This window comes from Scomber japonicus, chromosome 5 (genome assembly GCF_027409825.1).
Source record: "Scomber japonicus isolate fScoJap1 chromosome 5, fScoJap1.pri, whole genome shotgun sequence".
Lineage (NCBI taxonomy): Eukaryota > Metazoa > Chordata > Actinopteri > Scombriformes > Scombridae > Scomber > Scomber japonicus.
Genome location: NC_070582.1, coordinates 10112956 through 10368053, shown reverse-complemented (window position 1 = coordinate 10368053; position 255098 = coordinate 10112956). Strand labels below are relative to the sequence as shown.

The 255098-nt window shown below is 39.1% G+C and overlaps 7 protein-coding genes and 1 long non-coding RNA gene across 11 annotated transcripts; all 8 read right to left on the bottom strand.

Annotated features, from left to right (window-relative positions):
- Nucleotides 1-17927: 17927 nt before the first annotated feature.
- On the bottom strand, nucleotides 17928-19311 carry LOC128359338 (dispanin subfamily A member 2b-like). The gene is made up of 2 exons (XM_053319830.1): nucleotides 19099-19311; nucleotides 17928-18080 (listed from the first exon to the last, which is right to left on the bottom strand). Exons 1-2 carry the CDS (start codon nucleotides 19309-19311, stop codon nucleotides 17928-17930), a joined length of 366 nt encoding a protein of 121 aa, XP_053175805.1.
- A 4319-nt stretch (nucleotides 19312-23630) lies between these two features.
- Nucleotides 23631-35789, bottom strand: LOC128358290 (interferon-induced transmembrane protein 1-like). 2 transcript variants are annotated; one of them, XM_053318518.1, is made up of 3 exons: nucleotides 35726-35789; nucleotides 25348-25581; nucleotides 23631-24364 (listed from the first exon to the last, which is right to left on the bottom strand). In XM_053318518.1, the coding sequence occupies exons 2-3, from the start codon at nucleotides 25558-25560 to the stop codon at nucleotides 24143-24145; spliced, it is 435 nt and encodes a 144-aa protein (XP_053174493.1). In that variant the 5' UTR covers nucleotides 25561-25581; nucleotides 35726-35789; the 3' UTR covers nucleotides 23631-24142. The 2 variants fall into 2 exon arrangements, with proteins under 2 accessions (XP_053174493.1, XP_053174492.1); XM_053318517.1 differs by lacking the exon at nucleotides 35726-35789 and adding an exon at nucleotides 25678-25771 and having other exon boundaries at nucleotides 25348-25596.
- cat (catalase) lies at nucleotides 28918-48796 on the bottom strand. Of its 2 annotated transcripts, none has more exons than XM_053318516.1 (13): nucleotides 48639-48796; nucleotides 47478-47649; nucleotides 46407-46517; nucleotides 45281-45411; nucleotides 44066-44170; nucleotides 43804-43929; nucleotides 43503-43694; nucleotides 42730-42882; nucleotides 42421-42559; nucleotides 41869-41999; nucleotides 41166-41273; nucleotides 40624-40707; nucleotides 28918-29882 (listed from the first exon to the last, which is right to left on the bottom strand). In XM_053318516.1, the coding sequence occupies exons 1-13, from the start codon at nucleotides 48702-48704 to the stop codon at nucleotides 29817-29819; spliced, it is 1584 nt and encodes a 527-aa protein (XP_053174491.1). In that variant the 5' UTR covers nucleotides 48705-48796; the 3' UTR covers nucleotides 28918-29816. The 2 variants fall into 2 exon arrangements, with proteins under 2 accessions (XP_053174491.1, XP_053174490.1); XM_053318515.1 differs by lacking the exon at nucleotides 28918-29882 and adding an exon at nucleotides 38615-40276.
- On the bottom strand, nucleotides 31828-33328 carry LOC128358352 (dispanin subfamily A member 2b-like). The gene is made up of 2 exons (XM_053318594.1): nucleotides 33111-33328; nucleotides 31828-31980 (listed from the first exon to the last, which is right to left on the bottom strand). Exons 1-2 carry the CDS (start codon nucleotides 33324-33326, stop codon nucleotides 31828-31830), a joined length of 369 nt encoding a protein of 122 aa, XP_053174569.1. The 5' UTR covers nucleotides 33327-33328.
- Nucleotides 48797-51207: 2411 nt separating the features above from the next.
- Nucleotides 51208-63427, bottom strand: syt12 (synaptotagmin XII). Its single transcript, XM_053319321.1, has 7 exons — nucleotides 63382-63427; nucleotides 62459-62652; nucleotides 61315-61719; nucleotides 54379-54594; nucleotides 53031-53151; nucleotides 52456-52589; nucleotides 51208-51638 (listed from the first exon to the last, which is right to left on the bottom strand). Exons 1-7 carry the CDS (start codon nucleotides 63425-63427, stop codon nucleotides 51465-51467), a joined length of 1290 nt encoding a protein of 429 aa, XP_053175296.1. The 3' UTR covers nucleotides 51208-51464.
- Nucleotides 63428-81495: 18068 nt separating this feature from the next.
- Nucleotides 81496-106230, bottom strand: peak1 (pseudopodium-enriched atypical kinase 1). The gene is made up of 4 exons (XM_053319652.1): nucleotides 102741-106230; nucleotides 94804-95051; nucleotides 87207-88018; nucleotides 81496-83378 (listed from the first exon to the last, which is right to left on the bottom strand). The coding sequence occupies exons 1-4, from the start codon at nucleotides 106100-106102 to the stop codon at nucleotides 81981-81983; spliced, it is 5820 nt and encodes a 1939-aa protein (XP_053175627.1). The 5' UTR covers nucleotides 106103-106230; the 3' UTR covers nucleotides 81496-81980.
- On the bottom strand, nucleotides 106227-179522 carry LOC128359213 (uncharacterized). Its single transcript, XR_008321430.1, has 3 exons — nucleotides 179438-179522; nucleotides 159650-159760; nucleotides 106227-106237 (listed from the first exon to the last, which is right to left on the bottom strand). It is a non-coding gene; the product is annotated as an uncharacterized LOC128359213 (long non-coding RNA).
- A 6369-nt stretch (nucleotides 179523-185891) lies between these two features.
- hmg20a (high mobility group 20A) lies at nucleotides 185892-198887 on the bottom strand. Of its 2 annotated transcripts, XM_053318883.1 has the most exons (9): nucleotides 198817-198887; nucleotides 195037-195126; nucleotides 194691-194900; nucleotides 191010-191142; nucleotides 190396-190433; nucleotides 189098-189173; nucleotides 188587-188802; nucleotides 186792-186924; nucleotides 185892-186442 (listed from the first exon to the last, which is right to left on the bottom strand). In XM_053318883.1, exons 2-9 carry the CDS (start codon nucleotides 195100-195102, stop codon nucleotides 186439-186441), a joined length of 876 nt encoding a protein of 291 aa, XP_053174858.1. In that variant the 5' UTR covers nucleotides 195103-195126; nucleotides 198817-198887; the 3' UTR covers nucleotides 185892-186438. The 2 variants fall into 2 exon arrangements, with proteins under 2 accessions (XP_053174858.1, XP_053174859.1); XM_053318884.1 differs by lacking the exon at nucleotides 185892-186442 and having other exon boundaries at nucleotides 186788-186924.
- Between the last annotated feature and the right edge of the window lie 56211 nt (nucleotides 198888-255098).

Sequence of the window (255098 nt, the reverse complement as noted above, 5' to 3'; positions counted from 1 at the left end):
GCAAACCATCATCATCATCATTACTTTATTAACACCTCAATTAAAATCATGTACAACATACTCAATCTTGTAGTTAGCTTATGTGAAATGGGACACCCTAGGAAGTTTAAAAAGTTTTTTAAGAGTGGCCCAGGCATGAAATAAATACATAACATGGTGAGAAGCTAGTTTGATCTGTTTGAAAAAAGGCAAATTAAAGTTAGGCTTCATTTACATCTTTTGGGATGGTAACGTTGCTGTTTATACTGACTTTGATGGTGATCAGAGGATGAATCCTGCTTACTTTGGTGACCTTTTGACTTTTCCCTGTAGTGTAGCTAGCAGGTCAGCTTCCACTAAACCTATCATATATCAATGTCTTACAGGCACACAATTTTACGAATTGGGGCCAGGCAAAAGAAAAAAAAAAGTCAGGCACAAGTAAAAAAAAAGAAAGAAGCCAGGCCAAAAAAAGAGAGAATGAAATCAATTTACTGGAGGATTGACCACATTACGACAACGTAAAGCCTATTCATTTTTTTCTTCTTCTTGTGCCGCACTTTTTTTGCCTGTTTTTTTTTCGCCTCGTGCCAGACTTTTTTTTCCCTGGCTTTTTTTGTTGCCTGTTTTTTTTTTTTTTTTTTCTTGTGCCGCACTTTTTTTTTTTGTTTTGTTTGCCTGGTTTCTTTTTTCACCCCCTGGCCCTAATACTCCGTTGTACAATTTGGTATGATTCAGGTCACATCATAACTTTTGGTGGTTTGAATATATATAAAACTACCTGCTAAAATGAGCCAATACCGGCCTCAACTGTCCTTTGTACATTTAGCATTTGCGAACATATAAAGAATTACCATTCAAGCACTTCTGAACCTAAATACCATCTGACACATTGGCTAGTGTTACACAGTCAATGAAGATTATTTTCATACAGGTGCCAGATTAATTTATTGTACCTAAACACACAACAAAAAGACAGTCTAGTATTAGTTGCTAGTACTGTGACTGTCATTACTACAACTGGGCTAACTCTCTTAAAACAATAAACAAGGATTACAACCGAAAGTAATAAATAATGTCAATACAACTGTCAATGTAAATAAAAATGAAAGCAGTGAATAATAATACAAAATTAAACGAGCAACTTAAACATTGCTTACTGCCAAAATGCACTGAAACCAGAAGTTAAAGCTAGTCTCAGTTAGCTGCCTTTTCTTGTACCCTCCATCACTTTATGCACTTCAAACAGACATAAAATGTGAATAAACTTAACATAAATATACATATATATGGCCTCTGTGCACTTGTCTCACCTGTAATACACAGCGAAAAGACGGTCTAATATTAGTACTGTCTCCCTTTGTTTCTACTGTGGCTGTCTTCACTGGGTTAACCTCTTTACCGCGCCAACCACGAACAAGGCTGCTACCGCCACCTACTGGCGAGAAAGAGTATTGCTAAACAAATTGAAGGTGAAGGTTTAAGGTAACCATGGTTACACACATTGTTGGCATTAACCTGTCCAATAAAAGCATTTTTCACATGATGTAAGGTCAAAAACATTTAAACCCATATTAGAAGTTAGTACAGCTCAGTTGATACACCATAGTATTGTGGAGAGTGTAGTGTATTTTCTGCTACAGATCAATGTATTATGTATTTCTAATATTGTATTTCTAAGCATTTCTAAGCTAAAAGTTCTGTGTCTGTAGAGGCCTATATTATAGTTCATATAACGGTCAGAGTCATAAGATCTGTGTGAACTTGATATGAACCTTCGGTCATAATAGACAGAGGCTGGGGGATTCTGCTGATACCATCCTAATAATGGTACCATTCTATACAATGGTAATTAACATCAGGAGATATTGGATCATGGGAATATAAACAAGTAATTGATTGTGTCCTGTGTTTATGCTTAGGACGTATGTATTTGTTGGGCGTAAACTTGATATAAAAGATGGTGTACACTAAGAGACGGGGAACAGAACGGAACAGAAAGGCTACATTTTTGATCAGGGACACCTCAGCAGCCTCAATTTGATAGAGTTCTGTCTCCACTATTGGCAATAAAGAAAACTAAAAAGAGCGTTGACTTGGTCTTAATTAATCCACTTCTCACTCGGAGGGTGATACCACAATCCACCACACTCTGGCGCTGCGAGCAGGGTTGGCTTTGAGGACGTCTCCAGAGTCTTGACCTTGGGAGAGAGAAAGAAAAGGAGCCAGCCGGATCCGCACCATTTTTGGTAAGTGACTGTCTTTTCTGTTTCTCTCTCTCCGATCAAGACGAGGAAGTCTTCAACCAAATTAAAAGGAGTGAAGAAGATGGATTGAAATCCATGTCATTAAATTTATAAAGGGTCCCAAAGCTAAATTTTGTTAAGAGAAATAGAATATAAAGAGAATTCTCACGTTTGGAAAATCTAAATTTATTGTGTGAAGTAATATAGGCCTACTGTATGTATGTATTGTGCACTTCGAAGTTATTGTGTTAAGAAGCAGACTTTGGTTTAAGTTTGTTTAAGTTAAATGTGCATCGTCCTGGCGCTAAGATCCCATTTGAAAGGGGTTTTGACCTCTAGTCCTGGCTATAAAATAATGAATGATTTAATATGCACATGAAGAAATAAGAGAAATAAGAGTAAATAAGAAGAAATATGAGAGACATATGAGAGATATGGAACTGTGAAAGTATGTGCACTTCAGAAACTCATAGGAAGAAGCTATGAATTTGTTTGAAGTTGTATTTTAATGAAATAAATGCGCAGTTTAGACCCGAAAATAAACAGTTTGAAGACGTATGCGGACGTAGGAGCCGAATATGCAGTTTAGATAACCAAAAAAGATGAATTAATATATATTAAGTCGCATTTAAGTTTAGGTCAGAGCGTGCGCAGTTTGGCAAAAGTCCTATAGGCAAATTTAAAAGTGATTAAATGTGTTTATGAAGTCGCATGCCTAAATTTGAAATATGGAAAGGATTGTGCCTGATCAACACTAAAGAGATCCTAATGAAATGTTTAATGAAGAAATAACTCGAGTAAAGTTGAATAGAAGTTAATCTCTCTCTCTCATTTTGTGTTGTGAGGACACAATGTGAGGATTCTGCAGTGATTTCTGCAAATATACGAAACCGAGGTTTGAAGACGACGCAGGTTGGCGTACTTTTATTAATTGATATCAATGTTCTGTTAATTCTGTGCTGTGTATAAAAAGTCTCTCTCCCCCTCCCTCTTTTGCTCAGCTTATCTCTGACACACACACACACACACTCATGCCTTGACATAAACAGAGGGATATTCTTCCTTACACAAGCACGCACATACAATAGAAAGGCTGTTTTATTAAACTTGTTTCATCGATTCGCCTTGCTGAAGTTGTGTGGATTTGATTGTGCTCTTGGCTTCACAACAAAACTCATCCGTTCTGACGTTCTGCTCTGTGTCAGCCATAAACTTGAGACGGTTTGAGGCTGGAACTCAAAAGGCTCTGACGCTGGTCTGCGCAGAGAGAGAGCGCAGATGGAAAGTTGCGTGTGACAGTCAAAGCGCAGTCTGCTGCAAGACACAGGAAGGCTGTTTTTCCTGTCATTTTCTGATTCTTTCCTATCCAAGATTATATGGTAAATAAACATCTCCTTTCTCTATAAAAAGGGGACATGAGCTGTACACTGTAAGTGAACGGACTTATATATATATAAATAAATTAGACAAGAACAATCCTCTTCCTCCATAAGAAGAGTGATTGATGAGCTCTGTTAAACAGAGTAGTAAGTATACACACACATACACGAACATTTCTCTCTCTCTCTCTATCTTTCCGTTTTGCTGCTTTGGTTATAAAAAGTTTGTTTGTAAAAGTGTTTTTGAAGATTGGTTTATAATTACGGTATAAGACATTATTATTCTTATCTTTAGTAGAGGTTTTTGGAAAGGTTGTCTTGATCATTAGATTAAAACAATGGTTTGTAAACACTTAGGTTTGTAGGATTGTGTAAATATTTTTAGAGGTTTGATGGAGTGTTAATTAGTTTGGGTGATAGTAAATTTAATAGTTGCTGTTTATTCTAGAGAAAAGTTAATTTGAATAAATAGGTGAAGATTGATCTTTGTAGTATTTAATGTGACTGACTTGACTATAGACTGACTTTTTGAATTATTCTAATTGTTGAGTTAATGATAATTGCTTTGATTGATTGATTGATTGTCTGAATTGTTAAATCAATTAGAGTGATTGAAAAGAGTATTGGATTATGGTTAATTGTTGAATGATTGAACTGTTTAAATTGTTTGATTGAGTGGCCAGCTAATGTGTTGAATTATACTTGTCGTTAAGCTTGTTGTGTTCTATTGGTTGTTTATTTGTTTTGGTTACTTTGATTACTTTATTTGTTTGTATGAGTGAGGTTTAATTAGCTGTGTGAATGATTAATGATTAGCTGAGGATTGATAGTTTATTGATTAATTGATAAACTGCCTGGTTGATGAACTCATGGTTGTGATTGATTGATGACAAACTGACACGTTGGTTGTCAAATGTGCGGATTGATTGATAATTATTTGTTTATGGTTACATTGCTTTGATTGATTGATTGATTGGTAACCAACTGACTGAGTGGCGGATTAATTGATTTCTGTGATTGACTTGTTTGACTGAAAGTAATTGAATATATGCAAGATTGATTGATTGATGATGAGTGATTGATTGATGGGTGTAACGAAGTGATTGATTGAGTGTTCAATAAATGAATTGCTTTAATTGATGATGATCGATTGATTGATTGATTGATTGATTGACGAATTGATTGATTGATTCATTGATTGATTGGATTTTTATGAGTAATTGATTTGTCCAATTTGATATTTTGATTGATGATTGGCCTTTGACCTAGTAATAACGGATCAGCTAATGATATCATTTTGATTTATTATTAATTTATTACTATTGGCTCATTGGTTTATTAGCTTATAGTGGGTAAAAGATAGTTGATTGGAATTGATTAATTGATTATTGGTTAATTTGTGTAAGTAGGATTTATTAATTGTGAAAGTGGACCTTTACCATCTTTCACTGAGCTGTTTTATTATAAATTTAAAATCAACTTAAATCTTTAGTTTGATTGGTTAATTAGGTAAACTACACTGGTGTCCATTGCCCTTCTTCATTAACATTAAAATTCATCTTTTTAATACGGTTGGATTCAAATTTATATTCACATATATTTGTACATGGTACACATGCCTTGTGTATAATAGGATTATATCACAACTCGCACTGAATTTAAAATACACATGAGTAGTTTTGATTTGTGACAACTTCTGATTTGTGCATGATCTGAGCAGCATTTAATTCAATCATACTAATAAATAAAATAAAGTCAAAAAGTGTGGTTGAAGTAAATAAAGTCAAAGGAAAAGTTAGTTGGATTATCGTCTGTTGGGGTTTACAGGGGTGTGTTTGAATACACAATTTTTTGAAAAAAGTGGTCTGTTGTCTAATTTGGGGATTGCTCAGTATTTACAACAAGGTTACTTGGTGAAGTAAAAAGTTCAGAACCTTTCGCTTTCCAATTTCCCATACAAATGATAAGGAAATTCAGAAACAAAAATCCCTGTGTGGCAATGGGCGCAGGTACAGCAAGGGCTACCACCCCAGTGGAGATAGTAGAGAAAAACAATCCCCTTGTGAAGGGAATTGATAAAATATCTAAAAAATTTAATAAAAGATGGGCAGAAATTGACCAGCCCTGGCCGCCAGAGGGGACCTTCGATCCAGAGGTGATAAAAACATTGCAAGTGCTCGTCAGTACATACAAAGCAGAACAAAAGAAAGGCAGAAAAGGGCAGAGAAGAAAAGAAAAAAGAGAAATGGAATTGGCTGTTTTGGAGTTGTTTAATCAAGAAGGGCAGAAGCTATTGAGAGTAGCCAAAGCCAGAGTGGATAAAAATATAGAGAGGACTTTGGAGGCTGCGAAATTAACTGAGAAGCACAGCATTCCTTTCTCGCACATGTCTCCACTTGTAGCAACACCCCCGCCTTATGAGAAGAAAAGTGAAAACACATCGCTGTATCCACAGTTACCACTCCTCACCACGGAAGGAAGATACTGTGTAGAGGACGAGAATCACCGGATACTTGAGACCGGAAGAGCAAAGACAACTATAGTAATGACTCCTGAAACTAAGAGCAAACACCGAAGTGGCTGTTCACCAGCTAGAGAAGGTCCTAGCTCGGTGGACACACGTCTAAAGAGATCAACCGGAAAAGGAAAAAAGAAAAAGAAGACATCGAAAAGCATCAAACGAGACTCTGGTGAAGATAAAAGATGTGTTGGAGGATATGCTTCTTCAATCAAGAAAATACTAGCCAGAGCTGAAAGACGAGGCAAGAGAGCCAGTAATCCGAAGGGAGCATCAGATTCCAGTACCAGCGACAGTGATGACGATAGCGAAACCTCTGCATCCAGCGAAAACAGTGAATCCAGTAAGGAGGATGAGGAAGTACTGGAAGAAGGGCACATGACGGAACAGGTGGATGGCCTAATAAGCACAATGGAGGAAGAGCTCAGGAATATAGAAATAGCAAAGGAACGGCTAAGAAAAGAAATGGAATTCACCCTCTCTCCAACTGCAAGGGAACTTTTGGAGAAGGCAATGGAAGAACTTCAACTGGCTGAGGCCCAATGCCAAAAAGACAGAGAAAAAGCAATAAAGAAACAAGCCAAAACTGAAGGGAGAAACCTCCGGCAATACAACCTGCGATTGAGACCAAAGAAATCTTATAATCTATGCCCAGTGCTGGTGAGAGGAAGAGAATTGGAATACAAGCCCTGGCCGACTACTGATATGACGGAGATTATTGATAAACTACCCCCATTGCAGGATGGCGCTCACCCGTGGATTTCAAAATTGGATGAGGCGACCATGGGGATACAGCCAGCCATGGGAGACATCAAAAGGCTCCTAGCCAACCTATTGGGAGTGCCAGTCATGGAGGAAATATTGGAGAGAGCTGGACTCCACAGATATGTTGCCACATCAGTTAACGACCCAGAACTCTTTTCAGCCAACAAGGGTCATTTGTGGAAAGCGTTGAAAATTATGTACCCTACCAATGTGCATCCAGATAACATTCTCATCGACCCGTTGGGAGAAAAGGAAAACCCAAGAGCCTATGTTGCCAAAGCTCACCAGCAGTGGAGAAATGTCACCGGAAGAGACCCAGATCTCAATGAATTGGAGAAATCTATAATGAGAGAAAAGATTCAACAAGGATTACCCCTGCCAGTGAGAAGTAAAATAGCAGAAGTTGTGGGATTGAACAATATGACAAGGAGTGTTTTCACCGACCATATTGCTCATCAAGTGGAACTACACCGCAAGAAAGAACATGCCCAGAAAGAGCAAGATCAAGAAACACTCAGAAAACTCAACCAAATACAGTTGACAGGACACAAAAACAAAGAGAAGACGCAAGCACCAGTAATGCAGTGTCAGCCACAGCCAAATCAACCACAGCCACCCTTAACACCAGCCACGCAGGTCACTACTCAGCCTCAATATCCTCAACCGATCTATGGTCAACCCCAGGGATGGAGAGGAGAAAACAGAGGAGATACTGGACCAGGTGGCAGAGGAAATGGGAATACAGGCCCCTTCATGCCACGATGCTTTAATTGCGGCAGAGTGGGCCATCAAGCTCGCAACTGTGGGAGACCAGGAGGAGGAAACCCTAGAGGGGGATATGCCTTCAGACAGCGTGGACCCCGAGCACAACAATGGCAACAACAGCGGCCACCAATGGGACCGGTAAACCCTTACAGGGGGCCGGCACCAGGATTCTAGGGGTGCCCAGAGAACCCGAAAGGGGGGTGTCAGCTGGTGGTGTCTAAGCCGGAAAACGATCCAACAATTTGGGTAAAAGTAAACAATCGTCCATTGAAACTGATGGCAGATTGCGGAGCTACTTTTACCTGTATCCGGCCTCATGATGCTACACACCTTCCTATGTCTGGCAAGTACGTTCGGACAATCGGATTTGAGGGAATAAAACAGCTGATACCTTCCACAAAACCTGTGGAGCTCCGCTACAAGAATCAAAAAACTACAATACCCATTCTTGTTTCAGAACAAACCCCCATTGGACTACTTGGAAGAGATGCATTATGCAGATTGAAGTGTACAATAAAATGCACACCAGACGGCTGTTTGGTGGAAGTGCCACATGAATATGATCATCAAATGACCATGAAAGCAGAAACTGAAGCACCAGTGGTCTACTGGATTGGAAATCTCAGTCAAGATCTGATTGAACCAGCAAGAGTGTGGGAAAAGTTTATCTTGGCAAACCTACTGGGAGCTAGGATACCAGAATATGCACTACACTGCACGCTCCAGTATTTCAAAGATCCCACCAACTCAGATCCAGATGAGTGGCTGAAAACCCAACCGAAACAAGTTCAACTCAGTTCAGGATGTATAATCTTGGGCCGACAAGGTGCGGCAATGAAGATAAATAATGATGTTTATTTGAACCAGGAACATAAGATCGAGGGAAGCATTCCTCATGTGACTCTAATGATTGCTGAAGATTACGAACAGAAGCATATTGGGGCAATGATGGCAGAATCAGAAGAGGCCATCTTTGTAACGACAAAAGAAAACCCAGCTGTCTGGATAAGTAAAGATCAGCAATTTATCAAAATTATGATCTCAGCACAAGGAGTTGGTCAACCACAGACTGTACAAATGACAAATGAATCAATATTGTCTGTCACACCTGACAGGAACTTCATGGAAGAAATGTTAGAACAGGTTCAAGAGAGCTTGTGGTCCCAACACAACACCGACATAGGACTTGTGAAGTCCGCTCAACCAGTGAGAGTGGAACTCCGACCAGGAACTAAACCACCCTGGCGACCGCAATATCCTTTAAAAGAAGAAGCCATCCAAGGAATCGAACCTCAGATTAAGGGTCTGCTGCAAGCAGGAGTTTTGAGGACAACCAATAGTCCCCAAAGCAATATGCCCCTCCTACCAACAAAGAAGCCTGATGAATCTTATCGTCATGTACATGACCTTAGAGCCATAAACGAAGTGGTCATGGACTATCCAGCAGATGTGCCAGATCCACACACCCTGTTAGCTCAAATTCCACCAGAAGCAGCGTGCTTCACAGTCATAGATTTGTGTGGAGCTTTCTTCAGTGTTCCGTTGGCCGAAGAAAGCCAGGGTCTGTTCGGATTCACATATAAAGGACAAAACTATGAGTATACACGTTTGCCGATGGGGTTTAAACACTCTCCCCACCTCTTCAATAAAGTACTGAAGGATGATTTGGAAGGGATAGGAACTCAAGTGGACAGTACAATCATACAGTATGTAGATGACATACTTATCTGCTCCACGGACAAAGAAACATGCCACAAAGACTCAATTAAGCTGTTACAGATACTTGCAGATAAAGGACACAAAGTCTCACAGAAGAAATTACAGTATTGTCGAGACCAAGTAGTGTACTTGGGTCAGGAAATCACTCGGGGACATCGAAGCATTTCGGACGATCATTTGGAAGCTGTAAGGAAAGCTCCCAGACCAAGGACAGTCAGAGAAATGATGAAATTCTTGGGGATTACAGGTTATAGTTCTGCATGGATTGAGAATTACACAGAACTCACAGGGCCCCTGAGAGCTATGATCAAAGAGACGGGAAGCGGTCAATTGCATTGTAATCTCATTTGGACACAAGAAGGTCACCTGGCATTTGCGACAATTAAACAGAAATTGTTAGAGGCACCAGCATTGACATTGCCTGATTATTCTAAGAATTTTGTGATGTATGTCTCGTCATCTCCTGAGGGCAAACATGCCTGTGCTGCTCTCTTCAACCCACGGGTACGGGGACTAGCCCCCAACCTATTGCATATTATTCTTCTGCTTATTCAGAAGTGGAGATGGGCCTTGCCCCATGTTATAGAGCTCTGACAGGAGTTTATAAAATGTATGAGAAAGCTTCAGGCCTTACAATGGGCTATCCATTGACAATTGTGACCCACCACAGTCTGAGAAATCTCTTAAACCATGGCAAGTTCACTTTGACGATGCCTAGAATTAGAGACTATCATAGGCTTTTAGAACAAGAGGATGTTACTTTAGCTAGGTGTAATACGATTAACCCAGCCGACACTTTGCTGACTCCTGATGATGGGGAGCCGCATGACTGTGTAGTAGAAGCAGAAAAATATTCTAAACTTCGATCAGACCTACAAGCACTCCCACTCCGGGAGCCAGATTTAGAATATTGGACTGATGGGTCTTGTTACAGAATAGGAGATAAATTAAGTGCAGGATATGCAATTGTTAAAGCGGAAGGCTCTGACTTTGTAACTGAGAAAGCTGAAGCTGTTCCACAGCCATGTTCAGCACAGCTCGCTGAATTGATTGCTTTAACGCAAGCTTGTCTAATGGCAGAAGGTAAGCGTGTTACAATATACACCGACTCTGCATATGCTCATTCAGTTTGTCATCTCTTTGCTGCAGTATGGAAGGGACGTGGCTTTAAGAAGACTGATGGTTCCCCCATACAGCATCATGCACAAATTATGGAGCTGTTAAATGCTGTAATGAAACCTAAAGAAATAGCTATAGCTAAATGTGCAGCACATAAATCGGATACATCTAGAGTTACTCGAGGTAACAATGCAGCAGATGAAGCCGCAAAGGTAGCTGCTGGGACATATAAGACAGAGAAAGTCCTTTTGGTCACACATGTAGTAGACTTAGAAGACAATATCACACTCAGAGACATAGTGTTGATGCAGGAAGGAGCTAATACAATGGACAAACAGTTGTGGTTAGCTAGAGGTGCAAGTAAAGATGCCACAGGTCTGTGGAGAAATCATGATGGCCTGGTGGTTGCGCCTCCGGACTTATTGGGTTTGTTGATTAATGACGCGCATGGACTCGCCCATGCGGCGAGGGGGGAAGTGAGAAGGAAAATTATAAAAGAGTATGGTTTTTGGGCACCTTTTTTGCTAGAACAGATTGATTATGTCATAGGAAGATGCACAATTTGTTTGAAGAATAACATCAGAAGAGGTGTACTAACCCCACCAGGACACATTCCAACACCTAATGGTCCTATGAGGGAACTGGTTATCGACTACGTGGACATGATTCGTCCAGTAGGAGGTAAAAGATACATGTTGGTAGTTGTGGATAGATTTAGCAGATGGGTGGAAGCATGCCCTACTAAAAGGAAAGATGCTTCATCGGTAGCCAAGTTTCTCTGCAGAGAGGTAATACCTCGATGGGGTCTACCAGATAGGATTTCATCAGATAATGGTAGAGAATTTGTTGACAAAACAGTAAAGCTTATTTTGCAAAAGCTAGGCATTAAGCAGCGTCTAGGAGCTGTGTACCATCCACAAAGTCAAGGTATTTGTGAAAGAATGAATGGAGTTATTAAAAACCGTCTTATTAAGATCTGTCAGCATACGGGACTTAATTGGATAGAAGCGCTTCCGCTTGCGCTAATGGCCTGCCGATCTAGTGAGCTTCGTGAGTTACATATGACGCCATTTGAGTTAGCTATAGGCCGTTGCATGACAACGCCTAGGTTGCGCGCTAGTGGGAAAGGCCCAAGTCTATCTCTGTTAGAGGATGATTTGAAAGCATATGTAAAATATATGTCTAACATCCAAAGGAGCATTTCTTCTTATGTCATCCAAAAACAGGAGCAGACCGAGAAAGAGGAACAAAGGGTGAAACGAGCCATCACCATCCTACCAGGGGATAAGGTGTTTGTGAAAGTATTCCGGCGGAAGTGGTTCAACGCTCGCAGAGAAGGGCCATACGAGGTCGTTCGCAGTACAGGAACTGCGATCCAGATAAGGGGATCACCTACCTGGTTCCACGTCAACCACTGCATCAAAGCACCAAGGGACGACGAGGAGGGAGACGTAGATCTCCCACAAGGAGCCGAAGATGGAGAGCAGCCATCGAGGGATACGGCAAACCACGACAATCCAGAGAGTCTGCTGGAGCAACATCAGGAGGAACAGAGGGACAACAGTGCTGATGAAGGTGATATTGATCATGCACTTGTTCCAACTGATGCCGAGAGTCATGCTCGATTCAACACCATCGACTTCCGGCAAGCTCCAGAACAGCCACGGCCACGACCAGACAAATCAAGAAGTCCCAGGCCGGTTCGGGAGATCCGAGTCCCGATTCGGTTTAAGGATTATAGTTAAAGGAGAAATTGGGGTTCCAGCTTTGCTCCCATGTAACTGTCCAATAGGAGCCAAGAAAGACATTGATCTGGCTATATGGCAAAAGGAGGGAGCAGCTGTGGCCGCAGTAGGAGAACAGGTGGAAGGGAACTCACCTTTTCCACAGCGAATCCGTTTCCTAAATGAAGAAGAAAATGGAGACTGTTCACTATTAATAAGAAGAGTCGAGAAAGAAGATGAAGGGACTTACTGGTGTGTTTACTACAAGCCAAGCCAACTGAATCCCTCCCACCAGCGAGTGGAATTAAAAATAATAGGGAAAGAAAGTACTCCAACATCAGTACGAACAGTCTCTACTTTACCAACGCTGACTTTGGAGAGTACAAATGATTCCACTACATTTGAGCTAATGACAGTGAACTCTCAGCCGACCATGGGGATAACCATGATAACACCAAAGGTGCCTACCACCCAAGAAACAACAGAGACAGTTGAGTACTTCTCAATGACTGACAGCGACAGCGAGGATACGACCGAAGACGCAAAAAGAGGGTCTAGATCAATACCCGTCAAAAAAGGAAGACAAGTGGAGACTAAACGTCGAAGAGATCCCTTGTACAGACAGGCGAAGAGAAACCTGTGGTATCAATGGGTGAATTATACCGGAAGAAGTACTGCAAAAGAGGATTGTTATGTGTGCTCCAAGGCCAGAGAAAGCCTTCTGATAGTCAGGAACACTCAGTTTAGCTGGAAGAACTGTGAAAATACGAAAGCTGAGTGGATCAAACAGATGAGCGACCGTGCAAGAACTTATGAGATCGACCTTGATTTTGACTTAACACCCCTTTGTGAAGCAGAGTGCATTCAGCTGTTGGGATCTAGCGAATACTACAGCACTGCACTCATGAGTGGGCTGTTATTTCTGGACCTGGTAGACACTGCCTCACCTATAAAGAAAGTGGGAGACCGATGTGCCGCTCTAGACGTACGAGTGGACAAAGACCTTAGGCCAGTGCCGTATGGGACGGAGCTGGATATAGTGGGAACTTTTGAATGCTTTGAGAAAGAGGGAAGCCAAGATGTGGGAAAGCTGCGACGATCCTTCTGTGACACAATCTGGGAACTAACCTCTAAAAGGGATGGAGGATGTGCCCCATCTAAGCCTAATTCAAGACGAGAGCCAGCAGTAACGGTAACAAAGGGGAAACAGACTCAACCCGCACCCAGGACTTGCCCCTATCACTATGCTACACAAGCAGTGGCGGACCAGTTTTGGCTCTGTGGTGGAGAGGTTCTACTCAGTGTTTTACCGGTAAACTGGCATGGGAGATGTGCTAGGGTTCAAGCCATCCAGCCGGTTATCATAATCCCAGTAGAAGAGTTGGGGAAACCCAGCAGATCGAGGACTCGACGGGAGGCTAACACGCCTGACCAGGAGCCCTATTTGAACGGTTTGGGAGTTCCTGTTGGTATCCCAAACGAAGCAAAAGGAGTAAATGATCTTGTGAGTGCATTTACATCCTTCTTCTTTCCTCAAGTTGGAGTGCACATCAATACAGCATGGATAAATTACATCTATTATAATCAGCAAAAGTTTGCCAACCAGACTGATGACGCTTTGAGTGCTTTGGGAGAACAGCTAGCAGCAACAAGTAAAATGGCCTGGCAGAATAGACAGGCACTCGACTTTCTGTTGGCCGAAAGAGGAGGAGTTTGTGAGATGTTTGGAGATCAGTGTTGTACCTACATTCCTAACAACACAGCTGCTGATGGAAGTTTCACCAAGGCAATGACACAGATCAGAGACCTCAGGGAAAACCTAGCCAGAAATGCTGGGTTTGGACATGAAGTAACAACTTGGCTAGAATCGCTCCTGGGAGGATGGGGAGCATTCTTTGCCAAGATGGGAATTGCTATCCTAACCTTCTTGGTAGTACTAGCTCTGGTTCTTTGTTGCTGTATTCCAATTTTGAGAGGGCTGATCTCAAAAGGTATATCCAGGGCGATGAATATTCAAGCCCTCCAGATGACAATCATGAAGAATAGAGACAATGAAAGGGACAGTAGATCTGACAATGACTTGGAAAGACGTCTGAGTTTCCAACAGGACTTTGGGAACTTATATAAGGACGAAAAGGACTATTAAACATGGATTGCTACTGGAGTATAGGAGTTTGCAGGAGAAAGGACGAAGGACCTGCAAGATTTGTCACCCTTCTATTTCTATCTATCTCTCTCCCCTCTTTCTTCTATCTTTATGGCCCGAGGTAGTAAGAACAACTGACCTCCAACGAGAAGGTCAAGTGCTAGTGACCTCAGATGATTATATTGTGACAGCGTATGAGGAGTTGATTAAGTGTAAGATGTGTTACATCAGTTCTTACTATTGAAGATAGTTGATCAATGCTAAAAGTAAAGAATGTTTGACATATTATTAATGCATATCTTTTTATTAATTCATATGAGTCTACTTTTGATTGTTCTTATTTGAGAGTCAAATGAAGCTAAAGTTAAAAGATTTCTTTTGTGTTTAAGTATTATATGAGTTGATTATTAGAGTAGTATATGCTAGTAGTAATAGAGTCGTGTACTGCAAGGCTTAAAATAGTGTAAGCGTAAGCTCTTATCACGACAATGTTTAATTTTCATTTATAGTCATTTTTAGTAGATGTTTGTTAGCAGCTAAGGTTAATTTGGATACTTATGTTGTCTTGTATTATGTCCCTGTAGCAGTGATATTAGGGTTCTTTTATGGAAGCTCAGAAGCTTCCAAGGGGGGAATATGTAGTGTATTTTCTGCTACAGATCAATGTATTATGTATTTCTAATATTGTATTTCTAAGCATTTCTAAGCTAAAAGTTCTGTGTCTGTAGAGGCCTATATTATAGTTCATATAACGGTCAGAGTCATAAGATCTGTGTGAACTTGATATGAACCTTCGGTCATAATAGACAGAGGCTGGGGGATTCTGCTGATACCATCCTAATAATGGTACCATTCTATACAATGGTAATTAACATCAGGAGATATTGGATCATGGGAATATAAACAAGTAATTGATTGTGTCCTGTGTTTATGCTTAGGACGTATGTATTTGTTGGGCGTAAACTTGATATAAAAGATGGTGTACACTAAGAGACGGGGAACAGAACGGAACAGAAAGGCTACATTTTTGATCAGGGACACCTCAGCAGCCTCAATTTGATAGAGTTCTGTCTCCACTATTGGCAATAAAGAAAACTAAAAAGAGCGTTGACTTGGTCTTAATTAATCCACTTCTCACTCGGAGGGTGATACCACAATCCACCACAAGAGTAACCATTATTTTCCCTTTTAAGATCAACAAACAACCTGAGTGTGATACTCGACCAGCATTTCAGTTTAGTCTTTACCACTCTCCCACTGTTACATATTAAGACACCATAATGTATATCTGTCACTATCTTAATTTCAATCTGTGACACTACAGTCTGTACTGTTAAAATGAGTTATATTCTGTCCATTCTTTTTTCAATGTTTTGTTTACAATGTTCCTTTGTTCTACAGTCTCAGTCTCATTAACCTGTATCAGTTTGTTTCCATAGGCTCAAGCACATTGAGAGCCATCTGCTTGTAAAATGCTTCACAGCGTGTCCTTTAGGCCTTCCTCTTGAACGGATAGACCTGAGTTTTGTTTAAATGAATATGGCACTCCTCTTAGCCCCTTTCTCCATGGAGGAGGAACGATCACAGTGAGGTATTTTTACCCCACCGAACAGATTACTAATGAGGAGAGGGGTGCAGTGGAGTTGTTTTTCGCATCTTTTCAGTGAATTGCTTTTTAGTAAATTGTATACCACAGTTACCCAGCTGATGAAAGTAATTCAGTAAAACTCTTTAAAATTAAGAAAGCTATATAACCTCATTCACATATTACAGCAGGTCCAGGGACTTCAAGGGATCCTCATTCCCCAAAAGAGCATGGAAACAGATATAAAATGAGACTAATACATACATAGCCAATACAATGCTTGTTTTCTATTTGAAAAACATAATACATGGATAAAAAATAAAATTTTAATAAATTTTTGCTATTTTCATATATATAGAGGGACAAAAAATGCAATGATTAGCCTGAGGATGGCGCCAGAGGAAAAGCCATAGCCTATGTAACTGTGTTAACCTGCCTGTCTCTATCTTTCACACAGAAAAACCACCCACCCAAACATACACACAAACACACACATACACCTACATAAACACACGTGTATACTACAATAAGAAAATCTTAGCCAAACTTTTTTTCCCCTTTTGTTAGTTTGCTTTTTCATACTTGTTATTGTTGCTGTTGTTTTGCCTCTCTCTTTTGTTTTGGTTTGTTTGAGTCTAGTTCTCCTTCTTGTCATGAGCTATGTCATAAGACACTGACTTATTATGTTTAGTTAATGTGTGTATTGTTTATACAGGATCTGCAGCCTAACTGTAAGGATGTGAATTTCCAACCCCAGTTTGGAGTGTGTGCTGCAGGAAGCTGTGCTAGAACTTGAATGTCACTGCAAGTGCCGGTTTCCTTTTGACAGTTTTTTTTCAAAGCCAATGAGACAAAAGCAAACTTAATATGCTGTTGTTTTGATGTCTTACAGGATGGTTTCACATTTTTTGAACTCTATCTAATTTTATTGCAGTAATCATTCGTACTGTTCACAATGACAAGAAGACAATCCAAAGTCCTCCTGTACAAACATGTATTAAAAAGTTTATCTGAAGCTTCAGGCATCCAAATTATTCAAATCAAGTAGATATAGTTCAACATCTTTTAGTCCCTCGTTTTGTTACTGTACTTCCTTTGCAGCTCAACAGGGTAACACTCTCTGAGGAAACACAAAGAGGGAAAGATTGTAAATGTGGCAGATATCTACTTGATATGACTAACTCAGACTGCTGAAGCCTCATATAAGCTTCACATCAACTTTTAAATGCATTTTTTCACAAAATGACTGCATTAGGCCTCCATCACTTACATTGAAAGTGTATATTAAGGGGATCCATTAATAGCCAGTATGAACAGGAGGAATGACTACAGTGAGGAAAACCTCTTTGAGTGTTCACATGGGCACCTGACTGTTGTTTCAGAATTAGAGTATGTTATTTTCCATTGAACAGTCCTTCAAGCCTTCAACTGTCACATTTCTAAAAGTAAACCTTTAGAAAATAAATAAAAGAACAGCCAGATCGGAAGCAACTTCTCACCTGTTGTTTTTTAAGAGGTAATGCTGTGGAGCAAGAAAGTTGGGATAAACCACATGTTGATAACTATTAGCATAGGCTACTGGAAAATTATAGGAGATAACAGAGATGTTGGACAGTCAAAAGGGACAAAATAACATCTATAGAACCACAATATTTTACCCTCAAAATTCATAACCCAACTTCAAAGAGTAACGAAGCAGACAAAATTAAATTTATTGATAAATGGAACAGTTGCTGAAACACAAGCATTCCTGACAGAATATCTGAATAAGTCTTGCACTCAAACTCGACTACAGACTGCCATTAAGGAAATGTCGTTATATTAAAGATTTTCAAAGAAAGTAAGTGTCTGTTTTGCTCAAGAGTATAGGCAAAAAGGCATAAAAAGTTACCAATTGTGCCATGTGCATAAAACAGAAAACCACAAGTAACACCAAGCCACAGCAGCAGGCAAATCTAACACTATTTGAAATTATACAATTATTAGCGGCCTAACACACTTCCTAAAATAGCTGTAATAATCAAAATAACAATCATGATGACAGCTAGCACAGAGGACACAATGTTGAGGCATCGAGCAGTGGAGCCGTAGCTTCTGAAACCCTCCAGGTCTCCAGCCACCTTCCGGTCTCTGGCCTGAAAAAGCAAACGCATGTCTCATATTTTTTTAATAAAAAGCATTTTTTAAAGCATTCTTGTTTGCTGTATTTCCATGCTGCAAATCCCATATTCTATCTGTTGTCTTCGACCTCACATTTATCAATATATATATACTTTCGTTGATTTGTTTTCTTAAAATCTTATTGCAACTTTAGTTTGTACATTTGTAAGCATTTAGTTGATATACTGAATTGAAGAATATTCAACCTCAACTGTACTGATGATGATGGCAGTTATATGGCCATAGATCAATCTGGTCTTACCTACATGTGTTACTGCTGAAAGTACTGAAATACTGAAGGACTACATAAAAATATAGTCATCTGCATGGCTGGATACTGTTGCATCCATTTCTCTAAAAATCAAAACACAAAACCCAGAATGATGTTTGACAACACTTACTGCTGTTCTGAAGGTATTTGGTATGTGGATTTGTATCCACTGCACAATTAACAAATGTTTTGATTTTCAACGCAATTGTCCAAGTTGCAACTCTGTTTAGTGGGAAAAATTACCTACTATTGTAAACATACAAGATTTTGTTAATAATAGCAATGCAACAGGAACAATTGGAAAATTAAACTAGTAATGTACTCCCCAACACTGTGCGTGTGCAGTTTACACGAATAAATTCAGAATATCCGACACGTGTTATGCATCTGAGTACTAACTGTATATTGAAACATCATCGAACATATATTGAAAACTTCCTTGCAGTGCTTTATAAGCATGTCCTGCATTATTGATGTGCTTTAAGATCCTGGTATGGCAAAAGTCTAACAAATGCAGTTTAAATGAAGTGGATCAGAGAGTGAAGCTGGTCAGATTGTTAGATATTAAGCAAAAAAAAGCCTGTGACTGTGTGATATTACAATTACAATACATATATTAGATATTACTAACACTTAATTAAATTGTATGAAAATTTAAAACTAAATTATTGGTACTCAAAGAATGTAATTCATAAGCAAGTCAGGACAGTTCATCATCTCACCTTGATAGAGTAGATCAGTGCTGCCAGTCCAAGGCAGAAAGGGTTCGAGTAGACAAAGCAGCACAGGGACCAGATGATGTGGTCGTTGGGGGGGTCATTGGTGATGTTCACAGTGGTGTACTGAATGGCTGACCCTGCAGGCTGTGCCGGGAGCCCATCATGCCTCACTCCCTGCAGCGGAAAAGCTTCGGCCGGGTAACCTGGAGTACTCATCGCTGTCAGCTCAACTGTAGTCTGGAGAAGAGGAAGGTGTGAAAGAACTGAACTTCCAGTGCAATTTGTAGTGGCTTTTGGGGTCAGTTTCTTGCACCAAGAACCAATGAGAGAAAAGCACACTGACCACACTGTGTGAAAGCTGTTGGTACATTCAGCACATAACCTATTTTCTTTTAAGAGTTTGTGGATTTAATTCAAAATTAAAAGGACAATTCAATGTTCAGATAAATAAACAGAATGTACTCTAAGTTTCCTTCAACTGTCACATGTCTAAGAGTAAAGGTATAGTAAATAGGAGCCAAGATAGGAAGCTAGATGATTGATCTGTTTGAAAAAGGTAAGTTAAAGTTACATCTCATTTACACCTGTCACTTGGTCCGGACTGGAATAATTTCAAAATCTTTTACATGAATTGCTGTTTGTACAGACAAAGATAGAGACCAGAGGATGAATCCTACTTAGATCCATGAAGATGAAAAGCTGTTTTAAAAGCTGCAGAAGAAGAAACAAGGAGACAAATCGAGACAAATAAAAGCTGATGATAAGCTTTAATTACAAATTAATTGATACAGGTACTAAATACTGTACATCTCATTCACAACTTTAATATTGATAAAAAACAGCAGTTACATTAAGACTAGGAACATTTGGCAAGGAAAGGTTACCAATACTCATCAATGGGCAGGATATATGACTAATTCATATGGAAAGTTATGCTATTGATTTTAGCATTTTGCTTCATGTCTGAATCTTTGATCTCAGATGAGTCTGAACTGAATATGAAAGAATCAAATTCAACACTCATTTAAATCTTTCGTTATTAGGTCACCGATGGCAGGCTCTTTCAACATATGACTAAGCGGTGAAAACTTCCAAAATATTCTGTTTTCTCATTAGTAATTATAGTCTGCTATGTATTCATATCGTGTGTGATTCAGTCAGGAAAAAAGAAAGGTGGCCAAAACTATTTATGGCCCATATTGGAAAGGAACAATCATCATGCGTCATAGCATTTACCAGGGGCTGAGGTTCAGTCGTTAATGCAGTCAAAGTCAAATGCACATACAACTCCAAGCAGGTGTTTGGTGTAAGTAGTCATTGGTTAAAATTAAACATAATTGTGGACTACTTTTTAATCTTTTAAAAAATCGTGATGTTTGACTTCTGTTCAGTCAAGACAAAAGTCTTCAAGTCCTTGACCTGCAGAAAGAAAATGACAATGAGACTTAAAGGCCAGGAAATCATTGTTTCAATGTAAATACTCTTACCTGTCAAAGTAATAACTGTATTTGTTCAAGCGCCAGATTTGTTTTTAGTGTTGGCTAAAGAGCTAAGAAAATGTTTCTAAAACTAATACATGAGAAGGCTATTCCAACTGATTCCTCCAACCATGTACATCTGTGCTGATCTCCATTCTTTAAGCCATTTCACCAAAATAACCACATCCTGCATTGACTACATTTTTCCTGTACATCCTTGCTGGGTACGCATCGAGACGCATTTACGTTTACACTGCAAAAGATATGTGGTCAAATGTGTCCCAGATCAGTGGTTTGAGTGATTTGGATCACAATGCGTCTTGGAAGTCGTTTGCGCTTGTATTTAGCACTGTCCACTTGTGATCACATGTATACATACACGCGAGATGCATGTTAATACGAGGTGTAAACAGGGTCTTAGAGACACATGCCAAACCACAACCATATAGTTGTCCTGAAACAGATCAGTTGTGTTCATTTATTAATACATGATGATTTTTAACTTAAATGTTTGCATATCTATTTTCAGGGGCTTTAAAAGTTTCTCACATCCAACCCTAACCTAAGAGGATGTCAGAGATTGACACAGTCTCTAACATTCTGTCAAATGACAAACTACATCTGACCACAATGGAAAATGGAGTGCAAACTGTGGCACAAAGCACACTTCTACAAAAAACCACAGGTACTGCTGTGGGTGGGTGATGGTTGGTGATGGTTTGGGTTAGAGATGTGCAGAGGATCTTAGAGGGGCAGGGGCCCAAATTCATAAAAGGCTATTTCAGCAAATAAATGAATATATGCCTGCAATGATTACTTTACATTAAATTTACAGTGTGTATTTAAAACAAACCCAGGTTCAAACACTGCTACATGACTGTTCATTAATGATACATGCAAAGAAATACAATGTATTTCAGTGGAGTCTCCTTGCATGCAACAGTGGTTAAGCTGTACTTCCTCTGGCTTCCTCTTTCACCTCCCTATTCATCTCTTACCACCTCTCTATAGAAACAACAACTGTTTCAGTATTAACAGGCAATAAGAAGATGCTGTTTTTGTATGGCTAAGATATTATTACTACATTTTTCACTGGGTCATACTAGTAACAATATCAATATTTTATTATATTTACCTCAAAGTTTGCTTTTGTACTCATACTTACTTTATTCAGTTGTTTAAAGTTTTTTTTTTTTTTTTTTTTTTTTACATTTTAATGTTCATAAAGCGTCATGTTTAAATTCTGCAATATAACCATGCAACCACATAACATCATCAGATTTCCTGTGTATGCTTAAAATGTACATCTGGTATTTCAAAGAGCAACATCCTGTCGTGTTATCATGCAGCACCTCTGAATATATGAAATCAGTTCAATAACCCGATAGTTAATTATCAACCTTTTAAAAAAATGTCCTTTGTGCATTTACTTTGTAAATGTATATTCAATTTTAGAACTGCTCTTGTCACTTTTTTAGATTGATGAAACTATTTAAAAAGGAACTGTTATCAATATTTTTTATTGCTCTTATTCTACAAACCAGGTGGGTAAGAGGATAACACTTGCACTAGAGTTGAGGGGAGCCACAGCATCAAGTGATAACCATATCCATACAGCTGATTAGTGGCTTCACATTGACTATAGGTGTCAGGCTTACAGTGTTCCATAAAATATGTATACATTTTTATAAATATTGTAATAATAGTCCAAAAATCCAAATTATGCACTTGCTGTGTTGTTCGGATTTTTAAGACTTGGCTGAGCAGAAACTTAATTATGTGAACTTTTGTACACAAAAAAGTAGCCTACGTATGAGGGAAATAAATGATAAATCATACAGAGGTCTGCTTAGTACTCATGTATTCATTCCTCACAGTTTGGACACTACGAGAAACTGAAAATATATTTTCTTGTTGTTATGGCGACATCTGGTGGCAAGTCCTTAGTATTACACTTATAGGAAAGGATTAAATACAAGACCAAGATAAATCAATGAGTCAAAATACAAGTGGTTTCACAGCTGTAACTACTGATGTATTTCTAATAAAGCATAACATATTATAAAATCTGATTACTTCTCACGTCTACAGCGATGTATTGGTACATCTTGTTCTTGCTCTGAAAGGTTGATGCAGTGTTGAGTAGTCTGCTTCACATGTAACATCACTGGTGCTTATATGGTTCAAAGTAAGATCAATGGATTATTTTTTGTTATGCGGTCAAGGAATAACATACAGAATGGGCCAACATAAAATAAATTGTGCTTATGTGTGATTATAATCACTGGTCTTCATATCCTCAACAAAATAATTTTTCTCTCCTTGTGCACATTTGATCACATCATCATCATCATCATCATCATCATCATCATCATCATCATCATCATCATCATCATCTCAAGTGTTTTAACTACACTAAAAATAATGTTTCAGCATTGTCAAATCACAATACTGTATTGATATAGAATAAAATGTTTCTAAACAAATAAACAAGATTACTCTTTAGCCTGAGGATGGTGCCAGAGGATGGCGCCAGAGGAAAAGCCATGTGTAACTCTGCTAACCTGCCTTGGAACGATGGAGACCAATAAGTAAGTTCTGACTAGCTGAGCAGTGGACCAGTGTCTACGTTTGTGGAGGTAAACGATCTGCTAAGTGATAATCATCAAAGAGAAACAGAGAGTCAGGGAGCCGGCGTCTCTATAAAAAGTACATACCTTAATCACTGAACTTTTATGAAACCAACAATGTGAGCATAAACCAAGTCCATGCATGAACAGAATTTAAATGTAACTTTAATAAATTTGATTGTTTTATTTTAAGCAGTAGGACTAGAAAAGTTCTACACCCTTTCGAACATTGAATGGTTATTATTTTGTTGTCTATCTGAAAATGTTGCTATCATTTCTATTGTGTTATAATTCATAGCCTATTTATTTTAATTTGTTATTTTAACATGTTTAACATGCAATAAAATTCAGTTCCAGTTGTCTAGTTTTGTCAATTGGATCTTTTAAGTATGAAAAGTTTTATAGTTTATTAGTTTATAGTTTCCGTACATGTGTTTTTTTGTTTTTTGTTTTGTTCTTCTGGGTGCACCCAATTTATTTGTAACAAGTCAACTTCAGGATGTTGGACAGTTGAAAGGGATATCACATGTTTCAACACAGTGAAAGTGTAACTTCATGGTAGTAGGAAATAATACCAGCATCTATACAACCACAATCTTTGTACCCGGAAAAAAATCATGACAAAATAGACACACTTTCTCAAATGCCTTTAAATTTCTTGATAAATGAAACTGTTGCTGAAACACAAGCCTCCCTGACAGAATATCTGACTTGAGTAACAAAGTCTTGCACTCACACATGACTGCTGTTAAGGAAATGTTGTTATATTTAGGATTTTCAACACCAATGAAAGTAAGTGTCTGTTTTACTCAAAAATATAAGCAAAAAGGCATAAAAAGTTACCAACTGTGCCATGCGTATAAAGCAGATTATCACAAGTATCACCAAGCCACAACAGCAGGCTCTAACTCTAACTCTAACACATTTGAAATGATGCTATTAATGGCCATAGTATGGGTATCTGTCGTATCTGTCGTATCTGTCGTATCCGTTGTGTGAGTAAAATGCTCTCTTTGAAACCTCAACTATAACAATAATAGTAATTATAAAAATAACAATCATGGTGACAACCAGGACGGTGGACACGATGTTGAGGCAGCGGGCAGTGGCACCGTAGTGTCTGGCACCCTCCAGGTCTCCAGCCACCTTCCGGTCTCTGGCCTGAAAAAGCAAAATCACATCTCATATTTTTCAACAAAAACTTTTAGACTTGTTTGCTGTATTTCCATGCGGCAAATTTGATTGCTTTCTTCCTTTTTGATCTGAATTTCTATTAGCCTATCTTTGACTTTCTATCTCTGTCATTAGTTTGTACATTTGTAAGCATATATTTTAAATATTGAAGTGAAGAAAACCAAAAAACACAGCTATCTGCATGGCTGGATACTATTGCTGGTTTGTGAGAAAATATTAGTTTGGGATTTGGGTGAACTGACCTTTTAAAAATAGTTTTAAATATGCAAATAACTTCCCATAACTTGAACAAATCCATAATGTTTTCTGCCAAATCCCTTTCATATATAAGCATTACATTCAGGTCACAGTGGTAAGAATTTATTTTTCTGAAATAAAAATACATCATTGAAAAACCCAGAATGTCATTTAATAAAACTTACTGCCATAGTCCAAGCTGTAACTCTGTTACCTAATCCAAAGAAAGATGATACCATGCTGTCTACATGGACAGGAAACAGAGTCACACCTTGAGGCACAGATTAACTTTTTAATTGCATAGCAGGAATTTAATTCTCCCTTTAAATTCTAATTCTGGGTAAGATTATTCTCCATATTGCTTCATCATTTAGTGGGAAAAATTGCTCACTATTATAAACATACAATATATTGATAAGAGCAATGCAACAGGAAGGAACATTAAACTAGTAATGTACTCATCAGCACTGTGCACACAGTCTACAGTTTATATTAATACAAATGAATACATTCAGAATATCCAACATGTATTATGCATCTGAGTATTAACTCTACATTGAAACACACTTCCTTGCAGTGCTTTTATAAACATGCATTATTGATGTGTCTTTAAGATTACTTCACTTAATTCAATTATATTAAAATTCAGAACTAAATTATTGGTACTCAAAGAATGTCATTCATAAGCAAGTCAGGACAGTTCATCATCTCACCTTGATAGAGTAGATCAGTGCTGCCAGTCCAAGGCAGAGAGGGTTCGAGTAGACAAAGCAGCACAGGGACCAGATGATGTGGTCTTTGGGGGGGTCATTGGTGATGTTCACAGTGGTGTACTGAACGGCTGACCCTGCAGGCTGTGCGGGGAACCCATCATGCCACACTCCCTGCAGTGGAAAAGCTTCGGCCGGGTAACCTGGAGGATTCATCACTGTCAGCTCAACTGTAGCCTGGAGAAGAGGAAGCTGTGAAAGAACTGAACTTTCAGTGCGATGTGTGTGTGTGTATGTGTATACCAAGAGCCAATGAGAGAAATGCATGCATACCACACTGTGTGAAAGTTGTTTGTGCATTCAATACATGACATCTTCTTTCTTTCTTCTTCTCTTAAGAGTTTGTAGATTTAATACCCTGTAGTATAACCATCAGGTAAAAGTTTTTACTGTCAAGTTTCAGGTTGTATAATAACTTTGGTGGTTTGAATCTGTATAAAACACTATAAAATCTGTATAAGGCCATTGCCACCAGTTTCAACTGTATTTTGTACATTTAGCATTGCAAACATGTCTCCCAAGGCTGTGTTCTCAGTCCAGTCCTCTACTCACTCTTCACATATGACTGCACTACCTCCCACAACTCCAACACCCTCATCAAATGTAGTGGAACTCATAACCAACCACACTGAAACTACCTACAGGGAGGAGGTCCAGACACTGACCACCTGCTGTAAGAACAACGACCTCATCCTCAACACAAAGAAAACTCAAGAAATCATAATGGACTTTAAAAAAAAAAAACATGATGGTCTTTGCATCAATGGGGGGGGGGGGGGGGGTGGAGAGGGTTTCGAATGTTAAGTTCCTGGGAATGCACATCACTGAGGACCTGACCTTTTGTTGGTCTGACTCCACAGAAACAGGCACATTCTCTTGATGTTGATAATTATTTTCGCTTTCATGCGAAGAGAATCAAGTGTCATGATTGACTTTATCATTTCTCATTTTGACGGCTGGGAAAGTGATGATTGGTCAGCATGTCACAAGGCTCTGTGGTTGGTTTGAAACATCTGGTGTGTGGGGGAAATGATCACTTGTCAGAAAATGGGCAGTGCCAGCTGTAACCAAAAGCCCAGAGATGAAACCAAACGAAAGAAAAAAGGAAGAGAAAGAAGTTGCTGCAATATAGAAATAAAAAAGTCCTGTGAAAAAAGTTGTCTTTGCAGTAAGAAGGCTTTCAGTGCTCTCTTTGATGCCTGAGTTTGTGAAGGAGCTGGAGCACCTGATCTCTGACTTTGAAAAGAGAAAGGCAAGAAAGAAGAACCTCTAATAGTACTAAGAACCATTATTCTGTGTGTGCATTTAGTTGTGTTATCTCTTGAAACAGAGTGGTCATTTATTAATACATAATAGTTTTTAACTTCAGTTGTTGCTGATATGTGTAATGTTATGGATACATATTTCAGATTTGAAGCTGAAGTATGAAGTTTTCAGGGGCTTTAAACGTTTCTCACAACCCTAACCCAAGAGTTTATCAGAGGTCGATACAGTTTCTAAAAAAGCACATCTGACCACAATGGAAAATGGAGCGCAAGCTGCAGCAAAAAGCTTTAACCACTCTTTCAAAAAAACACAGATACTGCTTTGGGTAGTATGAGGAGGGGAGGGGTCCAAATTCTCACACAAATTCATTTTGCAAATAGATATATAAATATATGCCTGGAATGATTACTTTTGCAACACTGTTAAAGAGATATTCAAATTTACAGCGTGCATTTAAAATAAACCCATGACTGACGTTCAAACACTGCTACATAACTGTTCATTAATGATACATGCAAAGAAATACAATGTATTTCAGTGAAGTCTCCATGCATGTTACAAGCCCAACAGTGGTTAAGCTGCACTTTCTGGCTTCCTCTTTCACCCTCCCTATTAATCTCTTACCACCTCTCCATTGAAGGAACAACTGTTTCAGTATTACATGTACGTTTTAGAAAAGGTGTCAACATTGGTTCATATAAGATTTTAACATTCCTTCATCCCTTCCCTCCCTCACTCCAAAAATACTGAATAAAGTGATTTAACTTATAAAACTGTATAAATCCCCTGGAAGATTTTTCAGGTCTGGTGGTACGCAACAGAAAAACCCTCAATAGACGAGACGTGCAAGGTGGCATATTTGGGCAGTCAGATGACAAGGAGAGGATAACTAATTAAGCTGTTTTTATTGCATGTAATTAAGCCTTCACGGTAAACTATTAACTACATCTACTCATATAAATTCTCTGTCAGCTACACTCAGAAACAAGATGATGTACTGAGTATATAACACCCCAAAAAGGGGGCACTTTCTCTCTCGGAGGCCAAACCATGACTGTAACTTTTACAAATGTAAAGTTAACAACAAGTAACAACTTAAAAAATAAATAAATGAATAAAATAATGTGCTTGTTCCAAAAGAGAGATTGGAGAAGAGCCATTCAGTTACGTTTCACTGTACTTTTGTAAGAAATAACCAGGTTATCTGCAGGTAACCCTGACCTTAACCCTAATCCAACCTGGTCATTAAAAGCATTTTCTGCTAACCTTCTGTGTTTTTATAGCCTTTATTTTAAGTCTATTTTTGTATTAGGATTACCTCAAAGTTTACTTATGTACTCATACTTACATTATTCAGTTGTGTATAACGTTCATTTTCAATTATTTTCTTTAAGTTTTAATGTTTATAAAACAATTTGAAAGTACATTGTGTTTACATTCTGTAAAATAAATACAGTTACTGTACCTTACCTTGCATATAACCACACATTTCCTGTGCATGCTGAAGTGTATCAAGTTGTGGCAGCATGATAATGTTATCATGCAGCACTTCTAAATACATTAAATCAGTTCAACAACCCAATAGTTAACTATCATTGTGTTTTTTTTAAATTGTACTTGTCACACTGGAGTTAAAAATTAAAAAGAGTAAACCCATAAAATAGCAGTCAATATGGGAAGCTAGATTGATCTGTTTAAAAAAGGCAAATTAAAATTAGGTCTCATTTACACCTTTTGGGATGGTAATGTTGTCCTGTTACTTCATCCAGACTTCAATACTTTTAAAAGCTTTTAAATGAATTGCTGTAGATGGTAACCAGAGGAAGAATCTTACTTACTTTAGTGACCCCTCGGCTTCTCACTGTAGTGTAACTAGCATGTCAAAGTTTTCACTTAACCTGTCAAATATCACTATCTACTAGACAAAGTGGCACAAAATTTGAGAGTTTAAGTTGCATAACATTGATGGTTTGAATATGTTTAAAACTATCTACGATCCTATATCTGGATCAGAGAGGTAATCACACAGAGGCTGAAATCAGCAGTCTAGAAGATGTTACCTATAAGTATGCTAGAAAATTATCAGAGGGAAGATTCAAAAGCCTTCAGTCCTGCAGACACCCCCAGCAACAAAACAGCAACTGCCAAAATCAGCCAAATCAGGTACTGAACAGATGTTAGGGCTCTGTAGCCCTAACAGGAAGCCCTTTCATGTCAGGTTTCATCTGTTGCGCCATTTGATCAGTCATTACTGCATTAAAGTGAAATGCACATACAATTCCAACAAGGTGTTTGGTGTTACTAGTCATTGGTCAAAATTAAACATAAATGTGGACTACTTTTTAATCATTACAAAAAGTCATGTTTAACTGGTCAATCAAGACAAAAATAACTTAAAAGGCTTTTTTCCTCAGACTGAGTGACCCAGAGAGCTAAGGCATGATGAATTGATCTCTAGTTATGCTATAGTCTTTTATTAACTTATTGTTAAGGCAATGGATTATATATTTTCACTTAGTTTATTTTCAGAGCAAACAAATACCGTAAAAACTGGTGTATAAGACGCAATCTATCTATTTTCTCATGCTTGGGAAAAACACTTTTCTATTAAAGACGAGTGTACTGAAATACTTCTGATCAAAACACAATCATTTTCCTGCACAACATACAGCATTAACAGGTCATCAATAGTCTATCTATTTTCATTAGCTGCCGACACAGCTGGAGTATGCAGCGCATGCTTGACACCGCTGTATATGGTATATAGGACGGTATAGTTCATGAGTGTGGAGGCTCACATCATTATCTTTACTTTTATAGTTATCATTCTTAGTATGGACGGCCTTTTACACATATAATCATATCCAGATCCAACCTCTCTCTGTATTTTACACACCTCACTTTTAAATGAAAAAATATTGCGTTAAAGGTGCGTCTTATGCACCAGTTTTTATGGTATGTAAGAAAACCATAAGCTGCATTAATTGGTTCAATTAAAAAAGAACCCTATAGTAAGTATTTCAGTCTTATATCTGATTGGCAAGTTAAGTCCATATCCTGTGACTGGTAGTAGCAGTTGATAATTATGTAAGTGCATTTTGTTCTCAGAGAAATGAGGGGAGGTCCCCTAGTGGAAATTTAAGGAATCACATCTTGGAGGACGCTGCAATGGTCGATGCTCCTGGACGGCTATAGACACGCACAGATGAGTTCTGCGAAAGTGGAAGGCAGAGAGAGACAGAGAGAGAGAAAGATGGTATAATGTGCAGCAGTTATGTACAGCAAGTGAACAATAAACTGGTAACATTATGAAAGGACTGGTGCTTATATGGTTCAAACTAAGATCGATAGATTTTGTGTTATGCGGTCAAGGAATAACATACAGAATGGGCCAACATAAAATAAATTGTGCTTATGTGTGATTATAATCACTGGTCTTCATATCCTCAACAAAATAATTTTTCTCTCCTTGTGCACATTTGATCACATCATCATCATCATCATCATCATCTCAAGTGTTTTAACTACACTAAAAATAATGTTTCAGCATTGTCAAATCACAATACTGTATTGATATAGAATAAAATGTTTCTAAACAAATAAACAAGATTACTCTTTAGCCTGAGGATGGTGCCAGAGGATGGCGCCAGAGGAAAAGCCATGTGTAACTCTGCTAACCTGCCTTGGAACGATGGAGACCAATAAGTAAGTTCTGACTAGTTAGCTAAGCAGTGGACCAGTGTCTACGTTTGTGGAGGTAAACGATCTGCTAAGTGATAATCATCAAAGAGAAACAGAGAGTCAGGGAGCCGGCCTCTCTATAAAAAGTACATACCTTAATCACTGAACTTTTATGAAGCCAACAATGTGAGCATAAACCCAGTCCATGCATGAACAGAATTTAAATGTAACTTTAATAAATTTGATTGTTTTTTTTATTTTAAGGAGTAGGACTAGAAATGTTCTACACCCTTTCGAACATTGAATGGTTATTATTTTGTTGTCTATCTGAAAATGTTGCTATCATTTCTATTGTGTTATAATTCATAGCCTATTTATTTTAATTTGTTATTCTAACATGTTTAACATGCAATCAAATTCAGTTCCAGTTGTCTAGTTTTGTCAATTGGATCTTTTAAGTATGAAAAGTTTTATAGTCAAGTTTCCGTACATGTGTTTTTTTGTTTTTTGTTTTGTTCTTCTGAGTGCACCCAATTTATTTGTAACAAGTCAACTTCAGGATGAGGTCTCAAGAAATCCTACCACACCAGTGAATTTGTGCATTGAAAAAGTTCCCCCTCAATCAGATCTCTCAGTTGAGTTCCCAATGGTATAAAAAAACCCCAAAAAAACTAGCTAAGACGGTCAAAATACAGTAAACCCACAATGTACTTACGACATTAGTGATGGGGGCCAAAATCCACAGTCCACCTTCTGTACAAAAATGTATTTAAAAGTTTATCTGGAGCTTCAGGCATCCAAATTATTCAAATAAAGAAGATATCAACATTTAAGTCTTTTTAGTCCCTCTATGTGTTACTGTTTGTTTGTTTGTTTTCTTGTTTTTTGTGTGCTGGAAAATTACAGGAGGGCAGGTCCACAGGCCAGCAGTTACCCAGCGGTTTACAAAACAGATGTTGGACAGTCAAAAGGGATATCACATGTTTCAACACAATGAAAGTGTAACTCCATGGTAGTAGGAAATAATACCAGCATCTATACAACCACAATCTTTGTACCCTGAAAAAAATCATGACCCCATCTCAAAGAGTGACAAAACAGACACACTTTCTCCAAATTTCTTTAAATGTATTGATAAATGAAACTGTTGCTGAAACACAAGCCTCCCTGACAGAATATCTGACTTAAGTAACAAAGTCTTGCACTCAAACATGACTGCTGTTAAGGAAATGTCGTTATATTTAGGATTTTCAACACCAATGAAAGTAAGTGTCTGTTTTACTCAAAAATATAAGCAAAAAGGCATAAAAAGTTACCAACTGTGCCATGCGTATAAAGCAGATTATCACAAGTATCACCAAGCCACAACAGCAGGCTCTAACTCTAACTCTAACACATTTGAAATGATGCTATTAATGGCCATAGTATGTGTTTCATCAGTTGTATCTTTGTGAGTAATACATTCTGTTTGAAAACTCAACTAGTAAGAATAGCAATAGTAATAATAGTAATTAAAGAAATAAGGGTCGTGATGACAACCAGGATGGTAGACACAATGTTGAGGCAGCGGGCAGTGGCACCGTAGTGTCTGGCACCCTCCGGGTCTCCAGCCACCTTCCGGTCTCTGGCCTGAAAAAGCAAAATCATATTTTTCAACAAAAACTTTTAGGCTTGTTTGCTGTATTTCCATGCTGCAAATTTGATTGCTTTCTTCCTTTTTGATCTGAATTTCTATTAGCCTATCTTTGACTTTCTATCTCTGTCATTAGTTTGTACATTTGTAAGCATATATTTTAAATATTGAAGTGAAGAAAACCAAAAAACACCGCTATCCGCATGGCTGGATACTATTGCTGGTTTGTGAGAAAACATTAGTTTGGGATTTGGGTGAACTGACCTTTTAAACAATAATTTTAAATATGCAAATAACTTCCCATAACTTGAACAAATCCATAATGTTTTCTGCCAAATCCCTTTCATTTATAAGCGTTGCATGCAGGTCACAGTGGTAAAAATGTATTTTTCTGAAATAAAAATACCTGGCATACATAATTGAAAAACCCAGAATGTCATTTAATAAAACTTACTGCCATTGTCCAAGCTGCAACTCTGTTACCTAATCCAAAAAAAGATGATACCATGCTGTCTACTTGGACAGGAAACAGAGTCACACCTTGAGGCACAGATTAACAATCTTTTTTATTGCATAGCAGGAATTTAATTCTCCCTTTAAATTCTAATTCTGGGTAAGATTATTCTCCATATTGCTTCATCATTTAGTGGGAAAAATTGCTCACTATTATAAACATACAATATATTGATAAGAGCAATGCAACAGGAAGGAACATTAAACTAGTAATGTACTCATCAGCACTGTGCACACAGTCTACAGTTTATATTAATACAAATGAATACATTCAGAATATCCAACATGTGTTATGCATCTGAGTATTAACTGTATATTGAAACACACTTCCTTGCAGTGCTTTTATAAGCATGCATTATTGATGTGTCTTTAAGATCCTGGTGTGGAAAAAGCCTTACGAGTGCAGTTTAAATTATGCAGATTAGAGAGGGAAACTGGTCAGATTGTATATTAATGGAGCGTAAAAAACCCTGTGACTGATATATTACAATTACAATACATATATTAGATATCACTAACACTTAATTCAATTATATTAAAATTTAGAACTAAATTATTGGTACTCAAAGAATGTAATTCATAAGCAAGTCAGGACAGTTGCATATCATCTCACCTTGATAGAGTAGATCAGTGCTGCCAGTCCAAGGCAGAAAGGGTTCGAGTAGACAAAGCAGCACAGGGACCAGATGATGTGGTCGCTGGGGGGGGCAGTGGTGATGTTCACAGTGGTGAACTGAATGGCTGTTGACCCCGCAGGCTGTGCAGGGAGCCCATCATGCCTCACTCCCTGCAGCGGAAAAGCTTCGGCCGGGTAACCTGGAGGATTCATCGCTGTCAGCTCAACTGTAGTCTGGAGAAGAGGAAGCTGTGAAAGAACTGAACTTTCAGTGCAATTTGTAGTGGCTTTTGGGGTCAGTGGGCCCATTATTTTAAAACAATGTGTACACCAAGAGCCAATGAGAAAAATGCATGCATACCACACTGTGTGAAAGTTGTTGGTGCATTCAATACATGACATCTTTCTTTCTTCTTCTCTTAAGAGTTTGTAGATTTAATAGTAGTGTAGATTGTACAATAGTAGATTGTAGTGTAACCATCAGGTAAAGGGTTTTATTGTCAAGTTTCAGGTTGTATAATAACTTTGGTGGTTTGAATCTGTCTAAAACTACCAGTGCAAATAAGGCCATTGCCATCAGTTTCAACTGTATTTTGTACATTTAGCATTGCAAACATGTCTCCCAAGGCTGTGTTCTCAGTCCAGTCCTCTACTCACTCTTCACATATGACTGCACTACCTCCCACAACTCCAACACCCTCATCAAATTTGCAGATGACACAAAGGTAGTGGAACTCATAACCAACAACACTGAAACTGCCTACAGGGAGGAGGTCCAGACACTGACCACCTGCTGCAAGAACAACGACCTCATCCTCAGCACAAAGAAAACTCAAGGCATCATAATGGACTTAAAAAAAAACAACACCATGATGGTCTTTGCATCAATGGGGGGGGGGGGGGGGGGGGGGGGTTCGAATGTTAAGTTCCTGGGAATGCACATCACTGAGGACCTGACCTTTTGTTGGTCTGACTCCACAGAAACAGGCACATTCTCTTGATGTTGATAATTATTTTCGCTTTCATGCGAAGAGAATCAAGTGTCATGATTGACTTTATCATTTCTCATTTTGACGGCTGGGAAAGTGATGATTGGTCAGCATGTCATAAGGCTCTGTGGTTGGTTTGAAACATCTGGTGTGTGGGGAAAATGATCACTTGTCAGAAAATGGGCAGTGCCAGCTGTAACCAAAAGCCCAGAGATGAAACCAAACGAAAGAAAAAAGGAAGAGAAAGAAGTTGCTGCAATAAAAAATAAAAAAGTCCTGTGAAAAAAGTTGTCTTTGCAGTAAGAAGGCTTTCAGTGCTCTCTTTGATGCCTGAGTTTGTGAAGGAGCTGGAGCACCTGATCTCTGACTTTGAAAAGAGAAAGGCAAGAAAGAAGAACCTCTAATAGTACTAAGAACCATTATTCTGTGTGTGCATTTAGTTGTGTTATCTGTTGTGATTGACTAGATAACGTGTTCTGCATCACTGTAGTGTGACGCTGCTATAGGTCTATGAGGGAGCTCACTTAGTGACTCTTATTTTGAAACCTGCAATCAGGTATTTCTGTGTGTATCTCAGGATGGCATTGTTGTACACTCAGTCACATGTATATTCGACTGAGTTGGTACATGTACCAATAATTAAGGCAGGGTGGGTAACATCAAGTGGACGTGATTTGTGGAGCGAGATGATGTGGGGCCCCTGGGGGCACTGATCCAGCCTTGGCCATACTGGAGGAAAAAAACACTCTCACAAGCTGATCAAAATCTTTTTTTATACAAATCTTTTTTTTAATGCTGCCAGAGGACATTTAGAATAGCTCTGGATGCATTATTCATAACTTTATCAATGCTTTATAGCATTTACCAGTGACTGAGGTAAGTAATTAATGCAGTCAAATCAAAATGTACATTCAACTCCAACAAGGTGTTTGGTGTGACTAGTCATTGGTCAAAATTAAACTACTACTTTTTAATCTTTAAAAAAATCATGTTCATTAAAGACAAAAGTAACTTAAAGTCTTTTTTTCCTTAGACTATGTGTGTTTGTGTTGCCCAGAGAGCCAAGGCATGTTAAATATATCTCTATTTATGCTATAATCTATTATTAATTTATTTTTAAGGCAAAATCTCTTATATTTTGACTGAGTTTATGATTGATCTTCTTTAAATGGCTCAATGTATGGTTCTTGTAGTCAATCCAGGCAGTGGTACATTTGTTGGACCATGACAGGAGCTTCCATGTTGTAAAAAGTTATAAGCTGGTATGGAATTCCCTTCTGGAGATCCTTCATAATCACGATTATCAGGCACTTGGGTTATTGTCCCAGGCAGTTTCCCTCATCACTCTGAGGTAAACCAGCAGCATCAAGCATTGACTGGAAGTGGAAAGTAATTAGTTTTGTATTAGGTCATTAACCAATGTAAGGGACACAGTTTGACCTGTTTGAGATGCTAGATGAAAAGTCAATGAAATAACAACATTTTTTAAATTTGCTGCATGTCTAGACCACATTTTGTGTTAAACTGCACAACATTATCCAGTGGTTGTCAAAACATTTTACTCAAAACCAGAAATGTTAAAATCATAGTTATGGTAGAGTTAAAGTCAAGGACTGGGTTTACCTTCGGGCTCTCTGCATTGTACTTGTGGAGAAGGACCTGAACTCTGTTTCCATAGTCTGCATGGACAGCCTTCAAGTTCTCGACCTGCAGAAAGAAAATGACAAAAAGACATGAAGGCCCTGCAAACATATTTACTATGCAAGTACTTTTACCTTTCAAAGTTAGAACAGTATTTGTATTCTCATGAGAAATCTCTGTATTTTATTCTGTGCTCTCCACAGTGGTTTGAAGGATGCATATCAGGCCCTGTTTATATCTAGAATTAACACACGTCTCCATTGATCCTATCACAAGAGGACAGCTGCGCCTTGCTGGGGACACATCAAGATGCATTAGCATTTACACTACAAAAGATATGTGGTCAAATGTGTCCCAGGCCCTCTCAGCAAGTGGTTTGACTGATCAGATCACAATGTGTCTTGGAGGTCGTTTACACTTATGATGAGATCACCTGAGACGCATGTTAATGGCAGATGTAAACAGAGTCTTAAACCATATAGTATATATAGTGGTCATTTATTAATACATAATAGCTTTTAACTTCAGTTGTTGCTGATATGTGTAATGTTATGGATACCTATTTCAGATTTGAAGCTCAAGTATGAAGTTTTCAGGGGCTTTAAAAGTTTCTCACAACCCTAACCCAAGAGTTTATCAGAGGTCGATACAGTTTCTAAAAAAGTACATCTGACCACAATGGAAAACGGAGCGCAAGCTGCAGCAAAAAGCTTTAACCACTCTTTCAAAAAACCACAGATACTGCTTTGGGTAGATGATGGTTGAGGTCAGGGACGTGCAGAGGATGGTGGAGGAGGGGAGGGGTCCGAATTCTCACACAAATTCATTTTGCAAATAGATATAGAAATATATGCCTGGAATGATTACTTTTGCAACACTGTTAAAGAGATATTCAAATGTACAGCGTGTATTTAAAATAAACCCATGACTGAGGTTCAAACACTGCTACATGACTGTTCATTAATGATACATGCAAAGAAATACAATGTATTTCAGTGAAGTCTCCATGCATGTTACAAGCCCAACTGTGGTTAAGCTGCACTTTCTGGCTTCCTCTTTCACCTCCCTATTAATCTCTTACCACCTCTCCATTGAAGGAACAAATGTTTCAGTATTACATGTACGTTTAAAAAAGGTGTCAACATTGGTTTATATAAGATTTTAACATTCCTTCATCCCTTCCCTCCCTCACTCCAAAAATACTGAATAAAGTGATTTAACTTATAAAACTGTATAAATCCCCTGGAAGGTTTTTCAGGTCTGGTGGTACGCAACAGAAAAACCCTCAATAGACGAGACGTGCAAGGTGGCATATTTGGGCAGTCAGATGACAAGTAGAGGATATCTAATTAAGCTGTTTTTATTGCATGTAATTAAGCCTTCATGGTAAACTATTAACTACATCTACTCATATAAATTATCTGTCAGCTACACTCAGAAACAAGATGATGTACTGAGTATATAACACCACAAAGAGGGGGCACTTTCTCTCTCGGAGGCCAAACCATGACTGTAACTTTTATAAATGTAAAGTTAACAACAAGTAACAAGTAAAAAAATAAATAAATGAATAAAATAATGTGCTTGTTCCAAAAGAGAGATTGGAGAAGAGCCATTCAGTTACGTTTCACTGTACAGTACTTTTGTAACAAATAACCGGGTTATCTGCAGGTAACCCTGACCTTAACCCTAATCCAACCTGGTCTTTAAAAGCATTTTCTGCTAACCTTCTGTGTTTTCATAGCCTTTATTTTAAGTCTATTTTTGTATTAGGATTACCTCAAAGTTTACTTATTTACTCATACTTAAATTATTCAGTTGTGTAACGTTCATTTTTAATTATTTTCTTTAAGTTTTAATGTTTATAAAACAATTTGAAAGTACATTGTGTTTACATTCTGTAAAATAAATAGTTACCGTACCTTACCTTGCACATAACCACACATTTCCTGTCTATGCTGAAGTGTATCGACTTGTGGTATTTCAAAGTGGAGCATGATAGTGTTATCATGCAGCACTTCTAAATACATGAATTCAGTTCAACAACCCAATAGTTAACTATCATTGTGTTTTTTTTAAACTACTAAACTAAAACTTTACTTGTCACACTGGAGTAAATACAATTATAAGAGCAAACCCATAACAAACAGCAGCCAAGATGGGAAGCTAGATTGATCTGTTTAAAAAAGGCAAATTAAAGTTAGGTCTCATTTACACCTTTTGGGATGGTAATGTTGTCCTGTTACTTGTTCCATACTTTTAAAAGCTTTTAAATGAATTGCTGTTTGTATAGAAATTGATGGTGACCAGAGGAAGAATCTTACTTACTTTAGTGACCTCTCGACTTCTCACTGTAGTGTAACTAGCATGTCAAAGTTTTCACTTAACCTGTAAAATATCACTATCTACTAGACAAAGTGGCACAAAATTTGAAAGTTTAAGTTGCATAACATTGATGGTTTGAATATGTTTAAAACTATCTACGATCCTATATCTGGATCAGAGAGGTAATCACACAGATAAGCTGAAATCAGCAGTCTAGAAGCTGTTACATATAAGTGTGCTAGAAAATGTATAGAGGGAAGAGGGAAGATTCAAAAGCCTTCAGTCCTGCAGACACCCCTGGGTTTACAAAACAGCAACTGCCAAAATCAGCCAAATCAGGAACTGAACAGATGAAGCTCTGTAGCCTTAACAGGAAGCCCTTTCATGCCAGGTTTCATCTGTTGCGCCATTTGATAAAACGGCACATTTTCTCTGTCAGCTCAATGATATTTACTTCTCACGCCATCTTAAGTTCCATGAAGATGCAAACCTGCTTTAAAAGGACAGCTGCAGAAGAACAAATAAGGGAGACAAATGGTGACAAACGAAAGCTGCTAATAAGCTTTAATTACAAAATAATTGATACGCACTAAATACACATCTCATCCCAAAGAAGTTCACAACTTTTATATTAATAAAAAAAACATTACATTCAGATTAGTTTATGAATACACATCAGTAGCAGGATATGTAACTAATTCATATGAACAGTTATACTTTTGATTTTACCATGTTTGCATCCTGTTGGGAATCTTTGATCTCGTTCAAAGATGAGTCTGAACTGAGGATGAAAGAATCAAATTCAACACTCATTTAAATCTTTCATTATTAGGTCACTAATGGCATGTGGGAAAACTTAAAAAATATCCTGTTTTCTCAATAAATTATTTCATATTGCCATTTCTGCCCATTTAAGATGAAATCCAGTTTGTTTTCTCATAAGTAATTATAGTCTGCTATGTATTCATATTGTCTATTGTTCAGTCAGGCAAAAATAAATGTGGCCAAAACTATTTATGGCCCATACTGAAAAGAAAAAAACACTCTCATAAGCCGATCAAAATCTTTTTTCCCCCCACAAATATTGTTTTAATGTTGCAAGAGGACATTTAGAGTAGCTCTGGATGCATTTTTCTTAACTTTAGCAAAAGAAAACATGACATAGTAGTATTCACACAACCTGAGGAATTATTAGAAACAATCATTACGCTTCATAGCATTTACCAAGGGCTGAGATTCAGTCATTACTGCAGTCAAAGTGAAATGCACATACAACTCCAACAAGGTGTTTGGTGTTACTAGTCATTGGTCAAAATTAAACATAAATGTGGACTACTTTTTAATCATTACAAAAAGTCATGTTTAACTGGTCAATCAAGACAAAAATAACTTAAAGGCTTTTTTCCTCAGACTGAGTGACCCAGAGAGCTAAGGCATGATGAATTGATCTCTAGTTTTGCTATAGTCTTTTATTAACTTATTGTTAAGGCAATGGATTATATATTTTCACTTAGTTTATTTTCAGAGCAAACAAATACCGTAAAAACTGGTGTATAAGACGCAATCTATCTATTTTCTCATGCTTGGGAAAAACACTTTTCTATTAAAGATGAGTGTACCGAAATACTTCTGATCAAAACACAATCATTTTCCTGCACAACATACAGCATTAACAGGTCATCAATAGTCTATCTATTTTCATTAGCTGCCGACACAGCTGGAGTATGCAGCGCATGCTTGACACCGCTGTATATGGTATATAGGACGGTATAGTTCATGAGTGTGGAGGCTCACATCATTATCTTTACTTTTATAGTTATCATTCTTAGTATGGACGGCCTTTTACACATATGATCATATCCAGATCCAACCTCTCTCTGTATTTTACACCCCTTACTTTTAAATGAAAAAATATTGTGTTAAAGGTGCGTCTTATACACCATTTTTTATGGTATGTAAGAAAACCATAAGCTGCATTAATTGGTTCAATTAAAAAAGAACCCTATAGTAAGTATTTCAGTCTTATATTTGATTGGCAAGTTAAGTCCATATCCTGTGACTGGTAGTAGCAGTTGATAATTATGTAAGTGCATTTTGTTCTCAGAGAAATGAGGGGAGGTCCCCTAGTGGAAATTTAAGGAATCACATCTTGGAGGACGCTGCGATGGTCGATGCTCCTGGACGGCTGTAGACACGCACAGGTGAGTTCTGCGAAAGTGGAAGGCAGAGAGAGAGAGAGAGAAAGATGGTATAATGTGCAGCAGTTATGTACAGCAAGTGAACACTAACTGGTAACATTATGAAAGGAAATATTTAATATTATTTCAGAGCCAAAATAAAACATTGAAACTAGCCCTCTGAGCAATGTAACTGTTTTCATGTCTGAATTTCTCCCTGCAGATCAGTAAGGTCTTTCTAATAGCGCCATTTAAAAATACACAGTGGTTTTACTTCATGTGAGAGCAACTGTTGTTCACCCTTAATTATTATATATCACCGGAGTCAACAGGATTCATTCTATGGGGACTTTGAATGTCTGTACCAACTGGGTTTACCTTCTGGGTCTCTGCATTGTACTTGTTGAGAAGGGCCTGAACTCTGTTTCCATAGTCTGCATGGACAGCCTTCAAGTTCTCGACCTGCAGAAAGAAAACAACAAAAAGACTTAAAGGCCCTGAAAACATTTATACTATGTAAACACTCTTACCTGTCAAAGTTAGAACGGTATTTGTTATTCTCATGAGAAATGTCTCTATTTCTTTTTTTTCTCTATGCTCTTCTCAGTGGTTTGAAGGATGCAGGGCAGCAAGTGGTTTGAGTGACTGGATCAAAATGTGTCTTGGAGGTATACACTTGTATTTAGCGCTGTTGTGATTAGATCAGTTCAACAACCCAATAGTTAACTATCAATCTTTTTAAAAATTTCCTTTCTGCAGTTACTTTGTAAAAGTATATTTCATTTTAAAACTGTTCTTGTCACTTTTTTAGATTGATGAAAAATTCACAACATAAATAATTAAAGCATCATAGCATACAATATGGCGACAGACTGTGGTGCTTGCACTGAGTGAACATGGTAAATGTAATGTGGACTCACCATGCGCTTCTGGATGAAGAGCTGGGCCCCTTTCAGGGCTCCTGCCATGTTCTGGCAAAGTCTCTGACGCTCCTCTTCGTTCAGCACCTGAGTGTAGAACTCACGAACCTGCAATATAACACAAAGAAATGTTGAAATTCTGGTCAAAGAGGGTCAAATTAAAATTTGATTCGTTTAGTGCATTTCACGGAAAAATTGCTGTTTAAAAATGAACTATTATTTATGTTTACACTACACTGCATATAAGAAGCACATTTACTTCCGCTTAGCAAGAGAGTAATGATATCAAACTTTTAATAAACTTTTATTATATCAGTGCATTTTTAAAACTTGACAGGAGATACAGCATCATGTGATAAACCTACCCATCCAAACAGCTGATAAGTGGCTTCACACTGACTGTAGTTGTCAGGCATACAGGGTTCCATAAAATATATTTTATTTTTATAAATATTGTAATAATAGTCCAAAATGATGTGAAAATGCATAGTTTGTAGTCCAGCTATGCTCTTGCTGTGTTGCAGTGCACTTTGAAGAATTGGCTGTGCAGAATCTTAATTATGGGTATAGGTCTGTTCTGCCTCTTGGATAAAGAGCTACGAAGTGTGTGAATTAATGTTATTAATATACTTATTTAGATCTTGTGGGCGCAAACAGTTGAGCCACATTTAACACGCCTTCGAAAGTGTGACAGAGTCTTTACCTGTGTGACATTATCATCATCTGCACTGTTGTAACGTGCCACATCTCCAGACATCTGGAACTTGGACTCCATGAATCGAGGCTGGGTTTCTGGGGCACTAAAGCTGTTGGGAAAGTAGTTTGGAGCTCCACCTAGAGGCCAGACACACCAAACACTCGTGAATCAGGTATGAAGAAAAAAGGCTGTTGAAGGTTGAATTCTACAAAATTGTTATTAATAGTGAGTAAATACAATCCCTGTATAAAATGAATGATACCATAAACATCAGCTATATGACATATAGTATACATTCTACACAGTGTGTGAAGTTTACAGATGGCATTTTCTTAGTATTCATGTATTCATTTCTCACAGTTTGGATAAGATGGGAATCTGAAAATATATTTTCTTATAGCTATAAAGGGAGAAAGAAAACATTCAAATGGCTACATCTGGTGGCCATCCCTTAGTATTACAATTATGGGAAAGGATTAAATATAAGACCAAGATAAAGCAACGAGTCAGAATATAAGTGGTTTCACAGCTGTAACTACTGATATTTTAGATATATACCTTGGTTGTCAAACATGCACATCGGACCGTCACGCTGGTAGTTGGCCACACGGGCCCGGAAGGGGCAGTTGACGGGTAACTGCAGGTAGTTGGCTCCCAGACGGTGTCGATGTGTGTCTGGGTAGGAGAAGAGACGACCCTAAAAGGAGAAATTATTTATGTGACTTAAGACCATGATCACACAGCATGGAGTACAAACAGAACATTAAATATAACAAACAATAAAACATAGCATGCAATTCAATGATTTATTTATGTTTTTTTTTTTTTTTACAGAGAAACAATCAGTGATACTATACTGTTGGTTACCTGCAGCATCTTGTCAGGGCTGGGCTCAATGCCTGGTGGCATGTTACTGGGGTCAAAGGCTAGCTGCTCCACCTCTGCAAAGTAGTTGACTGGGTTTCTGTTGAGTACCATTTTCCCCACAGGGATCAATGGATATTCTTTATGTGACCAAACCTGCATAAGAAAACTCTGTTAGCTAAAGTATACTGACACTTACTGCTGGATGGGCACAACAAAGAACTGATACATCCAAGATCCAACATCCAAGTATGTGCTATGTACCCAAGGCCTTTCTCAACATCACATCATTTCATATTTGTGTAAAGTTTCAAAACTCTAACTCACTAAAAATGACATGCATGCACATTGCTTTTATTCACTGGAACGTAAATTATAACTAAGCAGAGAGTTATGATCACAATCCAAAGTAAAGAGATATAAAAATAATTCTGCCATGTTTAAATTCTCCTAAAGCAGATTTTACAACTGCCCCTATCAACAATGAGGGAACTAACATATAATACAATAAAGATATGGATGTGAACATTTTTGTTTACTAGGTAACTGCAACACGGTGATGAAACCCTTTATCTGTGTTGGTAATTCATTTACAGGGCAGCTTTAACTTTAATGGTGTTCACTTAGTTATTACTTACTTGGTAATATTAACAAGTGTAAAGTGGTCTAAAGTATCTTTAAAAATCCTATTACAATGACAGACACTTTGGCAAAAACACTGCATACAACTACATGAGTGAAGTTGCAGTTTGTTGCACTGTGGAGGGATGGAGTACCTTGGTAAGGTCGAAGGGGTTGAACTGGAACTTCTCAGCCTGCTCAAAGGTCATGACCTGTATGAAGAAGGTCCAGGACGGGAAGTTTCCATTGGCAATGGCGTTGAACAGGTCTCCAATAGCATAATCTGGGTTGCTGGAAACCAGGCGTTCTGCCTCATCCACTGGCAGATTCTTTATTCCTTGATCAGTCTAAAAAAATATGACATATGGCATAAGTAAGCAATGTTTCAATACCAAGGAGTACATTTGTAATGTGAAATAAGGGTGAAATAAGGGTGAAACCCAGGCTCCAACAAACCTTGTAGTGGAACTTGCAGTAGAAACGCTCTCCACTAGCATTTACCAGTTTAAAGGTATGAGAGCCGTAGCCATTCATGAAACGGTAGCCATCTGGCAAACCTCGATCACTGAACAGGAAGGACACCTGCACAGGAGATATGGGACAGAAGACACAAGATTATGTCATGCAACAATACACCAACACACAAGACAGCTTAAAAATATTTCACTCTCAACCTGTCTGTCTCTTTCACAAAAGCATTAAGCTAAGTAGCAGTTACCTGATGCAGACTCTCAGGCCTCAGACTCCAGAAGTCCCACACCATGTCCGGGTCTTTCATGTGGGTTTGGGGATTGCGCTTCTGGGAGTGGATGAAGGACGGGAACTACGTGGGAAAAAAGCCACAGGTCAATGCAATGCTTTCTACACTTATGAAACTTGGAAATATGTTTTTGATCATATTCATGTTGCAGAAGGAATTATACATTTTGATTGTTTGTTTTTTGAAATACAATAAACTGTTGTTCATTTAATAGCTTATTATGATGTAATATGATGTAATTCATTCTAAAAACTGTCCCTATTTATGTCCCTATTTATATTTATTTGCATGTTTGAGAAAAGAGTTTGGTAGAAGTCATTGTTCCTGGGACTTGCTATCAGTTCCCTGTTTCGGATTCATGTTGCTTAGACATGTTCAAACTATTCCATAAAAAGCTGTGTGCCTGTGTGCAATTTGACCAATCAACTGTCTGAAGACTGAACTATGTTGATTACATGAGGCAAGCCTGGTGTGCTGCTTTTTGGTTGGAATGAAAACCTGCAGCCACATGGGCCTTTATGGAATAGAGGTGTAGCTGAATGTTGAATCCCTCTGGGTTGATTGAGGGGTTAGCCAGATCACCTGCTGCACAGGGTGTGGGGACTGGTTCCCGAATAGTAATTAAGAGCAGTGGTGTACTTTCCCTGCTTGACCAATCAGAATGTGACAACACCCTTTTTCTGGGATTTAAGAGAGGTGAGAAACTGCACACTCAGGGCAGTCTGGATTCACCGCAGACTTCATTTAAGCACTTCTGATTGAGGGGAACTTTGGGCATTCTGGAGCCTGTCTAACACTAACAAAATAAGCTCACAACGAAGATACCTGCATTAGGGCAGATCTCAGTGCTATTTGTGCAAGACTTTTTCTTGCCTTATGTGTGGAGGTTGCATTGTGTTGTATTTATTATAAAAAATAAAATAAAATCCAAACCTTTCTACACATATCAAGGAGGCATTTGTTTATAACTAAGGCCACATCTTAAATTTTGAGGTGGCTCCAAGTAAATATTCTATTTGTATTGTTTTTTAATGTGGTTGGAAAGTAATTCTCAGGCTTCTTCCCAATCAGCAGAAGCCTGGATAATTGGTACCGCCACACTGTTCTTCAATAATATTGTGGCCCTTCACTACTAAACCAATTCTGGCTCATACATCACCTACACCCACTCACCAGCAGGGCATCCCTAATGAAAAAAATGGGGGTGTTGTTTCCTGTTAGGTCCCAGTTGCCTTCATCAGTGTAAAACTTGACTGCGAAGCCTCTAGGGTCTCGCACTGTGTCTGCTGATCCTGATTCCCCAGCTGGAATAAAATGCACATGTATGACATGACAACATTTTACTCATAAATTAGTGAAATAATTGTTAATGAAAAATCTGTTGTTGCAGCAATGAGTGCAATTTTACAAAACATCCTTGCAAGTGTAGCTTTACGTTTTGAGCAGTATCATGGCTTCTTAAGCTTCCACTACTCCTCTTAACTATCTGCAAATATGTATGCCAATCAAAATACTTAGGGCACAGCCCACCTGTTTAAGACAGATAACCAGAGTGGTGCAAATTTCATGAAAGCAACAACTCCCAAAGTGGCCTATACTCAGACGACGGATATATATATACAGTATCTCACAGAAGTGAGTACACCCCTCACATTTTTGCAAATATTTCATTATATCTTTTCATGGGGCAACACTATAGAAATGAAACTTTGATACAATTTAACAGTAAATCCATAAGCTATACAAGCTGTACATGCATATCAAAGTTTCATTTCTATAGTGTTGTCCCATGAAAAGATATAATAAAATATTTGCAAAAAAGTGAGGGGTGTACTCACTTTTGTGAGATACTGTATAGTTTGTAGTTGATACTACTTACATAAATACTATACTTATTAAAAAAACATATCACTTACAACTTATACCACTTTTTAAAAGTTCTCAAATTACGTTTTACTTATCTTATGTTATCAAATGTTGTTTTAACAGTTCTGTGAAGAGTAGTCTGAGTAGAAACTGCCAATTCACTATGTTTTTAAGTGTCACACAATTTCTCCAATGACAGGGTTTGTTTGTTTATGGCAAAACTGCCAGTGTCTAGAGCAGTAAAAACATCTGTGGAAGCCACTTTATCCATGAAAAAAAATGTAAAATCAATAATACAAATTTTGAGACTCAATTTTGTAGTAAAAGAAATCTGGATTATTTATTTCCATGTTATCAAAATCTGTAAACAACAATGAAAATACATACCCTGAAGTCTAAGTCATACATACTCATATCTTATGGTTGTTCTTACCTACAGTGGAGAAGCGGACAGCAATTGGTGTAGTCTTGCCGACATGCTCAAACACCTTGGCCTTGCAGTAGCGACTGATGTCATGAGTCACCTCAAAGTATCCAAATGCACCTGCAAGGGGACAAAAATAAGACTTGTCTTTGTTTGGTTCACATATTTGAAGCAAACTGTTCAGACTAACTGGGGGTTGTCAGGTCAACAAACACAACTTGTTGAATATCTGCCTCACAGTCTCTGACCTTGATATGTAAAGCTTTCAAAGATTAGCATTAGCCTGGAGCTAATCCTCAAACAAGAACGGCCTCCATTTGCTTTTTGTCTGTTTTTTTTAGTTTTTAGTCACTTTTGTTGACTTTGGCAGATAATGTAGCTAAAGGTGCACCAGTGTAATTTGTTGCATCTGCACATAGATTTGAGCTCTTTCCAATATCAAGAAGAGGTATGAATATCATATCATGCTTTTAGAAAAAAAAACACACATTTTGGGTCCCTTGTTGGATGGCATGAGAAACAACTAATTTCATTATTTTTGTGTCTTTTATTGATATACAATTCCTTGTTATTGCCACCTAGATGCTCCGAACTTTGCTTTATAAGAATTTATGTAAAGGAGAGTGATTTATTTATTATTGCAGGGAGTGGATGATAGATGGTTGGACAGATTAAACTTCCAGTCCAAGACCACTTGTTATTCAAATGTAGTGTTCATTGACAAGTCCTGGCCATTTGTACAATACAAAAATATTAAAAGAAGGTTCAGAATTTTTCAAGTGTGTCTTATACAGTACTCAAGTGCCCATATTAACACAGAAACATGTTGCTGTATTCATTCCTCCTGATCATACTGGTTATTAAGATATCTCTTTCTACTGTACATGATAGGGGGACATCATAGTCAAAATCCTTATTCATGTTAGACTGATATCACCTGATATCAGATGCTGTGTATTGTAAATTCATTACAGAATATGTGGAGTCCAGAGCTGTTATAGTTGTTGTTATAGTAGCTAATGGGGATCCAAATGTATAAAAACACACAGTTAGCGACACAGATCAATGCTTAGTGCTCACCTGCTCCCTTAGCATGCACCACTCTTTCTGGGATTCGTTCCCGGTCAAAGTGGGCCATCTCATCTGTGAAGACCACATCCTGAACCAGCAGCGGCCCCCTCGGTCCTACAGTCTGCAGGTTGAGCTTGTCTCCAATGGGATGGCCGGCCCCTGTGGTCAGTGTGTCTGGCCTCTGTTGCAAACAACATCCAAGTTAAAAAAAACACATAGATTCACTAATGCAAGATATGCAACATATGTGGGGCCAACCTCAAAGAGGCCCAACAAGTATTTTCATAAGTGATAAATCTGTCAATAATTAATTTGTTTGATCTACTGGTGAATCATTTAGTCTACAAAATGTCAAAACAATCAGAAAGAGACTAGGTAGGACAGTGCAGTATCATGTTACAATAATACAGAACACAAACAAACTGCGAAAACCTCACATGTAAGAGGTTGGAACAAGCAAATATTTGCTATATCCTACACATTTCCAAAATATGATTGTTTCCTATTCATTGTTTATTGTATGATCATGCATGAGTATTGTCACAACATTCAGACTATTCTGGAAACCTGCACAACTGCAAAAGGAGCAATACTAATAAAATACACACTGAGACATTGCAAAATCCAAGCTGACATGCAGTGAGTGTGTGCTGGGACGTGGGCTTAAATAAGGGTTACAATAGGTGATAGTGACTGTTTGCTCTGATATGCTGTGGTTATATAACAGACAGGGGTTGAAGTTCAATCACAATGCATGCCTCTGGACAATGACCTACTTCAAATCCTGCCCCCCTAAAGGATATTAGAAGTATTTGCATTCATACTGTGACTTAAAAAGGTCTTGAGCTGATGGTCACTTATTGATAGATGCTATTTGACTTCTGCTACAGAGGCGAGTTTAACCTGCAACATTAGCAAACAAGCATGTTTGCTAGTGAGCACAAAAACAACGAGCACAAACGATCAAAATAAGCTAAATAACCTTATTTACAGTAGCGTGAAGTAGTTAAACGTTTATTTGCACGTTTGCATGTTTAAATTTCGGTGTTTTCCGGACTAGCTAGCTTTTGCATTGTTAGGCTGTTAACATTAGCTGGTTACCCCAAACGACCTCTCACCCATTTCTCACAAGACACGGCTACGCAGCACCAAAGCAAGTCAAATACAGACCTGAGAGCTTCTGTTCTCCTTCCATGTCTTCATTTGATCGGTAGCTTTATCTCTGTTTTCAGCCATCTCGACAAGTCAACGCTGATGTGGCAGATGAGAAGACACTGTGGAGGAAATAGCGATACTGTCCCGATTCCTGGAGATTTCTTCCTGGACTTTCGCTCGACGAGGTCCCGCCCCCTCTTGCACCCCTCTCCTCTGATTGGCTGCTGGGAGGAAACTGACCTACTTTTGAGAGATGAGGGGAAAAATACATAAACACAAAGATCGTCTATTGCCCTTTATTAATGCAGAATTACTTTGGTTGAGTTGTGACCAGGGGCAGATTTAGGAGTCAGGGACAGTTTTTAACATGTGAACATGTTTGTTCTTGGTGGTGTTAATTCTTTGAGCTGGGGTGTAATATTTAATCAAGCTGTGTGTTTTTTTTTACAGAGGATATCTCCAACTGTGTACCATATCTCACAGCAACAGTTGCCTGCAAACAACAGCCCAGTAATTCAAGCTCATTCAAACAAGATAAATAATAAGTACGGCTGTTACTGTTGAATTGCTTTTATTTCAAACAGCATTCACACAATACACTGTAATCTTGAGGCACATTCACATCAAGTGCTAAATAACTTCATGCATGGTTGAATGTAGGCTACAACTTTGTTGAATCAAATGCAAATGCTGATTGTAAATGAAAATATTGCTTCATTATTTGGCACAGTAGGAAATGTTTTTCATTGTATGACCACAGGTGTATTATTTTTGGACTGACTGTAAATGTGAGGTGAGGAATGCAGCTGGATGTTGACCAAAACATAGAGTAGGTTCTTCTTGGAAAAAGAAAAAGGAATGCACAACAATGCATAAGGCTGACAATGCTTTTAGTTAGCAGATATTTCACATGATAAGTCACATTCAAAAGTTACAACAAAACAGCACTATTGCACAATGTCATAGAGAATATCTCAGACAGATAAAAAGCCACCTTGACATTCTGGCTTTGACCCTTGTCACATTATCTAAATTTTAACCAAAAAACTGCTTATTAGCAATATTACCATTCACATTCCAGCTGCAAAGAGGTACCTATTAGAGAAACGTCTTTAATGCTAACGAGAAGTCTGCACATTCAGAATGTCAAGGCGTTTCCTGTAACATAAAAGGAACTGTAAACCCTTTTAAAGGGGTTAGTATAGATTACATCACATGTTAAATTCCCAGAGGTGTTTTAATAGTAGTTAATTGACCAGCAACAATATTGGAGTTGAATATAGAATCAGGTATAAATGAACTGTCTGGGATGTTTTATTAAAGTGTAATATGACTTTTCACCCAGAATTTAGAAGAGAAAATAATGGCAACAAGAAGAATGTTGTTGTACACTATTTACACTGTTAGTTAAGCATATGCAACTTGTATTGCATTAATTATGGTAAAAATAGAGTTTAACATGATATTAATATGCTGATTACATCTGTTTTGGCCACCCTGTAACAACTGCTACAAATTACAATTATTTCACCTGGATAAGAGTACCTGGATTTTTTTTTTCAAAAGCACAATAAATACTGAACATACCAAAACCTCTATTATTTGTCAGTCACACTGTTAAATTACACAAGCAAAACCAATAGAGCTAACTCAACTCGGCTCTAAAACCGCTACAAAATCAATCACGGAGGCGCAATCAACGACAAATGAGTGTTTTCCTGAAAGAGAAGTGATTTCACCCCTCCGTCCAGTCGATCATTCTCTAGACGCTATAATAGGCTACAACCAGAGTAGGCACCATGCAGAAAGGGGGGTCACACCCGCAAGGGCAGGGCTCAATTAAAATGCACTGCAAAGTCCAAACTGATACTTCTGATTTCATTACTTTTGAGAAAGGGAAAATATCCACATATTCATGTTTCCTTTACTGTTGTTGAGCAGAGAATCGGGTTTCAGCACAATTCTTAAGCCAAGTGGACGAGATAGAAATGTAGGAACCACACCATTTAAAGGATAAGGCTGGTGATTTTTTAGTTTACATTTTTAGTAGTTTCTTGTACAGCAGACGCCACTGCACATGCGGAGGAATGCAGTTCCAATTACAGGGCATTGTTAGAGAGCTTCCTCGGACTGAAAATGTGGCAGTCGTTATTACTCTTTTTAGCCATTTCTAAACCAACTATGGTTGCCATTGTCCTTAGGGAGAAGGAACATGTCATGCCCAAAACAATGGTATGGATCACTGATTTTACTTTTTTAAATGGCTTTTGGAAATCAATGGAGGTCTACAGCACAGAGGAATACAATATATCAGGCTCTGGATACACAGAATATACTTGTAAGTACAACCAGTTCATTGTTGGATTGGCTCTGCACATGAGATTTGTTGACAATAAGAAAAAACATAGAAAATTACCAGCCATATCCTTTAAAACCTCATCAGTTACTTTGAATAGGTGAATTGGGTAATCTCAGAAATGGGCTGCTTATTTATAAACACCACCCTCACCCATAATGCCGAGACAGAATGAAGCCAAATAATAAATAGGGAGTAATTGATCTGGGATCAATAATAAACCCAGTTCAGGGTCAAACACTGGCTTATCAAATTCCTCACCCTTATATGATGATATGGTTTTTACTTCAATGTGTTGCATGCTGGCTGTTGTGCCACGAGAGTGACACAGACCACATGCAGTATCCTCCTGTGGACCACAATGTAAACTCTGTTTTACTAAACAGTGCCATAGATTTGAGCATGGCAAGTGGGGAGGAGAAAGGAACGTGAAGAAGCGAGTGTTTAACTTGAAATAGGTCGAGTATGTGCGAGAGTCGATAGGACTAGATCCTGCGCAGAGGGTGCCACATGGACACAGGCTTCCTCAGAGTGGCGAGCATCTGGTTCCAGTGGGTGATCCCCATCCCGCTGGCCTCTGGGCCGATGATCACATGACCCAGGTTCTCGCCCCTACCGTCATCTGTGGCCTCTGCCACCGTCACCCTCAAGGAGAGCTCCTGCAAACAGCATAACATGGTTACATAACCTGCTATGTAAGCATGACTCTGCATCTTCTTTACAGCCTAACCTCACATAAATGAGGTAAATGATATTTTATTGTTTTTGGCATTTTAACCTAATCTTTTACTAGAATTTGATTTTTATTACTATTTAGTTGGCTCATTTTCTAAATGCCTATAACAGCCTATAACAGCAATTACATAATCTTTGGGCTTTTAACATTTTTTACAGGCATGCATTTAAAGGCACTTTATATAATGTAGGAACCTTATCTTGATTTTCTTTATATCAGCATTTTTCTACTTCTGTATCCAAACTAATAATTGTTTTTTTTAATTAAATTGATTATTTGTTTTACAAGAGAGACCTGTCCAAAATGGAAGTATATTAGTTTGTATATAGCAACATAAAAAACACATTCACATGAATCAGAATAAGCAAGGACCTGAGAGATATGACAGAGAGAGGCATAGCAATTTAAAGCTCTGTTAATTATTCTTTTTATTATATTCATGGTTATTGGTATAATTACATTAAATACATAACTGTATGCAATGTTCATAGCACACAATCTAAGTAGTCACCATGAAATCCATACAGTCTGCTTTAACTACACCATTATTCATGACTTGTTTGGACACAATTGTATCCTTTTGTGTTGCTTTATCAATTTTATTGATATAATTCTTGTTTATTATATTATTTTTAAATTTTATCTTATCTTTTTTTTTTCTTCTTAATCTGAATTCCTGTGCATGAATAATTTCCCCATTCAGGAAGGGTTTGGGTCACAGTCCCACTCTGAAGTGTTACCTGCAGGACGAGGGACGGCACAGAGAAGATCATGGCTTCATTGAATATCGGGTTTGTGTCGTCCCTTTTGGTGGACGTCTTCTTCTTGCTGATCTTCCTGCCGTCTTGCAGGAGATACACTTTGACAAATGGGTCTGATGGTGAGAATGGAAGAATTAGATTAGGGCAGCGTTAGTGTACATTTACTTTCACTAAAATAAACTAACTGTAGTAAACAGGTGGACACACTCAGTTTGTAGAGCATGCAATAAATTCCTCAGTAAGGACTAATCACAGTCATGTACACAATGACAATGATGGTGTGTCAGTGTGACCTTTGTTTGTACAGTGTGGATATTCAATGTGATGAACAAGTCATTAAAGTCCCATTTGCCTTTCTGGATGAAGAGAAATGAATCCTCTGGGAGATGGCATTAAGCATCTGCTATTACGGAATCAGTTACTATTCAGAGACAGATAGTACATAGCTTATAGAGAGATAAACATACAGACACTCACAACCTCAGCTCACTTTAAGACACATTAAAAAATAAAACATAAAAACATGCCAAGGCAAACAAACAAGTGTCCCTGACCTGCAGTGTTCTTGCTGTTGGTCCACACCAGGTTCTTACATTTGGCCACAACCACTGTGAGGCGCTCTGCTGTAGGCAAGTAGCTGAGAGACAAGAGGATCTCCCCGACTGCATCCACAGCCTGCGGAGTAAAACCAGAATATGGCATGACATGAAATATGCCAGAGTGGGTGATGCTCTGGCAGAGCATTTTACAAAATCAGAAATACTGCAAATATTCAACCTTAGATAACCTGGAGATGTTAAATAGCATCAGTCTGTGATGCTCAACATGCTCCAGTTGTGTCATTTTGTTTATTTGATGAAGAGATGGATATGATGGGGATGTAAATAATTAACACTACCATGTTTACTTCTTCTGAGTTCCTCAGGGGTCAGTAGGGCTCTGAGATCTACTGACTCAGGTCAGATAGTGGAGCCCAGAGTTCAAACTAAACATAGTGAAGCAACTTTTAACTGTTATGCTGCACACAACTGGAACAAACTACCAGTAGAACTGAAATCAGCCCCAACTGTGAACATTTTTAAATCCAGGTTAAAAACACAACATTTTAATCTTTCATTTGCACTGTATGTCCTTATAATGATTTTAAAGCAAATTGTTATGTTATGCTGCAACCTTTTATTTAATGCTCTATTCTTTCTATTTTTCTGCAATTTGATTTTATTTTTTATATTTTTATTTTTTATTATTATTAGTGGGGTGGGGGGTTTTAATGTATGTTTTAATGTTTGTGTCTCATTTTCTCAAATTGCATGTTTTTATGTTTTTTGCTTCCATTTCTTACTGTTAAATGTTTGTTTTATGTAAATCACATTGTATTGCCATTGTGTATGAAATGCGCTATATAAATAAAGCTGCCTTGCCTTGCCTTGCCTTCTTTGTACTGTAATACATTCTGATTGGTCTGTAGTTAATTTGACAATTGAGAGTATCATAAAGCATCGGCATCCATGCTATGGTTACCTGCAGTTCAATATATCATACATTGTGTACTGACACTTTTGATAACATAGTATAATGCATTTATTAAATATCTTTTTTTATAATTATGGATTACATCACAAATATAAGTATTTATAATCAATATTTCAGGATTTTCTGTTTGCAGGTTAGCCACTCAACTCTGATTCTTATTATCGTGTACAGTATGTGAGTGATGGTGTTTTGTTGAATGTCCAGCAGGGGGTCTCAGAGACCACTATGCTTTCTTAATACATTGTAATGTTCACTATGTTGCATTTATACACTAAAGTTTTGAGAGAATTTATAGCATAGAATTATTTCCACATTGCATTGGACCATTTCCAACTGTGGTACATTACATGCTACCGTATTGAAATTCACCTTATTGACATCCTGAAGGTAAAGCCAGGCATTGAATGGTCTTATGGTCAGGTCAAGGTCTGACAGCTTGAGATCTGCTACCCCCGCACTGATGTTCCTCTCCTCAGCATCGATACCAAAAGCGGCAAATCGCAGGCTGCACTCATCCAGACTGGCCAAGTCCAGAGGGATGGAGAAGCGCTCATCAAAAATCACGGTGTATGCATTTGTCTGGACCTGCAGGAAGAAGCAGATAGTAGAAATGCTTAGGGATTTTGCATAATCAAACACAGTGGTACTAAAACACCTTCATCAGACTTTCTTTGTACCAGCAATAAAATAAATGAAAATGTGCTTTGTAGGTTATAACATCTGTTCTCCTCTTCGGCCTGTACCTGACCTATTTGACATCAGAGTCTGCTAAGAAGAACAAAAGTATCAAACACTTTCTACTTATAAGATGATAACTCACTCAAATGTAAAAAAAAACAACCTCTTGTCCACAGAGGCAGAATGGATCCATTCAGTGTTTTCTCAGTCTATGTCCACATACATTCACTTATTCTCCTAAAGCCACAACCACAACATCACATACAGACATAAAAAAACAGCATTGCAGCTTCCCTTTAAATGATGTATGATGAATATATGATTCTCAGCTTTTTAAAGGTGATGGTAATGGTAATGGTTCATCAGACACTTTAACCTACAGGTGCACTGTTACTCTGCAGGTTGCATCCAGGGAGTTACATTTGTGCTTTTCAGAGATACCTGATAAATGTTTGGTGTTTGCATTCTTGTGTTACTTGAGCTATGTTTCCCATTATTTGAAATCTCCAAACCCTGTACATTCCTTCAACAGAATCACCTGCTGAGCATGAAAATATTTTTTTTTCTGTATTTTTGTCAACCAGTGACAAACCCAAGAGGATTCAAATTGCTAATTATTATTACAATTTCTTTTCTTGGCAGATCAAAGCTTTTAAAATGAAAAATGCATTCTGAAAGCAGTTTGGCCTACCGAGCAGAGCACACCATGAGTGCTGATCAAAGTGAGAGACTTTGTTGCCAGAATGATCAGCGATATGCTTTGTGGCTGATGCTGATCTCCACTCAGTGATATGCTTTGTGGTTGATGCTGATCTCCAGTCATGAGATGCTGAAGCATGTGGAGAAATCAGGATTTACAAAGGGGTTGGAAGTTACCAGGCAACTAGTAATGCAGAGGAGACTGGATTTAATAATAGCCTGTTTTCTCACCAATGTTATTTCTGAAAGTGTGACGTATTATGGTAAACATTTTTGCTAAATATATCCTAAATAAGAACAACAGCGTTCTTACAAGCACAGTGAAAGCTAGTAAAAACATAAAAGCATGTGCTGTGCAAGGTCACCATGATTTGTTGTTGACAAGAAGTAAAACAGCAACACTCTGTACTATAAAAGGATTGTGAATTCACAGCACAGGGTCTGCAAGTCAGCCTGTGAGGTTGACCTTGGATTATGCCTCATACCAAACAGCTGAATAGAGTCATAATCATATATCCAACACCTACAGCATCCAGAAAAGGCGTCACTGTTGGATAAATAAGTACATACAAATATAAAGCATCCAAAGCAGACTGTATCTTTCTGGCAGACTTCATCTTCATCCACATTATATGACTGTCTGGCTTATCATTTAGGGGATAAAAAATGGTGACATGTGGGGTGAAAATGTGGCAATAAAAGCTCAGAGAGAGGCACGTCTGTGTGTGAGCTGCAATTCAATTTAGAATTCATTATAGACACAGCCCATGGGTGGTCCAAAGCACAGCAAAATACAAAGAAGAAAAATAAATAAACAATATCTTAAAAAAAATGAACTAACTCCAGTGGTTGTGCATTCTAGATGGAACTCAGTTCAGGGTTGGATAAATACTGAAATACTGTTTGCAGAATCAGATAACCTACACATACATCCACTGTAAAATAAGATTTCATATTACAGCAGAGCAGGTGGGTACACCAACATTAACAAACCCTTGGCTTGCATTGCAGCTTCCTACAGCTTTAAGCAGCCGCCTCATACTGTCATTATAAGCCACTGTGAGTCTCTGCATGCTGCTTTTTCTGTAGCAACACGACAGGTGGGCAGTATATACAGCGGAGTACAAAAAGCTTTACAAAGAGAGGTCTTCAGTCACTGAACACAGACTTAATTTACAACATGTTTGCTTGTGCATACAACTTTCAACACTGACTGTAAATGTCCTTATCATCTGATACATCATTGGTTGTGTAATGGCCTAAATATTTATCCTCATTACACACTTGAAGGGCAATGCAATACAGGATGTCATCAGGAAGTACTCATTTTCTGTCTTCCCTACTTCTGACAATCATAATTTTGACCTGATTTGCATTAAAATTGAATGTCAAAATCTATATAATTTTGAGAACATACATGAAATAACTGCACCCTGGTCTACATCCATTTAACGGCATTGACAGATGTTAAAAAAGGAGACAAAAATATGATCCAGTCTGATACAGAGAGATATAGATAAGAGCCCCTCTTTGCTATCATTTGTTTTAATATTTTTTCATGATTTATACAGTCCAAAGTTTTAATGGCTTTAATACAAATGGTTGAATTCGTCTTTATCTTAAATCTTCTTTTTAAGGCAAAAATATACATACTGTATTTGTCTTTTGTTTATGTTTAAAACCAAACTGGTTGTCAGCAGTCAGGATGTACTGATCCAGCCTATTTAATTTAAAAAAAGTTTTCTCCAGTACTTTGGATTAAATGTTGGCTAAAGCTGTAGGCTCGTTATTCTCTGAGCTGTTTTGTAGTTATATTATCCGTCCCCATACCTTGTTATCTCTTAATATCATGGCTGCATTGTGGACTTCTTGTGGGATAACAATCACATCCTCATTATTATCTATGTTTACCATTATACACAAATTGCTTTTAACACAATTGAACAGATCATACTAATGCTTCTGCCACAGCTGAGAAATCCTATTTGGGCCACTTACTCCATCAATATTTGATGGTGGAGATGTTTTACAATTATTTATAAGTTATAATTGTGACGTCTCTCCAGAAATCATTGAGACTATTGTTTTTTTTAACTTTCTTCCCAGTAAGTCAGACTTCACTATAATCTCATTCCTTTCTATAAATCGAAGGACATATGTGAAATTTGCATCTGCATATTTCTTATATTCAAATAAAGGTATATATTTATTACCTGACTCAAAGTCTTTTGAGCGTCAGCATGAAACTCTTCTACATACTCATCCCAACCCAGTTTAGCATTGTACACATAGGTCTTATGTTTATAAAAAGGCTTGCTGGAGATAAAGACAGACTCCACAAAATAAATATACATAGAACATAACTCAATACTATGTTGCTGGTTGTTGCAATTCATATCACAACACACAGTGGCATCTTCTGGTAGTTCAGGTAGAAGCATTGTCCTGAGTAAAGGACATGCCACATGCCTAGATATTCATCCTCATTTTCACTCATAGGGTGTATAAATGTTCAAACTGATGAACTTTTAAATTGAACTATTTTCCAACAGCCAAATCAATATCCTCTGTAACCACGTTGACCAGCTGACTATATTTCTTATTACAGCAATCGCAACTCCACCTGCTATCCTGCTTTAGACTATTATAGTGCTAAGGTCAGTATAGTGGCTTCACCAACCTCATAAAAGTCTTTATGTGAAGACTTTAGTCTTTCCAAGTCTTGTATAACTAAGAATGTTTCTTGAGCACACAGTATATCACAGTTCGTCAAGAGCTTGTCCTCAACCATACAACATGATTTGCTGCACCGTGACTAACATGCAGCCATAGCACATTTTCATTTCAGTGACTTTATTTCTGGTTGACTATACTGTCTTTACTGGCTGCTGTCATTTGCCCAGACAAATGCCAGGCTGTGGCTCCCATGTGGAGCTACAGGTGTATTCACAGAGCACTGTAGATCAATTCCTGCCCTCAGATCCACAGGCCTCACTGCCATTAGCTCATAACAACACACATAGATCACAGTCAGCCAAAGTTGTGGATAATACATATCTACTTGGATGAGAAGTTGTTTGAAGCCAGCAAAACATATTCATCTGGGTTTAGGCTCATCATTTTGACGACAAGAAAGTTCAAAAGCGAGTCTTCCACTTATCATCTTCCCACCAGTTTTCTAAATCTTGGGTTTTGTATGAGTTCAAACACCGCCACCTGCACCATCTTGCTAATATACAATGAACAGAGAAAGGAGGGAAGAATGGAAAGCTCATTATTGTAGGCAAAACAAAAGTAAGAAGCAGTGACAGTAAATAAATGAGGAGAAAAAGAGACGAGGAGAAAATGAGAAAGGGAGACAGAGAGAGTGATGGACAGGTGACAGGAAAAACAAAAACATGAAACTGTGACAGTAAGCTAAAGAAATGCAGGAAAAAGAGATGGAGACTATAAAGAGGGAGAGAGAGAGACAAAGGGGGGGGGGGGGGGGGGGGGAGCTTGCTTGGCCATAACGATGAGTGGAGCTGATGTCAGCATTTCCTTTGGTCTTCAGCACTCACTACATTAAAGGAGCCACTAAAGCCGCCGCATCAGTGGCTGCTTCCATTATTATTACAGTCTGAGCACATTAATACAACGAAACGACATGCTCAAATAGAAGGGGCCCTGATGAGTAGGTGTGGCATCCCTGGCAGCCTGCACAAACTGTACAAAACCACAGTCACATGAGGCGCAATGCCGATGACTCACAGCCAGGCAGGAATTCGTGAATTTTCTGGCAACATGTCGCTAAGAGCAGAAGGCGAGTGGCAGGTGTAGCAGATGGAGGAATGAAGCCTTGTTCTTTTCCTGTCAGAGAAGTCACATTATATTTAGGCTTTTATGAAACTGTTTTAGTGAAGGACTCAAGCATTTTGCTATAGGAAGTAACAACAGATAAGTTTCCACCCAGAAGAGAGTCTACAGTCATGCTATGGTGGCTCTGTGAGGCTGAGGCACAGTGATGAGTTGAGCTAAATGCTAGAATGCTAACATACTGAAGCTAAGCTGGTATAATTTTACCATGTTACCAGGCTTTCATCTTACTTTAGTGTGTTAGCATGCTAATATTTTCTAATTAGCTATCATTATCACTAAACACAAACTATAACTGAGGCTGGTGAGAATGTGAATAGTTTTGCAGGTATTTAGTCATAAAACAAAACAAAAAGTATTGGACAAATTAATATTTTGACCAGATGATGGCAGTAAAAATTTGGGCATCACCAAAGTTATTACAATTCATTCTGAGGGGGACCGGATTGTCTGCACCAAACTTCATAGTAAAGCATAGTTGTGGAGACATTTCACTCCAAATCACAAATGGAATATTATTGATAAACAATGTATGGAAAAAATAACCACACAGAAATATTAGTTTTTGACTAATACAGAAACTCAGATACTTTGTTTATTAAGTCTTGCTCGTTGATATGCAGAACTGTACCTAATGGCCTTCTACACCCTGAGAAATGAGCAGGATAGCTACCAGTGTATAAACAGTACGGCAAGATCTCTTAGGGTTAACAATTTTATTTACTCTACCAGTCTATCATCATCAACCAACCCTATTATCTCATCTCCAGCTGCCGTTATTGTAATGTGACTTGTAGCATTTAAGACCAGATGAACTGAAAATGAACCCCATCTAAATGTGAGAAGGGATTCATAAACATTCATAATGTCACATATCATAATCATAATTTCATATAACACAATCATAATGGCTCCCACCATTATCATTATAACGCGAACTGCTGTTAAAATTTGACTCACTCAAACTGAGTGAACTGAAAGCCAATCGCATCTACTCCTGCTGAAGGTAAAGGAAATCAACCTTCCTGACTCTAGCTCCCAGGGGGCTTGCCACTCAAGCAAATGAAATGGGCTTTTCTGTCGGACAGGAAAGGATTGGCTTGTCAGGCTGCAGGATCAAGCGTCAGATCACTGTCTTTGTCTCAAATTCAGCCAGGGCTCAAATCTTAAACACATTTCAAGATAGCCAAAGCTGCCCCCTGAGTGAGAACGTTTCAGACGCCACAGCTTTATTGCTTTCCCACGATGACAGGGGCGACCTTTATGTTCAGTCCTTTGCTAGTTCAATCATCATGGCTTAACTGCTAATTACCCATCTAAGAGGGTATACTTTCCATTTTTTCCCTCCAATTCTGAATCTCTCCTCCTTTTTGTACGATAGTGGCAACTATTAAGGAACTGACTCATCTTTAATTATCATGTTTAAATGTACATATACTAACACTTACCAAAACACTATAGTCCTGAAATGATTTGTCAATTAATTAGCAATTGATCCTTTTGTGAAGATATTTACCAAGCAAAAATCCCTCAAATTTGTTTTTCTATGTTGTATCATTGTAATGGTCTTTTTTGTTGTTGTTTCATATTGATATTTTCAATCAATCAATCAATCAATCAATCAGTCAATCAATCAATCTTTATTCATATAGTGCCAAATACCAACAAAAGTCATCTCAAGGCACTTTACACCTAGAGCAGGTCTCGACCATACTCTCTAATTTAATATAAAGAGATTCAACATTCTCACATGACAATCTTATAGGCTAAATGATTATTCAGGTAAAGAGAAAATAATAGAAGATTCATCGGTAATGAAAATAAGTGTGTGTTGCAGCCCCAACATACATCCACATACAGTATACCTATAATCTATATTAGTCCAACTGCAAAAAATTTCCTTTACATAATTTGTTCCCTAATCTTTGCACAATTCCCTTTTTCCATTTGGGTTAAATTCACGTATGTTAACCAGGTTCAAGTGTTACCCAAACTACGACTTGCCTCCTAATGTAGATTCAAGGGGGAGTAAGTAAGCATAGAAATACACACACAAACACAAAGCTTCCTTACCCTTGTGACTCCGATGTTTAGCTCTTCTGGTCCCAGAGAGACTCTGATGAAGCAGCCTGGAAAGTCTCCTTCCTCCCTCTCCAGCAGGTCCTTGCCCTGGTGCATGTTGATATGGAGCATTCCCGCTCCCTGAGGTGACAGTCTGGACTGCTCAAATTCCAGAGTAACCTCCAACTGGCCGACGGTGAAGTCATGGCCGAAGTTATTGGCGATGGATGAGATGGAGCTGAGCGAGTCGGTGGACATGGAACGGTTGAGCTGGGCAATGCCAGAAGGGTCAAGCTCCCTGCTCATCAGCTCCAGGTGGCCCAAGTCCCTGAAGACGTCTGGGGTGTCACCCAGGGCCAGGCTGGGTTTGCGGCTGGAGGCGGTGGAAGCCCGCCGGTGGTTGTTGGCGGCCACTCTCTTCAGGGACGAGTGAAGTAAGAGATAAAGAACTTATAAGATAATGGGACAGTGACAGAAACACCCTCAAAGAAAACCTCAATGTAGCATAACAATAAAACCCTAAAATTTAACTCTAACATGTAATTAAAAACAACTAAATGTGATTTTTAATGGTATTAGTGACAAGCATATGTCCAAAAAATCATATTTTCTCAAATACAGGAAATATGCATGTGTATTTTAAATTTGGTCATTAGCCAAATCATCCCCATTTTTCATTTAAAGAACTATTTTTTACTACTTTTGACTATCATTCAGATGGGCTAAAGATCAAAAGAACATAAGCAATCAGTTGATGACACAGGTTTTGAACAATTTCCCAGATGAATCTCAGAATGGAGATGAACTGTAAAAGTATGACCCAAACTGTCAGCTGGAAAATATCCCTCATAATTTACAAACTGACCTACTAGTTGTTCCAGTAATGAACTGTAATTATGCTTTACGGTAGCTCAAGAGTCTTGACATCAAACTAAAATCTGACCAGCAAATTTAAAAAAAAACAACAACCCAGAGCAAGAGAGAGAGAAAATATACTTTTAAATGAACTGCTGCTGCCTAAAAGTGGAGAGTAATCATGCAGTTTTGACCCTCTGTGGAACATGATTGCTCATCACTTGCTCTGATGATTTTGCCACCAACATCAACTCCACCATTTAATCTTCCACATTTCTACATAGCAGGAACTCAAATCTACCTTTTGCCTGACTTCAGAGAAGGAGTTTCCATATTTTTCTTGCAGGTACCGGTAGTCAAAGTTGGGGAAGGGGGATGGCGCGGGGAAAGTTCCAGATTTCCACAGCTTCCAGATGTTAAGCCCGGCCACACCCAGCAGCACGAAGAAGCCCACTAGGTAGATCCCCACCTCCCAGCCCGGCGGGTTACGCACCACTGAAACAGATGCACAAAACTGAGCTATCCTCATATGACTCCATGTCATCAGTGGTAGCACAAAGTCTGGCCTCATAACTGTGTGTATTTTATATCTGATGGGAGAATATATTTTCATTTTAAGACCAGAAGGCTTAATAAGCTTAATAAGCTCATGATCACTGAGCACAGTTTGCTGCAGTTTCAGTTCTTGTCATTTAGCAGTGAGATGACTTTGGGAAACAGTTGTGACACAAAGTTTTATGTAAATCAGATAATAGTTTCAGACAAAATTGGGCAAAATGTGACAGACTAATTGAAATGCCACTCTGAATTAAAGCTCATGTTGCATCTTAGAGAGAGACTATGATGGCGCCAAGCTGGCTTTCTCAAGATGAATTGCAACTGCGGGAGGACTTTGACAGCTTTACTCCTACTTTTTAACACAAGAGATAAGCCAATTATAGAGCAAGCTAAATGCTTTGAAACATCAATGGCCTGCAGCAACAGATGAGACTGCAGGCATTTTAAAGCTTTTGTATAAAGATGACCTCACAATGCATATTTACACCACTGAATGAAAAGCTATAAACAGCATCATTTGTCATGGTCTCAAACATACAAACACACATTTACAACAGCGTGGATGAAAAAGCACAACAATCAAGCATTTACCCACACAAGAATACTGCAGATAACATTGGTAAAAGAATTAGCTTGAAACTGCCTGGGACATTGTCGTCCACTCACCACTCAGATGGTAGCCTGATATATCCCCACTTTGAGCCGAGGACATGGTGCTGCAGCCAGCCTGCAAAAAATAAAATAAAAAAGACATCCAGAGAATAATCTGTTCAAGTGTCGTTTTACATCAGGGACCATAAGAGAGTCAAGTCGGACACTCAGAGCTGATGCCAGACTTGGGCAGAAGGTAGGTAGAGGGAGCTTCACAAGGACTAATCACAGAATTATTGAAATCACAGGCAATTGTGTTGACCTAGTGCCAATGAATTGCAACTAAGATAACTTTTCCACCCTTTTTTTACTCAGAACAAAACCTCCAGGATTGTATTACTTTTTTAACACATCACCAACCTTGTCTCTTGGTGAAAGTAATCACTGCCTGGATTATGTTCACAGGCATGCTTTTTTGAATGACTGAAGTGCCACTTTTTGCACTTCAGTCATTCAAAAAGGTGAACGACTGAAGTGCCACTTTTCGCATCCTGAGTCCTGCCAGAGTGCTGCAAGATCATATATTTTGGTGGTTTAAAAAAAAGGTCAACGTCAGGATTGAACAGATCCCTCCTATATTCAGGATCAACACTTTTGCAACTTGCTAAATACATTAATCACAGCGACAAAATGTCCTTGTTAAGTTTAGAGAAAACTTAATTCAGCCAGCATAATGTTTCTAACAAAATGAATTTGCTCTTGCAGTTTAGTCGTATATGAATGTAATTTCTAGGAAACATGTTGCCGAGGTCTGAACACCAGTAAAGAGGGAATATAAAACCCATGCTGCTTTTTGCTCTGCCTCTCCGAGCAGCTTAATCTAGCAATGTATTTAAGATTGAATGGAGGAAAATAAAAATATATAGGTTTTTACAATCATTTATTTTGATTGAAATTGATGATTCAGCACTGCCAGTAATACGTGTCCCCAACTTGCACTGCAGATAATCAAGAAATGTGAGTAATCCAGCAAGACTACTTTGAAATGTACCCTAAGAGAACACAGATTACGTAACCATTATTTTCTAATCATTGTGCTGTGTTGCTCCACAATCATCTATATAATGTTTCTGGGAGAACTCACTCAGAGGCAGCCACTGAGTTTATTTGGTTAACAATGAGAAATAAATTCAGTTTTTCTTCAAAAATAGCATCAGCGGCTTATTTATTCAAGAGACAAAAGGAGAACAATATTTTCCTGTGCCCTTCTTCTTCCTTCACAAACTGCAAAAAACAAAACAAAACAGATGGGTGCTGGAGTGTGACTCATACCTCCCCCCAACCCCTCCCCTCCTTCTCTACCGCTTGTTGGAATCTCCCCATATCTCAGTAGCTCGGAGGAAAGAGAGCATTACACTAATGATATAGAAAAAGGCTGGAAAGGGCAGGGGAGAAGGGTGGGTGGGGGGTGGTTGCAGACCACAGCCATGCGGGCCAATTAAAGTGGCTGACGCAGTGCAGGGCCTACTGACAGCTGCTGATGTGCCATTAACAAAGCATGGGGAATCTCCGGCAGAGAGGGAAGCGCTGAGCCAACCGCCCGCCAACTCGACCCTGCACAGATCAGCTAGGCATAAGGTAACATATGAGTGAGGAGGGAGTCCGGAAGAAGAAGATGGAAAAAGAGGGAGGGGAGATCAAGACAGGGGAGGGAAAGAAAAAGAGAGAGAGAGAGAGAGCAAGACAATGTTTCAGATTCAATAAATAACAATTTGGCAGCGTGGGCTTTCTTTGTTAATGATTGCTAATTTGAGATCAACGCCAATGGATTTAAGGCTTTGAAAGTCATTTAATCAGACCTGTCAGCCTACACAGTGGCTTCCAACCTGTCTGAGTGATGGACCCTATCAAATGAGATGTATCCCTTCATCGACACCAGCTGTTGTGTTTCAAATGTGATTAAATTGAATGTTAAATTTGATGATATTTAGCAATAATAATTTTATTAAAGTGGATATTGTTGCAGTAATACAGTGATCCTGGAATTGTTCATGTCTAAGTAGGGTTTTTGTTTTTTCAGTGTGTTTGGTCAAGTTTGCATTTGTACTACTGCCACTTGCGGATGGATTGCTGATGGATTTTTCAACCATTCTACGCTTGCTTTTAAATTAGGCCGATAATTATATACATACAGAACATATACATAGCTATGTAATGGAGGCATGATGTAATATATTTAAATGTATAAAAGGGCATTAGCATACTGTAATAGTAAACTTTACATGGGAATTTAATAATTATGAATGACTACAAATTCAAAAAAACCCACAACAAATATACTGATGTAGATATATCTGTGATAGGCCAATATATTTAGGCAATATATTTTTGTGTTTATTTTTCTCTTAAACTTAAAATATATTTTTATGGACAGAATTTCTACAGTCTTTTTCTCTATCTTGCCACATACCCACTGGCAACTGCAAAAGCAACCACAGCATATAATGTACTTCTGATTGGGAATCACAGTTCTTGCCCAAAGTCAGCAGATTAAATCTTGAAGTGATTCAAGCTTTGATCACAAGATAGGAGCACAAAGACATGATCTAAAGGAAAGACCCTGCAAAGGAAACTGTGGTACCTCAATGCCAAACAATCACTCTTGCAAATATTAAGACCAAAGTTGCAGTTACGCTCAAAAAGTTAAACAAGATCCAGACAGCCGTGCCAGTTTTTGCAGACTGGTAGTTTAAGGCCATACTTAGTCCTGCAGTGATACAAATACTGTAAATCTCTCTGTGAGTCTATGCAGAAAGCAGTGTTACAATGTCAAGTGTCAAGAGTAGAGCAATGCAAGCAACTCCTAATAACACCTGTGACACCTTAAGAATAGAATCAGGATTATGACCTTTTCTGCTTGCTATCCCCTCTCTATCCCATTTTTATTGTCTAAGATTAAAAAGAGTTTGTGTAATAAACTGAGACAGACAAATAAAGGAAAACAAAGAGAGCAATGCCAGAGGAGAAGATATAAAATGTGGACAAGCAAGGTTGAATTTTTATACACTTGAGTCCTGTTTTTTTTTGTTTGATTGATATTTTCCACAATTACAATCATCTGAATCAAGCTGAAACACAAAGAACCAAAGCAAGAAACACACTTGTTAACCTAAACTACTTTCCATATGTCTTATTTTTCACAATATCAACAGTCATCCCATATGTCATTGATTTCATATCACGTCAATGTTCTGCTTTAGATTCAAGACTTTCCTTCAGCTGGCAGCTCATTACCAGATGACTGTGAAAGGAAAGGTGAACATTTGCATAAAAGCGTTTCCACTGATGTGTCATCTTCATGTGCACATAGTCTCTCACATCTTTAGATGTATCTCACTGTTGCTGCAGGGATTCTGTGTCTGATAATTTTCCTCATTAGATCTAAAAAGACTGTCTCCAGTTCGCAGAGTGAGTCCTCTTAAAGGACGTTTTTTCAATTACCAAGATATGCATGAAATGATATCTTGTCACTATGTCAGCTTGGAAAACAAGATGTGAAGAACCTTAAGTGGCAAATGGATAATGCAACAGAACAGAGCTTGTGAACTTTGTGAAATACAATTTTCCGGAATGGTAATGGGGCTGTCGGTGGAAAAATACACACGAGAATGCATGCTAAATGACACTGAAATGCTTGAACCACAAATATTATCTACCTTGAGGGTTGCATGGTTAGTTAATATCTCAGACCATTTGGCTTTAGTTGCTGGGAAAACTTTGAAAATCTGATTCTTCCTGGCAACACTTTCGTCCAGGCACTTAGTATTTAATCCTGACTAGACCCTGATGGTACATGTGTGTATGTATGTATGTGTGTGTGTGTGTGTGTGTGTGTGTGTGTGTGTGTGTGTTTGGTTCCCATGAACCACATCTTAATGTTGAACCTGGATATGATTGTGTACACTCAGACTCCCTACAGAGCGACAACCCCAGCCCACACACTCTGTCTGAGTCTGTGTGCATTTGTGTGTCTGCCAGATGGATGGATCAAATCTACTCTCCATTAATACTATCCTTTCACAGACACAGCATCCCAGGCATTTAAATAGAGAATTCTAATATCGACTGTCTACTTTGTGCATTAGCTTCAGGCTGGTGAAAAATGAGATATAACTCATGCGTTCTGCTGGCAGATCATTTTTGTAACTGAGATTGGTTGAAGTTTGTGTATTCATGCTTGTTAGTTTAGTATAGGGTGAGAACCTTTCACGCCAATATTTTAATGAGGCTTTTTTACTTTTCTGCAAAACAAAAAGGGGCCATGAAAAACACAATAGATCTATGAAAATCTTGGGTCAAATCAGTGGAGATCTGTTGTTAAAAGCCTTTGACAGATTCTTATTTACTTAATAATAATACAAACCAAAGGACTAGAAATAGAAGATTTGACAGATATAATTTCTGAGAAAACATAAGTAATTCAATGAATGTCTTTCAGCCTTTACATAACCATGAGAGGTTTGGGTCTGTCTTTGTTTTTTTATTATTATCCCCATGTGCAATTACGTATATGTTCTCTTCCTGGAGTCCGAATTAAAGTTGCGCTATAATCAGCAAATTCATACTTTAATTTTGAAAATCATTCTTGACCTCGTAAACAGTAGTGTGACAAAAAGGAAGACTGTGACATGCAGAAAAAGCTTGTAAGAGGATGCTGACTTATCTCATAGAGTAGTTTCATCCATAATAGTCAGACGCAGCTTTCATAATTCTGACCGCTAACCAGACTAGCAAAATGAGAGCAAAATATCATGTACGTTTACAGGAATATATTTCTATTATGGAGCTCTACTGGGAGTCTATATCTTTGCATGATTTATGATGATTTATAGCTCATTATTCATCTTATACTGGCCCTTTATGCAGCCCCTCAGTTCAGCCTCTGTCTAAAACCTTCTGTTTTAGCTCCGGTCTCTGTACAGCCCTCCTCCCAGAGAGACCTTTCTGCTCTGATTGACCAGCTCCCAGAAGCTGCGTCTCAGCAGATTGGAGGCTATGTAAACAATCAAAAGTAGTTAGATTTCACTATTCTTATTCATTCTTTATTTAAAATGAATGTTTCTAAAATAAAACATCTGTATATGTTGGAGCCATAATCTGATCTGAAATATGCAAGCGGACAATGTGAACAACACATGGAACAACCTTGTCCATAAAGGCTATACAATGGACGGTTGTTTACAGGCATGCACAAAAGATCTGATTTGACATCACTCTAATGGGGAAGAAGAGATAACTTTGCAAATGAAGTGTTCAGAGCACGTTGAAGCCTGGGCTTTTGACTCTCACAGAGCATTTCTAACATTGGGAATTTTGACCAGCTTTGACAAAAATCACAAAAATCATATTGCATCCCCTTTTATATACTCTCCATTTACCTTTTATTTAATATTTATGATCATAACTTCTAGCCTCTGAAGTTGAGTAAAAGATGCTCCCCAGACAAGACAAGACATACCACTTGTTTCTCACTAGAATAACTATGAGCCCACTCTCTTAACCCAAACAGACTGATGATAGTCTTCACACAGAGCAAAGCTATGTTTCAATCCTTATGGTACTGTAATTATTAATGCAGCCACAATCATATTCACTCTCACACAGTCATATAATTGCTTTTTTTTAAATTAGATGCTGCTTTTCACAGTAAAAAATACACATAACTACAATAATGAATACTAGTTCTAACAGTGAACTCTATACTGTATGTATCCCATGTAGTCTGTGAGTGAAAAACTAATTTGTTTGCTTGAATTCTCTATGGTCTGTTCCAGGATTGCCTACAAAAACCAACGTGACTGGGGAGGAAACAGACTCTGTGGCTGCTGCATGCAAACCAGGCAGCCGGTGTGTCTCCTGCTGAAACCAGAACAGCTCAGACATGAACAGCAACCCACAACATTCTGCACACTGGATATAAATATGAAGAGTAAGAAGGAAAACTAGAAATCCCCCCCGTTATTGAAGCTGCATGTTAAAACAGGCCTGATCAATAACAACAGACACACTGATTTATGTCACACACACACGCACACACACACACACACACACACACAGACACACACACACTCATGCACGCACTCACGCACGCACACACAGACACACACACATAAAGAGGAGATACAATAAGGAAAGGAGAGATGAAGAGGGCAGTGAGACAAGGATGAAATAATACAAAGAATTGATGGAGGAAAATAAAACAAGATGTATGTGTTGAAAAGAAAAAGCAATAAGAAAACAGAAAGGAACGGAAGGAAGAAGCTTCTCCCCTCTGACTCTTTCTGACTCGATCTCCCAACAACTGATCAATCAACTTTGCTTTTAATCTTGCCCAATGACTCTCATAATCAAATTAACTGCCTCACTGCTGCGCTCAGTGAAACAGCCAGATACAATATAACATGGCACCACAATCTGTGTTCAGGGAGCAAAGCAATCTCTCTCTCTCGCTCTCTCTCGCTCTCTCTCTCTCTGTTCTTCTCTTTCCTGCCTCCTCACATATCTGCTTGTTTCAATGCCAGCTATGCTTTGATTCTCCGGTTTGGACAGCTCATTTGGTGCATGGTTAAGTAAAAGTAGCATTGCACTGACCCGGGCCTATTTTTAAATGTCAGTGATGGCGCCAGCTGAGGAAGGAAGAACCAACACATTGCAGCCAATCTACTCAATCAATCAGAGTTAAAATAAAATAAAAACCTGGATTTAAAGTGTCATTGTTACTTTTTTCCCTAAGGGCTGCTAAAACTGCAGCAGAGGTAAATGCACTGAAATAATAAAGGAACATGTTGAGGTTTGTGCAAAGGATGTCTAAAATTTTAAGCACAGGTTCACAATGTTTCAAGTCTGACCTAAAACAGCAGTCAGGTACCCAAGTGGCCATGGCTCATGATCTTCTTGCTGTAATGATTCCACCTGTTCATACTTTCACTGTTAGTGATGGAGAATATAATCCACAGTCAATAATATATCTAAAAGTGTATCTGAAGATAATACAAGGCTTCAGTTGCCCAAATGAGTCAAATCAAGTCAATATGTTTTGAAGTTGCAATCTTTTTAGTGCCAAATTCGTTCTTTCCTTCTTTTTGTTGTCTTGTTACTACTCTGCAGCTGAACGGTGTCCATCGAGACACAAAGAGGGAATATTTTACTAAAAATCTGCAACATTTTTGTTTTATTCAAAACAAGGATAGTCTATTTTATCTCCCATCACTTACACTGTAAGTACATTTCTTCTATCTTCCAATAGTCAGAAAGGGGGAATGATTACATTGAGCAAAACCTGTTTCAGTGTTAATTTGGTGCACATGACAACAAAAAAATTATGAACCTATCATTTAAATTGTGCGTGCAAATGTGCTACGTGCTTCAGGCATTTTAGTTAGATGCTTGTCTGTCAGCTAAATATTTTAACAACAAATGGAATTAAATGAAATTTGGTGCACAAATCATCCTTAGGTCACTAAACAAAAAAAAAAAAGATTTTGAGGATGACCAGGATCACAGACAACCACATCAGGATCAGTTTCAATCGCTTTTTGACTGAAACTCACTAAAAAGACTTGACTCAAGTTAATGCTTGCAGACTGATTCAACACAAAATGGAATCAATGCAACAGGCATCTTTGATTGTGACAGCGAACTGAGACTTATTTGCACTCTGTCTGGTTTGACAGTCGAGAGCTACTTAAACAACTCTCACAAGTGGAATTTGATTCTTCTCCTAAAATTTGGAGGTTAAATATTTCCTCTCTTTCTTGGTCAAAGACGGAGGAAAGCTTTCTCTGCATTTAGTGACAAGCTTATGAGAAAAATCCTGCCGACTTCACTCTAAACCACATTCAAACACTGAAATGTCCAAAAAGCTACAACAGAAAGAAGAAAAAACTGTTCAGGCACAAATAAATGGTTAAAATAACTACAGTACAATTAGCTAAAATCATGTCATTCTCCTCATTTTTAATCATGGCAAATTATTATGCCTCACAACACAACCACACTTTTTGTAGAGAAGTGACGAGTTTCCTATTTATTTCCACACCTGGGCAGGTTTTTGCAGGCCACTGATTATTCATCACGTCTGTAATCTTGGAGCCTCAGTCTGGAGCCTTGATTTTGAGGTAGAAAAGCTGAATCATGTGCGATCATTGCCCCCCTGCCACCACCACACTAACTCATTATACCTGCAATTTATTAGATTAACAACCTCACAATTAGGCTAACACAAGACAGGGAAAGCACTTAGTGCTGCAGAAAACCTCTGTCAGACCCAACTTAATGTTTTGGAAAAGGTCCATTCACTCTCTGTAATGTGAAAGTGGGTGGAAGCTTAAATTCTCCAAAGTGGGGAAGAGCAGTGATTTGAAGCCAAGCCACAAATTTATTGATTAACAATTGAGAAACTGCAGAGAGATCCAAATGTATTTGGACAGTTACACAGTTTTTATGCTTCACCTCTGCACCCTTGCTTCCTCGTAGGTTACATCTTATTCTAAGGGTAGTTAAGTTGCTGACTTTCATTTTAAAACCAAACTAACATTTGTATTTGCTTAACTTTTTGTATTAGGAAATAAACTACGATAATTGTATGGTGAATATTTAACTTTTTTTCCCCCAAAAGAATATAAAAAACTCCTTTGGAAAAAAACTAAGCTTCAATCCTCTGTTTAAAGGAGCAGTGTGTAGATTCTAGTGGCATGTAGTTGTATTGACTTGGCAGAAAGGCAATATATAATCATAACAATATAATATTATGTATTATGTAATAATATTTTTTCCAATAGTGAATAATCATCTGAAAATAATTGTTGTGTTTCTCTTAACTTAGAAATAGCTCTTTTTATCTACATAGGGAGTGGGTCCTTGTTTCTACAGTAACCCAGAACAAACAATCCAAACACTGGCTCTAGAGAGGGCCATAGAGTTTTTCGAGAGTTTAGTGGTCCTCATAGGTTCTCCTACGTGTTTAGACAGGGAGGGGGTGGGGTATTCAGGTTGTTGCAATCTGCAACCTCACCACTAGATGCCACTGAATCCTACACACTGCACCTTTAAGAAACAGTGTTGCTACTGTAGGAGACGCGCTATTAACTTCCATACTAAGCGACTCACAGTAACTAATCTTAACCCTGACCTGTATAGCCTTCAACCCCCCCCCCCCCCCCCCCCCCACACACCTTTTTTTTGTGATTCAAACATAACAGTGACTAATGGAAGTCATGGAGTAACATACCAATCGTACAGCTGTTTTTAACTGCAGGTGTGCTTGTTGTAACTGAAGGTACACATTATATTACAAACTATTTTAGTGCCTGTCCACACAGATGCTGCTGTTAGTGGGAACCAAAAATTCACACCTCCTGGAGAATGCCATCATTGCAACAACATATAAACAACATATATAAATACTGATGGTTTGACAAAAATATCAGTTAATTATTCATTTGAATGTATGTCCATTCATATGAAATGAGTACTTTAACACCTGCAAGGTGTTGTGCAAAATTAGATCTGGATGAGATTACTGTTTTATAAGTTGAGTCTCTCTCTCCAGCCTGCTGCATTTTGAGGCGTCTTTGAGAGGAGTGAGCTGTAACTACATTTGGCAGCAAACTGCTCTGACCACAGGCATTCATCAGAAAATGAGGCAATCCATTACCTGATCTATGCGGGAAATATTAGCTGTGATACATTAAGGTGTAACCCTCTGCTCGACGTTTGGAAAGACCATTTGGGTAATGGCAGTGGGCCTTTAGGTGTTGGACGTACAGCGTGTCTTCACTGTTTATCTAAGTGCTCTCAGTTTTCTTAATGTAATAATACTTTTCTTCTGACAAGTTCAACACGGGCACAAGAAGGGGAGGTTGGTGTCTTAAAGCTCTGAGTGTGTGTGTGTGTGTGTGTATAAGCAGGGGAAACCCATGACAGAGAGCGAGAAAGAGAGTAGGTGTTAAACGAATGGCTGAGATGATTGCGAGTGCTGGTGGAGGAATTGAATTCTGAGCAGGTCGTATTTCAGCTCGGCGAGGAGTCCCAGTGACACTCACACACCCACTACTCTCACACAAACACACACACACACACACACACACACACACACACACACACACACACACACACACACACACACACACACACACACTCACTACTCATACACACACGCAGCTATTTCACCTCTTCTGCCGAGCCGCTTCACTAAGACCGCCAGCATCATTAGAAAGCAGGGAAGAAAACACTTGTGGAGCTGAAGAGGACTCAGAGTGTGATAATGTTAATAAGATAAAATTGTTTTTCCTGTGTCTGAGTTTGAAATGTCTGAAGCATAGTTGGACAGTTTTCAAGTGAATAATCTTCTTTTAGATCCTGAATGTGCTCAGAATCACAGCTTTGAGAGGGAAAAGTCTACTCCCACACATCTTTAAAAAAAAACCTGTTAATTGATGCATAAATCTCGCCAGGTAATTTGCACACAACTTTTAAAGATGGAGCACAGCGAGAAAGCAAAGTGAGTAAGAAAAATAAATCTGGTGCCTATAAAGCCAAGGAAGTATTAAAGAGACAAACATTTAACTTGAGTTAACCATAAATGTGAACACAACTAGCTCATTAAGTCTCTACTATCGACATAGTATCGTAAAACAATCTCAGTAAGCCCCACAGATAACATGGGAAAGAATATTTAGGCAACCAAACACACCAGCAACAAGATCACCTTCTGTATCAATATATAGGCTTTTTCATTATCACTTTATCCCAGCATTTATCCCTCACAACACCCTCTCACTGGTCGCATATGTCTGAATAGTGAGCAACACAATCAAAGAGTGATTTAACCTTTTCAGATTCTTTAATCTGAAGACCTGAAGAGAGCAAACTGTCCAGTATTTCACAATAAAAGAGCAACAAATCGAAAAATGTTTGTTCCCCATTTTGTCCTGTGTCCCCTAAGATTTGTCTTGTGACCCTTGATTTGGTCCCACCCCCCATTTTGGGACCTACTAATTTAGAAGATCAACTTGCCCAAAAGCAAACAAATTATTTGATTTGACACTATGAACAAATAAGGCTACATATCAAAATTTGATCAACAGTAACAAAAGATGGCACTAAATCCATGATTAATCAGATATATTTAGATTTAACTCAACAATTGTGTACTGCATTGTACTGAGGTAAAGTTCTTATGCAGCTGATTGTGTTGAGATAAAATTAAACAAAAGGTATTAGGATCAAAAACAACAAAAACAAAAAAACGCACTTTGGTGTTGGTACTAAAACACAGATTCATGAAAAAGATTTCTGACAGCCCTGATAAGCTGATTAAACATTATCCTTCAAACAAAAGACTGTGTGAACTACACTTCACTTTAAACTACATCCCTGAAGCTGGACATCAAACCTGCACCAAGTTTTTTTTAAGGCCACACTTTCAGTTTTTAGTTAGAGTTGAGCAGAGCGGTGCTGAACGGACAGCTCCTACTGATTGTTCTCCATCCTTTAACCCTTATAACCAGTGAACATATGAATTCACTGCCACAGTAAAAACCTGCTCCTATAGTTCTGGTGTACTCACAAAACGAATCAATATTTGGGTCGACTGAGCGAAAAGAGTGGAGTCGTGGAAATGCCAGAAAAGCCTGCCATCCCGTCTGCTGGAAAGCATTCACAAGCGCGGCTAATGCGCTTTAAATTAATCCTTCTCTCTTAACAAAGAACCGAGGAGAGAAAAAAAGGACACATGCAAGTCCCAAGTCTCGCCATGATGCATGTTGCGTGTTAGTGCACCGAGAGTGCAGGAGCGCTTACGGCAGGTGGTCGATGGGGCCAAATAGCCTGAGTGAGCACGCATTTCTTACCCGGAGTTTTCTTTTGGTGCAGTAGGGAAGAAGGAGGAGGAGGAGAAGGAGGAGAAGGAGGAGGAGGGGGGTTGACCAACTCCACCGTTCTCCCTTCTTCAGGCGCCTCTCTCCATCCAATGGCACCGGTGCCGGTCCGGTCTATCTGTCCCGGGGGGTGGAGAAGGGGAGGGAAACGGTGTTCACACTCCTCCCGTTTCAGTGCATCCGGAAGGTTTCTGACTCGGTCGGCTGGAGGAGGAAGATGAGCAGAAAAGGAGGAGGAAGAGGAAGAGGAGGAGGAGGAGGAGGGGGGTTTATCTTCAGCTCTGAGGTACCCGTGTGTTTCTGTTGCTGCTGTTCGCTGGAGTCTGGAAAGCTGCTGCAAGAAGCATTTCTGTGTGAGCTGCAGATTACCCCCGACTGACCGACTGCAGAAAGAAAGTCCCACCCCTGCAGCGCAACTTCCACCGCCGGGCCGCTCAATAACACGACCACCGCCTCCTCCTGCAGCTCCACAGCAGCAGCAACAGCAACAGCAGCAGCACAGGAGAGGAGAGGACCTGTCTGCTGCACACACACACACACACACACACCTTAATGTTACGCAATGGGTGCACGGGGATATACCAGGATGGGAGGTGTGTGAGTTTATAACTTTTAAAGTATCCCCGAGCTGCCCTCCACAAAACTGATCCCATAAAACTGATGAAATTCTGTCCCAGGAACCACCACCACCTCCTCCTCCTCCTCCTCCTCCTCTTCCTCCTCCTTCCCTCTTCATCTGAGGTTTGAGGGATGATTCAGTGTGAAATTACATAACAGTCTATACTCGAGGTGGGCAGGGTGCAGTGATGACACTTCAGATAGCAAAACACTCATCCTCCTGTTGTGGCCAGAGAATTAAAGACAAATAAAGCTTATCCTCAGCCTGCTGGGATTTTAAAGTCACAACACATCACACTGAGGTGGCTGAAGGGGGAAAAGAGGTGCCATTTTCTAATAAAGGATTAATTTAATTAATTATTATCTTTATAAATAGTTAATAGTTATTAACACTTTCTAAATCAGAGCAGTTATGTTTCAATAGACATAAACAACAGACTGAGTTGTTTTAAAATAGCAATCTAAATGATCTTATTAATAAATGATTAAGGGATTAATCAATTATTTATTAGCCATTAGACACAATTTAAACCCTGTGTATAGCTGCAACCATTTGGACATACCTTTATCTTTCTAGTATTTTATGTTACTGTTTACCACAGCAGGTCAGAGAGAAATATGTCTCTCTTTTGATCATTTAAATCCTATTAAACTACTTATATGCTAGCAGGATGCTGTTCTGCATTAAAAAAAGAAACCAAAACATTTGGATAATTGATATAAAAAACAAGTTCATGCTCTCCTATTGAACAGTGAAACTACATGCATCATCAGTTCATTCGGACCAGTTTGGACCATTTAGCATCTCTGCCAATCTGCATCATAAACAGTCCTCTCCACTTTTGCGTATTGATCACATCATTGACAGAATTTGCAACTGTTTGAACCTAAAAGTCACTTATCATCAACATCATATTTCATCTTTAAAAAATCTGTATCTTTAGGCTGCATGGGAGAAAATTAAGGTTAAGTTTCATTTAAGCTTTTTACTGTTTGATTAACAAGCTGCTGTACCAAATTTGAAAAAAAGTCTGATTACAATGTATACATTTCTTTCCCAATGGTGACAATAAAGTTCTCCTTCTTTCATTCTTGCTAATATTTCCCTGAGGTTGAATGTTGATCCTTTGTCCCAAGGATATACTTAATGTTAAGATACTTTTACTTCTATAACAAAGATGAGCACTTGCTGAGGATCCCCTGCAGCCCCTCTTCGAGACCCCTGACCCCCGGTTTGCCCTGCTTTGACCTCATTAAACAAGATTATTGATTAGGAATTCAGGTAATAAAGCTACTGGAGCATCACTCTGGATCCAGACAGATGAATATGACGATTGTTCCCCAAAGGAAAAATTCTCCAACAATTTACTGTAGCAGATTTTAAACTGAGGCGCATGGAGCAGCAGGGAGTCCTGCAGATGCCAGAGATGTTGCTATGTCACCAAATTGTAAGTTTTATTCCTGATTGGGAAACCAACATTTTGCTACAGTAATTGTGGGTTCTACATTGAGAACATATACCCCAAATGTTGCAAAGACAAAAATGCTGTTCTGATAACATCTTTTGGCATCTGATGACTTTTCTAGCTTGCATTTGACAGCATCCACAGGAAGGTTTGTGGTTTCTGTTCGTCGGCTGTGTCCTCAGCTGCAGCTGTCATAATCAAGCGCATGAAGACAGAAAAGCAAACACACACATGATGAACAGGAATTGGAATTAAAATTAGACTTTGTTGTTTGCTAAAATAGGCGTAGTCTGATCAAACAGACCTCTCTTGCATTTGAAGTGAAGCTCTTTTCATACATCAGGAAGGTACCAGCATAATAATCAGAGGGTCCTTCCAGTTTCCTGTTATGACAGAGTGTGGTGGATGAAAACGGCTTCCTCTGCCTCATTTTCTCATTTTCAATTACAGAAGACGGGAGTGACAGCAGAGTAAATTCTAGAGTATAATCTCAGCCTAGACAGGATAATCTCATATTTTTGGTTAAAGCTAAATGAAGGGAGTTTACTTGATTACAAATCCCCATGAGGTACTGAAAATACAACATTGTTACTTTTATTTTTGTGCAGCTAAATTCACTCAGCATTATTAAAACAGCTTTCAGCCATCTTTCATACATATGGAACTGAATGTAGGAGTACAGGAAAAAACAGAAACTTAACTGACACTTACTTGAGAGGTGTAACAGCAGGACAGTGCAAAAATCTGGTTTGTCATTACCTTTTGAACAGCTCCATCTGGTGGCGAAATGACTGTACTGACGTTGGGACAGAGCTTCTTCGTGTATGTCCAAAGGAAAGCTATAAACAATGCTACTGTACATTATGTCTGTGAAGTAAAATGCTAAATATTTATATTGACCTTATTTCAGGAGGCTAAAACTGAACTTACTCAGTTCAATTTTATTAGAGGTGAAAAAAAACATTGAATCAAAGTCATTCAACTTTCACATTAATCATTTATTAAAAGGTGGACTCCCTGATTTAAGTGCTCAATAAGAGTCCCCAAATCCCAAAATGTTACTGCTGATCAGTAGAGAGCTGGGTGAAAACTCTGTGATTTGCTGCTACTTTTGGGCACTTTATCAATATTATAAAGTATTTCTTTAAAATCTGAGATTCTGGGAAACGTCAGTCTGAGCATGTAGACTTGATGTAATTCATAAATTAAAAAAACTCTCCTGACTTGAGTATGGGAATTTCGAGTCTGAAAAGAATGTTCTTCAAACTTACAAAAGGAAATTTATATTCCAAACCCCTGAAAAGATTAATATGTTTCCAATTTTGGTATGGTCACTGTAAATAATTTAAAGGCTCATTATCACCCCAATGCTTGAGGATGGTTCTTATTTTGCTGACTATCTGTCTGGGTCCAAAAATGACTGGGAATATAAGATCTCACTGCACAAACTAGTCACAACAGCAATAACAAAGTGGCACAAAGTGTATATATAAAAACATATATTTATTGTTCTGTTACGGTTAACTTGATTAACAATAAATGGCGGCAGGCCAGGAGACATACTGTACACATATCAATAGAAAGCCTTACAGAGATTCGGTTTTTCTGTTCAGTGGCAATTAACAATGCAAAGAGAAAACCAGAGCAAACAGAGAGAGGAAGAAAATGATACTCGCTGTAGGCTGTAGAGTTGCTGTTAATGAATGTTGGTTTTCAATGTGGCGTTCAAAAGCTATCCTTCGGCCTATTTTCAAAGTGGTTTAACTCCTAAGCAGGTAAATTTACAAGAGGGGGGTAAAAATACTGTACATTGTTCTGTATATTAATGCTCCTTCCTCTGATCTCTTTTTCTTTATCCTTTGTTCAGGACAGTGATAACTTCTCATCTTTTTCTTCCCCCATAACAAGCGAGGTTGAAGAAAGTCAAGTAAAGCTTTACAAATGAATAAATGATATTTAGAATCTCTAAAGACTGAAATAGAGGTGCTCCATACTCGACAAAATAGTGTGTGGATTAAAATAGATAAAGGTTATATTTATATATATATATTTATATACTATATAAAGGCTTAAATCTCTAGATACAAGGACAGCCACCAGTGCCGTCCACACACATTCCTTAGTACACAAACCCTTTAATGCAGCAACACACACACCTGCTTTGTCTCATTTACACTCCATGGACCATTAAGTCTTGTGCTGTCCATCTGCAGTAAAACTAACACAGGATCCTGATCCCAATAGTACATTTTCCCCAAGTGAAAAGCTGAACTGCTGCAGTTTTTTTCAAGAAATCAAAAGAAAACCAGAGGTGGTGACAATACCAGCTAGAGTAAACTTGTGGATGTAAAGCCTTTCAGCAGCATCGTTTTCAAAACATCATCCACCTGCATGAATATCAAGGGAACGTTCTGCACACTGAGTTTGTTCATCATAACCATAAATAAACCTGTATGCATTTATGGGGAAGCTGAGGCTTGTGTACATGTGTTATTTGCACTGACTCCAAGCTGGAAGGTACTGATCAATAACACACAGCTCATTTAATTAAAGCAGAATAAATCTGTAGAGTGACAGGCAGTGAGTGTCGATGCAGGATCTGCCATCCTGTTAGCTGGATAACATGAGGACGGTAAACAAGGCAGGTGGAATGGAAGCAAGTCTCAGTGTTTGAGTCGTTTGTCTCGAGGCTGTGGTTGTTTCGTACGCATGAGAGTTTTTATGTGAAACAGAAGTGGTTCGGTCGGAAGATGTGTGTGTTCAGAAGCAGATGAGAACAGGTCCAAATGTCCCTTTCAGTCCAGGCAAACTTTTACATTCCACACGCTGCAGAAAACAAAAAAATTATCATTTCCAGTTCCTCTAATTCACAGGAACTCTCCTCAGTTTCTCCTGCATCATCATGTCCTCCAGTCTCCATCGAGGAGCGCCGACGTTCATACTGAATGTGCAAATGTCATCCGTAACGCAGAACCGTTCGAAAACAACTTGACAAAAACAACACAATTTAGACAAAGAATAACTACCTTTTGGCAGTCCCTGAAACGTCCCTGTCTCCCATCCACTGTGAGAAAGTCTTTACGCTGAACTTAACTTTGTTTCTAAAGTCGCAGAATTGAACTGACATCAATCAGTTTATGTGCCACAAAACAAAAAAAAAAGGAAGAAAGAATTAGTCAAAGGCTGCATAACATGTTAAAAATGTTACTTTTACCTCCAAAGACAATAACAAAACAAATCTATTCATTGCACATACTCCGACAAGAAACAAAACAACAGCCGGGGAGAGTTGTGTCCCATTTTAACTTCAAAGCCTGAATATGATTGAGAGAGAGAGAATACGTCTAAAACTTGTTTGTTTACAAAAAAGCCAAATTTAGCTCAGCATTCATCACCTACCTCCCTCAAAGCCCTGTGCACAAGTGTTACAGTAAGGTGTGATTCAATCATTCAAGGTGTATATTTTTTGTTAAATCAACTCCAGACTGGCTTTAACCTTATTAAACATAAAAAAGATGACATTTCATTAATCTGTGCAAACTTTGGGATTAACCAATATTACTTACTGTTACTGTAATTATATCTGAATGTATTTTATAATAAACATCTCTGGTAAAATCTTGTAAAAACATCTTTAGTCAAAATGGCAGTTCTTTGGCTTCATTGGTGAAACACGTTTCACTTTTCCATCACTTTTAATTAAAATAAATCTGGTTAGACCTAATCAACTTGATTAGATTTGATTTTGAAGATGACTAATCCATCATGTCAGCCAGTTCTCTTCAGCCACAGCTTTTTTTTCTGCATTCCCTTAACTTCAAATGGTCTCCCTTCATTTCTCTTTTTAGTTTTTTCATAATTTGAATCAGTGTCTTTTGAGGAGTGAATCTTTTACTAAAATACAACACTATGTAATAACGAGTTAAATATTCTGGATAAGTCTCTATTCCTGATGCTATATCAAGTTCCCTATCCAGACACAAAGACAAAGTGAGAAAATCTAAATGTGAATCTGCTGAAACTTCTCTATAAAATATTAATGTGTAACACTAATGTGTAACTATAAAATCTCAGATTTATTCCATTTAAATCTGCCTCAATCCACCCTGAAAACTGTATCTAACATACTGTATAGCTCTCACAACTCCATAGTTTTGCTGAAAAAACACACACATCTAAAAAAAATCCCTCACACATTTGTTGAATGTCTTTGACCAAGTACTGGTGGAGTGTTATAACATGCAGGATGAGCTGTTAATGCCAATTCACTGTCAAGAGCCAGAATTTCTTTCATCTGCTACCATATATCATATTGCCTTGGCCAATGTTAGAGAGCCACTTCATTTGCTGCACTTCCTGCTGTTGGTAATGTGAGTGCTATGAAAACCCTCGACCATGAAGCTGTTGGATGGGGGCGTGGCCTCTCATTCTGTGGATTGATTTGAAAACGCAAACACAGGCACACACACACACACACACACACACACACACACACACACACACACATTGCACAACCAGCTATTAGTGTTAGGTGAGCACTGTGGCTGCTGCTACAAAGCTGACTATTAGCTTGCATCACACATTAGCGTCAGCAGAGGGACCACACAGGGGAAGTTGGATCTGTTGCCATAGTAACAGTTAGCAGAGGAACTCACAGTGGCTGTGACTGTGTCTGTGTCAGGTGGAAGGTGTGTGAAAGATGTGTTTGGGTTTGGTTCTGTGCTGCGTGCACTGGCTGTGTCTGGTTCTGGGACGGAGGATGTGGCTGCGGTTGCTGCAGGATGTGCACCACTCGGCTCAGGGTGTCTGTGGTGGCAAACGCCAGATACTGGCAGCACAGCCAGTCCTCCAGGCTCACACCGCATGCCGTGTCCATTGAGCGCTCTGCAAACTTGATCATCATCAGTGTCCGCTTCAGGTCCAGCCAGTTCTGGAGTGTAGCCTCGCGCTGGCTGGAGGTGGCTCCTGACATGGGGCCAGTGCTACTGCAGCCCAGTGCCTGGAACAAGTCCTCCCGAGGGCCCCACAGCAGGCACTGCAGGCAGGCCCGGGCCTCAGACATCCGGATCCTTTCAGAGGGGTTGACGGTGAGCAGTAACCTGGCCAGCTGCTGCAGGCCCTGTGAATAGAGTGATCGAACAGGCAGCGGCGGCAGGTCAGCCCACGTGTACTCCCGCTCCTTGAGATCTGGCGTCTCCTCGAAGGGGTTTGGCCGGTGCAGCATCTCATAGATGAGGATCCCGGTCTGGAACTCGTCACACTTGCGGTACTGAGTTGCTGTGACGATTTCGGGTGCCAACCGTGATTGGTCGCGCAGCGTACCAGGATCGGCGGTCATGAGAGTGCTCTTTTGTTTGGCTTGGGAGAAGTTACTGATGATGAGGCGGGCGGGGCAGGTTGCGTTGGCGGCTGCAGCAGCAGCACTGGCAGCGGTCGCACCGGCGCTGTTGCTGCTGCTGTTGCTGTTGTTGTTGGGCTCCAGGATGTCCAGATTCCAGGGGTTGCCAGGTTGGCAGTGGACCAGAAGCAGGTTCTCCAGTCGCAGGTCGCAGTGGGTCACATGATAGGGTTTCATGTGCTCCAGGCCAGAGCAGAGCTGGAGCAGCAGCAGACAGACCTGGCGCTCATACAGCTCCGGGTTATGGGCATGTCGAGACACCCCTTCCCGAACAAAGTCAGCCACCGTCTGGAAGGGGACTTCACGTGTGATAACCACTACTCGACTCCTTAAGCGGCCGGCGGTGGTCATGTGACTTGCTGCTGAGGTTTCATCTAATTTACCATTTGAAGCTTTGGTGTCTGTTGTCTTGATTTCTGTCTTAATCGCTTTCTCTTTCTCCTTCAGCCCATTAACATCTTCCTTATCATCCTCTTCTTCCTCCTCATCCTCTTCTTCCTCCTCCTCTTCCCAGGGTAGCAGGCGGGTGGGGACATCAGCCAGGAAGTGTCCACAGTCCTGCTGGATGTTGAAGTGCACGGCCAGGCTCTGCCTCACTGCCAGGCTGTGGAAAAACTGCTGCTGGGTCTCCTTCACTTTGCTCCGACAGATCTACATAAACACATTTAGAGAAGATAAGGTTAAGGTTTGTGATGAAGCTATTGCTATCAATGCTTATTACCCTGAGCCACAGAGCTCCAACTGTTAAAAAGAAATCAATGAGACACACTGCTGCATTGACTGCAATAACCCTCCATTACCGTGAACACACACACTAGTTAATTCTGAGTTAACCTCATACACTCTCTTAATTCTCACAAGAGCATCAAATGTGTATTAATTCACAGCTGATGTTCCCGACAAATACACCATTTACTCCTGTTTGACTAACATTTTCTAAAAAATACAAGGCCAAGCTGTTTAAGGAAATACCAGAGACTTAACAAAATAAAACAGTACATATATATAATGTGACCAGTTTTAAAGATTTACATTTTCATAAGGGACCAATGGGCATGGGGCTGGAAGGTACTGAGTGATGTACTAACATGTGGATTTTCAGTATTTGTTGATGGAAAGAAGCATACAGATCAGCCTGCCTTCTCTTTTAATATGACTGAAATGTCAATAACCTTTAAATTATGATGATGATAGAGTTTTTTTTATATCTGCAAAGCAGTAGTAAAAACTGCTGTAATTGCGATAGACCTGCTGTTATACTGATATTAAGAGACTGCTATTAATCAGTTAAATAAACAAATAAGAAAACAAGAAATAAATAATGGAATAAAAATTAATTTGAGGCTTCTAAACAAACAGCAATCTTCTGCAGCGTTGGGAACAAAACACCATTTTAGCAGAAGACGTGCGAGAGAACTTGAAGATCAAAGAGGTTTTTTCTGTTTCAAAACGAGACCTCCATCCCACTCTGTTTCTCCAGAACATTGCAGCTCACGCCGTTAATGATACACAGAGCTGAGAGGAGCCGAAAGCGGACTGGAGGCTGTCACAGGCGGCAGTGAGAGCGTGCCTCTGCCTCCTAAACCACAGTGACAGCCTCTGCAGCTCTCTTGTCTTTCTTCACTTTGATCACAATGGAGAGCGGAGAAGCTGAGTCAAGGAAGGGATCAGTCTGCAGACGTCACTAAAGACATGCACTAAAATACCAGCAAAGAGAGTGAAGTTATGAGATATTTTTGGCTGAAGGATGGTTCGTGTGAATATTATCTTAAGTGTAGACGTTACCTTAATTTGCAAAGATTTCACTAAGAAGAAACATGCTTGAAAATGATGCAAAACTGTCGAAGATTGGAGAAAGAAATTCACCAGAACAAACTAAACAAATCATTTACTGATGATGCCAGTATAACATTATGGAAGTAAATCTTGTGATGATTTCTGATGCCATGTATTGTGAAAGATGGCATCATGTGTTCTTTGAAAGGGGTGCTGCATTTTTATTTGTTTGAAGTGTCAAATTGAGTGTTTTAGTGGAACAAACAGCAGATATACACCTACAGAGGAATAATGAGAACATGCAAAAGAAATGAATGAGTTCCTGTTTGCATAGAGTAATGTTGATGAAAGTGCAGCATTAAATATATTAACTTTTTTTTTAAGGTGTTTGACATTCAGAATATCATATCAATTCAGAGGAAGATGTTTTTTCTCATATTAGCACAAAAGACTCATTTACTTTTCAAGCAAAAATAACATAAATAACATTCCCTTGTGTCAGCATTGAAGCCGTCAGTATTTGTAGTTCTTCTTTGTCTCATGTAAAACAAACTGTCAGACTGTCTCTCTTTTGGCTGTTGGGTTTCAGAAAACCGTAATGGGCAATTTTCAATATTTTTTCTGGCAATTTGACACCAGAGTATATTGAATAATTGTGAAAATTTCAGATTAATCAGTAATAAATATATTTTGTTTAAGCCATTATAATTATGTTAGAGAAAACCCTTTACACATGTAAAATAAAATCTTGCTAGTTTATAATAATAATATAATTTTCTCAAGATCGTTAATTTGGACAGCTGTTTTTTTTGTATTTTTTTTAATGAAGACATTAACAGGGTTCCAGTTAAAGTCAATTCTAAGTTATAATCCAACATTTTATCAGGACCTTCAAAAACTTGTCTTTGACCAGCAACAAACTTTATGTGTGAGTGTGTGCGTTCATGTTCTTTTATTACTGTTACACCCTCTGCCACTTCACTTTATGACTTCTATTAATGCAGACTTTAACCTTCGTGATCTCATATAATTAATCATTTTATAATTTATGTACATCTATTAGACTGTGAAGTGAGATGAATAAAATGTATTCCTTCCGGCATTCCTTTCATATACGCTCTGTACAGTAACTCTTTAGGTATGTGCAGTGGATATTTGTTTAGACATGTTGGCTTTGAGGCTGCCTTCTATCCTTTTTCTAGTAAAACAACTTTGAGGACACATTTGTAGACTTTTTCTCTGCTGCTTTTCTCTACATATCTTAGAAACTGTATTGCAGATTTTAACACAGAACTCCAGTTTCATTTTATTATTTCCCTCTTGATTCCTTAACTCTGACATTTTCGTGATAATTTAAAGCAAACAACCTCACTTACTGAATTCCTCGGTGAGTCGACATTTCACATAAACACGCTAAAGGTGGGTTATGAATAATTAGCACTGTATTAAAAATATCACAGCGAGTAAAATCTAATTTGCAGGAGGATCAACTACACTTGAGGGTTAAGGGAGGCAGGAGCACGACTCGGCTGCATTAAAATGAAAAGTTGGGGAAAGTTTAATTGGGAAGTTGTGCTCTGCTGCTTCTGCCTCTCCTGGTTGCCTTATTTATGGATGAGCATCATAAAAAAACAAGACTTTCTCTTGAGCCTGCTGCTAATATGAAGGCAAAGCTTTGAAGTGCTGTGGAGCGCAGAGAGTTTCATATCCTGTGAATAATGCAACCTTCATCCATATCTGCTTTGTATTTAGCTTCAGAACTCTTCCGGCAAGTTCTGCCCCCTCCCCCCCGACCCCCATGCCTCTGTCTCTTTTTACACACACACACACACACACCCACCCACACACACACACACAGAGTAACATAAATAACTGCTACCTTCCCACAATAACACAGAAAAAGCACGAATGCATGCACACACAAGACTTATTGCACAAGGTCATGCCCTAAAGGCGAAAAGTTTAAGTGCCAATATTTCAGCACAAACACCTTCCTCTGCTACAGCTAAGGGAGTGGGAGGTGATTCAACAAGCTGAAAACAAAATATAAGGATTTCACTAATCTACTCAAAGGACAGCAACCACCAGACTATAAATGTGTCTAAAAAGACCCTCACAATGCAATGAGAATGCAAAATCACGCCTAAAAAAACAAACAAACAAAAGAAACACCACACACTAGTACATTTCAACTAATAAGATGCAAAAGAATAAGCTGATTGCTGAAATACTATGATTAGAGTGTATATACTGTAGCTTTCTTTTTTTTTTGGGGTCAGGCCTAAAATTGGTAGCTGTGGGGGAAAAAAAACTTCAAATACTTCCACTGAAAAGTGGAACAAACTGGCCTCAGTTAGTGTAAGAGTCAAACAAAGTTTGAGGACATGTAATTACATGTAATTAAATGCAATGTGTGAAATATAGTACTCTACTACATAGATGGCAGAGAATTAATACATTTTATAACCAAATTAACAGTCTCTGACTCTTTCACCATCATGGTTTTACATGGCACACCGCTAAATGTATTTCACCTTAATGGAAAGTGTCAAATAGCTTCTACAAGGCATTAACATTAATAACATTAATATTATAAATTCTCTTTCTGGCGGTAGAAAACTGAACGGGTCAATCTGATTGTTCTCATTGCATTCATGGGAAACATTTTTTCATATCCATAAATTACAGAACCTGAAATCTCACCTTGATGGCGTAGTTGACCAGTGGGTCCTTGGCGTAGGAAGCAGTGTAGTATACAGCATCTCCCGCCTCGCAGCAGGGTTTCCCAGTAGTCAGCCTAAAGTGGGACCAGCTGTCAGTGCCAAACCTCAGGTGATCCTTCTGGCCAGCCATGAAACGGTCCTCGCATTTGGAGGCCAGCTTCCGCAACGTTTCCGTGTGAAGCCCTCTGATCCTCCCCACCACCTCATCCCAGCTGTCCAACCCCCTGTAAAGAGAAGGTCTCTGGGGCTTGGAGCCTCCTCCTCCAGAGGCAGAACCTCGACTGGGTGGCCGAACCCTCCCTCCAAGAGACTCCGTACTTGGGTTGGGCCGCCTCTCTCTGGTGGCACCAGGTGCAGCAGCAGGTTGGTGAATAAGGGAGGACATGCTGTTAGTCGGGCGGCCCTTGTTGGTGGCTGTGGCGGCTGATGGCCTCTCGAGGGAGTCACCGCTCTCGTGGTCATGGACTCGGTGTGGCTCGGAGCTGAGAGAGGAGCTCTGACTGGCTGTCTCCCAGGTAGAGTCCAAGTCGTAGAGAGGGTTGGCCACACTCAGGTTGGTGCCCCCAGGTTTAGCTTCAGCCCGAGGTCTCAGGGCTCCCTGGGTTAGCTCTTTGCCTCCCAGGCTGGGCTCTGTGCTGGGGCGAGGAACGGCCTTTTTAGGTAGCGGTGGCGGTGTGGCCTTCGGGGCAGGCTGGTCTGTAGGGCCATCAAGGTCGATGGAAGCCAGAGTGTCGTTGGATGCTTTGATATTCCGTGGCTGTTTCAGTGGGATCATGTTGGCTCTGGACTGACCTGGAGGGGAAGAAGGATCAAACTGTATTTATTGCATGAATAAATAAAATGAGTGCAATTCAAACAGAAGGATTGCATTTTCTCTTCGATTCCACTACTACGCTACTAGGCCAGTCACTACAAACTCAGGCTGTACCTCAAAACAACATTTCATTTAACATTCTAGCTGGATTTCCAGTGTTTCCAAAGGTACCAAATATGTCACGGTGAACTTTGAAGAAACATATATGAGAAGGTTTTCAGACATCTAGAATATTTCTATTTGACGGAATGGTGCTGCAATATAAAACAGAGTCTAGGATTTCAACTCAGTTCAAATATCATATAAGTTGAAGTGCTGGAACAAGTTCATAAAGAATATACTATGCGATACTGTCAGACAGTGTGTAATAAAATGATATTACCAACTTTAAAACAACTTAAATGGGAGAATGAAACATTCAACATGATGTTAAACCACTGCTGTATATAAAAAGCTAAATACATGACGGCAGAAGTAAAATCCAAAACCAAGAAGGCCATATTATGTGATGAACACTTCTTCCTTGAATTGCACACCTTGAGTTGGTGAGTCTATATTTACCCAGCTCTATCACTTGTTGCTGTTGATAGGTTTGTGAGTTAAGAGAGATTTCAAGCATCTGTGACAGCCATAACTCCTTAAATTTGGTTCACAGATTCAGAATTCAGTGTGGCTTAAATAGATAAAAAATGACACCTGAAACACAAATAATTCCTCCCTCTTGCACCCTTAGCTTGCTGCTTGTTTCTCCCACATGGTGTTTGAAGCCGCCTACTGGCTTCCTGCCTCTCATGAAAAAGAGAGGCTGACACGAGGCTGTGCGCTATGGCACGTGAGGGAACTGGTGGCCCTTAGGAGAACTGAAGCCAGAGAGCAGGACAGCTGGGCACAAGTCGTCCCTCCAACCATCCAGCTGCCCGACTCAATCTGCGCTTGTGCTCTGCAGTGAGGCTTAAAGAGGCAGCACGGAGAACAAATTTATCAGTGGCTTGAAGTGACCTTATTTTTCTGGGATGGTGGTGAGTGAGAATTGGAGGGCTGAGGGGTTGATTGCGTTCCCTCGGTATTCTCTGGAGTTGAGGACCGCAGAGGCAGATGGGTCAGAGACAAGTGTGTGATAAGATGAAGAGCACAAAGGAGTCGTGCCATTTGCATGATGGGAATGAAACAGCCTGGTGGTTTTAACTGAGTGGGTGTACGAGGTCACAGACAACCCTACTGTGCGGCTTTTTACTCACCAGGGAAGAGCATGATTTTAGAAAGATCATGATGAAAGGCTGCAAAGTATTATAAGATTCTGTCTTTCAAATTCACATCGTCTGCCAAATTACTTTTCCCGTCCCTTCAGTAGGAAGCTTTACTTTAACAAGTCATTTCTTTTTGCACAGCACAAACGCCGCTGATCACAAACTCTAATAACATTTCCTTGTTAAAACGGTATGAGTAACTCCTCACGTGTACGTCACTCTGCCATCGTCTTAGGAAAGCCTTAAGAAAGCGCAGTCAGGATGAAGTAAATGAGTCTTGTTAATCCTTCCTGGAACGAATATATTTAATGTGTTCTTCCACCAATCTGCAGTAATCCATCCAAGAAAACAACCGCTCCCTCCCCTCGTCCAGTCACAGGGATCTTCTACTGCAGCACTGTGGTTGTGATTTAACTTATTACGTAAGGCTCGCTCAGTTTGTGATTGTCATTTCAAAATAGAAAATAAATAAAAAATACATAAGTCCTCTGGGGCAAAGTTTAGATTTGGGGCTATAGCTATATTTACTTACTGAAAATGTTGACATGGTTGGAACCCTTTTTAACTGAACTGAGTACAATTCAATGGCCTTTTCATACATCAATTCAAGGAGTATTTGTCAGCCTGGTTCCAGATCAGCACTGTAATTTAAAATTTTGCATAATATTGTATTTTCAAAAGGGATTTTTAAAGGCCGTCCATGAGTGTCTAATAATAATTATAATAATAATAATTTGAAAAAAAGAACAGAACAAAAATGCATGAATGCCTTAATAAAAACTACAAAAAGATGGAAGTTTGGGGAAAAGTACAGTACAGTGAGACTGTCACAGATCATTCTAACAACAAGTTATTTTTGAAGATTATAACACACTGTTGTTACATTTAACTTTATTATAATCTGTGTCTATGTCCAGGGGATAAAGCAATACAGAGTCCCAATCTTTTCAAATATCTGCACAGGTTTTTATAGCTAATTGCATTTTCTTGTCCTCCAGAGCACAGAATCTCGTGTCTGAAACAACTCTTTTGCTACTGCTTTCTATTTCAAATCACTCCCAGTCTGGGTATCAATTCATGCAAATTCAGAGGCATCACATTCTCCCTGCTGCACATTATAATTATAGGAGGAAAAACAAACAAACAGATGCACACAAATGAAAGGTTATAGAGGGAGTTGCAGTAAACAGAACACATATTGTGCCGCAGGGCTGGGTTCATTTCACGTCTATTTAAATATATCGACAATATAAATTGAAACTAACAATCATAAATGGTAGCAGATCTATTTACTGTACAGTCATCTCTTTAAAGACTGAATATGAATCTGCTAAAACATTTAACTTTCTAGCCTGAGTGACATAAAACTGATTTGTTCTTAACCTTGATGCACTGTATATTATATAGGTAAAAAAATATTAAAAATCCATATTATGTAATTTGATAACAATTCCAGTAAACAGAGACTACTATTGTCTAACATTTATTTGAGATGAAGGAACTTGTTGCTGTAGCAGAGGGGTTATTGTTCAGCTAACAGGCTGCAATAAAACTAACTATGACACTGTAACAAGAGGAGGCGAGGCGGTAAAATACAGAGGAGCAGAGGGGTGGAATGAAGCGAGAGCAGTGGAGTGGGTGGCAAGAGGTGGTAAAACTGACAAAGTGACAGAGAAGGAGAAACAAAAGAGAAAAAAAGGCGAGTCAGAGACACCTGATAACAGAAAGATAAACAACAGATAGGTGATGAAAGAGACGAACACGTCGAGATAAAGAGCCAAACAAGCTAAGCAAGATTACCTCAATTCCACTAATGCCTTTTTAGGTAAATGCGGTAGAGCAGCTGTGAAGAGAGGCAGAGTGAACTGCTTTTCTGCGCTTCCATCTCTGAGAGTCTGTGTGTGGAGCCGCTGGTGCCAACAGGCAGGCTCAACGCTCCCACCAATACTGGAGATTTCTCACTGAGTGAGGCAGTGAGCGCTCTGCCTCCTACTGCCTGATGGTCTGATTTAAAAAAGAAGTGTGTGTAGACTGTATATATAGTGAGTGAGAGAGAGAGACACAGTTATACTCTCAAAGTGATTATGTGTCTCTACTCAAATGTGTGCAAATATTACTGCAGCTAAAAGTGGACAGCGAAAGGAGAGAGAAGCAAATCAATTCTGTTTCTGCAATTCTGACAAGTACAAAAGAAACTTCAACTGGGCATCACATTCAGCGGCTGTAATATTAATCTTGAAGCCCACATACCCTCTCAAAAAAATGAAGTACTGTAGGATGCATTAAGGCGGACAAACAAAAACACACACACTCCTGCCTTGTTCCTCATTAGAGGAGAGAGTGAGGGGTGAAATTGGGCTGCAGGCAGCTCATCATGCGTCATCCAGGGAGCTTTTAGCACATTCACAATATATCCGTCTACATAGCCAGTGTGCATTGTGAGCCTCACAAACGCAAACAGAACATACTCAATTTGCATATGTCCTTGTAAAAAAAGAGAAAACTAATTAGTGCAACAACACAAACACAGAACAGTCTCTGATGAATTCCTTAACAAGAAACAAAGACCCACAAACCTTTAAAACCTCACAGTAAACACACAGTGAGGCAACTCAGTCGTGCATTTGTACGACGCTGTTCCGCCACTTGATCACAGCGAAAGGCTTTCCCACACACGACTTCATGTTTTAAGTGCCCTGCTATGTGTGTTTGACAGCTGTGCCTACCTCTCTATTCCCCACGTTGCTTATAAGCTGCCTCATCTTAATGTGCTCGTTGTCCCACCGCAATCAACCCTGTAATGTAATATACTCTGATAATATTTCCACTGACAGTGAACTGGGAACTGTATTAGAAATATTCCTTATCATGGCATAAGAGAAATATCACGTTTGGTCTACAGTAGTACTGCAAAACCTTTAGGAGGGTAAATTGGCTCTTTTTTTATTTAAAAAAAACCCCCCAAATTTGTCTTTGTCACTTTCAGACTTCACTTCCAATTCCTCTTTGAATGAGGATGTATTTGAATTTTGAGCCACTCGTATTGATGATATTGAATAGATATAGATATATGTATAAAAAAGGAAACAAAACTATTAGATGATTATTATGTAGTACCAGCCAAATGCCACTCTTTGGCTTCAAATGATGTCATGGACATTGAGAAAGCAATAATAAACTCTCCACTTTTAACTTGTATTTCTCCCCTGCTCCCGCTCCATTTACACTAGAAAGATCAGCTTACACAATATTTCTGTCTGGAAGCTATGTTTATTTGCTAGAAAAGATTAGATCTGTGTTCAACAAGCAGAGGAATCCTATGAAAATGAGCCAAATGCATACAAGTGAACAGTTTGGGCTGAAGAGAGAGACTTGTGTGCCTTGTTTTTACTAGATTTGAATGTTTAAGTGTTAAAGCACAGAAAACACAGAAAGAATGATAATTATTCTAGGATATGATATGAGGATACAAGCTTTTTCCTTCGTATACCCGTGGAGAAAGATGTTGAAAATATACTGCATACTAAACATGACTATCAAACATTAGACAATCTCAGCGGGGCAGAAAGACCAGCCTTGTCTGACCTCCAGTCTGACTCCTCTATTATAATTCGCTCAGTTGATAAAGGTGGGCCTTTGGTTATTCTCAATAATAATGACTACAGTATATAGCAGAATACTCCAGACAACCACTAGATACAATTTTATATATTCATATACTAGATGACCCGAACCCCAATTCAAAGTCATTAGCTCGAGGGTACAAGAGGATCTTTTGAAATTGGAGGAAATTACTAAGAAATAGTACACTCTCCCAAAAGTTCATAAAGCCCGTCCTGTCTTCTTTTATTAAACACACAGGTCTGATTTCTATCCTGGAGTCACTAGATCCTCTCCCTGCAGACTGCATATTGGTCACATTTGATGTTTGATTGTTCATAAATCTTCCCCATAAAGGAGTCATTTGAACTCTTGAATATTTTTTACAGTTATGTAATATGTACTTGAGTCCTTTAAATCATTGCAATACTACCCTAGCTCATGTTTCATACTTTTTCCTGCAATAAAAAAATGAGCTCCAATATGTCTTGTAAGTTTGTTAATCTATAAGAAGGATATCTGGGGGGAAAAAAAACCCTAGTGCCATCAATCCTTTCTGTCTAACATTTTGGTTTAGAAAAGCTATGATGTAGGGGCACTAGAGACCAGCTATAGTCCTTTTGCAGCTTTTTAAATTCAGCTTCTGATCAATTCAAGTTAACAATGAGTTTTTATTTGCAGGGAACCAGCTTTCTTGAGACCACATCCATTGTGCTCATCACCTTTCGTCCTCTCTCCTCCTCTCTCTATTAGAGGTCACGACATCAATGGCAGTACATGTTATTGCACTGTGGTAAGGAGATAGGTATGCATTACACTGCATGTCCAAAAAATGTGCTCTGATAAGATTTCATCCCAACCAAACAGGGACAGATTAGCAGGAGCCCAACTCTCAGAGACAAAGTCTGCCAGCTTCAGATTAACTTAAATGTCTTATTTCTAGATTCTAAATTGCAAGCTGTACAGTAGGTGATAAGATGTGTCGAGATGTGCTCCAGCTGGTTTAGCAAGGAATAAATTATGACCTGTCACATGTTAAGGTGTGCTGATGCTGGAGAATAATTTAATCAGACAGTCAGGAGTGAATTGGACTGCACAAGCAGACAGAACCTGTCAGGATTCATCTACACAATGAGGTGAGAAACCCACTAAATAGAACCAGCATATAGAGGCATATATTAAAGTTTCTTTAGAAATAAATATTATTGTTATTGTTCTTATATAATCAAGAAATGTGTAAAAATCAGATTAAAAACCAGATAACATTTGCAGTACAAACACTGGTGTTTAACCATGTGAACTGTTTTTTAATTGCTCTGAGGGATTTTGGCGCATAATCAGCAACTAATTTGCATTTTCTCTCCATTTTTCTTTCCACCTCTTTTATGTGAAGCATATTCTGAGCTGTACTGGCTACAAGGACTCTATTTACTGTACTGCAGTGAACAGTGTCTTTTGGCAGCAAACAAGTTTTGAATGTGTTGTGATATAAATTAAAGATGAAGATCTTTTTATGTATACGAAAGTGATGCTTATTTTGTTAACTTTTGGTAGAAAACCAAAAATATCCTACAGTAACCTCACTGACTTAAGGCTGGTGCGTCAAATGGTTTGTTACATAAAACCATCCGCGAAGTCGACCTTGTAAAACTGAAAGACGGCAGATACTTTCAAAAAATACTTGGCAGGTGATTGGATCACCATCTACCACCATCTATCACCGTCTACCATTATTTTTCCAACTTGTGATGTTGTGATCTCATGAATCCAGATGCCTGGTGAGGTAATGCAGATTTTGTAGTGCCCCCACTTACAACACAGTAAATACTGTGTTTTGTTAGCCATCTAGAGCTCGACTACACACATATGCACAATTTTAAGAAACCAACAAGTTCTCTTGTATGTGCCCTTCTTACCCAGGTTGCTATAGGTGGCGCTGCATTGGCTGGAGGCGGGAGAGTGAGAGTGATGGGAGTGATTCCCTTCCTCCTCTGGCTCTCCTAGGCTGGCGCTGCCCTCGCTGGCTGAGGCTGGTGTGGCAGCCTGGTTTGCACGGCCCTCCTCCCCATCCCCAAGCACCAGCCCCAGATTCACTCTGGCAGGCAGGGAGGCGGCACCGGGCAGCTCCCGATCCCTGGCATTACTGGCACCGCCTGGTACCTGGCTGCAGATGACAGAGAAAGACATGGCTTAATTAGATATGAACATGTGCAATACTTGCTCTATTTACTGTGCAATTAAATGATTTTGTTTACTTTATCAATTTGATTAAAATCTATATTTCCCATTGTATTGATTTTGTTCCATATTCTGCTGATGGCAAGGTTTAATTCTGAAACTATGAAACTATCTGCAAAACAATTTAAATAGTGAGCTGCGCTGTAGAGGCTAGTGTTTATAAATGATAAATCTGCTGCTTTTGATAAGTGCTTCCATCTGTGATCTTTCATCTTGTCTAAGATAGTAAATGGTATCTAACATCAAAAGATATTAACAAAATATATCGAAGAAAAGATATGAACAAAATACAAAGAACAATGTTTTTTATCTGGGGCATATTTTCAATATCTCAAATCACTACTTGCTCAGTTCATCAGCGTACTCACAGCCTAGCCTTCTCAGCGAGTGATGAATTTGTTAGTTAGTGGGGGCTTTTGAAGTCTGATGCATTTCATATGCAACTACACATATGTTGCTTGAAGGAAGGTGGAAGAACAAGGCTGAGCAGCAGGTCACTGTGGAGTGTGTTAATATGCAAGATCCTTCTGTGACAGTGGGTTGTGATTTGAGGTGCATAAAGAAGTATGATAAATTTCATTGAAATCTGCCGTAACAGATTGATGGAAAGGTGTCACATTACAGTGACAGACTTGAATGTGATAATTAAACATCTTCTTTTTAAAAATTCTGACACTTAACAAAGCTCCAGGAGTGCATTAAAGAAATCTGGTTGTACTGAGAGATAGGCAGACAAACCATGAAGCTTAATGAGAATGATGAATTACACCCGGCTGCAACTAAATTTCTCCTGGTGAGATAATAAAGTTTGACTTCCTGACTTGACCAAAACAAAATTGTGATTTCTGCATCTCCTGACTCACATATTTAAAATACAACACTGTCACCTCTGTTTATGTCTATGTGATCATTATGGATTGTGGCATTATGAAACACAGTGCTTATCTTCTTTATGCATTTTCTATCTCTATTGTTATCACTTTAACTTACAGCAGATGATTATACGATGTTGACATAGCATCATAATGTACTGACAGTTGCCCAACAGAGTTGTTGGAACTAGAAATCTGGGTCATATCTTAGAGTTTGTTATAGCCAAAAGTGAAAGTGTAGAGTGCAATCAGTGTGAAGTACCTGGGGATGCTATGAAGAGACTTGCTGCCAGATATGCAAGTTAAACAGACAATCTGCCTGTATGACAATGTGTCTTCTTAAGGAAGTGACAGTGTGACAATTGGCCTGTGGGCCCTGTGAGCATCATTACTGCACTATATAAGAATTTAAAAAAACTTCACTGAAATGCTACACATTCAGTCTTCTCTGTTAAATATGGACTAAAATATAGGCATTGTTGTTAATCTCCTAGTCAATTAAGAAGACCAGCTTTATAAAATTCTAAATCAACAAGATGGATGATTAAGTGATAATCCTATAAATAACTTCCAAGAACAAATCCAAACATTGGCTCTAGTCAGGTATTTTCATACAGGAGTTCAAAGAACCAGGCTAACAAGTTGAAACAACACTATAACCAATCATTAATTAGATGAAGCAATAAAGTAATGAGAGCAAAACATTAGACATTCAATACATCTGACAATGATGATGTGATAGTTAAAAAAATGTCTGTCTGTCTTGTTTTTACATGTGATTATGTTTTTGATAGTTGTCTATTTTTTAACCTGTCTGCAAGTCAAGTTTCCCTTAGGGGACAATGAAAGCAACTGAACTGAACTGAACTGAACTAGGCCAGCTGGTTGTAGTGGGAAGTAAGAGCCAATGTGTGTAAGTTACCTAAAATATCTAAAAACATAGGCAGGTTTTTTTAACCGTCACCAGGGTAACTGTGCCTTGCTGTTCAATGCTGAATAAAGCTGAACAGCTGGAGCTTCATCGAAAACCATCTGGGATCAGTCTGCCCTTCTGATCACAGTAAAAAGATACTCAAAGCAACCTGACTATTGACCCCTGATCTCAGGAAGTTCAGCCGCAGCCTTTCAATGTGACCTGAGATATTAAAGGCTCAGACCACCTGGGTTGTGGCCACCCAGGTAGAGTGGTACTCTAAACTACAGTAGATTTTAACCCCCACTATAATACATCAAATACCTGCTGTGACTGCCATATGTTATTTATTACATTTCAAATGTTTGTGTGGTGAAATATTGTTGACTATCCTGACACTGCAGTTTGATTCTTCATTATCTCCCACCTTATCTTTTTTGTCCTTATGGTGAATTTAGATAAAAAAAAAAGTAATTAAAAAAAAGTTCAAAGTAAAACAGAAGGGAGGGAAAATAGGGCAAAAGGTCACAGAGTTAAAAAGAAAAGAAAAGAAGCTGGTTACATTGCCACAGGGTTGTCACGGGTGGGGCAGGTTCACACTATGCATGTTTGTATTATCCTGAATCAGATGTGTCATTTCCTTTGACTACAATATTGTTTACTCATGTCTGAATATGACTAATGATTTATGTCACCACAGGCAAAAAGTCCCTGTCATTACAAAAAAAAAAAAAAAAAAATTCCACCTCAAGAGACAAAGACACAGTTTATAGGGGGCTTTGTCCAACTTAATGTTTCAGGCAGGTAGCCTAATCTTTTACAGTATCTGGTGCATAAACCTAGTTCATAAACTGAAAGGTGGAAACTAAAATAATAAAACAGTGGTGTGGAGGGGGGGGAGGGGACTAAAATAATATAAATAATATAATAGTTACACAAAACGTGATCCAGTTTTCACTAATTATCAATTTATATGACAACATGTTTTAAGTAGAAACAAATGACTACTACAACTAAGATGAATCAAGTTCACGTTTGTTCCATGTTTAAGCACACCACAATGTAATAAAGTAATTTTTGGAGAATGACTATTTCTGAATTCCTTAAAGAGGCCCCCTATGAATGTTTCTACAGTAGAAACACCCTATACTATACTTGTATTTTTGAAGCAGTGATGTTCTTTAGGAGAACATAAATGTGGGACATTTTGACCATGATGAGATAGAAAAGTGAGCATTTGAAGAAAATATCCAATTGCTCAAAGGTCTGTCTCTACCCAAGGGCTGTGTGTCTGAAGAATGATCAGATCTGACATGTTTATGATCTGTCTTTGTAGACCAGGAGCCCTTTGTGTCTCTTTAAAAGAGAGTCAATCAATAGCTAAGATGCCACAGTACGTTACTTTCACACTTGCCAGCAGTAGACAATTTATATAAAAGGGTTATCACAGTTTGAGAGCCAACTAGAAAACAAGGATTAAATAAAGTGTGAAAAGATGGAGGCATAAAAACTGTGTATACTGTAATTAGAAACAAAACAGCATAAAGTGTGATATAGTGCAGTACAGATGGTTTACCAGAAACTGCCCTACTTGTATATATTAACTCAGTTTCCTCTTCTGTTCTTCCCTGTTTGGTCTACATGAATAGATTAGTCTCAACTTGACTGCAATTATTGTTCTGTCCCTTACAGAGATAAAACATGAATCCTACTGAAAACCTAACATTGAATGTGTCACAATTAGCTATACAAAGCAATCCAAAATAGCACTAAAACACAGAGACATTCCTCAGCGTATACTTCTGTATGAACAAAACATTCAGTGCAGATTAGACACCTCAAGAAGCCCTTGACACAATAAATACCTTTATGGCTGATACACGTTTCAATGTCAGGACCCGACTTGTTCAGACAGCATAAAGCTGCCACAGTACATTTCATGTTTTCTCAGACTTCTGCTGCGAGAAATGAACAATTGTTGGTCCAAATCACAAATCACAAACCTCCACTCCCTACTAGGTCAACATGACTTCAACTGACCTGGGTGGTCATAGTTGTTTACAGAGGTGAATGAAAAAAAAGGGCTTCAGTTCAAGCTTACCCACTGTACTGGCTTACACAGCTTCCCATCTGGAAACCTTGAACACAAGGCAGAAGTGAATTCACATTCTAGTGAAAGCAGTCACTGCAGACTGGCCTGTTGTGAAGAGTCAAAAAATATTTTCCTGCATGTGTCTTTTCCTCGTCTTCCTCTGTTTCTCCCTCTTTGAATGTTCTTACCTGTCTAAGGTGATGTGTGTTTGCCAGAGCTGAAGAGCACGCCCACTGTTAGCCAATAAAACAGCTTCCAGTCGAAAAGACAGAGTTAACCCCTTATCTGCCTATCAATACTAAAGGTTCGTAAAATGACCTGTGTGACTGGTTCATGACAAGTATCACCGACCTACTGGTCTGTTTACTAAGAGACAGTTCTGTTTTTTTTATTATGTGACAAGTCTTTTCACTTCCTGCAAAGTACAACTCCATCAAATGTCCTTTTATGGTGACCTACAACATTACCATTTGCCAGCAATACCTGTTTGTGCAAGCAAATGTATGTGGAAACCAATTTAAATACCAAACATTATTAACTAATACATTACAAACCTGAGAAACTGTCTTTGTTGCACAGACTCATTTTTCAGAAATATGTCATGTATGAATTTAGTGTTTAAACTGTTTTGTCTACCTGGCCACTGCAAATGGAAATTACTGTAGCTAATAGCTAAATCTGGTATGGCACATCTCATTTTTTTGTGTGAGATGAACGGTTTTTGTACCTTGTCCCTGACCTATAAATGTAATAAACTAAAGAGAAACCTTAAACTTTAGAACTCCAGCACTTTGCAGAAGCACTGACTTGAGGGACATTAAGGTTTATAAAATCAGTCAACCTTTTTAAACACTCTACCTATCCCTTTGTCTGTAACTAAAGCACTGAGGAATTTATTCACATTCCACAAGCACATTCCTTCTGTAGACTTTGATATTGTCACATATTCCCCCAGACACCGCTAAAGGAGGCTTGCATGTAGATAGAAACATAAGAGAGATGTTTAGCTATTTTATGTTTTTTTTTTTGGGTAAAGTCAAAACCACGTACCAATACGTGAGCTAGACACACAAAGTGAAGAGGCACTGTAAAACCGATCTGACAAAACAAGTGAATAAATAAGTTACTAATTGACCAGTTCACAGCTGTAAACAGAAGGGTTACAATATGCTGTTCAAGTAAAATACGGCAGGTGTAGGGAAAATGAGGCTGAGTAGACCAAAGGTGAAATGCTTCAAAGAGTTTCTTTCAACGGGTCTGCTTTGAAATACTTCCTCATTGGCTTGCATGGTTGTGGCTACAGTTGGTAAATGTATCTCATCTTTTGCATGCGTACATTAGGGTACTGCAAAAACAATAAAGTAAAAAGACTGAATTATTTTGGGAATGTTTTTAAGTAAAGTAATAAAACTTTAAAGATTGTTGCTGGTTTCATTACATTGTTAGCAGCTGTTCAGTTTTTTTCATGTTGAAACAGCTGTTTCCTGATGTTGAATGCTCAATTTAACAGGAGAAACATTTGGTGTATGAGGGACACCTGGGGATACTGCAACAGCTCATCTTTGTTGCTGACATCAGCTCTGAAGATGGTATCAGTCGGTAGAGAGTTCAAGTTATTTTACTCAACATTACAAATTAGCTTCAAAGACTCAGACTCATGACCGAAACTAAATTAATCTTTCTTGATTTGAGTGATGATTCATTATCCTCTGTGTGCAGTGAGAGCAGCAAAAAACTTGCTCTAACTAATGACTTGGATTTTGGCATCAAACTTTTGGGTAACATACCGTATACTGGCTACCATCCAATACATAAAGCACTGCATCATCTATCAAATTTTAGTGTGGTATTAGCTAGACATCACATTTTAATAGAAAAACTAGAGTGTATGTGTTATTTGTACCATTTGTTATAAAGTGTGAGAAGAGACAGGAACTTCTGGAAAGCAAGAAAAGAGTAACTCGAGCTGAAGCTTGAGGAAGAGAGAAAAGCAGGGATGCTAGAAAAGAGACAGAATGGGGGCGAGCTCTTGACAGGATGGAGGAGTGAAATATTTAAGAGTTCACAGAGCTCGGGGCTCAAAGGAGAAAAATTTGGAAGGAAGGCATGGAAGAGGATTGAAAATTACAGGAAACAGAGAAAATGACAGTGAAAATCTGAGCACCTTAAAACCAACCCACAAGATGTGGATAATATGAAAGTGGCTGGGACACAAAGAGAAGATAAGAAACAGATGAAGACAGTATAAAGGAGGAAGGAGAATATCTCAACGAGTACAGTGCAGTGGAGTTTTTCCTGCTCATGATATGACAGGAAGTGGTAAGGAAATGCTATATATGCTATATATTTGTTGCAACTATGTCATAATACTGAAGGAAATCACTACTCCTGAAACATCAAGATTATTTTTATATACACCAGGATGAGTCACAGGATTCATTATTGAATCACCAAGCGATGAACTCAAAGTGGAATTTTTCAAATTTTTGCAAGTACAAAGGCTGGATTTTTATACCCACTAGACTTAATTCATTGTAGATGGTGGACTTTAAGTTTAACTTGAAGTATTTTCCTGCTGTCAACAGACTTGTAAATATTGTGTTAAAAATGATGACTACACTCAAGACGTATGGGAGTTGTTTTCAATGTGCATTATCACACCTGCAGTCTAAGTGATTAATACTTCACATTATTAGTAGCACTTTCATTATACAGCTTCCCTAATAAATTATGTTCTTGTTTGGCAACTGCAGTATCCATTTGACTTATTATCATTTTTGAGTGAAACGAAAAAAATAAACTTCATGTCCAAAACAAAAAAAAGTCACATTAAGCCCAAACAACTTTATGATATAGGAAATATACTTCAAGAGACTAATCAAAAGGACAATAGCCGGTCAAAAATAAATAATTAACTTATTATTCAAGAACATGGAAAGTGGAATGATGAGTAAGTGTTGTTTGTGAATGTGTGTGTCTGTCTGGTTGGGCGAGTGACAATTTGATGCAATTTAAGTAGCTAAAGCATTGATTAATAGATTAAAGTTCTATCCGACCACTGTTGGATGACTTGTAACAAACTGAGGGTCCCTCCTGGAGGGATAACTGCTCAGCACAGAGCCTGCTGTTCAGGTAATAGATAACATTAGGGAAGAGACCACATACACTGCGCAGGTCATGCAGTTGACCGAGTAAGTGGGAGAGCAGAAACGCCATATTAAGATCAAACACCTCTAGAATCTATGATGAGGGATCTGTATGATAAGGGGAGAAGCACCCCTGGCACTTTGGAGTAGCAGCTGGCAAAGGTTGAGCATCTTTATTTGTGCTTGGTCCCATGAGTACACTGAAGGCAATGCATGCCTGGGTAACGGTAATACAGGCATCTCATGCGAAACGATTAATTTCTTCTGTAAAAGTTGTTGTACTGAGCTGATTTGGGTGTGTGTGAACTGAGGGTCAAAATCCTACAGGTCTACAGATTTATTCCATGCAAATCTGTGCACCTTGCAAATGATGAGAACACATTTTTGATCTCCTTCCTAATTACATACAGACATATCCATGATATTCTGATGAAAATCCACATTTATCTTTATCATATTACAAACAAACTTGTAATCAGACTCATTACTACAAAGTACTACTACTACAGGCTTGACGCTGGTCACTGAGGCATCTTTTAATATTGTGGTGTCTGAAGAGTAAATAAAACCTAAGAAAATATTGGATAAATACCTCATGTCCTTGCTGTTGAAATCACCTCCAGTGGTGTTTGGGGGTGGGGTCTGCCCCGGGCTCAAAGGTCTGGACTCTTTGCTCTCATCAGGTGTCACTAGTGAAGTTTCTCTGCACTCCTCTACTCGTAATTCTCCTTCTCCATCACCAGCAGTGCTGCCACTCTCTGGTTTGTAAGTGAATATGATGGTTGGTTTCTGAGTGGGATCCTCAGGTTTGGCCTCAGTGAACCAGTGATGATGTTGGATTGGTGGTGGTGGAAGCATGTGAATGACTGTTCCGTCAAGCCCAACCAGCTTCCCCCTTTCCTTCTCTGTCTCCACTTTCACTCTCTGCTCGTCCTCCTCTTTCCGCCGACGAAAAAAGCTCTTGAAGGAGATCCAACGTTTGGGTTTGGAGCTTTCTGAAATACGTCTCCCCTCTCCACCTGGACTTGCTTCACCTTCACTGGGTCTTACAGGGGAACTGGAAGCTGAGCTCTTGGTCCAGTTGCCAAAGTGTCTCTGGAGGATATTAGAAGCATGGTAAGGGGAAGATGTAGATCTTGGAGGGGGGAAGGGGGGACTGGGCTCTGACCGGGTGCTGGAGAGTGTGACAGCAGCAGAGGCACTCTGGGATTTAGACAAAACTTTTGAGGGCGTGTCCTTTTTGGGTTTGGAAAGACAGCCATCAGTTGCAGAGAAAAGAGACTTGGGTCGTGTGAGGGTCTCCTTCATGGCATCAGGTGGTAGGGCGTACAGCTCCTCAGAACTGAAAGTTTTGTCATGTGCTGAAGGTGACTCTGGAGGAGACTGAGGAGGCTGGATGGAGGCCACAATCTGTGAAAGCACAGTGCTTGCCTCCTCCCTGTGGCTTACTGTCCCAGGAGACAAAGCTAAGTCTGTCTCATCATCATTACTGTAAGTAGTGTCTCCACTTGTCTTGCACGTGCGTGTAACAGCATTGGCAGTGGGGCTGCTTTTAGGCAGGTTTGCAGTAATGGCAAGAATGGCAGGGGAATTTGTTGATGCATTGGGAGATAGGGCCCCAACTGTGGCGCTCATCACAGTGCTTGTCACAGTGCTAGAATCTGTAGTGGTTTTAGGTTGTAAATTTGCTGCTTTTGACAATGCTTCAAGTGGAGATTTTATCTCCTCAAAAGAGGCTCTCTCTGATGTCCCTCTACCAGAGATGGTTTTCTCTGTTGAGGAGGACTGGACACTCTCAGAAGATCCAATCTCTTCATATGTATGGCTGGGCACCCTATTACTTACACCTACTTTTGGCTGGTGCAGTTCCCCACTAAGTCCCAAGAAGCTCTTGTACACAGCTAAATTGTCATAAGCGCTTGGATTGATAACTATAGGTACTTTTACAGCATTCTTGGAGCTGTTGGCATAGGCTGGCTCATCTCGAATAATGATTGGAAAAGGAGGCATGCCTGCATTATTGAAACTGTTAAACTTGATCTCTGATAAGTTGGGGGATTTTACTGGTACAGTGCGGGAGGAAGACAGCCCAGCAATGGGAGAAGTGGGAGCTGACTTGTGGCTGCAGTGTGGAAAAGAAGGGCCAGGAGTACTCCCAACCCCCAGATCAACTTTAGGTATCTTTTGGCGAGGACTTGTCCACACTTCTTGGTAGCGTATGCTCCCTAATTTCTTTCGGGAGGTACTTGATGGAGCTACAGATGTGGTTGAAGTTGGCTTGACAGGTGTAGATGGAGAAATAGGGGAGGTTGGAGACAGGGGCTGACCTAAAGGAGTGCTACAGAATGATGTAGGGCTTGAAGGCATTGACAGGTTTTTGGGTTTTGGAGTAGAGTCTGGAATCTGTTCGTCTGTGTTGGCCATGGATGCTGACACATCCACTACAGTATAAGGCTTACAGATAAGCGATTTTTCCAGATTCACTACACGGTATGGTTTAGCTTGCTCCTCTGTGGGACTGAAACTTATAGTCACTGGTTGACCAGGAAGGGCCTGGGGCATTGACGCACCTTCTCTGCCATCCTGTTCTTCTAATCTAATTGCTAGGACAGCCTTGTGTGTTTCAGTCACCTTGAGTGGACTCAGTGCTCTGTGGACGGGCTCCTTTTTTGGAGGAGAAGTGCAGGGAATAGGTGCTTTGGAAGATGTGGGAGAATGCAAGCCATTTCGAAGAGCACAGGATGCACTGCTCCCACTGCTGGAGGTTGTCCGAGAATCCTCTGGTAGTGATGACGATGATTCTGGAGAAGTTGTGGACTCTGAATTTGTGAGGAAACCACTGCCTTGCATGTCACGTGGCCCATAAGGAAGAAGAACTCCATTGGAGTCCATGGATGGGTATCCATTCAATATCTCATCATAGCTATCATCATAATCCACCGCACAAATCCGCATCAGTGAGCGGTTTCGAAGTGGAACAGTATTCCACTTTTTCCCTGCAGCAAAGGGCACTGGAGACAATGTGGCTGCTCGGAAATGTGCAAATCCTGGTTGGCCTCGCATTCGAATCTCCATGGCTAACAACTCTTCATCACTTTCATCCCAACTCTCATGTTCATCATCATCCCTTTCAGAGTCTTCCTCCTCATCCTCCTCATCATCCTCATCTTCATTAGAAAATTCTGGGTAGCAAAAGCGACCACCCTCTGTACTGATGATGTCTGTGCTATCACTAAGGGATACACGTTTTTGAGTAGTGCCACCACCACTACCGCTGCTTCCAATGGCAAGACAGCTTGAGGCTGGAAGGCCTCTTTCCAAGGACCGTTGGTATGAGCTACTGATTCGCCCCCAAAACAAGTCCTTAGACACAGAAAGGTGCATGGGGCTTGGGCCAGGGCATAACCCAGCAATCTCCTTTAGGACATCCGTCAGTCCACTATTGTTGTTATTTCCACTAGGGGTCACTGGGCTAAGTGGTCCATAACCCTCAATCTCCTCACTGCCATCCTCTCCTTCGTTGTTGTTGCTAGGACCACCTGGCCTCTTACAATTCAGTCCATTGCGATTCCAGACCGTGAAGGCTGATGTTTTGCCCTGTTCTATTACATTTGGTGGGCGTTGCATGTTGCCATCTGGATCCAGTCCTGCAGAAGAGCAGGGCAGCATCATAGTCGGCTTAACAGCAATGGTTGGTTTCTTAGCCACTGGTGGACGGAAGTGTCCTGAGCGGGCAGACCCACTGCCAGCCCTCTGGGAGTTGCTGGCAAGGTTAGGATTGGCTCTGGCCCCAGCAGGGGGTGGAATCAGTTGCTGAGATGCCGAAGGCCTCTGTTCAGAGGGAGGCTTCCCTCCACCACTCTGAGCCAGACAGTGCAGACTCTTAGGTTTAAAGCAGTTCTTGCACTCTCCTGGTTTCCACACGTGCTCGGTGAATGTGCTGCAGGCGGACATGGCTGCTGGTCCCGTGAGGCAGCCTGCTGGGTCAGTGGACAGGAAACCCCTCCATGAAGCTATTGGCTACAGGAACTAACTGTAGTACAAAAATGAGGAACTCTACTCAAGCCTCAAACATTAGGGAAACTGGATCTGAAAAAGAAAACAGAGGAGAAAGGCACAAATTAAATATATTTTAGAATAAATTAATTAGTATTCATTGTTAATTCAATTGAAAACATTCATTTGATTTAGTTGCAATTTGATGCATCACCTAACTGCACAGAGTAGTTATTAATGTTAATTAAGAAGGTATGCCCATGCAGGAACAAACTACTGAACCAAACAATGAAAATCAGATCCCACTACACAATTAGACTTGTCACACACACAGCTGAACTGAAATTTAGAGGGAAGCAGAAACATTAACTGTGAGATAATGACTCAAAAAAGCAGTGCTACTTTGTCTCCATTAGGTGGCACACTTTCTCTACTTAGCAGCCAATCTATTTTATGGGGCAGTAATCTGTCTCTTCCTAACCCACAACTGGACCTATAAGACTTAAAAAGCAGAGGGGCAGAAGTGAAGAGGATTAAGAAAGCTTATTTCTGAATTGCTGTCCTGCATTGTTGTTGGCTGTTTCAGCCAGGCTTAGGTGAGATACAGGTATTGATAAACCTCAATGTCTTTAAGCCTATGAACCAGAGTGATTATATAGAGGATGGAAATAAAATGTGCTTTAGCTGGTTTCACATGTACTGAAGTCTGACAATACCATGGAGACAAGAGTTTTCCAGACACATATATATACATTGCTGTCTGTAAGTAGCAGAAGAGTACCCAGGTTTTGTGGTTTTGGCTCTGTTTTCCAGCACACTAGATTTAAAATCAATTAACAACTGAGGGGATTAAAGTGATTATGGGTGCTTAGTTACAACCATACTGGAACCGTGTCGGACAAGTAACTCTTTCCATATGTAGTCACCACAGTTTTAGGACAGTTAAGCAAGATTTGATCCTACACATACTGGCTGTTCATTGGCTCGAGGCAGCCCCCCGACTTTTCACTTGCTGAAGACCAGACTAAAAGGGAAGTGCCCCCGAAACCAGCAAAAACTGAAGAAAGCCTGCTTTACTAAGCCATACCAAGGAACATACCAAGCATCAAAAAATGTCTATGGTTCACAGACTTCAGGAATTGGTTGAAAACAATGCAATACAATTAGGACCCCTAACAGTGGGTGGGCCACACATAAAAAAATGTTCCAATTTTAACATTTGAATTTTAACCTCATATATGAAGGCTAGAACTTGAAACATACAGTAATTCTTCAATTTAAAACTCAAAGCACATTACCAAAACATTAAAATACAGCAAGACAAAGCAAGGGTCATTCTCTCAACAGTGTTCTACTGTACAGGCAATAAGCTGTCACCATTAATTCAGACATATGGTACAAAAAATGGTTACAATGCCAACTATATAATTTATGTCTTGTTTCTAAACTTGATTAATGAGTAAATCAACCTACATACAGTACAAAGGAAATAGGTTTAAAATCAACATTATTCAGTGAGATAACAAAGACTGACATTTAAAAACTTGAGTACAAGCATGGTCTCCTCAGGTTATCGGCTCTAGTGTGCATATCAGACGCATCCTGTTTTCTAGGTCGGCCAGGTCACACTTTGTGGTATTGGGAAACCACATCCTTTTCGTTATTTCTTTTTTAAATTGCATAGTTCAAAAGTACCCCATTTTAAATCCTTTCCCATCTATCACACACAGACATGACCACATGGGTTAAAAGTTGTGGTTCTGGCAGCTATTTACTAGTAAAGAATTGTACAGTGGTGGCTACTTTCATCTGTTTATATTTAAATAAGGGAAACACATGATTAAACCTCTTTGTGGAACACTTGTTGCCATTTCTTAAAGCCACACACACTTGAAATGAAATCTTTAATCTACTGGAAGCAGAACAAAGAAAAATCCATTTATATCAAAAGAAAATTGCTTTTTTCCCCTCAGTGGTGTTACTCAGACAACCAAATAAAACCAAGCCATACTATGAAAGTCTGCTTAATAACTACACAACCTGGTACAGTTTTCTCATTATTTTTTCTACACATAAAGCCTCCTCTGGGCAGGTACTTAAAAGGAGAGTATTATAATTTTTAGACAAAGACTGTAAGGGTACAAAATAAAATATAGTAAACCTTGACTGTAGGTAGCGTAGACAGTAAGGATATTAGAATTTGGGTCGGAATTAAATGGCACACAGAGAAAATGCAAATACAAAGCACTCAAAGACATTCATAGCTTAAACATTTCACAGGAATAAGATAAAGTTCTTTCTAAATCAAATGACCATCAGAGAGAACAAGTGGAAACACTGCAAGTCTCACAATACTGTGGTGTTACTGTTGGCTTGTAGAAACCTGGTTAATTCTGTGATTTTGTCTCTTAATTGCCAGGTTAGCCACTCACAGTCTAATACAGTCAAACTCTGCCAATTGCAGTTTTAGTGTTTTAATTTTTCTACTTCAGTCAAAAAAATACATTCCACTATAAGCCATGAAACTACCTCAAAACATTATGACATTATGATAAAATACTCATATTGCTCTCGTAAACGAGATCTTAATCTCAATGAGATTACTTGATTATAACTTGATTATATAATGGTTACAGTAGATAAAAGGCTTTCAGATAAATGTTTTTTATTTAGTGGTTAATTATTCCCTTTGATGCTATGGATCACACACACATATGGGGAATATATAGACATAAAAATGATCCGAGTTTTGTATAATGGTTATCCTAAAAAAATAAAAAAAATAAAATGACTCAAAACTGGGGGAAAAAAGTAAAAGCCTACTTCTGCTATAGACTATGTTCCTGGCTTCAATCAGAAATCAGCTTTTCTTGCATGGAGACCTATCAAAGGTTTAGAGCTCTCTCCCTCCGCCAGCAAAACCTGATTAAGTGATCTATGCTAGAGCAATATTGTATCGGCTGGGGTGAGATAGCACATTCAGCTCTGTTTGATGTGTAAAGGCTGCCAAACGATTATCACACAATGCTTGGCCTGAATACACTGTTGGATATGACGTACTTCAGGGGAGATAACCTACACACACAGAGAGGAAGTTCATTCTTACAAACTGCTTGACTTTGGATGATAAACCAAAATAAATAAACAATGGCCGCGCTAATATTGCACAATGATTTCCTGAAGACCTCGATTCATAAAAAAAATGAATGATGGCTCCATGTTCTCTTCTCTTGTTCTCTGGTATATTAACAGAAATTAATAGAGCCTTAAGCAAAGCAAAAGAACATGTGATCAATCTGTGTGCTTTAACAGGTGACCTAAACCTGCATTTCATCAAATAAAGCTCAGGCTATGACTCCTTGTTGGGCTGATGCAGACAGGGATGGGTGAATCCGTCATTTCATTCATCTAACAAGGTCATGGGTGTCAGATCCTGTACGGAAGGATGTTACCATGACAACACCCTGGACCTGCCCAGGGGCAAAGAAACAATAGAGCAGGAACTCCCGAACGAAAGTTTGCTGACCAAGTCGCGATGGGTGGGAGAAGATTTATCCTGTCGTACTGTGCAGGTCGTATCCTCACAGGAACAGAAGACTGTAATTTAAACGGTATTATTCATATCCTGCTAGTGATTTGAAACATGAGCACTGTGTTTATCTATGGCAGATTTTTAAAACTTAGATAATTACTGAGTCTAATATGTGTCTCTCCACTGTTACAGTTGAAATTGGTTGTTCCATAGATTTAAACAAAAGCTGTATTTTGCTAATTTACAACAACAGGATCCAGAATCATTTTCAAGCCCAGGACTCTCCTTGAATCACATGAAACAGGGCACATTTAAGACTTTTGGCTGTTTGGCACAGTTATAATGCAGCTGCTGCACATCAAGTATTTTTCAAATGAGAAAGAAATAGAAAGCAGAGAAAAGGCATAAAAAATTAGGCATATTAACATTAATATTTCAATATTTTTTGCACATTCACAAAAAGCTGAATTGCTTTTATGAGATATACACCAGACACACTTTTCTTGGAAATGATATTATTTCCTGCCTGACAGACACTGGAGACAGTGGAAGAGGTAGCAGAGGGAACAGTTTTCTTTAGAAATCAAGATAAAGCTTCCTTATTGTGTTTACTTTCTTCAAAGCAGCTAGATGGAATTATGTAAACCGGCTCCCATGGTGCATCCTAATAAGATAATTCAGTTCTTCATGCTTTTAAGTTTCTGATCACGCTTCTGAAAATCCAGAAATATCAGACATCCAATATACGTCACATACACTTAAGCACCGACAGAAACCCCCGGTGGCGGATGTGACAGTATATTTTACTTTTCTCTGAGCCATTATTAAAATTCTGCTGTTGTTTTGATTAATTTTTTTCTCTTGCCTAAACAGTAGGGGATGATAAGACACTGCCTCCATCATCCAGCAAAATATACTTACATTTTAGTTTTCTCATTAAGCTGAAGGCAAACAGTAGTGCCCTGCTGTTACTGACAAGACCTCACACCACCTAATCTGGGATGACAGCTATGCCTTGGGGACAGCAACAATCCCATCTGCCCAACAATCCTCTGCTAAACCATGCTGTCCAGTATTTTTAGTTCACACGGCTCACAGTGCGGGGCATATCATTAAAATATGATACGAGGTGGGAAAACCTCTCAGAAACAAGCAATCCCTCACTCTTATGTAATCACCTTTTGTCATTTTTGTTTGAACATGAAAATTATTCTTTTCCAGTTGTACTCTCTTGTAATAAAATTGTTCCTACTTGTGGCCATCAGCCAAATAATGGATTGCTATTTTTGTGTCACGTTCATTATGTAACATATATTACACAACACAATTGAAATGGGATGAATTACAATACATGAGACCGGTTTCATTCCAAAAGCCTCAAGAACACAAAACATTTTCAGTGTTACAGTCGGGATGTGTTGCATAAACACACAAAAAAAAGCAATTTAGTGCCACTAAACACACGCTTGTACATCTCTACTATAAATATATTTTTCTTTTATATTTTTCTCAGGTGTTTGGGGCTGCACTGTAATATTGACTGTCTCATTGATTTTGTCTTAGCATGTGTCCACAGTGTGACTCTGCAATATCTTTGATTAGAGAGATATGAAGCAGCACTAAGACTCCAGCCACCAGCGATTATTGGAAAACAGGGTGCATACATATTACATATTTTTCCTATCCTTCTTTGGATTTCTGTCTGTTAATTTCCACCATCTTTCTCTCGATTTAACTGAGTGAAACATTTGTAATCAATGTTTTGGACGCATACTTTGACCTTATATTGCATTGCAGTTTATCTTCATAGTTTAGAAATAGATAAAAAAAAGAGCAACTCATATCTGGTGTGATATTATCCTCCTAAGTCTTGTTTTTGTGTATGACTCACTTGCTTGCAATGCATATTTGATGAGGCTAAGGCATTAGTGTCGATAATTTAAATGGATCCCTTATGCATATCAACTGATTACTGTTTAAATGTTGTTGACTGCTTAAATGAAAGACTGCTCTCTATCTAAGATATGTAATCTGTAAATAAAATGAGATTTGTGTTTGCTCCACAAGAGAAAAAGGAAGCAATCAGTGTAAAGCAGAGACCTTTTTTTTTTTTTTTTTCTTTTAACCCTAAACCATTGAATTATTCCCATATTTTGCACATTTCTTTAGCAGCTGTGCAACATTTAGTTTAATTTGCACATTCTTGTTTTGGCTCCAGATTTGTCCTTAGTCTGGCTAAAAAAACAAGAGAGAGGACACAATGTGACTGCTGATTGTAGCCTGTAGCTGTAATAATAATCATGTTATTGCCACACTTGGATTGATGTGTTTACAGGACATTTAATAAAGTAAAGATGGAAAATCTGGTTAATGTGATTTAATGAATTGTCAGAAATCTACTGGAGGATATGTTGAACTTCATGTACATCCTCATTATGGTTAAAGAGAACCAAATATTTCATTAGGATAGCTAAAACTGATCTGGGCTGTGTGTGTGTGTGTGTGTGTGTGTGTGTGTGTGAACAAGCCAATCATAAGAAGAGCTAAAGCCTAGTTTATTTGTTCACTCAGCAGAACACTGCATGCCCCCTGTGCTACAATCATTTTTTTGGGTAAATGGTCAATTACACGTGTCAACATACTGTTCTCTGCTCTGCATTATAGGTTGGTCAAAATCATCTGGCAGCACACATTATAGCTCCATTTCACATTACTTTGTCTATTATGGGCCAGACACGTTTAGATTGCCTGTCAGTTCAGATGAGTATCACTATTTTAATGTTTTGTTACATGTATATGTGTATTTGTATAGTTCAGAAAAATAATTAGCAAAGAAATGTAGTACTCAAAACAGACATTATGGGCGACTGACAACCTAAACTCAACAAATGAATGGGAAACTTCATGTTATCATTTGTAATTAAGGTGTCATATGCCTTGTTTGTTTCAGTTGAATGCAGTAACGTGTGTTTATTTAACTTAAAATTACATAAATAGAAGAGGAAAACTGACTTGCGAGGCAATTCATACTACCCAAGATTTGGAGGCGAGGAATTTTGTAAATGTTTTCTTGTGAGGCTTTAGAAGTCTGTTGCCGACGGTGACAACCAAATGTGTTTAATCTAAGAGAGAGAGAGAGAGAGAGATAACATCATGAAAAGCCTGGAAAAATTCAAAAGGTTTCTACATCTAGTGCTTGCATTGCTGTTATGTGTCATGTCTCTGTTTGGAGAAGGATCTCATTCCTCCTTGTGTGTCAACAGGTCACCTACAGCGAGTGAGTGAGAGAAGCCATAATTGAGTTTTAACATTCAGCACATGTACACAACCACGTTCTACATACTACACAGGGAATTGAGCACTTGTGGACTTTCTAATTGCACAAGAATTCCTGCTGCAGCATTTCAAGGAACTACGAATCCACTGGAGAAAGGCATGTGTGTGTGTGTGTGTGTGATCCAAATGCAACAATACTCAGATGAGCTGTGTGTGAGCCACTGCTGACAGACGATGCACATTAACATCCACTCAAACACTTCTTTCTGGAGCGAGGACCTGTGAGGGGTGGAAGGTCAGGTCAGTGATGCCTCATTGCAGAAATTGCACTCATTAACCCTGTTGTTAACCCGAGCTGCCCTCAAATCTGTCCGCTCCTTTCCTTTTCCTTCAACCATTTTGCAAATTCCTCCACACTTAATGAGACTCTTCTTTCTTAGTTTTTCTTCCCACTCTATTCCCTCTTTTTCAAAGTTTTTCTTTGTTGTTTGTCTTTTCCCCTGTGGCTCAAAATTTCCCTCAGCCCTTTTCTATCTCCTTGTCCCTGCCCACTCACTTTCTATTCACTTTTTATTCAGGCTGTTTTTTTTTCTTTCTTCAGGCTTTTCTCACTGTTGCTCTCTCCTGTGAGATATGCAAATCTGCCTCCATTCTGTCCCTCTTTGCTTCAAAACAGGACTTCAAGACACAACTGTCAGGCTTGAATTTTACAAACCACCACTGTTACAACACAAACTAGTAAGTGGCCACACAGACGACAGATAATAACCTATTATCTAGTCCTCATCAGCAAACATAGCTCCACTTCACTACAAACACCAAAAGAAACCAAAAATAAGCCTCCCCTGGTGTTTAATATGGCTGCCAGTTGACAAAATAGGGTAACTACAGTGAATAACAACAATATCATATCATATATATATGTATCTGATAATGAATATGAGCTGTTAAAATCATCCTCTTATCTACCAGAGCATCTCTATTCAGCACAGTGTTTTAGAGACAGGTACTCTTGGGGTTCTATGAATGAATCTGAATATAAATTAAATGCGAATACACACATTTTTCCACATTAAGTAAGCTTTGCTGCTATTGACACAAGCTGCAATGATTGTAACAGTTCCCGCCGCCACTTAAATGTGCAGTTCATGTGTAAGATGCACCTGCATTTCATAAACAAGCCATCCCTTTTCCTCATCGTTGTTGACCTCATATTGTTAAGAAATTATTTAACACACAAAACTCAGATTTGGCTACATTGCAGCATTGTAAAATTGTGTTTTAACTACTTTTTTAATGTGCGTTTTCAATGGAAATGAGTGTTCCCATCTGTGCTGTTAGAGATTTTCTATATTTGGTCGGCCACAAGAAGATATAAAGAAATGTCACGGTTGTATGAAGAAAAATGAGGTTGTAGGCATCTTAAGCATGCCCGAAAAACACAAATACACAAACATGTATAATTCAATCCCACACACTATAAAAAAAATCCAGCGATGTCACTTCGTCTGCAACAACAAACACAGTCACACAGATGACAAACACCACACGAACCACAAAAACTTTGCCTCATTAAAAACAAAGCCCGTCAAATATGACGTGAAGTTCCAGAGCAGGTTTCTGTTGGTTTACTGCAACTGCGCTCGCTCGGTGCGGGGTTAGCAGTTCGGATGATATGCGGTGTTGGCCCACGATCTGTGACCATCTGCTCATAATTTGATAGCGGCAAACGCTGTCTGGTTTTGTGCCAGGTGAGATATCACACAACACCTGCTGCTTGGTGCCACTACCATCAACACACAAGCCCCACGGGACTGCAGAGAGAGACCCAGATTTGTACTGGGATAAGAATAACTTCTGAGGAGCGACTGGCGGGTTAGAACTTTATTTACTGAACGCTACCCCTGTGAGATTAATGCATAAAACATTTTCCTGTGTGTCTGACTTTTTAAAAATGAGAGAAATAGTTCAAGAAATGAGTTTAGTGTGGAGTGAAACAGCCCAGATCTTTGCAACAAGATGAATACTATCACTGTGTAACTGGTAATAGATTATTTAGACAAGAAAAGCTCTTCTCTATTTAACCCTCTGCAGTAACACAGCAATATGGTCTTTTAACTATTACCACCCAATTAAACTGGAGTCAAATATATGTGCTTATTAAGGATTTTTTGAATAATTTTAACACGAGTCACATGACAAAACACAGCACTTTTTGTCTAATATCGCATTCTCTTCTTCTTTACGTGATTATAAACATTGGATCTTAGACAACATCAAGTGTCTTTGCTTTAATACCGGTTACACAAACATTTTTGAATTTCAATTACCTACTTCTGAACTCCCACATCTATACCATCCTTTCATCTTCTTCATTCATCCTACACACTTGACATCTCCCTCATCCATTCCCTCATCAATTATTGCTCAGTGAAGTGACATTCCAGAGAAATACTCACTCTGGGGGTGATAAAGCATTTGGGACCTGTCAAGAGTAAGACTGAGAGAATGTCACAGTACATTTAGCAACCGGGACAGTTCAGCCAGAGAGGAGTACCACCACCACCACCCCAACCGCACCTCTGTTTCCACCTGCTTAAATTGATCTAGGATTCAGGTAGACTGAGCGTGTGGCGGTTTGACAGGTTAGATGGAGAGCAGGGGAACTAATAATAGTGCCAGTAGTTTGTGTGTGTGTAGGTGTGTGTGTGTGTGTGTACACGCTGAGAATACGACACAAGGAGGAGACGGAGCGAGAGAACGTACACAATTGTCTGATGGTGAATTTGTGAGAAGGCGAGTCACAAATCTAAAAGTACATTCAAACTGACTACTACTACTCCATATCTTAGAATATTAAAAGAAAAAAAACACTCGTCACAGGCTGACATGTGACTTATTATCTACAGGGCAGACATACTTGATTTTCTCTAGAAAAAATCAATTAACTACAAGTCCATTGAACACCATAGACTGCAGGCAGGGACATTTAGATTATATATACCATTCTTAAAGATCCTCTCCAGACATGTATTAAGACATAAAAATACTCTGCTGGGAACAATAATGCGTTTTTTGATATGGTTTGTCCTTTAAAAAAAATGGGTCATTACTGCTTTAAAATCCTTAAAATAGCATCTCTTCCTTATCCCTCATTAAAAATTCCAAATATATGAATATGTAAATATATTTCATGTAATAATTTGAACTGCTGAACACAAGAAGTCTCCTACATCACTAAAAAAGTAAATTCCTAGTTTATGAGCACTGGAGGCTTTAAGTAACTGTGATGTCATATATATCCTGCTCATAGGCCCACCCAGATATCATATGAGCAAAGAGAAACTTCCCACTTTCAGCAGATGAATGTGAAAACACATCACAAGCAACGGGCAGGATCTTTGGTACAATCATAGACCGAGGCGGTAACTCAATGCTGACTCTGTGACACATTCTGAGAGGTTTTAATGCCAACATTGACCCACAATTCAATAGCACACCTACAGAGCAACACTGCTGTTATGTGGACAAAGTTTTATTATTTGACAAGCAGCAGTTGGTTTCAGTTAAACATTCAGTTGCTAGTGGCAACCGCTACTGTCACAGTTCATTGCAGCTGTATTTTAAAAATAGTTCACTGTTTTGACAAATATGAGCAGCAAATATTCACAGTTATCTTTAATCTAGTCTATAAATGTTCTTGTTGGACCATTATCTGCAGGCACTCTGTGTACTGGGTTTTGTGAGTATTGTTTGTAGTTTGAGATGCGAAATTAGATTTTCTCCAGTCATTTTAGCTAATTAAGACATCAAGCTGTCTGAAGATAATGTGTTATGTGCTAATACAACTTTCTACTGTAACCTGCTAATTTAATATTGTGCTAAATGCTATGTATTTTACTTCTGTGACCTCAATTGTGTTATTTCACCTTTTCTGTTTACTGTATCTCATTTATTTCTGATGTGTAAACACTATCATTGAATTTATCCAATGTATTCAGTAAATTTATCCAATACTTTCGCAATTTTATAATTGATTCAAGAAAAAAACTCAAAGCCAACTCGTCTTCAGCCTTTATTGGACGTGTGTTTAGCTCACTGTAAAACTGGGTACTGGGTAAAAAAAGTCTAATTAATGTAACGATATCAATATGTAAGATGAAATGCACACTAGATGAGTGGTCACCAAAAATGATTCTCAAGTTGGTTACGTCAAATAAATTCAACCAAAGCTTAACATGATGTGTTGAGACATAATGGATGCACCAGTGAGCGGTGGGAGATTATGTGGAAAAAAAGAACAGAGAATAGACGACAAAAAAGGAAAACCGTGGGCACTGAAAAGAATAAGAGATGGAGAGATTGAGATGTAAAGAAGTGAGGCATCAAAACCAGAGACAGAATGGTCACTTTAAAATTTCAAATCAGGTTTTACCTCTCCACAGAGGGGTGACGTTTATCTCCTGAGAAAAGTCAGTACGCTGAGGGCATAAGCTCATTTTCCACCCAAAGCACATTCGTAGAGAGGCGGTGGGAGCTCACTGAGCCTGGTACATAATAGTGGAATAACTGAGGCTGAAAGCTGAAGCCATGAGGAGATGGGATATGGGATTTTCTGCTGCTTTATGGCAGAGGGCTTGAATGATAAGACAGCCGTGGCAGTGGGGTAGACAAGAGCAGATATGAAATAGGAACAGAACTGCAGAGCAAGACGTCGGGCAGTTGGAGAAAAGCTGTGCACTGACTTATTTGTTAAGGCAACAGTAAGCCAGTGTCTGCCCCCACGACCACTAGTTTTTTTTACAATAGAATCAAACCTCATATGTTATATCAAAAGCTTTTTAAGATGTAATTTGGGAATGCAAAACAAAATAGGCCCAGAGTGATGGAGCAGCTATCCTGCTTCATGCTATAACCTTCAACCAAGCCTTCACCATAATGCTAGAAAAGCTTTATAAATAGTGTAGTGTTCTCATAATCCTTGTCATCAAGGAGGTATTTGTGTTACTTATGAGGACCCAGTCCATTTCATCATTTCCCTGCTGTTTGCTCATGCCCATCTATTATTGATAAAACCATTTCCAAGCTTAACATAAAAAGAACAAGCTATCACACTAATCCCAATTCATTATTTTTTCTGTTTCATTCTCAAAGAGGAAAAACATGCTTTTCAAGCTGTTTTTAGATGTGTCAATGCACTGGAGGAGTGTATGCTTCACCAGACAGGGAATAGTACAGCACCGGGACACTGGAGTCATCTTCAAAAACGCAACTGACGATTATTTTCATTATCAAACAACAATTAATAATAAACTGAAAATGTATTTCTAGATTAATCGTTCAGTTATTTCATGAAGCCCAAAATGACACCAACACACAAGACTGAAGAAACTAGAAAATATTCATATTTGAGAAGCTGAAACTAGAGAATTTTGACAGTTTGTCCTAGAAATCCTCAAAGTGATGAATCGACTATCAGCTAATCCACTAATCACTGCAGCTCTTAAGTATTTAAGGAATACTTCATACATAATGTCACCCATCATCACCCGAAGAGTAATGTTTGCAAAAGTCTCAAACTCCAACATCAACTAACTCGAACACGACTAACACCCACAGCACCACTTTATAAAACTTCCATTCAACTCTGCCTTGCTCAAGAAAATAATTCTTTCTAAAATAGTCTGTTTCAAAATAATAAAAAAAAAAATGAATCTGCACAGCTTGTTTGCTTTTGCTCATAACTTACTGGATGTTACAGCCAGCGATCGATTCTGAATCAAATTAACACTAAAAACTGGAATCAAAGTGAGTTGTGAGATTCATTAAGATTCACACCTTTGTCCTTGAGCAAGACTCTGAACTCCAAATTGCTCGCAGTGTGTGTCTATGCTGGGAAAATAAAGAAATGTTTTAAAAACCACTTAATCATATCAGATAAAAGAGTGGTTTCTGCTATATTTGTACAGTCATATCTATGCATCCCCTCTCTAAATATCGCTATGTATCTACAAATCATTTCACCAGGTCAATGCTGGGGACGTTATACACATTCACATTGTGGAGTACAGCCAGTATAACCGCAGACTCTGAGCGGTGGTTTAACACTTTGGTGAAGGCCACCCTGACAGCAGTATATGCAGTACAGGCTGCACACCCACCTCCTTTCCTCAGATTTTCTCTGCTCGTCCAGGGATTTAAAACAGATAACCTTCAAACCTCTCCTCCAGCCATCCAGGCAAAGTTAGTAGGTACCACTGACAAATATCTTCACTTAGTCAGGTTAGGTACCTGTGTGACAATTACAGATTCAGCAAAGTGTACAGAAGCCTGAGCGTGTACACGAGTGGGAGCACATGCCAACCAGCTTTCAATTTCAGAGGCAAACGTACTCCCGAGTCATGGCTGACTTGTTCCACATAATTCCCAATTTCTACCAAACTTCAGCTTCTGTTCACGGAGAGATGTTGCCAAGATGGTTCCACCGTATGTCACTCCAGTTTCAAGGAGCTTTTCCACAAGCATGACTTTCATTAGCTGCTCAATTGGACTGGTGTTTTGGGAAAGATCAACTATTCAGCTCCAAATGGAGTGAAAAAACATTTCTAAGTAGGTTTTTCTTTATTGAGACAGGCAGAAAGAAAGCTGAGAGAGAAACAGAAATGCCAACAAAATTTTAAGTATCCTAATACATAACTTGAATACAAATGAAAAAGGCTGATTCTAGTCAAACCCACATGGAGGCTTGAATGGGCAAGAGGCAAGATAGAGACATCAAACTGCTTTGTTTTCTTTTAAGTCTTCAGAGTCTACTATAACATGACCCTCTTTTGGCTGTAACAGATATAATAAACCCTTACTCTGCACATATCAACCTCTTCCTCATAGTCAACAAAGTTATTCCAGGGTGGCATCATTATTTAAGAGCCTTCAGCCATTGTTTTCAAACTATGCAAGAGACGCCCTTGTTTACAAGTATTGATTGGTCCATCTGAAGGCTGTGGAAGAAAAAGATGGATTCTCACAGCGAGTGGTGAATTCTGTTTAATAGATTTAAGTTCCATGAAACAGATAAATGGCCAATAATTACAAGTAGACAGTTTGCAATTACGAATAATTCACTTAAGAGATTAATGTACCTGGAGCTCACTAATTTGATTACATACTGATGTGTGAATCATACTATTAAAGTTTGCCTGATAGTGGCAGAGGGAAAGATAGTCTGGAAGGACACGGCTAAGTGAAACAAAAATGCAGCTAAAGACTGTTCAGGGTTATGTACCAATAAATGAGTAGTAGTGAGTGACATGGTATGTAATCAACATGATTTCCCCTGAGAGTTATTTTAACAATCCAAACAAGTTGGTGAGTTGACGACACACAGACCACCGAGGGAGTCAAGACAAGACAAAGAAGGTAAGAGGAGGCAGAGAAATCAGCAACGTTCTGGGTTACATCTTCTCCACAGCCAGCTGAGATTATTAGTTCAAAAATGAAAGTGTAACAAGTCAATTTCTGACAATCCACATGCATTCATTATGATTAATGTGTCATGATGTTTGTCAAGTAACAATCTAATCACACTTAACTACAGATGGCATAAATCTATCCTGTGTCGTGTACTTCTGTACTTCATTTTTTTTGTTTTTGTTGGCATAGACGCCTTTATTTATCAGTAGGAAACATGGGAGAGAGATGGGGGTGTGACATGCAGCAAAGGACCTCTGATTGGGATTCGAACCGGGGTCGGCTACGTATGGCATGCGCTCAAACCACCTGCCTGTACTTCATATTTTGAGTGTATAAGTGCATTCACATCGAGAAGTATGGGAAAATGCAATGCACTGTGAGTACCACCAAAAAGTTGACTGTGGGAGCGCCTTGGGGAGGGGGGTATTGAATCCACGCCTTAAGAAAATAAATACTGACAGCAACAGTAAAAGAAAGACAGAGAGAGTACTGAATGTTGCATTCCGATGTTGCAAACCCCTTACTAAACTGCTCACAATTACACTTTGGAGACTAATTAATACTTGGAGAGAGAAAAAACTAATGATGATGTGCAATGAAATGTAAAGACAAATTATAAAAATGCTTGAGAAATAGTTTTTTATTGTGGGTTCGGCCTTTAGAGTGTTCATGCTGCCTCGATGGCTCATCTATATTGATGAAACACAAGATGGACTGAGTGTAATGGACTGAATCCACCACTGATGTACTAAGTGGCTGGACAGCTGGCTCTATGTGTGTGTGTGTGTGTGAAGGGAAGAAGAGTTTGTGTTTATGTTAATTCCTGTGTGTGTTTGTGCATACAGATGTTTTTAGACCCATGCTGTTAAGCAAATTAAAGTCTACTGGACAGTCACACAGTCTTTAAATAATCCCAGAATAACAGATAGTGTGATATCTGAACACTTCTGAGGAACTGTGAAACTTTTCGTGTGCTGGAAGAGAACAAGGGATTGTTCTTGATTGTCTTGCGCATATGAATACCTCTAATCCTGGGTTTTGCACGCTATCAATATGTGAAGGCAACATTTGAAGAGCTTCAGGCCCTTGTTGTATTTTAGTCCAAAAGTGTATTTTATGTTTCAAGTGAGGACAAATGCTTTCAGCTTGTGATAGATAAATGTGAGCTTTACATGAACGGAAGGAGTTTAGATGCTGTTTTTGGGGGCTGTACAGTGTTCTTTCAACACAATGCAGGTATTATATTGTTAAAGATACAATGTTTACCACACTTCTAGCAGAGAGAAATCTTGCAGTGTGCAATCAAATCCTAACTTGCATTTTCACACAGCCAATTGAATTCATGAGGACGTGGAGTGGGGGAAATCAGCAGCGTGTGATCCGCTCTGACATTTGCTAAGGCTCCTCTGCAGTTCCTTGAAGCCTTAAGTATTCCCAGAGTAAACAACTAAAAACATGGACTGCACAGGGCCTTTCAGTGCTGGTGTTGACAGACAGCGGTGAGTAATGTGACAGCCAAACGACCTCATTATAAGCTCACCTCCCATAGCTGATTCACTGACAGATACGGCTTGCAACAGCCAATGTAAAACCAGACGACACTGTTATAATGATGCCTTCTCTCACTGCTGTAGTAAGCTTCAGTCATTAGACCGTAGCAGTTCAACCTGTCAGCATCAAACATTCAACAACGCCACAAGGTAGTTAAGTTTCAATATACCTTAAGAAGGAGCATATTCTGGTATTCAGGTGAGACGAGCAGACAGTCAGTGACAGAAACTCAATAAGAAAGTGTGGGTAAGTGACTAAAATAGTAAAACTAAAATAAGAACCAAAAAAAAAAAAAGACAGCAAGAACATTCCAGCGCAGCGTTTAGTATTGTGTAAGCTCTGGGAGAGTCGTTGCAGTTCGGCCTGGGAAAGAGCCAGTAGAGGTCTCTGGGGAGACCAACCCGCTGGCCTCCAGACAAAAACCAGCAGAGTGGCAGAACAGACACAGCCAGATGTGTGGGAGTGCAGAACACACACAAAAACAACACACAGATTTATGGACGTGGACACAAAGGATTAACATGCCAAACACATGCAAGTACAACGTTTAAGGTCCAAAAATAAACATCAGCCATTTGAAAAATGCGATTCATACTCAAACTAGAAATCATTATGGAGCTTTCTAAAAAAACAAAACTCCCACTGCGTCTAGGTTGTGAACTTATTACCTGTTTTTTTAATGACTGATCATGATCACTAGTGTTGTTAAATTGATATTGATACTTTTTTTGATGTGGGATCCTACCAAGAGTATGTTCCAAATATAACAGCTGTTAGATTTAACATTCATGATAGAGCTTGACTGAGTGCTGCTGCTATTCCAGTTGTTTTGTGATGCAAGATTGAACAATGCACTTCCTACAGCTGATGTGAACACATTGAAAAAAAAAAAGCTTGAGTAAACATACAGAAAGCATAAAAATAAACTTCATCCAGCTACCAACATGACAAATAATAAAATAATAGATTAGTTAGTAGAATAGTTTTTAATCCAAATATACAGATGCTGACACCAATACATTTCCCAAAACTATATAAAAGACTGAGGATATTTTTAGGAAAGCTGGTATAGCTGCAGAGAATGGTTATATAAATACAAATGTTTAAATGTGGCCCTCACCCTGCGGATATACTGTAACTGTATTCCAACACTATGTAGTTACAGTTGTAAAACTAGACTTCCAGCACATTTTAGAGCAGAGTCTCATTTTAGACCTGCCCTGTTATATGTGAGTAATATCACCATCCATATTTATGATAACTGTTGATTATAACTAGATTTCCCCTCTGGTTGTAATATTCAATATGTTCACTAATAGTAATAATAACTCATTTCATTATATATGCTCCATTGATATTGAACATAAGCCTGCTTTTATAGACCAAATAGATTATTTCTCATATAAAAAAGTGCATAACTTCTACCTGATCACATAAATTCTGAGCAGGAACAAAATGTTCCTCACATTCCAGGAAAATCACAGTGTGTACTGCCACACTGTTCACAAGTCCTTGTCACTGGAGCAGGTAAAAATGTGTAACATGATATGATCACAGATTACAGACTTGGCTCTGTATTTTTTAAGCTTTAGTGAAGACAAACCATCTCAACTGTCCAAAGTCATGCCTTAATAACACTCCTCTAGAAAACCCCTGTGGTAGCTAAACTATAGAGGGAACCAAAAAAAAGCTGTTCACATAAACCACAAAGAAAACAGTCAGGAGGAGGGTGGTAAAACAGATCTTGAGTCTGCTCAGTGTGAAACCCACAAGCGTTCTGCTTGCCCTGGTCAAACATGAGCTACGCCTCTTTAGCCATATTTAATAACTTAATGCATACAATGTGAGACTAGAAAGGCAGAAAGAGACATTTTTAACACATATTTACCAAGTTTTTTATGTTCTGGTCATGGGAAAAGGAGGAAAACGTCCAAACCCTGAATTACTTGCAAACAACTGTAGCAGGTCTATATAACACACTATCCAGCTGTAGGGGTATAAATAACAAGGTTGTCATCATGTGTTTTCTCTCCTGCAGTTTTCTCCCTGTACTCTGCTTCACACGCACACATACACTCATTCACTCTGACTCGCAGTTTTACGCACTCACACTCTGGCGTAAAACTGACACGGTGATTAGCTGGGGGCAGGTTGGTGATGACTGTGGAGAGCTTGTGAAGGTTTTCTACCCCCGTGGCTAACACCCTCTGCCCTGTGGGACTGGATGTTGCTGGGCTGCTGGTAGGGGTGCAGTGAACAACTATCAGCCAGGATCACTAAATGTTGTTTGGGCTTCAGGACTGTAATATCACACACACACTTGCCAAGACTGCCTTCCTACCCTCATGCAACTTGTTCACTTAAATGAGTATATATTTCTAATTTGATACTGTCAGCTTCTTTCTTGACCTCTTTGCTCTATTCAAGATCTATAAGTGTAGAAAGAAAGAAAGTTGTTAATTTTAAAAAATGTCTACAGCCAGATACTTTTAAATTCATTTGAAAATAAGAAGTCTACCGGATGTTGTAGATTTTCCATAATACGGGCGATGAAGTAATACTCCTGATACTCCATCTACCTTCAATGCCAGTCTATACAAGCTTTAATTACTCTTTCTGGAGTACAGATACAAGCCACAGATTACATAGGGAGAAAATATAGGAAGCTAACAAAAGACTGAAACAGCCCCAAGACAAAAACCGAAGCTGCTGGAAAAACTCGCCCTACTTTCGTGGAAGAACAATCGCCCGTTTCTACTACAGCGCTCGACTGTGAGAGAAATGACAAAAGGGGCGGAGGGGGGCAGATTTGATAACAGTTCCCAATTACCACCAATAAGAAAAAAAGAAAGAAGGAAAAGAAAGAAGAAGAGTGTGGGAATTCTCTTTCTTTTCCCATGGTGGTGTTGGACAGTGTTAGGCTGAAGGTAATGGAGGACAGACTTATTTCACTAATGATTTAACCATGGCTTTGTCTGTTTCTCTGCCTGCTAACTGTGCTCTCAGGAGAAATGGCTCCAGTCTAGAAAGCATTCACAGCTGTCTTTTTGTGTTATGTGAAATCAGCTTTTTTTTTTTTTTTGAAAATGTGACAGACTTTAATAAAAAAAACACCCAACATGTGATGAGGGTAGCAGAGATAATAAAATCATTACACTTGTTAATGAGTTTCAGTTTAGTATCAATGATCAACTTCCAAAAAGTTGGAATCACTTCTGTCTCAATATTTAAGTCAAAAAACAATCACCCCCAGAAAGACGTTATATACAACAGCAGTCGTGGAGGAGTTGTAACAGCTGTGTTGGCCTGACCTGTATCCTGAAAAAAATTAATTTGGCAAAACACATTTTCCTCCTGCAAGGAAGACAGGGGGGGATGGATCACCCTTCTTCCAGGAATAGCTAACGAAAAAATTACAATACTAGTAATGTCAATTCCCAGACCGATCCGTCCTAGATTACAGTTTTTTCAAACGTGTAATTTTTGAGCTGGAACAGAGCTTTTTTTGCAATGTGAGCTATCGTTACTCTCAGTGGCTTTGAGAAAGGTGATATGGCATGGCCCAAGACACGAGTGCTGGCAACCATAACTTTGGAAGGCAATACCGTATCAACCAATTACACTTGAACACAACATCTCCCTGCTCTTTACTGCCAAGTGGAAAACAAACCAACGATGGCACAAAGTAATGGATACCTTTTAAGGCAGAAGCAGCGAGAGAGCGCTAATGCCAGCCTATGCCACTATTGCTTCCAGGTGAAATACACAAATGCACAGAGGGGACGCAGGCAAGTCACTGCCTGTGGGGCAAAAGCTTTGAAAGGGAAAGCCTATGCATGCTTTGCACAGCAGCTCTCGTAAGGTATAATACCTCTCTCTTTTTGCCTGAGCAAGCATTTCATCCTCCTCGCTTCCTCCAACCAGCCCTAAACCATCTGAGTCGGTGTGTGTGTGTGTGAAATTGAGCCTGACGGGTCTCGTTAAGAAAGAAATATTTTTAAAAATAAGATTTCACACGCTCCTCGGTTGTAAGGATGAGTTTTGCTGCTAGCTAGAGTTTACTGCTTACTACATGTCTTCTTTTTTTCTTGCCACAGTGGAGGAATGAATAATGTGTCGTTTCAGCATCAATATCTTAACATATACGTGCAATTATCAGTCACTCCAGGGGTCTCAAGAAATAACATACATTCAACTAAATCCCTGCGATATTTGTGAGAGTGTGCTATGTTTTTATGTCCCCGAGATTTTTCTGTGAAAAATGGGAAACCTGAAAGAAACCACAACTTCCTTATAACTAAGAGAGACATTGTAGCACTTGTAACACTTGTAACACTCGCTCCCAATGTAGTTCTCCAATTAACACTGCAAACAATATACAGTATATTTATCTCTTTCCCAATACAGTTCAGCACAAGTGTGTGTTTGTATGTGTATTCCTTCAAGGACTCAAAGGTACAAGGCATCAAAGACAAGCAGAAATTACAGAAGAAAAACAACTAAAGAGATATCTGGTTAGCCTGGTGTTCCTTTGTAAAAGGTCCAGTACGGCACATAGTGTATCTATTGTTATGGCGGCCACGCAAACAGTGTAACATTTGTTGTGGGAGCTGCAGAGACCAAGCACGTGCAAAAAGAGCAGAAACCAAATCTGCTGAGACACAACAACACAGATGGCTGCTTTTTAACACAGCTGGCACTGAGACGTATAGAAACACGGATCATTAGCAAGATAATAAGTGTATGTAAGCAAAGGTAAGTCATCTAGAAGATCCTCTACATAACATCTACAGCTACAAAAAAAAAAGTTGACACCTCTGGATAAACAGAATAATATCCGACCATTTAAATAAAAAGGAAAGCATAGATTCATTAAAAGAGCTGTTAAGAAACCCATCTGATTTTTCACAGAATGAGAATTTCCACAAATCCAAAACCAATAGGTTAACATCTACTTTATGTTGGCACAGTGTTCCTAAAAGCATCAATAGTGCATCTTGTCTGCTCATTCAGCCGTGTCCAATAGCAAGAATCCATTCAAGCCCAATTATACTACACACAAGTTGTTATATTTCAGTTCAACATTTATTATACAGTATATTACTTTAATATGGATGGTGTTGTTTTGAAATCATAGACTAATAAGCATTGCAGTGATTGGAGCTGTAATGAATTTCACAGCCTGTCAGTCATTAAGTTGGTGAGACTGACTTCATGCATTTTTTTTTGTTTTGGAGAAAGGCATCATTGTCATAGTGTGTGGTAGAGTAGAATCAGCTGAATAATGAACACAGGATGGCTCAGGTCCATGGGGAGTAGACTAGACTCTCTTGGCATCAGTTTTTTTTTTAGAGTCACAAAATTGTATCTGCACAATCCAAATCAGTACCAAAAGATAAGTTGCAGAGAGGATAGATAATGCTTTGGGTATTCAATTAATTCGAGTGGGCATACTGCATAGACACGGCCAAACAGCCAAGAAAAAGACAATCAGAAAAACAGATGGACAAACAGACCAACACACACACACACACATATATATACACACAAATCAGGAGTAAACTCACAGTGCAATGAATCAAGCGGTAGCACTGGCAGCCATGGAGTCCCAGTTGGTGAAGCAGAGAGCACCCACTGCTGGAACCTACAGATGACAGAAAGACAGAAAGAGACAGAGGAAGAGCAACAAAGTGTTTGAGTGTTTGAGATAGAAAGAAGAGGGAGGGTGATAGAGACAGAGGGAGAGAAGGAGAGAGGGTTTTTTTTTTTTTGGTTGTTGTTTGTTTATTTGCCCGAGGCAGATCTTTCAACATCGTGGCTCATTTTCAGAGTAAGTCATTGCTCTGGCATGGCGTTACAGAACAGATATCAGATTTACCGGTACATTTAGCACGCTAGCAAATTCATTATAAAGACAGAGATGCTTTTATGTGAAAGGCAAAGCACAGAAATAGACACAACTTGATTCATTGTGAGCTCCATGTGGCCCTGAGGTTTTGTTTTTAGCAACGTCTGTTTCTCAGACACACTGTAGGTCAAATACTTTTCACAGATTTTAGGTGTTTTTAATCAGGTTAGCATGCAATATGAAATGGTTTTTGATTTCCTGAATGAAGTATGAAACTTTTCTGTAGGCATTAAATATAGGGGTTATTTTTATTGAGTTGTTTAATAAATGTTCCTTCTCTCAATTGTTGTTTTACAGGGTGAACTATTGCATGTGGATTAGTCTTGAATGATGAAAATAACACTCCGCTGAGCAGCTCAACAGGAAGCGGCATCATTACACAAATATGAGATTTAGTGGTACATTTAGCACCCAGGGAACTTCATCTTCATCATCTGTACAGGGAAGCTTTTGTTGCATCATACCCCAAAGGCAAAACAAGGACACAATTTATTGCATATGACCTTATTTATCTTGTAGTGTCCCTGGGTGGTTTTGGAGCTGTCGGCAGTCATGACTCTTACTGTTTATGTGTTTGTGGCACGTAGTTCCCTGATCACTGTGACATGCTGTATATTGTTAAATACACACATTAACCTCAACTGAGCAACATGCAAACGTCTGACATCATGTCCTCATATCCAGTATGTTGAAAAAAAAGTGGACAGTAGCAGTTCCCTTAATCCAGCTGAAGGTAGCATGGATTTTCTGACAGTGTGTTGAAATTACTCAATCCATTTGCAAATGCTATCCTCCTTTTGCAGTAGGATCTCTCAGAGGTGTTGTATTTAGAGACAAAATAGGTGGCTCCATGAGTGTTGCTAAGCAACCAAGAGTAACTTCACAAAATAACGCAAAGACCTCCCCCTCCGTTAGGGATTCTTCCTTAAAAACCGCTCCGCATTAATTTATCCGAGGATGCAGCATCTTGTTGGGGGATAAAAATAGCTACAGTCATGTTTTTTTTCCTTTTATGAGCCTATGTATTCACAGAATGGAAAAAATGGGGATATGAAGAGAAAATCCTTGGAAGTCCTGTGCTGATAAAACTGCACATTAGTGAGGCCATGTTATGAATACATGCAATTTGGATACAGACAGGATGCTGTGCATTAATGTGTAAGCTTCCTCTCTACTTCTGTTGGCTTTAAAATCTGATTATATATTTCTCACTGGATTTGTAGTAACACACTTGCTTTTAGCCATTATCATGAGCCTCAACTCGCCATGGTTTGTGCTTAAGCTTTTTTAGCATGTGCATTTTTGTCCATGTGCTGAAGAAGAAAAAAAACAGTGGCATGCAGGCTCAGGTGTTCATTTATATGCTTGCACACGTTTCCCGTTATGAATACAATACTCATGACTGTTTGACCAACAGTTTGAAACAATTATATCAGAATGATGGAACACTTTTATGGGATGAACTCCTGCAGCTTTGATGACATATAATGAACATTTCTGGCAACTCTCACAAGCCAACAGTCACTTTTTTGTGTAATTATTTTTAACCTCAGGATTTGCTGTCATTGCTACAATGGAGTCCAGTGGGGAAGAAAACCTGAGCGGTTTGATGATAGAACAGGTTGTAGAGAAAGCTTTAACTTCATTATACTCATTTAGAAGAGAATACACAGCTGGTCTAGGTTGACCTTTTACTCACAATAACTACCGCAGCTGTAGAGGATGGAGGATTATAACAAACAGGCATGCTCCTTTCTTAACAACTAGAAAACATGGTCAGCCTATGGGTTTGTTAAAACGCATGTCATCATGTGATCACTTTTGTGTTGCTTGCCCTATGACACTGTCACCATGTCCTCAGATGACAGTAGTTAACTTGTTAAGTAAAATGTTGGGATAGTGAGTAATGATGGCAAAAACAACTAAATAAGAGCCACATCTTAAAATAAACTACATTTCCTTTAACAGTGCAGACGTGGAGCTGTCAGTCAGGAGCTACAGATTTATTTTATGTCATGAGCTGTGGTCCTGGGTAAGTAACCCGCCGCTAATAGCTGAATACATGTCATGTAGAAAAGCTAAAAGGTCAGCAGATGTTCTCTAGACAGGTGGAACTAATTTTTATGGTGCAAAAAAAGTTTAGGGAGAACATTTATGAAGCTAATGGCAATTCAGTTCATATACTCAATGCATAGTAGTTTTTTAGTGTTATTAAACATGGCAAGATGAAACTTGCTCCATCCAGCTCTGCCCTCCCACATACTCTCAGAGCTATACACACCTGGGAGCTGCCCAATAAACCCACCTCCAGTGACCTAAGAAGGTCAGTTGGAGCAGTCCTGAGTTAAGCAGCTCAGCAGGCACAATTACGGGATAAGGGTTGTTTTTTTGTTCATTTCCTGCCAAGATTTAAAAAACTTGGAAATGAAAAGCCCTTCGATCATAAATAGGATTATCAAACCTTCAGTTTACCACCGTTCTGTGTTGTGGTATTCCTCTCCAGAAGCCGCTATGCAGTACTAGCGCAACACTGTTTGTTTTGCACAACTCGGCTGACTTAAATTAGTGTGTAGTGTTTGCAGGTACCCATACACTCATGTCCCTGCCTATGTGAACTGTTGACCACAAACCCTCCCCTCTACCTAGTAAACAACAGCTGGTTCCAGCAGTCCATCTGCTACCTGTAAATTCCCTTCATCAGGACTCACAGCTCCAGCATACTATTGGTTTGTCCCCTGTGAGAGGTGCACTTCCTGGTACACAGCGAGTGTGTGTTGATACCTTGACACCATAATAACAGTTTGAATTTCCGACTGGCGCACTCTGCTGCAAACAGGCTTTTATTTGACTGTCTGAGTGCTTTTTTTTTTGCGTAGCTGGGTGGTTAAAAATAATGTACTGATTACTGCTGTGACTGTTGTTTGGGAGGGATGTTTAATATCTACAGTGTGCATATGTGATTCAGCTTCCTGCTAATTTTATGACTATGAAGTTGCAGCGTTTGTTTAGTGCAAAGCCATATTTAACATGTCTTTGGTGTCACTGCTGAATGAAAGCTACGAGGGCCCAATTGTTAATCGAAAGATGATTTTGACCGAGATATAGTAAAACTGTAGGTTTCACAGTAGCTGATCACTTCAATGTTCTGTGTGTATGTCTGCTTAGGCAACATTTCCAATATCAATTTGATCCAATATCAGAATTATTAGCATTGGTTTGACCTGACCACCTTCTCCAATCCCAGTCCATGAGAGAGAATCATTTGTTCATTCACTGCTATAAACACTGACTGCAAAGCGGCTGAGCCAATGGCTTAAAATGTAACCAACTAAAAATACTTCAGGACAGTGTCATGACGAGGAAATAAAAAACCCACAAAAACAGTGGCATTACACAAGTATCTGTGTCTGGTACAAACAACACTAGAGCATGTCATTTAACTTACATTGTGCATGGCAACTTCCTGAAATCAGGATTACGGTATAATGATTTAGGGCTTCAGCAATTCAACAACCACACAAAGCTTTCAAGCAACCAAGTGACTAGAGACTATGCATTACTTGGTTGTTACTCTATAAGGTATCAACATAATATTTACAAACCTGTCAACTTTTTCTATCTTGCACAATGACATTTCAACACTATTATATGATCCAACGGACACAAAATATGCAGATTGTCGAGATAATATCACAAAACGGCACTATACTCGAAGTACAAACCTGCTATTTGGCTCTCTGGTTTTGACTGTCATTCTCTGATCAAATTTAAGAGATTATAATCAAAGCCTGTCTTAAAATGTAAGACCTGTGTTTTTCTTAAATATGGTGTTTTAGAGATAGTATAAGTCTATGGTTGAGGACTGAGATACCCAAAAATGCCTTTACACAACAACAGGGCTCAGAAGAAAACCACAGACTTGCATTTAAAATCTCGAGCTTAGCGGCAGAGTTGATGCCACAAAGACAAGAGAATTGCCACCATCAGCTGACTGAACACAGGTCAGCTCTAACGTTAGCTTCATGAATATGCACATATACAGTACATCCCAGTCATCAGGATGGTTGTTATGCTTGTTCCACCAGCTCGTCCTTATTGTTGCTTCCTGTCATTATGCTCTTGCCCTTGTCTCCATAACAACCATCTCCAAACTATTCTGAATTTTCAGTGACAGGCTGGCTGCTGCTGCTGTTGCTGCTGGTGAGAGTGACTCCCCACTGATGTCAGCTGATGTTATTCTTAATTTATAGGACAAATATCACAGACACGAAGGCTAAAGTGAGAAAATCAGATCAGTTATTAAAAACCTACTACCTTGTAACCTACTTATGAGAAACTTTAAATAACCAAATTGGCTGAATGGTCTTGTAGGTGCAGATTGTAAACTTTGAAGGTCTAAAACTCTCATTATGTCTGTGTCTGCTTTACTTCAGTGTTTACTTCAAAAAAAAAGATTTAAAAAAAAAAAGAAAAAACAGATCACAATATAATCATACAGCAGATAAACATTGCTTTAGAATCCATTATTATAAAAATGTCCTTCTGAATAATGAATTACTTTCTTTCATCAGCTAATAGCAATAAAACCTTCCACTCTGGTCATGATGAAAATCAGCACAGAATGTGCTACAACACTAGATTATTCTGCCCTTCTTGGCCAGCACTGAGTGGGCGGCATTGGCACAGCGCATTGTTCAAGGTAGGACTTTTAGTGTGGGCCATGTCTGTCTGGCTCAATTTCATTCAGCATGTATCTGCCGCATGTGGGGCATCTTGCTTCCTCCCTGCAGTTACATGATAAAAATACCTCATAACTTGCACTGTGGTTGGTCAGCCAATAAGCCACCAGCGTTACTTCACCTTTTCCCTGGAATACCAAAAACCAGAAAACAATTAAAATATGTCTAACCACCATTAGAGACGGAATCTGCTCCAGGGGTTCTGACTTGTAATTGACAACACATCTTAAATGTGACTCATCACAATTCATCATAGGTGCGGCAATTTGGCACATTATCCGTGATTAGAGTGGCATTTTGGCACCACCCCTTCATCACAAAAAGCCTGTGGGGGGATTCAGCGAGTTCAACGTTTAGATTCTCTTAAGAGTTTGTGAGTGAACATGAGACAGGTTTCAGTTAAGGAGGATATTTTTATGAGAAAATGCGGCATCCTCAATTGCAGTTTCATTCCAACATGAGACCCCCCACAGTGTGAAAAACATGAGCCCTGACAAAATGATTGATGGCTCAAATTAAAGGCTAATTACAGAAAAAGCACTTTGTAAAACCAAAGTAAAATTAACAACAAGTGCGTTTCATAACATGACTACCACAGGATTACCAGTATTTTCAAATATATGCTCTTTGGAAAGTGAAAAACAACTTAATCAACTTTGATTGTTTTAAATTAATTAATTAATATAGTTTACAGACAATAAATACCAGGTTTGAATGCAATCTTCAAGTCAGAAAATACATGACCTAGTTCAAGTCATGAAAATTTAGTTAAATTCTCAAAAACCTCCAGAGATTATAAATCTGGCCAATGACATATGAGGGAAATAATCAATCTTAACTTTTTGTCTTTTTTTCTTTTTTACTTCAGTTCAGATCAAATTCAATCTGCTGCGAAGTCAGGGACTCCAGTTTCTCCATTTGTCTCCAGAATTGACAGGGGATGGTTTCCAAATGGTTTGTTTCCCAGTTGATTCATTTTGTCATGGCCTGTCTTAAGTTGTGTTTGCCATGTGGGGAAATAAATGGGGAAAGGAAATGTTTGAAACTCTGCCATTTAATACCTTAGCTTCTGCTTGGATCACTTTATACAGTAGGTTGCAGTACAATATCTAAATACTAGAAATACTAGATCGGGGTAAAATGGTAGAAAGGTAACTTTTACAGTATCTCTTTTTCGGCTTGAGCATGCTACACCTGCAATTCACTCTTAGGTTTAAAATGAGACATTTAGCAGACACTTCTGCTAATCAACTGACTGTTCTATGGCTAAATCACTTCTGCTGTTAATCCACTACAGGTTAAATATGTGAATGGACTGAATTGATTCTCACAACTAACACCCTGCAGTAAGATGAGCACTGACTGCATTCATAACAAGACCTGAACACAAATCATCAAACACGCTCTCTCTGGTCAGGCCTAAAAGCATTAGCTACTGCACAGATGTGTGTGTATATTGTATTGTCTTCCTGCTTGGAGCTGATTAGAAAGAAATCTGTTGGAGGACGGGTTAGGATTATCCAACATATACACAGCAAAAATAGTCAAAAGATAAACCTCCCATCAAGTTGTATTAACTTGATTGCACTGCTGAGCATGTACTTTTGTTTTCTTCCCATCTGAATAAATGAAAAAAAAAAGTGTTCGAAAATCAATCATTCCCCATCTCAGTCTCAGCAATCATTTCTATTCCTTCCACTCTCAGCTTCCAATATTACAGACAGCAGAAAATCCTTTTACTATGGTTGGAATTTCTATGCAGCCTGTAAAGGATTGTGTGGAAAATGCAGACAGGGGAGAGTCAGGGCTGCAACCAAACAGTCACTGTAAGAAGATAAACCTTCTCTTTAAAACATTTTTTTTTCTAAGCTGAACAAGCTACTTCCGTTCAAATTCAATATTTAAATGTGCACAAATAAAAGCAGAAAAAGCACATGGTTCTTACAATATGGTACAGAAAGACAGAAGTGAACAGGACAAAAACCGTAAAAATCTCTTGAAAAGGTTAAGTTGCACAAATGGATAGAGAGTTATGTTTGAATAAAGCGTTTTGAGCCATAACATGCTCCGATTATTGTCCAACAACACTGAAAAGTGACTAAGAAAGCTGCAGCTACTCTGTGTATAAAAAACTCTGATTGACAAGTGAGCCAAGTTGTCCGAAGTCATACATCCTGATTTAATGAGTTCCTTCTCCATACACTTGACACCTGAGACAGGAGGCAATAATAATGATGCACAGACTGGCTTGGGACTCCCCCTCCTCTGCTCCTCTTTGACTTCAGTTCATCTGACCTATCACAATGCACAACCTGTTTTCTGTGGATCTCTTAAGTCCTGTATGATCATTTGGGTCCATCTGTGTCTCTGAGCCCGTCAGTATGTGAGCAATCCTCCTGCCATACTGAGCAGACAGCAACAGTTGTTGGAGCCTTGACAAGCAGGAAGAGGAGGGAGGTGAAGAATTAACATAACAAAAAAAAAAGAAAAGAAACGTGGCTAACTACTTACACAGCAGTGGCATGTATCCGATCAGTGGCCAGGCAGACGAATGGGGGAAGAGAGCCACATGACAAACGTAGTCAGGATGGAGCTGGTGCATGAATGAGAGACGGGGAGTGAGGGAGGAAGAGCTTGAGTATCACGTGAGGAGGGGAGGGAGGGAGCAAGTACTAGAGTGGAAGATGATGAGGGAGCAGAGACGAGGGAGAGGAGAGGGGGGGAAAAAAGCTAAGACCATGAGGGTGAGATTCTAATTGACTTGACTTCTCACATTTAGAGAAAAGAGAGTGAAAAAACCTAAAGGGAGAAGTAAGACAAGAAGATGAATGACAGAAGAGAGATAGACCTGGCCTTTCCCCTCTCTCTTTAGCAGTAGTAATTCATGCTTGGTTCCCCATGTGTGTGACCAGCTCTGTACAACAGTCACAACATCAAAGCCTATTAAGAGCTTCTCATAATTAACAGAGAGTGGGTAAAAATAAAAAAGAGAGAGAAGAAATGAGAGAATGAGGTTGAGCTGAATTCTCTCAGTAGACCTGAATTCCCAGTGAGACCTATCAGTTTCATGATGCCTCTTAACGATACATTTAGCAGGCAGGGCCAGAGCTGAGCAGCTGTCAACCTCTTGTAGATACTAGCTATGTCTCTCCTGTTTCAATTGAAACTTGCCCCACCCTCACAAAGGGCCCCTGACATATATACATCAATTGAATAATTCATCCACTTTATATATTATATAAACAAACACTGGGCACTTTATTAGTAGAGTAGGTCTAGAGTAGACTGTACTCCATGTGAAAAGTGCCTTAAGATAATGTCTGTTGTGTTTTGGCGCCATAAAGCCTAAGTGAAATAGAATTGAACTGAATTAGATACACCGGTGCAATCTAACGCAATCCAGTGCAATCCAATACCACAGCTCTGACATAAATTCTAAAAATAAGAAGCTTATACGTTTTCAGTTTTTGATGACATTGTCAGAAAAGTGATAATTCTGCTTTATGTTGAGTATTGATGTTGTAGTGGGTGGCGGTGGTGTACTGGGGTGCATTATATTGACTGGAGTTCCCAATATTTTGTCCACTCCTTTAACATATATGCAGCGGGAGGGGGGGAGGAGGGTTTGTCCATTTCTTCAAAGTTCATGGCCCACTTACTGAATATACGTTATAAATCGAAGCTTTCATAAGAAACTTTATTTCTAGGTCATAAAAAGTGATTACCGATTCAATTCCCCTGGTCTAAGTGGAACAGCTATGGTATGACAACTCAATTTAGCTCATGTCTTCAGTCTGAAAGCTAGTATTTGCAAAAAAATGAATCAGAGGTTGTTTTTTTTACTCAGTTATGACAAGGGAACTTTGTTCAATGTCATGACATATACTTAAAAAGTGGTATAGCTGAAAAGCATCTGTATGCATCAGCATCATCATAAAATATACCTTTAATATGATGATAGCAGAACAAATAGGTCAAACTGGTGGTAAGTATATTCTGCTGAAAACTATAGACCTTTAAGCACCTCTACACAGCAATCAGTTCACTTTTAAATGAATATCTTTGCCCATCTTACTCATACAATCATCATGAGGATGCAATGTCTTCGATATGGTCATCAATATTGAACATCTGTGAGCCCAATCTAAACTAGACCCATACCAGTTAACTCTCATGTGCCTTTTTTCAGGGCTGCATCCAAAGATACTCACTCTTGCTAAACCTTTGAGACATTTGTTAAACTTAGGTGGGCATTATGAGTGACTGTTTTATTACCAAAACAAATCTGAGGCATTTTGGCAGAAAGCTTCCAAGCTTTCACACGGCTTGTCTAAGGACGAGGATAGTCACCGTTGATGACTACCAGCTTTTTCCAGTGTTTAGTCTCTGCAGCAAAGCAGTGCTAAATTAGCTTTAAGAGGCCATTTCCTATTGACCACAAAGGTACTATGCATCCAGATGTCAGCGCAGTTGGCAGATGATGTGGGGAGGTCTATATGGCCCCGTCGTCTGTGCTGACATCTGGACAATATGTCTTCTACACGGAGGCAGCAAGGTCCAGATTCAGAATAAAAACAGGGCACTGGGGATGGAATTAGTCCAAGGACCCACAAGGGCATTGGTTGTAAAGAGAGGCAATGACTGGTAGGTAGTTCATTAAATAGCAAGAGTTGAGTATTACCTACACGAGAATCAAGTTATCAATGAAATATGCACTTTATGGCATGCACTTACTCATGTCGTGAAGAAACTATAAATCAAAGAAATGACACAGGTAGGAGGAGGGGGAGGAAACAAGCCAGATTCTACCTCACCATTTCTTTGTTTCTCTATTTGTGAAGAACAGAGGAAAGGGACTAGGATAAAAAAAAAACAGGAATGGGTTGCCATTAAATACCGATCTGAACGTCCTCACAAAAGAAACAAAAAGAAAAAAAAAACAAAAACAGACAGCCGATACAGGCAGGAGTTTGCTGTGAGATGGATTAAAATACCACAGGGAGCCTTTGTGGCCTTTGTGACCGCTGATGCTCCTCTATCTAACGGATCAAATTAAGTATAGCTCCATGGAAATATTACTGATCTGATCGCTCCACATGACTGTAGGACACAGTGAGGATATTGTATTTCGCTCAAGGATGAATTCTGTGTTCCACATAAATAAACACGTGTGTTCCACAACTAAGATGCCGGGTAATGTTTCGTAAGAAAAATGCTCCTCATCGTTAAATGTACAGGGTGAAAACCACTAAAGAGTATATCTTTTCTTACGATGATAAATAATTGGTTTTTATGTAATTAATTTTCTCTCAAATGCTGTTACTGTAATAGCTCAAAATTGGAATCTAGCAGTTTATGTAGGCTATTTTATCTATTTACTGTCTACTGTACATATTTGACAGAACCAAATGACACAATAAACAAGTTAGAAGATAAATATTCTAGATGATTTTTATTTAAACAGGGCAGGTTTGCCAGTGACTTGTAGCTCCACTGACTCAACGGTTACAAACTGTCTGTGACCACACATAATGTCAGATGGCTTCCAAGAAAGATGCCTGTGGTTAGACACCATTATGTACAGCCAACCTGCCATTAAGGTTTACCGCCTTTCATCTGTGAATGCGAGCTGTGTTTGTATGTGAGGAGGCACTACCCCTTGCATAAATATTGCTGTCATGTTTGCATTCACACACACAAACACCACCACACAGCTGTTTTTCATTGCCGCCCTCAGACATATGTTGGCCCATCTCACGATTTGTCATCCCTCTGCTTATCAAAGAAACCCAGACAGTCTTTCACTTCCTTTTTCTTCCCCCAACTTGACACTTCAACATGACAGGGAACACAAAAGGATCATCCATCCCTCTGTCCTTCACTAGAAGCTGCCCTAACTGCTGGTGGGAGGACTCTGTCACCATAAAGACTTCCTTTTACATGTTACGTCTGCAGCGATTAAATGAATGAGGGATGTGAGGCTTGCGTCATTCTTCTTCCTAAATGGCGATTTACCTACAATCTCAATAAATCAATTTTCTTAAGGAGCTCTGGGTTCATAAAAGTCTATTTTAACGACATTATAAAAGTTGAAGCAAGAGCAGAATCCCAATCACCAATTTCAATGACTCATGAAATAAGAGGGGGAGAGAGATCGAAAGGAAGGAATGGAGGAAGGACAGATGGAAGGACATAATCACTTACTATTCATTTGTCTACATAAAGCAGTGAATCTCTGTCTGTCTCTCTGCTATGTAACAATGTTTGCGCTTTGCATATCTTGAAAACCATTCATTCAATCTACGTCATACCTGACAGATTTATTGCTGTGGACCCAAGAAAGAACAGTCTCAAGTGTGAAGTTGTTTGGATGAGTGGTTCTCGAGAGTATGTGACCAAAATGTGGCATGTGAGGTTCAAGTCTTACTGCAGGATGTTTCATAAAGGTTTTCAACGGGCACAGCAGTTTATCTAATTAAAACACAAGGAATCACTGTCTGTATGTATGTGTGTGTGTGTCCTTTGCATATCTTGAAAACCATTCATCTGATCAACTTTACAATTGGTGAGTGTATTGCTAGGGAGCCAAGGACATACAGTGTTGAATTTAGTGCAATGTGGACACACAATACGTTTAATATTAAAGGGGACAAAGGCAGAAGCAGAGGCAGTAAAACTAGCCAGACACATTTGATTGGCAGAAAAATCAACCAATTGAAACAGTGTCTACAGTTCAAACTCTATTCAGTCTCACTGGTGAAGTTTTTGTCTTGATTTAAACCATTTAATGTATGTTTCATTATCGTTTTAATTGATACAATTGTTACATGCATATAAATTAATAAGCAATCGACCCGTTCCAAACAAAAAAACATGTTTTGAACAAGTACTGCACTACTTTGTGAAAATTCACACTTTCCAGACATAGCCATTTGTGGATGCCAGTTCTGCTGAAATTTCACAACTTCCACAAAGCAATGACCTGTGAGATGCTGTTAAGGATTACCGTGTCCAACTGCATTATAGTCCTGTCAATCCACACTGCTATTGTGGTTCGGGGAGTTTTGTGGCGATGTTAATGTCCTGAGCGGAGAAAAACAGCTTCAAATGTGTGGGTATGAGAGACAGAATTACTGCTTTATGTACACGTTTTTTCCTGCATCAAAGATTTAGTGTTTTCCTAGTTCTCAGCAACGTGGAGACATTTTAGCTTTAGGATCACGGCTCCAGTAAACATGACATAACAAGAGTATGAGCCAGAGTGAGCTCTCGTATCTATGGAGAGAGGGAAGAATGTCATAGTAATCTATCTCCAACCCCAGTGGAGAGAGGAGGATGAAGAAACTGTTTAGCTCCTTGGCTCACTGTCGCCCCTAGCCAATGCTTTCCTTTTTCGACCTTGCCAGCAGACCAGTAGGGATGTTGATTCCAGCTCTGTTCTGAGCCCATTCAGAGCCACTCCAGATAAGGAGCTGGTCCAGGAGGGGGACGTTTTTCAATGGCGAAGAACAGCAGGGAACAGATAAGCCAAGGCCAATTAGAATTCACCAGAAAAAGAAGTCAGCAGCAGTATGGAGGGCAACAGTGAATGATGCATTTTATATATCAGTGACATCCAATTTTTTCCCTCAGAAAGTTGAGGCAGAAACACGGGGAAAATACGTTTTAAATTCAACCATTCTTTATCCAAGGCAGGAATGTTGTCCTTTGGCATACAAACAGTTTCAGATGAAGCCTCGAGGCCATTCTGTGTTTTGTTTTTTTCATTTCCAGTGAAAATGTCTGGAAAGGACAACACATGGTTGTTGAAACTCCCACACCACGAGCCATTCCAAGTCTTCTTCTCCCCCTCATTCTCAATGCCACTATCGGAGCAGAGCATTCTCGTGCTTTTTTCAATCTGCCCTCCTTCTTCAGCTGCATAGCAAATAATTATTAACAGGATTAAAGCATATGAAAGGGCTTCTGCGTCAGTGAGGTTGAGCTCCGGGAGCCGGGTGACTGAAAGTGATAATGGCAAAGCACTGAATTGTTTTTGTCCTATATTTGTAGCACCGGATCTGAGCTCTACAATTAATAGTGGTGGAAATGAGAATGAGAATCTTGAATAGATTACTTTAAGGTAAATTGTATTCTCCATGTGATTTTCTGCAATTAAAGGTAGTTTAAATATTTTATTTTACAGACGTCTGTATTTACAACTATTAGATCATCTGAAGCAGCTGAATTCCACGCCATGTGTATTCAAAGAACATTTAAAGTGAAAATTTAAGTATATCGACGGGAAATAAAAAACAAAGCTAAGGCATAAGGTTGCAAAATGAGAAGGGACGCCTCAACAATATCAACAATAATCTCAGTATTACTTACAACAAAAACACAGGACTGTCCCAGATAATGTAACTATCCTATAGGTTTATATTATGACCACCATGGCTAAGAATACTTCACTACCCATGAGGCTCAGCTGCGGTTGCTATGGAGAAGAAGTCAACCAGAAGCGTGAATTAAAGCGGTAATAGATCTTCACTTTGTAGAAGTTATAAACAAAATGAAGTGCCTATTCTGCCTAAGTTGCTAAATTTACTCAAAAGAAAAAAGCTTTTGCCTATCTTAACAGATGTTTAAGCTGTTTCTTGCTGAAATCCACCTTAGAAGTCGTAGTTAACTTGTAACCCAACATTTTTTACCTCTTTATTTAATGCAATAGTTTATCTTTTGTACTGATTATTTAACAGAGAGAAACAAGATGTAGAAGAGCTCCAACTGTGAGTCACATAATGCTGTTTATGGGAAAAGTGAATGAGATGAATTCCATCCCCAGAAAATGCTGACATCACCAGTGTATGTTGTGGAAATGTCATTCCTCAAGCAAAACTACATAAACTGCCCACTGCATGCCCCACTGAATGTCTCTAGCCACTCTCAGATTGTCTTCAGTGAATGGACAGTTATATGTACGTATTATCCACTATGGTGTGGTTCAAGCACCCCGGCAGTTGGACAAGGACAATTTGGTGCCTGTCAAGTGTAAGTGTAGCTCATGCTTTAAGACAAGTTAATAAATGTGATGTACACTGGGGCTATTTCTTTGGGTGGTCCATGTGTTTGAGAGCCTAGGGTCAACTGCACTTGCAATCAAGCTAAAAGGTTGGTGACATGCAAAGCCACTGTCTAATGCCCACATACTGTACATCAGCATGACAAGAAGCAGTTCACTCAGTGGATGACTTGTTTGTAAAAACCAAGGGGAGAATGATGAAATGCATTCCTGGATAAGACTTTAGAGAGCAGCGTATGAGTGACGCTTGGACAGGTTTAGATTCAATCATAGACTACGCCTTTCTTTGCATGTCAATTAGGACAAGACAGCATCTGTGAAAGGTTTCAGAGGTGTACTAAACCACTCCCGCATCCCTAAAGGAGATGGCAAAAAGCCTTGACGACACTCAGCTTTAGTGCTGTTGAATGGCAGATACACTTAAAAGCAAAAGCAATGCCCTACACTTGGTTTTCTACTAATAACAGAAAGTTGAGCCTGCCTAAAAGCACACCCTGACCTCACAGTGGATTTCAGGAAGGTCTGGTCAAAATCAGAACTCTGAAATAACAACAAACATCATTATCATAGTATAACTTGAGATGTTATTATTAATGGTCTTTGTTTTACTTCAACTACAAGTGATACATCATCCTTTTAAGTTGTCTAAACATGCACTACTGCAATGTTCACAATGAAAAGCAAAGATAAGAGACTGCACAAATTCATAAAAGAAAGACATGAATGCAAACTCATAACTATTTGACAACCATTTGAGGTAAAAATATAAAATATCTATATATTTTTTGTTTTTGTTCTTCTAATCAATAAATACTGCTTAAATATTACAATTTACAGGCTTAATTGTTAAGTCTTCATTTCTTTCTTTATCTTAATTGTTAAACAACACCAATGCAACAACTATGTAATCTCAAGCCTCTCACCCTCTGATGAGATACATATGGCGGAGTGTGATTCCTTTTTCTTCTCCCAAACCAGATATTATATTACATTGCATGTATGTCACCACTATACATTATTTACAATGTAATTTAACTCTACAGAAGCTGTCGAATTTTTACTTCTCAAGAGCACAGCAATGATTTAAAATGAATATTTCACGTGACCATTTGAGCCTATTAAATAGTAACAACTACAAAAATCTCAGAGACCCTCCCACTTTAAGGGCAAAGGCCATCATTAGAGAACAATGACTGCAGATCAGCCTTGGCACATTTCACCAAACCAGAGGAAGGCATCAAGTCATAAAATATTCAGGAGGGAAGGATATTTGATAGCCGAACCCGAGTAGAGAACATAAAATCGTGAGAGTGATGAAACGGTGCAATATCAATCTGTGACCATAAAATACTGAGTCACACTTCAAGTATGCACACATGTGGAAAGGATCAAAAACCAATTTTCTAATAGGGCGACCACATTTGAGGAAAAGGGGATTGTGAGACGACTCAAAAGGGTCCAGTTCAAGTTCAGTGAGGTAAGTGGGACAGGTTAGTTTCAATAGTTTAAATTCATTGTTTTATGTATGTTTTGAACAAAGTCTTCACCTCTCCTTCTGTTGTCTCCTTACCCACAGTTTCAGCTACTGTATGCATTTAATTAACCTAAAATTAAACAGTTTGGGAGAGGGGTATCTGTAACAAAATATTCTTGAAAACATTTAAAGGTCATTCATTTAGAAAAGTATAATAACCTTTGCTAAGATCAGCTAATTATGCAAAAAAAGTGTTTTTTTTCGTATGTCAGTGTTGTGAACTCAAGTGATTCTGAGCAGGACTGTGACAGGAAATCAGGATTTTGTATAGATAATCTTGAATGGAAATACATTAAATTCAGTATTATGTGACACAGAAGGGCAGAGTGCTATGTAATAGAAGACTTTTACTATTAGTGTAAAGGTACAATATACTGAATGCAGCTAAGGCTGAAACTATACAATGATTAGTACATCAACAGCAAATGAATCTGCGATAATTACTGATTAATCTTTTTGAGCATTTTTCCAGCTTCTGAGGATTTGCTGCTTTTCTTTATGACCTGTCATCAAAAACTGAATATCTTTTGGACTGTTGGCAATTTGAACAAAACAAACCCGATGTGATGTCGATAGTAAATTGCAATGGGCCATTTTCACAGACCAAATCATTAATCAGTGAATTGAGGATGCAATGGGGGGAAAAAAAGGCAGGAAGCAATGTAGTCAAATCTCAATCAGGAAGCCCTACATTCATCATGAGAGGATGCATACAATTTGTTTTAGTGTCCCTGAGAAAGTCACTGGAGGCAAGATTTACGGAGCCAGTGTACCCGTCATCGTCATTATCGACATGTGCATTTAAAGTAAGGCTGCACATAACAGGAGGGAGCGGGAAGGCAAGCAATAATAGTGCACAGCCGCAGTAGCGAAAGGGCGCTGAGAGGCAGTTACCTTAGAAACCACCATGGTATGCACATTGTTACCCCTACCTCATCTGGCCACAGGAACAACCACTAATTGAATTAACAAGACTTCTCACACCTGTAGCCTGTTAAATAGGAGTACCATTTCATAGTGAGAAACAGCTGAGCCTCATTAGAGGTTAGGACCGCTGAAGTGACATCATGCTCATATTCTAATAAACTTTGGGTCAAAGCAAATACGGCAATGTATTTTTAGCTTTTTGCCCTCCTGCCACATTGCTGCTTGATGGGTTGTTCTTTGTCAAGCAGCCAAAGTTACTCATTTAAAATGTACTTTATTTTTAAGTTTTTGGTAACTTAAACTGTCTTCTTAGTGCTTACCTTTGAACCATTTGAAGTTATTCGCTGAATTTGAGCTGCCTAAATATAAATAAAAACTAGAAAAATTTGTTTTTTCTTAAGCTTTTGACTAGTAGTGCACACAGAGTTTGCTATACTACACCAAATGTAATATACTACACTCACATACATTACACTATGGACTATTTAGACTTCAATGTTGATCTGAGCTGCATGTATTTGCATTAAGCTAAACAAATCTTAACTTCATGTTTGCATGAGGTTACATTTCATGGCATCTCCTGTTTACTGCACCACAGCAAGTGAGATTAATTAAGGTAGGAGAAAGTTAACATTCAATTGTTAAAGTCTCTCTACTAATAAGGTCTGACTGAATTTTTCCTCTGCTGTCCATTCCAGATTTATGTAATATAGTAACCGTATATTCTGCAATTAATGGCATATTCCATACTTGAATTTAAGAGTAACTTACTGTCACAGCAGTATTATTAACATACACTATTTGGTAGACAATATAGACAAAACATACATACTTGCTTTGAGACTTTCATGTCTTCCTTATGCTCCAAATAAAACTATCATCATCTGAAGACAAATGCCCTGATCTTGCTCATATTTTCCATCAGAATTTCTAATTTTTGCACATTAGTTGAGCACTCGGGAGAGATGAACAAGTGAAGAGGGGCTGTTGACAGGAAAGAGACAAGAAGGTCATGATTGCTAAGTACAGAAACTGCATAGTCTCCTCATGTTGTCTTCCTGCTCTGATTGCAGCAGGATGGCACACCATAGACTAAATTTGCGATAAGAACCTGTGAAGGACCCTCAGAGAAAATGTGAGTCACACGGTAAGAGACAGGGACAAAATGAGGCAGAGACAATAAGGCGGCAGTAGAGATGCAAAGACTGGCTAGAAGTGGGCTTGAAGAGAGTCTCCAATCGGTGTCTTCACTATACATTGCTGGATGTTAAGCATGCTATCTAAGTATGACATCCAAGGACATGGAAAAGGAAAGCTAATGTAAAGGTGACTATTATTACAATTTCCAGGCCTGAGAACAACTGCGATGGAAAAGAAATTGAACCCTTGTATGATTTTGCAATTGTAATATGTAAATGAAGTGTTCTAGTTGGCGAAAAGCCTTGACAACTCATCCATGCGTCCATCACAAACACTGAGAAGCTCAGTTCAGCAGCATTATATTCAAGAGCATAATTTCTTCCATTTTTTCGCCCTGCACCAACATGTCAAGTGCCTATTCTCACCTCTCAGCCATGTCTCTTTTTTTCTTGCCACTTTTTCTTACTTGATCACTCCTCTCTCGGCCAGACTCGAGGATGGTTAACAACTCTATCATTTGAGTGCGACACGCAGGCCATGTCAACGTAATGTCATTTTAATGTGCATTAATTGTTTTCCGCAATGCATATGTGACACACCATACAAAGTACAGTAGCAGGGGGTGTGACTATCTGAGGGGACAATGTTAGAAAATTGCTTCTCTGGAGAGCAGCACATCACTGCTGAAGAAGAGGACAGCTGCATATCCTGAGCTGTCAACGCATGTCGAGACATCTATTGGTGTATATATGTGATTTTACATAGAAGACAACTGCTACATGTCTTTTGGCTTATGTCATATGCCCTGGGATTTACATGCAGGTGCCATATTTTTTATTTAAAAAAGCAAATTTCACCAAAATGTGATGAGAAATAGCTTGTTATAATAATCTCTGCTCTCACTCATTCTCATTCTGGATAGGCAGCTAGAAAGCTGGGTCTGTCTTTGACATTCAAGTAGCAGTGGATAGTAATTCAATAAGTGAGACAAGCTGAGACAGGTTGAGAGAAAACAAAACGGTGAGACTGCATGTCAAAGTCATTATGCCACTTTCTGAATAGCCATTAAAAACTCACATGACTGTCTTCAAGCAGAATACTTTGACCCTCATGAGTGCTATAGATGTGATGACTGAGTCATCACAAAGAGCAGAAAGATATCAAAATCCATCAGCGCTGCTCCCGATGCATAGAAATGAAGTCATTAGAACAGCAAGTGACTGCGATCCATGCTGCGTTTTACAGCCTTGTGTCGCTCAGTTCTATTTATAGGATGTCACGCCCAAATTAGCCCCTTTAAAGTGTAATTCGTAATATTCACAAAGTAGCAAATAATGAGCAAAGTCACTGGTAGCTGCGCTCTGATCACCAGGGAAGCAGGATCATGAATTTCAGCAGCACTGTACATACAATCCAAAAGGCCATTATGGAAAAATGAAATGAGTTTTGAGATAAAGGGGCTTACTGAACACAAGCCTGCAAATGAAGCTGCTGCCAGTTATTTTTACACATTGTATTTGTTTGCTTCAGGTCTGTCAGAAAGTAAGACAATCTAGCGAGGAAACAAATGGTGCACTTTCATTGTCCTCTCATTAATTTCAACAGGAGAAGTACAGCATACCGACAGCCAATTATAAGAGGATGAGAAGTTCACATTTCCACAATAAAAAAAAAACTAAAAACACTCCTTTATGGAAAGATGATGTAAAACACTCATTAGTTCCAGGAACAGCTGTGTAATAAAAAAGGATTTAATAAAACAGGATTTGAATGATATTGTACAAGTTTCTATTGTGCCTACACTCCCTACATATCTGAAGTATTGTAATCTTTCAGACGCAGTGCAACTTTCTGATTTGGGAAACTTGTGGCAGACTCTCTGTTGCTTTGTGGCTTTACTCTGGCATGAAGTGGTACACTCAGACGCTTGCACATCTATGCCAGTCTGCCGAGAAAATATTTCAACTCTACCAGCCGTGCATTCCATCAACAGCTGAGCTTGTGAGAGACATGCAGTAACAGGACGCCACAACACAGCCCAAAACATGGATCAGGCGATGAAGGCTTGAAGAGCCGTATCACGTTGCAACCTGACGGGGTTTGGGTATTCATAACAATGTAGCTCCAGACCACTGTGAATTTTAGCCTTAGACTAGATTTGAAGTGTGGTTTCTCAAGATCTAGCTGAAATAAGACACATACCTTTGTAGGTTAAATAATCAGCATTGACACAAAATCCTCATATATACATGCACACTGATTTTGAGCATTTTCAAACCTATAGCTCACTTGTTGTGGTCTGAATAAGTTGGTTTAGTTTGTAAACTGGGTGCGTTTTCCCCTTGGATCGGTTTTTCTTCGAACAGACACAAATCAATACTAACCACAATGCATCACTACAAGCTGTTCTCTCCACTAGCTGGTCAGATATGTGTCTGGGATGGGAGGAGTAACCTCTGGCCAAATGAGACACGCTTCGTTGTGCTAGCCTAGCTCGGACCTCGATTCATTTTCTGGCAACTGATGATTTTGCTCATCCGCATCCCATTATGCAAATCACACCTGCCTATGGCTGCTTAAACTTGCAGAGTACGCCTTGTAGTTGGGTTGGATTGAGATTGGATTGATTGGCACTAAAGGGGAATACAAACCAGTCCAACTCAACCAGACTAAAAAGCACAGGTCTGAAAACGCCCTGAGACGAAGAAACAAGGCTGCCAAGTGAGCTTACGGCATAAGACTGCAAGAAATTACTGATTTTAACTTCAATGAGCACAAGAACTAGTAACAACTGTCTGCATTTCGAGAACCAGATGACGAAAGATGATGAAAGTGTGTAAATTGACATTGCTTTTAATATGTCTGGAAATTAGACATGATGTTAAGGTGGTATCTAAGAAATACACTTTTTCAACTAGTTTCCACTGGAGGAATTGCCTACACATATGAACCTCACATCCATTTACACATGCCACATCCCCGAAGTAGAGGAGCACTACAATGGCAATTTTTTTCTACCATTTTCTATCACGGCGAAAACTTTTATTCTAGCTGCTCCTCCTTTTGATTCCTATGATATTCAAGTCTTGACAAGTTCAATTTCAGCCATCATGGCAGTAGTGTTGTGTTAAGGCAGCTGGAAAGACAGCCGCAGAAAGGTCCTTCATCAGTCTACAACCCACAATGGATGTCTGGGAGTAGGGTTTAGGCTTAGTTTGATAATGCTTCAGCACAACAACAACCAATTCTACTACTACAGTAGATGTTATCTATCTGAGATTCATCTTCTCATGCACAACTTTCTTTTCATCTACTTGATATTTCTGGTCGATTTTTAACCCTGTCCCACTTTTCTTCCCTAAAATAGTTTCTACTGTTTCTCCTTTCTTCCTGCCAAGCTCTCTGAATCTAATTTCATTTTGGCCATTTGGCATCTGAAGACATTTTTGGCTCTGTGGACCTACTGGCAAGGGGTAGCACAAAACATTTCAAAAGAAAAGGGACAGACAACTAATCCATGGACAGGAAGTTATTACCTTATGACACAGGAGGAATAAAACCATAATCTTAACTCTTATGAGTTGAGTCATTTTTACAGCTTAGTCGTCATCCCTCTACAAACAATAGCATTGTTTGGGTCCAATGATCTTTCAAGGTTGTGTGGGGATATGTGATTAAGTGCTGCAGCCTATTTCAATGTTTGTATCACCAACTGGCACAAAAATACATTTCATATTCATTTAAATACTTTAGTTTGCCTCTAACTATTCACTTAAACATGGCAATTATCTGGGGCCTGTTGGCGTGACCTGCAGCCATAATCCTGAGTATTCACAATTTCTGGAAAAGGAAGGAGCCAATACCATATGAACTTTGGATTGAAGGGTTTCCAACTAATATATACTTTATTTTTAGATGAAAGGTCACAGACATCTGCCATTAGTGGCGCTTAAACAACAGGTCTCTATTTTACCACTACATTTTAATCTGAACTAACATTAAAGCCAAAGTTAGCATTCCAACACAAATGATTACTAGTTATAATGTGCATGCTAAGAAATAAAGATTTGTTTTTACGCTATAGTATTGAGGTTATGCAAGACATCTTTGGCAACTTTGAGGGACAACTGTAACCTCCACATCTTAAACCCAAAGCTTTAAACCCATATGAACCTGATTCTATAAGCTTATCTATCCTCATGGTACAGAACCAAAAAAGGTACAACTCTCCTCCAAAAATCCCCTGGGTAATCACTCTGTCTTAATCACACCTCATTCTTTCTCAGTGATACAGTTTCAGTCTTAACATCTTGATGACATTACCAGTTCAAGCAACCATCTGGTTTGGGCCTATATTAGAGACACGCTCGTTTTTCAAAAGTGTCCATCTTTATTTTAAAAATGACCTGCGCTGTCATGACTTCTTGAACTTAATGGTAACATGGAAATATGATTAATGGACAGAATTCATGATGTGATGCTCTATTAGCAGTTCATTAGGCTAATAAGGTACTTTGTTATATTTAGTTTGCTTCAGACTAACATTCTCAACTAAAGCACTACAATACATTGAATTAATATGTGACTGTGACTCCAAGACTGGTAATGCATGCATAAACTGAGATTTAAAGTCAAATCCAACACTGCTACTTTGATACTGTTGCACTGTAACTCATATTGTGATGAAATGCAATTATACTGGTCCTGAATCTATTATTATATTATATTACATGTACATAAACTCTTGTCAACTTTAATTAAGTCCAAAACTGACTGGTTACCACAATTCCACAGTATCATGGTAAGTCTTAGTTAAAATGCAATAAAAAAAAGACCCTAAAAAGCCAAACAAATCAAAATGAACATTGGTAGTGAAATGTTAAATATTTCATAAACTTATGTGGAATCAGTCCAATTTAAAACACAGGTTTGACTTTGATGTAGGGAACTGTAAATCCAATCCATATCCCTGTAATCTTCTATGGAGATGGGCCATTACCTGATTCAACAAAATGTAAAGAAAGAAGGTGACCATACTGACATCTCCTTGGGGTTTGACTGACCCTTTGAGGCGATCTATCACCACAAATTGCCTGTTCCCGCAAACACGTTCATTCCCAGGCCCTTGGTTTACTGCAGTACATGCATACAGATTGCACATTTATTCGACGTGAAATGGGCCAAATTAGAGCGTAAATGATCAATAACAGAGCAGGAGTACGGGGTTGTGGGCCAAGGTGTAGACTCTCATAGATCGAAGATATCAAATGTACTGTACAACACAGATGAAAGATTACCTATTAGCACAGAGGCTCAATTTTCACAGTCCTCAATAATGCATGTAGTATAGATGCTAACTCACTGATTGGTTTGCACTATTTGCCATGAAGAATACGTCTGGAGAGAGGAAGGTCAGCATTAAGAATATACAACTCCCAGAGCAGTTTAATCATTCAGACACCACCAAATATGAATTATGTGAGGAATTAACTCCAAACTGAGGTAGATTAATCTCAGCTATCTCATTTAGACATCATCAGCCAGACACTTCCAGATTTAAAGTCAGCGACTCCAATCCACTTTGTCTGATACGAAAGCCAGAAATTAGTTTGAAATAAGCATAATCATTAACAAACAATAAAAGAAGATGATTATTTTCCATAAAAAAAGCATAATCATTAACAAACAATAAAAGAAGATGATTATTTTCCATAAAAAAAGGTGTATAAGCTTGAAAGTGCCATTTATGTGTCGATGTTATGGAGGAACATGAACGATAGAACACACTGACAGATGTCAGAAATCTGTTGGAGGACGGAGGAAGGCGTTCACCCCACCCTTGATTCAGTAGAGCTGGCATGTAAACAGTGCAGAAATAAAAACATGCAGCAGAGGGTGAGATGAACTGGGTCTGGCTGGGTGGAGAGGAGTCACACCAAGGCAGAATTACATACAGAGTTAGTCACTCTCTCTCTCACAACATCCTCCCTGATGACAATGGCCACTAGTTACACTGGTCTGACCCAGTATTTCCATTTGCTAAAAGCTTAATAAAAATTGTGACTGAGGGATTATACAGTAACTGCATTGTCTGTGAAAGGAGGAGGCTGTTTCTACATGTGACCTCTGTTTTTGGAAGTAATATAGTTTGGGTCGACATGATATCAGCCTCTAGAAAGCTCCTTCCAGTAAAACAGCATTCTACAATTTCAGTAGTCTTACTCACGTGGATAGTATGGATGTCACCAAACCTAGTGTACCCAAACATGTGTTTAGATACTTCTTTCAAATTGAAATGTGATTCTAGCTAAATCCTTTTAAAACTGACAGGATGATAAAACCCTTGCAATGTTCTATCTTCTCCTCATCTGGCCTTGCATATCACCACCAATATTTAATGACATCAATCATGTATTTGTTTGTGTGTGTGTGTGTGTGTGTGTGTGTGTGTGTGTGTGTGTGTGTGTGTGTGTGTGTGTGTGTGTGTGTGTGTGTGTGTGTCTCTCTGAGTGAATGCAAGTCATGTGGACCCTGCTAATCTGTCTGCAGCAGGAAGAAATACTTTTAATTTGAGAGTACAGGTTAGAGTTGTTTCTAAGTTTCTGTACATTCTTACTGACATTAAGAAAGTAATCTGAGCTTGAATTCAACCGATCAAGCTCTGAAGGAGGCATATAGCAACACTTCTTAACAGTTGCAAACAAGATAGAAATTAAGTTTCCCATTTCACAAGAGCACCATTATTGTGGCTATTGATAAAAATGAGCTCTGGTGTTAAAAGTCTCACAAAGCTAGTAGTTAAGTTAAGTAGTGCAATACATGGAAATATTGTAAGCATTAAAAAAAAACGAGTTCTATGAAAACACAGAGGCTACATATTTGTTTTAAGGTTATACAAACACATCACAATCCTAACGCCATGAAAATTGTCTATGTTTTAGAATTGAGGTGACTGTGTGCAAAAAGCTGTGACCACACTGCTGAAATAAAGCTAATACCATTTGATTGGACAGCCAGAGGCATTGCTCAATTGAAAAGCAGTGTCACTTTTTTTTTGAAGACATTTTCCATTTTAACTCGAATATTAACTCCAAAGAATGATATTTAATTTTCCATTCCAACTTCAAAGCACAAACCACACAGGGGGCAGAGGCTGAACAGCTGAAACTTTAGCCTGTTTGAAGAACCAGGCAAGACAAGGTTGACTAAACAGTGAAACAATAGGTGGCAAGACTAAAGGGCTTGGCGCAGATTAAGTTGAAAGTCTTTGGGCAGACTAGTAGCCAATAAATCTGAAACACAGATTACATGACACCATGTGAAGTAACTAGATCTATATTCAAAAGTAAAGGACCTCTCCATTAGCCTTGAGTGCTTATTTGAGATTGGCAGACAGTGTAAGAGAATAAAGCCACGTCCATGATAGATTACTACTCACTACAAATTTTAATCAAGGTAATCTGCAGTTTACTTTATGACTGCAATTTATCAAACACTGGAAAAATAATCTATAAATCTAATCTGACAGTATGATCTAGTGGTTGGAGCGATCAGCCTTGCACCTGGGAGTCAACTTTCAGACAGAAATCCTTCACCTTCCTGGAGAGTGCTTGAACAAAAGTATGAACCAGCTCCAGGACAGCTGCTCTGCTGACCTTACAGTCTGATTATGTTCACTGTCGACATTGCCGTGATTAATAATCACTAAGGTGATTAATAATCATTTATTCCAGTTCATTTTCAAATGATTAGCATTGGCCAGGACTGGAAAAAGAAACACAGGGTAACCATGGTAACATGATTTTCAGAGAGAAAACCAAATTGCTTCCTTATGCACTAAGACAAATGACCAACCCTTCCCGTTAAAAATCGAGCACTACAATTACAGGATTTTATTGAACTGTGACTAATATGCCTGTCTTCAGTCACACCAGTGTAAATAAACTGTCATACGTATAATAAAATGCCATTGACCTTTTTTGAACATCCTGAGCATCTTACACGCCTAATCGACTCCGGCTTTTAATCCCACATGATGGAAAATGATGAAGAATGATGAAACTGATTAAGTGACAATGTTGCGGTTGCAGGGAAATGCATTCAGAATGACTATGTGGCATCTTAGAGGAGCAGTATGAATATGCTTATGTGTAGTGTGTGAGTCATAGATAAAGAAATTAAAAAATAAATGTCTAATTGTAAAATGACACAAGGAGACCACAGAACATCTAAGGCTGATTTAAAGTCAAAGTTTCTGACAATAACAATAAAAGTGGGGCACAGCTTTATTTAGAAACCACATAGCATGGGCGAGCTGAGCTTGAAAGAAAACGATCTCGCTGATACTTCCTCTAAATAGCCTGGATAGAGCTAAAGTTAAGCTCTCTAGATGATATATATCCACATTCTTTACCGATGAACAGGAGGGCGGCTGCGTGCGTGGGAAAGCATGTCCATATCTCAGCAGCCTTGACTAAGGACTGGGGAAGAGCCATGGCAGGACATGAGGAGTGATGACCTCTTCTCATGCAACGGCACATTCCTCTCATAACTAAGTTGAAACAGGCCTGGGACAACTATAGCAAAAGCAGCTTGGAGGGGACGGGGGTCGCCGTTTGAGGAATTTAGGGGAGACTGCCACCCACCCTTCACAAACAGTTTTGAATAGGCTGCTTAAATCCACCCAGACTGCCACTGGACCTAGAAGGTTCAGGAAGTCACTCAACGTCATTTTACCACTTGACCTTTGTTCCACTAGCAGGTGACGGTAAGAGAAAGCAAAATAATGTCGACGTGCACCCACAAAATTGGAATTTACACTCAAACCAAACCATCTGTTTATTATAAGAATGGGTAAAGCAAATTAATTAATCCAAAAAGCCTGGAAATCACCATATTTTTTGTTTTGGTATTATATGGCTTTTTAATATTTTGTACATCTTTAAATTATGCCTATTTTAGGTCCTTAGCATATTTGACAAACGCTGCACTGAATTAAATCTATACACTGAACTTGTAGTTGATTTCTGCCCAACACCAGTGAAATATTTGTCATTTGAAAAATGTGGCAATAGCAAAATGTGTAGCTCCAATGAAGCTGTGCAAGTGAAGTAAAGTCGGTTATCCCTCTGAGGTTCACTCTGATTAATGGCAAAAAAAAAGAAATAGAAAAGTGGAGCAGGGAGGTGACCCATAGATCATTTGATATTGATGTTTGAGACTTCTGTGACTCTCGCTCACGTAGGTGCTCTGATGGGAACTCCAACAGCTGCTGGTTTCCACAGTCAACCTAGTGGGGGCCTTAAGGGAAAGTCAGGGATTGAGAGAGAAAAAGAGAGAGAGAGAGAGCCAGAGCAGGAGTGTGATGGGAATACATGTTCCAGACACACACTCATTTATTGATCTCCGCTGACCTTGCCTCCACTGACATGATGGGCTTCAAGGACAGACCACTATCCAAGGTCTATCTTTCTCCACTTCCACACTACATTTACCCGGAAGTTAGATATTTTCTACAGCTTAATTGATTTAAACCTTATCAATGGGGTCCTAATGGGAAAACTTCACAATGTTTACTGTTGAGGCTGGATTGCAAGGGCACTTACAGTGAGCATTGTTGAAATGGTAACTCTAGAGGCAAAAAGCAAAGGGTACATCCTAATCCATTTATCAAGGGCAATCACAGCAGGGGAGGTGCAGCAATCAATAAGTAGAGTAACTTAAAGAGCTTCTATGAGTCGACGGTGTGTAATCTTAATGGATCTATACATATATATATATACACACACACAGTACCAGTCAATACAGCCCGACTTTCAGAGTGCTCACATACTCCACAGAGACCTAAATGATCAACTTGGCCGCTGTAGCAAAGCAAACAGCATCTAAACAGAAGTAATGTATTGTTTTCTTTGTCTACATGAAGCCTATTCTGATATGCTCCCGCTTAAATCCGCTGATACTGCTGCAGTTTTGTTGACTTTGTGTAACTGCAGGTAAATGGATAAATCATCTTACATCGTATTTGTCGATGTTCAGTTCAGTACTGGACTTTCTTCAGTTCAGTATTCATCGTGACTCAAAAAACGACTGTCAAAATAGTTTAACAATAAACTTTATCTAACACGTAGAATAGTAATTCAAAACATTTCGGCAGTGTACCACTTAGCTATAGTGTGCTCATAGATGTATGCTAGCAAGCTGGGTTGAAGAATGACAATTGAGAGACCCATTAAAAAACTGACCATGTGCAACATTATTGTTAAAATATTGTCCGTTATCTCCTTAGTTGAACGGTACCACATCTTCCCGCCCCCCTCTTCTCCCTGTGATAGTCAGCTTTTCACTCTGTGTCTGAGTGAATCTGTTCAGAACAACTATTTGATTTCTGATGTGGTCAGACAGTAAAGCTGTAAGATCCAGTTATGACAGAGAAAAATGTAGTTAAAAGTTTGGTCCCTCTGACTGATAAATGATTACATATGACATCATGAGACTTTATGTACTGTTAGACCATAAATCAGAATAAAACGTTGCATGTCCTGACTCCTTTCAGGGAACTTTTCCTCTGAAGCACAACCAAACTTTTTCAGTAATAGTTATTGTTATTATTATTGTTACTATTATTATTATTGTAATATAGGGCTGGGTATCGTTTAAAAAAATGACGATTCCAGTACCAACCCAAGTACCCTTTAAGTGATACCAATACCAATTGAGTAATTCATTTGATACCCATCATGTGAATAGAAGCATTACATTGCATAAAATGCCACCACTCCTCCACATCTAAAAAGTATTTTACACAAATGGATTTTGAAAGTCAAATTTTTATGTGTGCATGTGACACACATGCTCAAAATCAGCATGTCACAGCTGCTGTGGCAGTGGGCCAATCACATGTCGCATTAAATGGAAGAAAACTTGTGTTGACTGGCTGTGAGCAAGACCATACAAAAAGTCATATTTTCTGGATCTGGGTGCAAAAAGGATCGATGGCAGGTACCATTTGACGGGAGATGTTTTGATGCTGCTTGGTATCGATTTAGTTCAATTGATACCTTAAAATGTATTGACAACCGATACACAGCGGTATTATTATACATTTTGTTTTTCAAAAGGACAACAAAATGTTATTTTCTACTTTTCTTTTTTTCTGTTGTACAAAATCATACTGAGCCATGACCCCAAAACTGAAGTAGATACCAAACTGTGAATGTTTTAGTACTGTTACACCCATAATAACAACAGCAGGAACAAAGGTCCAAACCCTTTCTATGAACCACAAAAACACCATTTCAGAGATCCAGTCTTTAGCATTGACCCTGACAGCCTTATCAACTCCAGTGGGGATGAATCTAATCTACAGAAAAAAACTGAAACTGAACAAGTCCTGAAAACCAAGCTTCTTATGCGTTCTGTTCTGACATGACCAGCTCTGATGAACACAACAGATCAACAGCTGTCACTTGCTCGAGACACAAACTAAATATGTTGAAATACATCATCTGCTTAAAAATGTGAAAATTGTTCACAAAGAGGGCAGAGGTTTGAGCTAAGTGTTTACACTGCATTTACTCTAACAATCATAATCAAGGGATTAGCTCAAAATGAAGGGAGTTGATGGGCCTTGACGTAAGTGTTTAATTTGATGTGTGTTTAGCTTTTTGTTTGTTTTATTGCATCTGTTTTAGTACCCAGAAAGTTGTTGGATGTGGAAGAGAGAGAGAGAGAGAGTAGAGAACCAGCAGGAAGGAATGAAAATCAATTAAATGGTGTTGGTGTGCTGATTTGAAAGTCTGCAATTGTCAATATACTGCAGGCAGAAGAAAATAAAGACACTCCATTTTTGTAAAATAATGAGGTCAATATGATCAAAGCAAATCATTTCATTCAGTTCTCACATCAACTAACCTCACTGGTCCAATCATCTGTTGTCTATTTTAAACTGGTTCGAGCGGTATCCTCATGTGTAGCAACCAAGTAATTAGCACTTCCCTTCAGGAGCCAAATCGGACGACTGTCAATATTACATTTGTGCACATTACATGTTGACTGAAGAGTTGAAGATGCCTGAGGATATCTTCCAAGCACTAAGAACCATAAAGAGAAGCAGGCAGAGAATTTTATATTAATAAATTAAATAATTTTATGTCAAGGTTTCGAATGAACCTTTTCTTGGGGGATTCTTTCTTTCAATACAATCTGTAGTATGTCAGTAAATGTTCGTCAACTACAGCACAACTTCCTCCACTGCTGCTATCATATATTCATGGATAATTATTACCCCAGACGCCCTCCCCACACTCACTAATTAGGTTCCCCGGAGGAAATCAAGAGGAGATGTGGCTGCCACATTCTTGCATCCTCTTGAGCACATTCAAGTTAATGACCACGCTATCAGTGAATCAGCATTCAGAAGATAATTATGTCAAAAACAAACCCCTCAAACCCACCCCCCTGACATCCCCAAAGATACCCCTGATCCTTTCATGAGACTGGATGGTGGTAGGGGCCTATCTGTGGGAGCTTGTGAACACAGAGGGATGTGTGCTGGTTGGACTCAGCCAAAGAACTGGCAAGTCCAATTATGCTCGAGCCATTTCAAAGTGCATCTAAAGACAAATGTGGAATATCGCCACGGTGCTAATTAGGGCTCGGGATCATGAGAGATCTCGCACTGCACATGACATTTCCCACAAAAGTTGGGTTTACACTGCCCTGAAAACAGTGAAGTACGACATATTTTTAGTTCCACAAACATATTTAAATGGGGTCATCGTAAATAAAGCTACAACCCTATCATTAACGTGTTCATGTCACGTCATAAAAAAGTAAATATTTCAAATAACTATATACATATATATAATGAGAGAGCCTATACATAGAGAGAAAGAGAGATGAGATACTATATATATGACAGCAGATGCTCAACATTTGCAGCACCAGCAGACAGACATCTGCCACTGAAACTGTTCTCTTGTAGCAACAAGAACAACAGTATGTTTTGCAAGACACAACAGACAAAACAGATCATGTCAGGAGGAGGAATGAAGGCGAAGGAATGGAACATATGTATTATGGATGTGAAATAGGACAGAAACTGTAACTACGTTGGCATTAAATACAGCAAGAGACGACACAACAAAGCCATCAAAGTAGAGGTGGTAATAACTACCAAAAACAGAACAAAAACAAAGCGTGTCTGAAAATAGCTGCTGAGCTTTGTAGGTGATGCAAAGCTACAATTTTGAAATACCTTGGTCCTGAAGTCAGACTGGATGAAATCATTTCCCAGAAAGATTAGATGAGTGTACACCGAAAATAATCACCCTTCCCATACCTGATTTTAGCTCAAATTAAACTCCAAGGGAATCATTTTCACAACATGTTAATTAGTAAGCTAAATAAAATATGTCATCGCTTTCTCATTGTGGTGCTGGGAAATGTGTGGGGACAAACAAAAAAAAAAAAACTTTAACCTTTCCCTGCCCTTTGTTACTTTGTGACGCATTTTAGGCCTCACAATATGCAGTTGTTGAACGGTTTGACAAAAGTCTGACTGCTTTATAGTTGCTTTTCGGTGCCAGAGCATAAAAATACTGGTTAAAGAAAGGAAGATTTATGGAGGGGCACTGACAGGCAAAGGACTAGCAAACATCAGTGTAGGCAACATGGCCAGAAACTGAAACAAACAATATGGCCTTCTAGTCTCCCTTTACAAGGATGACTAATCGCTTGTATGACAGACTAAGTCTACTCCAAATATTATGTGGAGGCAAAGCTATCGAAACTAATAACATATCAAAAGCAGTCTGGCTGTAAAAGAGCCAGGTTGAAGGTGTCAATTTTTTTGCCAATAATGTGCTACAGTATTTAACATAATTACAGTATTTTAAATGTTAGTCCTCCCAAAAATACAATAAACTAAATAAATACATGTGATGGACAGCCCATGCTCCTAATAAGTGCAGCCAAGTGGCAGGAAATTTCTGGTAAATTGTACTTTCCTAAATTTTCTTGGCCGTCTTGCGGTGATGTTAAAGGTAATTACACACTTTAATATTTAGATTACTTTCATTAAGTTTAGCGGTGGTGCTCCAGTTCATTTGTATAGCCCAATAACACACAACAGGCCCACAACAGTGACAGTTTTGTACTAAGACTAAACTCCTAATGAAGAAAAATCCATAAAAAAAATCCCTCAGCGTATTAAACGGTCTAACAGTCTTGTCATGTTTTAATGCAGCAAAGGGAGAAAGTTCTTGCAAATCCAACATTAATAAAAACCACTGTGACGTACAAAAGGACTTTATAACGGTATTAATGCAGATAATAAGAGGTAACAGAAAGTTTGGCTCGACATACCTGCCAGGCTATGCGACTCCCTGTCGTCTTGGGGTGTTATTGGCCTGAAAGTAACAAAAGTAGCTGATTCAGGCAAAGACACGGGGCATCCTGAGGCTGCAGCCAATTTGCCTGCAAACAAGAGAAGAGAGAGACAAGAGGTTAGATGTCAGCTTAACGTTAACATTAGGTGCACCTGGTCGCACGATAAAGGCTCATTAAATTGACTTTGGACTTTTAAATTTAAATCAAGAGCAGCATGGAAAAATGTATGATTCACACATGCACTGAGTGTCCCAACTAGTCTCACCTAGGTGTTACTCAACACAGCAAGTAACTAAAGCTGAAGAAAACAGTGCCTTAAGGTAATTCCTGCACCAGGAAATGGCCTCTGGGTTACTTTACAATCTCAATTTCTATATAAGGAAAGAGCCAAGTAGTTGTTTTCAAAAGTCTCTGTATGTAAAAGTGAGACTGTACATAAGTGAACAGCAGAGTGAGTTGTGAGGTTCGTAAAACAACTTGCAGGTACCACGCTGTGTGGATCGCTTACACAAGAACAAGAGAGACTGGAGTGAGGAATGGCAGGGTTAACAGTGGTGGGGTGGAAGTATTGAGGTCCCATATTTCATAAGAGAGCTAACCTGTAAAATCTGTCTGCTTCAAGCTGGGGTCAGTCAAGCATGTAAGACTCAATATAATACAAAACCAGCCTACTTCATCATTATTAGCAAGGGAGCACAATCTGTGAGGGCAAGAAAGTGAAGAAAAATAAAAGTATTCCCCATCTTCTACAAGAAAGTAGCCTCATATTATCTTTAAATGATCTAATCATATGTTTAACTGTTTCAACAAAAAGCTAGAAAAGGATTATTTATGGGCAGTGCCGCTCTACGAGGCACCGAGCTGAATATGAGCCAGACAAAAAAACAAACAACACTGCACCCACTTGGTGTGGCATAATCTCCATAAACATTCACATCAGCAAGCCAAAAAGCCACTGTGCATTAATAAAGCCGGCAGACTAGCAAAACCCATCCCAAACCCCTTCTCCATAACACTGTCACGTACCAATTCTCATTAAAAGCCATGAGTCAACAAAAATTAGACATGAACCACTCCCCTGCCCTAAATTCATCCCTGCAGCCATGGCACTCTGGTTTTTTGTGCTCTTTATACTGTAGTGTACTCAGGCAAGAAACCAAACTATATAAGGAATTGTTAGTGTTGAGCACAGCTAGTGGCTCTTTACTATTAGAGCCAAGGGTTTAGAGGTGGGGAGTCTGTTTACACTGAAAGCTGTTTTATTTTTTTTTGTTCTAAGAGGGTCCACTTGCTAAACATGACTCAGGCTTTAATGTATAATCCAACATCAATATTGACTGCCAGTGGCTAGGATGGGAGTTGGGGGGTGAACAGGGTGTTTGTGTGAACACATGCAGGTGTATGCGTTGTTGCACATGGCCATATTTGGGCGAGCGCTAGTATTTGCATTTCATATTCAACTGCAAACTTGAAGTCTGAAAATACCCTACATACCATAAGTAAAAAGAAAAAAAAAATCTCAAACAAACGAGTACAGTCATGACACTTCTCCCCTGGGCTGCCTTTTGCTGCCGGTTTTAGCTGTGACCACTTCCTTCCTCTGGCTCTAATTGACTGTGCACTATTTCTTCATAGGACAGAAAACTAAACAACACCATGTGTCCCTTTATGACAGTTAAACAGTGGTAATCAGGACAGATCCAGAGCTGTGCACACCAGACTAATTCTATTGTGATACAAACAGTTTTATTGCATCCCTGGCAGTATTACAGCATTTTGCACCTACTCACTAGGCTGCGTCTGTATCATAATGCCTCCCTGGGCGTTCTCTGTAACACAAGATGTTGTTATGATGTCATGATGAGCAATATTCACGCCTAAAGTTTGGAAAATGATCACCTTGAGATCACCAAGTTTCTGGGCCAACCTACCAGGATAGCTGAGGGTGAAAGATTTTTTAAAAGTTAAGGACCTGAGCCTTGGACATAATGGACACGCACCAGGCCCTTTGATCTTCAATTCAAGCTAAGACTAAGCGATCCCTATGGAAAAGGAAACATGCCCCGCTCAACAGAGCTTGAATCAAAGACTTTACACCCAAACCACAAACGACATTATTAGTTGGAAACATGTGGAGCGAGAGAAAGTTTCAAAGACATTGACTTGCTACCTTATCACAGTCCCATTCATGCAAGTTTGTGGCAAAGAAATATGATTTTATAAAAGCAATATAAAGTTACAGTAAAGAAAAGTCAAAGGAGCCATTCAGCTTTTATCTGAAATTCCTGCATCTAAAACTGGCTCATTTTTATTTTATTGACTTGATTGTTTTGTCTTAAGGTCCAAATAATGCATTGTGATGGTGATCCGGTTTAGTTTCATTTTGTGGTAACTACAACTTGGCCAACTGCAGCTCCTCGGAGAGATACACAAATATAGTATCTTCTCATAAATCAAATGGCACTGACAGACAGGAAAAAGAAACAGTGCACTCCTGAACAATCAGTAAACATTATGGTGTCTGCATGAAACACACAGATGTTTCCTCCTCTCAGCAATGTGCCTAGATTGGTTATGTGTGCAGACTAAGTGGGCTGAGAGGCCACCGGAGGGACAGCTGACTGTTTGCAATGGTCCATGGAGCGTGTGTTTAGGCCAGGTCCTTGTTCCCAAGACGACAACAACCTAGAGTTCAGCACGACCTTTACAAGAGTTTGAAAAGTCAGACAATCCAAATAAAAATAAGATTTAAGAAATAATGCAGCCGCTGAGGAAAAGTTGGCAGGTCATTTTCTGATCTGGCGTCCCAGCTCAGTGTCTAAATCTAAAATGCATTATGATGCATTGTGATGAATAGAAAAGTAAAAATAAGTATTCTCTCCTTCTAAAAACAAACAAACAAAAGATAATAAAACATCCACTGACACTAACAAAAGACTACAACACAAGTCAACTTAGTCCAACATAAACCAGCCAACCTGTCTCCATGGCAAAAGGATTACATCATGACTCAAGCATCTAGAGGAAAATACAGCCTGAGTACGCTGCGACAAGAGACCGCGTGCATATAATATTTGTAGAAGAATAAGCGCATGAGCCAAGCGACTAGACAAATGACTGGAATGAAGAGCCACCCCGTACATTATCCATGATGTCATTATTGTGCATCTTGAAGCCAGGGCGGAAAAAGCATCCGTGCTGTTCCAAGAGCCGAGGACTTGCATCACATTTAGATGGTATCAGATACTATATTTAAATGTGATTCTGCAGGAGGACAGAAAAAGGGTTCTGACATCTCCTGGATGCAAGTTACTTAACAAGTGCTTCTTTTATCACAGGGTACACTCAGCTTCCCATTTCTTCTCTCAGTAGTATTTATACATTTTCTCTATCCACTGTACTCTTCTCCAACTCCCCAACTTTCTGCTCCCTCTCCCCTCTCTCTCTCCATGCTATCGGCCCACGGCTCAACTCCCAGGGCGGGCAGCTGGCTCCACATCAGACACATCCCAGGACAAAAGGGTAACTCCAGATTGTCGCGGTGAGGGCAGCCACCCGTGGCAGCGCTCAGCGGGATTCCGGTTGTTCATGGTTGGCACTAATTACAGATCGGCAGACTCACCAGGCTCTAGGAACTCCAGTTGGTACAAAGAAAATGCAGAGCGGGTTTAGACAGAAAAACACTAACTGACCATTAAGACCGTCTCCCCTTAAAGCAAACCAGATAAAACACGGAGCGATGTAAACTCAATAGGGTGGCTTAAAAGACATCACTCAGGATCAGGCACATGCTCCCCGGGGAAGCCTATTAACTTGTGCAACGCAATAATGTTGCAGTTTTATCACTACCCGACGGCATGATGAAGCCTTCTTATGGAGTATCTATGTATGGAGCTGAATTCACACTACAGACTGTTGTAAACCTAATTGCAAAGATAATCCCCCCTCTCTGCCTCGAGCTCCATGTCTCACTTTACAATCGTTAGGGTGCCAGAAAAATATTTTGTTCAGCAAAAGTTGTATTGAGCTTCATAACAGCCCTTTTTGCAGGGAACTCCTCTTTATGAATTCAGAAGCCTGTGAAAAACCTGTGTTAGTAATTCTGAATCAGTAATGGGATTCAAAAGCTGGAGCCATGTTGGAACAACCTTTAGTAGCGATTTTCTACATTTTTCTTATTGTCAACAAATCTTGTGCAGAGCAAACCAACTATGAACTCATCTTTCCAAAGACTAATTTATCATATTCCTCTGTGCTGCAGACCTATGTTGTTGTCCAAAAGCTATTAAAAATACATCAGAGACCCACACCATTGCACTTGGTGACGACAGATATTACAGTCACAATAGCTTTGGTTAGAAACGGCTCCAAAGACTGATAAAAGCTTTGGAGACATTTCTAAACATCTTGTTAAATGTAGAATATCGACTATTGAAAATCACCAGCCATATCCTTTTACAGAGCTCCCATTTCCCATGCAACAAGAGATAATAGCATCACCTCCTACTAAGATCCAGTCAGCAGAGGATGTATCCTGCTAATAAGGGTGTACCCTCTTTTTAAAAGGAGCAGTGTGTAGAATTTAGTGGCATCTAGTGGAGTGGAAATGGAATATAGTATGTTTTAATCAGTGTATAATCGACAGAAACTAAGAAACCTGTTTCTGTTACCAGAGATTGAGCATTTTATATCTACACAGGGAGCGGGTCTACTTATATGGAGGCCGCCATGTTGCACCGCCATGTTTCTACAGTGGCCCAGAACGGACAAATCAAACACTGGCCTTGCGTTTTTGCGAATTTCATAGCGGCTGTACAATCCCCTGTATCCTTGGAAGAGGGAGTTGAGGAGGGGAGAGGAAGTGTTCAATCTCACCACTATATCCTACACACTGGACCTTTAAATAGAATTTAAAAAGATTTGGGTTTTATCTTTAAAATATAAGTATAGATATATTTATATTTTTTATTCTCACAAAAAATGTAGCTACATATTGTACAGGTATTCTGTTCTTTTAAGACTTGAGTTGTACATCATTATCAGGCCTCTCTTCCTCATCTTTCTAGTTACCCTTCAACCCTTACTGAGGAATAAAGTCAAATAAAGTACTTTAAACATAAGCTACTGGTTTCATGCACCCACATTTTTTAAACATCTTTACAACATCTTGACAACTGTGGGTGTATAATTTCTATTCCCCACAAATATTTGACTGACAAGTTAATAACCAATCACACACCGGAGGCGGAAACATATGTGAACTGTAGACAGCATAAGAAGGGACATACAACATGGAATCACTAAAGCTACAGGAAAAGCTTTGAACGGATAGAAAGGGGCTTGTTACTTGTTTGAGCTGACTAAAAAAACATGGCATCAGGTGTCAAAAAGGAAACTGAGCAGTGTTGAGTAAAATATTGCACATGCACAGCTAAGCAATGAAGCACTAAGACATGCAACACTCACTCTCTCACTCATGCTGGTTGGAGGTGATATTATACAAGCTACCTGCCACTTTTATTTTAGCAGAAAGCAAATTATCTGAAAGCAATCATCACTGTTTATAATCTTGAAGAGGGTGATGTATTCAATTAAAAATAATAAAGGAAAAGGGAGAAATTTGCAGCTAATTATATTTATGGCAATTCTTACCATAAAATATAATTGACATTTACTTGAAACCGCAAGGAACAAATTTAGCGATGAACAAAAAGTGTTGACCTCATTTCATATTTGATGTGTTTGCTCGAGTCATTATTAGTCTTCATGCCCTTTACTGTTGCATAAAACTCTGTAACAAACCTGTTTAATTAAACCTCTTTATGAAGGAAGTCATGATGATTAATATGCATGTCCTCATTTCTGTCGTGCTTCAACGTGAGCCTAATTTTTGCTTCGGCGGGTAAAAGTAAATTAACACGTCTTGCTTAAGTAGTTGAGATGTAATAGGGGATTGGTGAGTGTGTGTGCAAAAAAAGATAGCTTCTAATTAAAAAAAGGAGAGCGTTGGTACACACAGGGTGAGTTTGAGTTATATATAGTGTGTGCTCGCGTGTGAAAATTAGCAAATTTCAGCCTGCTTAAAAATCAGTGGAATAGATTAGGCTCAATCATTATTTGTTTTATAGATTAATACAGAAAATGAATGTTTAAATACATGTAAATAACAACTAGTCTTAAAAGCAGTTCTCAATGACCCTGAGTAGGAAGAAGAGCCTTTTTCAACCTGCTTTAGTACTTTTCACCGTTTTTTGATTTTTACAGTTTTACACGTATACCTGAATATGTTTTATATTCTCGACGGCACAATAAACACAAACAATAACACACGCAGAGAATATTTTAGCGGTGTAAAGAAACCTTATCATCTACAAACCTTGGTATTTCAGTCCTTTCAAGTGTTCTCCCAACCTCAAAAGAGCCACTTTGCTTTCCTGACACTAAAGAAACAAACATAGAAAAAGGGTTTTCCTCTGATCTCTCCATGTCCCCCGTCCCCCCCCCCCCGTCACGTGTTGGGGCAGGTGTTCCACTCTCGCCCAGAGGGAAGAAGATGTGTTGGCACAAGGGAGAAATATGCATGCCAGAGTAAATACATGTGTGTGTGTGTGTGTGTATGTATATATATATTCTCCATTTACATCTTTTCTCCTCTTCTGCAAAGAAAACAAACACGCTTTCACAATTTAGACTCTAACTCCTCCTTAGCGTGCATTAACAGAGCAGGAGAAAAACCAAAGGGATAAAACCGATCCTCATGTTTAAACATCGCATTTTTATTTTGATCTCACAATATGAGTCCATGTTATATAAAATTATATGAATGCTGGAGCTTAATGTGCTGTAGACTTTGTTTGCCAGCCACATGTTCACTGGGCCAGTTTGTGCACAGCCACTGTTCCTGTCAGTCAACTGTCCTCTGGATCATAGTGCTCCAAACTCCTCCTCCTCCTCCTCCTCCTCCTCCTCTTCCTCCTTCCATGCCCCAGATCTAGTGGCTCAATGCCAATATCTGGGCAGGACACCCACCTGCTATCACAATTACACACAAACACACATGGAAGTTTCACGACCCAACGGTCACTTGAAAAAAAAACATCAAATCAGCAATCTTTACTCCTCTGATCTCACTGAGGACTTCCGTTTCTTCTTTCCTCACAGGGCCACATGCTACATGCCCTCTTTCACACCATTCTCAGACAGACACGTCACACTTGTCTCATCCTCTACGGTCAGGAGCCCCCGTCGGCCTTTCTGCCTGATATAGCTGTGGTATGGGCTGGGGTGCGGGCCAGGGTCTGAAGGAATGGGACTGTTTGTTTTCTGTCCGTGTTTTCGATCGTCATGTGATCCTAATCATGTCGCGCACCTATCGACAGGCACTTACACAACCATGGGGGTGTGGGGGGTGTTACTGTCACAGAGGTACAGCATGCACTAATAATGCTAATGAGATCACAGCGTGGATGGGCTGTGTGCGTATGTGTGTGTGTGTGTGTGTGAGAGAGACTATAAGGGGGGGGTCTATGAGTTAAATGGGTAATTTGAGATGAGCCCTCTCTCAGTTGGGCGACTGAAAATGGGGTGAGTCTGCAAATTTAATTTGAGCAGCACCAACAAGATTATTTGCGGAAAAGAGTCTTGCTGTGTCAGGCAAGGTCAGGCAGGGGATGTTTGTTTACAAGCGGTGAGGCGGTGAATGCCGGGACGCATTTTCACTGTGAATGTTGTGTAACGTCTTAACAGCTCTGGAATGCAGAGTGCCAAATGCTGTAAGGTGTGATTGTTCTGCATTTTACCACCAAATTTATTGTTCCAGCTGCACAGTATTTGCTTTGCTCTCAGTTCATATTCAAAAGAAGTGATGAATCATTCATGGTCAGAGCATACCTACTTTATTGACCTTGACACTTATTTGGAAATCTAAATTTGCCAAATCTATGAGTATGAGTATGAGTATTCAGTATTACAACATGTCTCCCACTGGAATTAAATTGTAATGATTTAATCTAATCAAATGTCTACAATATTAACAACTTTGAATTTAACTAAAACATTTAAGAATTTAAGGAATATTTAACATTTGATTTGAACAGTTGATTATTTTCAGTAAAGTCAAGGGGAATTTATACTGTAGCTCTGACTTGAGGGGTTACAATGTGTAGGCTCCATATCTACACACAGCTGACATGCCAATCCTCAAATATGTAACTACGCGTCAGGGCTCCGGAGGCTATGGAGATATCACATGCAGACTGCAATAACTGCGATTGGTCAGCTCTGGATACGCGCTCTCTCCTTGACATTCCCGATGCAGACTGTTGATAACAACGACAACATCTAGCAAGTTTACAAAAGCTCAGTAATCGTCTGCTTTTCAGTAAAACACATAGCAAACGTATGACTTACACAATTTCTATAGCCTCCTATTCAGCAAACAAATACAATTTTCCTGTTGAAAAGTTAATTATTTAAAAAGCGAATTGAAATATGTTAACATCTATCTAGTACTGCAGTGATATTTCCACATAACTAACACCTACAGTATCAAAACCTACACTGCAACCATCAATGGTGGCACTGCCTTAACTTATACATCAAGTATAAATCCAGCTTTACACTACAGTTTAATGTAATAACAAATGTGATTTTGTCCATATATAAAGATACTGGATATATTCTCATGAATACTGGGATAGTAGCCATCTTACCTAACAATTCCTAGTACTCCTTACTATTTTAACGAGTGACACTATTTTAATGGTGCCAGCATTGGCTCACAGTACAAATCACGTTGGGATAATACGTCATCATGTTTTGCTTGATGCTCTCAGCAGCTTGATATGGTAATAATACTGTGATCAGAAAGTAGCCTCGCTGCACTGGCAGCATTTATTTCTGTCAGCTATGCAGTTCAAAACTTACTCGGCACAATGTTCCTGATAAGTTGAATCAGTCAAAGCTGAGGCACAGATGTATTAAAGTCATCATTGTCCATCACTGAATTAGGACGAGATTAGAAACTGCCATAAAAAAGACAAGGGGTCTTATTGTAAGAACAGGAGATAAGAAGCAGAGCACTTCTATATTTTACATTTGGATGGAAATAAGTGAGTCATGATGACCTAGTTTAGCATTCAGAACAGTGGAGGAAGGTTTTGTACATTTGCAGTGTCAGGAAGAGCCATTAATAAGTGTAGATTTTCAGAGAAGCACCACACCCACTGCCTCCATCCATCTCATCTGTAATTTATGAGACTTCTGTATTCCACCGAGCTTCATCAAGATGCAAATTAAGAACGATACAGAATATTTAGAGCTTGTAGAAGAAATCCACACAACCGAAAGAAAACTCTGAGAAAAATAAATAAAATCAAGCTCCAAAAAGCACAGTTGATATTTACTGCTCCAGGCAAAGTTGCGTAACTGATGAATGTTCTGATACAGACTCTCACAACCCATCTCCAAAAACCTATCATACATCATCCTGAGAGATCGGTACTTAAGATACACGTTCGAGATAGTATTGAGGCATCCAGGCCTGTAATCTGTAACAGCAGGCAGTGCTCAGGTTCACCGTGGTAAACAAGTCCAACATCAGCAAGGTATGTCTGAGAGATTTCAGCACAACACGTAAGCCAGTTATTTTAGGTTTTGCAGGGGTGAGTCCAGCTGAGTTAGTGAGGTCAAAACGTGGCCAAAAGCAAGCGCCCCGCTGTGCTCTCACACATTCGAGTGAGCCAGAATTGTTTTGGCCTCATCGTTGGCCCCGACCAATCGCAAAGGCCTTGCCTTAACTCAAACAAATACTTGTGTAGATAGATCATCACATATCCTGCAAGGGAGGTTTATCTGACCATATATGGAGCTCAATAGAGTGTCAAGGCAGTTAAAAGTTTGAAATCACTTCTTTTTTTTGTGTCTCAACTGCTTTTTTTGGGCTCTAAGCACTAATCCAACAGATAAAACAGATGAAGCAAAGAAAGGTGAGAATTACTTTACGATGAAAGTGCACCCAAGTCAGACAAGGCAGGTCTCCTTAGACTGGTTTTGTCTGAGGAGTTTTCTTACTAGTTGTAGGAACTTTTCTCCAGTGTAAAAAAAAAAAAAATCAATGAAAATCCCTGAAAGCAGCAGCTACTGGGTCACACTGGGGTTAACACTCTTCTGGATCAAAAGCCTAACTGGAGAAAGACAATTTGTGCAGTGGGACTTTTTTTTACCTGCAACAGAGAGACATGATGAAACTGGTATTATTAATGTAAAGAGAGTACATGTGTAGGTGTGCATACATGCTAGTTTAAATAAATACTTGTGGCAACTTGTCACTTTATGCACAATGTCGACCGTGAATTTCACTTGTATTTCATAGTTATTTACTTTATCCCAGATCCATCCACGCCCAGATTTAATCATCAGACATGCAGAACTGTGGGACCGAAGCTCGGGGCGTTTTGCTTCTAAAATGAAAATTGGAAACTGGATTCATCGAGAGATTTTGATCTTCCACCACATATTGTTAGGTTTTTATTGGCCATCTCTCATTTCAGCCTTGGGGTGTCAGCTCTGTTAGTTATCTGATTGAGAGAAGTATAAGGTGCAAGGATTGCAAAACTCAGAGAAAGAATATTTTACTCCAGCACCATTTCAACAGTTCATGGGAAATAAAGCGAGTTATTTCATACATTTTAGCAATAATGCCGTGACAGGAGGTTTTAGTGCACAGCTGAGTTTGTATAATAGGTGGGAAATTCAAATAGACAACACAACCATTTGTTATCAATTAGTTGTTTACTGTGGCATCAATATCCTAATCCAATGGTGTCAAAATCATGTTAGTTCAGAGGCCACATACAGCCCCATTTGATCTTCAGTGGACCAGACCATTAAAACCATTGCATAATAACCTATGAATACTATATCATATATTTTAAAACTTTACTATAATAAACCATCTAGGGCTACCCTGAATAAGAGACACTGATAAATTATGCCACTGAGCCCACTGAGGAAAAATTTGACACTGTGATTCAGATTCCAAGGACAGTTATCTCAATTTGGACGTCCACGAGAAGATCAGAAGCCTTGTCTGTGAATGACGAGTTAAAATAAGTGAGAGTAGCAGTGCATTTCATTGAAAAACTAAACTTTTCACACTTTGCAAAGTTATCCAGTGGGCTGGTTCTGGCCCCCGTGGGCCATATGTTTGATTCCCCTGTCCTAATCAATCACTAATAAATGGCTAATGGTACCAGTATAATACCTTTTCTTCGATACCAGTTCCTGAACGACACTTTCGTCTATACCAATTATATAAAAATCCAGTCTAACAAAAAATAAAGTTACATTACGGTACAAATATTTAGCTTATTTTTTATCTCCTTGGCATTTTAAACACTCATAACGTGAAAAACCTATTTACCACAGTAACTGTCAGACTGTTGACATCATCAAGCTAAGCACAACAATTCATTCAGCCCATAATGTTATTCTAATGTAATGTTATGTGTTGGTTACGTGTTGTGTAATGTAATGTAATGCTAATGAAGTCTGGATGTGGCACCCAGCATGTGCCCTAGCTGAAATGTGACTGATATTCACACTTATCCATCCGCAAAACTCCCTAGTTTTAACGTCAATTAGTGTTGAAAGTCTCTGAACAGCAGCATGAATAGTTTCATCACTTTGCTTTATTAAAGTTATTTTGTGCAGTGTATTGTCTATTAATGCTAGCCGGGTTAGCAGCTCAAAACGTAGCAAGCGGAGGCAGCAGCAGCATCTAGAGCGGCTCATCAGTAACAAGAGGTTGGACCAAAACAAATAACCTGCAGGTGAGACAAGATGAAGCTGTACTGAAATATAAATAATATACAATATGAATGAGTGAGCTGACGTAACCTACTGCAAAGAGGATTCAAACTGAGCCTGTGTAAATGCTCCCAGAAGACTTTGAGAAAGAAAGGCATCATCAGATCATTTAACATCAGATAAGGCACAGTGTTCAGTCTACATACTGCCACGTTATCATCACTTAGGCTTTTCCACTGACTGCCAAAAGCAACAAGCTAACGTAATGTCTGACATGACCCACATCAATCAGCTATTAAACAGACATTAACGAGACATCATGGTGCTTTTTTACAGGCAGAGAGACAGGTGAGAGGTCTGGAAGACGTCAACAATGAAAATGCGTTACGTCACCGCCGTCTGTGGTTCAGTCTTTTGTTTTATGGACCCCACAGGACGACAATGATGACGGTAGGAGTAGTCTGTCCCACACCCACCCACTCCTCAGTTCAAAAGGAGAATATCTGACAACATTAAATCACCGAGTCCAACAGCTTTAGCCCATTAAGTCATTTTGCAAAATGCTGAATAGCTGAACTCTGCCTGCCCTGAGAGGAGGAGACGCGCTTTTAAATCACATGCTTTGGTGAAAGGACAAAGTTTGACAAGGGGTTAGCGGCAGCATCCAGCTTTTAGCCTAGTTAAATCATTAGGGTCAACACCCAAGCTTATATCCCTCATATGTATGCGTAACAAAACCTCTGTGGCACAGAGGCTTGTTGGAATAATGTATCATAAATCAATAAGACTACACCTATTTGTATTCTACTCACCTTGTAAACATATTTTTTAGATGTAATTATCTTTAATACAGGTTAGCATTGCGGTTTCATTAGTCCAACAGTCTACGCATTTAATATAAACAAACCTCAACTCAGCTCATAGCTCATCAGACTCAAATTACCCGGGTCAATGCCTTTGCTAATACCTTATCAGCAAAGCCACAGCCTTGAGTTTTCCAGATAATCATTAATGATCACAAAGTCAATATTCTTTTAAAGATCAAAGAGACACATTTAAGACTATTTAAAGTTGATCAGCTATTGCAACACAGACAATAAAGTCTTGCAGTAAGGATTAGTGGGATTAACACCTACAAATCATCGTTAATAATAAAGAATACTCATGACTATCAAACTAATCAGTAATCCAATATCTAATGAAATATTTTTTACCCACTGGTGGTTTTACTGGTCCCTTTATATTTTCACTGGATTTGCAGCTAAAGACTCTAAATTACTTTTTATTCATTGTGTACGTAACACACATAAACAATGAAGTGGTTGTTTCCTTCAGTTATGGATATGTAATGTTGATATATTATATAAATGTGCAAAATATAAAATGAGGCACATATTGGATCAGTAAATGAATGGTGTATAAATATAGGTTTATCCATATTGTGTCCTCGTCCCTCTGCTGCTGCTGCTGCTGCTGCTGCTGGTCAGACTGACAGCTGTTGGTAGAGAGGAGGGGCAAGCCGCTGTCAGCCTGAATTTGACAAGAATCCAAATTATTTTAAGATATTTAGCTGATTAGACTCAATCGTTCAACTTGAGTAAAGTATAACCTAAAGTCCCTGTGGAGTCTATGCTCTCATTTTCATCCTGGGTGGGTGGGTGTGTGTGGGTGTGGGTGACTTAAGCCACTTTCCGGGACACACACCAGACTTAACACAAGTTGATTGTGGACAGCTGATTTTTGGGTCAGTGATTAAGGTTAAGGTAAGGTTTAGAAAGTGGTGGTTAGGGTTAGGGTAAGTAAGTCTATAATGGTCAGTGGTTTTTGTTTGTTCTGAGTATTATGTACAATTTTGAGCAGTAGCGTTCATTTTTAGCAGCACACCTGGCCTCATGCTGTGTTCGCAAATTATCTGTCACCTGGCCGCTGATCCCAGTTTATTTCTCTGCCATGACTATGATTGGCCAAATAACTTTACCCACACTGACCACATTGAATAAAATCCTGATAGTAAAACATAACTCCTAGTAGCAAGAATTATTGCAGCACTGAAGATGACATGTTGTTAGTTATATGAATACTATGCAAAAAGGAAAACAAATCTTTCCCAAGCTTTATTTAAAACTCTAATCTCACTTTACTGCTTCAATGTCACACAAGCAGTAAAATAAATATAAAAGGAGGCTGATGAACGTCTCGCTCTCTTAGATCAAATACCCTGATAGGAAAGGATGCCTTCGGGTGTGATACATGAGATCCCCAGTGTCGCTCTGATCCTCCTTTATCATCCACCATTTTCTGCTGAGCCACAGATCGAAGACTGATATGACAATTACTCATTACACGGAGACAGTGGGAACCTTGTATGACACTGATGCAACAAGTCTGAAATCAAGTGAAAATGTCAAGAACATCTTCATCTGATCGGGTGATTACTAGCCCAATAGTGGTAGTGTGTCCAATACAAAAATAAATTCATAAAGAAATAGACTTTAATTAACTTTTAAATTACATTAAAAATGCTTTTGGTAATCAAAACACATTTATAATCTACTGGACGTGTGGAATAAATAATAATAATTTCACCAATCCTCTGGATGACGTCTGGAGTCCGCTGGGTGACTTTAATTTGTTCTGACATTTTCCCACCTGGATGACTAAGATGACACAGCACTGACTTTTGGTAGGTGCAATGTTATTGCCTGATAGCTGCAAAATGTACTCTGTATAGGCCACGACCTGAAGCTGCCAACACGAATCATATCAACGCCGGAGAGCCAAAACAAAAACTCAACTGGGCTCCCGACTCTGCATTGATTGCAGACAGAGCTGCATTTTTTTAGGTGGCTTCCAGCCCAAACTGCACTTTATCAGGCTCCGCTGACCTTCTCAAACCTGGAGTGTTTTGTTTGAGGGTAAACTACATGGCCAAATTCCTGATGGTGTAAAAAATGAGAACAATGCTGTTAATCAGAAGCAGTGTGACATTTGGAAAGACCAAACTACAATGTAACATTGTAAGAAGAATCCATCAAGTTTTGTAGGGGTGCTATGATGAACTTTAAATCTTTAGCCTAACCACCAGTCTCACAAATCTTAACCTTAACCTTTAACAAACTATCATTAGGCAATGGCAACATTCTCAGTCAATTAATGTGAGTTTTTCTCAGCAGCAACCTTTCTGCTTAATTTAATCATTTATTCATGTGTACAGGGGGAAAACTGCTAGTGGGATACTGTGGTGAATATGAACAACTTACTGCCTCATATCCAACCAAGAATATCAGAAACTAAAATATGAATGTGGTCCTCCTCTGATCTTCTTGAAGAAATGATTATTTTGACTTGTCCCCCTCCACAGGTGAGTCAGAGTGCTGGCCCTGCTACAGAACAGCAGCCCTGGAGTGAGCAGAGATCCACCGCCGTGTTCAAAGATATTTCAAAGAGGAAGATACATGAACTTGAACAGAGAGGCCTACTATTAAATAATACCATACAGAGCGGCGTTATTACAGTCTGCAAATTATGCTGAAGTCATAGGCTTGAGTCAGAGATGTTGGATAAAACATCACATCACACCAGGCTGCGTGTCGCAAAAGATCCAATTTGAAAACTAACAGTAATGAGATCTGCATCTGGTGTGAGTAAGGCTACTGTTCTTTTGCAACTGGCCGCTCTGCTCTTGGTGAGCGAGTGCGGCCTCCTTAACCTCTGGGTCACACCTGTTACCTAGCTCAAGCTCTGGCTCAGGGCAAGGGGAGAGGTTAAAGGTCACGGTGTCACATGACACTTCCCTCACAGATCTGTTTCAGAGCCCACACGTACACATGTGCTCTGTCAACCAGGGAATTATCTGTTATTTATGTCATTGAAGTCTGTGTCTGTGATTCATTTTTTTTCTAATCAGACAACAAACATGATTGGAATTACACACACTGCTTTTAATCCCAGGCTACAATTAATCTGAGAAAGTAAACAATGAATGAGGTATATTGATCATATATTGATTTTACAGTTTGAAATTCCCTTTACATCTGTAACACACTTTTTTTCCCCACTTATCACAATTCAAACTTTACATTTTTTATTCCTGAAAGATTTTGCGCCATTTACTGTCAAAAGATTGTGAATTAAAGTCTACTTTGAAGTGTGCACACGTGAACGAATTCAAGAGTTTAATTGAAAAATACTATTACGCCTGAGGAAAAAGGAAATTAATGAGTTTTTAAAAAGAAGGAAAATCAAAAGCTCCGATTGAAAAGCACAACAGTGGTGCTGACAAACGTCTTCAGATGGCTTATTACACTCAAAATGAACCAATATCGAGCTTTGCTTCAATGCCAAAAATATGGCAGAATGTATTGAATGTTTTGTTGTGTTGTAATGAATCTTTAATATCCAGCAGAATCACACTGCAAGCTTCAAGCTAATTAGCGTGTTTGGAAAATAGAAACAGAAATAACATGAAACACAACACATTAATGTATCTGTGTGATGGCGTGAAGTAAAACACAACCAGCACGTTCACTGCAGTTACAGAGACTCTGCTATTGAGAAATATTGATTCACTGGCTGGGCTGCACCTGTTTTGGGTGAAAGTTAATTTTAATGTCAATTAATCGAAACCAGTGCAGAGGAAGTTTTTTAACAGTGTTTAAGTTTTTAAGTGTTTTCTTAGTCATGTGTGACTGTACCCTTTACCTTTAGGTTGTGGACTTGGTTGAACAAAACAAGCTAATTTCTGTTTTTTCATCAAGTGACGGGTATTAGTCTCTTTCTGAGCATGTATGGGTATCTATTTGAAAAACTAACAGTGGGAAGCCCTAGATAAACCCAAGCTCCGGGTCATTGATCTTTCTGGCAAACAGAAACAACTTTCATCTCAATTCACAATGTGACAGGACACATTGTGAACATCTCACTGCACTGCCATTTCAAGATATGCCCGCAGGCCAGTGACTCATCCATGACATTCCTTTATAGCACAAAAAAGAGCCTCTTGTGATGGATAAGGTAATTTGTGTCATCTCTACTAACACACTGCTGTAATAGCGTAGATCAATACTACAGCAGAACATCTGTGATAGGCAAACAAAAAAGGTGAAAGGCAAATAAAATACATGTCAGAGCCGAGTGACTGTTGAGCAGCTGCCATGAGATTAACAAATGTCATGAAATGTTCGTATCATTAAGAAATATATCCTATAACTGTATCTCCATGGCAGACTCTATCATTCAAATATCCTGCAATCTCTGTTTCACTATCATCTAGTCAAAATCACTATCTTCCAGTCACTCGCCACAAAGAATGTCAGGTATGTTCCCGATTCACAAATCTCGGAAATAATCCAACAAATATTTGCTCCACATACTTCGGGGGACGGGAACAGGCATCCGCATGGCCATTATCAGCAGGCCAAATCTGAAATCTGGGCAAAGCCGCCCCTCATCCGCTCTAAACAGGTGAAGAAGTAACAATGTCAGACGCCTGCCTTTGTTGACACTGTCAACTCGCGACTGGTAATCAAAACACAAGCTGGGAGCAAGTAAAAACAAGAACTGACAACTACAGTCGCACACACACACACACACACAGACAGAGAGGAGAAGTTCTTGTTCATCATGACCTACTGTCTGTTACCAAAGGACGGGTAGTAAGAGCAGTAATGCACTTCAGCTTTCACTAGCCTGAACTTTTGACACCGAAACTGTAGAAACGTTTCACTTCCACAAACACATTCTTCATATAAAAAGGAGGGTTGAATACTTATTAATGCAGGAGAAGAAATAATACTGCAGATTTCAGCTTAAGTGCAACTAGGATTTGATCATTATGGGGTTTTGAAGTCTGATAATAATGATTTTTTTTTCACTCTCGAGTCAAATCACATCCCACCTCGAGGTCAGGGTTTGTCCAGCATGTGTGATCTCTGTGGAAACATCTGCCTGTTGACCAGATGACGCTGGATGAGCAACGAGCTGTCTGACGTACGTTACCTCCGCTCCCTGTCCGCTCCCTGTCCGCTCACTGTCAATCTCTTCACAGCTAGAACTGAAACCATTAGGCATGATTGATCGACTGACATGAAATTAATCGGCAGCTGTTTTCATGATGTTTTAGTCATTAAAATGCCAAACATTCATTGTATTGGTTGCTGCTTTTCCTAAACTGTCTTTGAGTTTTTGGACAGTAGGTGGAACAAGACTTGCTATCTGAAGATATCATCAGGAAAATGTGATGTCATTTTTTATCGTCTAGCGCCTGACCTGAAAACTAAATATTTTCCGAAGCCGCTCAGACCATTAAAAACTAAACTTTTATTGTTATTTTTTGCATGCTTACTTCAAATCTGAACTACTTTTTTTTTTTTTTTTAAATAACACCTTATCATTAAACTGACTGCTGCACTTTAAGATCTGATTTAGTTTTGTATCTTTAGCAGCAGCCTGTCACATCAAGAAGCCCCCCTGATGGTTTGAGAGTAACCTGAGAATACATTTACTGACAAGTGAAAACAACACCTTTAAAAATGTTTCACATCCCCTTTTTTTGTTTTTTATAAATTGGCTTATTTAAACACCTGCATTATAACGTACTTCCTGTCTTCACTTGTCAGAGCCTTCATGCCTGATTTCCATTTTTAGTAAGAATTAACCAGCAACTTAGAGAAGCTGTTTTATCTATAATTCAATGCAACAAATATATACTGAGACAGAGAGAGAGAAAGGTTTAAAACATGCCTCCAATAATCTTAATACTAGCATCAAATCCTGATGTAATGTTGGCTTTTTATGAGAAGCACTAACTAATTAACTTACCCCACTCTGCAGACCTGTGTAAAAGTTAGGAAGCACTTTTAGGTCTTTAAAGATAAAGGAGGACATGGCAGCATGATCCCATTCAATTATTTCATGTATAGGGGTACTGAAAGGGTTAAATTATATTTCTAAATTAAGAATTATTTTACAAATATGCCATTATTATCAATTGATAATTTAGTTTCAGTTTTAGTAACCTTTAGGAGCAATAAGACTGTGTTGAAATCAATGAATTTCTAAAGGATTGTTGCATATAATTTAAATGAATGTATTTTCTGCAGGTAATCTGTAGCTGCTCCTCTCACTATTATATATTGTAGGCTATATATTTACATGCCTATATTTGTATAATGTGCATATTTTTGTATATATATATATATATATATGTTGTGTGCTACTGACTAAAACAACAGCAGCACAAAATCCTTAAATGTAATCTGATAACCTTGAAAATCTGATTTTGATTTTGATCCTGGCAACAGTGAAAACACACATTTTCCACTCATACTTTTCTCATTACCTTATCACATTAACATTTTGTGCGGTTCAATGGCGCTTAACATAAAGCCATTTCTCCCTCTGAAAGACCCCTGGTGGTCCCAGGACCCCTGTCCGTCCAAGCAGCGGTGAGCTAAACACTGCCAGTCCCTTTTTGTAAACACTAAGAAGTCGTCGCGTTTTTTGTTATATGGGACTCCTTCTCCCAAAAAAAAAAAAAAAAAACAAGGTGTGCGCCAAACGTAACTTTTTAAACTCAACCACACAAAGAAAGAAAGGAAGAAAAACACGAGCAGCATCTCCTTTCTGAACTTGTTTCTGGGTATTTTAGCCCTCTCTTAACTTCTGACAGCAGCAGGAGCAGCTATGTTTGCGACGTTACGTAGATATCATTCAAATGTGGAGAGAAGCGAACCACCGGAGAGCAAACTTCTCCGTCTGTCCGTGTGTTTGCATCCCTAAAACTACGTAAATCTGACGTTAACAACACGCTAAAGACACATACGCAAAGCCTTACTGTACAAACTGGAACTTAGCAGCCGAAGAAAACTGACGAGACTTGTAGCTGAGACACTTTCAATTTTGGGGAGAGGGGGAGGTGGTGGTGGTGAAAGGAACCCTTAGCGAACTTTTCCATACCTTTCAGACGTAGAGTATCTCCCCCGTCGTTGCCAACCACTTCTTGACAACCATAAATCCCGGTTTTGACAACGTCGTGTTCGGCTGTAACAACGACAATCCCGAGTGTGTGTACGGCTCAACTCTTTGCCAGTGCGAGTGGGTTTTTTTTTTCGCGCACAGTCTCTCTCTCTCTCTCTCTCTCTCTCTCTCTGTCTCTCTCTCTCTCTCTCTCTCTCTGCGTGGCTCCACTAAAACAGCCGCTGCAGCTTTTTCCACCAGCCTGCAGCGGGAGCGAGCACACTGGGGTACTGGGCTGGCCAGGAGAAGAGCGTGAGCGCGCAATTTACAAGAGAGACTCTAGTCTAAAACCGAGTGTGTGGAAAACCAATCCAGCAAAATTAAGCTGTTTTTTCCCCTCTATTTCATATAAAAACTATCAGGTTATGAAATATGACTTTGCATTATTATGTACCTCATTTTCTGCAGCTGTTGAAAAGGTTGATAAGTCGTCTACTATCAGCTGCTTCCGTTAGGGGTCGCCACAGCAGATCATTCATCTCTTCCAGTCCTCTGTATCCTCCTCAGTTGTGCCAACCACCTGCATGTCTCTCTCTTTCAACCAAACCAAACACCATAACCATAAACCTCCTCTCTAGTCTTCCTCTTTCCCCCTCTTTCCTGGCAGCTCCAACATAAGCTTCTTTCTCTCAGTATAATTCAAATTAAGGTTGAAAATACAACTAAAGAAAGAGCCTGGAGTGTGAAAGCCAGATGATTATGCACTTCTTTACTGCTTCATTGCAAACTGGATGGTTAAAAATGAGGCATTTTTATGTGATTGACTGCACATAAATGTAAACTATTCGATTACCTTTATTATTATATTATACATTATTTAATTTTCATATGATAAAATATACTCACTCATTGGCTATTTCTGCAACTTTCAACCACATCTCATGGTCTTCCTCAGCAGATGGAGTTTGACCTCATGTAAGGTGAAGTATGAAACTTGATGGCTTGAATTAGTCTCCATGACAACTAAGTAAATCTGCAGAGGAAGAGATGTGACTAAAAGCTCTGGAAAAAGGCATTAAATGGAACTTGAGTTGAAGGGTTTTTTTTTTGCTTTGTTTTATCTTTTTGTTTATTGTTTTATTCACTTTCATGCTCAATTTTTATATTTACTTTCAAAATAATTTTTAAAGACTCGTGTTGACTTTGTTCCATTTCCTAATATGCCATTGTATAATAGACCACAGTGAGTGTGTGCTCACTTTCCAGTTATTGAAAAGTGTTGAGTGCAGTCAACTGACATCATGCCTCTCATAAGCTAATGACCACTGGAGAGGAACTCCCCTCCTTTTCTGCTGCCTTCAGGTGCTGTGGGAAATATCCTAATCACAATTAAAAGCTGAGCGCACATCACTATATTTGTTTTTCACCATTTTCCCACTTGGTTTAGGTAAGACAAAGGCAGTAGATGTAACAAATGATGTGTTTAGTTTTTATATGAATGGTCTGAAACTGATCATGAGGCAATATGAGATTTTGATCACACCCAGTTTGTGAAAAAAAAAGTCTAATAAGGCAAGCGAGTATGTTTCAGACAGCAGCAACATTAGGTGTAAAACAAGCAACATACGGTTCATTTGGAGAAAACGTCTGGGAAGAGGAGGAGGAGCTGAGCCAGAGGTTGACATGTGGGAATGACTCAAGTTTTTTTGCACATTCCAAGCATTGTTTCCTCCTCCTCCTCCTCCTCCTCCTCCTCCTCCTCCTCCCTGCCCCGGTCCTGGGCACTAAGGCCAAGGATTTTCCAGGGCTGTTGGGAGATGGAGCGGATGATGGATCAAGGAAGAGGGAGGAGATGACTCGCATTTTCCTCTTTTGCCTTTTTAGTAACTCTGTTTCTCCAGCTGAATAAATAAAGAGTTAGAGGGAGTGAGATTTCTTTCTGTGCTTTGTACAACTACTCCACATCCCTCACCTGTAAGCAGAGAACACGCTTATCTATGGAGATTATTACACTGCTGCAAGACAAATTGTAAAAAGGGAGCAGGAATACAAAAAACTCTGTGTTAAAGGGTAACGAGATAGTGGGAATATAAGTTTTTAGAAAAGTTGAGGCAAAACAAGTGAAACAATTTGCTGAGAAATTCACATTCAAATTCAGACAACTTTATTTATCCCAAATGGGCAATTCATTTGCAGCTTTCCCACGTACTATATGGCACAATTATGATGAAATAGACAAATCTTCCTCATCATCATCATCATTATCATCATCAACATCATTCTCTTTTCAGACACATTATTAGATCTACATTTGGTGACATAAGTATTATCATCAATATTTTATGGGGACAAAATCTGCCGTGTCCCTTGAGAGTTACAATGAAGAATATCATGTCCAGTGCCCACACACATTTCTCTCTATGGACAAATCCTTTCCAAAGTGAAGTCAGCTAAGTAAAAGTAACTACAGAAAAGGCAATTCATTCATTTATTGGAGAGTGATGCTATTTGTGTTTCGTTCAAAGCAAAAAATGTATCTCCAAATGTGTCACAAGCTGCCTAATAATCAAGTTTTTGCTTTGGGTGAAGAAGACTGAACAGAGCTGAAATCCTTAAGACTATCTCTGTCAAAATTAGTTTTGGCATCATAATCACTCTAAGTCACGTCTCAGAAGAATGCAAGAATATTATTATTTATATACAATCAACTTGCATAAAATGACATCAAGACACACCACCACCATGTCAAATTTTCAAGACTAGAGTGCATATCATCACAAAATACTTAAATGCAGGTGGAGCTCAGCCCTGAGAGACGGTGCGGCATGACATTTAACTGGAACTGAGGTAATGAACTTTGAGCTGACTCATGTCACTTGCACAGCTGAGAGGACTTTGTCCCTGACGATGGTACAGAATTTAAATAAATCTGAAGTACTAATGAAATGTTCCTGTTATGAGTGTGCCATGCTGAAAGACTTTACTGAGAGATTTCCAAACATGGCTCACTATGCTGTACCTCGTTATTTCTTCTACACATTTATGTAATATTTTGTTCACTGTAATGCCGACATGCTGTGCTCTGATTGAGCTTCAAAGCGTTTCATCATGTCTTTTCAAACTGGAGGAGATATCTGTCTCCTGTCAAATATTTGTACAAATTTTCTTCAGATATGTTAAAAACTGCCACTGGGCCAGCAACTTATAGGCTTAAATCATACTTTATGAAGACATGGGTTCAAGCCCATATTACCACAAGCATCTGCCCTGCTGAAGTATCCTTGAGCAAGACAACAGCTGCAGCAAAGCTGTTCTGCGGCTGACTCATATCTGATCTTAATGTCCTGTTCGGTTAGGAGAGTCAACAGGGCATCATAAAAACTATCCCACTGAATCTGTTTCTGATTTTTGAACAGACACTTACAGAACATATTATTTAGAATAGGTCATGAAGGTAGCAGGTGTTGAATAATGGAATATGCTATGCACAAAGAGGAGCTTTAACTTGATGCCAACATGTGTAATAGTATGGCTAAATTACAGATTTATAAGTATGTCCTTAAAAAAGGTCACAAAAAAGCCAGGATTGACTAAGGTCAACAGTGACCTTCAGCATTGACTCACATAACTGAATACTATTGATTGAATAAGAGGGGGGTTTGTGCCATCAGAAAACATATTTAAAAATCAATCACTGTTGTTGATGAAAAGGACTTCCATAAATGTTTATTGGCCCACACAGATTAGGCAAGGCAACATTGTCAGCTGTTTTGACCATGCCTGAATAGTCTAACAAAAGGTAGCTCATTTCAACTATTATAGTTTGAGCTAACAGAAACCATTCAGGACACTGGAACCATTGAAAGCTCAATCAGCACATGTCGCCTGACTCATCCTCTCTCCTCTGAGTCACTCCCTCCCCCCTCCGGTCCAGGATCTGTGGCTCTCTGCTGGAGCTGGCTCCTCTCTCCTAATGTCAACCCCGCCACTCCAGGAGCAGGAAGCAGGCCAAGGATGCAGACATAGCCCAAATAAGGAGGAAGAAGCTGTTTGTTTCAGTGGGTGTTTCTTTCTGAGGACAAAGACTGGGTGTGATGGTGTGGCGAGAAGAGGGCACGAGGTGGGAAATCACAGCCATACAGTTTCTCTGTTTCAGCAATGCTGTCATGTCTTAAAATAGATTGAGATTTTTCCTCTTTATCTGATATCACGGAGTACAGATTGTGTGTATGGAGTGAGTTGAAACGGGTTAGGATCTGGACTTAAACATTGAGGTATGATGCATTACTTGCATTATTACTACCCATTATAACCAACCCCCCCACCAAACTCACACACGTGCACACACACACACACACACACACACACACACACACACACACACACACACACACAAGCCTTTCCACGTTGTTTTTTACAGCCTTGGGCCAACATCAAAGCAAAATAAAGGCTGTAGCTAAGCTCATTATACAAATGAGCTTTGGTGCCTACTGCACACACCAAGCAGCGCATATGTGAAAGATGATCCCAAAAGTGAAAAGGTAAACAACTCTAATAAGGTAGTGAGTGTCTCACTGGTCACAGAGCTTCTCTGGAAGTAGTTTATGTCCCATAGTACATCTAGCATATTTCCCTAGCTAGTATTTCTCAATATTTGGAATTTTTAGCCAAGCTACAGTAGCTTTATGGTTTTAAGGAGGGTAATGGTGGTCTTGCAGTCAGTCCACCACTTTGGTGCAATGGAAATATCTCAACAACTATTGGATGTATTGCCATCATATTTTTCATAGTCTGCAGAGGATGCTCACTCGACTTTTTCTGCAGTTGATGTTTTTAATTTTATTGTGAAAAGGCCCAGCAACTTTTGGATGGATTTATTGGTAATCATATTTGTATTAGACAGCTATTAGATGGATTACTGTGACGTTTGATACAGACACTCAGAACGAATTGTCCCTATCTTTTCATCCAGTGAGGTCATCACATCAAAATTTTTCATGAGTCCACTTTGGTTTATGGCTAAATATCTGCAAACAAATGACACTATCACCCTCAGCTGCACTTTAACTATTGTGCTAATTTGAAAATGATAGCATTCTGACGCACTAAACTTAGATGGTGACCACAGTAAACATTACCTAAGGGACATTATGAATCAAAGCACTGCTGTGCCAAAGTATTGCCTCATAGAGCTGTTTGCATAGCTATAGACACTTTGTCTTGTTAAAATACATTGTGTGTACAAAAACTACTGCAAATCTACGGCTCATGTTGTCCCTTTGACTACCAACTGGCATTACATCTGAAACTAGTTGGCATTTGATCAAATTCAGACAGCATTCAGGTTGTAAATGTTGATACTTTCATTATGACCTGTACATTGTCAAAGTCCTCTCCACTCTGTTACATGACAGAGGGACACGCTGTGGTTTTGCAATGTGCATGCAACACAGAAACATGGATTCTGCCACATTCGCACATTCAGTACAATGTAAAAGTAAGAGCATGTAATATTATTAGTTCACCGTATGTACCAACATACTCTCCTGTGGGAACAGATCATCTGTTATGGATATTGTTGCCCATTGTTGGATATTAAACCAGGACACATGTGGCCATTGTGGACAGGAAGTCTCAGCTGGCAAAGAGGAAAAGGCCATCAGCGAATGGAAACAGGAAAGGCTCATAATGTCAAGTCAAAAACAAATACAGTGCTATATTAGCAACGCAATACTTCATATCCAAGCTAATTGGCCACCTCCCGATCAAGCAAATGGGAGCATTCATTTTAAATCTCCTAGTGAATCATAATAAAAAATATGATTTATTTAAAAGGATCTATGTCAAAGACTTTCATGGTCATTTTGTTCCCTATTCATTTTCCTCTGGTCTAATATGGCTATGTGAGGGGAAACCTTCAAACATGATACAGTGGTTTATTGTTTCCCCAAAGCTGTGTACAGCTCAGTGGCTGAGAAATGAGCTGCTGAGTGCAAAGTAATTTCTCTAGATTACAGTAAATTACAGTAGAGCCGCTCAATTAACTTAACCAGACCAAATCTGTTTGACTCCACATCTACTGTATGCTGTGAGTAAATAGGCTTTGGCACTAACTAGGCACAATTCAAAAGTTACAATTAGCAGCATATTTCTATTTGATGTAGATTTAAACTAAGCCGTTGGAAAATAAGTAATTCCTAGTTTGATGTATCACAAACTGAAAATGCTGCATTTAGTTTGTCAATAATACAACTAGCTGCTTTAATATTCATCTACATCTTTAAAGAGTAACCCTTTTATGCACCCTGTTATGTAACTGACTTTTTGATTGAGATGAAGCCATAAAACTATGACATAATGGTACCAAGTCTAACTTTCATTTTCATTTCAATATAAGTATAATCTTAGCATGTCATAAACCAATCCAGAGTGACTCACTCCTCACATGATGTAAATAAGTTTATTGAAAACACAAACACTTTTTACACACAGAAAGAAAAAAAAGAAATGGCACTTTTTTTTTTTCAAAAGGGCATTAAAAAAAGAAGATCTGCTCAGCGATATATCTCGGTGTATAAGATAAATACAAACTCACAGACACTTTGATCAGACACATGTCGGACAATAGTTTAGATATCGTTGTGGAAGCATTTGCTAGAAATAGACGGTGAAAACAGAACAGAAGCAAAGAAGAGTGGCAGGAAATGTTTCATGTTTCGGGTTCTGTCATCCAATTATTTTATAAAACAAACTACTGCTATATCGATAAAGTGTTAACTCAAAAGTGTAAAAAAAACAAAAACAACCCAATAAATAAATATGAGACGCTACATCACCTTCACCTACGCCGACCTTAGCTTAGCAGAGTAATAAAAAAGATGTTTTAAAATCATTTGGGATGACAGATCGACAGGAAGAGGAGTCGGGCATCGACTTGGAAATGATGTCACCTCTGTGTCGCTGTGAATCTCTATCCATCAGAAATGTGGGGCTTTGTACAATTATCTAGAGCAAAAGAAAGCAAAAGACATGCTCATATTGTGACTGGCGGTAATGTTACTTTTGTCAGCTGAGACATAAAAACATTGTAGTGGCTCTGAACCAATAAGCAACTCCATAACAGATCGATTTTTTAAATTAATGACAATACAGATAATGGATTTATCTTTGAGATTTTGCAATGTTTGTCAGACTGAGACGGCTACTTCAAGGCCTACTTTTTTATTGTTGATATTTTATTGACTAGACAACTAAGCAATAATAAAACACCAGATTAAACAATAATAAAAAGTCATTACATGTAACCCTACGTTCTAGTCAAGTCATCAAAAAATCTTACAAAAGAAGCTCTTACCTGTCCAGGCGGTTGACCACATCTCTCACAGTGTTGATGAGATTCTCGCTTTCTTGGGGGTTACTGACAATGATGCTGTGGAGCTTCTTCATGTAGGAGTCAATGGTATCAAGAGAGGGCATCTCTCCGCTGCCTGTGGGACAACAAGTGTGTTTGTGTGTGTTATCCCCCCTGTATTTATCATAAAACACAAAATGTTCCTAAGCTAACAACAATTCGATTTTATATCAATCAAATCGGGAGTAGACACCATCATTAGGTTACCAGCTGACAATATCTTTTACTTTTAGCAAAGTATCTGCTGAGCACCACAGGCTAAAATCAATGAAAACAGATCACAGGGATTAAATCAAGAAAGATTTGTGAGCCTGAAAATCTGCCCAGGAGGAAACGTGTACCATGTACTAAATTAAGTATTGTACGAATTTAAAACTGCTCTGAAATCTGGCACGCTTCCAGAGAACTTTAACCCCTGAGATCAGAAAGAAAATGAAGCAAGCACCAAAACACCAGCCTCATCACCACTGATGTTATTGCTCTGAGCAAAAAAACAGAGCATGTCCCGAGTTGTCAATTTTAGTTAATTAACTGAAATGGCACAATTACGAGAAGAGAATGAGCAATCGTCTGAAATGAGAAGTAAACATGATTACACTCGGAAAAAAAAAAAAAAAGCTTTGATGTTACTTATATATTGACGCCTTGTTCTAAACAGAAACTGACAGTATCCCTGAGGCAAGGTCTCACTGGATTTTGCAATCATCTTTCATCATCAAGCTTTTATGAAATTATGCCAATTTGTGTTGTTTGCAGAATGTGTGTCTGTGCTGTCTGAGCGAGGCATTCAAATAGGTGTGAGAGAAATATGCAGGAGAGAAAATCAGTAGGTGTGAGCTCAGCACAGGTTCTGTATGTGGATTAAACAAGTGAGAACAAAGTAGGATCACATTCCTTTCATTTAAATGATAAACGTGTTAAAATGAATGTGGGTTCAAAGCCTGATTTACCTGGGCGGTCTCTACAAAGAACAGCCAGCAGTTTAACTTATGAGGATCCAGGAAGAGAAGACGTTGGAGTTCAAAGCACAAAAAATATATATATTGTTGGTGTTTGAACACAGCAACAATATTTATGTCACACCAACTTTAACTGGAACTCTGGAACTAACAGCCTACAGCCTAGTATTTATGTGTGTGTCCTGGCATGGATTACTGGTGTGAGCTATCAGATCAATACCAGTTTATCATGGGCATCATATCAGTATCAGAAACATTGGCCCAAAAGCTACACACATACTGTCAGATATAAAAGAAAATACATTTTATTTTATTTTTTAAACACAGTAGTATGTTGATTTAAAAGAAAAATGTTTTAATTTAATTTAATCTAATCTTTTTATCCAAGTTCCCCAAAACTGATGGTCCCAGTCCAAACTGTGGTAATGGATGAGACAGGAAGTCTTTATCAGCAATATCTAACAAACGTAGGAGGTTGCAGAAATGCTCATATTAATAAGTCATCCGGGATAGTGTGGAGTCATTTATCTTATTTTAATTAAAGAAAGAAAATACAAAAGCAGAACGAGCCAAAAGGTTGTTTCACTTTGATCCAAGAAAGATAAAAATCAAGAGTTTTCCTCACATAAAACGGATTCAAGTGGAATGATCTTAGGAGATGAACTCTGCCTAGAAAAACTTGACAAAGGAAAACCAAATTTTAAGGATAACTTATTATGTGGAGTTTTTTGTCTGGGACCGGGGGGGGGACCACTGAACGAAGCCATACTGGTTCTCACCTGGCAGAGGTACAGAAGCGAAGCTGGAGGTGAGTGCTTGACGCAGGGTCTCCAGGTGTTGGTGGAGGAGCCCGTTGCGTCCCCTCTCTTGCATCACGTCGCCTTCCAGCCGCTCGACCGCCCCGCGCATACTCTCCACGTGCTTTTGCAGGGCTGCGTTGCGCTCCTCGTACTCCATGTTGGTCTTACGCAGCTGCCGCATCTCGGCCTCACGTGCTGTTGAGGAATACGAGGAAAAAAGAGCCAGAAACAACTGCAGATCAGAGCCGAAGTCCAGATATGAGATACAATGGGATAGAGCAGTTGGATGCTGTCATGCAATTTTAATCTGCTCAGAGATGTGTGTTCTTTAAAAGTTTGGTGGGCTGTGGAACTATTTTAGGATGACAGAGCACTATAAACAAAGTTCTCTTGAGGTAGCAAAAGGAATATGTTTTGAAACACTTAAATAAATGGAGGTTTTAAAAAAAGTCACAGCTCAGACAGGCCGGCCGCACTCAGGGCTTTTTACCTTTGCTGTGGTTGAGAAACTCCTCTGTGAAGATTGGGATGTCAAACACAGTTCTGTCCTTCCCCTCTGCATCCTTCTAATGGAGGCCAGAGACAGAGGAACAGTGAGAAGAGAGATAAGCTCAAAAGTGAAAACATTTGGCCACACAGACTGACAGACAGAGAGAGGGAGAGAGAGAGAGAGGGAGAGGCGGTCATTTCTCTAGCCGGGCTGTGGGTGGCTGGTTAATTGATTTCATACCTGGCCGCGGGGGAAATCCAGTGATACAGTTTAAGGAATGAGGAGGTAGAAGTAATTTCATCAGCGGTGCTGCTAAGATATCAAAGGCTCTGAAATGGGTTGCAATATATTTGCAATAAAAATGTGCTTCACAATAGCAAGCACAAGATACAGAGCAGGTTTCCCTTCTATATCCCCTCCTATGAAAGCATGCATCTCCCTTCCTCCTTTCTCCTTTCTTAACATAATGAAATTTATGCTGATTCCCGTCCTTTGAATCTAAAAAGGGGCAAACACTGGTGTTCCCCAGAGGAATGCTGTTTCCAATAAAGTCACCTTGGCTGTAACCCTTCGGAGCATGCTGAAATGCTTACAAAGGAAACCTCTTAATTACATGCAGAACTTAATAAAAATGAATTACACACTTTGGTAAAAGCCAAGTGTTTGGATCACAGACACAAACACAGCACCAAAGCGGATTAACTCAGCTTTAGTGATGCAACAATAAGCACAAGAGGAGGGCAAATGCAACAGATTTAGGTTCCTGTGTGAGAAAACGGCAAACACAAACTCTCACCATGATTACACAAAGGCAAATCATTGAAATTGGTGAGAGTTTTTACCGGTCGCAAAGGTCCAGTGGAGTTTTTGATGTAAATTTCAGAACCAACCTTAATGCTATAAGACATAATTAGAAAGACTGTGACAGATTGAATCATTTATTCTACTGAACATAAGGATGTGGCTTTCCAACCACTTTCTACAGTTGCAACAATACTGAATGCAATGCTGCTGTGTATTATCACTGTTATCTGTACGTATACTCTGTTGCATTGCTCCTTTACCCTTTATTTGAGCTGCTGCTGGGAAATGATTTCCATCTGAACTTAATGAGTCAAGTCATCCTCATGAGACCTAGTGCTATTCTTCCCTAGACAGACATTGCGGGATAAATATCTATTACGTTTTGACAGTCAGACGAGGATTTATTCACTCAATTAAATATGCTATTTTCTTCTCGAGGAAAGTGATTGTGAGTGTGAGAGAGAGAAAGGAAAGGAAAGGAAAGAGTCACAAACCTCGTGAAGAGCCTCATTGGCTACCTGGTGCCCGACATCTGGAGAGGAAAGAAAGAATGAAGAAAGAGGACAGCAGATGATTCATGTTTCCCATAGCACAGCGGGCTTTTTACTACATTGTGAACTGACAGAATGAATGAAAGTAATAAGGGGAAAAAAATCCCACCTCTGCACTCTACTATAGAAGATACTGTGAATCAACTGAAATGAGTCAGAACATCATCTTCAGAATGGGCAGATTTCTTATATTTTTTGTTTATGCTGTCAACATTTATAAAAATTTAAACCGACATTTATCCACAGTAAGAAAATAGGAACAGATAATGTAGACCATGTGTTGTGTGAGCAAAGTGACAGCTCTTTGGCCTTTAGTTTAACTATAACTTATAACCCTACCTAATCCAAACTCAGTATTCCTCCTGTACTTTCCACATTTCCTTTGAATACACAAAGCAAATGATGAATTATCTTACACTAAATAATCAATTATATTTTTATGCTGAATGTGCATAAACATTTTTTTGGGTGAGTAACCCGAGTCAAGAATCATTTCCAAACCTTTGCGGTGACTGTTGCTAGCCTGCCATCGGACTGCTTTTCTAACCAGATCTCACCTCCCCTGTGTCGCTTGCCCTTCTGCTTCTCTTGGACCTTTCTGGTGAAATGTTTGTAGGCCTCCGTCTTCTGGTACTTCTCCAGCTCCCGCATATAACGCTCCTTGTCTCGCTCCGCCTCGTCCAGGTATCGCTGCAGAGAGAACAAAGAAAGGTGAGGAGAGAGGGAAAGATTAAGACAAAAAAAAAAAAAAACAAAAGAGGAAAATGAGATTTGGTGAAACAGGATGAAGGGAGGGGGGGGGGGGGGGGATGACACAATGAGTGGGAGTGATTATTCCTAATCAGGATTAGTTTAGGAGGATCCCCATTTCAATTGACAAAAATCAGTAATTTGAAATATTAATATCCTACATTCATACAAAGCTTGTAATATATTAATGTAATTAGTTTAGGAATTAGAGGAAAAGCTACTAAAAATGCTTTCATGCCAACAACTTGTCTCAGGATAGTGAGAAGTCTGACTTTGCTTTCAACTCTGTGGAAGACAACAATGTGGTGCAAATGAGCAGCCAAGTTACCTGAACTCTAATCCACCTTTGTGTTTACTCACAAAAACGTGTTCAAACTCCTCAAAACGTCTTTGAAAAGAAAGGTGAGAAATCTATGAGTTCTAACTTTGCTCCAACAACATTATAAATACTTTAGCAGCTGTACCTGAGGATTTTACCTATACCTGAAAGTGTAAAACATTCAGGCTGAAATCATGTTGAAGCTGGAGTGTGTGGGACTGTTTACTCCCCCTACTGGCAGTGAGAGTAATTACAACAAAACAGTTGAACCCGGCTAACATTATAAGCACTGCCATGGCTAACTCTTCCTACAGTTGTAGTTGCAAAAAGGTGGATAAATAGTTTTAACATCATGCAACTCCAGCAAAGTGATCCATTCAGTGCGATGCCATTTGGAAAGTGTGGAAGACCTGCGTACCCACAGAGCATCCGCAGTATATGTTTGTCTGGCCAGCGTGGGAATGTCGCCACTGATACAACTCTGTACAACTCAACTAACTCAGTGGCAGGAGTTGAATGTAACAGACTTTCATTTATATGTAAAAGTTGGGCTCTGAAGGTTTAAACACACTGTCAAATCAACTATATATTAGTTCGCAGTTAAAGCGACCCTTACCTTTGTTACATTTTTACACATTTTTTGGTTTAGGTTAAAATGCTATTAATAAGGTAATGTTAAATGTTAAATGTTAGAGATCCACAAGGCATAGAAACTCATCATTATTCCATTCTCATATGGTTCTGTGAAAACTCTGACCAATCATATGATTCGGTCCGAATGATGTTGCTGTTCAAGTTTTTTCAAAGTGCTTAAAGCTGCAGTTGGTAACTTTGAGGAGAGAGAGGACTTAGCATCAAATTTGTAGAAGTACAACTGTCAGAACCCTCCCCCTCCCTCTCCACTGCACTCCTGCCCTGCCTTCAAAGTCCCTTCCCCAGAGGAGGCTGACGTGTGCGCGACGGCACGCAACCACGTGCACGCGACCGGTAATACATGAACTACACTCCACACAGCTAGATATAAAACGCTTTACAGTGACTTTCACATGGCTATACCTTACCTAGAAACTCAGAGATATGAGCTTGACCGAGCTGAGGAGGAAGGGGGAGGGGGGCTGTGTGCGTGAGCAGTGATCGACAGCTGTCAGACACTCCATCAGACACAATCCTGGCTCTGATTGGTTCTTTTTTCCGGCCGCGGTGGATTCTGGCAATTTGCAGTAGGAGCAGTAGGCGGGGCTAAATGAGCCTTTTTTTTTTTATACAGATTACTAGTTTCATGTAATGCTGTCTTTACATAGGGACAGTCTTAGCAAATATGACAAAAAGTTACTTTTATAAGACTTACTAACTGCAGCTTTAATGAAATGCAAGAAATGTAGGAGTCACTTTAATGGAGGTTCAGTGTCATAACATAACTGACATTTTCTGACTAGCGTGTGTTGCTATAATGATAAAATACGGATTATGATTCAGTTTACCCTGTCTATGATCATTTTAAAAGGGCATCCGAGTGTTTCCTGCCACCAACATATCTTTAACTGCAATTTAGTTTTTTTCTTTATTAAAATGTGACAGTACATGACTTGTGTTTTAAGTGAGTAGCATTGTCCCACATTCTTTCACAGTTCAGGGCATATCTAGGAAACAATGCAAGAGGCCATCAAACTACAGCAACACAAGCTGTACGAGATGTCAAACAGCCACTGGACTAACGCTGCCTTCACATGGATTGGATTCAGGCAGATGGTCGGGACGGACAACACCTTCTGGACGGCATGTGAACAATGAATAACCAGTGTGATGGACTGGCTGGACGGCAAAACAAAACATGCATGACAATAAGATGCTGTGTATGATGTTGTATTGTTTACAACGAAAGGAATAAAATATATGAAATAAAATACTTTCAGGTCTTTATTGCAAATGTTTCAACTTTTCTTGTGATAGGATTTCAAGGTTTGAGCTTCTCATTGTCCAGATCGCCCATGTTTTCTCCTTGTGTGATGGAGCTAAATAACATCTATTCCTCCAGACCTGATTCCTTCAAGTGAAACTCTTTCGACTCAGTGCTCAGTGTTAAAAGAAGTTTTTTCCTCCTGCTTCTTTCTTTTGAATCGTGGTTTTGATCTCTTCTTACTTGTTGTTTTTTTGTCACTTGTCCTCTGTATTTATATCTTGGTCGAACGAAACATAGTTTAGGTGTGACAAGATCTACAGGCGTATTTCTCACGTCTCGTTTAGTTTGAAGGTGAAAGTTACATCTCTGACATATTTAAATGTTCTGCAGATATTGCGCTGTATAGTAAAAGGTGTGATACTCAAGTCTGTTTTTGGCTGTTATTAGATAAGTTTACTGAGCCAAAATAATGCTGTGAAAAACTGATATTTTCAATTAAGTTCCAACCTGTCAAGAATTAGAATGAAGACATCTTTATAAATATATCCTATAAAGAAAACATGCAAGGCTCAAGGCTGCTTTAGATACACCACAGCATTTACATAAAGGAGCTCATCATCTGCTGCTAACAGTAATGTCCTGGTTCGTTTAACACTTTGCTGATGCCATCACAACTTTGGTAAATAGTATTGCTTATGGTGTTTAATGTTATTATAGATTTTTATTAAGGGAAAAAATTACATCTTTGAAGGAGACATTCTTTGCCAGCCTTACGTAATTTTACCATCGTGCTCTCGTCCACTAAAATGATATCCGGGTTGCTATCTTCCGCCTGCCTGTAAGGGATTTCCCTACAGTGCTCTTGTGCACAGTAAAAACTCAGATAAATGTCTCTGGCGATCTCAGAGTGTTAAATATGTTTGGGGGAAATTGGTGCCACTTGGCTGACTAGTTCAGTCCAGTCCTTTGGGGCACGGTTGCTGCAATTACTGAAAGCCAAAAGTAATGACAATTAAAAATCCACCATCTTGTTACTCAAAAACCTAAATAGGTTTTGCTGCTGGCTGCTGCTGCCTGCGGTCTATTTGTTTTCTCCCACTTTTGCAGAAGAATCGTAATGGTTATTTACTATTGCAGCACAAATCTGGGCTCATTTTATTTTGGATGCAATCCTACAACATATGAATTGAAAGGAAGGAATTCTGAGACTCTGCCACATTTACTTCTAGATCATATTCTCAGTATCCTTTCCGCAACTTTTTCACTGACCTGCTTCTCCTCTGGGGGCAGCTTGCTCCACTCGTTGCCCAGCATCCTCGTAATCTCTGGGAACGGTACGTCTGGACGCTCTGCCCGTAGCTGCTCCCGTCTGTCATTCATGAAGCGGACGTAACCTGTTAAAGGGGCTTTGGGTGCGTTGCTGTCCTTCATTGGCTTCTTCCTCTTCCTCCCCTTGGGCCAGCTGCCACGTCGAGGCTTCTGAAGATAAGAAAAACAGACACGTTCTGAAAATTCGGGTAGCAATCGCCCCTTGATGAGGCGTTCTTGGATTTTGACTTGCAGGGGAAAAAACTGGAAAAATATGCCATCTGATAGCCGTGTGTTCACCTCTTACCTCATCTCCATTTCTTTGGCTGTTGTTGTCGGGATTGGCTGCAGGAGATCCCGTCTGCTCGTCCATGACTCCTAAATCTACACGAGATATCTGGAGGATGACAGAGGGAGATGTTAGAATTGGAAACATCTAATACTAGCACAGCAAAGCTTAATTTTTTTTAATTGGACATATAAAAACTTGAGCTACAGACCTAATTTACATGTATATGATCTGGAAAGGCCAATGATTTGTTACAGTAAAGCTTGGAGTAGCTGGATACACCAAATTGGGACACTTATTGCTGCCCAACGATGGCCGGTTCAAAGGGTTTTGAGACATGGTCGGACTGACGTGTGTAGGCATTGTCACCATGGATGCTGCCCAGTCCGGAAAACCAAAGCAGACTGTTCCTTCAACAGCGGTATCGCCTTTTTCTGTTTTTTTTTTTTCCTCCACCGAACTCCTCCCAAACTTGGCTCTGAAATCCCTCTTGGCCAGTCACATTTCCTCTAATAGAAATGTCTTACTGCTATCAATCATTACTCAGCAAGTGATTGAAAAAACACACTTGCTCAGACGCTCCTCAGACGCTCCCATTTTCAACAGGAGGAAATAAGTGCTTTGGTACTGCCTCGTAATTAGAGATAAGAGAACGCCTACATGCTAAAATGGAGTCGAAGTTAAGTTTCACTAAGTTTTAAAGAGACTTTTTCATCAAGAACTACTGTTAAATTCTAGCTTTGAATATAAATTGTTTGATTCTTGAAACCAAATGGAAAAAAAAACCCATTAGGTCACTTATGTTAAAAAACAAAACAAAATAATTGATAAAATATCTAATTAAACAGTATACTGACTCAGAGTACTTGTGGGTGAGGTTGAGCTCTGAAAATAATAACAATATGATTGTGTTTTAACCTTTGACCTCTTTTGAATTACTGCGTGGGAAGTGAGCTACAGTATCCTGGATGTGGTTTCTGCCCCCCTGCCACTAAATACTGTGGGAAAAGTCTCAGAGGAATTAGTCAATTCACCACAAATATCCCATTTGGAAAGAGAATATAAAGGGAAATCCCCTCTAAAAGCAGTCAGTGAAGGTGTTTTTTTCAAATATTTCTGTGATGCCGCATCCCACTTCCTCAGAAATGCTGATAGTGGCGCCTACAGTTGTGAAAGATGTAGTCAAATCCTTTACTTTACTAAAAGTACCAATACAAGCAATGTAAAAATAAGCAGCATGTTACTTTTGTAGCTGCTGGAGGTGGAGCTACTTTCAACTACTTCATACACAGTTAGCTTATTTAGTCCAGTGGTTACCAACCTAGGGGTCAGGCCCCTCCAAAGGGTCATGAGATAAATCTGAAGGGTCGTGAGATGATTAATGAGACAGGAAAGAAGAAAAAACAAAGTTCTGATACACAAATGTGTTTTCAGTTTTGGGGCTTTTTTTCTTTAATCTGAATTTTGGTGAAATATTGGATCATTTGAACATTTATTGAAATAAAACCATGTGAGAAATTTAGAGGTAAAAATCCCTATTTGGTGGAGCTGTTAACAACTCATAGACATCTGACATGTGAGCCTGACTACACACCACTTTTTGTAAGATGTCAAAAGCCAAAAAGGTTGTAACCACTGGTCTCATCATTAATAATGTGTTTGTGTTTTAAAAGCTTGTTGTAAAATTCATTGTGTAAATTCTTTATCTAAAAAGGAACTAAAGCTGTCAAATAAATGTACAATATTTCCCTCTGAAATGTGTTACATGAAAAGTGTAATCTAGCCTAAATTGGAAATACTCAAGTAAAGTGCAAGTACCTCTAAACTGTACTGAAGCACAGTACTTTCATCCATAATGTGTCACATTTCAGCAAAAGAAACTTGCAGGTAGAAGTGCAAAATACTCAGTCTTAAGTAATAACAAAAAAGAAGCCATGAAAAGAAGAAAAAACAACATAAAAATCACGTTACTCCTTCTGCTCTGCTTTCAGACAATTGAGTACAGCTGCAGTGCCCTCTGCTGGATGAGACTCCATAATGCAACACTCAATAATCATTTACTTGGGATTTTATCTAGATTGAACAATGTACATACCAGCAACCAGTCATTCCAGTTCATAAATAAAGGATTCATAAAAAAATATGAATAAAATATAATAATTTCAATAGAATGAAAGAAAAATGAAAAAGTAAAGGTATAAGTACCAGGCACCCTTAATTAAAGCAGTCTAATAGATTTTGATAAGATATAAATGTTTCTTTGAGAGATCAATTATTAGGTTGTTTTTTATATGTTGGCTTTGTGGATATGAAACTTACCTAACAAAATAAAAACAACAATCAATCCTACAAATTGATATTTAGTGGAACAATATAATGTTACAGTGAGCCAGATAGTGACGTTATATCATTTCCCTCTTTGCGAGATGGACGCATTTTTTTCAAACACTTAAGAGTTATGTTTATTCAAATGATATATGACTTCTGTACGTTCAAGTTTTTGCCTCACAAAAAAGGCTAACTACAAGGGACCTAAGGCCAAAGATTGGACTATTTCTTTATTTAACAATCAATAGTTAAATCATTTAATTACAAAATAAATGTAACTGTAATCTGTTACAGTTACTGAGAAATAACAGGTAATTTAATTAGTTACTTATGAAATCCTTATTTTTTTTAATATTTAACATGTTACTGAATACATTGCTGTTTTTAATTCTTTGAAAACAATATTTGTTTTATATTTTGTAAATAAATCTTGACATGGACCTTATGTGGAGCACACATGGGCTTAAATGGTGTCACAATACCAATTGAGCCCATGTCAGATTTTTGACTTTTATATCTAAATAACAACATCTTTATTTTTTTATTCCACAATCTACATGAACTAATGGATATACTTTAAATGGATTTACTTCATAAGAAATGATCTCTCTTATTCATCATGTCAGTATCAATGAAAAACACCTGAACTTAGATGTTGGTGGGTTTAATGGGCGCACTTACCCTAACAGCTGAAACCATTCATTAGACAATTAGAAAAGTGATCAAAAAGTAATAAGTTACTTTGATTAAATACTTATATTACTCATTACATTTTAAATAGAGTAACTAGTAATCTGTAACCTATTACATTTCCAAAGTAACCTTCTCAACCCTGGAAATAGCTGATATTACATTACAACACCACAACGCATCACTATGTTATAATTTAAGGTTATATATTTGTTGAATTTACGCTTATTTGAAGCACTTTGCACTAAATAAGGTTACTGCATATTGAAAGCATCGACTAACTCACACATGATGTCAACGTCATGTTACGCTACGTTAATGCAAACAAACGCTGTGGCCGATATGTTAAAGTGTTTTATAATCCGTGAGTGTCCAGAAAAACATATTTTAGTTGACTATTAGTGAGATGTTGACGGGATTCATTCAGACCGAGCAGCCAGCTCCATTATGATGTTAGCTAACTCAGACAAGCTAACGTCAACGTTAGCAGCTGCGATTAATCAACTACGGTCTTCATGTAAACTGTAAACTATTGCTGTGCTGATGCTGAATGTGTGGTAATCACTGTGACTAATGTTAACCTTGAATCTCGGCAGATAAACTGAACTTTACAGTATCAAAGAAACAAAAGGTCTGCTAACATCTAGCCGTGCTGCTAAGGCTAAATTAGCACTAATGCTAACAGCGGTCCGGTAATGAACACCTGCAAAATGCTTGATTGCAAACATTATCTGACACGTTTAATATGCACATTGCAAACAGCATGCAGTGGAAACTAACCTTATATACTGTAATCCGTAGCTCTACCTGTCCAAATGATTGTTTTCTTAATCAAAACAATACGAGCAGCCACGTACATAGACTCAAAGCACATAGATAGGCATGTCTCCCTCTACCTGGACTGTTCATTACTGTACTGGTCATTTATCCTTATTATATGTGTTGTTTCATATAATGAAGAAGACATATTTGATCGCACAATGTCCCAAAATTGAAAGAGATAAATAAAGGCAAGAAAAATGTTGACTTCTACTTTATAATTTTAATAAATATATAATAGAGCTGTGGGCCAAAAGCAGCATTTATAAATGCAAATATTCTATCATGCCCTTGTCAAAGGTCAATGATAATCAACACCAGAAAATTTAATTGGATTACAAAATCCACAGTGTGTCCACACAGTCATTTAAAAGTAGATGTGAAACTTATATGAGGCTTCAGTAGTCTGAGTTAGGTACAAGTGGATATATGACACATTTACAGTCTTTTCAGCATCAAATTCCCTCTCTTGATGTTTCCTCGGACAGTGTTTTCCTGTCAATGTGGTGGAAGTACAGTAACGAAAAGAAGGACTTTGGCTTGATTTAAGGTTTCATATTAGCTTTACTATATTAACTATGTTTGCACAGAAAGAGACTTGTAGGTTTTGAACCTCATCAATCACATTGTAAGTGCATTATAAAGGGATCTTCTATTGACAAGTATGAACAGGAGGAATGAGTATGGTGAGAAAAACCTATTTCAAATGTCATTTGGGCACCTGATTGTTTTAAGACACGCTTGAAAAATGTAATTTAATTTAATTGAATCCCATTTGAAGGAACTGTTCTAGCTGTTGTATTTCTATGCCCCCTTGTTGGTGGCCGTTTTCTTCGTGTAACAGGAGACCAAAGCACTTTAGGGTGTTGCTTCCCCCTACTGTTGATTTTGTGTATTACACCTTCTTAGATTTCTATTTTCCTCTACATGCCTTGAAAAATAAATTGCAAAGAATTCCAGATGTATCCAATTGTTTTTTTTAATTATTTTTAAAAGTACTTATCAGAAGGTAGAATAAACACTTCAGTTTCAAATAATTAGAGTTTTCTGGTAATTATTTGATGTTTCAGGCAAAGTTTACAAGGTGAAGAGGGTGATGAAGAGGAAGATGAGGAACATTTTCATTTGAAGGGTTAGTTTTCCAGAAAAAAATACTTTTACAGATTGTTCACAAGCGCATACAAATGCACACATACACAACTTAGCAGCACCAATATTATACAGTGTTAGCAACCCTAGGGTACAATCATCTTCATGATTGTCGTCATGTCTTCATCTTCATCTTCATCTTCAATTGCAGAAGCCTTTCTTGCCTAGATTTGTTCAAGGTAGCTTCAACGCCCTTAATTTCCAAGAAAGCCTTTTAATGTACCCCTGAGAACTGACCTGAACTTGCTGCGTCTGGCTGTTAGTTGTACTTGCATGGTGTGGTGTAATCAAATTATTATTCAAGTGAGAAAGTCTTTTTTTCCCCACAGTGGTTAAAAAAGCAGAGTTACAGCCCTTAGTCAAATGTCTTGTGGCTGCACTGCACTCAGAGGCTGCTGTAAGGGGGAAAACTGACATCTTCCTTTTTTCTAACATGGAGTGATTGTTGAACATCAGTGTGAATCTATAATGCTGACACCGACATCCAACATTTGGAATTTATTTATTTTAGACATGTGAAAAAGTTCTGCTTTAACACTGCACTGTTAAACTGTTTACAAGTTATATTATAAAATGATTATACAAATTGTGAACCAGCCCAGAAATGCTAAAAGATGCTAAAAGCTGTTTTAACTAAGGTTACATTTTTCTTATGTAGATTTACCAATAATTACAACAGCTTCACAAATGAACTGAGATAACTTTTAGATGAGGCAAAGAGAAAAAAAAGCATCTGCCAATAATATGGTAATCTCTGCCAGCAGACATTTTATATTCAGGTTCTCCAAGAGTCATGAATTAATAAAAGGTAGCGATGACTGTGTTGTCACTAATTGGCTGACTTGGAAAACAGAAATGATGCAGGCCAGCTGTTCAGCTCCCTGCAGTCGCATGTCTGGCTTGGTTTTTAACATTTTTTTTTACCATTCAGCATCATTGGTCACTGCATTGTGGGCAGTGGCACAACAAACAAAGCTTGGAAAATAGCGAGCCAGGTTCAATCAGCTCTGAACTGGAGGCTCTTCAGATCCCAGCAGGCCTGTGGGGCAGAGTGGCCAGCTGTCCCCTGTACCGTTATCCACTTGTCACACCACGTCGAATCATCTGGTCCCAGCCTGAGATGTTTAGTGTAGAGGAAAGGTTTCCAGCCACAGGCCCTCTGTGGGTTGATCATATGTCCTTGCCAGTCGGCCTGTGTGGCCTGGCAAGTGGTAATACTTTGACACCCACACTGCATCAAGTCCTCTTTATGCCTGTGGTCGATATCAAGGGTGATAATGTCATATGGCATACTGGTAGGGTGAGGATATGTAGTCAATAGTGAATCAGAGTGAATCAATAGTGATCATCTGTCTAAGAATGGTGCCACTGAGTAAATACGTGTGATGTACCACTCTATAAGCTAAGACCACACTATTTTATTTTACAAATATTCTTCAGGAATTCTTATTTAAGCTGTTGTTGGTGTCCTCAGTGTTCTTAGTCTCCAAAACAAAATCACCTTTGACAGCTGTGAAATACATTTGAAACTCACATTGAGCCATGAAATGCTCTTGGTATTGTAGCAAGCTAGTGTTTAAAAGACAGCAGATTTCAACTACCGTTTTTCAATACATACACAATCTAATCTTTAACACAAAACCTTGAAATTGAATGGACTGCACTGAATCATCTTTTGCACTGACCAAATCAGTGGATTATAACTGTGGAGTTTCCCTCAGTGTTGACTGAGAGTTGGTAGCTCGGGTGTGGCATACTATGTGATACTGCTTGGTTAAAAGATTACTGAAAGACTGCAAAAGCCACGTAAACAATCATAGTGTGAGAACTCTGTTTCAAATAGTTGGCTGCTGAGCTATTTACCTTATAAGCCAATTTTGTATATACCAAGTTTGTATTGAACTGGATGTAACTGATTTAACATCTGACAACAGACGGAACTACGACTGAACTGAAACAAACTGAACTGAATGAAACGATTACCATCACCACAGTGATTGGTAATTTCCACCTCTTTCAACTTTAACAGCTTTAATTGCAACAACAGGCAAACCATCAGCACAGCACTGTGTAACGATAAGTGAATTGTGGAAAATAAGTGAAAGCATAGTGGAACATGTATTGTGTAGTAACATACATACCATAAGACCTATGTCAAAGATATAAATAGACCCAACATTGATATAGAATCAGTGCATAATGATGGTGAATACAAACATTGCAGGGTCCTTTTTAATCCTAACAAGACTTTATACAGCTTCGGAGGTTAACATATACCATGTTGGGTAGGCACGTATTTTCTTCTTCTGCCAGAAAGCAGTGTGAGGCATAGAAAAAATATATTTACATACATACCATTATGAATGTAACCTTGTGTAGTCATGGTGCTGTCATGATGTGTCTACATGCAGACACAGATGCCACATCCATTTGAACACTAATGCAAACATCATATGAAAGAAAGGTTATGCTTTCACCACAGCCATTCCCTATAGAGTAGATAATTGGCTTCGATTTTTCAGCATCTTGCTGAATACATTTGGATATTAATGAGAGTAACTCTTCAGCCTCCTCAAGCCCTCATGCTTTAAGATCGGTAGTTAATATTAATACCATCGTGTGTTGTTTGAAAACAAGTATGTCAACATATGCTAAGTAATGCATTAATTAGCTTAGTTAATGACCTCATCAGCATAACTGGTTATGGTTCAGTGTATGACAGTGAGTGTGGTAGTATATTAGGAAGCTCAAGTTCATCTTGCTTCTCATACACAAACACAAAGCACATCTGTGAGCTTTGCAAATACTAGAGAGAACAAGAGCTCAAAGGGCACACGGACTGTTGCATCATATTGTTGCTAAGCAACCATCTAATTAGTCATGGGTAGCTTACCTAATGAATAATAGGGGTATGACACTGTCAATTAGAATGGGAAAGATGGATGGATATGTGTACATGATGTCCTCCTAAAGAGAAGACTTTTCTTTGATCCAAGAGCTGTGGCTGAAGCATGGATGGGCAGCCGTGTTCCAGAGAGGGCGACGTATGCAGGATCTTATTATAACCAATCACTATACCAGGTGATTTCCGTGATTAGTGTCTCCTCTCTGGTTGAAGCTAATCAGTGAAACTTTCTGAAAAAGGGCTCAGATACCTTTAAAAAGTATCATATGTAATCACAACCACAATGGGCAAAGCTCAGATCATTTCAAAACTGTCATTATCATCATACCCTGATCCCTTTTCATCAGAACAGTTGCAGCTCATATAGGTGAGCCTTTATGGCAAAGTGGCTGAAAAGTTTACTTTCTTCCAGTAGAAAAAAATACCACGAAGTACCAATATATGTTTTTACTGGATATAAGAAGGTCTTCAAAAGATACAATTAGTTTTCTAAAAGTTGCTCTTAAATGAAAATTGCCCCCCCCCCAGAGTGAGATAAGAATATACTATTGATACCTTTCAAGCTTACAGATTTCTGTTAGGGGCATAACATAATGACTGACAGCAAGGGTATATAGCTAGCCTGGGTGTACTTCTAAAGCTTATTAATGTACATTTCTTTTTAAATCTGATTATCTAATTTGTTCACTCTGACAAAACCATGAATGTAAATGATTGAATTTGTGGTTTAAAGGGGGTGTTCTGTGCTGTGATAGCTTTTTCTAGACAGACAACCAAGATGAATGACTTCCTGGAGTTGGCATTGTGAGGTTGTCAGTCAACCACCAACTTGTCACTTTTATAAAACAGGTTGTATATACACTAAACAAACTAAATATATGCTAATTAGTGATCTTTGGGGGTGGTAATAGTCCTATTTTTTTAAATTAGGAGTGAACCAGGCTAGCTGCTTCCAGTTGCTATAATAAGCTAATAACCTCCTACTTCAGCCCTGTACTCGACTTAAAGGCATGAGACTCCCAAAAGAAAGTGAATAAGTGCATTTTCCAACACACTGAAATACTTCTTTACATCGATTCATTTTGTGCAATAGATCTGTCAACAAAGCATTTCAGTTTCCCTTTCTGCTGCTCCATAACTGTCTCTGTGTCATCTGTGTTGATACCTTTCAGCGGCTCCCAGAGGACCTTGCAAGACTCCTACAGAAACCTCTCCACAGAATCCCCCAACCCACCTAATAAGAATGAGTTGCAAACCAATGGGCAACAACCACTCTCTTCATTGTGGTTCAACACCTACTTGAGATGCTGTTATTTGACCTTTAATGCTATGGTGGTGTTACTGATTGATATGTACATTTTAATGTGATTCAGTAACCTGTATGATACACTATTATATTTTGCAGCTCTCTTCGCACCTTGTTTTGCATGTATTTTTTTACATGTAGAACAATGCTTCATAAAATTTAAATCTGAATCTTTATCAAAGGAAGACGCCCTGCTAATCACCACCAGAATAAAATTAGCATTTCAAACAGGTGAACAAGTTCAACAAAGAAGCTACACAAAATAAGCTACACTTATAAAGCAGTGCTGAGAGACAAAAGGAAAGGCTTCTCAGAATTTAGAGTTGCCAAGAAATGCCAAGACATGCCAAGACTAGGATATGTAAGTGGTATTCCATAACAATAAAGGTATTTAGCGTCCTAGAAAATATAAACATAAGGTGTCTGAGGAAATAATGTTTGTAAATATGAAGATGAAACATATTCAATTACCTTAAATCCTTGACGATAAACACAATGATATCTGATTTCTCTAAACACAATTATGTTTAATCGCCGAAATGATTTTAAGGAGGTATGTTTTTGATAGCACATATTTTCACAAAGACACACAATAGAGGCAGATTAAATAAACTAGATACAATCTTTAATGTGAGGCAACCCAGATTTCAAATGACAGCTTGAAAGTGTCCCTTTGTAAAAGGATGAAGAGTAGAGGGTAGATGACAATGGATAATAACTTGATGTATGATGCTTCTGCAGTGAGCTTTAAATGTCTTATCTAAATTCATACAATATGACAGTGCTTCTCTCCAACCATGTCACGTTTATCATTTTTGTTGCACCGCCTGGCTTATAATGGGCAAAAGAAAATCAATAAGTAAGAAAATCTTACTGAATGAAACACAGGCCGATGGCAACAAACACTGATGAATGCGCTCTATTCTCACACATACCATATTGACTTGTGTGTAGGATGGTCATAAGCCTTATTCAGGATGTTCATGCAACATTAGATTTAACACTTTGCATTACATTAGAAAAAAATCTAACAAATATAGAGAGAAATACAAAATTACTTACTTGTGTGTATTATTGTACCTTCTCTTGCAAGATGCACAAAGCTGAAGGCTCAATTTGAACACAAGTAAGATGCAAGTGATCCATGGCTGGTCTAACCTGCTTGGTGGCCCCATTGCAAAAATATGTCACTGGGCTCCTACAAACTTCTAATTTATCCCTTCTCTGTGCATAGCATATGTATATAACCCAAAGTTAGCTGTGTGGTAATAACATTAAATGCAAATTAATTCAGGAATATGGGAATGTCAACAATATTAGCACAGTAAACATGGAAATCTGAAAACTACATTTGACATTGGGAACCTTTAAAGTACAGGGTCTCAAGATTAGGTTAAGCAAGACCCAAGGACTTTCTCATATCAAAGGATATTGGCTTTTAGTATAACATATACCTATATTCCCAAAATGCGCAAGTAATCAAACTACTGGCAGCCAGTGAGATGAATCAGAAATCAGTAGAATATTTAATGTCCAAGAAGTAAGAATCACCAACTCCTGAGATAAGGTGATTGCTATTATTTTGCTCAATATATGTCAAGATCCAAGATGAAAAACTAAAATGTTGTATAGACTTCTAATTACAGTCAATTTCAGATAGAAGTGATACAATGGTAATTGTGACTGTTCGATGCTAACATCAGCAAGTCATCAACCATGTAAATAATTAAATTCAAGCTAATTTGTATTATTATTGTGTAAAAGTAGACAAGTAAATTAAGGTTTTTCATCCCAATATGATCCTATTTTGCTGCCATGTACATTGTGACTGCAGTGTATTTAAACCAAATGAGTTTCTGGAGGCAACAGATGAACATATTCAAATGTTGTTCTGTGAAAATAAGATTTAAACAAATCTTCTAAAGATGAGGAATTTAAGTGAGGAGAGCAGCTTATCAGTGTGTTTTATTTATAGTTTAAAATACAATGTACACAAAATCAAAAAACAGACAAAATGCATGTCACTTTGCTTTTGTTTTCATAGTAATTTTATAAAATAGAAAATGAGCTGGACAAAAGTAAGACAAAACACCACTGTTAAAATTCAATCAATGTGTTACCTTCGATAATTGTGTTTCAGCTTAATTATACAAGCAGCATCTCTTTGGAAATAGACTGGCGTGAAACAGTTTTAGTTTAATAAATTCATAACATTCTTGGAGAAACACATTTTTTCTCTATGCAACAACAAGCTGCTCATTGTGGCTGTGACAAATTCCAGTCATGGATGTCATGTTGGATCAAAGACACGATTACATTTATAATGCATTTTGCACTGGTGTGTTTGTGTGTGCATTCTATTGAACAACAACATAACGTGAGCTGTTAGGGTCGAGTATTTTCCTGCATGATAGCATGTGATCACATCACTGGAATTGTCACAGCGGCGTAAGTAAGTGTGCTGTAACCTGTAGATGTCCTCACTCACTCTTCTCCCCTGGGTGACAGTGAGTGATGGACAAGTTGGCTGTGGGATATTGGCGGGGTCACCGGCTGTGTACTTTTGTCACACATGTATCTGCACTTCACTGTGTTAAAGTATATGTATTTGTACTCCAGCAGCAAAGGAAAACATACTTGTGGCCTCAGGGAATAGTTGTACATGACATATCTTTTAATGTACATGATGGACATGGGACAGCAGGACAAGTCTTTTTTCACAGCCTGACTTGGTCATACAAGAAATACACTGAGATGCATGTGGCATCACACATGAATTTACAATATGTGCATTTGCTGTTCTCAAACACCAGCTTTTAGACTTGTGATATACATGCTTTTATTCACATACTTGTGAAAGCTTTTGCTGCCTGTACGTTATGTGTGAATAGGGATGATTAAACATTTTAAATGTCCCCAGCAGATACCAGAATATTTTCATTATGAGCTTCTGATTTTGTTAAATATTAAGTACTATTTCTTCAAAACATCCCACATTTGCTATTCTGATTCGTTCAGAGGCTGCTGTTAAATATTGGATTTGTATCTTGTGGATACGCTCAACTAACAAGGAACAAAGGTTATGCGAGGTAGCAATCATGCACATGTGAATGTATTGTTAACACAACAATTAATAGCTTTAACAAAGCTCAGCATAAACACAGTTTTACATTAAAAGCAGAAGCCAAATATAAGTGTTTAGCATTTGTTTGACACTCCAGCAACCTTGGGCTGTGCTAAGAGGTTCACCAGATGTGGACATATAATATTCAGTGGGGCACAATTTAAGGGTTACAAATAAATTAGTAGTAGTTGTAGTAATAGATAATATATTGAGTAATACACATGCCGATTGAGTTGAGCTCATGGTTTTACAGCAATCATACCTTTACCTTTGGGAGTCGTGGGTTAAGACGTCATCAGTTGGGGACCCTTCTTCCTTGGTTTCTTGTTGCTAGGCCCAAGCAGCAACAGAACTTAAGAGGATCAATTGAATCCAGATTCTGCCAGTGATTTAGTCCTGTTTATGTAGACTGTAAACATAACCAGCAGTGGGAGTAAGGATAAAAGGTTCACTGTGGTCATCAGGTGGGCGCCCTCCTTGCTTGGTGTTTTGTTGATAGGCCCATGACACTTCCAAAGGGCTAAATGGTGACATCTGGTGTCCCAGGTGCACCCCCCTCCACTTTTACCGCTCCTGCTGACTGATGGTCATCTTGCTGCCCAGTTTCTGTCTTTTCTTTTCAGCCAGAGCCAGTTGCTGCTTCAATTGGCAGCCTCTGCCAGTAACTTGATAGCCTCTTGGAAGGCCTGTCCTTGGACTACATATTCCAAACCCGGGTGTATCCAATAGACTTGAATCTTTTCCTGCAGTTGACCTCTTTAATACCTGTCCTGCTGGTACGAAGGCCATGGTGTTTAAGAAGCTAGGGCTTGGTGGAGCGATGGCATTGTTGTTAGCACTAGTGCTAGTTATCTGGCTCAGAGCAAGTTTCGGGGGGCAATAACTTCCTTTGAAGGAACAACATGACTTCAAGCTTGTCCTACTGGTGAGGCTTTTCTTTAGCCTTGCAAACTAATTGGGACTTACATGTGCACGTGAACACCCTTGACTTCTGTAACTTGTGGCATTTCAACAGGGAGATCAATGACATTGTATGGCAGGGCATGTGTTTCGGCCCCCAGTACATCTCTTCCTCTTTTCCCTTTCCATCCTTTGACCTGTCTACTAGACTCGCCTTTGTCTCTACTTGCCTTCATTCGCTCTCCTTTCTTTCCCCTGTCTCTTCTCGCCTGCGGCAAAGTCTTCCACTCCACGCCTCGCTCGAATGCTGGCTTTGTGCAGTCGTGGTGTTAGGCAGGCTGATTGAAGACGCAATTTAATTAGCAAGCCAGGCGATAAATTACCCCCGCAATTAAAAGGCAGCCCCTCTTTTTTGTTTATGCCTATAGGGAGAGCTCTCTAAACAAACCACAGCTCTGTGCAGACACGACACTTCTCTGATGAGCACACACGGGTTTGGTGTGACCGAGCTCTCCTCCAAAATGATGTAAATACAATTGTGAGTAGCCTTCTCCAAAGAGCCAAGCTCCATTTCCTCCTGTCTTGGTAACAGACAAGCTTTATCTCCCTTTACAGAGCTCTGGCTTTGGATGAGGTCCAGGAAGCTCTGAGAAAGAACAAAGAGTCGACTTCAATGGCCCACACACACACATACACACACAAATGCAAAAAGATGCATTCACACACAAACACACACAGAACAACTGAAAAAGCAGTCAAAGTGCCCAGCTGGTCTGTCCTTGGTGTTTCACTTCCTGCTGATCAGAGAAGACTTTCAGAGGTGAGAAGTCCTTCACATGCATTTCGTGTATCAAATAGGCTCTTAGAGGGTGCGACTGAGCGGATCTCAAATGATTGTTTCTTTTTGAATGCATCTTTTTAAGTGAATTAGTAATGATGATGATTCATGCTCAAAGCACTCCTTTCTTCTACTGCATAGCAAAACATAAAATTATTTCCTGTGAATATGTGGCTCATGAACACTGCATTAACACTCCAGTACACCCCAACTACTTTTGTTTAATCCTTAGCAGAGAATTAATCAGTCGGATATCCAAGAAATGACTAATGTATTACTTAAACACACAACAAAGCCAAAAGTCTTTAATTCCTTATTGAAACCTATTTAAAAAAATACTTTAAAAAATCACTTAATGAACAGCAAAATCAGGAGAAAACCAAACTTTGAGTGGACTGACTTTGAAGAAAGGTATAGCATAGCTGAAGACAAACCGGAATACCTCAGTTTTCTTTCAGAAGTATGAAAACTTTATTCCAAATCATGTTGACATTTGTAGTAATGCAAATAATGAATATTTCCTACTCAACAATACATTTTCGGGTTATCTCCATGTGTAGAAGAGGATGGTAATTTAAAAAATAAGGCTAGTACCAATGTTTTATTTCTCTTTTTAGCTGTCTTTAATGAACACTATTTCCCATTCCCGATGAGCCCAGGACCATCATGGACCAAACACCATTAGCATGTTTAGCAATAACACGAAGAGGCAAATGTTTTAGATCGTGACAGCAGAGATTACAGCTAAAAGGTTGTAACAATGGCCTTTGAAGAGTGCGTTGGTTGTGGATAAAATGGATGTGGATCAAACTAATATGTGTGCTGCTGAGTCACAAAATGTTCATGCTGTCATTTTTTTTGTATGCTTAATTAAAACGACAAAGCTTTAAACTTCTAATGCTGTAAAAAGTGTTATCTTTGGACAGAAAAACGTCTTCTATTGTATAAGACTGATTAAAGCAATGCTCAATAAGACTAAGAGACTACATTATGTCATACAAGCTATCTTTGGGGTAACTTGAGGACTTGGCAGTCTATAGTGGCTGATGATCCTCTGTGTTGAATGAAGGCCTTAAGGCTTCAGATTCGTTTCCTCATATTACACAATGACAATTAAGTTTAAAACATCTCACAGTTGAGAGCATTTACTTTACATGACACTTACTGGCAATGTATATCCAGTCATTACAATTTTTACCAAAGGGGGCCGTTATGTCCAGTATGATCACCAAGCTCTCTCACACTTTCTTTATAGCCCCAAGGAAATTGTGTCAGTCTTATCGCTGAACGATTAATGAGCGGGAGATACAAAGTCCAGACACACGTGATGGCTGTGTGATGAAAGCATTAAAGCACTAAAAAGACTGGCCTTTGTTCAACCGACTGGGAGAGCTGAGGGTAGTGGAGGGCGACTGGAAAAATGAGGCAGCCTTTGCGAAATAAGTCTGGGTAATCCATCAGATGCCAGGCCTCATTATGGTTGTGGGTACAGCATGAAAGAGAACCCTTTATCTGAGCTTCCTGTTCTTATTAGTAGCGCTCAAGCAAAGGATAGTTGCAGTCCCTCCTTCATCCCCCACCTCTGTGCTGGGGGGCTGCTGCTGACACAGAGAAGCAAAGTCATTCTCTGGCCTGCATTCCCTGGCCACCTCTGTGGGCAGGCCTGCCAACTTGTGGGGATGAGTGTGTGTGTTGTATTCGTATATGTGTGCACACACATATCCGAGGAGGCTCAATAGTCACTGTCAGAAACCTTTTTGCCAGCTGCATCACATCCTCCCCTTCACTGATGGTAGCCAAATCCAAAATGGTTGCAGCTATTTTAAGCCACTCATTCTCAAAATGGTGACACACAACACTGAAATTATTGCAATGGACTTCTGTGGACCATCTGCACAGTGTAGCATTCATCTGAGTGTATTTCTTTTGTTATTGCACACTATCTGGTAGTTTATGGAGCATGAGATCTCAAGGGCATAAAGGAGTCTTTTGTCTTCTTGCAGTCCCCACAGAAGATTTTCTTTGTGAACAAGCAAACTCCTACTAAGTATGCCTACTCATCCACCACAGCTGATAAAAATGCTGAGTAGGACAACATGAATAAGAAGGTGACATCCATGATGATATGCCACACCGAAATGTATGAGAATGACACCTGGTACACACACGCCTTTTGATTCCCTGAGAATCTTCTGTCAAATTATTGCTTTTTTTTTGCACATACAGTTGTCAGGAAGTACACCAACAAACTTAAGAGATGTTAACATTAAAGATTAAAACCAAATGAAAGCCTAACTATTATGGTTCAATCAACCATTACCTTAAATCCTCTTTTCACAGGAGTCTGCATGCTGGTGGTGCTGCAAACTAATGCAATTACCAATCAGGCCAGCAGAGGGCAGTGGGTGACAATAGTGATGGCCCATCACTGTCAGAGCTGTCCAGATGAAGGCCAGCCAAGCCTGTGGAACTTCAAGGAATCCTGAATTATGGCAGGTGGAGCGAATAATGCCCTGAAAAGGGAAGAGAACAAAATGGTACAAAGACAGCAAATTAGCCCATCTCCAAAGATGAGGGGCCTCAATTATCACAGCCAGAGACCAGTTGACAGTGTGTGAGGGGAGCCGGATTGAACTTTTCAAAGAAGTGGAGGAACAGCATGAGGGTCATTAAAAAAGAAGGGCTGCCACTTGACAGTATGTAAGGTAGCAAATAGTGCTCTGGACTTGTGCACTTTGGAAACCAAAGGTTCTTTTTAGGGCATTCAGAAAGAAGAGCGACAGACAGATGCCTCAGTGTGTATGTACAAGCAGTTCGTTTTTGCTCCCCCTCCCGATCTCTCTGTCTCTCTCTCCACAGGCTCTTGGATTGTGCTCTAATCAAGGTGGCGGCCTGGAGAGGATTGTTTGGGCTAGCTAGAAATGAAGATGCTGTCTTTTTTGCCACACAGAAGCAGGAACAGCCTCTTTCACATTTAGAAAACAATACAATTGAAAGTGCTTTACATGAGACATGAAGCATTAAGACAAAATGCAATACAAGCACCTCAAAAAAAGTAATTTAAATAAAAAATAAAATAGTTAGAGTTATGAGAATAAATTAAAAAAAAGATACAATAGAATAAGACAAATCAAATATGAAAGTAAAGTTACAGTGCATTGCAAGAAATGTATGAAAACCCTCAAATTTGCAGTAGCAACCAGAACAATCTTTAGCCTTGATTTAAAAGATCTGAGGGCTGCAGAAGTCCTGCAGCTTTCTGGGAGTTTGTTCAGATATGTGGAGCATAAACTGCCCGCTGCTTCTCTATGTTTAGTTTAGACTCTGGGGACAGAAGGCAGATGACCTGAGAGGTCTGGATGGTTCATAATGTAGCAGCAGATCAGAAATATATTTTGGACCCAAACCATTCAGTGCTTTATAAACTAACAGATTTAGGCCTTCTAAATCTGTTGGTAATTTATGAGTTTTCTGAGGTTTTGTCTATTGTTATACCTAAATATGACAGGATGCTTTTTCTTGGTGCTTTTAATATTCACGTATGTTGTCCTTTCTGTTCTCTCACATCTGGAGGAGGCTTGTCCATAGAGGCAGAGGAAGTCACTCCTCCTAACAGTAATTGATTTAAATAACCCATTACCAAATCTCAGTATCATTTATTTAAAAAAAATCTCGTTTGGAAAAAATCCATTATTGAGATTCTGATCAAAATGCTTCAACAACGACACCAGCAGGTCAGACAAGACAGGAAAGGGCAATGTGTGTGAAGTAGTGAGAGGAGAGCAGAGGACGGACTCCTGCTATCAGAATTTGACCCATTCGGTCTGATCACATTTCGAAGATGAGTCGCATGATTTAATTGTTTTATCTCCATCAAGTCAGCCAGAGTGCTAAATTAACAGAGGTTAGCTGTCTAAGCCTCGCCAAGTCTCTAGTGAGCTTGCTCCATGGATGACACTTTTAAAAAACTATTTCTATATTAGTTGCATATCTAAATGAGATAACACTATATAGAAAACGTTGTAAAATTCAAAAAGACGGCTCAAAACCACGACAAATAATGACACAAGAAGCAAGAAAATCATAATTTATTTCAACTAACCCAAAACTAACATATCCATAGGCTAGAACAGCAGTCAATCAAAGCCATGTCGTCATTGTTGTCGGTCACATGTCCTCATTGGCTTTACCGATTGGCTTGTGTGTGGTGTCGTCAGAAGCAGAAGAGGTTCACGATCCTAAACATCTAGTCACGTGTACTCTGAGATGGACGTGCCGGTCAGGAAATGACGTAAACGGACCGTCTATGGTTTGTTATTTGTGTTATTACGTTACGTGTTGGACTAAATACATGGACATATTGAGGAAAGTATTCCGGTTTTATGGAAACGGATTTCACATTTCACAAGAATGGATATTTGGCGAGCTGTACAGAAAGTCCTGAGTCATAAGATGATCGTTGTGGATAAAGGGAAGACTTTGAAGGTATGTAGGCATTATAGCTTTTCTTACTTAGCTCAGGTGCTAGCCGAGCTAATCGCTAATACTATTACGGCTGTGAGCAACCATATAAGTCGTGAGTGGTCTTGAATGAATCAGGACAATCTAAGCTTTCCAACGATGTACGGCATGAATATATATGTTTAAGGGTTGGTGTTTAAAACATCCAGAAGAACTTGTGGCTACCTCCTAAACATCCGTCCCGTCCCGTAGACGGTACAGCGTGCGTTAAGTGGTTAAAGTTAACTCTGTTTAACTTTGTTGGTAAAATTACACATCAGAACCATTCCAGGACTGGGATTTTTGGTTTTGACAGTAAGTTTTGTATCCCATTCAATGATGTATGGATACGATGCAGTTTGTTGTTATATTCCATGTTAAATTCTATTTGAATACGAGTTGCTATAATTAGTTGCTATGCTGGTGTATGGTGAAAATCATACACCCTTGTTTTTTTAATTTGAGCACCTGCCCTTATAATGGTCTCTGCATAGCCATGCACTGAACATAACATAACATAACTTGAACATGAGAAAGTAGAGCTCAGTAGCCAATTAGTCTAAAAGAAAATGACCCTATGGGTTTTCCTCTCAAATTTTTAGACTCACCAGCCACCACTGCTCACCTCTCATTTATGTTGTCCTTTCCATTCCCTCACCTCCCATTTTAGGTCCTACAGACTCTCTTTTAACCTTATTCAATCTGTTAAAGTGGCCACACATTTTAAAGGTCAGACTTTAGATTTGTTTCTCTCATCTGGTCTCTCTCTCTGTCTATCTCTCTTCACTTGACAATGTTGTTGATTTTAAAGTTTGAGTGCAGCTCTCTATTCCTAGTCTCCATCCTACAACACATTTTCGCATTCTCAATATTGGACCTTATTTTGACCGCGCCATCACGCACAGATGTGCTGTGCGGGTGTCTCGCGATACCACATGGTATTTCAATTTCCTAAAGCTGCCGGACAGGTGAGTAACATTAGCTCTGCTTCACATAAACTGTAACGTTACCTGCTAACATTCAGCTCACTGTCTAGTTAGTCAGGATATGCTGGTGTTTGTTCACTGCTTTCAAAGTGTTTACAGTATGAAGACATATAAACACAGGTTTGCTATCAAACTAATCTCACATGAGATTGAGACGCAGTCTGGTGTTAGCCAGGCTAGCCACCTGTTTTATCAGAGCAATAAATGCTGCTATCAAATTGAAGCTTGCAGTGGTTGCGTCCGTTACCATGACAATACCTTTTAAAACCCACAGATCCTAGCAGCCTATCTCAGAACTCACCTCTCTGATATTATAATCTGCATGTCTCAAAAGTCTGAGGACATTCTGTTTGGTCCCCCAACTTTCATCAGTGCTTTTGGTTCTAATCTTGGCAATGTGTCACATAATATTAATCAAGCTAGGAATCTAGAGGTAACACGGTAATATTCAATGCTAAATTCTGTTTTGACGATCAGGTCAAAAATGTAATTTCTTCCAGCTCAAGACACTCTCTAAAATTTGGTTATTTTTATCAGTGGCTGATTTACCAGCGTGGCATTTCTCCATGATGATCTTTTCTTACCAGGGACCACCTTCACCTTAGTAGGCACAATGGCATCAATAACATATGTAATTGTGGAACTGAAATTATCTACAAACTCTTAAAGACCCAAGAGAGGGTGGGTGTGAAAGCCTGAATAAATATTTATTGGGTTTTCAGTGATATACTGTCATGTGATTACCTCTGTTTGAACATTTGTGTTCACTAAGCATCAGTCAGTACAACCTCAGAAATGTTCAGACCCTTGAAGATGAGTAAGTCCAGTGTTTGTTGTATGTGGGCTCCGTCATATGCTGAGTCAGTCCATAGTTATCAAGAACAAAACCCAGTTCTTTATTCCCTCTGTCCACTGTGTTGTCAGCATGGATGACGAAATCACCAACAATTAACTGCACATTCAAAGTCAATACAGATTATAGACAGTAGTTCAGCAAAGTCATCAAAAGACGGTGGCAGTATTTAGGTGGTCTGTCGTTATTTAGGAACATGGCTCAAGAGGAGGAATTTAAAAGTGTAGCCACATAGCCACATATTCAAAAGAGGCAATTTCATAAGATGTGTTCTTGCACTGAAGGGAATCATTAAACAAAATAGAAACCCTGTCTATTTTCTCATGCGCTGTAGCTTCAGTCATAAAACTGAAGTTTGGAGGGGTTGACACAGTAAGAACTGCTGCACTGTCATCTTGATGTAAGCAAGTTTCAGTTATAAACAGAAAATAAAGATTGTGCTTGATAATAAAATCATTGATTAAACATGTTTTTCCTGCCAAATACCTGACATAATAAATCAAAATTTAGTGTGTTAAAAGCAAAGGATGCTACATTTTTGTGACAGGCTGTGGCTGACAAGGAACGCTAAATTTGATAAATTTGCAGTATCGGTTGGGTGCTTCCTATTTCTTAGCAGATTCAAGACAGGAATTGAGAAACCTACTGGCACACTGAGCCCTGGTTTGTCCTGGGAATAGTAATGAGTGCCATTAGCCTTGTAGACTGCCTGGACCAAGCAGACATTAGTTAGAGCTTGCTGTATTTTGCACACAAATAACTGGACGTGCTGTGGTTTTATCAGGCTGCAGAGACAGAGGATGATTCTGATGCTGTTGTGGAGGAGGAGGGGGCATTGCTTTACTGTTATGGTTGTGTCAAAACTGGCTGAGGACTGAAAGCCAATAGTGGAGGTGCACACGGGGGGGGGGGGGGGGGGGGGTGAAAATGGGAGTAGGGAGGGGTGTAACTTTGGTCCCAGCGGTGACCAGGTCTTTCATCTTGACAGTAAGCTCCAGGAGTGGGGAGGAGGGAAAAAGGGTGACTGTAGAGGAAGATGACTTAGATTGGGTTTGGGGGGGGGGGGCTCTTCCTCTCGGCTTGGATAACTGTCATGTTTAAAGGTCTCTTCAGGCGGGGGCTGAGGTGGCTCTTTTTCAAGGTTTCTGCCATGTTGTGTTATGTCGTCTTCTTGTTTTGATACCTCTTGTCTCTTGTCCCTGGCAGAGGGAACAGATGGGTGATGCAAGAAGTTAAAAAACAGGTCATAGATAAACAATTTTACTCGTGACTTGTTAAGCCAAAGTCCATCTGCTTTAAAAATATGTCTGCAGTCCCAGAAAAAGTTGAAATTGTTAAGAAAGTGCACTGAACGGACAGTAGATGCAGCTGAAAGCCAGTTCAGTGCCAAAAATCTACTGAATCTCTCAACTCCTCTGCTGACTGGAGGGCCACTGATAAACACCTGAGCATTCAAAGAGCTGACTGTGTTCAATAGATCACTAAAGTCTCATTTCAGTTCTTCAGGCTGCTTTTTTCACAGTGTCATTGGTTGATTTTTCACAGTTGGATGTGCAGCCATGATATGCAGGATTCTTTCTGTCATGTCAGAGATCACATCCTTGGGAAAACAGATTATTTTGGTGTTCTTACTTCACATGCTTCTTACATCTTCTATAGCAAAGTCACCCACAATCAGAGTTTGAGCACCAGCTGTTAGCTTTCCCTGTAGCCTTTTACTTTCGGATTTACTCTCAGTCCTTACCCTTATCAGTGAGTATGAGAGCTTATCCAGGTCGTAAGAAAGAGATCCAGTGTCCTGCAACACTGTTCTTCCTTTTGCATCTGTCCACGGCTGTGTCCTACAAAGAACGAGGGTTAATAATGATAATGCAGGCCTGCTGATCGACTCACAAATCTCAGGGAGCTGAGCTTTATCTGTTACTCGTCCTCCCATTTCCCAGGGAAATGATTTATGTGTAGGTTTTGCACCAAGAGAGTTGGAGGGAGGACTATCGCGTAGGTACAGATACACAGCCCTCCTCCTTCATAATAGCCTTGGTGTTGTTAATTAGCCGTGTCTTACAAACAGAATCCCCTGAGTCTGAAAATAAAGTTAACATGGAATTGTCAAAAAATGCAGTTCCTCGTATGGCCACTTGAGGCTGGCTCCAAAAGCAAGTTGGTCCCCCTAGAACCCCATGTTATAATGCCCAACTTTACAGCAGAAATAAACATCTTTAAAGTCTGGTTCCAAAAACAGTTTTGGTCTCTATAGCTAATTTCCCTGTTATTACAACTGTATGAATTAGTGAATTTTTACATAACTTACCCATCAAAATTTTATGAAGGCTTAAACTTTTGCATGGATCTCAGTAACAGGTGCCATCACAGGCAGGTTGCTACCATGGCAACAATGTTGGTTAGGTAATGTAAACATTGTTAGGTAATGTAAACACGGTGGCTCCAGCCCTGCAGGCTATATAATTATATGGATATACATGGGTTTTTAAAGCCTGTTTAAAACCAGCAAAAAATTTGCATTAGCATAATCACAGTTTACAATAGACAGCAAATACACCATAGCAGCTAGGGTTCACCATTTTGTCCAAATTTCTGGCATCTTGCTGCTAATTAACTCGAGCGAAATACTATGTATAGTCACTGCATTACAGTCTTGGGCTGTCGTTAGGCCTTGCTCATGTGGGATCAGCTCTATGTTCCCACAGCCCGATGTTCCCACAGCTCTATGTTCCCACATTACTTAGACTTTTACTTTTTTTTCAAAATTATGCCATATATCCCCACAAGGTTAGGGTTAGGGTCATATTTTACAACTGCATCCATTACATTCACCCCCCAAAATTTTCCCCACACTAGTCCAGGTCTACAGCATCCAGTGTCACAGGTGAATATTTTCGGGTCAAGTGGGAAACAAACCCCAGTCCCAGCATGATAGTCAGGCATCAGCAGATTGGATAGAACTTCAACATTTAAATGTTTTAAATTTGTGAAATTTGAAAATTCGGCTCCATAAGTCCCTGGTTATGCTAATGCCCAAAGCCTATGTGCCATGCCATATCAGATGATTGGTCAACCTAATGAGAAGAAAAGCCTGATCTACCTGATCTTGCGAGCGCAAATAGCGTTGTGCCTGCTCCAGTGCTTAAGTTGTAAATTATTGCTCATGAGGGACTTTCACTCGTAGACTCACAGAGGTACCAGGACACCCCACATGCCTGTGGGACGGAGGGCTGTAGGAACATAGGGTCTAAATTTTAATAATTTCTTAGAAATGTGGGAACATGGGGCTGTGGGAACAGACACGCTCCCGCTCATGTAGTACTGAGGAGGTCATAAAATGTTGAAATATGGCATAAGCCTACTATATCTACAAAAAAATTACAGTCACAGTGATTTATAAGCATCCAGGAACTGCGGCGCATAATTTATTGCAGGAAAAAACAAAACAAAAATATCAGCAGAATAATGCAAGCACAGGCGAGAGCAAGCAGCAAAGCATCTGCTCTGTGAGAAGGCAGGAAAGCAACCAGCCAAAAATAATACTCATATGAGCCCTGCAGGCTATATAATTATATGGATATACATGGGTTTTTGTGAAAGTGTGTGTGGGTGTTATGATTACATTCAAACTCTGTAAACACCTGTCATGCGAGTGCTCTCATCAATATGGTCCTATCATCTGCATGTCAAAGGTTACCAAACAAGCTCACGGCTGAGCAAGCAGTGGGATCAAACAGAGAAGAGCAGGAGGCAAATCAGTTGACTTTTCCCCTAGACGGGATGACTGCTGACAGCAGCTCACAGCCTCAATACAAACACACATACAACACAACTGCTCAGTCACCACACATGCTGACACACACTTATGCGTTGTGCACACATCCATCCAGGCGTGAGCTCTCGCCCACACATAAATTCCTCTAGTCCTTCACTATGCAGGCAGCTAATTGGGGCCTGATGAGGAAGTCCACTTCATCCAGAGAAACAATGAAGCAGGCAGCAGAGGATATCGCCAGCCAACACAAATGGAGCCACAGAATGGGCCTACAGATAAAATCTCTGCCAGCGCTTCTGAAACCCCACAGGAGCCTTTTCTTCCCTGCCTTTTCTTCAGGTGCTGGCACGGATGAACATGAAGGGGCCTAATTAAGGGTCGTTTCTCGGGGGAGTCAGTTAGACTAGCTGTATTATTTGCCCAGTACGATATGCAGCCAGACTGCTGTATTCCATTTCTTTCTGTGCCTCAGGCCTATGTACTTGCCCTACTTCAGTCCACAAGGTGCTCTCAGTCTCGTAAAAGTGGACAGGCAACCCTAGAGGCTACGTGGGACAGACACAGAGCTTCTCGCCTTGTATGACATTGGGAACATGTTCGAATTTAGCCTTGGGGACTTTGGAAATTGATTTGATCGGGGCAAAATTGATTACATTAGCACTGCAGTAGTTCATTATCATTTCGATGTCTCTATCTCTTGATGTTCTGGCCACAATTGTCAAATTCATTGATGTCTTAGTTGTTACACTCCCTCAAAGCTATAATACCCTTAGCACCACAATTCAGCCTAAAAATCAGTTTAAATGAACTAATTAAATACTATTACACAACGCTGGAAAAAAAAAAGCTTTGTTATCTTTGGGTGCATAGCCTCCACAGCTCAGGCAGTGATATCCAAGCAACCCTAAATTTATCCCTCCTATTCTCTCCACACTCGCCATTCTTCTAAACACAAAGCTAATATGTGGCGGGCCTGACAGTCACTACTGCGTGAGGAGGCATTTACATAAGCTTGTGTATACGGCCATTGTGATGATAATAGGCGTGTGATCTCCTGTGTCAGCGAATGAGAAAAACATCTCATCCATTCAAATAGATATGTCAGCCAAAGCATTAGCCTCCCCTATAATTGGCCACAGAGGTCACCCTGGCAAAGCTGAGTGGCGACATTTAATGTGGCAAAAGAATTTGTTGTGCTCATTCACCCCCTCTCTCCTCGACAGACAAAACTGCTTGTGCCCAGCTGAAATGTGACACCCGGCCTGCACGGTGCCAGTTGCAGATGCCCATTGAAGGGTCGTGTTTCTATGTAAGATTTCTTTAATGGTTTCCATTAATATCACTCATGTCCACCGTCCCTGCAGAGCCTCACAGCCCGTCTCATTCTCTTAATGCATTATTTGCGCACTGTGTGGCAAAGGGCTGTGACAGTGAGTTCAGAAGATTACAAACTAACATCGAAACCCGACCTTGCAGGGATGACACTGCCGTTAATCTAGGTGTTCTGGTTCGATAATTTTTTTTTTGCAGCAAAGCTTGTGGTCTTTTTCTCTCACACATATTTTTTGTCCTTATAACAGAAACAACAAAGAGACATGAGGTGAACAGACAGACAGCTGTGACTGACAAAATAAACCAAGACTCAAATCAAATTGACTGTAAGTAGAAAATGTACCAAAAACGTCAGCAAAACACTGTACAGCACTGACATACTGTTATTGCACACTGACAGTTTTTGGAGCTTAATGCTCTTTCAACATTGATGTACCCGTCCAAAGATTAATGAGTAAAACCAAAGTTTGAACACTTGACTGTGCACCTGCATTTATCAACAAATCAAGATTTAGAAAGCTGTATTTTCAATCAGATAATATCTGTCTCGCATCACTTAGGGTTAATTTATGTTTGACAACATTTGACAGAAGTTAATTAAACTCTTACAGTTTGTTTCACTTTTATTCCTTCACTGTGAATGTACTATCATATTTTCGTCTAATCTTATTCATATTTTCTGCTTCCGGCATTCCATGAACCAACCAGTTTTCACACATTAAGATCAGCTTACTTGTCATGGGGAATACTATTCAGGAACTTTGTCAAGTCTTGGAAAATAATCCTGATATCATCAGGCAGGACAGTCTGATGAAAGATACTACTGAGTATTGAGTTGAATTCACTGTAATAGTGATGTGAAGTAAGTTTGCCAGGCAGTTTAAAGATCTCCTCCAGACTTGTTTTATGACACATAAAAACATTTGCGTGGAATAATAAATTGTGTCTGACAGTAACCAGTGTTACAAATCCTTAAAATGAAACTATAGCCACTATATGTGAAATTTGGAAATCTAAAAAAAAAGCACTCACACCTTCTACCTCCTTCCCACAGATGTTACCTACAGGGATAATGAGGATTTTAGGGTTAAATGTAACAGACTGCACATAATTTCACTGAAATTGGCTTATTTTTCTACAAATGCAAACTCAATCAGAATAATTTGGATGATGCTATATTCACATAGACGTTTTACAGATTATGTCTTCAAATACATCTGAGACTTCATTTCATGTCATTTCAGAATGAAAAAGTAATGCAAAGTCAGGTGGATCCATCATCCACATGTTGGCTCTGATAGTGTCTAGACTCAGGAGGGTCCTACCCTGGTCTCTTATCGCCAGGGGCCTGCTTTTGATGAAAAGGCAACATGTTAATTAGGTAGAATTCACAAAACCTCTCTCTGCTGCCATTTTGATTCCTTATTATGTTATTTGCTGCCAGCTGATCTTGTTTGGATCCCTTCCAGCATCTGTTGCTGTGGACTAGATGAATTCGCTCTTCTCTGTCCATCACCTCACTGATTGGTATTTGTTGAAACATGCAGACTCATTGCACTTCAGCACTACTTTCCCACAGTTTGGAAATTATTCCATTTGACCAACAGTGGGTGCTGCAATTATAGGTCTAAACAGAATGACTTATTTGCTACCAATTGCTTTAGAGAGAGAGTATAACATTTGCAGAGGACAAATGTTTCATTCAGCTGTTGCCTTGTCACTTTTTGTCATTCGTCTTTTGCAAAGTCATTCCACGATGTAAAGCGCCGGACTGTCATCATCTGTTCTCACTGTTTTTTAACCAAAGAGTAAGCTGAAGCACTGTGTGTGGAGCGGATTGGCACCAGGTCAATCTGAAAATGATTATTGACATTGTCACAAGAAACGAAATTCAATTAATTAAAAGTATATTAAACTTTTGTATGTCAGCCAAGTGAAAATATGTTCATGTGAAGTTTCCTGAATTTCGGTGCGATTTCAATATTAACAGCCAAAAATTTTAATGCTTTCAGGGGAATGAAATTGCACAGAATTTTTAAACCTTAGTTTGGGTTGTTCAGTCTGGAGCAGAGCGGCTGTATAAAGACAGAAAGTTCAAAGACTAAAACAATGGAGGAGTAATTGGAAAAGTTGATACTCTATATAAATGTCTAGAATTATGTTGTAAAGAATAGATGTATAATCACAAACTAATGTCAATGTTGTCCTTTCAACCTTTCAATTATCTGTTATTAGCTATACTAAATTACATTTGTTCTCTCCACTTAAAGGTGTAAGTATGCTTCAAATGAAATGTTTGTAAGATGGCTTAACAGCTTCCAACGCAATTATCATTACCACTTAACACAATAATTACATAAATACAAAGTTCAACAAGAAAAATGCTTCTGAAGAGAGACTGTCAGAAAATGCACCATTATCACCATTTGTACACTCAATATGTCTTTTAACATCAAATATACTTCATTTTATTTTGTGTTGTTCAAAGATTTGCCCACATTACTTCCATCTTCATGAAACGGAGCATAGTGTTAGTTCAGACAGTGCACTGAAGTTGTGCTTGTTTCAGTTGATTGGCCTCAGCTGTTTTCAGTGTGCTGCAATCACTGACTCATCCACAGCTGTGTGGTTGGTAACATCCAATCACATTCATGCAGGTGTACACTGCAGACATCTTAACCTGACACTATCACAGTTCATGTGTCGTTGCCAACACATTTTGCTGCTGCAGCTCCCTCCCATCAGCCCGACCCCCTCCCTATGTGGTATTTCATATTTCATATTGTGAGATTTAATGGTTATGCATGTTATTAGGGGGATTAGCTTACTGAGCGAAATCCTTGTTGCTGCTCAGATTCTTTGAGAGCTCCTTCAAACAGCAGAGCCTTTTCTATTCTAACTGTGTAACTATTTGCTATAAATGGTCATTCCTTGATGTAAATGTTTCTGACTAAGCTGCTTCATTTGCTGCCTTTAACATACAATACATAGCAGTGGGAAACTTATTGTATTTCCTCAAATAGTGTCCATGGCCTTTTATTGGAGACAGGCTTAGAGAGACATATATTAGACTTAGAGGTATATTTGGTTAGACCTGCATCTGTTTGCTTGGTTAAACTTTTGTCACTGTAATACCTGTAATCCACTTATTCTAATGTGCAGAACAAAACTTCTTGCGCTTTAGTTCCACACAAACATTTTGGAAGTACACCATTGTAGTATGCTAGTGGATGTACTATATGCTTACTCTGGTTACCCATGCTCATGGAGTGCTGATTCCATTATTATCATTATTATTAAAATAAGTGCTGTTATTCCCAAGTTAGCCATGTAAACTTCAAGGAGACTGTTTTTCACTGAGAGAAGATGACATCATAATTTCCAGTGTTGCAGTCTTGCCTCAGTAACAATAATGTTTCTGCAGCTGCTTTTCATGAGAGTAAAGCAGGTGCAAGCAGATTATTTAAACAACATAAATTTTGTATAGGAATGACTCTGTCCCAAGCTAACCCTAACCCTAACCCATATAAACAGTTGATCACTGTAAATGTGGTCTTTTTTTTCATTTAAACATAGCAGAAGGTCATGGTTTGGACTTTATTTGATCTTCTTTTTGTCTGGACAGCTTGAACAAAATGAGTGAGTGAATGAAAACATGAATAAATAACTACCAAGCAACACTGGCACTTTGACTTATTAAATTATAAATGCTAAGCTTTTTTTTAAATATAAGGTTTCAATCCAAGACAAAGGTGACCATGAATAAAATGGACATTAACTGAAAAAGGTATTTTTTGTAAAGGTCCCTCACAGTGCTTCCATCTTATATGTCTTATCACAGACATGACAAAAGTGATGCAAGTGTGAAAAGGCACTTGGAACTGTCTTATGGGAGTCTGTTTCCACCCGCCTGACATTCTTTGACACACAGCTAGATTAGGTTTGACAGTTAGCCCGTTATGGAGCAGGCAGTATAAATTACTTTGGTTACTGAGCAAGCAGTCCTGTAAGTTACAGTAATGGAACAGAAGTCACTTAAATTAGCATGGCTTATTGAAAAAAAGCCAGACTTTTCCTTTATCCAGCTTGATAGAATACCTCACAGGAATTTATACAACCTTGTTTTTCCCTGGTCTGTTTTTGGAGCCAGCCTTTAATTTGACCACGCCCCTAGCCATGACAGGAGACCCTGCTTTTAACTGACCACCACCTTTTAATTTGAGGAAATAAAGTAGTATTGTAAAACTTAGTATTTAATTGTTTTACTATGTTTATCTCTGATGTTCTTTAGCACTGCTCTAATTCATTGTCATTTATTAAAAATTTATTTGGTTGCTCAAAGCAATTTCAGCAAAAGAGAAACGCCTGACTCACTTCCTCCTCCACTGATCATCTAATCTGATCTGAGGCAGACCACTGTTGCATCTTTTGGCAAACAGAACATTTAATTTACTCTGTAGGAGGATGGAAAGCTCTGCAAAAGTGCCAGGACATTAAAAAAAATCTGATGTGATTCAGATGAAAATGAATCAGCCACGGGGTGCCGTGAACATTATATTGGACTGTACAGTATAATTGTTTTCTAAAAAACTACAAAAGAGAGATAATTATTGTATTTGAGTCAATTTCAATCCAAGTTCATAGACATTCATGAAATTCAAAAGCACCTCTGGGCCTTCAGTTTTTCAGGCTCTTTAGGAAGCAATCAAATCGCCTCTGAGTCTTTTCTCCCAGCATGGGTGAGGGAGCACAGGACTGAGATTGGCCTCCTCATGTGTTAATGTTAGACCTCATCTCTGGGCATGGCTGGCAGCAATGGCATGTTTTCCACACAAGATGATAAAAATGGAGCTCCGATTCTTATGCAGATGAGAGTAGCATCACACACAGACCCTTCCCTAACCCGCCCTGCATTGTTGTTATCATCTCTGCCCAAGGCACTTTTATTTATGTTTAATAAAGTATTACATCAAGCTCTCCTGCTCCTCCGCCATTTCATACGTACCACTCATCCATGAGAACATTAATAATTGATTGCCCCCAGTAACTGGCCAGTGTTGCATTGTTTGTTGACACAGCTTGCCTCCTTAGAGGAGCTGTGGCTATGTGGTTTGTTTCACATCTATCCTCTGTGGCAGCTGTTGAGATCAAACCATTCCTGTAAGGAGCCATATCAACAGCAAACTGCACCTCTTCCAAGGTCTCCTATGGACGAACAGTATATTGGTGTAGACAACAAAGATGTAGAACAAGCATGTATACACACATACACATTATATTACAGAAAGCCAGCCATACACAGTTTGCATGAAATTGCCTATTACAGACTGAAATGTAACACAGTGGGCCGAATGTGATTAATAAATGAATAATTTAGAAATTTAACTAAACTTTCTAAGTGTTTCATCATCAGGATGCTGTTAATATGCCTTGTAATAAAACAGATTTTAAGCAATTAACTATTCAGTAGTATTTAAGTCATGTCTTTGAAGGATTGGTTCATACAAATTAAACCTCTTTTCATAGGCGGTGGGTGAGGCTGAGGATGGGGAAGGCCAACATTTGACCAATTATTATACTTGTTTTAAAGTCCATGGAGGACAATGTTATTATGTTCGTAACAGTAATTGTATGCATTAAACACAAACAATAATCCACAGCTAATAATTCAACACAGTAAAAGTAAGCTGCCTATAGTTTTAACTACAAAAGTTACATGTATAGGAACTTCAAGAATGAGCTGGCATTAGGTGGCTGTGGTGGGTGGTTAGACATTGAGTTTTGACAATCACACATTTAAACACAAGTCTAGGTTACGTTAGTCAATGACAATACTGTTTTTGATTATGTTTCTATTGGAGTTTTACTATAAGAAAAAAAGCGTTGATCTCAAGGCATGACAGGTCTTGCCTGTTTGCTCTATTTAGTGAAATTGTAGGTTTTGAAGTACTCAAAGTCGCTGTTACCTGAAAACAGTTTTTGGATAGTCCAGCCAGGATGCTTTCTTTGCCTTTGAGCGATGTTGTTACCTCCCACACCGCTGTCATCTCTCCTTATTGTACAGGTAGCAGGTGATTCAATGTTAGTAGATGTTAGAGCTATTGCTCCAGTGTTGTGGGTGCTGCTGGCATCAACTGGATTACAGGAGGGTTTATCCTTTGCCCTGAAAAATGTCCCTATGTCCATTGTTTGTTAGCTGAAATCAACATCAGCTAGCTATAATTTCCAAAAATAGTGCTTGCCTGCAATTGGCAGGATGAAATGATGCTTGGGGACCAGATCTAGATGTGACGGGCTACTTGAATTTGATGAGGTTCCTGCATCAATAATGACACAAACAATAATAGCATGATCGAGACAAGAGGACAACACAAGCGTTTTCATCATTTTAACTCTACCTGAATAGTCAACAGTTCATTTAGGGGTGGCTTAGCATTCTGTAGCCTACATTACCGCCACCACTGCTTCTAGTGGTATCTAACAATGCAGATAATTTGGGGTATTGTCAAGTTTGTGGTATAGTATCTGTCAATGTTGTGTTTGAGGGAGCTGTTGTGTTTGAGGGGGTTGAGGGAGCACTTGATCCACAGTCTGTTGCCATGAGCTTTTTGGAAGTGAACTAAATAATTAAATTGCAGGTTACAAGTGGGCAGGAAAATTAATTTATTTTGTAGGGTGGTTGGGCTCACCCTAGACGATAGGCTGAAGATCTCAAACATCCTCAAGGAGCTCAGAGTTGAACCTTTGGCCTTTCTGTTGAAAGGAGCCAGCCCATGTGGTTTGGGCATCTGATAAGGAGGCTTCCCTTTTTATAGGTTTTCTAAGCAGGACCAACTGGCTGGAGACACAGATTGCATCCCATCTGGGCTGGCCAAGGAATGTATTGGGGTCCCAAGGAGGGAAGGATGTCTGGACTGCCTTGCTTAGTCTGCTGCCACTGCTACATGGACTGGGATAAGCTGCCAAAAATGAATAAATGGATGTTGAATTAATGATTTTTGTTATTTTGATGAATTGGCCCTTTAATTGATCCAATGAAGTCCCTTGTAAGGTGTAGCAGGAGTTTTATGTTTGAATTTGGCCTGCAGGTCCGAGTATAGGATTTATAGGGAGTTCAGGTGCATGAGACAATACAAAAAAACACATTCAAATCCAATGATGTGTGGAAAGCAACATAATCCAACTGTGGTAATAAGATTCCTGCATTAACAGGGTTTGTTTGAATGTTAGGCTGGTTTATTACAGAATGGGAGTAATACCTGCTGGAGATTATTGAATACTTCACAAAATTTCCAATGCTCAGGACGGCTTACTCATCAAGCAATTACAGTTGTTCAGCTACTCACACGCTTGATCCCGGCAGACAGTCCTGTGTGGTTGTCAGGGAGATCAGTGTGTCTCTCTTCATGCTCCGGCATTAACATGCATCTCTTATCTGGATTGTGTCTGGATGTGATTTATCCGGATTACCTTTGGACCTGACATTAAAATTTGACTACAGCATTTCCACCAAAATCATCTCTTTTCCTCCATCACATGCAAATATGTCTGCATTCTATTTCCTCTCATAATATTTAAATCCTTTACAAAGGTGGTAAGTGTTAAGGAAATCCTGTCATGACACTTTTTTTTTTCCACTTCACAAAAGTTTTCTTAGGTAGGATATATTGTTTAGGTGATACAATTTAGGAGATAATTACTGTATTACCACTATGGTTGAGAGGTTTGATTATCTAAACTGAAAATAAAAGACTACAATTATCCAATATTGATAAAATTAAGTCAAAATTCAGCAGTGTTAATTTTTAGGATACTAAATCAGCTCTCAGTTGCTTCATGGATATGGGTTTAAACCACATATGCAGACATATCAAATCTTGAAATCTAGCATTATCTGGTTCACTGTCTGTTTTCAATGATTAGCTCTTCATTAGTCCTAATACCTGACAAATAATGTTGACACCAGCTGCGAAGTTTGAGCCACTTCATGTATATATATATATAAAATAAATTCTGTGTCATAAACTGTAAAGTCAAAGCTTGCATTACATATGAAACCAAAGACCTCGTTGCCTTTCACTGTGCAGAAAGAAACTCCTACACTCTTTGTTTTGCCTTGCAGTGTAAATATTTCACAGGAAAAAACACAGTATTCAAATCCTGAAAGCTTTGTTAGTTTAGCGGTGGACATAATGTTATATATATATGCTTTTTTTTTTTTTTTTTTTTACAGCTTGGTGAATCAAAACAAGAAGTAACAGCTTTTCTTTAACTCAAAGATCAGCTCAGACTGAAGCAAGAATGAGATGGAGAACTGAATTCTTTCCATTATAATGAGAGGTGATAGGAAGACAGCATGTGCTTTGGTGGAGATTCTGTTAAGTGTCCATATTTCGTAAAAATGACGGAGGGACTGGATATAGTCTCAGTGTTTGTGTCTGTAAGGAATTTCTATTTATACAGCATCAGAAAGAGAGAGAACTGAGACATACAGTATATTTCTTTTAATGCTATGCTCAAAGTCCTTTCCTTCAGCACTGAGTGTATGCATGACTTGACATCAAATACATAGAGAAGTGCAACCTGATTATCTAATTAGATATTATTTTAGTTGAGTTGCTGCATAAGGATAAGTGGACGTGGATACAATATATGGAACTGCACACAAGCACAGCTCTTTTGATAAAGCGATCACATTCGGAGGTTAATGAGTTGAACTGAGCTAATGAATCTCTGTGAAGACGCAACACAATCACACATAACTGTGTAGGCGCACACATGCGCAGCACACATAATATTCATTTTTGTTCTGTAACATTTTCATCTCTGCATCATAAACAATAGGTCTTCTACAGAGGCCAAGAGTTAAATCTGACGTAAAGGGCAGGAAACTCATTGCTTACAAACAGTCAGAATTGTTATTGATGTTTTAGATGTGCATGAATAAACAGAAGTGTATACAGAGCAGAAGATGAACAGACGGGTGGCAGTAATCTAACATGCAGATAGAGAATGTAAAGCGTTTTGAGCTGTGTGCTCTTCCTCAGGCAGCATTCTGCCTGCCTGATGCATGAGATTATTTTGAGAAACAGTTGACTGCGGGAAAGAATTATACCACAAATGTACATGTTTTTCTTACATTTGAATAAATTAGGCTTCAAACAGTCCTCCATGCTTTTTATTAGCACATATAGAATGTGTGCATGGACCTTTTCATTGGAAATGCACCGCTAGGGAACGGCAGCTATTAATATTAGAAAGTGTTGCATGTGGTATAAACTCATTTAAAATGTTTATATTGGGTGGTATAGTATGTCATGTTTAAATAAATGCATTTGGAGTGTAGAGGAGTTATATATTAAGGTAAGAAGTATCTGTCTTTTGTTGAAAAAGAAAAAACAAATAAGAAACAAATACTTTTGGGTGGCTATGAAATCATTGTGACTGCTGTTTCAGGTACTTTCTGTGTGCTGGGGCCGATGCTTTGCTTGCATTTAATGTGGATTTGCTCATGGGAGTAAAGTAAATCTTTTTCATTGAGTTTGGGTAAACTAAACTTAAATGTGAAAAGAGTCAAAAACAGCAGAAGCTTATTAGCTGAGACTGTCAGGGCATCTTCCAGGTTGGGTTTTCATTTTTGAGTCTTAAGCTCAATTTGTGGTCAATCACAACTGGCTTTTACAACCTGTTCAACCATGTAGAAAATCAAAAGTGTTTATCATTGTCCCGAACAGCCACAGTCAAAGGCAGAGTGAAAAGCGAGGGGGACGGGGGACGGGGGACGGGGGACGGGGGAGACACAATATTGTTTTTAATATGAGGATAACGGCACATATTTTCAGACAGTCTCTCCGGGAAGGCGAACACAGTGTTGCACTCAGTTGTTCACATAAAAAGAGAATAGTTATGTCATGAAAGAAAAGAAGAGACTCAGCTCAATGTTACAAAACCTACATTATTCATCGTGTTTGAATCTGAGTCAATACATTTGAGAGAACTTCACTTTATTACAGTGAATCAAAGCACATACAAAGTAAATAGTATAAAAATCAATATGGGGTGCCATACTGCAAAAAAAATAATTTGGTTATAAAGACCACTTTGGACCCCAAACAACAGCTGTGAGCAGCAACAGACAAACATCTCTAAAACTTTATACCACTGTGTTTGGATTTGGCTGTGTCTGTCCACTACCCCCTGATGTTTTCCATTACAGATGCATTGTTGACTTAAATACAGGTTTCTCTCAAAGGACTCTGTTTTGAACTGTGCAGCAGAGGTCATATGGTCAGCAACCTCATGATAGCCTCCTTTTTTTTTTGTGTGTGTGTGTGTGTCTTCCGCCATTTTGTCCGGTCATCCATTTGGGCTCACACCTGCTGAGTGTTGTTAGAGGACATTCTGCCTAACCTCAAGGCCAATGCTCTTACAGCAAATTGTTGGATTACCTGCTGACCTCTGCCTGTTGACAGGTCCTTTGAAGCAAACTGCCTTTTAGCAAGATATTTCAGCCCATCCTTCCTTTTAGCAATAACAATTCCATCTATGTCTATTTTAGTGTAATGTCATCTTTAAGAGACATCTGTAATTGCCTGGTTGAAAAATGATGCACCTTTAACATGTCAGATCAAAACTATTGTAGCTGAATACAAACCTATTAACTCAATTTTATTTCATGGCAAGATTAGAGCATATGTGTTGTGAGTTTAGTTGTTCTGGAAACTTTTTGAGATCAGTGGACTAAAACTTGAACTGTGATGTGCAGATGTAGTAGGGAGATGGTCAACAAACACTGAATAATCGGGTTATAAATTCAAACACTGTGACCACATCAAGCTAAAACCTTTATGTGTACGTCTTGTCCATATTATCATTCTGAATTTTGTACTGTTTATGGAGGATATATTTCCTAGCTTACTTATTATTTTATTTTAGATTATATATTTAATACCAAGACTTGGGGGAAATATCTTTGCTCTGCTTTTTTTCTCCAGAGATATTCAATGTATGAGTACCCTGGAATGCATTATTTAACTACACAGTATGTTGGGGTTACAGTAGTCGTCTCACAGAGCCAGACCTACAGTATCTCCACAGTGCTGTGCCAGCGTTTGAGAAAGGTCTGGCTTGCACCCACTATCAATTCTGCTATAGGGAAAAAAAAGGCTCTTGCTTGTTTGTATATCTTTAAACCAATCAAAATCATCTTGGGTGGCACCATGGCCAGGATGCAGCAACAGTGCTCTTGCTAAAATAGTGTTGGGGGGGGGGCATGTTTGAGCCTTGGCATTAAAATGGATAAAACCCTGCAAAAGGAAAAATCCCTATAAAACAGTAAAAGATGTATGTTGACTATGTTATAGGACTAGACAAACATATCTTGCTGTGTTCAGCTTCCTGGTTGCTAGGTTGGAGGTTATTGTTCTTCAAAGTAGTGATTGGGATTTTGAAAATGGTATCATGCATGATGTCATTAGGCCTGTCACAATAATTGCATTATCGATTTATCGTACAATAACTTAATTATCAACATCATTGTGTCTACACATCGACTTATTGTATGATACATGGACATGACCTTGATCTTTTTTTACCTCAATATTGCCACACTTCACATTAGCAGCTAAGAGGCTATTCATGTCACATTGGCTAAGCAAGTATTTGCCTCCATTCCTCACTGTACACGTCCTGAGTAGAGACTGCAAAAGTGAGTGGCAGACTGCATTTTTACAGAAGTGTAGCGCCCACTCTCCAGTCCCACCCCCCACGCCACTTGCATTATTATGCTGTTATTATCATCATTATATCAGTGGTATAAAATGATCTTCAAATGACAATAATACTGTATTGTTTATCTCAATTATTTCTGAGACAATACTATGCAACAAATAAGTTATCATGACAGGCCTAGATATCCCGAGGGGAGGACTATGCCGCCTGAAATAGGTGGCTATTGGCAGGCTTATACACACAGTCTATCTGTTGAGTCTGATGAGGGTTACTCTTGCTTTCCAAGGAGAGTTCCTGGTACCGTACCGAGTCGAGTAGAGCCGGGTTGAGCCGAGTAGTGCTAGAACTGTAAGTACAATCACATCAAAGAATACAATGTATGAAATAAAAAAAGACCATAGACCAACATACAGACACTGAGCTATTGCATCAAAACTTTTTTTATATCTTAACAAAGTAAGATAGAAAAGTAGTAGCAATTACAGCATCATTTTGGCTAAATCTGTGTCATATTTGTTCTGATTTTAGTTGTGTGATAAATCTACCTAAGCGCCTCACATGGGGTACGTGGCCTCATTTCTGCAACAGGACTGAAGAGAAGAAAATATACTTTGAAAAGTCCCTTGCTTCTAATAGCCTGCAGTCAGCCACTGTTGACTCTATTGAGTCCAGTTGGTGTTGGAAGCAGTCCATATCTGTGCACATCAACCTTCCCAGGGGGACTGGTCCTATCGTCTCGGTTGCTTGTCACTCCAATTCAATTAAGAGTGGACTGTGAGGCCGGTCCAAAGAGACAGAAGACAAGGGTGACAGCTGGAATATGAGAGGGCATGGTTGGATGAAGGTGAAGCAGCCAGCAAGTGGAAAAGTTGGAGGATGAAAATCAGACCGGGGCGAGTGGAGGAAAGGAGCAAAGGTAGGGCAGGGAGGACGATGTGAGAGAAGGAGTGAGGAGACAGCGAGTGTGAATTCATGGAGAGTTCAGAGAGAGACTCTGTTCTTAGTTTGAACACACACTGATGTCTCAGTCTGCGCCATCAGAGAGGTCTTTCTCTGCTGGGGTAAAAACTGGCCAGCTGCTGGGAAGGAGGAGGGGGGCAGGATGGAGGGAGAGGATGAATGGAAGGATGGAGGGATCTGAGATGGACACTGGAGGCAGAGCTGGCACTCATCCTTTCCTGGCTGTCTCTTTGCCCCAGTCTCTCCCCTCTCTCATTTTAAGCCCAGATTCTCCCCCACTGCCTCTCCCTCTCTGTGCCTCAGTAATAAGTGATGCCCTGATCCAAAACACACTTCTTTGTGTTTGTGGGACTCAGCCGGACGGATCACTGTGGGAAAGAGGAAGATGCTCCGGAGCCCCCAAATCCCTCTGCTGAGCAGTCTCACCAGCTGTCATTTTCTCCTTCTCTTCACATACATAACTCAAAATGTGATGGTTAATGATAATCAGTACACGCCTAACACACATTTCTTTCTGCAGATGTGTAGGTTCAGAGTTGAGTTTTAATTCCTTCATACCAGGGAACTTGATGTGCATTTTAGTGAACATACTCTCTGGGATATGCAACATGTTGTACAATTTTATAATAAGGCTGACTTTCCAAAGGCCATTGCACATGTACCGGAACTGCCGATTTAAGCTTGCGTCCGCAAATCATTACAGTCTGCTAAATTAACCCCATAAACCTACTGATGGCTTATATGTGACAACAGGTGGTGCTTGGTGCAAAATAAAAACACATGTAAAATGCATTTGTATAATGTGGCCATGTTTACTATAGTGCACCATCTCGGTATTCATAGTGCACTGCATTTTTCCATACTTCTCAGTGAATGCACTTATGCACTTTAAAGTATTACGTGTAAGTACAAAAGTAGAAGATTTGAGGCACAGCACATGTAAAGTTGGATGGATTTAACTTATTTTTCTTGCGCTTTACCTGAGGTGAAAACTTCTCGCCTTCATCTAGACATATTATGTGAGTGGACATCATGCACAAGGCACAGAACAACCTTAGCAACAAAGGCTAATGAACAGACGGCTGTTTGTGGGTATGCACAAATGACCTGATAGCATCATGAGGAGGAAGTACAGGTAATGTTGCAAATGGAGCATTCAGAGCTGACCTGGGCTTTTGACTTGTAGAGAGCATTTTAACATATGTTCACCTCATGTTTTGAAACGGTGACCATGTTTAACACAGACATCTGACATCATAACAGTAAAAAAAAATGATGAGAAAATATAAATAGCATATGTCCCAACACCCAGCAACACAGGGTGCACTCATTAGGCAGTAGGTGAGACATTACTATACGGCTATGAGTTGAGGTCAAATTAAAAGGATTATTCCACCATTGTATTCCAGTAAGGCTGCAGTTGTTAATGTTAATAAAAAGTTCATAAATGCAACATAAGTGAAGAAACAGTCCACTTAAGTCCAATGCAGGTGTCTTTCAGATTTATTTAAGAGCTGAAACAACAAAGGAAGATTTGTTGGAGGAGTATATGCATTAGACAATCAGGATTTTTCACATCCCATCAATGCAAACATGATTAATGGCTTATTAATGATCTATGAAGAATTAGTACATCAATTATAAATGTCAAGAAAGCCAGTAGTCACAACCTATAAACCCTTTATAAGCTATATTATAGCAGAAAATGGTACCTGAAAATATTCAAGTGCCAGCATGTAAGATCTGTACTTGACTAACTTCCTCCGTCTGCACGTGACAAACACACGGCAACACATAAAGAACGTGAATTGATGTCATGCTTTCAAAAGAACATTGTTGTGTTGCAAAGATTTCAGGCCACCTGCCGAGCTGAAAATGTCAAGAATGAAACCTGAGAGTGATGCATAAATTCCAGGCAGCAGCAGCATTACGGTGTCACTTTTGACAAAATGCAGATCTCCTCGAGGCATGACCTTGTTGTCATTGTGCCGGGCAATAATGGATGCCATAGTGTAGTAATGGCTGAATCGTACAAGCCATTGTGTGTATGTGTGTGTACACTGTGTGCATGTGTCACAAAGTAATACATAGGAGCACATTTACAGCCATGAAGGATTGTGGGAGTGTGTATATCCCCCCCAAAAAAAACCTAGGAGGCAGGATGCTGTCTCTGAGGATTGTGTGTGTGTGTGTGTGTGTGTGTGTGTGTGTGTGTGAACATGTGTGTGTGTTTTGGTTGTGTAAGCGTGTGTGCGAGAGATGACAGAGCAGCGGTGCCCCTGGGAAGACAGACACCAATAGCCATCACTGCAGAGAAATCCTGGGGGACAGCGAGCTTTCACTGGCACTGTCCATGCCGGTATCTCTCTTACTGACAATCTGGCAGGAGACACCTATTCACTCGCACGCACGCACGCACACACATACACACACACACAAACACACACTTCATAAACTTGTCTCACTCTCCACCACCTTCTGTCTCTCTTACCTTAGCAAAATCTCGCAACAGTCTTTCCGCATCACACTCACTCATTTCCAATTACCAGGCAGGTAGCTGACGTTCCAAGACAATAGCTCACCAAACTTGATTACCTGTTCCCATGGAGCCGGTGGGACAACAGATGAAGTCTGAGGTATTGAACGTAGCGAGAGCATCAGCTCATGTTGCTCAGAGACTGCCTCATTTATCAAGGTGGGTACACCCAAGTTTGTGTGGAGAGAATTTTTAATAACATACCATTTTGAATCATTTCTGTTCAAAGTTATGATTTAAGAAAGAAAAAAAAGAGCATTAACTGGATTGGTGTGAAGCGTTGTATGTGATGTGCCCCTTCTGCTGCTGGCATGTTGCAGAAATGATTTTTTTTTTTACTGGTTCAGATGAACAATAGGACACATTTGCAGAGAAAATGAAGCACAACATTTGATGGGGCCTAAGCTGCATGCACAGGCTAGTCGAATTCTTCACACATCACCTCACTGTCTGTGATCCTCTGCAATTAGTTTAAACGTCACATGTATTTCCTTGAGGGAAAGCATCTTTATTTTCTTTTCCAGTTTATTGCCTCTGTTTATGTCTCAGAACCAGCAAACATTACGAAACTGCATTAAGCACACAGACTGTGCCATGTGTTTGATGTGTGCGAGTCCGCCTTCATTGTAAGAATATTACCTCCTTGACCCTACTATGCCAAAAAACCCAACTTTGTGCATCTCAGTGGTACATCTGTCTGAATCTGGGAAAGGATGCCACACAAAGTTTAGTGCCCTTTCCAAGTTGCAAACATATTCATGTATGGATTAAATGTAACCCGGTGTCAGTAGCTGTGTGGCTGAGGGAAAGTGTTTCTATAGCAACCTTCAGCGGTATGATGGATTGCAAAACTCCTATGTGCCAACACACACAGATGCATACACACACTCCTGCTCAAACTTGCATGCACACACATCTTTTTCATTTGTTCACCCACAAACAGTCCAACACACCCATCCACACATACTCCAGACCCAGCAGGAGGACCAGTCTGTATTTGATGACCTGGAGCACTTAGATTCATGTGTCTATGAAGCATGAGAAAAGACAGCTTTTAGGTCGAGACAAAAACAACAACAGCAGAGTCTCTCACTTTGGAGAAGTCAAATCACTGCTATAGGGAGATGTGTGGTGTGTCTGGACAGATAGTCAGAGGCTGGAGAGAGATAGACAGAAGGTGTATTCTTTTTCTCCTCATTTGACAACACTATAAAATGAACCAACAGCTGAGATCTGGACACAAGCAAAAAACACCATCTGCATCTGAGAAACACGTGTTTCCATCTTGCTCTCTGATATTAATACTCTCACTGATAAGGACGCCAGTGAATCTTAGTTATGACAAATAAATGCAGATTGTAGATTAATAAGATAAAAATACACTTTTGTGGCTGGACACAAACCTGCTACTGATCCGCTTCATTAATATTGATGCGACCGATTCCAGACAGGTTCTCTGGGAGCACAAGCTCAAGGATATTCAGCTTTTACCTTCCCTATCAAGTCAATCGGACTTTGCATGCATGTCAAAGCATATGCATGCAAGTAAGCACATAAGCACATACAGTACCAGTCAAAAGTTTGGACACACTTTGACATTCTTTTGAATGAGAAAGTGTGTCCAAACCTTTGACTGGGACTGAATACACAGTCAAAGCAAGCATTAAAACAAACACCTTTAAAAACAAATCCCATAATTACAATGCTCATCACAGTCTCTCTGGATTCCTCCCTGTTAATCATATGAATTATAATTGCTTCATGAATATTTTGAGGGGAAAAGGAGCCCATTTAAACCTGAGGTGAAGTCTGCCTCTATTTCAAGGCCAATTGACCTGAACAACACCCATCCTCTCCTGGTTCCTGTTCCCTCTCATCTCACCCACAGCTTGGGCTGCATAAATTACACATGCTACATGTGAAATTATAAATGAGTGTTTCATAAATAATAATCAATAATTCATACTTTATGTGTGCATGTAAAATACAGTATTATTTATACTTCTTACCTGCAGCTTTTGAATTTGGTTTTAAAAAAACATTCAAGCTACCCTTACCTTTGATACATTTTTACAATTTTACTACACGCATAGAAACTCATCAGTATTCCATTCTCATAATATTCTGTGAAAACTCTGACCAATCATATCATTCGGACCAAATGATATGATTGGCCGAGCGACCTGCCTGTTTTCCCTTCCACCTCCAGCCGCTCCCACGGGGAGAAAGAAAACTATATCAGAAAACTATTGTAGTGTGCGTTCGCGGAGGTGGACGGGGTAGTGGTGGAGGGGAAGGGAGTGCGGGGGTGGGACATAGGAAGGAGGAGGGGTTGTTGCTGTTAAAGTTTTTTCAAAGTGCTGTGTGAAATGCAAGAAAGGTAGGAGTCGCTTTAATGAGCAATTGATATACATACAGTACATGTCTGTTTGTTCATTTAACCATTTATGTGGCCCTGCTAACACAAATGGGACTGGACTGTTGTCAAGCAACACAAACATTTTCCTGCTTTCTACTTTGTGTAGCTACACGTAACGGAGGCTACTTTGTATCATGTACATTTATCTATACAGCATCTTTCTATTTATTATGCAACCAGTGAAATTAGAGTCTGTTGATAGTCGCTTTGGTGGCTTGTGTGATTCTGATGAACAGACAATATGTTGCTGCATCATTTCCTGCTCTACATGGACGGTCCCCAATAACTTTTTTAGCAAGCTTTCAGACCTGCAAGACACACATTTTCTTGTTTTGTTTACTGGTATATGATATCATCATAGCGTCTGCATGTTCATGTAAAGCATCTCTCCTATGCCCACTCAATGCGATGACCTCCCTCATATTGAGTCCCACATCAGGCAGGTTCTGTAGGGCGGTGGCTTGTGTAACACGTGTGTGTCCCTGCCTCTTTGCACATCCTGGGTAACATCTGTGACAGCTGGTTTACTCCCAGGGGAATGGTGGTATACCAGAAGCTGTCTGTTGCAGCTGTTACCCTCCTGGGCTGCAGATACAGGGCATTTGGACCAGGCAGACTTTTTTTTATAGATGCCACTGGGCAGAGGGGATTTCTTCGCTCCTCAAACATAATGCCCCTTACGGTTTTGTCTGCCTCTCTCCAGGCCATTCTCTTCATATTTGAGGATGAATGAGTCAGGTTTGAGGTTCTTTGCCCCTGTATCCAAAGTTCAACTGAATATCGTACCAGACCTTGTTCAATAAACCTTTAGGATTGCCTAGACTTAGTGTTGCTGAAAATTTGAAGATACAGGGGTCTTTAGGTGAAATCTCCTTTACAACACATTTGAAAACATTAGTTGATATGAATTCTGGGTCGTGAGGCTAACTGGAGGCTTGTTGATGTAACGATTTAAACCAGCCCGAAGCCCAAGGTAGCTAGTGATGCTGTAGAGCTCCCCTTTAGCTGTCGGGATAGGTCCATAAAACTGTCATGAGTGTATTTTTAATGGACTGAATGTAGATGTTTATGTTTTTGAGCCGTAGCCAAGACTGAAACAGTTCAAAGTCCATGTTTTTCCCCTTAGGCTGTATTCTGACCGAATCAGGCCAGTCCCCCCAATCAGCCAATCACAGCTAGCAATCAGACTGACCGCTGTAAAACCCTGCCATGACAGAGTATAACAACGTTACTATTAGGAGGAGGGGACAATTCTCTTTGTTTTATTTTGGAAAAAGTTAAATTAGGCTTTGCTGTCAACTTCCAAATGCATTTTGGAAAAGTCAAGAGAAAGTTTTGCTGGTGTGGTCGAGGAAGCTAGATAGTGAATGATGAGAGGGAGTGCTGTTACTGTGAAAACTGGTGAATTAGATCAATAAAATGTTATTTTCTGATTGTTTCATATTGGTTACGTTCTAGAGCACAAATACCGCCACATACCTCCGCACAAAGAAAGTTATCTGGGACCGTTTGAGGATAGTTTTCTTGCAAGATTATGTCTAGTAGATACAAGAGAAGTGCAAAAAATATATGCAATATAATGTAGACTTTTTCATTGGAAAATTGATGACATTAGTTCTCAAAATTACTCACAACTGCCTTGAAGGTGAGGAGACAACGGGGGCCACTGGAGAAGAGAAGTGCACCGACATAGATACTTGAAAAGATGCTATGGACCAGCGTGACTACAACAATACTGAAACAACACTGAAAAGTTGAGTCTGAACGTGGATCGATCGTCATATGGATGTGGACAGACACACTACCGCATAACTTATCACAATCTTATTAATACTTGCGAAAATGAAAAGACTGGACAGAACAGGGAGCAACTGTCAACGTAGACAGAAGGTGGACTATTGGCATGGCCATGAATAATTTGTCAATATATTATATATCGATCCTTTTTTTATGGACAGGGGATACAGAGGAATGAGCAATATATTATTTATTTACTTATGTTTGCTATTATAATTGGACCTTTCTGCGTGTGTCATGAATTATTATTATTATTTTTTTTTAAATCTAGGAAGATAAATACATTTTCCTTTTTTCCCCCTTGTGTCCTGTTTTCCACAGAGTTGATATGGAGTAGTAAGCCTACGAATGAAAACACTTGTACAATAATTCTGCAAATCATTGTGTTTAGTGACATTGTTGTTACCACAGTGTATAGCTATGGATAAAAGTGACATATAAATTGCAGGGACTATGAAAGGGTTGGCGGTCAAAATGGTAAATCTAAGTCGATTTTGTGTGTAACTCTAGGTGTCTCATACAGATATAGCTATATTATTTGTAACCCTGTATGACCAAACACATCTAACAACCACAACAATGGGATATTTTATTTTTATGGCTGTAGAGTAAGTAATACCTTAGTAGAATATCATAGGGTTGTTTAAAATCACGTATGGAATAAATGTGATAAAGAAGGAAAGAAATGTTTGCATATTTGACCAAAGACCAAAAAGGTTGACATAGCTTCTTCTAAGAAACTCAAAAGAGAATGGTTTGCCTAAGAATACCAGAGCATATTTTCCTTGAGAAAAAAAGGAGCAATCTGTCTAATAAAGAAAAATATAGATTATCGGGTTCACAAATATGTCCCACACAAAGAAGGTAGATGGTTTTTATTGGATGGCACATTAAAAGGTCAAAGAATGACCATGGCTAATATTTATGCCACTAATTCTGCTAACCCACATTTTCTTTCACAAAGTCTTCTAATTTAATTAGAAACATGGTAATGATAATATAATCTTAGGAGGGGGATGGGGGGATTTTAATCAACTGAGGGATTTAATTATGGATAAAACTTATCGACCCACTCAACCTAACACTGCAGGTATTATAGCAATAGATGTATTGTCAGAGGACTTTGGGTTGTGTTAATATTGGGAGATTATTACATCCAAGGACTTTAATTTCTTTTCACATCTACATTAAAACTCTTCTCGAATAGATTATTTTCTTATATCCTGTAATTTTGTTAGTCAGGTGCTGAATCTTACAGTTGGAAACAGTATTGTCAGACCTTGCACCAGTGGATTTAGTTCTCTGTCCACTACATAAAGTAGAAAAAACCCTGAGATGGCGATTTCATAACTGTATGCTGAATAGGGAAGAGAACTGCAACTTTATTAAGTCTGCAATGCAGTAATTTTGGCAGCATAATAAAGGCTCCATTGAGGACCATGGTATAGCATAGGATGCTTTTAAATCTTTTTTATGGAAGCATATTATTCAAAAAAGTTCACCTATTAAAAAAGCAGAATGTCAAAGGATGCTTAAGTTAGATCAAGATATTAAAATGCTTAAAAAGTAATACATGGAGAGACAAGACTCCAAGCAACAACACAATGGGGTACATTGAATGAGCATAAATGTGAATTGAATTACTTATTAAATAGGAAAACTGAATTTGCCTTGTTCCATACCAGACAAAAAATATTACAGGTAAGATGAGAGGCATTGCAAAGTATGGAGTATGGTATTTGTTTTACAATGACTTTAATAACCTTACAAACAAAAGAGAAAGCATTCAGGTCGTTTTACCAGGAACTCTATACATCTCAGGGCGGAATAGATAAAAACAAATTAGAAAGTTTTTTTCCCTCTTCAATTGAGTTCCCAGCATGTTTGGTGGATATCTCCATTGAAGAAATCAAAAAGCAATTAGAGGGGTCTCACGGTAGGAAAAGGTGCCAAGGTGCAAGGGAATTATTGGTTTTCACTAGATTTTTATAGGACTTTCGTAGATGATCTTGCCCCGAAGTATTGGTCATCAATTCAGATGCTCTACAAAGAAGCAGACCACCTGATGGTTATTATACTACTTCATAAAAAGGAAGAGATCCACAGCAATGTACTAATTATCTCCCTATATCTCTAATTACTCTGGATTCTTGCCAAACTCTTAGCAACCAGATTGGAAGACATGGTCCTGCTCCTCACCCATCAGGATCAGCTGGGGTTTGTATGAGTCAGGAACCCTGCAGTCTTCACATACTGTTGCATATAATGTGGGAGACAAAAAATTATGACATGCCATAGCTGCCTTCTCATTAGATGCTGAGAAGGCGTTTGATAGAGTGAAGTTCCCTTTTTTATTTTTATACTTTTGAAAAATTGTGATTTTTACCATTTTTTTAGGAAGTGGGTAGAATTAATCTATGATGCATTATCCATATGCATTATGGAATACTATATACAGGGGGTGCAGACAGTTCAGGAAGTTTTTTTTTTATGCAGATGTTTTTTTGTGTCTAGTAACCCTGAATCTGCAGTTTATTTATAAACTCGTTGTCTGGTATCTGAATATACAGTTAACTAGTTTAAATGGTTTAAATCAGAAGCCATGCCATTATCAAAAATGTGTTCTCCATCAGAAATAACTGCAAATTTAAATGGATGCCAGAGGGCTTAACATTTCTGGGCATTAAATTAGCACCAAGTCTGAAAAAATAAAGGAAGCTAACATATTACCAGTCATTCAAAATGAATTTATTAGAAATCCACAATTGCCAAAATTGGATGGCCTAAAATCGTGCTGGGAATGGGACCTGCATCAGGAGAATCCAGAGTCGCAACTCATTTCTTTACAAGATATAACATTTCATACAATTGTGATGTGGGATAAAACAATTTCTTTCTTAAATAAAATGTTTGGAATACACTTGATCAAAAAATCCCACAATATGTGTCTTGGGATTACTTCCAGACAGTGTTGAAATTTCAAAATGCCAGGAATCATATCATTGTTTAGCTATGACAACAGTGTGTAGGATAACTCTACACTACTGGAAATCATCCACTTTTAAAGATTGGATGGAGGTTTTAAGTACAATGGCAATATGTGAGTGGGTTAGTCATATAGTAGCTGGGAGGGAAGATCTATTTAACGAAGTATGGGGCTCATTCCTGTCCAGATTGTTGGATATAAAAGTTAGATGCTAACTACTTTAGCATAATTTGTATTTGGACCATGTGTTGTCTATATAGATTTCCCAGGGTGTTATGCTGTTGTTTTTTCCTTTTAGTTGTTTAAAAAAATCCATAGATGTTATGTTTGGGTTGGCTTTTACCTGAATTATCATATTTCTTGCTGCTCTTGTGGATATTTTGAAGGGTCATCCACTTCTAAGCAGAGTTGCAGTCATTTTCTGTGCTCTCCATTTGTAGGTGATCTACCTCACAGCGGACAAATTTATTCCAAGATGAAATTATAGCTTTCTGCAGACAAATGTTCTGTCACTACTAGTTCCTCCTGAGGTCCTCTGAGATTTATTTTCCCTCTTGGCATGATTAACCTATATGGGTTCACTTTGGTAAGACTAAACGGACCAGGGTTGACCTATGTTTGAAATCAGTGCTACCCAATTTCTTACATCAAGGACCTCTCATTTCATTGGTCCATTTTATTGGATCCACCAATAAACCACCAATTTTGTCCCACTTGATTGTATTTACCTGCTTATTTTATGCAATGCAGCTCAGGATTCATTAACTTCTGCACCTACAAAGGCTAACAGATTCCTAAGTTTGTCTTTTGACTATACAATTTGTTTGCTCAGATATTATACTTTCATGTAGTAGTGTATATTTTCACACACACACGCACACACGCTCACACACACCCGTTTTTACTACCTCGTGTGGACTCCTGACTGGCTGATGTCCTGTGGGTTCCAGCCTACGGTCTAGAGACGTAATTTTAACTCCTAAATTCATCATAATTCTGTTCGAACAAAAAAATGACTTGAAATATCAATAACTCTCACGTAAATTTGAAACCTGAATTTTACCCCCCTCGTTGGGACCCATAATGATAACGTCTATTAGCATACAATTGACATCACTGTTGACCACAGTACAATTCATATTCAGTATTTGAACAAATGTTGGATTGAAACCCTAACCCTAACCATTAACACTGCATCTAATAATCTAGTTAGCCAGGGGGCTAGTCGCTAAGCTAATATGCTAATACGAAGCTAATATGCAAATAATAAACACTTACACACTTTGTTAGGAAAAGGTCCCCACCGGGGAAATTCGTACACTGCAGTACCGTGTGTGAACTCTGGGGTACACACAAACTCAGGAAAACCAACCCTTTGGGTACCCTTTTTTTTCAAAAAAAACTGCACCAGGCCCATCAGGAGTCGGTCCCCATGGGAAAAATCGGTCCCCACGGGTTAGTAATATGTCAGGTTTCGGCCCTCACCAGGATAGAAAAACGCACATACACACACGTACACACACACACACACACACACACACACATATATATGTATAGCCAGGAGGCACACAATCTGACAGTAACTCTTACTTTGCACCTCAGCTTGTGTGAAGCAACAGTGAGCCCGATGTGTGAAGTTAAAAGCTATACTTTTTGTACCCATTTGTCACTCAAAAGCAAACCATCTGTAAATACGTACACATATTGACATGAATTAATTTAACGTGTTCACTGTTTATTAGACTTTACATGATCAGGATTTTTGGGGCTGATCATCGATCAGTGAGTTTAAATTAACCGATCACCGATCTGATCACGTCTTCTTTGTCAACGCTCCGTTTCTTAAACTCGGCATGCTCCTCCTCGTGTTCCCTGTCCAGGTACATTTGTGGTGTTGAAACATTTTGCAGATGCTTCCCCATGAGGTACTTTAGTGTTGCACAGATTGCAAAGTGGTAAAATACCATGTTAAAAATATAAAACCATGTACAGGCAGTCAACTGTTTTAAATAAACCACCAGAATCTGTTGAAAGCTGAAAAGAAAATAGCTTTATTATTTTATTACATTTGAGGTAATAGACCCAGAATTTTGAGTACTTTGCTGGGGGGGAAAAATACTTGCATTGTGGCAAGCGCCCTGTAATAATCACAAATAGCATTATTTAGCTAATTAAAATCACATAATGGTGACATTTTCATTATTCAAAATCTAGTATCACTAATCCCAAGGCTTTGTCACACAAGCAGGCAGTGCACATAGCCTTACATATGACTGCAGAGTGTGATGATACACATGCAGACAGGAGTCAAACTCCAGGCTGCATGGGTCAAGATGTCAGATGCTCCGGGGAAAAAGATCTTATTCCAACCTGTATTTAAGTTTTCACACATGGCCTTTTCAGCACAGACCTCGTTGTTATGACCCTGGTTTAAATGGCTGCAACAAAAGACACAACAAAGTAGACATATTAACAAGTATTTATTAAAGGTAATTTATTCAATCAAATTGAAAAAATTAAAGGCATAACTATATAAGGCGTGGGGTGTAGCATCAGTGGTATATGTTGTGCATGAGCATGAGATTGTGTTTGTGTGTGTGTGTGTTATAAGGTGTGAGAAAGTAAAGCATAACAACACTTAGGTAACATAAGTGAACAGAACCGGTGCCTGAAGGGAGAATCAGAAAGCTGCAAGCAGCAGCAGCAGCAAGCTGTCAGATGAGGGAGCAAAACTGCCACAGCTATAGCCCAGACTTTAACAACCCAACAACCCTGTGGGCCCTCAGGTGTCGCCAGTTGTTCTAACGAACACCTGCAGAGACAGAACAGACAAAAACCACAAGGCCAAACAAAGATCACACCAAAGGTCATCACATCCTTCACATTCATACAGGTCAGATCCTGAAGCTAGTTTTCAGAACTACATGGTTTTATTGCCAAGTCACTGGGTGAGTATGGATTACCGCAGTGTGTTGATGAAGGACGGATGAAGGATGGAGGATGAAGGAGGTCTTTGTGGGATTCAAACTGGCACTGCTTTTTAGCCTATGAAGAGGCAATGCAGGGGGATGAGTGAGTAATCTTTGGTAATCAGTCACAAGGTCCAGATGTTCGACAGTGTGCCAGAAGGCATTTGAAAGGACCATATTGGCTTTGTATGTTGTAGCCTTTTTACTACTAATCCCTGATCTTGACTTTTTGTTTTTTGTTTTGCCTTTCAAGCAGTTATCGTTTAACAAGTGTGTTTTTTTTACATTATCATAAGGCAGTGCAGCATTTCAGATCAATCTGCAAACTATCCTACCTTTTTAAAAAAAGGAATGGAAACCAATAGATGAATGCAAAGTATTAACAATACAAAATAAAATACATAAAATTATGGAAGTCTAAATGCTCAGAGAAATGTTAAATGATGTATGATTTATAATTAAAGAGGAAAAACTTGCAAAGAAATTTGGAAAGACATAGACTCATGCCTTTTTAAACAAAGTAGTTCACAGATATGGCACATTAAAATTCCAAAAAAGTTCTAAGAATATGTAACACAAAAAGTAATTTTCATAGAAAAACACCTAGCTAGTGTTCCTGGAGGTGTTTATAGATTAGTTAGGCAAATGTTTGGGGTGACATTTCTGTTCAACAAAACCTGTCTGCTGTAAAATGACATTAGCTTCTGTACACACACTTAGACGGTTTCTAAAATATTCATTTCCCACCTGACTCAAATATGGGGATCAATACATTTCATCTTTTCTTCTCAGCTCATCATAAACCTCATCAGCACCAGAAATATCACATGGGACCCAAAATTTGATTCGTAAATATGAGATGCACTTTTTAAAAATCTCTATTATGTCATTTTTTTTCTTTAGACGGTGAGTCATACCTGCTGTATCAGATTTTATATAACTCTTGTGCTTTTCATACAGAAGATTTACAAAAAGCATGCCTTTAGGGTTTAGCACAAGTTAGATTAGTTTTACATTACGTTTCTATTTTGGGAATCTAAAGGGGCTAACTACACTATATTTAGTAATGCAAAAACAAATAGAATGAATCTGATTATAGGTTATTGATTTTGGGGCAATATAAAATGTCTTTGAATACAATTTCAGATAAATGATTAAAATCCTCACAACCTTCTGAAGCCACAATAGTCTGAAAATGAACTACTGACATCTGCCTTATTGCTATGCTTGCAGAACATCTATTACTCTTAAGCTTTATGGTCTCCGCAACCTCAATAGTCAAGTATCATTTTCCTATTTCTTTGATGCAAAATAATACATGTATGAATCCACAGTACCTTTACAGAGAGTATTTCTATATTTTTATGTGTTCACAATGCAGGATACAGGATGTAAAATGGCAAAGAATAGTCACTGTAAGGTATAAGGAAAACATTCATTGTGTTGGCTTCTATGAAAACTGAAAAACACATTTAAAATGTATAAAAACAGAACTCTTGACCTTTATCTACCACTGCATCTCCATACCAACAAGAAATGAAACACAATTGTAGATTTTCACCTTGTATTGGTAAGATTTTCACTCACTGACCCACAGATAAAACATATTTGACAATCATTATTTGTTCTGTTCAACAACATCTATTCCTTCTAGTGAGAGACTTTATCAGTTAGTCTCTATGGCTCACTTAGACTTTTCTTCTCAGTAAAAGCCCTTGTCTATACTTTTCCCTTTCTCTCTCATTTGTTCTTTAGCGGCTCACACTCTGTCTCATTGCTTCTTTCTATCAGCTCGTTGGCCAAGTTGGTGATAGTCTGTCTCCCAGAATATTTCATTGTTATTTCTTCAACAGCACTCATGGCTCTCTCAGTGCCTCTAGTGAAAGAAATAAGAGTCTTTTATTATATAAACTTAGCAAAAGTGAAATTTGGACAGTAGGCTGATCCTCAGTAAATAATCAACTGAACATTGTATTCATCTAAATTCCTTGGTGTTTGGTGATTTACAGCTTTATTACTTTATACCATGAGTATGTGATTGAAAACCAGTTTAACCAGTTTAGCAAATTGGTGCTTCATTCTGGTCTTGCTCTATAGCCCAGGCCACCATCACTGTTTTAAATCATGATGAATGAACTAGCAAGGGGAACCTGGTTGAAGCTGAATGCTTGCACACACACACACACACACACACACACACACACACACACACACCCCTCTACCCCGTCTGCATCTGGAGCATTTAGTTGTTCACAGTGGAGAAGCTAGAGGGAGCTGTGGGTGTTTAATATCTACACTTAGACTTCCTCTCTCTCTCTCTTTGATAACACATAAGCATAGACACACACACATAGAGACACAGACGTTCATACACATACGCCCCCACACACGGATACAAACACGCACAGGTGAGTTATTAATATCTCATGAGCGGCTCACAGATTGGAATCAACCCAAGCTGCTCTGACATGTAAAATGCAGCATCTGTAGTCAGCTGTTGGGACACAGGACAGAACTAAAAGGAAGCTTTTAAGTGCACCCTTCAGCAGAATCAAACCGATGGAATGAGACATTATACCCACAGCCCAATGCAGGGAGTGGGCTTGCTCACTTTGGAGCGCATGTATTTAGGTTCTACGCATGCAGCGCCCTTGCCTGAGGTAGTGAAGGAAAACCCTCAGCGTTCAGGTCTCAGAAGGTGACTGACAGTTCAGCTTAGTTCCAAAGTAACATAGTCTGATTTCATGCTCGTGGATCTTCAGTCTTAAGACAAATCAATTCAAGGCAGGGTAAATTTACATTGTATTATCTGAGGTTCGCAGAAGCATACATATCTCAGAGCGACCATTTTATTTTGGATGTTACAGGAGAGTCTTGGTCATTCAAGCAGCATGGCAGACGCAGAAAAGAAAAAAAAAGTCTCTTTGGTCAGGTTTTTATTGATTTCTTTGTTATCGTTTCAAGCAGGTTGCAGCATGAAACAGAGAAATCTGAAATGCAAATCCACGCAACAGGATTTCCATAGGAACAGCACGCTCGGTGTGTTGGATCTACCTTTTCTTTCTGTTTTCCACCACTGCAAAGACAAATTGGTGTGAACCTCTTTGGGAGGTAATTGTTCTCCAAGGTAATACCACAGCGGTTTCTCATATCCAGACAAAAATGAAGGACGTAGCAAACGGCCACAGGCTTTGGCCATTGTCCTGATGGTGAACGCCTACTCACCAACTGTCATTGCTGATTGAAACCACAAAATGTTCCTGGTAATCTCCTTCCCCAGAATGTGAAAAAAGGACAGCAGACCGATTTAAGAAGTACACTTCCTTGGTAAAAAATTACACAAGATCTTAAGTACAAGTACTGTATGTACCTGTTAACAAGGCAAACAACCACCTGCTGTGCCCTAAATCATATGGTTACTGCGTCACACGTGTCGGCTGTTTTTTTGTTTTTTTGGACACAGCATAAAAGTGAGATTTCCCTGAACGTTTGCTACTATTAAAACAGTTTTTGAGAGAAAGGCATGAACTTATCGAATCAATAGAAGATGACATTAACAGATGGATGAAACTATAAATCATATGAATTGAAAACCATGCAGCAACCAAGATAGCCATATTACCCCAAATGAACCTTTTTTTAATGACTCCAAGGAGAAATAAAACAAATCAAACTATCCACCTTACAAAAAACAAAAACAAGACAGATTCACTCTAACGAACAATGTCACCCCTGTTTAATTACTGAGCTATGATACCGAACAATAAAAAGAACCTGATACATCCGAAATGCTGTTCATCAACACCTCCATAAATGGCTAAAAGTCACAACTTTTGAAAATGTGACTATAACCACAGCAGCTCTGACAGCTTGGAGAAATGGCAACAAAACACAGAAGTTAACACAAACATAAATAAATACACCAGAGTAGTACGGAACAAGCGGGAACTCCTTCAGGAAAACAAAACATTCAACTTCACAGTTCATAAAGGTGAAGATATTACAATTACAGAGTCGACAACAAATAATTGCTCCAACAGCTCCAACACAAATAAGTCACTGCATATGAGGTAAATCTGAAACAAAGCAAAGCAATCTTTAGCTGTCTGTTCTAATAGAGGAAATTTAAAGACCAAAACCTCCCTGTTCAAATTATACTAATTTATCAGCGATAACACAGTATCCCTCCCAGTAGCAAAATCGCTATCACTTGATCTCGGCTGTTGGACCAAAACACATTCTGAATTAAATTAATGCAATCAAATAGTTGTAACCTCCAACGTATGCCATCTAAATGATTATTATTTGCTTCCACTCTCACAAGTACATATCCTCTATACAATATATATACAGTACAGTACATACTCACACCCAACCATATACTGCTCTCTTCCTTCTCCGACCCACATACTGTAGATACAGCATGTCTTTTCACTTCAAATCTAGACAATACTTATGTTGAGTGTTGTTTGCTGTAGGCTTCATATGTATTTTCTGTCACGTCAACGTTAATGTTCTGCCTTGTTATACTTAGCTATTAAGGCATGACAACAAAGAGGGCAAAAAATAGCATTTCTCCACAGGCGCATTCAAAGAACGTAAGGCAGAGCTAGAAGTAATATTCATGAAAGGGGGTCATTGAGATTTTTTGGGGGGTTTTTAGTCTGACATTCAATCTCACATTTTCACAATTTTATAATTAGACTTCAAGGTTTTCATGTGCTGTCGAACCTATTTTCCTAAAATTTACACACTTAAATACAGTCAAATACGTGTTGTTGGCACTCACTAATTTTACTCTGCTAAATGTGCTATGCTCTCTGTCTCAAAGCAGGGAAACTATTATGGTTGAGCTAGCTCCCCTGTCCTCTCCTCTGCTCTATTTGTCTATGTTTTTGTTTAGTTTGTAACCTCTATTAAAATTTGGCAAATTCTTTTAAACTTAGTTACTGGCTCAGATCAGCCCATCCTCTCAACCAGCAGCAGCAGATGTAGGAGAACAGAGGACAGAAGGAATGATGTCTGTGTCCTTCACTCAGTATTTTAGTGTCAGGATGGAATATTAGTTACTCTACTCACATTTTTCATTACAGTCCAGTGAGAGATTGTTGAATTTCTATAGTGACTTTGCTGATTGAAATATCACTGTTGCTACTGTAGAAACAATATTTTGTCATGTTTAAAATATAAATCTATTCTAATCCTGTCATGGATTTATTATTTTTTTAAGAAGATCATTTGTTTTCTTAGGTAAAGAAAAAATGATAAGAATATTGATAAAGAGCCAGTCTGATAAGAATAGGCCTATGGATAACCATACCCATCCCTACAGCCTGATGAGAAAATCACAGTTCAAATCCATTCACCAGAAGCATGTTTTACCACAGTTTTGTGATTATTACTTTTTTATGGCACATGGTATTTTTTTAAAAAATACATTTTTCAATGATAATACTTCAGATATTTTAATCAAATAACATTAAATTTCCCCCAACCAAATCTCTTGTGGGACTAGTCCTTGAACTGGGTGATTTTATTTGATGCTCTCTGACAGACTGCTGCAGGTTCAATTGGATAGCATCATACAACAATAACAATCATATCATATCAGCAAAATGGTGCAAAACAAAAAAAAACAGGAAAAAATGCAGCCATTATTCTGTTGAATAACTTTACTTTGAAGTAGCTTCAAACTTTTTCCCTGGATCGCCTGCTTTTGTTTTCTGTTGGAAAAATGAATAAGAATACTTCTTGTTTGACACTGGCACCAAATTACTGTTTTCTGATTGGCTGCTGTTTGTGATCAATAACAAAACCTAATTAAGGTTTGAATGTTTGAATTTCTAACTGTTTCATTAGTTTAACACTCATAAATATAATTTCTATTCACATTACTTTTTTTGCTCCCTGGGATACGAATGATAATTATATTCCAACTGTCCAGTTAAATCAAATCTGTTATTAGGCATTCAATGGCATGATTTTTTAATGATATAACACAAGACTAACAAGAATAATGATCAACATTAATATTCAGGGAAGACAATTAGCCTACATTTAATTGATGGGGGCGATAAGGGACCTTGACAATGGATCAGGAAGTACTGGCCCAAAAAAGGTTGAGAATTATTCGTGTAAAGAAAATAATCAGTAAAATAATCAGAGTTTTATTAAATTGTATTTAGATCACAAATTTAATTATAGGTTTGATTACATTGTTGGACCTTTTATTTTAGTCATAATTTTAAATAAACATTACATTGACCAAACATGGGTTTCTCTGTATGTTCATGACCTACTGAGTGAGACAGACAAGAGTTTCTCAGTGGTTGTTCTGGTCACACTGGTTTCTCTGGTATCTCTTGACGCAGCTTTCTGCATAATGCCGGAAAATGTGACATACCTCGCCATTCAAACAGCTGTGAAAGTAAATCAATTGAAAGGGATTTTCATAGGGTACAGCAGATGTCCTGAGCTCTGAAATGGTTTAATGTAGCACGTCTGTGCTCTTTCTGTTCTCAACCATGACCACTACAAAGTGGTTTTAACCTGTTTGGGATGATATCCAAGCTGACTTCAAAGATGATCTGTTTAGCCTCTAGTTCACTGATCATTTACACTCTAAAACATATGTTATGATGTGACATTTTTCAGATACACATGGTTAATACGAATTCTGGATTTTGCTGTCCATACTGCACAATACCGGTGACAGCTAATTGGACATCTCTTAAACTTTTGTGGTCACATTGTGCCAACACGGGGGGGACTGTGGTTCCAGTCAGGCAGAGGGCAAGTGCTGCTAAGGGCTAGAGATCATTTATCATCCACAGATACTTCAGAGACATTCTTCTTAAAATCCCCACGCTCTTTGAAAATGAACAAATGGACAACAACATCAGTTTGTGTGCTGCACTATGTACCAAAGCTGAATACTTGTTGTTTGGCCTGAAAGCGGCTATTGAAGCACCATCAGACAGCAGACTATAGTTAAAGCAGAGAGAGCTATTTGTTTCATCTGTCCACACAGCTCACGGCCATTCATCACACAGAAAAGGCTGAGCTACTTTCAATGCACTTTCAATAATACAGAGGACTGAATTGCCACAGCGTCCATGCAGGCGGGCAGACTTCCATGTGTTTTAAACAGCGAAAACACAGCAGGCCAGCTGTACACGTGTGCAAGCACAGACACACTCTTTCCTCTACAAAGGCTGATCACCTTGGCACTGACCTCCACACCTCCACCTCCTTTCTCCAGCTCTATTTTCCTTAGTCCTGAAGGTTCATGGGGTCAGAACAATTGAATAAGCTGGAAGGTACATGTTATGCTGCTATTTAACAGTGATCTCAAGTCACAGACTCACAGTAATAGAAATACTTGATAGCTGCTAACAGCCGATAATAAAACATTAGTGCCCTGCTGAGGGCTGAGAAGGCAAACTCAGAAAACTATTTCTTGCAGCTCACACAGCAGCACTGATGATCCTTGTTTGCTATGACACAGAATCTCATGTGTTTTCTCTCCAGTGTAACCTGGGCTTGTCCCTTCTTACCAGGGCTCATTTCAGAGTCTTTGAGGCAGCACGAGAGAGGAAATTGTTGTGGAGTAAATAAGTCACGTTGCAACAGCGGTGCAGTAATGTGTTTCTAATGACCGTCTAAAATGAGAAATCCTCTCTTATTAAGCTGAGGTAATTAATAATAGAAAAAACGAACTGACAATGAGCAGCAAAACAATATGGGGTGTGCTTGACTAACGAGCCTGCAATATGGATTTATGCTGATATATTCCTATGACAGAGACACTGAAGTACAGTCAGGAGAGTACAATTTGCATAGTATGTGTTCTTTGACACCAAAACATGTTACTGAAATTACGCTATTTCCTGTCAAAAGTTGTTTTTTTTGTTAACTTTTCCACATGTAACACAATACTTAAAAGCTGTCAAGTTAAAAACAAGATTGCTTGTCATAGTGGCTGGAAAAGAAATGTTTTGATATTGATTTGCACAAAATTGTCTCAAATGGTGCCAGTGTTAATGTCAAATCCAAGGGGGGTATTGCTGAAATGTACAAGACTTCTAGCTTTCATCTTGATCCAATGGTCAAAGCAGAGATCGGAGCCTATTATGAATAAACGTCAATTCTAATAAGGATGCCAATATTTTCCTTTCTTTGTCTGCCATCAATGTTCATATGATATCAGATTTTTTTTAACATCAAGAAGTTTGGTTTTGATGGTCTCCTGTGCATGACTTAACTGTAGACCTACTGTATTTTGTGAATTCTCATTTGCTTCCATTTTCTTTGCCTTCCTGCCTATTTTCATTATCCTGAATCTTTGCCAAACATAATACATTCAAAAATGTTTGGCCTCAACATGCACGCAGACCTGATTCTACATTATTTTCCAGCTTCAGGATAATATGACACACTCCGACTCATGTGACTGGTGATTTTTGGCTTCACAACCCAAACAGCTCAAACCCATGTCCCAATTACATGAGTGAAATTGCACCATCCTACAATACAGTTGATGCTACAGAACACATGTGTGGGATGGTGGTGGAAGAAAGATTACATTGCCTTGAAGACAGCTAAATTGAAAGTAATATAAGTGAGGATATGAAAAAATGCCAGGTTTCATTTAACAGAAAGGAATATAAAGTAAGACAGCTTTCTGTTCAAGAGGGATTTTTTTTTTTAAAACTTCGTCCAATTTCGCTAAGCCTGAAATCACCTCAACTCATGTTTTATGATGAAATAATCAAGAAGGGGTATAGGGAAAAGATATTTTTGGAACATAGTCTCCCGGGATTATTGTTTTGCGTATAGTAGAAAAGCCGTGAGCATTTTTCTTAGGTTTAAATTGAACTAAAAATGAAGATAAAAAGGATGTTGATAGAAATTCACTTCACCTAAAGCGCCTGGTTGCCACAGATATTCTGTGTGTCTACATCATCAGTGTAAACCCTTGTAAATTTCCAGACCCAACACTTGTGTTTACGTGACAGTGGCACCGTGACAATGAAGCGTGTGTTATGATGCAGCTGATATCTCATCCGACATCATGGCTATACGTGTCTACACAGATTGTCTGCCTGAGGCCTTCCATGTCATCTGGTGCTCCTGTATGTGTACATGACAGCTGACATTGGTAGGTTGAGTCACT

Bases quoted from the DNA above. Each gene is read 5' to 3' on its own strand.
- hmg20a (XM_053318883.1), bottom strand. From the start codon at position 195,102: ATGGACGAGCAGACGGGATCTCCTGCAGCCAATCCCGACAACAACAGC. The intron at 191,143-194,690 runs GTCAGTGAAAAA...TTCTCTCTGCAG, and splicing joins TGCCCCCAGAGGAGAAGCAG to CGATACCTGGACGAGGCGGA. The intron at 190,434-191,009 runs GTGAGATCTGGT...TTTCCTCTCCAG, and splicing joins GGGCAAGCGACACAGGGGAG to ATGTCGGGCACCAGGTAGCC.
- LOC128358290 (XM_053318517.1), bottom strand. From the start codon at position 25,704: ATGCACAAACAACTTTCACACAGTGTG. The intron at 25,597-25,677 runs GTATGCATGCAT...GTTCTTTCACAG, and splicing joins AACAACTTTCACACAGTGTG to CTTCCTCTTCTCCAGGCTAC. The intron at 24,365-25,347 runs GTGAGATGATGA...TTGCTTTTTCAG, and splicing joins CACTGATCTACTCTATCAAG to GCCAGAGACCGGAAGGTGGC.
- cat (XM_053318516.1), bottom strand. From the start codon at position 48,704: ATGGCTGAAAACAGAGATAAAGCTACCGATCAAATGAAGACATGGAAG. The intron at 43,695-43,803 runs GTTTGTTGGAGC...ATATTTTTTTAG, and splicing joins ACTGCAAGTTCCACTACAAG to ACTGATCAAGGAATAAAGAA. The intron at 41,274-41,868 runs GTAAAGACTCTG...GTTATATTGCAG, and splicing joins ATGATGATAATGTCACACAG to GTTCGTGAGTTCTACACTCA.
- LOC128359338 (XM_053319830.1), bottom strand. From the start codon at position 19,311: ATGAGTACTCCAGGTTACCCGGCCGAAGCTTTTCCGCTGCAGGGAGTG. The intron at 18,081-19,098 runs GTGAGATGATGA...TTGCTTTTTCAG, and splicing joins CACTGATCTACTCTATCAAG to GCCAGAGACCGGAAGGTGGC.
- LOC128358352 (XM_053318594.1), bottom strand. From the start codon at position 33,326: ATGAATCCTCCAGGTTACCCGGCCGAAGCTTTTCCGCTGCAGGGAGTG. The intron at 31,981-33,110 runs GTGAGATGATAT...TTGCTTTTTCAG, and splicing joins CACTGATCTACTCTATCAAG to GCCAGAGACCGGAAGGTGGC.
- syt12 (XM_053319321.1), bottom strand. From the start codon at position 63,427: ATGTCCTCGGCTCAAAGTGGGGATATATCAGGCTACCATCTGAGTG. The intron at 61,720-62,458 runs GTAGATTTGAGT...TCGTCCCTGAAG, and splicing joins TCTCTGAAGTCAGGCAAAAG to AGAGTGGCCGCCAACAACCA. The intron at 51,639-52,455 runs GTAACACTTCAG...TGCTGTTTGCAG, and splicing joins TGCCGTCCCTCGTCCTGCAG to GAGCTCTCCTTGAGGGTGAC.
- peak1 (XM_053319652.1), bottom strand. From the start codon at position 106,102: ATGTCCGCCTGCAGCACATTCACCGAGCACGTGTGGAAACCAGGAGAG. The intron at 88,019-94,803 runs GTAAGAAGGGCA...CTTCCCCTCCAG, and splicing joins CGCCACCTATAGCAACCTGG to GTCAGTCCAGAGCCAACATG. The intron at 83,379-87,206 runs GTGAGATTTCAG...GTGTTTATGTAG, and splicing joins TGGTCAACTACGCCATCAAG to ATCTGTCGGAGCAAAGTGAA.